Below are 264,335 nucleotides of genomic sequence, written 5' to 3'. Positions count from 1 at the left end.
TCCGAGGATTTTGGTAAAATTTGGGGGATTTGAATATAGAGGGTACAGTATGTTTTCTGCTTTTAATTTCTCTGTCTTTGCATTCATCTATAATTTGTGGAATCACAATTAAGTCACATTATGCCACTGACATTTTTGTATGCTATAATCATTCCTGATTGCTGTCTCTGCCCTTTGCTAGCTGGTTTCTGTCTGCCAAACAGCTCTCTGAAGGGGTCACAAATGAAAAAGAAAGAAAAAAAACAAAAAAGAAAAGAAAGAAAGAAAAAAGACAAGTACCAGCAAGGCATTTTGTTTTCATCTCTGAAGGTTTGAGTAAAACAGGTCTCCTGTGAAAAACACAGCGAAATTAAATGTTGAAATAAGTTAATATGCCACCTAGTCATCTTTCTTACTAATTTCCAAAGCAACAGAAACTTGCTCTCATCAGCAAGTCTAAGAAGCATTGGTTTCTGGAAGGGAAGCAGTCCACATTCTAGTAAGGCATATGCCTCACCATGAAGGGGAAAAAGAGATGTGATTTACATTAAATCTGTCCTCTTTCTGCACTGTACCACATGAACCTCTCTTGACCTCCTGTCAGGCCCTGGCTTGTGTCCCTTTCTGTTTCTGGTTGCTCTCTCTGTGCCTCCCCCACAACCTGTTCACCCATACAGACACTGCACTGTACCAATTCTGTCCTGTGCTGGACTCAGTGCAACAAGGAAACTGTTCTCTGAACAAACTATTGCTCATAATGTGAACAAAAGTCAGTGTTGTGGCCTGGCACTGGAATGTCAATTGAGGGTGGGAAGCTTCCTCCATTCTGGCCATATGCCTCCAGTCTTCACTGCGATGTACTACTCAGATACCTGCATCTTCAGGGTCAAGAAATCATAGGCAGTACCATCCTGGAGGCAAAGGAGTTTCTCATTTTGGGGGCATTGCTTACAACACATGAGCAGTGTGGCAGAAGGTTTTTTACAAAGGCATCCAATTTTGCATCCTTGACATATTGTCCCAGGTAGCACTTAACCCCAGATGGGTTTTAATCATTACCTCTTTCACATCCAGATTCTACAAAATGGCAAGCTGTATATCAGGTCTTTTCAAGTATGCTTTCAAACAAACAATCTGGCAGTGAACCTGGTGGTACTAACTTCAGCTGAAGAGATGCTAGATTCTTCCTAAGGGTAACCTTCTCTTCAGTCTCAGCTAACTTAATCTGATAAACCATTAGCTAGTGCATTTGTGAGACAGGGCTATGAGCAATGATGAGAGAGGATTCACTGACAGCTTACAGGCACTTGTTATACTTACCATCTTATGTAAGTCATTAATACAGAAAGAGGTAGCAAAAGGTGATGGAGTTCACTGTCACCAAGCATTTCTCACTCGATTTCTGCACAGGATTTAGGTCATTTTAGTTCTTCCTGTACTCCTTCCAGTGCTATGATTGTGGTCTTTAAAACAAATCACAGTAATGTATTTTAGATGCATTTGTTTCCAAGGAAACATATTGATACCCGCAAGGAAAAAACCAGGCAAAATAGAAGAAACTGAAATAATAAATGAACATACAATGTTTAGACAAATTTTCATGTGTTTTAAAAGCAGGGACCATCACCATAGCTCTTCCTTTTATGTCTTTTGGATCACTAATTTAGTGAAAAAAGCTCTGATGAACTTATTTACGGATAATTTTTATTTTAATATATTTTAATTTTAATTTTTATTTTAATTATTTATTTTAACACATTCATTAATTTTAACCTTTCTGACATATTTTCTGACAAGTTCCTCTTATAAATTATAATATCTTTCTCCACTCTATATATACACATGATGGCAATATCAGTAACAAGTCCTTCAAAGAATTTGTTATCTAAATTAACACAATAAAATTTGAATATGCCGTCAATCTTTTGTGTGTGCTAGTGCCTTTACCACACACAAATTTTAGGGCTATGCAATAATTTTCCTGGCAATGTAGGCCCTTATATATGCAAATATGATCTTTAATATCTCTGTGCATTAGTTCCCATTTATAGAAACTATGAGTTCTAATTAGCCTCTGAAATTTTTTTGATTAATAGAATTCAAGTCTGGATGAGACCATAGTAATTATTTCTTCTGATCTTTTACAGAACACTGACTAGTATATGGAGATCTCCAAGACCAGATGGAATTTATTTTGATTCACACAGATAAAGAGGAGGAGTCTTCCTTGCAGTTGAAATATACTCTATGTTCAGAAAACAAATCGCTGTAAAGACTTCAAGAGTGAAATTTGTTTTATATCATTTTGGCTTCAGCTTTGGTGTTTGTCTAAGTTCCCTCTCCATTCAACACAGAAATAAGCATTGCAGGCTGACACGTCTAAGAGCAGTGGGCTCTGCCACCTCCAAGGGCCATCTGTCTCTCCCCGCTGACCATAGAGGAAACAGACAATTGATTGAGGACAGATTTTCATAAGCAATTATGATAACATAAATCCCACCCCAAGTGCCAGTGTTGAGACATGCCATCAGCTGTCTAATAACTAATGCTCACATATCATAATTTATTTTTAACTTTTTTTAAAGTGTTGCTTCCTACCACAAACACTTCTCTGGACCATTCGTAGATTAAATTGCCAGTTACCTAAATGAGCACTCTCCTCCTTGTGGTATATACTAAAGGACAGTGACCACGTGGAGTTGCTAATCTTTCCACAAACTTAATATATCAACTTCTTTTCAATCTCCACTAATAAGCCAGATTTGCAAGACCATAAATCATTTCTGCTGCAATACAAACAACCAGAAAATAAACCTTGAAAAAAATCCTGAGGGATTGTTTTTTCTCCTTCCTTTTCTTATGGTAGAATTATCTTTTTTCTCAAGATGGAACCTCTGTCATTCCTAACAGGTATTTGCATAGCCTGTTCTTTAAAGCCTCCAAAAGTAGAGATTCCACTTTTGGAGGCTCTAACCAAGACTTGTTAGAGTTTCACTACTTACACTACTTTTCTTAGAAGAAAGTTTTCCATAAAATTTAAGCACCACCATTATGGCTGAAATTAAACTACAGTATTGCTGCCTTTTTTAATCTTGCACTCTCTGCATATGGAACAGTAGAGTTTTCATAATGGTAGATACAGTAAAAAAACCTTCACTTTTCCCTCTACATTATTTTATAAAAATGCAAAGAAGCAGAATTTTTTTATTTTTTTTTTAATTGGGGTTTTTTGTTTGTTTGTTTGTTTTTAACCTCTATATGGAGTATATGTGTTACTTGACAATGTCACTCTCTATGCAACACTAACATAATTCCTAGTTAATTTATACTGTTGAGACACTGAGGCATATATATGAGTGAAACTGTTGTCCTAACTTTGGGTGACTAAGTATAGACAATGTATGACTAGTGGTTTTTAGTAGGAAAGGGCATGATCATAATCCCCAGACTGAAAATGAAAGGCATGGCTGTGGGAAAAGCATTCTAGTGAGTTAAAGTATAATTTCTCCAGATATGAAAAAAGCATAAGAAAAAATACTGTAGCAGCTGACAGGCTATTGTTCTTTCCAGATATGGAATATGCTGAGACAGGAATGTGAGGAGATAGGTAGCTAAGTTTTAACTCATTTGCAAAGCACTGACTGGACAAACAAGCTTTCAGGATCATTTCCTGGTAAGGAATCGGGGATATCATTTAGCTTCAGGGATGTGATAACAATTGAAAGCTGGCAATGGACTTTTTTAGGCTGTCAGGTAGTGATAGGACTAGGGGGAAATGGATTCAAACTAGAGGAGGGTAGATTTAGACTGGAAGTTAGGAAGAAGTTCTTCACCATGAGGGTGGTGAGGCACTGGAACAGGTTGCCCAGAGAGGTGGTGGAAGCCCCATCCCTGAAGTTTTTAAGGCCAGGCTGGACAGGGCAGGGGAGTTGGCAGGCGGGTTGGAACTATATGGTCTTAAGGGTCCCTTCCAATACTGAAAATTCTATGATACTATGATTGAGTGTTGGTACTAGTTCTGTATAATAGCCTTGTCAATGATCTGGACAAGGGGATCAGCTGCACGCTGAGGAAGTTTGCAGATGACACCAAGTATGAGGGAAGTGTTTTTCTGATTGAGTGTAGGAAGGCTCTGCAGATGGATCTGCAGAAGGATCAATGGATCTAGGCCAGTCATATGAGGTTTTACAAAGTCAGGTTCTGGGTCCTGAACTTGGATCATAAAACCTTAGGCATGGCTTACAGGCTTAGGGAAGAGTGGCTGGAAATAAGCCCACAGGAAAAGGACCTGGAGGTGCTGATCAACACCTGGCTGAAAATGAGCCGGTAGTGTGCCCAGGTGGCCAAGATAGCCAACAGCATCCTGGCTTGTACCAGAAACAGTGTGGCCAGCAAGCTAGGGCAGTGACTCTTCCCCTAAACATGGCACTGATGAAGCCACAACTTGAAACCTGTGTTCAGTTGCAGGCCCCTCACTCACTGCAAGAAGGACATTGGGGGCTGGAGTGATGCTAGAGAAGGGCAACCAAGCTGGTGAAGGGCCTGGAGAACAAATCCTGTGAAGGGCTTCTGGGGGAACTGGGGTTCTTTTGACTGGAAAAAAGAAGGCTGAGGGGAGACCTTTACCATTCTCTACAACTACCTGAAAGGAGATTGTAGCCAGGTGGGTGTCAGAGTCTTCTCCCTAGTAATAAGTGATAGAACAAGTGGAAATGGCCTTAAGTGGCACCAAGGAAGTTTTAGACTGTGTATTTGGAAAAATTTATTCACTGAAAAGGTTGTCAGGTGTTGAGTCATCAGCCCTGGAGGTATTTAAAAAATGTGCAGATTTGGTTTTTAGAGCCACGGTTTAGTGGTGGACTAGAGGGCATAAGGCTAATGGTTGGACTTCATTATTGTAAAGGTCTTTTTCAAGCAAAATAATTCTATGATTCTGTGATTCAAGGGCTGAAGAGATTTCTTGAGTGATGCATGGCTGATTGACCATGAGCAGTAATAAATCAGATAAACTCAATGCACTCTAAACAGAGATATGGTGTAAGAACAGTGTTACAAAGGCATGTAGAAAAAATATTTTCTTCTGTTACTGAACACAAATTATTTTCCAATAATGTCAATAACAGAGCAAGTGAAGGCTGAGAAGACAGAGAGAGCAGCAGCTGCAGTACAACATCAGTTAAGAAAAAGCTATTTCAGACCCTTAGTGTATTAAAACTACATTATAGTTCCATTAAATAGATACATTTAATACACAGATTTTAAATATTGTACATGTTACATATAAAATGCCATAGTAGCACATAATGGATTTAGGAGGAACTGTCTCTTCATAACTGCAGGCTCAAAAGTAAAAGGCTGAACTGCTCAGTCAACCTTCAAGGCTGTGGCTACTGAGACTGGATCTTGTCAGTCCCAAGTATACACACAGGCCTTAATTGTCTTGACCCAGAACATCCACCCACACCCTGAACTTGGACCCAGGTGCCTCTCTTAGGCTCCATTCTGGAGGTGCATTTCAGGAATACTGATCTCTAATTCAGCAACAGCCCAGCCTAGCAGTGGATCCCATGGATCTGCTCTGCCTGTACGCAGAGTTATCTTGTCATTGTCGACCTGCCCCATGGTCACTGAGCTGTGTCTCACCTTGGGCTGCCCTCTTCGAACCTTACCCTGGTCCTGACATGTGAAATTACTTCCTGGTGTGAGCTCAAAATCACCATATCACCATGAATTCACCTGATAATCTGGACCCTTTGTTGAACTTGGCTGCCATTTCTGAGTTTGTCCTGCTCAGCTTGTTTGGGAAGAGCGGGGTCAGAGCTCTGGCTGATGAGCCTTCCTTGCCATCCCCTCATTGTCTTCAGCTCCTGGCTCCCTTCCTCTGGGAAGCAACCAGCCCCCATTGTACCCTGAAAAAGATCTGTCCAAAGTACTGTTACCACTGTTGCTTTTCCAAATTACTCTGTTGAGATTACAGGAAAGCTCAAAATATTTATGTCACACTTCAAAGACTCTCTAGAACTTTGTAATTTCAATCTTTTTTCTGCATAGAGTACTGTACAGGCTTTATTGTGGAATATTTTAATTCTTGATAACATATTAAAATACTTCAATACAGAATACTTCTGTATTACTCTGTATTATTCTGTATTACTACTTTGTATATGCTAAAATGAGCGCATCTGAACTCTTGAGCTGAGTACCCTACTAGGAAATATGAAATTGGTGAATCTGTTTCTCAAGATGGTTTTATGTAGACTCAATGTGTCACCTCACTGGAACTAGCTTAGATGTCTAGCATTATGTGTCTAGCATTATGTTGTGTTGTTCAAACTGGATTCCAGGTATTCTGTGTTAATAATGTATGTAGGTGTCAGATCAGTATTTTAGTGTGAAGATCTCTCTACACAGTTATATTAAAGTATGTGTCTACCAAAGGGAGAACTTGCTTGCTGACACAGATGTTCTCAGATAACAGATCTCATGTGGAGAGTTGTAAGAGCAACCTGCATAGGCCCTCATGGAGAGCTTACCATGGGTGTATGATCCTCATTCCCTTCTTATAATTGAATGAAATTTTCATTTATTTCACCCACAGAAAATAACATTAGGGACAATTTTGCCTCTGTTTAGGTGAAAAGTTAGGTTTATTAATGGTAAAAGACTTCCAAACCTCCTGCAAGAAAGGAAAACTAAATAGTTGAATGAGACATCTGAACAAAACAAAATCCAGTTCAGCATTCTTTTAAGGATGAATGAAAGCATAAAGACCTTCTTAAGTTTTATTAGATCTCAAACAAACTCTAGGACTTCAGACACTAGATAGTATTTTGTTTTTCAGAATCAAAATTGGTTCCATTATGGTCTCTGCCATTCTTATACAGCCTACTCTTCAAGTTTCATTGAACTACAATTAAACTAAGAAAGAGCCCAATGAAATGTGTCCGGTTTTAATAAATATGCATCTTTCCCCCACATTTGGCATTACTATGGTAGTAAATACCTAAATCCCTAAATATATCAAGGAGTCACAGGTTGGTTGTATATTTTACACAGATTACCTTATCACACTTTTTCCCCCAAATATATAACTTTATGTATGCCTGTATGTACAGTGATGCAGGCCCACTCACACAGTCAGGCTCCTACAGCTGTTGTCTTTTCTACAACTGTGATATCAAGAACTGGGTTAGCAGGTTGGCACAAGTTGCTCAAATGCGAATAGATTAAACTGATAGCTGTCTACTGGTAAGTGGTTGAAAAACTACTGTCTATTCTTGGAAAAGTAATTATGATACAGAAACATGAGAACATAATTAGTGATTTTGAACAAGGAGAGCAAAAACTTGTCCCCAGATAGTATCTTTCTGTTCTGAGAATACTCAGATTTGACTGGGAAAGCTGTGGCTTCAGGGAGCACAAAGGGAGCACAAAATAAGTAAATGAAAATACACACATACTCACACACACAAGCAGAGCAAGGGAAGATAGAAAAGGAGTTCAATTTCTTTACTTGGTTCTGAGTGAAAGTCAGTGTAACAGTGAAGGTCAATATGGGCCTTAGATTGCTTTTGAAATAGGTAAGGTCATCTTTTGGTTAGAACTTGAGGAGAAGTTGTGGTTTGAGACACTGTCCCTCAAGCAACAAGCCAACGACTTAAGTCTGAGGTCCTTATTTTAAGGGTATTACTAGACACTTCTAAATTTAGATTTTTGGTTCTAGTAATTATCCAAAGTCATTTAGGTCTGTAGGAGTTTTGTGGAGTTAGCAAACTCAAAATCACGTCCTTAATGAGAAGATTTAATTGGTATGTACACAAGCACAATAAATACAAAATATATACACGATGCATGTAATTCTACAGAATAAAGCTATTAATTACAAATAGCTTTTTCACTGCATACTAAACATTTAAAAAAGAGGGTTAAGTATGTCTTTTTTTTATGTTAAGTATGTCTCTTTTTTTTTTTTTTCTTTCCCTTAAGGTAACCTGTTTCAGATATGAACAATCATGTTTTGGCAAGTTAATCATTAAACAGTAAGTTATTAACCTTAAACTTCCTTCATTCCTGAAAGCTCTGTTGTAGAAGCATTTTAGGTTGGGGCAACTCCTCTTACATAAGAGAGTCTCTGCCAAGTTATTACCTCAGTTGGTCTTTATGTTGTAGGTGAATGTTTATACAGAGGTTTCTCCTATTCACACAACAGAGGGCTACAGAAGAGCACAAATGTGCTGGATATGGCAAAACTGGGAAGAAGGCAGTCTTGTGCTTGATAAAACCAAAGAAAAAGCTCTCCAAAAAGAATGGAGAAAATGAAAACAAATGTTTGAAATGTAATTCTGTCTTCCATGGAGTCCTCTTCACTTCTGCTGCTCTCAGCAAAAGCAGACATCTCTTGACACCTTGCAGAAGCTCAAGAATACCTGGCTGGCTCTCAAGGGTAAGTCTAAACTTGCCTGTAAGTTCACCAGAATGGCACTAGCATGTTTTTCTTTTCCACCTGATTTTTCTTTCCATTTTGCTTAGAAAAGCTCTGCTCAGTGAAGTTTCTACTTCTCAGAAATTCCACCAAACAAATGCTGATATGCTTGGTTTGCAACTTAAAGTGCCAAGTTAAGCAGCTATCCTGAAGGTCTTGGGCTCCCTTGGGTACTTGTGGTTTCTAGGTCCTTACAAAAAGGATAGGGAACATGACATAGATGCACATTCTTTTTCTCTTTTTGTTTGGTTTGCTGGTCTGGGGACAGCGTGTACTAGCAATCAAGTTCTGCCCTGAGCTATTTTTATCCCAAATTGGTGCTCTTTGGTCAGACAATTAGATCAGGCAACTAGAGGGCTCTGTTGTTAGGATCCTTTTTAACATGCATTTAGATTATGGGTAGCCTAAAAAGATGGTTGTGGGTGTCTGGCTAGATCCATACAATAATGTTCAGAGATACTCAGTAAGGATCCCTTTTTTTTCCCACAGTCAGGAGAAATATCAGGGTGTCTATGAGAGAGGAAAGTGTGAGGCTTCTCACTAACCTGTATCCGGACTATTAAGGAGTGGTGTCTATGAATGGACTCAAGGAGGCTGAGAATTCTTGTAGAAGAAAACTGCTTTGGCCCTAAAAAAGAGGTGTGAGCAAAAAGCCTTTCAGACATTGGCTTGCTGCCCACTCCCCCTGGAGTAAGAGAGAATGCCTGTAATTGATTTCAAAGGGGGGAAACCATGCCAGCATTTGTACAGAAATGCTATTTTTCTTATTTTGTGTAAAGTTCTGGCCCTTCTACAGCTTGTGTAATGGAGTAATATCCATGAAAAGAAAAAAATTGGCTGGTATATAGATGTGGAAATATTCATTAATCACTGTATGAGCACTCTAAACATTTCCTGTTTATATACACAGTGACAATTCTTCAAATGATATTGCCTGCTCCAATTTGGCATCAATGTCTTACTTTGTAAAAACAAGCTGTTATCAAATTTAACAGAAATAGAACAGTTTACATGAAGAAAAGTATTATGAATGGCCTTTGTTTCAGATCTTCTTTCAGAAAACAAAGGTCCTTCAAAAGTTGTGATCCAGTCACCTCAGACTGAAAACACGAAGGAAATCTGGTTTAAAAAAGTAAGTTTGTATTGCCCACTTCATGAGAAAAACAAAAATGAATTATTATAAATGCTTTCCAATTGACTGGCTCAAATCATGGTAAATGAGCCTCTGATGGATGTGTTTCTAAAGAGAAACTGCAGTTGTTCTGCTCCCACCCAGAAACATACTTTATATTTTTGTTTGTTGCTCATGCTCTTTCCTAGCTGCCACCGTTCCTTCTCTCTTTTTTTTTTTTCCCCATCCTCAGTCCTAGATCTACCTCCTTTTTCTCATCAGGACCCAAATAACACATAGATTTAAGCATATTTGGGACAACTGGACAAGCATATAGAAAGGTTTTGCAGGAAGAGAGAGGGACAGAAAGGACTTGGAGAAAGAGAAAAGCAGCTGAAAGCCAAACCTTCTTATATGGCCTTCCTAACAGTTTTCTTCAGCATGGCAAGGCCAGGCTTCTCAGGCCAAATGTATACTATGGAATTTCTATACTAGGAAACAAAAAGCATTCTTTGGCACTGCATTTGAGTAGTGCAGAATAATTGTGTCCATAGTGCTAAGCTTATATGCCCTCCAAAATGAGTAGGCTCTATCCAGACTACCAGTTGGGACTGATACCTGGAAACATGCCTGGGAATTGTTTGGGAGATCCCTGCCTGGCCTTGGCTAAAGCCGTAACCCACCACTCAGCTGCTTTAACAGTAGAACAGTGAAGTCATTCGATTGTCGCTGTGCACACGACTCTCCTGGCACTATTTAGTTTAACCAGGATAAACATAACCTAATTATCCCATGGGCTGTAACCACTATGGACACTATATCTAAAGAAAAAGTGCAACAGAATTTTAACTGTTATAGTTCATATATTCCTTGGTACTCTGATGTGTTGCCTTTTCCCCCTGCATATACCTACTTAGGGAAAGAACTATACAGTAGGATGGTGTCACAGTAGCAGCTGTATATTCCCCACTACACAAAGGAATAGGAAAAGGCATTTTCAAGAGAAAATAAGCAAGAAATGCATCCAGATTCCAAATTTTTCCATTGCCTGCTTGTGTGAGCCATCTCATCAGTGCACGAAAACACTATCTCCAAATGTCAAGCTCCCATATCTCTCTCCCTTGGGAAAACAGGTAGGTGAGTAATTCACATAAGACATGGTTGGTTAAAATATAGTAAATACCAGAACACCCTATCTGTTCCTTTTTCTTATCTGTTCTGCTGCTTCAACACATGAAAGAAACAGACTTTAATGGCATATAAACTGCTGATGGCAGTATGAATCTGTTCTCATTTTGTGTGAAGCAATTGTGAGTTTGGTTTGCAAAGTAAAATCTCTACAGCAGCCTCAGCACAAAATAATTCTTGTCACATCAGTACCTTTGCATTTTTAAATCAGGTCAGAAACACTTCAAAAAGGCAGGCTGCAGTTTAATCCAAGCACATTCACTTCAGAGTAAGAAAAACTGTTTAAAATTCAGTGGGTTGTACAAAAGAGACAACAGAATAACAATCTAGGAGTCATCCATTATATGTTTCTAAGTTCAGGTCCCATGGTATGGCCAGCAGAATAACTAAAATTTTGGCTTTCTCTTCAAGCTGTCCTGACATACATTGCCCACAACAAAGTATTTGGCCTTTGTCTCCATAGCACTGCCTTGTTCCCTGGCAGGGCCAGGAATGTAGGAATGTGGCTCCCAGCCAAGCTGGTAGGGAGAGAATTCCCTCAACCTGGGGGACTCCAGCCCTGCATCATTTGTAGGGTGCTCTAAGCCATTTGTAGTGTCTGCTTCTCCATGCTGCCCACAGCTGCATCTGCCTTTCTCACACCCCCAGCCTGGGTGGCCATGCTGGGTCTGTGCATTGCAGGCTAGCCCAGGATGTGGCTACAGAAAGGGCAAACATGGGGAAGGCCAGAGCTTGGCTAAATGTGCATAATATCAAGTCAGTCGATGTTCACAAGCTGAGAATGCCACAGTGTTTGAACTAAGGGAAGCTCTTTGTTTGCTTTCCCTTGCACTAGTGACTGGGTTAGTTCAGCCTAGTAGAAGGCTCTTTATTTTATGCCTTGTGAATGGACCCATCACAAATCAATTACAGAAAGCCTATAGATTCTTCCCTCCTGCTCCTCCCAGGAAGGGCAGCTGAGAAAAATTCCTGAAAAATGAACTTGGGAGTTCACAGAGGATGGAAATCAGTGAGCTTAGAGTTCTTCTTCTGCTTCGAACTCTCACTAAGAGAGATGAGCTTCAGGTGAGATAATGGTAGCAGGACAACAGATGTCCTACACTTCATCTTCACCAGCAAGCAATTCCTGGTATGCTGTGTAGCTCTGGGAAGCATTATCACCCAGGGTCTGCTCAGGAGGTAAAGTCTTCAGATGAGCTTCATATGACTGCAATGCTCTTGCTTTACACTGACATGGTGTTTTGCTTCACAGTTCTTCAGGGAGTCTGAATGTACCAATTTCTAGGAAGCTTAGGGTTAAATAAATTAATAGTTTATTATGTCGTTGACAGGAACAATTGTGAATTTATCCTGTGGCTCTGCACCCAGATGTAAAGTTTAATGAGGCCCACTTCTCATTCTAAACTCAGTGGTCTACAGAGGAATTAATCAGCAAGGATTCAAATTACACCTTTTTCCAAAGCCTGTTTGTACTCTTTGCTTTTGTTATACTTTCACTGGGCCAGCATAACATATAATAATAACATTGTAATAACACTGTGCCAGGTAAGCCACTTCAAAAACAGGAAGAAATAGAAATTAGAAACACCAAACTAGCAGAGAAGATGACCACTAGAGATTACCCAAATGGTGCCATAGTGTCTGCAGACATTGCATGGAGACAATGGGAGACAGTGTAAGAAGATAGAAACTGGTTCTGGAGGCAGGGTGCTTGTTCAGGAGATGGAGGATCACACCCTCTGAGACTTCTATTTGGTATGCCTTATTTAAGGCCATGTTTTAAACAGTATTTAAGTATCTAAAGAATCAGTTTGCCATCTGTGTGATGTCAGATGGGAGCTGGGTATGCAGGTGCTTTTGAGATGGTATTAGTCATCATTCAGTTGCTTTAAATACTGTAAGAGTCTGGCTTTTTGAGACTAGTTTTTTAAAAGCATTTCGCTTCACTGAGGGATGAAACAATCAAAATTGAGGGATGCCCAAGACTGTGTAAGCACTGAGTAGCCTCCATTCCCATTCACCCTGGTGGGGGTATGGAAATTCTGTTCTCTGCCTCTGCCTCTGTTCCCAGGGCCCCTTAAAATCTCTATGCTCAAAGCTTTGACCTATGTGAAGTTGCTCCAAAACAGGATGGTTTGCTGCCAGATTTTTAATTTACTTTCCACCTTGCAAGAATGTGTGATGCATAATTTGAGTTTGCAAATTGCTCTGTCAGGAAAGCACTCTGACAAGCAATATGTTGTGTGCTGCAGAGTTTGGGTTTAGTCCAAATAAACAGAAAAGCAGCAGGAAGGAGGCTGGAATTTTATTTAATGCCCTGTATTTCTGAATCTGTCTAGACTGTAGCTAGATGGCCTCAGAAATCTCCATATTGGACAGCCTGTGAGCATGCTTAGCTATTGTATTTGAAATACTGAGATTTTTCTCATGCCATTGATTCTTGTAGGTCCATCATATTTAATTTCTGCAAGCTGAGGGGGGAGCAACAGTGAATAAAGCAGACTGAAGAGATCCCTCAGGGTATCAAGGCTGGCTAAACCCTAGCACCTTTAGATATATGTGGATTAATTCACAAGGCACAGGAAAGGATACTTATTTCACTGTAGTGGGTGCAGCAGAGGTGATACAAATGTTTGTGAAAGAATACACAGCAAACAGTGTCCACAGCAAACAACCTCTGACTCACTATATAGTTATTAGCTAACTTCTTTAACTTAAAATTCCTTCTTAGTTAAAGAGAGAACACTGGAAGACTGGAATTTGTTCGTTCTTACATCTTTTAATGAGGCTTACAAGGAGATGTGCTTAAACTACCCATGGAGCATGCACAGCCAAGGACAGGCTTGTTTTAATGCTATTTCAAACACATGGTGTTGCTTTGATTTTGTGCTTAGCTAGTCCCAGCTGTTAAGTACAAAGAGAAAGCTGATGCTAGCAGTTGAATCTTCTGCTGTTTGCTAGCCAGCAGGATGATGGATAGCTTGGGCAAGAGAAGGAGGCCTGTTTTGTCACTTCTCTTTGCAGCTTTGAAGAGCCCACATGATTTGTAGCACATACCATGATCACTTGATAAAGAGAAATCTTCTTTGGCAGGAATATTAGAAGGGAATGGGCTTATACATACGGACTGATACATACAGACATGTTTGTTATGTTGGAATTAAATTGTGTGTTTATTTATACTATTCATACACATGTGCATATGTCTGCATATACACATGGATAAAAGCAACAGTGCAACACTGTCTCTGCAAGGAAAAGCAGGGAGAAATGCATAACTACCTACAATAGAGATGTCCACAGCTGAGCTAGTCACTCCTTGCTTCCTTATAGTCAGTGGTGAGAAAGGGGAACTTAGCAGAGCATAATTCAAATCGTCTTCTGAAATTAACCACATTTTTAAAAGGCTGCTTCTCTCCATTATCTGTAAAGGAGCACAGGGCAACATCTTTAGCTGCAGAGATCCATACTGCAGAGGTGCAACATGAAGTGAGACAAATCCCACCTTTCATGTGTCTGAGCTCTTCAGAGTATTCCACATACAGTTTACTGTATTATATGTTGCTTACAATGCATTTTGTGTGACCTGAGTGCTCACTTGTCAATGAGTAAATCTTATCTGAATTCAGCTGAGAATTATAACAGATTTCTCCACACACCCATGCCAGTACTTATTAAAAGTAGGTAGTGCTTTCTAAAATGCAGTCTTCAGTCCAAGAGGTCTTCAGCTTTTGTTGGCTTCTTTTTTGGATTGAGTTTGTCTATTGATCTAGATTGTAAAATGATTGCACAGACCATTGTGTTGGCACAATAAAGAAGAGCTCTGTGCTGTGCTGTGGGGCAAGGGACAGGAGCTTCCTGAGCCATTATTTCAGCTAAAATTCATGCAAGGAGAAAATTGTGAAGGATTGGTTTGGCACACAAGCTGCATGTGTTTACTTAATCAGAAATATAATCAGAGTAGATGCCTGTCTCCTGAATACACACTTGGCTAGAATGTTAGAGGGCAATGCCCTGGAGGAGTTACATAAACTGTGTAGTGTAAATGTTCACATTTCAGTAACATCTATGTTGATCTCAGTTTTGAATGACATAAGATGTATCTCTGAGATTCTTAGGACAGAAGGTTCAAGCTAAACTTAGGCGGAGAAAATGTCAGATGGCACAAGGTTGGTTATACATTGTTTGCTAACAACAAACATAGGTGAAACACAGGAATACCCAGAGGTATTCCCAGAGGTATACCCAGAATCATCCTGCTTAGCTTCAGATGCTGAGATGCCCAGCTCAGAAGACAGGCTGTCAGCTGCTTAGCAGTCACTGTATGGCATTCATAGGGTCCACAGCAAGTCCAGATTCAGGTCTGTATCTGGCATGTCCCTAGTTACTCAAGCACTGATTTATCAGTCAGCAGCATATTTCTGTGTTTGCTGATAATCTCAAGATCTCTTTCCTGAGACTGCTGACAGCAGGGTACATGGTGTAGATCTTCAGCCTGTACTAGCTAGAGAGAACAGTACTTACAAACAGTTCATTAACTGCACTTGCATTAGGTACTTACACAGCGGATGTTTACTGTCTGCCTTGGCTGGAGCTGTAATGGCAAGTGGTTGCTAGGAGGCAGAAATGGATTAATCCTTAACTGAAAGGAGGGAGAGAGAATCAGCTTTTGGAAAAGAAAGGGTTCTGTTTCTTTAAAAAGATACATGTGACATGCAAGTAGTCTGCCCTGTGGAAAGAAGTCCATGACATACAAACAACCCAGGCCAAACCTGGTGAAGGTGCTAGGGAAAATTTGAAGGCATAGCTTTGGGATTGCGTAGACCAAACCTGTGGGCTTCTGCTTCCATGCCTTTAGTTTTGATGGTGCAGAGCAAAAAATAAAGATATTGCTGCCCTGGTTAATATTGCAAAGAACAGATTTTGTCACATCTACTAGACAGACTTGTGAAAGATGATACATTGGCAAGACTTCATTCATTGGACCTAGGAACATCTTTTTTTCTTTTGATTTATCCTATAACCAGTTTCAATAAAAAGGGTAAGCTATGCTACTTGGAAACATACACTGTCTTTTCCTCACTTTTCTTGAGATTCATAAGGAACATTTAGAATGAAGAAGTAGCTGTACTTTCTGCAAAACAGTTTTTCAAAGCAAAAATATTTTCAGAAATAATTTTTGAGGGTTTTTTTGGTGGGGTATATGAACATGTTGTTGGTTGTTTTTTTTAAGTTCCACAGTCCTGAAGAGCAGAGCATTCCAATTAGGGACTGGAAGGCTCTTTAACCCTCCCTTCCACTGCTGAGAGGAATTGAAAGGAAAACTTAAAAGCCATGCTTTTTTCAGAATGTTTGTGATAGAAAATGGGATTTCAATGACCCCATAGGGTGGTCTTTGCTATTGCTAAAAATAAAAACCCTTGTGTAACAGTTAGTAGAACCTACTTTGAGCTACTGGACAGAGTCAGAGAAGTATCATTAAGGTGATTAAAAGATTAGAGCATCTATCCTGAGGAACGGCTGAGAGACCTGGGGCTGTCCAGCCAGAACAGAAGTCTCCAGGGTGATCTCATCAATGTGTATAAATATCTGAAGGGAGGCTGTAAAGAAGATGGAGCCAGGTTATTTCCAGAGTTTTCCAGTGAAAGGACCAGAGGCTACGAAGACAAACTGCGCAGAAGGTTCCAAGTGAATGTCAGGAAACACTTCCCTGTTTTACAGTGAAGGTGGCTGAGCACAGAAACAGGTCACTCAGAGCACTGGTGGAGTCTTCAGCTTTGGAGACTCTATCAGCCACATGGACGTGGTCCTGGGGAACTGGTAGCTGTGTAAGCAGGAGGGTTGGACCAGATAACCCCCAGAGACACTTTCCAACCTCAGCCATTCTGAGGTTCTCTGTACAGCCTGGAGAACATCTATGGATTTTTAACTGTCAGAGCTCAAAAGAAGCTGACATAGCACATGTAAGAGGACATTAGTGGGGAAGGCATCAGTTACAGCTAACTTCTGGATGTCACTGTCACGGCAAACTCTTGAGAAATCACACACAGGGCAGCACAAACATTCGCAGGACGTGGGGTCTGTGGAGCAAGCTGAGACACATGTCTCCCAGGCAACAGGAATAGCTGAGAAAAAGTGTTTCATTGTTACTGACACTACTTTGCACACCACCGAGACAGCTTTATTTGGCTTTCTTCCAGCTCAGGGACACAGCAGACAGCAACCTGGTTTGGGTTCATCTGATCATCTGTTTACTTATGCCATACACCCAGAAGTTTAAAAAAGCAAAGGAGAATACAAATGTAAGAACAATGATTAGTAAGAGTTAAGTAGATTTCCTTTCCTATGTGGGATATTCATAACCAAGTGTGTTTGGAAAACACCTGCCTCATATCCTCCTCCACCATGATGCTTGAAAGAAATCCTGTCAGTGTAGGTTGCTCTTTTTTTCTCAAAATAGGCTGATCCAGGACATATAGCACTAAGGAGTCTCTCTGGCTTTTGTGAGTGGCCTTAGGGCCTTTCCAAAGCCTTTGCTTTGCAAATTCATCTGATAAATAATAAGCCATAATTCTGCCTATTTGAGAGCAACAAATAGTTTTCATCAAGCTTTCAAAGAAATTGACATAGTGCCCTTAGACTCAGAAGGACAAAAGAGCTCATGTGAAAATCGTCAAGGGCTAAATCATTGTTGGGACCTTGGTATGATGGTGTAACAGCCTTCTTACTGAGGAAACAGAGAATAAATGGGGTGAAAGATCTAAGGTGTATATGAGTGACATGACTCTTCAAGTGTTGGATGCAAACGGCCAGGGCACAACACAACTCTTCTTTAGCAGTCAACTGCTCTCAGAAGATGCAGTCTCATGCTCTTCCATCATATTCATGTCCTTCACTACACCAGGATTTTTTCAGCATGATACACAGGACACATCCCAAGGTCACAGAATCACCAGAAAGTCAGGGGTTGGAAAGGACCTCTGAAGATCATCAAGTGCAAACCCTCTGCCAAAGCACTACCGAAATTAGAGCAGGTCACTCAGACCTTCCCAAGCAGTCGTGGTACAGTTCCATAGCATGGAAAGTGTGTTTGAAGAGTGGGCAGAAAATGGAAATTAAATGTATTCTAATCCAGAGTTCTCTGTTTTAAAACCTAAACTTGTTTATATGTATCCAGCATGCCAAATCTGTTCTCCCCATATGAACTGAGACCTGTTAACTTACTACGATTCGTGGAAGGTAAAGTCTTCCTGTAAGCATTTCAAAGAATACAGAGGCAGGCTTAAAATAATGTACCAACTCAAGTTGTTCTTTAAATAGCACAGGAAATATGATGAACTCTGAGTCCACCGCTGACAACACAGGAAAAGGAAAGCCAGAGATCAGATAAGACTTTGGTAGCAAGAATAACAGTGGGATAATTTACTTCTCCAGAGATTATTGCATGCTTGACTCTGGTATCATTAGGCTCTCACTAATAAAGAGGAGATTCTACTATAATGGATTATAGTCTCCTAATTACGGAGCTGTTTCTGTGGTAACAGATAGAAATCACAATTACCTTGTTTTGGTGGCTTATGTAGCTTTCTATCTTTCTGTCTGCTTCCAAAGAAATAAGCAGAAAGTAAACAGTAATTTGTAGAAAAAGGACAACACAAGGAACGTTGTTTTTCCTGCTGTCTTGATTGAACACACTAAAAAATAAAAGTTGTTAAAAAAAATTATGGCTACTTTCAAAAGACATTTCCCTTATAAAAGACAATATGTTTTTTGCTAGTTGGGCACTAAGGTGGTTAATAAGGTAGAATCACTTAATCCAGGATATTTCTAAAGCATAATTAATCAGTAATCTATTTTTGGTGACTAGCAGCTCTTAATGAGGTTGCTAAAAGCATGTAAAGGTTACTGAACTTAATACAAACATTAGCACTGTGTACCCTGTAGCACTTGTAAAGCAAGGTGAGAACTATAACTACATCTACTTATCTACTTTGTTAAGCACAAATTGTATTCAACAACAGCCAATGCCTGACTTAATGAGGATTTGCACAGGTATGCTTCATATTTTTTGTTGTGCTTATTTAGTTCTTGTGAAAAATTGCCAAGGAAAATGAAGATATAAAGATATTTATACTAAATAGGCAGTGAATAAACCTATTTCCTGAGTTTGTTTTAATCAGATAATCCCATTATTTTCAAAAGTACTTCAGTACGGCCTATTTAACACATGGGGTTTTGGAGGGCAAACAATCTCACAAATTTCATAACGATTCCTTTTATACAGTTCCAAAAGCTATAATATAGTTAGTTACACAGTAATATTTCATCATTAATAGTCACAGAGTTTCTATACTAATTGGGCCAAGAATTGTAAGGCAAAGTAAGTCTCATTTTGATTCAGCCTGGAAAGAACAGATAAGCTTTTAGGCCATGTACCAAAAACAGTTCCATGCAAAAAACTTACTTTCAAACTTTTATATCAAGAAGTATGTAACAAGATTATACAATGCCTTAACACTATACATGTACCTGAGAAAACAATTTCAGCATAGCTACGCGAGCTGCAGTTCCATTACCTTCCAGTATCCAGTTATCTCAAAGCTGCAGGCCCAGAGCTGACATATAAGGCAGCAAGCATTGCTCATTCCTATGATTATTTTGCATTTAGCAACACTCTGAAGCTTTGGTCAGTAACCACTAAACAGACAATCCCACTAAATAGACACCAAGAAATTTTTTGGTCTAAATAGGAAAGGCTGTCCAGTGGTGACAGCGCAGTCTCACTGGTGAAGAAGTAAAGAGGTCTCAGCACATCCTCTGAAGTCACAGCCACTACATTTATGAGGACAATTAAATGCCTATATACTAGGACCCATATTTCAGTACCATGTTAACAATAAGAACCTTTACAGCCAAATCAGTTTCCATGGAGTTGTCTACCTGCTTAAAATCTCTGGTTTTGACTTCTGCCATTAACATTTCTGAAGTTTCTACCATTAGGCCTCTGCATATAGGGCTATATCATAATTTACAATAAGAATTCATTAGAAATGCACCTATTAAAATGGCATAGGAAGTGCCCCGAGTTTCCCATTTAAGAATTTTCCTCAGTTTCATTGGTTTTTCTCCTTCAAAATCTTACAGATTTTGTAGTGTAGAATGCTAGCAGAACATATTTCCTGAGTGGGACGCTGATATGTGAGGTCAAGGCTTTTTCAGGTAAAGGCTGGTGCCCACCTTGCTAAATCCCAGTCTGTTTACCTCATCAAAGTTTACTTTTACCCCTGAGAGTCTTAGAAAACTCTGCAGAGTTGGGCAGATCATGGAAACATCCTCTCCAGTTCACGTGTGGGAGATGAACACATAGGGATGCGCTCCATGTGCAGCTTGGTTAAGGCTACCGAGGACTTTGCAAAATCTACTGTATGACACAGAACCATTATTAATTTTGAGATAATGACTCAAAAGAACATTTCAGAATACAGTTACGTTTTATTCTATTCCTAAAGCCATCTGTGTTCAACAAAGAAATTCAGAATCCACTGGAATGAAAACTTGCTCATATAATTTGCTGAATAAATCCTTTACAGGCAGCCTGCTTTTTCTCCACATTGCTTCACTTCATACTGCCTTGTAGGTGTGATACTGGCATCTCAACAGCAGGGAAAAACGGATGTGCCCTGGTATTAGAAGTGATGGAATTTGAGATAAAAACATCCTAAGGAGAAATACTAAGTCACAGTTTTCTTCTAATAATTAAATTAGACTTGCAGTGGCAAGAGCACCCTGCAGATAGGAATAGTCAGACATAGATATGTAGACAAAGATGCAGAGAAAGAGCATTCATGTTTGTTTTTTTTTTTTAATTTAAAAGGACACATAGGGGTTTTTTCTTTACAGGAACTCCTGCAGACTTCTAGGTGCTATGTTGAAGAGATCATGCTGTCTCTTGCCTAAACAGTTTCAATTGATTTTATTAAGAAAAAGGAATCTTGGAATAACATCTGCTTTAAAAGGCAATATCTGGTTTTCTTATTGTGATATAATAAGTGCTGACAGAAAAGAGCATAGAGGTATATCTTCTTTGAGGTATTTCAAAGTCTCCAACAGCTGCATTCAGTGCTGTGTTTGGATTGGAATTTTCAAAGGATTGCAAGGACATAGGTACTCAGATTCTGTGTGAGATGGAGCCGTTGTTCTTCGGGGGCCTTTGAAGCTTAGATTTACTGTTTGGTGCAAGAAATACTCTGCTGCTTGGTAATCCTTACCACATGTACAACGAATATTTTTAAGCAGGTCAAAAGTGCTCCAGACCATAGTGCAACAAATACAGAATGACATGCATGATATAGCCTTGCTGATAAAGTCTATGAAATCTATGCTGATATACTCAGATAAAACATTCAACTGTTTATTGGAAATAAACTTTAAGGTTAGTGGTGCCACACCCATGGAAAGAGAGTTTCATTCCCAAGTGCTGTTTAAGAGCTATACTAAATGGAGGGGGAAATGTCTGAGGCTACTTCTGCTTCTTAGAAAGGACAAGCACTGATAACTCTAGCAGCAAGGGTGCTGGAAGAAGGTCAAGGAGGACATTCTGCCTCTTTATATTCACCAATACATTAGTAACCCACTGAAATTCTATTCTCAATTTTTGTGAGTTTTGAAGAGAAAACCAAGCAAAGTGCTATATCTCAAGCTAGTGGGACATCCAGTGCATTAGGAGTGCATTGATTTAGGAGTGCAACTCATTAGGAATTGCATTCCCAGCAAAGAAATACCTAATGACATGAAAGACTGATATTGTGCTGATAGTAATATTCTTCAAGAATCTAGCCAAGGGTGTCACCAAAATAGTGGTGTATGGCAACGATGCCAAAGTAGGAAAGTGAGAGGTAGAAGATAATGAAATGGATCAAATATTTTTCATGTAACAATTAACAACGACATGAGATTAATTGGTTTTGTCACAGTTAAGATTACAGATGAATAGCAAAGTTTCTTAACACAAATGTTTTCAAGCATATCCATTTATCTACAGAGGTGGTTCTTAGTAATCAGTTTGCATGTTTTGTATCAAGATGCAAGCCAAAGATAGAAAGTGTAAGAGCTGATCATAGAGTGACAGCACAAAAGTGATAAGAAAATTCAGTAGGCAAATTACAGATATAACACAAAATCCTGGAGTTATCTGAAAGATAGGCTGGAATAAGTAGACTTCAGAAGATTTTATGGCCAGGGAAGATAATTCGGGAGAATTCCAAGTGTAAGGAACAAGGGCTCATTGAACCGTTCGTGGTAACACAGATGGAGACAGAGATGGAACAGTGAGAATGTAACTTCCAAGCTTGTGTCATGCTAAGTCAGACACGGCAAAAAAAGGCCTAAAGAACTATAGAATCATGCTGGGCTTGTAGGATTTGGTGGACTAAATGGGCAAGAGGAAAATATACATGGTGTGGGATGTTATGTTATGGGGTCAAACACATATGGAGGCAAGATCAACTGTGAGTGTGATAAAGGACAGAATGCAAGAATGGGGTGGGAGAGAGGGAAGGAGGGAGGGAGGCAGATCTTTAATATTCTAACATTACAGATAGCTGAGCTTTCTGTAGCAGATGCATTTATAAGGGTCTTGAGAAGCATTTTGAACTCTCAGCCACAGCAAAGAACAAAATATTGGGATTTTGAAACTAGAGAGATGATGGAAAGCACTTTGTGGGATGGTAGGATAAGGCAGCTTAAAGACTATGCAAACTGTCTTTGTTGAACTGAAAATAGTGGCTCTGCAACATTTTTAAAAAGTGTTGAAATAGGCAGTAGTAAGTATCATACTTCCTTCTCATTACAGTTTCTAAATTCTCATTTCTGACATTTTGTATACCCATTCCTTACCCAGTAGAGGTAAGAGCTGAATAGCAATGTGATATATGGAAAGTAAGAGTGGGAGTAGACAGAAAGATTGACTCCATGTGTTCTTAAGGTGTCCTGCAAGTTGTGGCACACTTACTAAATTTGCTGGAGGGACTGAAATGAGATGATTTTCACCAGTCCTACTGATGTAACTAATAATTTTTGTTCATACAAAAGAGAGAAAATACAATGCACAGCATAATTCGAGACTTCAAGGAAGTAGAAAGAAAAATGGGACTTGAGATAACTAAAGATTAAATAAACTATTGACTTTAATCTGACAAGAGGATTTTAGGTAAGCTTCTCTAGCAGCTGAAAACTATAGAAATCAAAACTTTGGTAGCTGAAATACCTGAGAGCACAGATAACCAGAATCCCAATATGAACATTGATCATAATGTCAATATGAGGAGATAAAGGGAGAAGGAATGTGTGTTCCTTTATTTCAAAACCAAAAGAACATATTTTAGGATATACCAGACAATTGTAATTTATTTTGTTTTACACAGAAGTGACAGTCATGTACTAGAAAGGCAAAAGAAGAATGAAATAATTTTAGAAATAAAAGATTGCTCAAGGATGTATGGGTAAAATTTAATTAGGAATGATGGGGAGGGTGTCAATAAAGAACACAAATAGTGTTTTAATCCCTTCTAGCCTCAATGGGTGAAGTGTGTGTGGTTAGAATGATGCAAGACAAACCAAGAAACAGCTGGGGAAAGCCCTTCCACTGCTGCTTGAGCCTGGTCAACCAAAATTAAGTGAAGCAGAAACAGTAAATTGAAAATATGTTCTTAATATGCTTGATGAGCTAAAAAAAAAAAAAAAAAAAAAAAAAAAAAAAAAAAAAAGTGGCCTCACTTGTCTGGAAGGAGCTTGGGGCAAATTGAGGAGCCATGAGTCGTTACTATCCCTAAAACCATGAAGGGCAGAAGAAAGCAAGTAGGTGGCAATGAAACAGACCACCAGCAGACCCTTCTGCTTTGCTGGCATAGCCACTTGCAATAAGAGACTGATGTACATGTAGCAGAAAAACATTGTGGTGAGCAAACCAAATTGCAAGCAGTATCACCATTTATATCATTACCAGGTTTACTCATCTAGGTCTCAAAATGAACAAAAGATGAAGCTGATATTTTAGGAGGTTCTACTTCAGCTGGAATAGAAATTTGAACATATACCCAGTGTGGGGAATGTCACCTGCTACTGATGCCTCTGCTTCTGTGGTGAAAGTGAGTGGGGCTGTAGGTGTTTACAATGCACAGTTTTCTTCTGGGCTGGCACCAAACAATATTGCAAGTGAAAACAACTGAGATGTGGCTTACTACACATTTTTAATATGCTGCAGAAGCTGCTCAAGGAGCTAATCTGCCCAGAATTATCAAGCAAGCAGTGGATTTACAGACATATTTAATTGCCATTATGAAAGAAAGATGTTTCCCACTTATTTTCTGGAAACTCTATCTTTTTGCCTAAGTATTTGAAAATGCACCTACTACTGCCATGAAATATAATGTAGTGAATAATGCTGTTCCTGGTTCTTGCATTTCGCACACCATCCCTGGACCCAAACGATATCTTTGTAGCAATATAAACTATTATAGAAGCAATTACTTTGCAGTTTTCCTAATAAAACAAGGCTACATTCCTGAAATAAGGACACAAAGGTTTGGAGGTTTTGCCCTTGAATACCATGTCTGAATTTGGATGCTCGTGCTTGAGGATTTTTCCCAGTGTATCTAAAAACAGATGTGTGTCAGCTGTCATTGCCCAATCCAATGCAGCAACCTATTGGCAATTCCCAAACTCCGCTCTGTGCAATTTCATGGACTCATGAAGGAAGCATCACCTCTGGACTTGGAAATCAAGAGAAGTTCCCTCCTGCAAGTGATATTATAACAGAATTATTTTTAATTAGCAGTTTTCTTCTAAGTTCTGCCTACAGCTGAAAACAGAAATGCCTTCTGGGAAGAGTCAGTGGTATGGAGAGAATATACTTCACAATTCCCAGATACAAAGACAGTGTACAGCAAATGTGACTGTGCAAGCTGAGCTGAATTTGAAGCTAAATCTGTATTTTAAGGATACAAAAACAACCTGGGGTGAGTCACTGGAGAGGCAAAAGTAACCACAAAGTTTGCGCACAGTCTATATAGTGAGTTTGACATGGTTTCCAAACCTTTAGTTTCTGTTGGCTTAGGAGAATTAAACACATCCTTTAAACAAAACGCTGTGTTTTTGCAAGGTTTATGTTTTACAAAACAAAAAAGTCACTGAAGACATTAACTCTTCAGTGGTGTAATCATAGAAACTTGGGAAGAATATGTAGTACTAAAAATCTTGCACAGAGATGATGCTGGGAATGGGTGTATGAGCTATGGACCTGGCCTGCAAAGTACTCGTTAAAGAGAAGGAATCTTTTTCAGCAGGGTTGCTCTTAGAGTTCAGAGTTTCCCTTCTGGATTTCAAAATACAGTATTGTAGATGATATATGATTTTATTAATTTCATAAAAATTAGGTGCCTAGTTTTTGCCAGGCAACACTGAACTCCAATGTAGGCACATACTTGTTTAAATAGATTACTACTGTCAGTCAAGCACTGAAATTTCTCTTTTTACAACATTTTTTACTCAATGAGAACACATCATGCCTACTTTGCTGGTACTTAACCAAGTGAATGAATCCATGTTAGTGAAGAACAATTTCTGGCCTAAGAGTCCAGGCAACTTATACAAAGCTAAGTGAACTAATCCTTCTGTGACATAAAATCCTGGAGAGAACTGTTACTATTCTGAAAGGAATAGTCTTTCAGTATCAACTTGATGTGAACACAAAGATTTTTTTATTGCATTCTGTGGAATCAGACTGGAAATAAAGCCATCGTAAACAGATAGTATTTTCTAAGTTACTCTGCCTGAAATAAAAAAAAAACCCTATCAGAATAGTCTCCTAAAAAAGGCTTTTTTAAGCAGGCTTTTCTGGACATGTTATATGAGAAAAAATTTGTGCATAACAGCAATGAAAATTTATAAAATTGTGCCAAAAAAAAAAAAAAAAAAAAGTCCCCTAAAACAACACTGGAAATTCTCATCACAGTCTCACCATTTGCCTAAGCTGTGAATGCACTACCCTTTCTCCTCACAAGGAGAATGAAAATCTTTCACAGATATTACTCCATAAATGGAAACTCTAAATAATTTTCACAACTCATCAAGACAGTATAAACAGGAACTTATGTTTCAATTTTTTTTATTGGTATTATTCAGATTATATGGTATATTTTCAGTGTCATAGGTACTTAAATGTATAAGTGCATCTCTCTCTTATGTAAACTAGAAGAGAGAATGTTACCTAAAGTTTCCTACATTTGGCTGAAGTAACCTGCATACAAAGGCAGATAATTCTTCAAGCAGATAATTCTTACTGCCCCTTCTGACAGGGGCAATAGATGGCTTTTTCACTGCTTCTGCAAAAGCCAAGTCACTCTGAAGAAAGACATCAAGTCTCATCAAGCAGGAAAAATACATCAGGAGCCTGGATCCTTAATGCAGTAACTGAGGCACTTTTGGACTAATGGAAACCTGGATTCTGGTGCAGCTGAAAAGATTATTTATGTAAATCAGTAACTGGATTCAGTGCATACACAGTCCTTGGAGGAGGGGTTAGAATACAGGTCTCCCTTTCTCTTGATAAACACCCAACTTAACACATTTAAAATGTCATTCTCATAATCTTGCCGCTTTTTACTAGGAATGTAGAAAAATCTGTGTCATCAGTGTTTTGTATTGGCTATCTTTAGGCACCTTTTGCAATAAAAACACTGACTGAAGGCAGTTCCTTGCACTTGGAGCTTGGAAAATCAGTTAGGAGAGCCAAATGCTCAAGGGCAAGGCTATGTGTGACTTTGAAGTGTCTCAGAAGTAGATCTTGGAATCCAGGCTTTCCAAAAACACAGTCAAAGCCTCATTTAGCCTCAGGTTTGTTTATCTCAGTAGACATGGGAAAACAGCTCACAGTATCTGCAAGGAAGTAATTTCCTGCAAACTAATATTCAAAATATTAAATGTACACTCATGTAATGTTACTACATGTATGACTCTCTTGCTTATGAAGTTAAGGATAAGACTGAAAGAAAATTATACAGATGCTGTTTAGAGTGCAGGAGGAAATATGCCGAAATAGGTCATTACTTGGCTATTATCTCTATAATACAGGGGCCAAAAATGTTGAAAACAGATTATTTCTCTCTGTGTATACTGAGGAAGAAAAGGTTACCCAAGGTTTTCTATGCATTTGGCTCAAGGATGCTGCAATATGAGAACATGTGATTTGTTAGGGAAATCCTATGTGACTCTTCTACACCAGCTAACCGAGTAAACAAGAAGTGAGCTGGAACTTTCTGTACAAGGACTTTTACTGGAATCGTTCTGAAGCTTTTGAATATACACAGGCTTCCTCGGGAGGTTCCCTCTCTGTTAGAGCTGCTGCTGAAGGCATCATCTCTCAAACAAATGAATTTGGAACAACACTAAGACTTTGGACTTCGGAAAAGGTTTTTCACCCCTTTAGAAGTTCAGGGTCATGCCATCACAGTGATTTCTATGTGAGCTGATATCAGCTAAATGTATTACTACATTTAAATTTAATAAATAAAATTTAAATTTATTACCAAATATGCCTTATGCTTCTGTTTATTTCTAAGGGAAAGGAATACCATAGTTTAATAAACCTTAATAAAAAAATTAAATTAAAAATCATTTAATAAACCTTTGACCATAAAAACCTTACTAATAATCTTCATTTATAATGTGAGTATCTTTATAAGACCACAGTTCATCCTTTTCTGTATCTCCACATGTGGCTTTTCAGACATGCAAGCTGGCATCTGCCTGGGTCATTAAATCTAAAATCATTCAAAACTTCCTGTCTTATTCTAAGCCTTCATCTATGAAAACCACACATGTAATTCTTTTCTTGACTTCAATGAAAAGCATATGGACATCACTGAATGCTGAAAGCTCATGCCTATCATGATCAAATTATGTCTCTCAGGAGAGACATAATATTTTTTACCATTACAAAATGACAGAGTGTTTTTAAAAATTCACAAACAGAAGACGTACAGTGTATGGTTATTTCTGAAGAAGTTTTAATTAGCTATTTAATTTAACCTCAGCTAATGAATTTTTTTTCTGCCCTCATTCTGCACTGACATTTCCAGAAGAACATCAAGATCTGCATAGTTTCTGTAACAAAACATGAACATTATTTTTTTACTTCTATCTATTCAAAAACACATTTCTCTCATTCTAATATGACAGGATTTGTATTTGGAAGTCGGGGACAGGAACATTTCAGTATGCTTTTTCCTCTTTTGTTCCCTGTTTCTATTCACTTGGTTTTCTTGTGCAATGATTTCCCCAATATTTGAGAGAGAGAATCTCAACTCAGATCTGCATGTTGGTGCTTGCAGAATCACAGATGAATGTTGGGTGTCCATCACCTTTAAAATTCATCTCCTTGTCTTTACAGTGCCTATGCCTGTTTAGCTATGCTCAGCAACAGAAACTCAGCAATATTTCATGCCTAAACTTGGGAACCACCAGGTTTGCAAAGCACCATCCATTGCTCTCAGAGTCATCCTCCACTCTTCCCCTTTAGACACTAAAGCTTCATGCTTTACATTGGTTTCCAATACAGAAATCACCTGTAAAAATTATTTCACATGGCATATATGATAAATTGTTTGAATTAAGAATTTAAACAAAAAAATAACCCAGACCTCTTCAAATCTGCATATTTATACAGGCCATTTCTAGATGAAGACTGGACACTATGAATCTAACTTTTCAGGTTGGTTGCCTGCTCTTTAGGCTGTAGGAGCTATCATTAAGGATTAAAGTGAAACATTCCTGTATCCAGTAGCTGGGCTTGGTGTCTAGGATATTTCTAAAATGCATGTATTCTGTCATTTTGTATGATCCATCTAAGCAATAATCCCTCTCCTGCTCCTCATTTCATTTGGGCAACTAGAAAAATGCAGGTTGTTGCAGCTGATTCCCATTCAGGGAAGGCAGCAGTGAGAGATTCAGCCCTTCTGTGATACACTCTAGTTTACTTGCAAAGAACATAATACCAGACTTGTAAGAACTGAAAACGCTTCTGCTGCTTATAATCCCCTTTTTTCTTTCCGCCAGGACTCACAGTAGTTCTTGTCTAATTTTCTCAGGTGCTTGTGGCCAGTGCTTCTGCAGTGACCTCTGTTACTTCCATACTAGTTTCTCTTCCTGATAATTTCTTTGGTAGCTAAGAAAGATCTTCACAAATACATACCAGAAGAGTAACAGACCTTTGTGGTAGAGAAAAAAAAGACCTAGTTGAAATTAATTTCTGCTGTTTTTTAACAAAATAACAGTGGACTCACACTTTTCTTGGTTAATTTTTGGTTTCAGTTCTGCTATTCTAAAATGGAGGAAAACCAAGCAAATGTCTTAAGGATGCTGGAACACCTCAAGACAGTCCTATGATTTCACCTGGAAATGAAGAACAGTCTTTTACATGGCTTTTGCAAACCTGTGAGATCAGTGCTGAAAGATGTGCTTTGTAGAGATGCCAAGCTCTTGTCATCATGATCATGTCAATAGGAGCACACTCCAAAGAGCACAGGGAGGCAGAAATTGATGATGCCCAAGACAGCTCTACATGCTTTCATTTCTCTAGATATGGATCTGCACACCTCTTACTTTTTGCAAGCCATCAGCTCCTCAGGTTGTCCTGGATAAATGAGTCATACAAAAATAGTGAAATGGAGGCTCAAGGAACATCACAGTTTCTTTGTTATCTAATTAATTTTGGATTATTTTATATTATTTTATATTATTTATTCATTCTTCTGAACTGATTAGGCTCAAATAAGAGATTTTGAAAAAAATTTTGGAAAGGTGTTTTTTTTGGAACATACTCCCGTGGTAAAGTTAATGTTTGCCTCCCAGGAATCTGATTTTTGTAAATCTAAATACTCCTATACTTGTATAATAAAAAGCAAAAGCATACAGGAAACTTACCAGGCTGGCACTAAAGGAAAGCTAACTTGTAATTAAAGCAACATGCGCAGTTCAGATACTGATTGTAACAGATGGGTCACGAGCTGCCCAATGTTGTTTATCTTTTGACTAAAAAAAGAGGATTTCATCCATAAAATCATTCCTCAAGAAAAAGCAAAATATGTTAATCTTGAAACTGTTACAGATTATTCCGTGTTTCCTAATTTCAAAAATAAAATTGCAAAATCACAAATTACGTGTTAATTACATTTGTTTGCAAGAGCAAGCATTAATACACATCTTATAAACATCATTAATTGGCTTTTAAGAGTAAAATTATGAGAGAAGAAAGAGTCATAGCAGTAAAGTACTGATCTTCCTAATGCTTATATCACTAAAGTCTTCCTCTCTGCTCCATTCAGCTTTTTCAGGAAAATCTTTGTGAAGGTGTTAGACCTATGGTAGAGAGTTAAATCCTTTTCTCAATAAAACTGACAGTAAAGTTTTGCATTTATTCAATCTACTCCTTTATAGATTAAAGACAAGAGATTCATACTCACTTTGCCTAGCCTGGTTTGATACTAAACATTCATGCTAATAAATATGGAGCTGGTTTATTTCCCTTAATAATATTTAACAGTTATGTGGTTTTATCTTTCCAAATTGCTGGAAGCAGCAAATGACTAGCTAAACACAAAGATAACCTTTCCTTTCTAATCTTTAGAGTCCCATGCTTCCCATTTGTTCCTAGTACAGAGATTTCCTGTGAAAGTTACTCCTCTGTACAGTGCTGCAATTAGAGAAGAAAATTTAAGGCATCTCTAGGAGGATATTTAGTGGGCTGGTTCTACAGTTTGTGGTTTATCTCAAAAGTGAGGAGTAGCATCACATTTGGTCAGTGACTGCTGCTCTGTGAAATGAGCATTAGCTCTCTGGAAATTTCTGTCACTTGGGGCACATAAGGCAGTCTTCTGTAAGAAATTGCAGAGGTAGCCTTTTAACCACTTTCAGAATAATAAAAGGAAAGATCAATAAGAAGGGGGAGAAGAAAAAGGGGGAAAATTAACCATAAGAGAGAAAAACGAGCATTTGCAGAGCTGTAGCAAGACTTCTTTTGTGTGTGCTTGAGGTGACACTGTCCCCCAGACTTTATCTTTTTAATTGAATTGTTTTTTTTCTGGCTTGGTCTGAGACTATGCTGAGTAGTTACCACTGGAAGCAGACCTTATTCTTGTTCTTCCTCTTACCAGCAATAGGAATACATCCCACAGGTAAACTGGTACAAATTCTCCCTGAAGCCTCAAGTACACTCCCTTTTTTTCTGGAGCCAGAGCCAGCTGGACTAGCAGAACTGACTTCACATTGATGTGCAGTAATAACAGCCAGCCTGCAGTCTCTCTGGCAACCATGTCTTGCAAAAAAGCCCACAAAAACCAGCACAAAAACCCTTCAGTGATTTGTGAAAACACTGTCACTCGTGGAGCATATCAGCTTGTCTACTCATTCCAGAGGGTCACTCTGGAGCTGTGGATGTGGAAGCAGTGAGGTACCTGGGCTGGTGTCACTGCAGAACAGTGCTGTTCTGTAATCCCAGCTACAAACAGTATAATCAACCCTTAATTCCTGAAAGTCACCTTTGACCTTTGGTCAGCACATACGAATGCCTGCTGTTGCTCCTGCCTTCTTCAGAAGTGAAAGATTTGGGGGAAGTTATTACTACTTGGACCCCAATGAAAAAACCTGTTAGTGGCACAGCTTATGTAAAACTGCAGAAGGAGTGGATACTTCAGGAAGTCTTTCTGTCGGGGCTCCCCTGTGGAGGTTTCTCTGTGGGAGGCATCAGGCCATTCTGGAATAGTTTAACACAAAGAGTCGTGTTCCTCTGCAGTCAGGGAGAGTGGCAGGATTGCACAAGATGGGTCAAGGTTGCTGACTGTAATAAGGGAAAAGGTGAATCATAATGTGACTGTCATGGGTAAATACAAGTTTCTTCCCAAGTTCCTTAGTAAGTCCAACTGTTCTGCGTGGAAAACACGTCTTCTGCACCTGAATACATAAAAAATACCTGCCCTGGAGCAGGGTTCAGAAGCTTGCACTTCCTACTCCCTACTCAGGCACTACAATTTGCACAATCATCTCTTGAGCCCCAGCCCTTTCTGCTTCTCCTACTTCCCCTCTTTTTTTTTTTTTTTTTTTTTTTTTAGGGATGGTCAAGATACAAAAGCAGAGTGGACAGTGCCCTCTAGCCTAATGAGGTGGTCAGAGCACCCTATGGACATGGGAAACAACCTCTGGAGCACCCTGGCCCATTTCGACCAAGCTCTTCCACTTCCCAGATAAACCTTTAACCACCTCTGTAGCTGAAGGTGATGTTTTCAGCAGCATCTGATGACATCAGTTGTTTCTCTGGTGTTTAAATCCAAGAGAAGGTTTCAGGCCACAAATGCCAGTTGTGGAGGCCTGAGTATTGTAAGTAGCACAAGATAAAACAAGATATTGATGTTAGTGGCATCATCTTCAAAGATCCATCCAAATGTGACTTTACAGTGTGTATGTTCTACATCTGAAAGATAAGGACTTTCAGCCAGTCTTCCTTGGGTTCAGCCTTGCTTATTACAGGTAGGAGAAGGAAAACTTTAAAGACAGGGGTCTGAAACAAGGCATGGTGGGATTTATGCCTTTTACAACATATGTAAAAGGTGAATCTTCAGCTCATAGGGCTATGTAGGAAAGCAAAACTGAAAAAAAAAAAAAGAGACAACAGAAATTTCCTCTTGGCTAGAACAATTGCCCTGTGCTAAAAGGTTGCTTCCCATGAGTCTTTTCACCTGCTAGATGCCTGTAGGGATTTGTAATTATATATTTTAGGTTCAGTAAAAAGTATGTGTGGGCTTAGATTTTTTGAGTTCTCAATTTATTTTTAAGTGACAGAAAACTAGAAGTTTAACCAAAACGACTAGCAGCTTAACCAAAACATGATGAACATTAAAATGCTCAGTGCTGCTGTGACCATAAGGTAGGAATGTTCATTTCCAGTCTGCACTGCACAGCAGCACCAAGAAAAAAACAGAGAAGAGGTGCTGGTTGAAGAGGCATTCAGCACTTAAAGCTCGCAACAGCCAGCATACCAAAAGTCAAACATCTTTACTGGGGCTTCACTGAAGTACCTCCAAGCTTGCAACCAGGAGCCTAATAAAGGCTTCCTGGATGCATGTTCTGCAGAAAACCAGGTAGTCCTTCTACCAGGCAAGGCACTTTCCATGTCTCAGTGGGTATCCAAACAACTTGGTTAGAGTGGTTTGTGGAGGATGAGCACAGGCTGAGACATAGGCTCTCAAAGAACAGACTCCAGGTAATCTCTGCAATTAGTGACACAGTTCTGCTCCCTCAACTGTCAGAGCTTCTTCAGACAATGGAAAAAATGCAGGTTCCCTGCTTTCCCCAGATTCCTGTTGTCAGTCCATCCTGGCTGCTGCAAGCATGCTTGGGTCCCTGGCTATTCCTGAAATACTCCAATCTAGTGGCCAAGGCACATAGCTGAGGGCTGAACTCACCACCCCTCCCTGACTAAGGACAGCCTAGAACCTAGGACTGTGGTTTGACAGCAAGAGCACTCCATCAACTTTTGCCCTTTGCTGTTTATTCCTATTTATTCCTACCTCCTACCAGCCTTCCAGTGGCTTGATGTTTGTGTTCAACGTAATTCACAGCAAGGGAATTACTCAGCAAAAAAAAAAATAATTTGAGGGGAGGTTACTTTAAAAAATGAAAAAATAATTGTTTCCTTGATTTGTGTTACTGTGTGGCTGTGTCCTGATTTATTCTAACACAATGCTGTAGAAGATCACAGAAGTAGTGACACAGTGGAAGCTCAAGTTTATTCTACTAGCAGAAAAAGTACCTGACAAACCCTAAGCTAGACCAGTTCATTTATTATCTGAGTCTGTGCCTCAGGCACTCATGGAATCTGTGTCAAGAACACCCTGAGCAGCCTCCTCAAAGAGTCCGGAGGGATGAGCAAAACCACATCTGAATGTAAATCAGTTTTAGCTCAGTGCTGAGAAATGGGGATCTGTGATACAGGGAAGGTTGTTCTCTGCATCTCAGGTGACCCAAGTGGGTAAGGAAGTTGCCTAGGCATCCAGCTTGGCAAAGTTAGGTAACAAGGCAGAGCACGCTCAGTCATGAAATTTTCAGGGTGTATGTACATTTCTGGTGTCTCCAGTGCTGTCCTTACACATTCTAAGAAATGTTTTACAGAAAACTTTTTTCTGCCTGAGGCTTACTCTTGCAGCTCTGATGCTGTAACAAACATTCTCTGGATGGGTAGCGCCTTTGGCTTTACTTGGGATGTGCAGAGGCAGACTGAGATTGCTGTCAATCTGCAAACTAGTGAAAGTCAAAGTGCTTGTTACACCAGCAGCGAGGATGTGAAGATGTGTGCAGATAGGTAATTAAGTCAGTACTAGGTTAGGATTATATCATTGGTAGACATATAAAAATCAAAACACCACAGAGGGCAAAAATAGGTCCACCTGGATGGAAATTCCTGGAATGGATACAGAATTTACTGCCTGCTTTTATGAGAGTATCTTTCAACCTGACCTTCAGATATTCTGGGATTGTCTTCTTTACTAGAGTTAGAAAATCTGTTTAAAGCTTTCATTAGCCAACAAGACAGCTGTGGCTAGCCAGGCTGGCTGAGACACACCAAACAATAATATTTCTAAAGTCAGGTGCAGGAAGAATGAAGTTGCATCTAGTAAGTGGATTTTTGCCATTGTTTGCTTCAAGGCCAAACCTTAAGGTATCTTATTTGCACATTATTTAATAGTATAATAAGCTAAGCTCTGATACACTGTGTTAAGCAGAATTGAAACCCACACATCAAAATCAACATGAAAAGGCTAACAGAAAGAATGCCATGAACCTTGTAAATATTGAACTTCATATGCCCCTGAAAAGCAGTGGTTAACATCTCACCACCTCCTCTCTGGATGAGCTCTTTTTGTTTTACTAAATTTATGCTGATGCATTTTGGTTAAAAGCAGTTGAGTAGGCTTAAGGCTCAGTCCAAGGATGATATGGGAGAAAGCATATTTCTTTGCCTGGATATAGTTCAGCAAGGGGAGAGATTGTTGTTGTCTGGAAGCTTTGTGCATGAAGAGGTTTTTAAATTCTAGCCATTTTTTCAGGATTCACCGAAGCTGGCAGGTCAGATGAGTTACATGGTCGAATGTCTCCTGTTGATATAGAGATCAGCTCTTAAGTGCATGTAAAGTTCACAATAGCTTAAGGTGCTTCAAATTCATCTAACATTCATCAGGCATGTTCAGGCCATGGACTGAAGCATGGATAATCTGAAGAATAAACTTACTAAACTTCATAGTACAGGGGACATTTTTTGTGGGATCTCACTGAAATAAGAGAAAACATGACAATATCCAGCTGACAAGCTGGATGAGCTGACAAGCTGGTGAGCAGGAAGGTGTGCCTGATGGGAATGGCATTACGGTGGAAATAGACCAAACATCACAGTGACAAGAATTGCTAAATAAGGAGCTGAACGTAAAACTGCACAGAGCAGGGGTGTACGTTTGATGTTATACACTGACGCTGGAGAGGCAGCTGAGGGCTTTGCAATATTAAGAGCATATGAATGTCTGAGATGTTTTCAGTATCTTTTCTTTGCAGATTTCCATGCTTCTCTCACTATTACAAATCTAAATTAACTTTTGACTCTCATAAATCTTATTATGCAATTAGGCCTTTCCACTACTGTGCAAAGCAAGCCTCTTCAATTTCTTATCCATAAATCAGACTTAAGTCTAGGACTGCTTCCACCAACCCTTCCACAGTCAGTAAGATTGTTACCATTTGCTGGTGTTTCTTCAGGATTTTATATTAAGCTTCATTTCTTTCCAAGAACTATCTTATTTCACTGACCTGAAGACTGAACTCTTTTGCTACTGTATGGGACTCAGCAATGGGATACATCCAACACAATGATTAAGCATGGGCTGAACTGCCAGTATAATCAACTGCAGGATGGAATAAATGCTTAGATTAGGAAGCAGGCCTGAAACTGTTAATGAGTTTACAGCATGTATGTTGTTTTAGCAGATGAGATTCCCATCTCAGGTCCCATCTCAGGCATTAGGTCACAATAGTGACTGTAGGCATTTGTAAGTGAAGTATTGAGATTCATCTGGCTGAAGTACAAGTGGAAATGCATGGATGTGGAAGCATCAGAAGATGCACTAATGAACGGGTGGAAAGATCTAGAACTAATGTGCATGATGGGCATGAACAATAGCAGTCAAATCAAGGAACTGTGAGGAGTGTGTGGTTTACACTGAGACCACATGGTTAAGACTAGAAGTACACTCTACTCGGTCTGCTAAATACATAGTATTGGCAACTCACCATCCCCAAAACTAAACTTTGATAACAGGGGTTCAGATATCTGCTTGAAAGGAAGAGTAACCAAGCAGATGGCAAAATGAGGAAATAAGGCAATGGGCAGAAATTATTCCAAAGGTTCCTTGAGGACAAGGCAAGCAAGGGTCTGAGACAAAATCAATGCATAACAAATGCTTGACTCAGGAAGATATAAAAGATCCATTAAAAGAAAAATTGTTGTTGCCAGTCAAAACAGACTCAACATACTTAGTAAGGACCCAAAAGCTGGTGCCCCTTGTCCTCTGTCCTAGGAACTAATGACTTTGGTCAGAACACTTGCACATAAAGATCTTGATACATGGCAGTGGGTGGCACTGTCTTCGTATTCCATGGTAGAAGCCTTACCTTCACGACATACCAGAAAAGTCTTATTACTGGTCATAAATCCAGTATTTCCACAGCATATTTTTCAGGCACTCGAGGCAGAATTTTTTCTAATGAAAGGAGCATAAGTGTGCCTTCAATTTAATTGGTTTTGGCAAGTAGTAGGTTTTTTTCCATTCCTTTTTAAATTCATGGTACTATCTCAGTTAGTGCAGGTCAGTAGATCAAAGCCCTTCACTGCAAACACAAAAACCACAATAGACCACATGGTTTTCCTGTAGACAGGGGACACCAGGGAATTTTTTTAAGCTGTTTAGCAATATGTTGCCAACATGTCACTGGGTTTACAGGCATAGGCCCCTCACGATGAGGAAAATTCTCTGTACTTGAAAAATATTAATTACAAAGAGTTTATTTCTCTAGAGTCAGTGTATACTCATTTCCAAGAATAGTTCTGTGCCAGATTGACAACACAGGGATGCTTCCACTGAGACCTCATAGGAAAGAGCTGTTTCATTGTGAGTGCACCAAAACACACGCACCATGCTCAGTACTTGAGGTTATTCTTGGCATGAACAGAGACTACTCTTGCTCTTATCACAGACAGCATGAGTTTTGTTATTGGCTTTCTGAATACATTGTGAGATCCCAATTTGCTTTGTTGGTTGTATTATATAATTAGTTTTTAAAGAAAAACAGGAATAGATAGTCCATAAAAAGAGTCATCAGCAGACCTTTGCTGTCATCATTATGCAATTACAGTCTCTGGTGGCTGTAAAGGCTGGTAGGAGTACTACCTCTCACACTTCTGCCTATACTGTACAGCTTGTAAAATGTGTGTATAACTTCTCAGCAAATAAGTATTTTAATATCCTGTATTGGCTGGAGGAAAGTGGGTGCCAAATACAACTGTGAAATGGGAAACAATGCACAAAGGAAAAGTTCCAGAAGATCAACACATCCGTTCCTTTTCTCTGCCATAAATAACCAACACACCCTTAAATACAAGACTAAATGGCTCCAGGAAACTCTCATTAATGACAACGTCTTAGCTGGACTACTCACTTTCATTTGAAATTTACATGCCCCAAGAAGTTTTGTCTAACCCACACACAGCTGTTTTTCTCTAAGTAATACCAATCATGGAGATAACCTAAGATAACATAAAACTAGCCTAATATACATAGAGACCTAAACTTTCCTCTCTCACTCTCCAAAATATTAATGTTGAAAGGCACAGCCCTGCTGTTATTAAAATCAATGACAAAATCCTACACAGATTATATAAAGCTGCAGTGTGCATTCCAGTATTTTTCCTTCAGTTTTCTGGAAACTAGAGATAAGGCAGGAAACAAAATAAATGGCCTGCATTTACATACTACAATGAGATAAGTGTCATTATAAAATGCAGCAGCTATGATATTTTACAGGAAAGCCTCATAATGAGACAGAATGCACAGACAGCATATTTTCTACAGATCAGAAGTAGGAGGGTAACTAAACCATTCATTTTTCGAGGGGAAATTAACATATTTCACTTTACAAAAAAGAGATGACTCATACCAACCATCTGTAGTGTTATTACCTTCGAATTTGAAGTATACAGGCTTTTCTTAAATAGGATCAGACCTAGAAAGGTTCTTAACTTCCAAGTGAGTCATTAAAAATTGAGTCATTAATACCGTATCAAAACCTTAAAACAATTTCAGGAGCTATCCCTGCCTCTGATTTCTCCTGGAAGCTTCCTCGCATTTCAGAAGCACATTTTTCTGCTTAAAAAAAAATTCCATACCTCTTAGCCCAGTTTCTGTATGGAAGAGAAGCTGCCTTGCTGATTAATAAGAGAAAATAGTAGAAATTACTATTCCTTGATTTTATCATACAGAAAATGAGCCAGATCTGTCACAATTACTCACGGTACACAGGGTCCAACCTATATGGTACAGAGCTTCCTGATAAGTGACAATCTTGGAGAGCTTTTATAAAAGGTGAAATAACATGAGCTGCAGAAAAAAAAAAGGTGGTAAAGTTTCATTCAACATTTTTAATGCTTTTGAAAAAGAGTTCTTGTGCTGCTTTCATGATTAGAAACCTGCATCTGTCACTCTGTCATTCATGGCACAGGTACCAGATGCAACCTTCTAAGCCTAAGATGCAGACTCTAGCATAGGCACCATGGTACAGTCAATGAAGTTTGGAATGAGAGAGGGAGCAGTCGTCCTGGACAGGTCACATAGAAGGGAATGGCCACTTTCTCCCCAAGCCTTCTGGTGCTATTGGCATTCCCAGTTACACTGTGGTTTGGCTGATGTTGCATAGAAAAAGGGCAGGAGGGCTTCTGGGCTAGAACAGGGAACTAAATGCCAAAATGGTCTTAGGCCATTGACATACCAACCCTCAACACCTAGAGTGAAGTCTAGAAGACAGTATTGGCCACTCAGCCACTACCCCAGTGGGTAGTGATTTGAAGCTGTTAAGATCTTAATGATATGTTGGAAAGGTAACTGCTTAAACCTGCTACATATAAGAACCCCAAGAGAACTTTCTTAAAGTCTGTACAACTTTGGACACTGAATACTTTAATGTGCATAAGAAGACATTATCTTCTGATTGGGATTCACAGACCAGGGCTTGTCTCTAAATCCTGTTTTAAAAAAAAACACACACAACTCCCTTTCTATGAATGGTATATGTATAAGGAGTCTGAATCCCTTGAGTGTGACACAGGTCAGTAAAGAGACAACTGCCTCAGGATACAAGGCCTGAAGACAAGTGTGCTCTTGAGCCAGAAGATCTGAACACGTTTAGAAGCATGATCTAACCACAAGGTTTGAGACTCTTGCTGGCCTACTGAAGCTTCAATTTTCTTTGCACAAGCAAACACACTGGAAATGAAACAGTGAAAGATTTCTTCTCTACAAAGCAGCCTGTAGCACGGTACATGCAGGGTGGCCAAAGACTGTTGGGACCTGAAATCATCTGCTTAGCAAAGATGCAACACTGGGCTGGCCCAGGACCTTCATACAAGTATTTGCAGCTCTTTATCAAGTAGATTATGAGAAAAACAATGTACAGCAACTTGGAAACCCTCTGCTGGAAAACTGAGGCAGAAAAATGCAAGGAAAACTGATGAGTTACTTTTTCTTCCCATTCTGCTGTGGTTTACTGGGGAACACAAGAGGAGCCACAGGCTTGCCAATTCTTCTGATTTTATGGGCCCCATGGTATATATTTTTTTTAATTACTTCACTCTTGAGACTGTGGGATTGTGGGGATTTCAAGTTCAACTTAAAAGAAAGGCTGGCATGTAGCTGCTGTGGCCTCAAAGAAATGTAGAGGTCATGTCCCAGACCTCAAAAACCTAGAGGCAAACACAAATGGCAAAATGCACCAACAAAAGCCAGGGTTAGGAAGGCCAGGCCCACCGCTTTGAACCCTGGAGGGGCAGCAGCATTGGAGATATTCAAGATACTTTCCTGAGAATATTTGACCGTGTCACGGAAAGAACTTGAAGTTATGATGAGATCAGCCCCGTGCCTAAACCCACCGATTATTATTAAGAATATCTGCAACAGGCTCTCAGCACTCCACCGGGGACCTCACCGGCCGCGGCGGTACCTCTAACAACTCGGTCCACACTAGACGCCGGCTTCACCGCTAATGGCGATGCCAGCGTCAAATTCTGTTCGGACCGATAAAAACAGTCCCGCCAGCGGTACACCTCGGTCGAGCAGCGGGCCCGGGCAGGGCCGCCCGGCGGGAGGTGTCGGTGCCCCTGGGGCAGTGCCGGGGGCGGTGGAGGCGCCGGGCGGTGCGCGACGAAGGCTCCTCCCGCAGGCATCCCGCCAGCCCTTCTCCTCCATCCCTCCCTCCCTCCTTCCTTCCCTCCCTCCCTCCTTCTCTCCCGCCCCGGCTCCATCCCTCCTTCCTGTCGGCGCTGCGCACTGCCGCCCGCCGGAGCTGGGCCGCCCGGGACAGCGCCGCGGGCTGCCCCGCACACCCCCCGCGGCATGAGGCTGCCGCAGGGCACGGCCAGGCGGCGGCGGGTGAGTGCCAGGCCCCAGGGCCAAGGCCGACGGCGGCCCCGCCGCGGGGCTCCGCTCGCACCTGGGAGGGGGCGGCCCGGGGGAGGACGCGATGAGAGATGCCCCCTCCATCCCTCCCTCTGCCCGCCCCGGGGAGGTGCCCGCGAGGAGGGGCGAAGGGGGATTGGCAGCCGAGCCAGGACCAGTCGGGGCCGCGGGGGGTTTCCAAGCCCCCCTCCTGCTTCCCTGCTGGCGCGGGCGCTGCGGCTCGGGGCTCGGCCGGGGTTGGGGGACAGGTGGTGGCGGCGGCGGCAGCGGCGCCGGGGGGTCCCAGACGTGGCGGGCACAGACCGCGGCAGCGGCCCCCGGGGACACGGCGAGGAGACCGGCGGCTCCCCTCGGCCGCTGCCCGGAGCCTGCGGCTTAAATAGAGGCTGTGTTTTGTCAACAGCTCATTCTGCTGGCCGGCAGGTTGGTTGGTTCAAGGGCTGATTAGCGGGTAAATAGTATTTATGCGTCGTTATATGCTTTTTATTTTTTTTATTATTTTATTTTTTAATAAGTTAGCACCCTTCCAATAAAAGGGGAGCTTGGGAGGCGAATCCAAAGCCCCTTGTGCGGTGGAGGAGCATCCGGACACGCTGCGCACCTCGCCGCACGCTGGCTGCGCAGGGACAGCGGCGCAGTGGCGGCTCGCTGGCTCTGTCTTGAGAGGCTGAATTTCTAATGTGTTTAGAGATAGTATTTAAAAAAGATCTCTCTGAGCCTTTAAGGTAGTTCTGGAAAGAGCGTCAGTCCCTCGTGAAAATTAAGCATGTGTAAGTAAATTCATACGGGGCATATTGTGGTGGCATTCTGTTTGTTGGCTTTGGTAGGAACTGGTGATTTATTATTTGTTAGGTTGTTTTTTTAAATTGTAATGGATGGTAATGGATGCCTGGGAAGTTTGCTATAAATGGGAGTAAATCTCTACATGGATACTATAATCATTTAGTGCTGGCTACAGTTAGGCTGGGAACTATTGTGTAGGAATTGTTGCTTTGATTCTTTTTTGCGACAGACTGTCACACTTAAAAATCTCCTTTGCAAAGGCAGTCAAATATGCATGTTCCGTAACCAAGCTGGTAGTGTCCTGTCAAATTTGCTTCAAGGGAGCATGGCATTGGGTAGCTTTCTGCTGTATTTGAAACGCAGTTTGTTACACTTACCTAATAAAGGCAGTGTGACTTGCCTTTGACATCTCACCACCTGGAAGTCTCTTCTGCCTTTTTCTCTTCACTGTAGAAGAATTCCTTAAATTCTTCTTAAAACCGTAGTTCAGCTCCACAGAATGAATCCAAACTGTTAATCAGACTTTGCAGTTTTAGTAGCTGTGAGGAAGATTAAGGTCTCTGTTCCCTCTGAAATCAGCCTGTGGCAATGCCAACTGAGCCAGTGTGTTGTTTAATGTAGATCCATCAATGCACATGTGCTTTACATACAAAGTTTTGCACATCCTGTGGGGAAGAATGTGTGAATGCTGTGTTCTTCAAACAGTCTGTACTTGACTTACCTTCTCAACTATTGTATGGTGTATCATTTCAGTGATAAAGATAAGGTTTTATTTATGTACATTTTTGGTGATAAAGGTAAGCATGCACATAGAAGAATCTTGGACTGGGCCCCAATGTGAAACAAGATTAAAACAAAAATTGTGTTTGATGAGGGGTAGGGTTAGGATATGGAAGAGACAGAAGAAACGCAGGAAGTAGATCCATGAAACAAGTAGTGCATATCTGCAGCTGGTTAATATTGCTTAGCATGGGTTGGCTGTCATGAGCTGGGTGTGGGTCTGCAGGTTGCTTCTGGGAGGTGCACTGAGGATGCAGAGAAGAGACAGTAGGCTGTAGGGCTATGATACCTAAACTGCAAAAATGTTGCAGAACTCCACAACTGGAAAGCTTAAAAACACTGACTTGGAGCTGGTTTGAGTAGAGCTTCTGGACAGTGTATATGACCTGATTCTTTTTTATTTTACTTTCTGTTAACTTAGCCTTTACATCGTTTCATCTTATCACTGTTCCACCTTATTCAAACTTTCTATCAGTGTTACTGATAAGAATTTCCATTTTGCACTCTCCAAACATACTGCTTTAGTCACTTAGAGCAGCCAGTGGCAAGCACTATCTGAGTCAGATTATGCAAAATCCCTTTACAGGTGTGCTGAGGTAAAGGGAGAGACTTAACCTTTAGGTGAGGGCATTTTTGCAGACTTGACAAAGGGAAGTCAGGAATACATGGGAACAGAAGTATGGGTAGATAGGCTCTCCAAGAAATCGAGGGAAACTTAGTTTCACAGGTATGAAAGCTGCTGCCATTACTTTAGCAGGGAATTCCTGGGGTTTTAATCTTCCATTGCTGCGTGAGTTACACTCTGTGGCTCAGATCTGTTTGAACATCTTCAGGTCAGGGCTTTAGTAAATGTAAAAAAAAAATCTGAATTTATTAATATCCACAGGTAATACTAGAATTCAGTCTGTAAATCTATTAGAAGCACCTGTCTTAGAGCGTGAGTATTATGTTTAATCCAGTGGATGTCTCTGACAACAGGTTTTGTGTTTTATGTGAAGATGTATTTAAAATTACTTATGTAAGTAAGAATTCCACCTGAACAATTAAAAGATAGCTCAAGAAGAAAGTGTCTGTCAATCTTAAACAATTTGGATGTTTATAAACACTGACTGCATCTTGCCGACTGCAGTGCATCACAAGGCTGATGCAGTTGGATTATGTTTTTCTGCAAATGACTGAGTAGATGATGTGACCAGGTAAATGATGTTATTTTCCAATTGTGCTGTGTGATACTGCTCAGTGGAATGCAGAGGATGCTGAATTCAGTGGTTCCTGTTCTGTTGATTTATTGGTTGGATGAAAGCAAAAATTAACTGATACAATTCTAAGAGATCATTTGTATTATCCTGTAATGGTCTTACTTAAGCTGCTAAAAGGCAGCTTTTGGATAATGGAAGGAAAAACAGAAATTAGAAATCAGGAAACTTCTTTGAGGTAGTTTTGTTCCATTTTCAGTAATACATATTGATCTAGGACAGTTACAATAGGAACACTGGGATCTTAGATTCAGGCTGATATTAAAATGCCGTTGATTCAAGTGAGGGGATGTAAAATAACAGGAGAAGGAAAGGTCTGATGAAAGAGGATGTAAGATACTCGCACAGGTGGAAGCATTGAGACCTCAAAGGAGATGGTGATGTTTTTTTGAGAGAGGACACTGTTGCTTGTGAGTTACACGTAAATTTGTGTACCTGAGGGCATGGAGAACAAGTGTGAAAGTAACACTTACTCCTGTTTCTATCATTAGCTACAATTAATTGAACTGATCTCATCTTTTAGTGCATCTTTTTCCCTAAGATTTAGTTATGAATCATTTTTACTGTTTGGCATCAAATTTCTGTCTAAGAAAAATAAATTATTTCTAGATAAGTCTTGACAGGTGATTGTATGCCCCAAGTCTCATTGGTGTGTCAGTTTAATATGTAAAAGATAAATAGTCCTTGGGAGCAGGTCCTGGAGCCCATATGTGTGCTGTCTCACAAGGACATGGTGCCCTTCTCTGAGTCAGTGGTTACTTCAGCCACTGAGCCAAAAGTCACCTACTGAAGTCATCTGCATTATTTTTCTGACTATATCTGTAAGCAAAAGCAATGGCTACTGCCTTTTCAGGGAAACCTGATTCTGTGTTTCTGCACACATTTCAGACAGAGGCAGGGAAATAATTGCTTTGGGAATCTTGAATGTCTATGCATCAGGCAGGTGTTGGTGCCCTGGTCAAAAATGAGACTCTACATCTCTGCATGCTGTTAAATACAAAATTTATCATCACTGCTCTCTCTCACAAATACTTAGCTGCACCTAAATGGGATTTTGGAACATGTTTGGTTTAGGTTTAAGCATCAAGGTTTCCACTTTCATAGGTTCTAGGATGTCCCCAGGGATCTTTGCCAGAACCTTGTGGATCTCTTGCAGAGTCATTAACACTGCAGTGGCAGGGCTATATGAATTCCTAGATGGCCAGAGCTGTTTTTCTTACCTGCCTTTGTGAGGATAGGGGGGCAGCTAGGATACTGATCACTGGCAAATGCAGAGGTTCCCATGATCTTCACCTTCCTTTCTTAACTTACAAACTAGTGGATATTAATTGTAATGACTGATAACTGGAGGTTCTGATCTGACACTGAGTAGAATTCCCAGGGACTGTTTTTCATACCCACCATCAGTTTTTTGCTGATTGCAGCTGTCCTCCCTCTCTGGAAAATTTGCGATCTGTAAAATTATAGACTGTGGGAGCCGTCCTGCTGAGCATCTACAGGGTCCTTGCACTCCCTGCAAGAACCAGAAACTCTCAGCAGGGGCTTCTGCCACTTTGCTGCTGTCTGCCTTTCCCTGCTGCTGTCTCTTGGAATCACTCCTAGTAGTGAGTGAATTTCACTGCAAGGAGAAAGTGATTAAACTAAAAATAGCTTATAACCCATTGGTATGAATGTTGGTCAGGGTGTAAAGTTTTGAAGGGCATATGTCTCCCCTCCTTTCCAGGCACGAGCTGGAGCTGGCACTGGAGCGAGGTCAAAGACTGTTGCTACAACAGAAGCAGCTTTCCCTTATCCCACAGGCCAAGAACTGCTGAGTTGTCAGCTGCTGAGTCCAAATTGTGCCTTTTACCTCAGGGAGCCCAAGTTATAAAAGCACGTGTCATGGAAACAAGGACAGCACTGTAGCAATTCCCTGCTCCTTCTGCCTGCCTTCCCACCATGCCAAAACCCAAACCCACAGCACAGCCCACAGCAGAGGGTGGGCAGGTTGTGCTGCCAGATTGGTGTTGGGAGAGCCCTTGGGAGCAGGACAGCTCCCTCCTCCCATGGGCTGTGTGTTGTCAGGGAGTGGAGCTTCTCTTCTGACCTCTAAACCCAGCAATTTCGGGGCAGCTTCCAGCACAACTGAGGAGCACAGCCTTTCAGCTGCCCTTGGCCTCCTGAAATTTCCTGTAGTCTTCAGTAGTTAAAATAGTGCTTTCTTTGTGTTGCTTTTATGCTGCAGCATTTTCCTCACCAGACAAATAGTTTCACTGGTACAGTGACATTGATCAGATAATTATTGAAGGGTTTTGATAGTTCTGGTGTTTTGTTTTGGGATTGGTTTTTTTATGCTTCTAGATTGATGAGCAGCATTATGCCAATGTTCTCTGTCAGTGTAGCTTATTGCATTGTGATCAGGAGTCAGAACCACTTTCTTTTGGAATACACTTATATTCCTAAAATAGCGGTGGATATGTATGCTAGCTGTGTACCTGTATTTTCACAGGTACCTGTATTTTTACCTGTATTTTCCCTGGTTATATCTGTGTAATCTCAACTGAACTTTGATAGGTTTGTGTGATAGTTGCCTGGTAGTTTGTGGTGCATAATCATGAAATTTAATTAAAGAAATATATTTGTACAATGTTTTAGGGTGACAAATAATGTCAGAAAAGTGTGCTGGAACGGTGCTTTTGCTTGCATAGTGTTGTTGTTATTGCGTAAGTTACTTAAAGTTGTAATAAAAGTGCAAATAACAAGGATGGTTGAAGACTGTTGATACTGTCCGACTGTTTCAGAAATGGTCCATGTTTTGCTTCTGGACCTCAGCCATTCATCTGAACAGTTTTTGCTCACTGAATAAGTCAACTACCTCCCTCCAAGAGGAAATGCAGGCTCAGTTGACTAGGTAGCATGGTTAAACATTTATTCTGGATGGTGTGGATATGGCCTATGGCAAGCTTGGCTATCTTGGAGATAGCCTGGATAGGCAGTTGCCTTTTGGTCGGTGGGTGGTATCTGCCTTAGCCTGACAGCCTTTCTTTCTTACAATACCTATGTGGTCACCGAGAAGCTCTTATGCCAAGACATCAATACTGTTCAGCACGTGATATAAGCCTGTATGTATGGCTGACAACAGATTTTCCCCTCTTGAACTGGGTGATCTAATGGCCTGTCTTAACTATAAAATCAGTGAGGACAGAGCTTCAAAATATCTTTTTCAAATAATTGGTCTTAATATTACTGCAGGGCAAAAATGCTGCTTAAATCAAATGAACTTCAGAAGAAAATTATAGTGGTCAGTATTATAGGTGGGGTTTCTGCAGACTCTGAATCCCGAAGGTGAATATAAGTTACAATTATTCCAGCTACAACTGATTTTCACAGTATTTCATGTTTTGGCTCAAGTTCAGCACTTGCGGCAAAAGAGGTGTTTGACCTCTGAGGTTTTACAGGCACTTTGGAGCTAAATCCAAGGAGATAAGCTTTTAGTGTTTAATCCTAGGCAAAAAGAGAGAGGAGGAGAGAGAGAAACAACAAAACAAAAATGTGATTTTTTTTATATTGTAGACTTCAGTGTTGTCTTGAGTTATGTGCAGCAAGCACTGAAATACTGTGTGTGTGTGAGGTTGGCATAAGAGTCAAACTCTTCTGCTTCTGCTGGGGTTTCTGCAGGTTCTGAGTATAATAATATCTGTTCCCTAGAGTCTACCTGTTCCTCTTCCTTTTCCCCTCCGTCCCCCTGCTCCATACTCTTCCAAAGGTCATGGCTATGAGAAGTTTAGTGTACAGGCCTCCAGGCACGTAACTCATAATTCATCTGCTAGAACAGCATTGTCACAGTTCCCAATATAGAACAGCCTTCTCCTCCAAATTAAATGCTATTGGCCACTTTTTTTAAAAAAATGCTGAGAAATTTTTGAAATATATTTTTGATCAACTGTTGCCCTATGCTTCTAATGCAGCATCACTCTGGATGTAAATCCAGGAAGCTGTCATGTGACTCTTATTTTGAATCTGATCTCAAAGATCAGATTGTCTGTTGTCTTCCTTCACAATTAAAATGCTTCTTAATGTGCAAGATTTATGCTAACGTAGTCTGGTATTGGTGTAATGTGAACCTGAGACTTGACTTTTGGAACACTTGTACTGAGCCCATATTTAGATTTATTTAGGAAAGCATCCAATCTTATTTTTTATTTTATTCAGTTCAGCCTATCCTTGAAGAGCTTTGCCAGTACTTAGTTAATTAGCTTCAGTTTTGTGTGGAGTTCTGTTGCATGGCATGGACTCACATCTGATGTATTGCGGGTTATGTTTAAATCCTTTTGCTGTGTAGGTAGTTGAAAACTGTGATGAACAAGTAACCTATTTGAACCAAATAGTTGCACTGTCTTAGGCTTTGCAACAAAAGACAATCTCTCAGACTCAGACTGCTGTAAGTAATAATTTGTTTTTGTGTATAAATTGACTTTGTACTGGATAAAACCATTTCCACTGCTAAGGAGCAGCTAGTTTTTCTCATGTGCTGTTGGATCTGGTGCTTTTGTAAGGCAGCCTCACCCCTACAGAGTAGATTGTGAGGACTTCTATTTTCAGTGACTCTTCAAGTATTTATTTGCTTGATCTGTGATAACTAGTACTTTGAAAAAGGATTAGTTTTCTGGTTGTTTCCCCTTATTTCATCTAATGAGTAGTGCAGCTGGTGTTAATATGCAAACAATGTGTCCCTGAAAGTGTTAGATTCTTGTCTGTTATCCTTTTGCCCTACTGTATGCATGCTTGCTAATCAGTAGGTAACTGGGCTGGATGGAGTTTGGACGGTGATTACTGCAGAGAAATGGGAGCAAGCACTGAGTGTTACAATAGCCGACTGTAGAATTAGGTCACTAACACGCTTTCAGCAAAATATTGTTAATTCTCCTCTCAGTACTCTTAAATGTAGAAGCTGTATTTATAATTCCACATCTTTTCTGAGTGCTCCTATAGCATGGCATTCTTCCTGATGGACTATACATGAATCTTTTCATTTCAGGTACCTAATGTGACTGCTCTGTTCAGCACTTGGCTCTCCCATACTGAAGACTAAGGACCAAGCCTGTCACAGGCTCCTGTAGCTGGGCTTCTGCCAAAATGTAAGTGTATGCATACCTTTATTCATAAGGCAGAATTAGTCATATGCTTATGTGTTTGCAAACTCAGGAGTATTATGTGTATATATGTGGTTAATGAGGCTTATTATCTTGCATAAATCAGCTGTTGGTTAGTTGTGAGCAGGACTCTGTGGCTTTCAAATACCTTTTTGTCAGAGGGCACAGGTGATCTCTGATGACATTTAGCTGCTTGTTTCATGAGACTTGGGAAGTAGAATTAATAAGATACTGCTAAACCCAGATACTCAATATACTGATTAATAAAAATTTAAAAGGTATTGGTAATAATTGCTTCCAGATGATCTTTTGAAGTTCTGTCCATTATTTTTTACCATGTTTAATGACAGTCAATTATGGCTGTGTTTTTTGTAAGTCTTATTTGGCAAAAAAAGGTACTTTTAACTAGGATTTCTAATATGTATTCCTACCTCTGATCTCCTCCGCTGCAGCTGACAAAAACTTGCTGTATATATTATTCTAAGTCAAATATTTATGGCTTCTAAATATGGTTTACAAAAACAATTCTTGAACAGATCCAATGTATAGCTCTTTATTATGGAAAATTGCAGAAATGGGAAAAAATAGAGCACTTTCCAAAGATGTTTGAGGCAGTGTTATTATTAAATGCTGTTTGGGTTCTAATGACTTAATTCACAGTGGGACTGTGAAGAGGATATCACAAATGCAAGAAAAACAGAGGTCAGTGTTTCATACAGTGAAATCGACATTAGTGGTTTCATAGGTCTCTGGAATTAGATGGGTAAGCTAAGTACATGCTTGGCCTTGTGAGTCATGCACTGTGTATCTGGAAGGACCTGATTAGCTGCATAAAAAGCAGAAATTTTCCTAAATAATACAATAATGGAAAAGAAGATAATTTGAAGCAGAACATGTCGTTCATGTAACTTCACTGAAAGGTAAGTCGTCCAGTTAACTCCCTGTTCTCTGCAGTCAGGTTTTCCCTTGTTCATGCCTTCTCTCCCTGTGCACCTCAGTCTTTAGTCACCAGAGGGATCATTTAGAATTGTCGCACGTCTCTTGTTCCCACAGTTGGACTTGCTCAGCACTTTGGAAACAATAGCTGCTTCATTGCTGAGTCGTGAAACAAAAAAGTTAAACATATCAGCAACAATGCATGAAAAATGAGATGAGCCTTCCGTGGGAAGAGATTTTTCCATTCCAGTGTGTAGGTATATAGGATTTATTGGTGACAGAAGCTAGTAAGTAAGAAATCCTTCTTTTGTACATCATCTGACCAGCTCAGTGCAGAGAAGTAGACCATGAGATTTGCTAATAATAGCAGGAAGGAAGAGCCCTGTTAAACAAAGATAGCAAAGCTGGAATGACTTGTGTGTATAAAATCCAAGGTCATTTTTCCCTTTCCACAGCCCTTTTTTATAGTCACCCTTGAGATGAGAAAGAAAAGAGATCTTCAGGAGAATATTTTTTTTTTTAAGGGAGCATTGAGGGATGGGGCAGATGAAAGTTACAAATGTATCAATGGTCATGGGAAAATTATGTGAAAATGTCAGGTAAAGTGCAGTTGTGGCTTTGAAGGTTTCTGGTTTGTATTCTTACTCTAAGTGTGAGATAGGTCAGGAGAGACTTATGGAACAGACTCACTGTATGCCCTATCAGTAGTAGTCTCAATTTTCTAAAAGCTGCTTTCAGTTTTAAATGAGGTGTGGCATCATTAGCCTTAGAGACACTGCTGCCTCAGCACTTGCTGATGGATTATTTACAGCGAGTCAATTCACTGCTCTTGCTAAGTTCTGTAAGGAATGACAGATAAGCATTGATTTATTTAACAGAAATAAAAATTATACATATGGTTCCTACCCATCTTGTATATTATTTTAAGATGTTCATCTCTGCTTTCTTTTTCTCCTTTTGTTGAGATTTATTTTCATGATAGTTTACTCAGGTGTTTCATCCCCCTGCAGAGTAACTGATAGCAGTGTTTTCCATTCTGAGACCCTCCAGAAACAGCTTTAGAGCTACTAGTTTGTTGACATTGTGCAAAATGAAGAAACTTTCTAAGAAAAATAAATCCAACCAACAGAGAAGTAGTGAACTTCTCATTTAGATTATCCAGAATAAATATAGGATTTTTTAGCGTCTTTTTTGCTTTTTTTTTTTGTTTGTTTGTTTGAATCAGAGTCATTTAGGAGAAACTGAAAACAAAATTTAAACATTTAATAATTTTTTTTAAAAACAATGTCCTGCCTAAACTGAATATTTGTCCTAAATTACTTGAGATTGAAAACCAGGTGTTATTTTAATTGTGATACAACTGCATCTTGTGCCTTTGGCATTGCGGTCAGTGATTGCAATTAGAGCAGTACAGCTGAGGAAGTGATTGCAGACCTGTGCATAACATGGGATAACACTAAAATTAGGTTGGTGAAGCTGTCTCTAGTTCAGTAGTGTCAAAGTCTATTAGAGGGGTAGAAAGGGTAACACAAATGAATCGGTTCATGTTGAGGCACTGGACTTCCAGCTGTGCTCCTGTGAGATCTAATTGGCAAGTGGACTGTTAAGTCCCTTGCAAGGGACCTGAAGACCTTTGCAGGAGGAGCAGAGTGGACCAGGGGCAGTAGTGTTAGCATCAGGCAGCTGGGTTAGGTGTGCCAGCATGGCCTTTGGGTCCATGGCTCTGATGGAGGCTGTGATCGGCAAGAGAAAGAGAGGGTACCAGTACCATTAGCAGGCGTGTGGGTGGGAGGGTTTTGGTTTCCAGTAGCTGTGCCTGTGTACATGCATTCACAAGTGAAGGAGTTAATATTTATTATTTATAGCCCGGCAATGGTCTCTCTTGGGTCTGTGAAAGTTAATTAGGGAAGACACCAGATCTGATGTGTAGCAATTGTAGAAGTCGATATTTGTATTTCTGTATACTTAAGATTAATTCATTAATTCCCACACTTTTCTGCCTTAAAAGGAGGCTGTGCATTTATTTGCATAAATGAAAATCTGGAGGGGAATAACATATAACTAGAACAGTCTGGGGAAGAAATAAATGCCAACTGCTATATAAATAAGCATGAACAGGCTTGTTCTGATAATTTCATGCTGTATTTAAGATATTCTTTCTGAGGGTAGTTTGGAAGGTGAATGGCAGCACCTGAGTGCTGGGGAGTGCAGCAGAGAGGAAAGCATTTGTTTATCTTAGTGTAAGGATAGCCTACACATAATAACATGCTGCAATACGTTTTCTTGTGACATGTCTGGTACTTAGTAAGAGTGGAAAAACTTGAGAGCTTTTAAAGTCTTAAGAAAGATGAATACTATGGGAATGTATCAGAAAATATAGATCTATAGTGTCAGGAATTGCCCATTCCCTCGATTACTAAAAAATCAATTTATTTCTCGTAAGTGACTCTCATTCCTTACATTCACTCTAAAAGGATATTGCATAACTGTTGCTTGCTATTCTCAATATATTATTTAATGTGAAAGCCACATTTCAGCATTTGATCTATTTATGTGCTGTTTGTACACATGAAGACAGACTTTCTTTGGGCTTGGTTCATTGTGCCTTAAAATAATTCAAATACCACAGGTTTCATTGTAAACAGAAGAATTCCAACCCTCAGGTCATTGCCAGTTGTTTAAAAAAAACACACTTGGAGTTGCTTCAGTAATTATCAGTGTTCTCTTATAAAACTAAATAGGCTTTTCCTGTGATGGAAAGAAGATTAAAGGTCATATAGTTCAAAATAAGGTTTTGCATGTTGCCAGATTAAGGAAAATAACCTCTTTCATTTATAAGGTCAACATCTCTGTTTATTAGTTCATAAGGACATACTAGCTCCAGGGGACAGGAATTTGTAGATATCGTGACTCTCCCGAGCAACAGCAATTTTTTTTTTCAGACTTCTTTGTATAGTCTGAGTGATACGGTCTGGCTCTTGAACCTTACATCAAGTAAAGCACAACTGGCTGTGGGCTGGGACTAGGTGATCTTTGAGGTCCTTTTCAGCCTGAACCATTCTGTGATACTATGATGATGAGGGTAAATGACATTTTCATCTGAGATGTGCTCTCTTGACCACTACACAGAGACTGACTATACTCCCCAGAAATGAAATGTGCTTTGGAATTCTTAGTTTGTGGTTCATTTCAGTTATGTAGTCGTAAAGTGCAAGAAGCACTGGAGAAGTGGGAAACCTCCTCTGTATAATTTAGTTTGATTTTAGTTTTATGCAATGTGGATGTATTTGTTTCTCTGCTTTTTACATTCATTAAGTATTTAAAAGGCTCACTGGGTAGTCATAGTGTCTATTGTAAGAGTTGGTTTTCATATATGCAAAGTAATTGGATTTGTGTGCTTTTGCTCAGTCTACTTGTTCCATGCTGCATTGCAAAGCACAAGAATTCAAGGAAGTGTGTTGACCATGAGGTCACCAAATTCAATCATATCAGGAAATGTGCGTAACAGTATCAGATTTAGGCAAAAACATAAGTTGAATCCTTACAGCAGTATTAATTTGCTGTTGATAGGAAGTATCGAGAAAATTTTTGAATGGGTTAAAATACTACTGTGTAAATGAGCCCACGCTGCTTCCTTCTCCTGTGCAGCACAATAGCCTGGAAGATCAGAATTTCTCTTTCGGCTAGTAGTATCCCTTAACCTTCACCCCACTGCTTTGTTCTTTGTTCAGATGATTAGGTGTTTTCCATCTGCACCTCTAGGGGGGAAGAATCTGTGCTTGTTAATTTGTGCTGACTTCCTAAGGAAGTCAGCCTTATCTGATAATGCTTTGTCTGTCCTCTTAGCCCTGCAACAACCTTTGAACATGATGCTCAGCTTCAGTTCACTAAGAATGAGGAGGTGAGGTCTCAGCAGACTATGCCCTTAAAAGCTTGAGGAGACTCTGTGGCTGGATACAAAGAACCCACTGAGGAAATAGTTGCAAAGTGAAATCAACCTTTACTCGACTGCAGTCCAGGCCTCTCTAGCGTGCCTTCTCTGATGTCTAATAAGGCATAGGGGGCAATCTGTAATAACATTTGCCTAATATGTAAGAACAATAAATTGTGAACAGGCTTGCAGCTATCCAAAAACATATTTAGACTATTTTTGGTAGTATTAGGATTCACTTGTACTTCTCAGAAGAGATTGGTTTCTATTGTTAACATCTGGAGAGCAGTGCTGTGCTCCTTGTAGTGATGGATGTGCTTGGTGGCTAATTAATACAGGCAGGGACTTCCATATTCAGGGGTTAGACATCCAGTTTTCTTTTGAAAGTCTTTGTGTTCTTCTGAAAATGTCACTCTGAGATCATCAAATGTGGCATCTGGCTTGGGGACCTCTCTTGCATGGTGTATACAGGGCAATACATTGAGAAATTACTCCAGTAGGACAAGCAGTTTCCAAATTAGCCTTCAGATCGTTGAAAACAGGAACAATTCAGTGAGAACAAAAGACAGAGTATGCAAAAAGGATGTATGTAGCTTGGAAAACAAAAAATGTAATCTGATAAGTTTTGGTTTCATTGTGGGAAATTAAACCATTGATTCCTATAGAGTCTTACTGCTGTTTTGTGCTTTCAGTCCACTGTTCTGCCTGACTGCTCTGCCACTTTAGCATCATGGTAATGCTTTTTTCTCTCCAGCCCAGCTGCTGTTCTTCGCAATTCTTTCTGTAAGATACCTGTTTTATTTCTTGTTTGGTGTGGGGTTTTTTGGTTGACATGACTAACCTGAAGGAGTCTTCCATAATACTTCTGAAGTCCTTCTTAAGGTTACATCCATAGCTATGATTGAACTATATGAAATCTGCTTCTATTTCACTTTCTTCCTAAAGGTAAGCCCTAAGAGTGTCAGTTTCTTTGTGTTTATTTCTGTGTGCTGTGCTGGCCAACAGTTTCTAGATGCTTTTGTAAAATCATCCTTGCATTGTTGTGCTTTTTCATGCATTTCTTAAGCAAATGACTTCATACTTTCCTGACCTCTGTCCCGTATGTAGACACAGAATCACAAAATCATTCGGGCTGGAAAAGATCTTTAAGACTATCAAGTCCAACCATAACCTAACTTTAATAACCATTAACCTAACTCTAGCAAATGCAGTTCTAAGCACCACAACTGTTCCTAAGCAGCACATCTATGTATCTTTTAAAACACCTGCAGGAATAGTGGTTCAGCCATCTCCCTGGACCGCTTGTTGTACTGCTTAATTGCCTCCCCTGATGCAACTTGTGGCCAGTTCCTCTTGTCCTGTCACTGGTTACCTAGGAGAAGAGACAAATCTCCTCCTCGCTTCAATCTCCTTTCTAGGTAGCTGTAGAGAGTGATAAAGTCTCTCCTCAGCCTCCTTTTCTCCTAACTGGGCAACCCCAGTTCCCTCAGACACTCTTCACAAAACTTGTTCTCCAGACCTGTTCCTACCTTTGTTAGGCTTCAGAGGCTCCTAGTGTTAGGGAAATCCCTTGCAAATAGTTTTCTCTTGTCTCTTTGCCAGGTGAGGATGCTTCTCATGCTAACTACTACTTGGAAGTACCCACCTGCTGCACCTGTTTTCCAGTATTTCCAGTTCTTCCTTTCTTCCAATCCCAGGATCCATTTGAAGCTTGCTTATAATATTTATTCCAGGTGGGGTGCACCTTTAATCTTCTTGGTAACATTTCTAGCCTTTGTAGATGTTGCTAGTGGGCAGGAGCTTTGAAGTGAATTGTTGAAGTATCTCAGTTCTGGTGTAGAGCTTGTGTGTTCTGACATCTTCAACTTGCAAGAGCAGAAGCAGCCTGAGGTGGCTACAACATAACTATGGAGGCTACCCAGCATCTCAGAGGTGATGCTGCTGTTAAGCAGCTAGAGGCAAAAATGAAGAGGAAATTTTTCTCCTTATGCTTGACAGGAAAAAAAAAAAAGCCAACCCAACAAAACAAAGTTTGTCTCAAAGGACTGAAAATCTGGCCTTGTGCACTCCTGCACCTTTACTGTATAATATCTTGACACCCTGTCTTTGTTTCCTTTTCCTTATTTTTTTTTCTTCAGATGAGAATGTATTTGGTGTAGATAGGCACCTTGAATTATTTTATCAGCTTTCAGAGAGAGAAATAACATATTCTTAAATTAATTCCCCAGAACTGGGGAAAGCCAGATTCCCCAATGGGATTCATCCTTCAATTATAAACGAGTTTTAGTGATTCATGTCCTGCAAATCTTTTATAACATGGAATGCTGCCATGTTATAAAACAGAGGGGAAGCCTGCATTTGGATTACTAGAGAGATTTTTGTCACAACTTTGGGAATTTTTTAAGGAGATGAAGGAATGTATTCTATTGAAAAACAGCCAAACCTTCTTGAATAAATCTTATTAATTCTCCTTCCATTTTTTTTATTACTCAGCTAGCTTTTAAGTCAGACTGAAGGCTGTGGCATCAGCAAAGCTGTTCTAAAGAAAGCCAGTTCATCTTCTGTTTCTGTGTTCATTGTCTTTGCTGTCAGCTGTATTGGCAATTTTCTTCATTTCCCAGAAATGCGTATTTCTGGCGCAGTCTTTCAGATAGGGGATTTTTTTTTCAATCTTTCTGTTGGCAACAGTAGCATGTGTAATTTGATATCGGCATTTTTATCTGAATATAGGAATGCTTTCTTTCAATTTGAAGGTTAAATTAGTATCTTTGGTCAGAGACAAGTAAATTGAGAGTTCTTTACCTGCTAAACAGAATAATTTTTTTCTTCCAGAAATACAGTTTTCATCTAGGCACATACTTAGCACCTGCATTTCTGCCTGGCTGTATTTGGCATGATGGCTGTTCATTATTGCAAAAATACAGACTGCCATCATCTCTACATTTTTTTGGTTATGTGCTAAGTAAATATTTTTCCTTGACAGCTTCTAGTGTTCAGTTAGAGGGTACAATATTATAATCATACCTTTAACAGTGGAGATTTTAAAAAAAAGTAACTAGAGAAAATTTTTTGACAGATTTCTTCTATTATGTTTAACACATGAGTTTTTACTGGCTTTGTGGTTTCATTTAGTATTTGCCACTCAGAGTTTCCCTAAACCTTTTGTGTAAGTTGACTTTAACTGGTTTTTTTTTTTTAGGTATCTGCTTGTGAAGCACAAAAATAGCCATTAAAAATGTGTCCAATTACCCTCAGTTCATAGATTGTTATTTCTTTTAAAACCAAATGTGGACGGTTGTGACTGGCAGATCAGAATGTAGGCAAAAAGCAAGCCAGAAAGATTTTCTTTTTAATCTGTTATTTGTTTGTTTTCAAAGTGGTTTCCAAGCACTTAACAATGAAATACATTTGGAGACCAAAAAAGTGAAAAGGATAACAGAACTTTGGAGAATTTATGTGCTTAGAGAACCAGTCTGTTACAACTGACTGAGAAAACACTTCTGTCCTTTAAAGTGAGTTGAACATTTGGTCAGCTAACTAGAAAAAAAAAACAAAACACAGAACCAATTAAGCAAAACACACTCAATAGGAGAGATATCAGTTATCTTCCTTTTTTCCTTTTGAGAAGTTAAGTCTGAAGAGGCTGGTAATGTCACTGTCAAAGAGCTGGTGCTGCTCTCGTTGTCTCAACTTGTTACAGAACCTTAAACTGTCTTTACAACTGACAAGGTTTTGAAGGAAAGCTGTCCACAGGTCCTTTCCCAGGTGCACATTATTGACTTGGGGTACATTCCCTGTCTTATCTATCTGATCACCAATGGGTGCACTGAATGCATCAAGACTTTTCAAGAAATAATTTAAAAGACCACAGTTATTGAGCTGCTACTGGTCACCATCCACTGGCTTCAGTGATTAAAAATCTGAATTGTTTCTTTGCTAGTTTATAAAAAGCAACTTGAAATTGCTTCTTTCTGATGACAGTCACAAAGGCATTTCCTCTACGCTCCTAGCAAAAGTCAGATGCTGTGGCTTCTAACAATTACTGTGGAATCCTACTTTTAGTACTCTTAAATACTGGGAGTGATATACTGAACGGTTTGTCAAACATTTTCTGCTGGTATGGCATGAATTTGTATGTGAATACTTTTTGGGTACACACACAATGTTCCTTAGAATAGGTTTATGGAAGGCTTTTTCCTTCTTTGAAAATTTCAGAAATAAGAGATATTTTCAGGCGAGGCCTTTAAGATGAATTTGCTGTGCAAATATATACAGGCTAAGTCAGGAGGTTTGCAGTCCATTTGAGGATGAGATTGGAGTTTGAAGTATTAGATAAACAGCTACGTGGCAGTGTTATACAGTAGTATTAGGCTGGATCACACGCTGAGATTGAGTCAACAAGGTCTGAATGTTGAGAGAAAAGCAAATAATGGCATGGGCTGTGTAAACATGTGCTGTGCATAGGCTGTCCTTAGAAAACCTATCATCTTGCTTGATAATGCTCAAGCCTCAAGGAGCAGAAATATTTCAAAGCTGAGGATGCAGCAGATTTGTTCCACAGAGAAATATTTGTTCCAGGAATGATCAGAAATCTAGAAACTGAGACTGGGAAATACTGAAAAAAAAAATTAAGTTTTTAAAGGAGGAGCTAGTAGTGACCTGGTATAACTTATCTTCTATGTAAGAGGTTGCTGTGATGTAGAGGATAAACTGTTCTTTGTCTGCTACAGATAGGACAGAGCAATTTGCTTAAAATGGAGTAAAAGGTAGTTGCATAGTACATTGGGAGCACTACTGGTAGTGCCAGTGAAGTGATATGAACACTTAGCCCAAGGATGTGAGCTGGTTATTGGTTGTGGACATTTGTGAAAAATTGCTTAGTTGCAGTTGCTCTTTATGATAGAGAGAATGGGGTGGTCCCCCTTCATACAACTTTTTGAACATAAAGACATACAATGTAAAGACATTTACACTTGGAGCAACTGCTTCTGTTGCATTGCAGCCAGCCCTGGTCAAAGTTGTGCCTTCCTTTGACAATGTTGAGCTCTCTTGCCCTAAATAAATATCTCTGGCTCTTGTATTGTCCTATCCATCTTAAGAGTAAATCTGCCTAAAGGATCAGATGTTTTCCATATCTCTGCAGGGAAAGAAAATAATCTCCATGCCTTGTTTGAATTAGTCTTGAACCGATGAAAGGCAGCTTTGATCCACAGAAAGTGAACTTCCTATTTTTAATTTACTTCAATTATATTTTTAAATCACTTCAATTATTTTGTGACTTTATAATTGAAACAAGCCTGTAAGTGGGTATCTTTTCTCCTCACTAGTGTCATTTGATTATGTGACATGAGGCTTCAAATTGCCAACTTTCAGCAAGCCATAAAATGTGTATGGGAAGACAAGAGGCAGAGTCTGTGCTTCTTACGAAAGACTGTGGTTTTACAAGACACTCATCATGCTCTGCGTGAAAGTGCATGGGTTCTCTTCAGTGCCAGACTGAAACAGAAATTAAAACTCTGCTTGAGTTAGGAGAAATTGGTATTACTCAAGTTTCTTGTAATCCAATGCTGTGATGTTACTCATAAAACTTCTACAGCAGGGGGACTACTCAGTAAGCTATGTATTGAAAGAGTGTGCAGAAAATCAAAAGCTTTTATTGATCCATACACACATGTACTGCTGATTCTCCTCATAAACCTGGCATGACCAAACAGGTCATGCACAATCCTGTAGAAAGTAAGAGATTAATTAATTTTGAAAACCGTTTTTCTCCTCTTCAAGTGGTACCAATGCTCTCACTTTTTGTGAGAGCTCCTATTCTTTCCTTGGCTTTTACTTAGCTGATAGAGGACTGCCAATTGATTTGACGTAAAATTTGAAATTTTATTATTTTTTACTTTTCTGCAAAACAGAAATAGCTTTTGAAGAAATACCTGAAATATTCACAAGCAGGTATAATGTACAAATACTCAGCAAATAGAAATCAGTTATTTCATTAATGTAACTCCCAGGTCTGTCTGAGTCTTCTTCATGTTTTTGATGAAGGGAGAGGTTAGTGAGCAAAGTTTAAAACTAGAGCTAACATTCCAGGCTTTTATTAGTAACATGGGCAAACATGATATGAGGATGCTGAGAGACACCAAAATGCAGTAGGAGACTTCTAGCACAGAGATTATTTTATGTCCTGGTGGATTCTCTGTTCATCTTTATCTGAACCTGGATTTGACAAACTGCACTGTTGATTTGGCCTTTAACAAAGTTTGTCCTCTTGTGATCAGCTCTGGGTTATTTGACATAGTGCTGATATTCTTCTTGCACAGTGCAGATTGGTGAGGGTCATAAGAGCATTGTAGGCATTCCCAGCTATCTCCTAAGGGAGAACAGCTTTTTTAAAGTAAAAAAAAAAAAAAAGTAATATTGCAGGGATGAAGGAACATATTCCTGGTGGTGCAGAAAGAAAGAAGACATCAGTGAAAGGGGTTTAAAAGGATTTTGGTTGTTTTTTTTTAATTACAGAGGCTTTTAGACAAAGTCTTTTACTCTGACAGTGATGTACAACAAACTTTGGTGGAGACTTCTAAGACAAAGTCTGAGACTTCTAAAAGAAGTAACCTGTACAAAACATGAGTTTTAGAAAACTGGTCTTTAGGAGAGGCTTACTCTGCTGTGTTCTTCCATGAAAATGTTCCAGCTTGGTTACTCCCAGAAGGTTCCTTGCTACCTGGGAGTTTCAGTCTCAAGGGGTGCTCAAGTCACAGGTTTTCATGTGGCAAGGAAACAGTGCACTGGGGATTGGCTTGGCTTCAGGATAAGCTTCCCTGCAGTTTTCTGTTTAAGAATAAAAACTGATGGTGGCCGATGTGCAGGTGGCATTGAATGTATTCCCCAGATCCCTCTGAACAGTTGAACTTATCTTTGGAAAACACACAAGCTGTTGCTTTTCAAAGAACACAGTAATTGTAGTATTCTGTATAACGTTTACATTAAAATCAAAATTTATAGCTGTAAGTATCTTCCAGTAGATAAGTAACTCTTTTTTTTTTCCCTTCTTTTTATTCAGATACTTATAACTAAACTGGTTTGAGCCAGTGATCCTAAGTTTGATTCTGCCATGTCTCAGGCATCCCAAAGCTTTGAATAGCAACAACATGAAAAGTGACAAGAGGGGAGAGGAAAAGAGATGGACTTTCCTGACCCTTAAGCCCATACACAAAAGCAAGGGACATTTCCATTCGTGATGCAGGAGACCCTTTGCAATTTTGATGTGTTAGCTAGGTTGAAGAGACCTATTCTAGGGCAATACCATGTCTAGCTTGTTCTGGCCTCACATAGTCCCAAAGGAGGCCTGTGGGTGCACACTTGAGTTTTGCATATCTATGTTTCTTGAGATTACCTTTGAAATCATATGTACCAAAGGGTGGCTGGGACAATGAAGAGATTTGCTTGCTGGACAAAGAACAGCAAGGAGTTGCTGTGGCTGGGAGCAGCAATGAAGAAGAAAAGTAAATGGAACAAAAACTGGCATTCGTGAAGTACCAGCTCTGGAATTTCAAACTTGTTTTTGTTTTTAATTTTAGAACTGACCAGCTTGTTGGAAGATGACTTTTATTCCTGGTTGAAGCTGCTGTTCGTAAAATAAGAAGAAAAAGAATGTGGAAGAATTCAGGCCTCTGCTACCTTTTAGCACTAGCTGTTTTATGTTTAAGAAGCTTAACACATAGCCAAGAGATAGGTGAGTTTATTGCACTGTAATACTTTTTCTTTGTATCCTCTGTACTGCCACCATTTAATTTTTATACATGTAGGAAAAGTCACTTCTGGGGTCCCACACCATCCTGAGGATGGAGGTGCTACCAGGCCTTGTCTCTGCTTTCCAGCAGCCAGTGGCATCTTGTAATCCAATGCAAAATTGGGTGTTAAATTCTCCATAATGCAACTGTGATAGTCGTGGTGCAAAGGTCCATATAGAGCTACCTTCTTGCTGTTCATGTCATCTGTCTGCAGCAGTTTCACACAATATCATTAATTGCCCTTCTGTCATTAATTGCCCTCCATATGCATCAACAGAGGAGAGCAAAAAACTCATTAAGTTTATCATCAAAGCTTGTGGTTTTTCCATTGGCCCAAAGCCTGCTTATTAGGCTAGGCTAGGAATGGAAAGAAACGGCTGCCTATGTCATTACACAGTAGTGTAAATTCAGATTTTTGGTACTTCTAGAAATCTGGCATTCTGTGGCTGTCCATAACCAGGCACACAAATCATTCAGCAGTTTTAAAATACTGGCCAGACATGCACACAATAAAAATGTAAAAAGAATGGCTGTAGATGTGAACAATAGCAGTCATTTAATAGTTGGTAATTTTTGACCTGCAGCTTGTGAATGTGTTTCTTATATGGTTTCAGGTTCCCTAGGGCACCCCAAGAATTTGCGATGTGTAACACACAATTTACAGAAAATGATCTGTGCTTGGGATGTCTCTTTTAAAGGACGACATGGACAAACTGACTTTTGCTACACTACAGAGTAAGTCCCCTTGCATACCTGGTTGGAAATTGCCAAACTGTGATGAAAGTACAGTTGTTGCTCTGTTGATACTTATGGAATTTGTGATACTATTGTTTGCCAGCATCTTCCCATCAGTTTTCTTGGGGTGGTGCTCTCTCCAGGCACTGTTAGCTCAGGCAATGGCAGGGTTTCTGGCAAAAGTCTTCTTTCATTCTAACAAATCTTCTGCCAAAATCTCCTGCTTGCTGTCTTCAAAGGACTGGAAGATGCTCTCGTTTACTCAGACTTCCCCATGTGTTGCCTAGCCCTAGCTCAGAGTTTTCATGAGGGACCTCTTCATACCAGGTTCAGTCCAAAAGGAAATGATAGTTGGAAGATGTGAATCCTGATGCTATGGGCCAAAGCAGTAGAATATGTGACATAAGTGCTGAGATCTATATGTGGAAAAACACGAAAAAAGCTCTTGGTCACTGTATTATAACCTTTATAAACTTTAAGTTGTCTGGAGAGCATTGCATTAAAGGAAATGTTAAAATTATTCCACAATTAAAATAGCTTTCAAAAGTGATTGCAACTTCAACTTTTGAGAAACATTAAAAAAACTTAAATCTTCAGTGTGTTTTTCACTAATGAGAACTACATGTGCAATTCCCCATGCTATGGGTTTGCCAAATATTTATCATGTGCTAAGGATGAGTTCAAATCCTTTCTGCATCCTGATCCTGCCCCCAATCCAGATATTTGTACTGTCTTCTTTCCTGTAAATTCTGCAGGCAGCCCAGACTTGTCCTTGGGGTCCCAGGGCTTGGCTGCACTATTTCCACCTACATGTTTGATTTTCTGTGTCTGGTTGTTCCTCCTGCACTGCCAGCTGTCATTTCTGTACAAAACAATACATATATGTGACATTGTGGCCAGAGTTCAGGAGTGCAGAGTTCATGAGGTACTGCTCTCTAAACAAGAACAGCCGTGTAGCTGCTGCTGTTTCTCCATAGCCAAGCAGAACAGATTTGGGTCCCTGAAGCAAAGAGGCTGAGGGGCTGAGCTTAGTGCAGACCTCTCTAAGGAAAAGAGGTTATGTTCTTCTGTTGCCCAAACATCCTCTAATAATATCTCAGCACAGAAGAGGAATAGCCTTTCTGAGCACTGGAGTCTCAGCTGACCTTCGCTAGCCCAGAGTCTTGCATGATTCTTAAAAGTTCAACCCAAGCTCTTGACTCCAGTTGATCAGAGTTCCAGAGTCCTGTTCCAGCTCAAAAGTGAGTAACAGTCCCTCAGCAGGAAGTCTGGCATTGTTCTCTTTGCTTTCCTTTCCTTCCTCCCATCCTTGCCCCAGGAGGAAGGTCTGGATTTTTCCAAACTTTTTGCCTTTCTTGTTGCTTATCAGTGATAATGAGCAAAGGGATTTGAACCATCCATTATTGTTTCCTGTATCTATCTGCAACCTCCAGACAGAGGCCAGGTCACGTTGTGCTGAGCACTGCACAAATACTATGCATGGGCTGTATTTCCATCTGGGATCTTAGTATTTCCCCCCTGCCCTCTGCTCCTTCCCTATGAACTGCACAGCTGAACAATATTAGCAGGAGCTAAGGGATTTGTTCTAACATCGGAACACACATGGTGGTGAACCTGCACTCTGCACCTACCTGCCATCACTTTGAGAAGAAATGGAGGGTGAGGGAGGTAACACAAAGGGAGGTAGAAGGTATTGTTGGGTCTTGAGAGTTCAGGGTTTTTTTGTTTTGTTTTTGGTTTTGTTTTCTTATTTTTAAATATTGATTTATGGTGACTGTAGATTTGGAAATGTGTCTTTAAAAAGTAATTTTTAGTTTTTGCACTTTCAGATGTTCCTTTATCAACGAGGTAGCTGCCTTACACACATAGTGCACAGGGAAATCCTGTTAATCTGATTCTACTACCAAGTCCATGCAAGTCTTACTCTTTCACAGACTGGATATGGAGCTCTCTTTTATAGTGCAGAGATTTTGTGTATTACTAGTGTCCTAGGAATGGGACTTAACTTACTTTAGTTTCCTATGATCTGAAATACCTGTTTAATCCTCTGTCTTTTCAGTGACTTTCCCCTTCCAGTATGTTTTAAAACTAAGGAGAAAAGGATTGAGATTGCAGTTCCAGAAAGCTCCACCACAGTGACAATAACCACAAACAGCATTTCTGGAACTACTCTTGCTACCAAAGGGTTTGATATTCACAAGAAAGACATCTGTAAGTATCAGGGTTTATTTATGTACATAAGGTCTTTGTTCTATAATTAACAATGCTTCAGAAGTGTATATACTTGCAGTTTTCTTTGACAGTGTTCTTGAATATAAAATGCTGATATACTGAGTCCATACGAATCTACTATACATAATAGGTTGTTTTATTTTCTAGTTCAGGGGAAAGAAAACCCATCTTATCCATATATCATAGCAGAGAAATCAAGGGCAGAATGTGAGGAGAAAATTTAAGTACCACACTGTTACATCCTCCTAATCTTTGCCTTTTTTTTTTTCCCTAAGTGCAAATTAGAAAGGATTTGTAAATAAGTTCTTGATCTACATACCGAAATGCCAGCATGGGGCATAAAAATGTATCTGCTCACTCTTGACTTAGGAAAGGGAGAATACATTACTGGTACCTTTTCTTCCTTTTTAAATGCTGAGCCACTACAAAATTAAGTAGTTCATTACTGTGATTCCACAACATTTTAAGGGCAGTTATATTGTATATCACTCCTGAAAGAATCATGTTTTCCTAATATATTTCCAGATTACACATTCTGCTCAAAGGTATATGAAACTGAGCAGGTGCATTTATGCTTGGGAGGTAGGCTGCATCATATCAAAGTATTTATAGACAAATTAGACTTTTTCCCACTTACTTTCTCCCAAAGGAGGAAGTTATAAGCTGAAGAAGTGTGAAGTGTGGCATTGTCACCATCTGCCACACTTGCTTGTCATTTAGTCTTTGGTTTCAGTTTGTGTGGTTATTCCATTAGTGCGGTCAAAATCTAAAGTCAGTAGCACTTTTTACCCATGGCGCCGTTTTCTTTTCAGTTGAAAGCAACTTGAGAACTTTTAAAAAAAAAACTTGTTGACTGTGCCTAAGACTTCACAGGCTCTCAGAGCTTTGGCCAGGACCAAAGCTGGATTAATCACACATTTTAAAAACAGGATTAATCTTGCACCAGGCCCAGTAAACTGCCCAAAATCTTGAGGTGCCATAAACCTTGCCTGCTTCTTGCCTCATCATCATCCATTCATTGAACAGATGCTTCTGCTTAATCTCTCTGTCCTGTCCCCATCATCATGTCATGGCTTTAACATTTCTTGTACCTTGAACTCCCATTCTCCATGATCCTCTTCAGAGCCCCCTGTGAACTTTTTCCACCTGGACTTCTTGTCTCCTTTCCTCCTACTCTAGTTTTATATGCAAGTCCTCTCTTTCCTGCTGGTCTGAAAAGCCATTTCTGCCTTTGGGAGAGTTTCCATTATTCTCCCTAGGTGCCTACTCATGTACATTTCAAAGACTGTCACCCTGTTTTCTTTATCTCTGCAACACTGAATAAAGGCTGTGAAAGATGTGATGTCTTTCTTGGTATGAGTAAAGACTCATATTATCATAAAATGGTTTAGGTTGGAAAGGCCCTTAAAGATCATCTAGTTTCTCCCTCCTTGCCCTGGGCAGGGACATCATCCACTAGATGAGGTTGCTTAAAGCCCCATCCTGGCCTTGAACACTTCCAGGGAAGGGGCATCCACAACATTCCTGGTCAATGTGTTCCGCTCATCACCCTCATACTAAAGGATTTCTTCTCTATATCTAGCCTAAATCTGCCCTCTCTTAATTTTAAGCCATTACCCCTTGTCCTGTCACTACATGACCTTATGGAAGGTCCCTCTCCAACTTTGCTGTAGCTCCTTCAAGTACAGGAAGGTTGTAATAAGGTCTTCTTGGAGCCTCCTCTTCTCCAGGCTGAACACCCCAACTCTCTCAGCCTGTCTTCATAGGAGAGGTGCTCTATCCCTCTGATCATTTTCATGGACTCACTTCAACAGCTCTGTGTCCTTGTTATGTTGGGGGCTCCAGAACTGGACACAGTGCTCTAGGTGGGGTGTCACAAGAGCAACGTAGAGGGGGAAGATCTCCCTTGACCTTCTGGCCATGCTGCTTTTGATGCAGCCCAGGATACTGTCAGCTTTCTGGGCTACAAGCACACATTGCCAGCTCATGTTGAGCTTCTCATCAATTAACACCCTCCAATCCTTCTCCTCAGGGCTGTTCTCAATCTATTATCTGCCCAACCTGTATATGTGCTTGAGGTTGCCCTGACCCTTGACCTTGCACTTCACAGAATCACAGAATCACAGAATCCTAGGGGTTGGAAGGGACCTCGAAAGATCATCTAGTCCAACCCCCCCTGCCAGAGCAGGGCCACCTAGAGTACATCACATAGGAACGTGTCCAGACGGGTTTTGAATGTCTCCAGTGAAGGAGACTCCACGACCCCCCTGGGCAGCCTGTTCCAGGGCTCTGTCACCCTTACAGTAAAAAAATTTTTTCGAATATTCAACTTGAACCTCCTATGCTCCAATTTACACCCATTACCCCTTGTCCTATCACTGTTCACTACTGAGAAAAGCCTAACTCCATCTCCTTGACACTCACCCCTTACATATTTGAAAACATTGATGAGGTCACCCCTCAGTCTCCTTTTCTCCAAACTAAAGAGACCCAGCTCCCTCAGCCTTTCCTCATAAGGGAGATGTTCCACTCCCTTAATCGTCTTAGTAGCTCTGCGCTGGACTCTTTCAAGCACTTCCCTGTCCTTCTTGAACTGAGGGGCCCAGAACTGGACACAATACTCCAGGTGCGGCCTCACCAATGCAGAATAGAGGGGGAGGAGAACCTCTCTTGACCTACTAACCACACCCTTTCTAATGCACCCCAGGATGCCATTGGCCTTCTTGGCCACAAGGGCACATTGCTGGCTCATGGTCATCTTCTTGTCAACCAGGACCCCCAGGTCTCTTTCACCTACACTGCTCCCCAGCAGGTCAGCCCCCAACCTATACTGGAACATCTTGTTGTTCTTCCCCAGATGCAAGACTCTACACTTCCCCTTGTTGAATTTCATCATGTTTCTCTCTGCCCAACTCTCCAGCCTGTCTAAGTCTCTCTGAATGGCAGTACAGCCCTCTGGTGTGTCAGCCACTCCTCCCATCTTAGTGTCATCAGCAAACTTGCTGAGGGTACATTCTATACCCTCATCCAAGTTGTTGATGAAGATATTGAACAACACCGGTCCCAGCACCAACCCCTGAGGGACTCCACTAGTCACACACCTCCAATCAGATTCTGCCCCATTGACTACAACTCTCTGACTCCTTCCTTTCAACCAGTTCCTGATCCACCTCACTACCTGATCACCAAACCCATAATTGATCAACTTATCTACAAGGATGCTGTGAGAGACGGTGTCAAATGCTTTACTGAAATCAAGATAAACCACATCTACCGCTCTTCCATCATCTATCCACCTAGTAATTTCCTCATAGAAGGCTATGAGGTTAGTCAAACATGATTTACCCTTGATAAAACCATGCTGACTGCTCTCGATGACTCCCATGTCCTTGATATGCCTGGAGATAGTGACAAGAACAAGTTGTTCCATCACCTTTCCAGGGATTGAGGTGAGGCTGACCGGTCTATAGTTACCCGGGTCCTCCTTCTTGCCCTTTTTGTAGACTGGAGTGACATTTGCTATCCTCCAGTCCTCAGGCACCTCTCCTGTTACCCATGACTTACTGAAGATGATGGAGAGTGGCCTAGCAATGACCTCCGCCAGCTCCCTCAGCACCCTTGGATGCATTCCATCAGGACCCATCGACTTATGGATGTCCAGATTACTCAGCTGATCCCTAACCCAATCCTCATCTACTATGTCTAACTCCTCATCTATCTCGACTACTTCTGGGGCTGAATGAATCTGGGGCTCATGCGGAAACCCCGCAGGAGTAAAGACAGAGGCAAAGAAGGCATTCAGCACCTCTGCCTTCTTTATATCCTCTGTCACCAGGGCTCCCAGCTCATTCCTTAGTGGGCCAATATTGCCTCTAGTGTTAGTTTTGTTAGCTATGTATTTGAAAAAGCCCTTTCTATTATCCTTAACCTGACTTGCACTTGGCCTTGTTGAACTTTATGAGGTTTGCAAGGGCCCATGTCTCAAGCTGTCAAGGTCCCTCTAGATAGCATCCCTTTCCTCCGTCATGTTGAGCACACCACACAGTTTGGTGTCGTCAGAAAAACAGCTGAGGGTGCACTCAGTTCCACTGTCCGTGTCAATAACAAAGATGTTAAGCAGCACCAGTCCGAGAACTGACCTCTGGGAAACACCACTCATCAGCAGTCTGCATTTGGACACTGAACCATTGATCACATCTCTTTGAGTGTGACCATCCAGCAAATTCCTTATCTACTGAGCAGTCTATCTAGCTCCATGTCTCTATGATTTAGAGGCAAGGATGTCCTGCAGGGCAGTGTAAAATCTTTTGTGCAAGTCCAGGTAGATGGTATCAGCTGTATTCCCATGTAGCGGGAGGAGCCATTCTTGCTCCTGAAGCTCGACGAGCTGCTGGTCTCTTCCAGGACTCCAGCCACCACACAGCGCTTCCAGGGTAGAAGTGTAGTGGGAAGAGCCTTTCTTGCTCCAGAGGCTCAACGAGCTGCTGGCCTCTCCATGCCTCACACCAGAATGAGCTGAGGTCAGCTCTGTGGGTGTGTGTCCCACCTTTATTGGCCTCCTGGCCTTGCTCATGCCCAATAGGGGCCTGTCCTAATCAGGCACAGGTGGACTCACACCCACTCTTTGGCAACTCAAGGCACCTGGTTGACAATGTCTCTCTACATTCCCATATCCACCAAAGCTGTAACCCCATCATGGAAGACAGGCAGGATTTGTCCTGCTGAAGCCATGTTGGCTGCTACCAGCCACCTCTTTATTTTCCATGTACCTTAGCATAGTTTCCAGGAGGATCTCTAATAATCTTGCTAGGCACATCAGTTATACTGACTGTCCTGTAGTTCCCTGTGTTTTCTTTTTTTCCTGTTATAAAAATGGGAGTTAAGTTTTCCCTTTTCCAGTCAGTGAGTGTTTCACCAGACTACCATGATTTCTCAGATATAGTGAGTAGTGGCTTAGCAACTTCATCTACCAGTTCTCTCAGGGATGCATCTTCTGATGGATCTCACCAGGTCCCCTGTGCACATTCGGGTGCCTTCAATGATCTGGAACCTGATCTGCTCCTACCATGGATGGTTCTCCCAGTCCCTGCCTTTGCCTTCCATGACATGAGTGATGTAGCTTGAGCCTCTTCTGGTGAAGACTGAGGCAAAAAAGTCATAGAGTACCTCAGCTTTCTCCATATCCTGGATAATCAGATTTCCCATTTCCTTCCAGTAGGCTTGCATTTCCCTAGTCCTGTTTTTATCACTGTTATACCTATGAACGTTTTTATTGTATAATCTGACCAGGAATGTCAAAGGCAATTCTATCAGGGCTTTAGCTTTCCTGACCTCATCCCTGGCTGCTTGGACAATTTCTCTGTATTCCTCCCAGGATGTCTGTCTTTACTGCCACTCTCTGTAGGCTTCTTGTTTGTGTATGTGTTTGTCCAGGAGCTCCTTGTTCATCATGCAGGCCTCCTGACATTTTTGCCTGATTTTGTCTTTGTTGGGATGAATTGCTTCTAGGCTTGGAGGAGGTGATCTTTGAATACTGATGAGCTTTCTTAGGCTCTTCTTCCCTCCAGGGCTTTTATCCCATGGCACTCTATCAAGCAGGTCCCTGAAGATGCCAAGTTTGCTCTACTAAATCCAGGGTAGCAAGTTGGCTGTGTGCTCTCCTCACTGCCTTGAGGAGCATAAAGTCTATCAGGGCCACTTCATTTTAACGATCAGTTACTCACACATCTGCATGTTGAGATAGTAGAAGAAAATCCTACCTGGTGACTCATCAGCACCTGTGTTTTCCTGGGAACATTCATGCTCAAGTAATGACAGAGCCCATCTTCTTCTAATTACAGAGGTTGACTTACATGTTTGTATGGCTATTAGCCAGTTGAGAGCAGAGAGATGTGTCTGTTAAACACCTGTAGGGCTAGCATTGCTGACTAATCACTTGAATATGTTTTCTTTCCCTCCTCTCTTTTTTTCAAGCATTTGTTCCTCTTACTCCACGCATTCTTAGTTTAACACCTGACTTTTCAACTTCCACATTAAATCTGAAGTGGAGTGATAGTGGATCAGTCTTCCCATCTGGACTGGATGCCTTTTGGCAGATTCAGATACTTCGTAAAGAAGCAATGGAAAAAGTCACACAAGTAAGCCCTTTACTTCCTTTATAAAAAAACACTTACAATTTTTGCCCTCTGTAATACTCTTGGAGGTCATTTGAAGCAAGTAGAGAATAATGAAGATGGTAGAGCTTTGCAGAACCTCAGTGTAGTCATGCTTCTGGTAGGTAACTTCTTGTTAAGTTTCATAGTTATGAGGACACTGACTACTATACTGTCAGTACTTAGTCACCGCTCTTTTTTTTTTCCTTTTTTTTTTTTTTTCATTAATCTAGTACAGGTTAGGGTTTTTTTTTTAGTTTGAACTTGTTTTTGAATTTGGCAGATATTTTACATCATTATCACTGCTTTAATTCTCTGACACCTATCTCAAGTCCTGGTGGTCTTGCAAGGTTCAGTTTGCTTTTTTTTCTTGTTTGGGGTTTTTTTTCAGCCACAGTTATTCCAGGGAAATTTATAGCCGTAATTTTTAGGAATGGAGAAAAGACAGAATGTGCAGCTTGGGACTAATCCTATAGAAGAGTTTTCTTACATGCAACATTTCCCTCCTGGAAGAGTCCCAGGATACTGGGATGCAATATATACCTTTTGAAATTCTTGGCAAGCTTCCTGTTTTCCCTCAAATGTCTGCCCTCTGGTATTTTTGACTGGCAGTCCACCTGGCTGGTGGGCTGTCTAGTATCTTGGGCTTTTGTCCCAGTAAATTCACAACACAACTCAAAGTTAGGTGGGACACTCCCAACCGTCTGTCAGGATTTTGTCTTTTGCTTCACTTAATGGGCAGTTCTGTTGACACCTGGGAGATAACATTTCATTGCTAACAGGTCTTCATAAAATCTCTCTTGGTTGCTTTTTACTCGGGGGAAATCCTTGTAGGTAACTTACTATTCAAAACTGACTCATGAAGACACCATCCTTTCTTGGAACTGGACATCAGATATGCCTTTGGAGTGCACATCACACTATGTGAAGATTCGATGTTACATTAATGTCACACAGTTTGCTGGCCCCAAGGATTGGAGTGACTGGAGCCCAGTAGAGGAGGTCCCTGGTATGTTTGCTCCCTTGCCATCACTTGGACTTTGATTGCCTTATGAAATGTAAGCTGGTAGCAGAAGAAAAGCATTAAGTAGCAGTGGTGGGCTGTTGGTTTTCAGGGTGTTTTGATGAGAGAAATAATGCAATAATTAGTTATGCATCGGAGTGCTCCTAAGTCAGATTTTAGGTGATTAGCACCATGTTTGTAGAAAACTGTTCATGTGAGATTTTTTTTTCTCTCCTGTTCTTCCTTCTCTTCAAGGAAAAGATACTGAGCCAGATGGAAGTGGAGTGTTTCCTCAGGACACTGTGGTGGCAGTAGGTTCAGATGTGACCATTTGTTGTGTCCATGAAGAAGGACAGCAGATACAACGGATGACTTATGGACCAGAAATTTACCCATTGCTACATCTGAGCAGTCGGAGCAGTGCAATCAGAGTGCTAAATGCCAGTGCTTCAGATGCCAGTGGGACAAATGTAGTGTGCACACTGTCTGAAACTGAAATGGATGGAACTGTCTTGTTTGTAGGATGTATGTAGTATTATGTTTACTAACTTTAGGAAAATGAAAAGAATGTTGACACTTTTAGTGTTCTGATAGGAAATAGCAATGTGTCTTTTTGTGAGTTTGTTGTGTGGATGGTTGGACTCAATTATTTTAGAGGTCTTTTCCAACCTTGATGATTCTGTGATTCTTTCTTTCCCCTAGCCTTTGGTTTCTTAGGATAAATTGGGCTTGGACTTGTTTGATTTAACTGTGGAAGAGGATGAGGAGGTACCCATGTAAGCTCTCTTTTAGAACCTGGCCCAGTGCTTCTCTCCTTCATCTCTTTTTCCTAAGACACTATTTCATGATCTGGAATACTTAGTAGTTTGCTACCACATGAAAATTCATCTTCAGCCTCTTATTACTTTAGTTGTATATCTGTTATAGCAAAAGCAAGAAGAGCATTGTAAATGAAAACATTCATTTACCAACCAGAAAAATAAAAGACAATAAAAGAGTTAGACTTGCAACAACAACAGATGATCATGCACGGCAGTAGCTCCCTGGGAGCTAGCTGCAGCAATGGAACACAGATGACAGTTGCTCTTTCCTGGAAAATCTTCTAAACATTCTTTTAGTATTTTCTTTAGAGTTACTGAATCACTGTGTATCTTCTCTGTGTAACCATGCCAGCCTCAGAAATCTCTTCCAGATACAGATACTTCTAAAAACAAACTCCTGAAAGTACCTGTTTTTTCCTTCCCAAAACTGACCATTTTAGAGATTTGTGGTTTTCCCCACAGGGGCTCTGAGAGTTATCATCTTCCAAAAGCTGCCCATTAGAATCCTATTCCCTATTACAAATATATGGCTTAAAACATGGTGTCCTTCCAGTTGAGTGAAAGAAGAGAAGAGACTGGACTATTTTAAGTGTGTTCACAACTCCAGCCAGTGCCTCCTGTCATTAACATTAGGTATTATATGTGAGAGCAAAACAGAACACAACCTTTTATAACTTCTCAGCAAGGTGTCATTTTCACATTATTTGTGCAGTACTTGCTTTTGTGGAATATTTAGGTCAGTGGTTTAGGAACAAAGGCTATGATAAACCCATAGGTTGTTCCCATACAGTGGTTTCTGAAAAGTTGGGATGTGAACTCTCTTTCCTGCCAGTGTTCCTTCTTGTGGTACCTCCTTAGCAGGAAGGCAGAGGACTTGTCAGGATGCTCTTGATGGTAAGACACATTTAGGAAAGGTAGAAGACCTAAATGTGTATGCATGCCACCTTGGTGAAGTCTAGGCCTGGCAAAATAAGTGGGTTTTTTGGCCTGCTTCTTTTAATCTGTATTAAGGCAGCCACTCTGGCCTCTTGTGTTAGTTCTCCTTCTCTAGGGCAGCTATGTGGATATTATTGGAGGAACCTTTTGGAGGAATGTGTGCAAGGCTTGAAATAAGTCTTCTGCTTACTCTCACATCAGTATGGCAACTCTCTCTGTTGAGAGCACTTCCCATCTTCTCCAGGAAGGCACTTGTCACTGCTTCAGTATGAGAGGCAACAGTGAAGAGAGCAAACCATTTGGGGTTTGCTTTAACTTTCAAATTCAGTATGGAATTCATGTTAAAGGGAACATCTTGACATGACTTTCTTGGAGAATTCAAAGCAGCAGTGTTGCTTTGTTCCTGTGTTGCTCAGAATTTTGGAAGAGTCTTAGCAAAGTTTCAGTGTAACACTTCCAGGTCAGAGCCTGGAGCTTGTGAACATATTTGCGTGTGATTTACCAGATTACCCACCCGTTTAGAAGCCTAGAGTCAAATGTTAGTCAGATGGGGCTGATAGTAATTATCCATTTGTTCTACTGAGATTTTTTTAAAGAATATTATTTATGTGGTTGGGACATAGCAATTACCATGTATTTTTGAGGCATGCAATCAAGACCCAGCAAAAACAAATGCTAATGCTTTCAGGAAGCTACTGTCTCAATTGTCCCACTAAGATGGCAAAACATCAGCTAACTGTTTTGGTTTCCTTCCATGCTACAGATGCCCCTGATATTCCCCAAAATCTCAGCTGTGAAACATCCAACTTCCTGATAATAGTATGTACCTGGAAACCAGGCAGACCCAGTGGATTGTATGGAAAACGAAGAACAAAGTATAGTTTATTTGAAAGGTAAAACAATTAAGTACTGAAAGGAATAAAAACATAGAACTGGAATATATCTGTTGGTGCCTGTGACTTTCATCAGCCTGCCTGTTTAGATGAGATAGTCTCCACTGTTAGATCCTAAAATACTTTTCAAGAGTTTGTGGAAGTTGGAACTAAACTAAATGTGGAAAACCCTTGTCTAGCTCTGCAAAATTGCAATGTCATTAAGGATGTTCTTTCCTGAAGACTAATGGCATAATGAACTTACGAGAAAATAAAGTGGTTAGTGTGTCAGGCTGGTGTTACTAAGTACATTATGAAAATACATTGAAATAGTAGGAGTTACTAGCAAAATTTTTAAGATTTTTTTTATTCAGAACTTGTGTTTGATCATCCGTTGAACTTTTACTGAGCTTGTGCTCTGCAGGATGACAGAAACTTAGGAAAAATTGTAAGACAGGCCATAGGGCATTTTCCAAATGGTAATAGGGAAGATAGAAATAAGCCTACACCTATTCTCCTCCCAGCATCAACACCTGGATAGTGTAGAGGGGGGAAAGTTCATGTTACCTGGAAAACATTGAAAGGGATGAATAACACTGGCATCGTATACAGAAAGAAGTGAAGACTGGTGTCCCACTAGATTGTCTTACATCACAAGCCATGTAAAGCCTTACAAGTGAAGAATCAGTGTTTTGGAGTAGCACTTGAAAATGAGATTTCTTGGCAGTTATGGTTAGAAGTTAGGGAGGAGTTAACAAAATTCCTGTGGCGAAGAAGGTCCACAGTAATGCCAAAGAAGCAGTGAGGGAAACGAGCCAGGAGAGGCCTGAGTCACACCAAGTGATGGGAAATGAAGTCTCCTGGTGTCTTTGAGGCAAGTCAGAGGCAATGAGGATTGAGTTACAGTCACAGATGTCATCTAGGATGCTAGTGCTATAGAAGTCATTGGGTAGGGTGCAGAGAGGTGGATGAAACAGAGTACTGAAAGTAGCTCTAGTCACTGTCTGCCCATATTCAGCTCTTAAATGAGGATGTAGTTCTAAATGAGAAAGTAGTTCAGACATGTTTGCTCAGCCCAAAGGTGTGAGAAGATGGATGTAATGCATTTCAGGGTAAATGTTCTCATTGTTTTTGTCAGCCCACACTGAGCTATTGAAGTAGAGGGTATGGTGTGAAGACAGATCAGAGCTCAGCTAGAACACAAAAGAAATGGTTAAAGGAATAAATTAAGCTTATACCACTAAATGAGAAATGTACACAGATTATAACTAAAACAACTTCTATATGAATACACACAAGATACTCACTTTTAGCGGTAAAATCTAAACCAAAAGTTTTAGATGTAACTCAGGTCTTTGCTGTTGCCATCCTGCTTTTGATTTAAAAACAGCTGGGACTAGTGGATGTATTTATTTGAGGTAACAAACTTTAGTTAAGATGTAGCAGGACCGATAGCAAAAACTGAGTTGTGTATCTCCCTAGTTCAGAAAGTAATTAGGAACATTCTTTAAATGCAAATGTATGCTGATCTGGAGAAAGATACTTTAAATCAGAATCTTAGTTGTGACTTGTGAGGTGGTTTTACAGGACCTACCTGTTTTCCAGTCTCTTAAGAAGTGAGAGGATTGAAATGTTATGTTAGTGAAGAGGAGAGTTTCACGTGAGAACAGGGCAAGTCATGACTGATGCCACTTTAACCTGCATTGTGCTATTAGATATGCCTCTGCAATCAAATCATTCTGTAAGCGATGTGTTCGTGAGCCCATTGGTCTTTACTGTGTTTTCAGTCACAATGAATTCTTATTAAAAAATTGTTTTTTCTCCCCGCCTTTTTATTTTTTAGAATATCTGGTAAAAATGTTTCATGTGAAGTCAATGAAATGAACAGAGAGCGTGTCTGTGGCTTTCCAGTACTGCCTGATCAAAAAACATATAATTTCACACTGGGCGTCTCCAATCCTATCGGGCAAACAGAATCATCAATTTTGGTTGATTTAACTCAAAGAGGTAAGACTTAAGAATTACAAAAGCAAAAAGACACGTTTACTGCTTGATAACCATGTGTTTGTTTTGGGTTGGAAGAACTCTGGCACAGTATGCTTGTCATTATTTTACTTTACTTTCACCAATGCTTTGCCATGTTCAGTAGTTTGAACTTGAAAATAGCTTAGGACATGTCCTGAGGCAGTGATTAGGCTTACAGGCAGGTGCCAGTTCTCAACAGCAGTGCTACCATATTGGATACACTACTGTGTGGATAAATGCTACTTGAGGTGTAATACTTAGCTAGCTACTGGGTTTTTTTGATAATGCTTTATATTCTATTACACATCAGTAGTTAAAAGTTTGGGTGTAATGTTTTAAACTATGAGTGACCCTGTATTTCAGTGTCAAGTTTATAGTGCAAAAGATTATGCAGGAATATTATGACAGCAGGATTAGGAGAGTAAAAAAATTGCACTAAAAGGTAATGATAGCAGGATTGCCTGTTGTTGGTCAGAGCCATGATCATTTGCTGTCATGGTTTATAGAAAGAAATAACTTCTTTCACTAGACCTTCAGTTTAAACTGAAAAGGGAGAAGATGATAACCTTTCCAGTGCTGTCTTCCCCATCCTTCTCCATCTGCTTCCATAACCACTGCTGAGGATTCAGTGGTTCCTAATGGTTACAGCATTCTGCCATTCTTTCTGAAACACTGAATTTGCATTAAGATGGTGATGAATTCTTTTGTCCATGTCCCAGTTCAACTGTCCTGAGATCAAAATTCTCAGAGTAAATTGGCAGGTCCTAGAACAGCATATTTGTGTCTGTTGACTATATACTGGGATGTTTTGCACACAGTTGAAACAACTGCTCTTTCCTATTTGTTTTCTTTCTTTCCCTCACTGTCCATTTAATTCCCAACAGAAAGTATGTTATTTTAAGGGTAACTGGACCAGTTCCAACAGAAAAGATTTTTTTTCTCTGATAGCTATAAATATAGAATATCCTTGAAAAGTTGCAGAAAATAGTTTTGGGAGGGAGAGATCATTCAGGATTCCTGCCCTGTCCTAGTCTACATGTTTGAAGTTCTAACTTACAGAGTTCTGGTGGGTGCATACAGTTAAGTGAATTTCATCTGTCACAGTGGTCCTCTGAAATAGCCCAGGTTTCATTTTTTTGATACAGTCAGTAGGAAGGGAGTTTTTTTCTGTGTCTTCACACATGGCAGTGTGCTCAGCCTTAAATAAATCTGTTTCCATGTTTGATAGCTGAGAAGAGCATCAGGAAGGAGTGAGACTGCTAGCCAGTTATGGTTGCTGATCCGATCCCTAATATATCCTTCTGCTGCTCTTTGATCTTTTAAATTTTTTTTCTGAGCTAAAGCAAATATTTCTTTCTTAGAACTGATGATTTTTCTTCATTTTTTTTTAAGTTCGTCCAAAAACTCCAGAAAAGGTAACTGTTTCTGGGAACAGCTCTACAAGTGTCCATCTGCGCTGGTTTATAAATGGCAGCTTTGCTGAGCTCAGGCTTCTGTGTCAAATTGAAATTAGCAGTGGTCACTCTGAGCAAAAACTGGTAAGTGTTGCTTTTAATAGATTTTTTTTTTTGACACAAGTGCTGCTTGATCTTTCTCAATGAACTAATCATGTTTCGAATTGTTTTCCAAGAGCTTAATCCTGATCATCTTATTAACTGATTAATGTAGTAATGACTAGAAGTTCATCTACTAAATTCTGCTGTTCTCCATTGTTTTCTGCTTTCTGGGTTTTTTTGGTTGGTTTTAAACAACTGATAGGAAGGTATTACCCACTAAGTTACTTGGTACTTGGTGCTTAGTGCTTACTGACACTCTAGGTAACAGTCCTTGTGCCTTGTCCTTCCTTATGCAAACTATGTTAACAGATGCTTTTTTCAGGATGTGCTTCTGCACTGCAGACTTCTATGGTTGTTGTTTCAGATAGTCTTTTGCAGGATGCAGTTGAATATTCTGCCCCCACACCCCTAAAGAACAATCCATTTGTTTGCTGTCAGCAGTTGATCTGCATGTGGCTGTAACTGGGAGCTGCTAAACCTGCTCATATGTTAGTGGTGTAGAGACAGGATAGGGAAGGATTCTACCACTGGGTGTGTCAGTAGGTAATCCCCAGTGAAGTCCTCTGCAGCTGGAGGGAAGGTGGTATTCCTGGGTAGGGTTCAGATTTTCCAGCATTTCCAGCTGCTGCCCTGCTGTGTGCTCTGTATCGCTGAGCTGCGTATTTGCTCTGCTGACTGTCAGAAGAGCCCAGGATCCTAAGTTAGACACCAGCATCAGGTACAAACTGTAGGTGGTAGGAATAAATTCCCCTTCTTCTGTATTGTCCAACTTAGTGTAGGGGTGATCTGTGCCACTGGGGAAGCCTGGTGGTAGAACTGCATGTTCAGTTGGCCTGAGGCAAATCCTGTGCTTGCACGTTGGAATATCTCTGACCAGCTTGGACAGGCACATGCTGCATTACCAGTTCTTGGTGCACAAAGCCTGAATTTGTAAATTGAGCACAATGACTTCAGAGGCTGGTTTTTGTAATGTTTGGCTGATTTTTAGCAGGAGTATTCTATTACACACTGAATTTAGTTGCATGTTGGGCACAGCGGCTGGGTACATGATGGTGGTAAGTGATGCAACTGAGACGGAAAATTATCATTATATACATTATTGCCTCTAAAATAACAGGTGATAGTTCATGCATTATCTAGAAGAGTTTTTTAAAAATACTTTAAGAGCACTTAAAGACTGTGGCAGCCTTTATCTTTTATATTTTTTCTATAATGAGTAGTGCCTGAAGATTAGATATTGCAAGGAAAAGCATAGGTGTCTTTGGAATTTACAGCAGAAGGAAGTGGCATTTAAATGTACATAATAGCTCTGACAGATGCGCTGTGCTGGATTTTGTTGTATAGTCTGATATGCCATACCCCACATTTGTCTGCATTTCTCTGCTCCCAGCAGTTACTGCCTCTGGAGCAGACAGCAGGGGAAAAAAACACCCACCCGAGCCCAGTAAGCTTAAGCCAAAAAGGTCTATTTTCAGAGTTCTGTCTATCCAGAGTTATGCTGCTGGAGGCTTGGGGGGCTTACTTGTTTGTGAACTCTGCTACCAAGTGAGTCATCTGGGGCAGTGGGAGATGGTAAGGTCTTACACTGCCACACCACTTTGATTCACAGCACCTGTATCAGAGCCCACAGCTACAGATATTTTGAAACAGAGCAAACAGCTCTGTAGATGCTTTTACAGCCTCGTTATGTTTTCTCTAGTTGCTTAATAAAAAAAGAGTACCCTGTCATAAACAAAAGTAGCTGTGAAATTGTTATGGGGTTTTACATGGCATTTCGAGGATGTTTTCAGAAGCTTTTCCATCCAACTGAGAAGCTGTTGGCTTTTTTGATATTTTTCAAGCTGTCATTTGGCTTTAGAAATGCACAATTAGTTGCAGATTCAAGTCACTTGGAGTCCAGTTTTGGTCAGCTGTGATGCACATGCATTATAATTAGATTAAGTAAAAAATATTTCCAGGCTTTAAACTGAAGAATGAAATGCTGCCTAGACTCATACCATTTTAAGAATAGCAGGACAGACTGGTACCTGTTGTATGAGCTGGAAACAGAGATTGCCTGGGTAAGACTTGGATTTTTTGAGGAAAAAAAGACTGCAGGATGAGCATTTGATCAGACAGATGGTCTTTATCATGCTTCTGTGTGCTCATCCTAAGTGATAGGCCTTCCACTCAGTGGAAGTGCAGGTTCTGAATTCCAGGGGTGAAATCCTGGGCTGGCTTGTGTCAGCAGAAGTTTTGCTGCATATGGGAAAGGGACTGGACAGGATAGACAGGAAGGAGCAGCCTGCTGCTGTGTATAGAGCTCATCCCACTGGAGGTTCATCAGTGTTATCCCTCTTTTTCATGCTTTACATCTCAAAGGGGCTACCTACTGTAGTATTTCAGCTTTTGTGCTACATATGACTATTTTGACGGATCTCTGAAAAAATTTCCTTTGTTTAGGGAGTCTACATAGGAATAGTTTTCTTTTTCATTGATTTCTTAATCTGCAGCAGTTTTGTTTTTTTTTTTTTTTAAACTTGGTATTCTAGGGGAGAATACCACCTTTTTAGGTGTGCTAACTTTCAATATAATCTAGGAGCAATAAGATAAATTTAACATGTCGATTTCTGTAAATTTTTAACAGCACAATGTCTCCATTCCTGGTGGAAAATATTCAATTTACACAGCTCACCTGAACATGTTGCACCCATATACAAAATACCAGTTCAGGGTGCGCTGTTCGACCGCTGACCACTTCTGGAAGTGGAGTGACTGGAGCAGGGTGGAGGAGCACACAACATGGGAAGCCCGTAAGTTTCTTTAGCATTTGATGATAAAACACTGAGCTTGTGAAACCATGTATTTTAAAATTAGCCATCTAAAAAGCTAACTTTTCAATATTTGATAACTGATAAATTCTGTACTACGCAACTTGGAGAAACAAATCAAAACAAAACATTTCTCCTTTTCCTTAGCTCCTGCAAGAGGACCAGATATCTGGAGAGAGAGAAGTCCTTCTGGAAAAACTCTAAAAGTCTTCTGGAAGGTAGATAGGATGCTTCAAGTTTTAAAATATTATGTGATGTAACTATGAAAAACTATTTCCTTACCTATTTATAAAAAGAATGCAGTTTATAGTCAACAAATCGGACTGCTTTTCTTAACTTTTCACAGGGCCATCCATTGGGACAAGCATTTTTTTCCCAGTTGAGACTTTTGTTCAACCTTTATAATTTAAAAAATGCATAGAGAAGCATTATACATGAAGAATTAAATTTTTAATACATTCTGTTTCCATCCATTGAGTTTGTCCCCCAGTGCCAGGATTGTGTTACTGTATCAAGGTGGCAGAATTTCAGGCTCTAGAGGTATTACTAACACTGAAATTAACTTTAACATGAGTATTTTGAGATAAAAATAATTGCTGAAATACTTGCAAAATTATTGTGGACCTACAAGAAAGCTGGGGAGGGGCTTTTTATAAAGGCATGTAGCAGTAGCACAAGGTGTAATATCTTTGAAGTGAAAGTGTTTTGATTTATATTGTATGTTGGGAAGAAATTCTTCACTGTGAGAGTGGTGAGACACTGTCACAGGTTGCAACACATGTTGTGTCCATCCTTGGAAGTGTTTAAGGCCAGGTTGGATGGGGCTTTGAGCAACTTGTCTAGGGGAAGGCCCCCATGCAGGGTATTGGAACTAGGTGATTTTTAAGGTCTCTTCCAGCACAAACCATTCCATGATTCTGTATCTTGTTTACTGCATTTTGGTTTTGATGCACTCTCTATCTGTTCATAGCCCTTAGCCCTTTCTGAAGCCAATGGAAAAATAGTGTCTCATGAAGTGTCCTGCTACATGCTAGAGACACCACTGGAGTATAAGGAAGTCACTGAACCTTCAAACAGTACAGAGATAAAACTTGGAAAAAATGACTGTGTAATTACTGTTGTAGCCAAAAACCATGCAGGTTTGTCTCCTCCTTCAAGGATAACAAGCGTGGAACTTCCAAATGGTGAGTGCTCCCAGCAGAGAGTTAAACACCTTCAAAACTTGAGGAATGCCAAAATGAGTTTGTTTATTGAAAAATAAGATGATACATACCTTCTTTGTTTGTGTTTGGTTTCTGTTGTTTCAAATGTACTGGGCTGGGAAATTTAAAAAATATTGGTGCTTTGCTTTTAGGGTAGCATCTCACCCATTAATGAGCTCTGCATAAAGGAGGGTAATAGTATGCAGTCCCTTCATCTATGTTGCACTTTTCTGGACACCTTTCAGGAACAAGAAGGATGAGTCTTCAAAGCATTAGTTCCAGATGTTTAGGGACCTCAATTTATTTCTGGATGTTCTTGTTGAGATACTGAAAAGTTTTACATGGTAAGGAGAATGAAAATAGGTTTGGAGGGATGTTGTGTGGCTTTTTAAGGGGAGAATTGTCTGTTCAACGCATGTGAGCCCTGCAGGAGGGTATTAATTGGACTGGTTGGTAAAGTGTTGGCACTGTTGTGTTAGGAGCTGGGGTTTATACAGGAGGTAGGACTTCAGCTTCCTAATTAAAACACTGCCACTCGTGCTGTGGGGTTTTGTAAAGTAAAGCAGCTGAGCCAGATAATGTTTTTTTGCTCTTATCACTGGGCTTGGAAAGAAGATAATATTGTATGTGGTTATTGAGAGTCCATGCTCCCCTGCACTGCAGGAAGACTGTAATCTTTACCCAAATCTTTACCTCTGTTCGGATCTGCTTGATGCAAGAAGGATGAATTTACACAGGAAGGCCCCTCTCTGCTTGTATGCTAGGAGTATGTATTGTGGTACTTCTCCTTCCCTGCCCACAGAACAAGGATCACATTTGCCCATATTCTAGCTCTGATGAAGCAGTGTCATCTCTCACAGGAAGAAATGTGTTTTGAGATTCACAGTTTCATAAAAAATGAGTTTGTTTCAATGCAAACATTTCTTTTGTTCTTCTCTAAAACACCATTAGCTGAAATACATTCTTTAATCTGTAAAATTAATTCTATAGGATAGTTGAATGAATGAAAATGCTTTTATGATTTTCCTTCTGCAGTGAAAGAAGGAGACTCTGGAATTCAGGGAGGTCTGTAATAACTTTGTGGTGTGGGACAGCTGATGGCAGCTGGAGCTTTGTGTTAGTTTATAGCTTTTTCTGGGATATCTGTGGTTCCCTTTGGTGTTACCCAACTTGTACTCCTTGAAGATTTGCTCCCAAGTTGGTATAGGAATTATCTGAGTCACTGACTGCAGTCATGAAAGATGACTCATTCACTGAACTGGATGACATTTCTGCCCAAACATCTTTTCTGGCTGCTTCCTGTGTACAGTCTGTAAGTGCTTTTAGTGTCCATAAGAGAGTAGTGGCTCTGAAGATTGAGATCTGCTGAGGTTTTGTGAAAACTGAAAACACAAACAAAGAGTACTCTGCCCTAATTAATTTGTCATAGCCTCTGAAAAGAGCTCTGTAGAGAGTCAGTGCATGTAATGTGGCTGCTACAGCCTTCCCTACTACAGTAGTACTGTAGTGCTAGTCATGCTTTCTGCTAGTCTAGGCTGCAGCTATAAATACACCAAAATGAGCAGTACTACCCTTGGTGAGTTTCTAGTCATCTGGCTCAGGAAATACTGGAGTGTGGTGTATTTCAGCATTTTTTAAAGTGTGTGCTCACTTTCAGTAAAAAGTCTTTTCCTGTAAATAGGAAAATTACAGGATTCTGATTAGAAATATGCTCTCTCCCAGCGTCACAGAATTGTAGTTTTGCTGGATGCATAGTGTTTTTAGAGAAGAGTGTTGAAAGGCTTCTGGAGATGAGTTGCTTTTTTGTATTGTGTGTCTTTCGTGCCATGAACAAACTAGAAAAGGATGGTACACTTAGCTGTATGTTAGGGTTATTTAAAAAGACACAGTCCTCCAACATTCACAGTGTGCCTGTGAGAGTAAGGCTTCCACAGCACTGGTTCTTAAAAACTGCCCTTGCCCTTCAGCCTTCCATAGTTTATAGCTTTAATAACATGAAATAATAGACTCAATAGGGAGCATAAATGAGAACACTGAAAAATTTAAAACTGAAACCCTGAGACTGCTTTTGCAGATCTGTCATGAGGTAACTGGTGTTGTGATGGCCTTTTGAAAACATCCCTTAGCTCGGCAGGGTCCCATCTGATGGGCAGCTGCAGAAGGAATCTGCAGGAATCAGGAGTCATTCCCAGAGCTGATCACTTCATGGGCAGCTAAACCTTTGATATTTGATAATCAGAAACAAGAAAAGCAGACTAAAGACGGAGCTGGTTTTTTGTGGGTTTTGACTTATTATTTTACCCATGGTAGACTGCAGCCTCCAGAAAGTTTACCAGAGATTTGACATTAGCATGAAAAATGGTTGTCTGTGGTCCAGCAAGTGACAGCAAGACACTCTGAAAGAAACACAAAGCAAACTGATGAAAGCGCAGCAGGAATTCATAGCTGGAGGCTCCTGCCAAATTGGTGTCAAGTCAGATTTTAACCTGACATCTGCTGTAAATCCTTACCTTGAAACAGTGCTTTTTAAGCCAGTCCTGAGCTGCAGCACTTCTCGTCATCACACTTAAGGCTGGCTGAGAGGTTTGCTGCAGGCTAGGTCTGATTTCAGTGTGCTTTAGAAAGCATAGCCGAGTGCACCGCTTCCAATTTCACAGTACCAGGAGCACGTCTCTCCTTCTTAGAAATTACTGCAGTTTATAAAACCTTTGTGCTGTGGCTGGAAGGCTTTCTTCTAGCTTGGACTAGAGATAAGTGTCTGCTCTCTGATGGATTTTTGTATCATCTTTGTTGCAGACAATGTCAAAACAGATCGGGCCGTGGCAATGGGGAATGGAATTTATATTTCTTGGAATTCCTACCCCAATATGACCTGTGGCTACATAGTAAAATGGTGTCATTCATCTGGATCTGAACCCTGTAGAGTGGACTGGCAGAAATTTCCTTCTAATACAACAGATGCAGTGATAAAGTCTGGTAAGTCAGAAATACTTTTTTGTAGGTCTTTTTCGTTGAGAGCCTGAGCAAGGGGTGGAGTTAGAGCAACACCAATGCTATATAGACTGAAGAGTGTTACATTGCTGTGTGTTTGTGTATATAAATGAGGCACATCTTGGTACTCTGTTTAATTTCCTGCACAGGCTTGCCAAATCCAAGTATCAGTCTTGGCTTAGCTGTTATCATCATATGTTTATTAACTTTTTTGAAATTATCTCTTTGAGTTACACCAAACAACTTCCTAACTCAGCCTAATGTACAATGGTTAATCTAGGGTTTGGGGTTTTGTTTGAGTTCTAAACATAAACAGTGCTGCTCAGGATAGGGGGAAAGACTAATCCGTTATTTTTACATGCAGCAGATTTCTTTAAGTGTGATCTCCATGTGTTGGCTTGCTGTCAGCAATTGAAACTTCCTGGAACAGGGCACATTCCAGGTCTCTAGATGCTGGTGGGCAGATCAGCAAAATGACACTCAGCTGTGGTAGGACCAGGAGGAGCAGAAAAAGAAAGAGAGGACCCAAAAATATGTAGGGTTTGTCTCTGCTGTCTCAAAGGGTGTATATTTGGTTTTTAGAAGAGTTTAGTACATGAATGTTTTCCTGCCTGTAGTTCTACCACTGTGTCCATGCTATTTTCATTTCTGGTGGCTAGAGCTTGCCTCTGCTTAGGAGACAATCCTGTGTCTGTCCACCAATGCACTGCCCTACTCTACTCCCATCCTCCTCCCTGGGGTACTTCTTGCAGCACCTTCTGGGAGTTCCCAGCTGCGAGGGCTGGCTCAAGCAGGCATATTCACCTCTGTGCTTAGTCCTTCTTGGAGAATCTCTCAAGCTGGACTTGAGCTCTTGCAAAACTAACCAGACTTCTGTAAAATTTTACAATGGCATCTTGTTTAGAAAAAATTCTTTACAGTAGTGTACCTCTCCTTGAGGAAATCCCATAAAGTAAATTATTTATACATCATAGTATCAAACAACAGACATGTGAAGTGCAAAATTTTATTACTGTCTGTGTTTTCTACAGATAGTTCAGCATTTGTATTTCTGAGGAGAAGGCAAGATCTACATGACTGCTGGGGGAGGAAGGGGAGGGAACTGTTTCTGGTAACTTCAGTTTCTATTTCCCCATGGAAGGAGAAACTTATGCAATTTGAGTAGCTTGCTTTGAATGCTGTTTGTTTAGAATTAAAATTTCTTTTGGAGCTGGGTTTGCTTACTTCTTCTAAACCCTATCTGATGGCATAGTTATAAAGGAATTACAAGTAAGGATAGTATTTATTCCTCACATTGTGGCCTAAGACTGTAATTTTTTACTACATGTTTATGTAAGTATTCATCATGGGAAAGCTAGAACCATCATTTTTATAAGTGAAATATTTTAAACTGATTTTTTTTTCCAGCTCTATTCAGACCTGGTGTGAGATACAACTTTTCACTATATGGCTGCAAATCCAGTGGATATCAGTTACTGAAAAACATAGCTGGGTATATGAAAGAGCTGCGTAAGTGAACTTTATCATTCAGGATCTTTACAAAGTGAATTTTAACTCTTACCTATTTTTAACTCAGTGCTGGCAGAATAACACTGAGATCAGAATCCCTGTGCAATACTACTGATTTGTTCTGACTTCTGCTTGTTGTCTGGATAGAACTATAAAACAGTTCTCCAGCACGATCCAATTCGCACCATGTAATAATTCTGTGTTCTCCAGCTGTGTGTGGAAAACAGTGTCACAGGAGTTTTCTCTGGAGACAGTAGTCTTCAGAATGGGAGATACAGGCATCATTTGAACCACAGGGGTGTGGGGCACTTCTGTAGGAAAGAAAGCAACTTTTTGATTCATCAAGTCAGAGTAAACTTCTGAGCACATTTGGTACAGATCAGCACCTGGTCAAAGGACTTCTTTGACCAGAACTAGATCCTAGAGTACAAGCCACTTTGAGAATTGCACTTAGTTCCCTTCCATACCAACCCTGCCTGGGTAACTGCAGTTTGTTCTGGGGCTGAACTCTGCTTACCTGGAGATAGATTAGTTTTTAAGTGCTTCCTGTTCCCAGGAATCTGCACATGCCTTTAACCTCTTAACATCCCAACTGTATTGTATTCTAACTACAGGACCTCTTCACTTTGAAGTTTAATACATGTTCTGCAAAATAGTTTGCTTGGGGAACTGAGCTTCTGACATAATCTGAGCCCTTGGATATCCTGTTGTTTATTGCATTGCTAAGGTTGAAGGTGTGGTGAAGGCAATTTTACCAGAAACTCAACTTTCAGTCATTTGTATCTGTAAAAATCCTGAACGGTTTTCCAGAAGTTTTTTCCATCTGTGTTCTTAATGTATTCAGGAAAAAAATGAGAATGCTAGCCCTGAAATAAAGCTGATAAAACACTTTTCTTTCCTTTGTAATTCTCCCAACAGCTCCAAAACGTGCACCAAATTTTACTGTAGAAGAAACTTCTTCAGATTCCATATTGGTGAAGTGGGAAGACATACCTATTGAGGATTGTCAGGGGTTTTTAGAGGGATATCGGCTTTCCTTTGCAAAAGGTGAAAAAGATGCTTTAAAGCCTAGGCTTTCAGAATCAGGTAAATAGAATCAATAGATTTCAATTTCCTTGCATAAGCTTGGTGTTTTTATTATTTTTATCTTCCTTAATAATTTAATTCCACTGGAAAAAAAAAAAAATTTAAAAAAAAAAAAAAAAAAAGAGAGATGCTTTTATCATTACTCGTTTGCATTACTCATTGGTGTAGTTGGCCCCTAATGTTTCACAAAGGCACTTGAAATAATCAGCTCCTTCTGTGGTTAGCACAGTTTTTTTTAGTATAAGGCATAATTCAGAGAAAACCCTGCCTCACTGAGGCTGCTACGATATTCAGTGACTTAAGTTGCAATGTGACACACTGCCTGTGTCCATATACACTTGGTAGATGAGACATGGGGGAAGTTACATAGCTGCAGTTAAATAAGTGTTCCAGTTCTTCCGATATCCATCTTGTAATGCATTCTCTGTACAGAACTGAAGCTCTGACTCGCCTTAACGAAAGAGGACAAACAGGAGTGTCAGAAATTAATTTGCTGTTTGTGTTGTGTAGACAAGCAGCACTGCTAGGATTCCATGTTTCAGATTTCCTTTGCATACAGTTCTTGAGGTTTCGAATGCTGACTTCAAGAAGGAGTTGCTAAAGCTGATGCTATCTTTGTGGATGAATCCTTTCTTACAAGGTTATGCTTTTCTTACTGCTTCCAAATAAACAGGGAATCCAGAACTCAAGGTTAAGAATATCACTGATTTGTCCAAGAAGTCTTTGAAAATACTTGATCTTCAAGGAAAAACAAGCTACCAGCTGGACCTACAAGCCTATACTGCTGGTGGGTTGAGCCCTCCAAACAGCCTCTATGTGGTGACAAAGGAAGACTGTAAGTTGAATATCCCTTCAGTTGTCTTCAGCATAGGGACTGTACAATTTACATAAAGCTGAGTTTATTTTGTTGTGGGGTTTTTTTTGTTTGTTTTTTATGGTCCCCTTAGATGTTTGGGTCTACAATCCCAAATATATGTTTTATGAAGTTCATTATTTTTAAATAAAAAAATTAGTACAGTTGAGAGCAAGGAGAAGATGCTTTCCTATTAGAGTTACCTTGTAGTCCATAGTGAAATGTGCAGAAAAAATTACTTCTAAACTGGTACTAAATATGATGGAGTCTGGCCTCACTCTTCTCAAGCAGCTAGCTGTTTTTGTCACGTTTCCCATGATGAATATCTGCTAATACATGGTGGGAAGAAAGACATTGTGGAAATACTTACCAGTTTCAGAATTATAAACAGATGCCTCTCTGCTTTGAGTTCAGTTTTATCCATCCCCTGACAGAAGCAAACCCAGAAAAACAGTTAAAAAAAAACCAAAAAAATTGACTTTGAGGAATGAGGGGGGAAAAAAAAGAAAGAAAGAAAAAACCCTCCAATATTTCCAGTATTTCCTATGAAAGACTAAGCACTGGGGTGCAAGAAAAATACACAGAAACATCAAGCTTGAGGCAGTTAAAATCAGTGGGGGGAGGCAGTCGGAGTATGTCAGAGCTAAACCCTGGGGATTAGGAGCATTGTAAACCCTGTAAAAGTCTGTTCAGTTTGTACAATGAGTTGTTGGCCCATATGAGCCCTTACCAAAGGCTGGCTCAAGTAACATGCAAGTGTAGTTCCAGTGCTTACTGAGAAAAGAACTACAGTGAGGAGGTCTTGTGTTGCACATGTAGCCTTTCACAGCCATGCAGTCAGAGAGAAGTATCTGCTGATTTCCATAGTTACCTCTGAATGAGCAGGTTTTTGGGTGCACTTGTGTCCTTCTGGCAAAGGGGAAGTGTATGGTGCAGGTCACGGTTTAAGATGACTGTGACATGCATCTGGTGAAATGGTCTCTAACTTGTGGGACTGTTAGAAAAGGCATAAAACAAACTAGTAACTTTGGATATGTATTTACTGTCTTTTCTGTTTTCTTTTGTCCCCCAGCTGTAGGATTAATCATTGCAATTCTCATCCCTGTGGCAGTGGTTGTACTGCTTGGAGTGATGGCCAGCATCTTCTGCTACCGAAAGAGGGAATGGTAAATGCCTGCATTCAGTTCTGATCTCTTCCTGGATATATTTGCTTCTATGCTAGAATTTTCCATGAGTTTAGTTACTCGTTTTCTTCAATTACATAGAAGTACCAGTAGGCTTTGTTTAAAGGTAGGTGGCAAAAACATGTTGTAGAAGGTGAGGGAAAAATTGAGCTGCAGAGAGTTCAGAGTGAGGAGTGCAAAACAGTTTTGCAGGAGCCTGAGTCTCAGTGAGCACAAATTATAAATAGTTACCAAATAGAAATAAACTGGCAATGTACTATGATTTGAGAGTCATTCACAAACACTCAGGTAGACGTCTCATCTTCAACTTTTTGTAAACGTGGCATATCATATTCCCCAGTTTCAAATAAATTTTTAAAAAGCCTTGCTGTTTGTTCCATTAAATACTCAGGGAAATTGTAACACACTAAATCTTTATGCCAGATGTCTTCAGCATTCTGAATTAAAGGGAAATGTCCTGACTCCTTTTGTGTATTCAAAATCTGCTTTCAGGGCTTCCTAACTTTTAAAAATTTGCTTTTTTTCCTTCTTAAAGGATTAAAGAAACATTTTATCCAGAGATTCCAAATCCTGAGAACAGTAAAGCACTGCAGTTTCAGAAGAACATTTGTGAGGTAACTCATTTTAAATCTAGTACTTTGAATTTTTAAATAGTATTGCAAGCAAGGAGTTCTTTTGCAAACTTTGAATCTTCTGCTTCAACTGTAGAAGGAAATCCGAGGCTGGAGGCAACAGGACAAGTTACTGAATAACTGTTGTCAGGTGCTAAGCTTTCTTGTTCAAGTAAAAATTTGTAAAATTTGACCTAGGAGATGACTGCTGCATTTCTTTCCTCCAGAACTAATGGGAAGTGTCATTAGATGATAACCATGAAGGAGTAACGTATCCACCCTCATCAAAGTGTTAGAAGAAGTAGAAGGTGTGGATCTGTATAAATTCCCCCAGCCTTCTGCTTGCCATGATGGCTGAACCTGGGCATAGCGTTTAAGTAACTTTCTGGAATAGGTTATACAAAGCCAGGACTTGGGGAAAGAGTTCTCTGCAGTATCTGGAGTCTCTTTAAGATGTCTAAAATACTTTTAACATTAACAGAAATATGTGATGAGCCAGCAAATTAGAACTAATTTTTTACTAATAGTAGTGTGATGAGTGCAAGCCACCAGCCAACACACTCATTTAATTTGTACAAGTTGTTGCTTTCAGGGTTTCCAGGTCTTGCACTTACTTACTCTTTTCTCCCTTTTCTCGCTTCAGGGGAATAAGGCACTTAAAACACTGGAAATGAATCCCTGCACACCCAATAGTGTTGAAGTGGTGGAAACACAGTCTGCAGCTCCCAAGATTGAAGACACAGAGATGATGTCCCCAGCAGCAGACACCACTGTGCTTACAGATGGCTCTGACTCAGAAACGGAGAACCACGTAGTTGTGTCCTACTGCCCCCCTATCATTGAAGAGGAGATCTCAAATACCCCTATGGATGAATCTGTGGGGTCATCTCAGGTGGTTTACATTGACATCCAGTCAATGTATCAGCCTCAAATTAAACCAGAGGAGGAACGAGAAATAGACTTAGTGACTACAGCAGGCTATAAGCCACAAATGCAGCTGCCTATCAGTGCTCTGAAAATGGAGAGTCGCTCACCTGCAGAGGAAGAATTGGATAAAAGTGCAGGTTACAGACCTCAAGCAAACACTAACACCTGGAACATGGACACTCCAGACTCTCCTGGCTCTGTTGAAAGCAACAATGAAAATGCATCTTTTGGGAGCCCATGTTCTATTAATTCCCGACAGTTTCTGCTTCCCCCAAAAGATGAAGACTCTCCTAAACCCAGTAACATAGGGTGGTCCTTCACACACTTTTTCCAGAACAAACCAAATGATTAACAGTGAGTCCTTGTTGCACCTGAACCTGCCTTCCTATTAAGAATAAATAAGAATAAGCTCTTATTCCAGGTGTTTTAAACAAAGGAAGAAGAAAAGTACAGAAGGCATGAATTATTCTTGGAGACAGTCAGCAGAGGTTCTAATGAGCTGAATGTTAACCTTTAAATTAGTGGAAGTGTTGATGTTCCATTTTAATAGAGGCCAAGAGGCCAACATCATAGCAATTTAGTTATTACTCTAGTAAAATATATTTGATATAAAGGACATTGAGTTTAGAGCTCCTTATAATCATAGTAAAAGAACTCTGCCTTCCTTCACATAGTACTCCAAGATTAATGTGGTCTCATGCAACTTAACTTGGAAAGACAGCTTCGCTTTGCTGTAGTTGTTCTCAAATGTGCAAACTCAAATGATATAGTCCAAACAGGTTTCCTTACTGAAGGTTTTGTTTATCACTAAACCTCAGCCTAACACATGGAAACGATGTGGCTGGAAACTTGAGATCTTTTATCTAGTTATAAATAAGAAGTTAGAGGGCTTTTTTTTTTTTTTTTCTCCCTTACAGAAGGGTATTGTCACTGTTTAACATTTCTGAAGCAATGACCATTCAAATCTTTTGCTTTTTAACTAGACACTAGTTTCTGTACCTACTGTATAATGTTTATTCAATGTTTGACTCAGGGGTACAAACTTGGGGAAAAAAGTGTGACACTGATTTAAACCTCAACAAGAACTGCAAAAAGCTTAATTTTTTTTAATTATTGTTATTTTAAAAAACTTAAAATGCTCTAATGGTCTATTTTTTCTATCCTTTGATTATGGAGGTAATCTTTCCTAATGTATTGCACTAATGCATTTTTGTATATTTCATAGCTTTAGCTTCAGCTCTTCTTCTTCAAAGTGGTACAGTACTCCATTCACCCCCAGTGTTTGGCAGTCTTTGCACTATACAGTAATGTAAGCCTAGGGGAAATCTCTGTCTACTAGCATTAGCTATCCAGGCATATCCTGGCATGTGAAATTAGAGTAGTAGTACTATCTCCTTGTGAACAAATAGCTCTTTGAATGGTATTAGCTTTGCCCTCTGGCTGTTCTCCAGTGTCTACCCAACAAGACCTTCTGTACAACTCCTACCGTGGAGTAGAAGGGGGGATTTCTCTAGTGGCACAGGGAAACCCAAGGAGGTTTTAGTGCCTCTAATTCTACCTCTCCTTTACCAGATATGTAATGGAAAGGAAGCATAAATGATGTACATTTGTGTGCTTAAATGGAGTATTCAGAACAATTGTCTTTGAAAATGCTTGTTTTTAAATATGCATCTCTAGGCAGCTTTAATTGTAACATTTCACTGTGTAAACTTCAGACTGCGGCACAGGAATTTCACTAGTTTACAGGAGCAAGTGCTTTCTAATTTACCTGTTCCTTAATGTAAAACAGTGGCCAGAGGCCAGGTGTTTAAGGGTATTGATCAAAAATGGTCTCCATGAAGTCCTAATTGCATCTTTTTTTCTTTTTTTTTCTTTTTTTTTTTAAGAGCTCAGTTTCCTTAGCTAGTATGTGGGTTTTTTTGGATAAATAAGATAGGTAGACCAGTTTTCAAAGCAAGATCGCAAAACCCATAAGGAGTTGTGGACAACCCACAGCTCCATAAGGTCTAAGCTAGTAGTGTTACAACTAGAAGAAGAGGAGGGTATCTAGCTTAACAGACATCTCTTCTCCAACCATGTGATCTGGGCATCCAAATAAAGCCAATCATTAGGTTAACCCTGATTGCAGCAGGGAATGGTGCAGTTTCAGATACTGGTATATTTCTGCCATCTCCACTGAACAAAAATGCAGAGGGATTTCAAAATTGACAAAACGGCAAAACACTAAATAACATCTAAATTATCACTGGTGACAACTGCCTGTATGTGCCTTCTAGAAGAGTGAAATGTGAAGACAGTAAAAATAGATCTGTCTGCAGATCTGACAGTGCAAGCTGTATCTGAAAGAAGAGAAGGTACAGACTGGATTCTGCTTTTGAGGTTGAATCTGGGAATTAGTAGAACTGTGAGTGAGTGAAAAGACAGACAGTGGAAAGAGATTGTGTCCATATGTCATTAGACATCACTGTAAGATAAAGTTTCATGCCTAATTTGTTACTGCTTATTATTCAGAACATTAATACATGAAAGGAGGCAGTTCTGCCTTTGTGCTTAGTATTTGGGAGGCGGCTGTATCCTAATAGTAACAATCTTTTCTCATAATATCTCTTTTAGAGCAGCTTTCTTTTCACTAATGCAGATTTGGCTTAATGTGTTTATCTCCTAAGATGAATTTTTAGGTTGTGCTGCAATATGCTTTTAATTGAAAGCAGAAGAGGTCAAGGACAGAGTGTATGGTTAGCGCTTTGGATTTTTTATGGAGCAGTTTCTCAGTGCAGAGGACCAATCATTATATTAGGGTGATCCAAACAAAAGCAAAACAAAACAAAAAAACAACAACAAACACCTCTGTAGTGGAACAGGGCATTGTGAAGAGTAACAGTGCTTTCATGTGGCTGTGTATTATAAGAAAGCAAACCTAAGTTTGAGAGTACTAGCAATTTTTAATTTGCATGCTGGAAGCCAGGGCAGCTGTAGACAATATACAGGGCTCGTAGGCAGCATCCTAACACCCTTTGCAGTGCTCCTGCAGTAAATCACATAAACACAACCAGCACATACTCAGGTTTTCCTTTGTGCTGCTCTTCCTGTACAGTAAAGGCAACAGCATTACAAATTGTTTAATTTCTTAGTGAATAGGTAGGGGAAAGTACCATAAATACAGGGACTGTTGATACTATCAAAGCACTCTCATCTAGTCATCCACCTCTCTTGTTTTTTTAAACTTTGACTATAGATTTTATTTGACTGGTGTTCTGACTTCCAAGGTGCAAGACAGAAGAGTTCTATCAATAGCAATGGCTTACTATTCACCTTATTTTCTATGAGCAGCATGATAGTGGGGCCAGTGAGGGAGAGACGTGGGCTTTTGCCACATATGGAGCATTGCTTACTGTCGGTAATGGTTACAATGGGGTAAGCAATTTCCATTCCAGCCCTATAAAGCTCAGCTGCTCCACCCCTGAGGTTTCCCTTGAGCCTAGTCAGCCCTGGCAGTGAGGACTTCTTCCAAATGCCTATCTAAAACCTCCGGCAGCAAATCCAGATACCAGGTATGTAGTGAGATGTGCTAGTTAAGTGATCTTGTGAGGAAACTCCTAGGTGCATGGAGCAGCAGCAAGGAGGAGCTGACAAGGACTGCCAGGGAATGGACTTGCTTTCTGAGCCCAAGTGCCATGTTACCAGTGGACCATCTTGATAACAATTGTAAGATTAAAACTTAGGGCTTCACAGGGGATCAGACTTCTTATTGTCGTGCCTTCAGGCTTCCTAGTGAGCCTCTTCAGTCAGGAAGAAACTCTTCAGTTTAGGAAACTTAGAGTACATAATTTTCTGAAAGATTTTATCCCTTAATGGAATACCTATTTTATTTTACTCCTTTTGTCTTTTTGCTTTTTTTTTTTTTTCCTATTTTTCTAGAAGAACAGAAAGTTCAGCTTTGAAAAAAAAACCAACCAAACAACAAACAAAAACAAGCGACTTCCAGAAGGGATATGGCCAGAAGGGATTGTGTCCAAAACACTGCTACTCTTAACTCAGTGCTTCAGTCCACCTGTTGTATCAGTGTTCAGTGGTGTAGGGTATTAATGCCGAGCAATTTCTTTCTGACACAGATCACCAGTGTTGCTGCTTTTATATTTTTGAGCCATGCCTGTCATATGTGACAATTTGGGGCTTGTAATGGGTTTTTGTGTTGTTCACTGTATGCATGGAACATCTGTCACTTTTGATGTAACATTGTGTGCTCTCCCATTTGACACATTTGTTTTTTTATTGTTCTGTCATGCAGGGGTATATGGTGTCTTGATTTTGTATGTTAAATTTTGGGGTGGTAGATATACCTCATAGAACTGCTAGTTAAAATACTGACAAAATAGTAAGCTAATATTACAGGCAGGCAGACAGACAGTGAATTACCTCCCCTGCTATGCAGTGGCTGCATATGCAGACTTAGGACCTAATGACTGACATTTGCTTAGGTAGCTGTCTTTTTTTTATATGTAGTGGTTGCTTTCATGAGTAAAAAATTTCCAAGGGGAACCAGTAACCATCTTGGCTTTCATGGCACAATAGCCAAATGCACCCTCTTTCTTCGTCTTCCACTTATGTGGGTGACCAGAACTTTCCACTGGTGGGAACATGGCAGCAGCAAGCTGCTGCTTACCTTCAGTATTAGGCTGCTCTGAAGAGGCATGTCCAAGCCCCTTTTTTTTTGTTTTGTTTTGTTTTGTTTTGTTTGTTTCTTGTCATCCTCCAGGACATTCACTTGAATGTGAATAATCGCAAAAGTGAGGGCAGTTGGCTGCATTGGAGAGGGAAAGTGTTTAGACTTCATTCTGATGAGACAAAGAGAAATTATGTTCTAATTTTAGATAAATATTGCTTTGTAAGTAGAATATTTGTGTACCTGCAAGTAGATAGAAATATAATAAAAGAATTTAAAATACATAGGAAAAAATGTAACACTTAAAGAATCAGATTGCTAACAAGGCTCCATCTACTATAAATCTATCAAGAGTTTTCCATGTAAATAGTATCTTCTGTTCCACCACAGACTTTGATGAATACTTCAGTGCAAATGGCATTAATACGTTTGACACTTAAGAAAGGACCTAGTCACGTCACTTACGTGGGTATGTGTTTACATCATTATGTAGCTAGGTGCATATTGCTGAGGAAGAAGGCTTGAAGTTCCCACAGAAATTTCATCAGAGCCCTGTACTTGAATATCAGCCTTCTGAGATGCAGTTTTGTCTGGAGGAAACAGCTGCCATCTGTTCTCTTCTCAACACACTACGTAGAGTTTGTGCTGCTGTGCATTAAGGGGTGCCCCATGTGGCTGATGCTCAGAGTTGCTGACAGCAGTTGGGAAGATTTGGTGTTGGCTTTTTCTTTGTCTTTTTCTTAGCAAGCCTGGAAATGCAGTCCCAGGCCCCAAATGCCAGACATAAACTCAGAAATTTTGGAGTGCCTCATCCTTAGGCCTGTCCTTAATTTTTAAATATCTCCTTAGAAGCTGGAAAACAGTTTCTTCTAAACAATTTTTTTTCCTCTCCTCCACCATTTATATAACTCTGGATTTTCCCCAGTGTTTCTAAGATAGCCAGTGTTTATTTCCTTCTTGCATGTTATGCAAACAAATCTCAGATGATATTGGCAGGGCTTCCTTAACTTTGCAAGTTGTCCCAGGGTGCATAACAATACTTTATCCCCACAAAAACCTCTGTTAAATCCTTCTGTTTTCACATCAAAGAAGTCTCCAGAGAACTTGTGTTTTGGAGGGCAGGGCCTCAGCAAATCAATGCAGGTGAGCTCCATGTGAGGATGGGGTTAATTCCTCTCCAGTCTCACTCTCTCCTTGTGCCAGCGCTGCCCAGGTGACTGATGCAGCAGAGCTGATGTTATCCTTATTTCTTTGTTGTGATACTAAATGGAATCACCAGATAGGCTTTTGGACAGTTCTAAATCTGTACTTTGATTGTTTTTACATCAAAGCAAGCTCCAGTGGAAGTGTACGCACAATTTCCACAAGAAGGTTCAGTGCCTTTGCAGCATATTTGGCCTCCTGTTGTGCAAAATGTCCTGAGTGAAACTTACCCAGGGAGAAAGAAAAAAGATGAAATGTGCTCATTTTCATTATTTGGGCTAAGAAAAATTTGAAAAAGAAATAGCTCAAGCAAGGCAAAGTAAAATAGAAACTTAAGGTCTCACACTGTTCAGTAGTAACACAATAAAAAGAGCATCCCTAAACAACAATTTGTCAGTGTTTCCTTATTTTGATTCAATAATGGCTTAGTATGAACATTTTATATTTCATGGCATGTCCAAAACATTTGTAAAGCAGGGGATAGAAAAATGAGAAGAATACCAAACAAACTCGAAGTCTGAAATACTGCTCAAAGTTAATAGTAATTTGAACTTGGATCCTGGTGTGGCACATTAAACATCAGAGCTGGTGGAGTCATACAGGTCACCTGAACAAAAAAGTTGTACTCCAATGCTGTAACTTTTAAAATACATACTGTGAACAGGTTCAATGTTTTTTTAGCTCTTTTTATACCATATTTTTTACAGCGTAAGGAATATGTTTAGCTATGTTTTTATGTTTTGTTTTTACAAAGATTTTAATGGACTTTTGTTTAATACTAGTGAAAACATTATTTGCCAATTTGAAATACTCAATAGAATTAATTCTGAGAATAAATAGAAAAATCAAGCTTACAGTCTTCCTAACACACTAAATCTAATCAGTCATTTAACATGTTTCTTTTGCTGAATGATTCTGTAGCTTTCCAGCTTCCAAATCTGCTATTGACAAAATACTTTGTTCACAATTTAAGCAAAATCATCACAAAGCACTTTAATGAAGTTGTAGCATACCAAATAAAATACTGATTCAACAGAGTGTATCACCATGAAAATTTATTAGGTAAGCAGTTAAATAAATGCATGCTTTTGGAAGCATGGGATCATTTTGGGGATATAATATTCCAGTATGGCAGATGACATTTAATACTAACCTAAGACTAAGATACAAACTTCGCATATGTTTTAAACCTAGTTTGCTTCGCTGTTGTAACTCCTGTTATATTGCTTGGGTGTCTAAAAATACGCATGTATTTAACAATTTTACCTTAGTATTGCCATGGAATTTAATAAATATATTTTCTTACACTCTTAAATGTTTTGATAGTCCTTGCTTGCATGTTTATTTTTAAGAGTTGAATTCTGCTCATGCTCCAATACAGAGTTATTCTAGTTTTGTGCCAGAGTAAATAACCTCAAGATCTGGCAAGCACAGCTCAGACTTCATGATCAGCAGCACGGGTAGCAGTGCAGATGCTCTCTGAGCAGTGTCTCCTGAGTTCAGCATGCTGGAGTGCAGATGTCCATGTTTCACTGAAGCCCTCCTGTTCCTACTATGCAGTGTGATGGCAGGAAGGCCAGGTGACTTACCCATGTCCTTCTCAGCTTATGACTCTAACGCATCTTGGGGTTTGGTGCCCCTCTAGGCTTTTGGTGAGAGTTGCAAGTGTGCAGAGACAGAGTCTCTCCACGTGGAGAGGTATGCATGGGGGACATACCTGTTCCAGGATGAAAGACAGAGCCACAGGAAGAGGGACCTTATGCTGAACACCATGGGATTGGTTTGAGCAAGATAGGACACTATCTTAGAGTGTTTTAGTGGAATAGAGATGATCAGCTTCTGTTGTGGCTATAACGTGGGCTTTCTGTTTGAGGCTATTTTCGTCACAGTATTCACCTAGCCACAGCCCAGGAATTTGGTGGCTCATCTAACCAGTGTCTGAACTTGTGAGTGATACACAGGCTTAGAAGTGTGCAGACAGAGAGGTGCCACATCACAGCACTGTCACATGAAGCCAGCATGACATGGTGACACTATGCTCTCTGCATCACTTGGGAAGCAGTCTCAAAAGTCAGGGAGTCAATTCCTTGTGTTGCAAGAGCAAATTGGTGCAACTTAGTTACTGGTGCAACTGTAATTATCAAAAGTAATCAGGATGTGTGAGCTCCACTGAACACTGAGGAGATGTGGGATCAAGGGTACTCAGTCCTTTAAGCAGGACCGAAAAGTACTGCTCTGAAAACACTGAAGACTGTAGAACTAAGGAAATATGGCTTCAGCTGTTCCAAAGGTGAAATGCTACAGCTGCACTCTCAAGCCCTTCAATTTCTTTGACCAGTGCAGAAATACCAGGAATGAGTTCAAGACAGGTCTCAATTGCATCATCTGGGCCTCAGGTCTAGAAGACATAAAAGGATTATAATTTTGCAATATCATATGAAGATACTGCATATTGTTCAGGTATGACTTATTGAAATCTTGGCAAGCCCTGTTGGGTTTGGCATTTAAAACAGCTCAGGGGTATCTGGGGTTCACTATCCATTAGACCAGAGGTACCCACACAACAGCAGCACCAAGAGGAACACAGAAGCAGCATGTTTCTCCACAGGGACAGAGCTGTGCCACACTGCACCATAGCGGGTGCAGAGGTGGGTCTGGCCTCTCAGCATCCCCTCTGCCCCTGCCTGGGTGCAGGATGCTGGGCTGCAGCCTAGGCACAGGGTGTGCAACCCTGTGCCTATCCACCCTGAGGCAATTTGAGGCATTCTAGTCATGAAACCAATGCAGGGATCAGTTACTGATGGTATTCAGCCATGTCACATTTGCAAAATACAGCCAGTACAGATCATAGAACTGTTTTTGTTAGAAAGGACCGTGAAGATCATGGAGTCCAGCCATTAACCTAGCACCGACAAGTCCACACTAAATCATGTACCTAAGGACCACTTCTGGAAGTCTTAAATACCTCCAAGGATGGTGATTCAACCACTTCCCTGGGTAGCCTGTTGCAGTGCTCGACAATCCTTTCAGTGAAGAAAATCTGAATAGCCAATCTAAATTTCCTTTAGTGCAACTTGAGGCCACTTCTCTTGTTCTATCACTTGCTAGGTGGGAAAAGAGACTGACACCTATCTCACTACAACCTCTTTTTGGGTAGTTGTAGAAAGCGACAAGTCTTCCCCTCAGCCTTCTTTCCTCCAGGCTAAATAACCCCAGTTCTCTCAGTCAGTCTTTGTAAGGCTTGTGCTCTAGACCCTTCTTCAGCTCTTGAGGTACACTACAGCACCTCAATGTCTCTCTTGGGGTGAGAGGCTGAAAATTGTATATAGTATTCACAGTGTAGCATCACTTTCTGCAAGGAGGGAGATTCCACAACCTCTCTGGAAAACCTGTCCTCAGTCATCCTCACAGTAAAAAGGTGTTTCCTGGTGTTCAGAGAGAGTCTCCTGTGCTTCTATTTTTGCCCATACATTGCAAAAATCCCCACAAGCTTCTTGACTTAAGACTTGTGCTCTACACCAGCCTACATCAGGTTATTTGCCCTTTTGAGTTCATTGCCTAAACTCTTCATCAGCTTTGCTGTGCTTCTTTGGATGAAATACTCCAACCCAGTTGTGAGTTGGAGCTTCTCATTTTGGGTGCATTTAGGAGATACCTGGAAATTACAATTACAGACACTTCCACAAAGTAATTAAAATCACACTCTTGGGTTCACATCGTGTCATGGCCATTGAAAGGCAGTAATTGTGCCACAAAAATCACAGCAACTGACTTCAATTTTTTTGCAGTGTTGGAGTGCATGGACTGCTCCATTTTTTACCATCAGAATAAGGATGTGGAGAGGGTCTTGAACCCTCAGTGTTTCCTGGCTTTGTTACAGCATACATCCTTATCTTTTGCTTGGCTCCTCCTGTGCTGTCAACAAAGGCTTCTCCTAATGCAAAACTGATTGTAGCATTAACACTCAGCATTTCTCCATATTTTCAACTGCAAAAAATTATTGTCGTTTCATTAACATATGTTCAGCATCCCTATGTAGGAGGCATTTTTTAGAGCTCAAAAAAAAACCAAACTGTGTTTTGACAAGAGCACTTGGAAGTTCAAATAAAATCTGCCTAAACATGATGATGATGAATTGCTGACACAGACCTGTTAGAGTGAGTCCAGAGGAGGGCCATAAATATGATCACAGAACTGGAGCCCCCTTCTTCTATGAAGACAGGCTGAGAGAGCTGGGGTTGTTCAGCCTGGAGAAGGGAAGGCTCCAGGGAGACCTTACAGCAGCCTTCCAGTATTTGAAGGGGCTACAGGAAGTCTAGGGGGGGACTTTTTACAGGGGCATGGAGTGATAGGGCAAAGGGTAATGGCTTTGAATTGGAGAGGGCAGATTTAAGTTAGACTTTAGGAAGAAATCCTTTAGTGTGAGATTGGTGAGACATTGGCACAGGGTGCCCAGAGGAGTTGTCCCATCCCTGGAAGTGTTAAGAGCCAGGCAGGATGGAGCTTTGACCAGCCTTGTCTAGTGAGAGGTGTCCTTGCCCATGCAAGGTGGACACAACTAGATGATCTTTAAGGTCTTTTCCATCCCAAACCATTCTGTGATTCTCTGATTCTCTGATTTCATTTCTGAATTCTGCTTTCTTTATATCAACATTGAAAGCTGTGACAAGGAAAAAAAAATAAAAGCAAGAGATATTGTAAAGACAGTAGTAAATACTTCTCTTTAGTAGTCTTCAAAAGACAGGAAAATTAAGGAAAATTCTACTGGGGTGACAAAATTCACCATGTATGCTACTGCTACTAGAAACTATATGAGTCTACAAACCAACCAACCAAACAAAAATTGTAGAAAAGTTTGTAATCCTGAAAGTGGGGTGTTCATGCTCAGTAGCCTCATTTCTTCCACACTGTCCCCATACATTGCAGTTACATGCAGTGCTGGAAAACACAGCATGTGGAGATGAATGTTGAAAGAGCCAGCACTGTTTTTTTCCTAGAAAGGGAGACTGAGGGAAGCTTAAAAAAGAAATAACTGAGGGAGAGAAACAATGTTGCCTTTGTATGATGGACAATAAACAAAGAAAAATGCTCTGTCATTGAGTGGACCTTCTAAAGAAATGAGGTCAGTTGGTCACACCACTGCCATCACAGGGGTTGGGAAAAGGGCACTGGCAGAGGGGTCAGGTTCTGCCCCTGAGGGCAGAGTCAGAGCCTTGCAGAGCTGCCTGACCCCCCACTGGGTTGTGGGATGTGCAGGGACAGGGACACATCATCACCTAATGAGGGACCAGGGCTGCCTGCAGTGACTCAAGCTGCTGGAAAAATGGAATAAGAATGAGGGGTGGTGTGCTTGCTGGAGCTGGCAATGCCTCAGCTTGAATGTGAAGATGTTGCTCTTGAGAAGGAATAACCGCACTGTATGCACCCTCACCAAAAAATAAAATAAAATAAAATAAAATAAAATAAAATAAAATAAAATAAAATAAAATAAAATAAAATACTGATAAAAAGATGCACCTGGCTGCTGCCAGATGTGGCTGCTGCTCCCCATGAGTAAACCACAGCTGTCTTCTATATACTTTTTTAAAGTGAAGGGGTTTGCCCCTTGAGGGTTGGTACCACCATGATGGGAACTGCACGTGCAGTGCTGGAACGATGCATTTCCGATATGACTTATGTTGCTTTATCAACAAAATAAAAATAGCGTCTCAAAATCAAAGCCTTTCTGATAAAAAAGTAACTTTTAACAATTTAACTTTTAACGTCTGTGTGCTAATAGTTGAATGGGCAGCTTCCCAGCCCTGGGAGCCTCTCGTCCTCTTCACCTCTTTGCACACCAGGGGCAGGCTAGGAGAACTGGGATGGAAAAGGTCTCCTCTTCCCTCACCTTGTACCACCCAGGACATACTAGTTCAGTAAGAATTTGCCTACCTCAGGGACCATTGCTAAGTCTAATCTGTCCTTAGTTGCCCTTGATGTCTCTTTTTGCTTTTTGTTTGTTTGGTTTTTTGGGTTGTTGGTTTTTTTGCCATTTTCCCCCCTCCTTATTTTGCTTTCAGATGACCTGAGTAAACCTAACTGCTGACTACCAAGTAGCTGGTCCCCAGGAGGATAGGGAAGTGGTGGAGAGCACTGAGATTCCCCGTGCCCTGGGCAGGATGAGGGGCAGGCAGGAGAAGCTCTGCCCACAAGCACTGCCCATCACAAAGCCTGGTCCCTTGACCCATGCCAGGCTGGCACCAAGGGGAGTGTTTAGCCCTAGAAAGTGAAGGGGAATGTCTTTGAGGATTAGTGTGAAATATTAGAAGGAAGGATAAGGACTGCACTTTTAGGAAGCTGATTAAATTGCAAAGAGAGTCACAAGCACTTTGAACTGCTGGCATATGGCTATGCTAATGGCAAGACCTCATCCTGCAGCAGCACTGGGGTAATTTTGAGTAGTTGATATGGCCCAAGAATAAATAACATGATTAGTAAATAGCCTGGGAGGCAGTAAGCAACACATCCAGGCCAGTTCCTGGGAAAATTACTAAGTACTCCTCCATGCACTGTTGGCCTTTCCCCTTTTCTTCCCTAGCCCAGCATCAGAAGGGTTGGGGGAGTGGCCAAGCATCCACATCTGGTCAGATGTTCCTGAGTTTCTGGCACCTATATCCTGCTCATCCCCTTGAGTGGAAACCCATGCCTCTCACCCAGACCCAAGCTTCACCAGGGAGATTGGAGATGTGGATGCAGGATGCTTCACAATTCAGAATTTTCCTTTTGGGATTGTTTGTTTTTTGGTTTTCTGTTTGTTTGTTTGATTGATTGGATGGTTGGTTTGGGGTTTGTTTTGTTTTTATTTTGTTTTTTTTTTTTTTCATGTGGGGTTTTTTGGGGGGGCAGGGTGTTGTTTGGTTTTTTTGGTTTTTTAACTGATTTAAAAGATGCAAACTCTGCATCATCTTTGCTATTCTTCCCCGACAGACTGGCACCACGCAACTGTGCCACTCGTGCTCAGTCTGTGCTATGGTGGGGCGATGCTGCCAGCTCTTAATTCCCACACACAGCTGGAAACAGGCATTTGGGGAGCTGCTCTCCCTTTTCCACAACAACAACGGAGCTATTTCCTACCCACTCTCTTCCTGCCCTACATTTCATTTCAAAGAGCTGCTTTTGTTATGGAGAAGCATTGCCTTGTACCAAACCCCCTGCGACTCTACAGTAAACTATCTTAAAATAGAGACCCCTCCCTTCAGATGCTTGTCTTGGAGCCGCTCCCCAAACCCTGCGACAGAAATGAAAGGCTGGGAAAGGTGAGGTGTGTGTGCCAGAACGAAGGCTGATGCAGTTTCTGGATCAGCATTGTCCCCTGTCCATCGCCGGCACAGCAGGTCCCCAGAACTCGGGGTACTGCCAGCTGGATCAGGTCAGGACAGGTCTCTGCCATTTGGGATGCATTCCCCGAGCAGATAAAGCGAGGCTGTTCCCTCTCCAGCAGCAGCGGCTGAGGCGCAGCCTGAGCACGGGCTCTGCCTGGCAGGGGGGTTGCAGTGAGCACCCTGCAAAAGTTTCTGCCTCCAGAGATTTTAGTTTTCACCCTTTTTCAGACTCTGCACGTTTCCCCTTTGCACCCCATGGCATCACATTCCATTTACTTCAGTTTTAAAGCTGCATCCTGAATCCTTTTTCCCAACAGTGCACAGGTTTCTCCCTCCCCACAGGGATCCCCACGCCACACAAAGCAATACCTCCTCTGGAAGGACACCCAGAAGTGTCTCTAGCTTCTCTGCAAGCTGCCCGTGTCTTCTAGTGACATTTTTTTTCTGAACTGTGATTTGAACGGGGGGCAGAGCACAGGTGCACATGTTGCCTGCTGGCATCATCATGCATTTTCCTGTGCTTTTCTATTTTCAGCAAGTTTAAGTATTTGTTTTTGATTGCTGTTGCCACATCTACAAGAAACTGTATCTTCCATCTAAGTTATCAAGGTATTCCTGTCAGCATGCAGAAGAGGGGCAGGGGGTCCCCTTAGTAGTCAATTTGTGTTATCTAGTGCCAGCTGTTATTTTTTCTATTGTACCTGCAGCTACTCGTGGTCAGGTGTGGGTGGGACAAGCCTCAGGAATATGTTTTGGCTCCCAGAGGATTGGGGGAACCCTGGGCACAGTGAAAACAAGGCAAAAAATTCCTTATTTCCATTACTTTTTGCCATACCAGGTCCTGGTAAGCCACAGGCATTCAGATGAACCTGCACCACTGAGGAGGTGCTTCTCCCACTGCTGGCACATGGCAAGCTGTGGGGATCCCTACTGCATGGTCAGTCTCTTCTCCACTCCCCACCCACCCTCTCGATGGGTCACTGATCTGTTTTGAACAAAGAATTAAGGAAGAAAAATCTCCAAACTATGACATTCTGGACTATTTCCTTAGTGTCTCGACAGCACTCTGTTTGCCTGCTTGAATTACAGTTTGGCAATCAAGGTTGCGTAAGTGTTGGTCCAGTGCCTAGAAAACATTTCATTGTAGGAGGACTGTGACCCACTAAGGTCTCTTGCATGTCTATTTTCAGAAAAAGAAAAAGGAAAAGAAAAAGAAAAAAACCTATTATTAACACCACAGTAGCAATTTCTCTCTCTCTTTTTTTTTTTTTTTTTTTTTTATAACTTTTAATCTGTTTAAGCCAGGAAAGCTTCATAATGTACAACCTTAAACTGTCAAAATTTACAAAACAAAGAGAGTAAGATTTAAAACTGGTCATAAGTCACAAATATCCCCATCAAAACTGTATAATACAGACATTAAGCTTTCTGAATAAGAAATTTAAACCACAGGTCACTTTGCTATTTTTAGGAAAGTGTGCAAAGAGCTAATTGTGTAGTACACCTAAGTGTTAAAAGTTATACCATGTAAGCAGGTTTGCTGCTGCTATAAAAAATATACAAATATAAAATTACTTCTACAAAACTGAATCACTGAATTTGTTCCTTGTAATAAAAAAGTAGACTTTAAGAACTTTCCTCCTCAGCAAACATTATTTTTAAGCCAGTCACTGTAGCTGTTATTTGCACAGGATGAAGCATAATTTAGCCAAATCAGAGACTGGTCAGGAGAAGAGCTTCTTCCAGGACATACATTTGAATGCATAGGTACACCGCCTAATGGTGTATTTGTTGAACAACACAGTCATACCACTGCAGGGTGGGATGAATGCAGCTGTTTGAGGACTGCTCTGTCTGATATTACAAAAGATAACCTATGGATCACAACACAGTCACTGAGCTACTCATAACATCACACATTTCTTTGCCGGTTGCACTGAAGAACAACCTTTAAGGTTTACTAAACACTTAATGGGCAGAGGGGATGGTTCCTACAGAAAGACTCAGTTTGGTTTGGTCAGCAGAGGAAAGTAGAGGGAAAAATGTTATTTTATTTTTTTTTCTTTTCAGGGTTTCCCTTTGGCTCTGTCATCTCCCCAGATGGCAAAGGTGCTAGAGGGCTGTGGCAGCAAGTTCACATTCAGCCACACACGCAAGCACATGACAGGTCCTCGGCACCAGGATTCCTCTCTTGTCACTTGGCCCCACACATGTTGATGTTCTTCCCATCAGCTGCATCCTCCACCAGTGAGATGTGGTAGTCAGTTGAAAGTGTGAGGTGGGAGATGCAGCCCACCAGGCCCCGCATGTACTGCCTGTTGGTGTGCAGGGCTATTTCCTTCATGCCACCTGGGGGAAAGACAGTGATTAGAAACTCTTTACTGACAGGGGTGTCCACTTCTGCTTGGCAGACTGCATGCCCAGCAATGCCATTAGCCTTCCTAGCATACCTCAGAAGTGAATTTTAATTTACAGATTTACTCTGTGTTTTTCTAAGCATAGCTTTTGAGCGATTGAAAGCAAAAAAGGGAAGAGCAGGAAATAAATTAACAACTATATATTGCAGAATTTGTATTATCAATAAGAATTGAATAAGGGTAGGTGCCCAGATTCCCAAGAAGGTGAGGGGTTCACACTTGATGTTCCTCTATATACGCTGGGGGGGGGGGTACCAGAGTGCCCCCCATGGTACCGGTCTCTTCTCTTACAAGTCCCCCCCATCCCACTCAGAGAGGTTTCCCTGCAAAAAACAGGTTGTGTAGGACCTGAGGCTGATAAATTAATGCCTCACATCAACATAGACAGAGTTGGAATGCTCTCCCTGCCTTGCAGCCAACCTCACAAACACAAAAATGCACCTGGGTCCTGCAAGGGAATGGGAAGCACTCACCCACATAGAGATCTCCATTGATGTTCAGCTGCCTCATCTTCCCGGGGGATTTACCGGTCCTGGCACCATAATCATCCACAGTTACTTTGCCAGACTGCCCATCCCTGAATGGAAAAATGAAACTCTGTCAGGCATCCAGCCTACCGGAGGGAGGAGGAGCAGCAGCAGCATCTCCCCCTCACCAGGATGTGTGATTCAGTGCTCGCCAGTATTCATGACACAGGCTTGGGACCCTAGAGACAGCAGAGTGCTCTGGCATTCAAGGCCAGTGTGGGTTTTTTCACAGGGACTAAGATGGCAGAGACCTGCAGAGGGTGGGGGACACATTTGGAGAGGAGAAAAAACTGGGAAATAATTAAATTGTGTGGCTTGGAGAGAGGGGAGGACAAGCAGATTCTGCTGTGTTGATAAAGATCAGATGAAATATAAGAAACACATACTGCTGAAGCTTCAACAGAAGGGAAAAAATGTGCAAGCTAAGGTGGAACATACCTATAAGCAGTTTTGTTTCCTCCTAGAGCTTTTAGGCTACTTCCATTTTATATATGGCCAATGGCCATAATGACAGAAGATCCATGTGACAGGCTCTCATTCCGACTGAATTTAGTGACATGTTAATGTTAGCCAGTGATTTCCAGGGAAATAACATCCCACAAAGAGAGGCATGTATGCTTTCCTTCCTGGGCACACTTGTCTCCCATGAAGTAATGAATTACAAATAGGAGTTATATATATATACTGTAAGATGTCTGCACCTCCTCCAAATTGAAAAAGTAGACATAGAACTGTCTGTGCTCCAGTGCTTGTGCCAGCCCGCAAAATGCTCACTAGGGAATTTCAAAATGCAGACATTAAAGAAAAACACTCTTAACCCAAATGGTATGGGTTTAAGAGAATGTCTGTCACAGTCCCAGAATAGCCCTTCGTGACTTTGGCAGCCTGCCTTGAGCTGTGCTGAGTTTCAGAGTTGGCACTGTCACCTCTAATACAATAATCTTTGTGTGCATTGTCCTGAAACAGCCAAGTTGCTAACAGTTCAACTACTAAGCCATGTGAGAGAGTGGAGCCACAGTGATTCACACCCGACAAGTGTCCAGACATGCCAGCCAGCACCTTTAATGGCAGGGCAGCTTAAAAACACCTCCCAAATGAAGCACGGTCACTTACCGAACAGCCTTGACCCTGTGCCACCGGCCATCGCTGAACGAGCCATTCACCACAATGGAAACAATGCCACTGCCCAAATTGTAGCTACAATTAGAAAAAGTTTAAAAATGTTATTGCATCCCTTGTAAAGACTGTCTGCCCCCCAGCTTGGTCAGGGGTCCTTGCTCCATGCTCCATCCACCTGCTCAGCCTCAAGAATAACCCTGATGGTTCACACTCTGGAGGGACTGGGGGAGTTGTTTGGAAGCTCAGGAAGGATGCAGATACTTTGCAAAGGCAGGCCCATGGTGGAATATGCCAAACTCCCTCCTGCCCTGGTTAGAGTGGCTACCATCACCAGCATCCCATAGGAGCAAGGAGGGGCTTTCTGCATGGCAGTTACTCCCCAAAACAGAAGATTATGAAGGTCAGTGGACCTACAGACCTTTGGCCTAATGGTCAAAAGCAGTCGGAGGTTGCAAACTGTTAATGAAACTATTACAAGAGTAAGTAAGCACATGAGCTATAAGAGATCAGAAAATCCTCTGAATTATAAGGAAGACTCAGACCTGTGATGTTAAAAAGGGTGAAGCCTAATATATAAATGCAGGGATAATCATGAAATTGCATGCCTCGGTTGCAGCTCTGATTATTTCTTTGTGTTTGCTGCTACTAAAAGTATGCAGCAAATACAACATTCCCATCATGTTTACACTTCATATTTCTTAATTTTTGGGTTGCAGAAACTTGGGACAACCTTCACAAAGGGGAAGTAAATGCTGCAACACAGTGAAATGTTGGGTGCTTAGATATAAGCAGGATGAATTAGCTTGAGCCACCACTGCTGGATTTGTGCCTGTTCTGAGCTTCAGAGTATAAAGCCAGCACCATCATCTCTTAAGAAAAGACTGAGCATGGAATTAAGTTCTTTGTCAAGGTTAGGTACTTGAGAATAGCACATTAAGTTGCCAGCTGCCCAGAGCAAAATGCTTGCTCTATATCTGACTCCTTGCCAGAAGTTTAAATGTCTCCAACAAGCATCTCCTTTTACCCAGGAATCAGATACTAGTCTAAGTTGACAGCTACTGAAGGAGATTGGTGTTCAGGTCTGTATTTAAGTGTTAGAGCTTTGCTTACAAATACCGGATTCGTATCCTGAATGAATGGGGATTCCCTACAATAATGATTTTATCTTCTAAGAAGCAGGGAGCAACAGAAAGGATTTACAGCAGCATGTGCTCTGCTAGGTCACAGAAAATGGGAAAGAAAAGGTGTGTTTAGAATTTCAAAATGGATCAGAACACAGATAACAAATTTCAGGCTGCAGGAAAACGTATCTCATCAATTCACAGCCCTGGATATTCTGATCTCACCTTCCAAAAGCTGAAGTTAGCATAAGGATCAATCCCTGTGAAAGGAGATGGTAGATTTTTTTCCTGCATTTGTTCTTTCACGGTCTCTATCTGTGTTCCATTTCAGTATGCAGTGTTTATGAGAGTTTTAATCTGGGATTTAAATTTTACACGCGTGTAAATGCATGTGGAAGGTATGCATACCTCAAATGCACCATTTCTGCAGAGTCAATAAGGAAGCTAAGAGCTTTTGCAAAGTTAACTACAGAAAACCACATCAAAAACGCTTCACAGAAATTAATTTAAATAGACGTGTAACATTGCTTATGCATACATGGTAGCAAACCTCAACCAGTTAAAAATAGTTGCCTATTAGATTAAATGATTAATAAATCTTTGTCATTTGATCAAGTGTCTCACTAAAATCTGTAATATTGATGGCATTTGTAGTTTGATGTTTCAGTATTTGTCTTACATGAGCTAAAAAGGTATCAAGAGGAAGGGTATCTCTCTAAGGGCAGGAATCCCAAAAAGAACCATGCAAAAAGCTGCCTAAGTGCCTGCAAGGGAGGAAGCAATTCTGGAGAGACAGAACATGGGTTCAGCTATTTCCCAATATTTCCCACTTTCAACTTTTGACAGTAATATTACAGGTTTCTTAGACAAGTAATTCTGTGGTTGTTGGCAGTAGCAATGCCTGGTGTCAGCTGGGTTTGTGTCACAGGGTTGGACATTTGGGGGTTTGAGAAGGTGGGAGCCCTGGTCCCATGTGCAGTCTCTGGTGAAGAGTGATCCTCATCATGGGCATCAGCAGGGTCTCCTTCCTTGACTCCTGCTCTCTCCTCACACCCTACACCTGCTCTGCTTAACTGAGATAGCAAGGGCTTCAAGGGTCATGAGGAGAGCTACTGGGAGCATTCATACCCTCATGGGAAGATTTTTGGAAAGCGACACTAGAAATCTGATGTTAAAGAAATGGGAGAGAGGGACTGAGAATGATGTGGAGCTGGGAGCATATTACCTCTTCAGCTCACAGAGAAAAACAGGAACCATCACTGAACAAAACTTTGACAATGTAATTGTCTCCCACTATAGCAAAGGACAAGTGCACTGGATGTGAATGTGGAGATCCCTTGGAGCAGTGATTGTTCTGCATGCAGCAAAAATAAAGAAGTGAAAGTTTACCTGAATATTAGTGCTCCTTCTTGAAGGCCTAGAGAAATGAAATCACTGTTTGGTCTCATGGGACTGTCCCCCCTCCACATCAAAAGACCTTCCTTCATTGTGGTTTTAAACCTCATGAACACATTCGTTCTTGATCCTGAAACCCTTGTTTAAGGAAGAAAGATGAAATAGTAAAATATTGAAATGGGAAAGTCTTCTTTCAAACAAATCTAAAAGATGATGGCTCCACTGGTCTTGCTGGCTATGGTTTTGCCACTTGTCTAGGTGCTGATGTGTGAGGGACTACGGTTCACATCCCCATTTACAGCATTTCAGAGTGGAGGGATTTAACTTGGTTCTCCAGAATCCCAAATGCAATAGCTACTGGGTTACTTCAGACAAGTAAGATAAAAGACTTTTTTTTCCCCCAAACCTAGTGTGAAATCCAGTCCAGTAGGTTTGTTCCTCTTAGAAACCAATGGAAGAAGTATAAGAAAGAACAAATCAGAAAGTCCTGGTAGGTCAGTGGTACCAAGCTACACTGAACCCTAACCAGTGCCTGAAGTGAATGAGATGGATGAATTTGTTATGACAAGCCAAACTTATGCATCTTCTAGGGTACAGAATTGCCCAAAATAAGTTTGAAGAACTTTGCTCTAAGAAAGCAGACAGCAGGTCAGATGTAGACTGTGCATACTACTTCCTTACAGCTTGAAAGATGCTGAGATAACAAACAGCCATGAGCATCCACACAGAAAATGGGATTTTTCCTGAAATATAGAAATACGCAAATACATCTAAAGATCCTTAAACATACAGCATCTTCCCACATGAGGCTTCTAGCATTATAACATTTAACAAAGAACATGTTTAGGTTCACAGGAGATACGTTACCTTTTCAGGATATCTGGATTGTCATATGTGAGGTAACTGCGACCAATAAATTGTGGGATTTCGATTGCTTCTGTAATGGCTGAAAACAAATTGGAAAAAGATGACTGTGAGTTAGCTAAGATGGAAATGGAAGGAAAACCAGACAAGACTCTTACTGATTTACTCCTGCATTGGCAGCTACCTGCCAATGTCACAGAACTGAGCTGAACTCACAGGCAGTTTGTAACTAAATGCATGGGCAGTAGTTGAGGCATTTAAACTGCCAGCAGTTCCTCTAGTTATGGCTTTCGTGTCATAGTCCTAATGTATTGTTTCACCATAAACATTAGCACAGGAAAATATGAAGTACTGGGAAAACATTGCAAATTATACTTCTATCCCTCCCTTCACGCTCCTTGAATCTCTATGCAGTTGAAGCCAAGTTCATGCCAAAGCTTATGGATTAATCAGCTTCTGTTCTTAGTCTAAGAAACTCCTCCCCAAATCCCAGTGGAGCACCATGTGCAGAGCATGTTCTGAGACCTCTCAACCTTGCCAAGCAAGGCTGGAGGGCAGCACAGGAGACCTGTGAGCGCCTCATTTTCTCCTTTTGTGTATGTGACTTTGCACAGAGCAGATTCTGCCACACAGGACTTACCCCCTGGAGAGCAGTGCAGGGGAAGGCTAAAGCCTGGTGAGCACATACAGGTTGCCCCTAATGACTTTGGGTCTACTGAAAGCAACAGATGTTATGCTACAAGCTGTATAACAGAGGCTGCAAAGCCCCTTCATGTGTGTATTTGACATGCTGCAGTGCTCCTTTCATGGGTCATGACTTCCCCAGTGTCTCCCACACAGCATCTCCCACTCCTCCAGGGAATAACTCTGTGGCACACAGCTGCTGGGACAGCACTACACATTGCAGCTGGACCTGGTATACTGCTGCCATGGAGAAAACTGGCAAAATAACTCAACTCATCGGTCATATAAATCACTGAACATCCCTCATACACAGCCTTCAATAGGATTAGCATCGGCCTGAACAGATTTTCTTTTGAGTGAACATCGTATAGTTTGTTGTTCATCTCTCATAACTGACTGTTGGATTCATAAAGGCCATTTTCATGAACTCCTTAAAATAGCTGCCTTCATTCTTCTTGAGAATTAATCCCTTCAATCCAAAACTAATCCCATCTATATAAATTTCAAGCTTTCCAGGGCAGAGATGCTTGCTTTCTTTGTGCAATGCAGAAGCTGGCTAGGCTTAAGAACTCAGTGTAACATAGATGTGCAACAATTGGTGTAGTCTGGCAGCCAATGACAGAAATACAAAATTTAGCTCTAAGTGCCTAGACTGAGCATTTTAGATAGTGACAAATGCCTGCTTTCATCCATACTGAAATCAGGAAAGCTGCCTAATGTGTCTAGAGAAACCACCACAGGCCATCCACAGCTGTCAGATACCTGCCAGCATCACTGGGAGGTTACAAAAGACCTGTTTCACTCAGCCAGACATTCCTCATCAGATCTGATGCTTTCTGCATGGGACAGTGTCTGACCACAGCAGATGGCAGTAGAGCATGAAAAGAGTCCTTTTTCCTCCATCACATCTCACCCCAGCACTGGAGCCCAACTGCTCTTCCCTTTGGCAGGGGAAGGTGCCCAGGCCACGCAGAAGCCTTTGAGCCTGCTCTAGCACTCTGATTTCTCCTATGGAACTTGATGGGCATTTATCTCTGCTTGCTCTTCACTTGCTGCATGGAATTCAGGCACAGAAAGCTTTTTTAGCATACCCTTGATGAATGCAGAATCTTCACAACTGGTAAGGAATAGCCCCAGTAAGGACAGCTAGGACTAAATGCATTCACTCTCTCCCTGCTCATCACTATTTGACTGAGGGGCATCAAAGTTCTCATAACAAGGCAGGACTGAACTCTGAACTGCAGGGCAGCCTGAAGCAGCAGGCTTCAGACAACCTCCTGGCCTCACTCAGACAGCCTTCTGGCCTCACTGCTTTGCCACTGCAGGGACAAGCTCTACACTTACCAGGTGCTCTGGATGTAGTTTGAAATATCAAGAGAACAAGGTTTATGGCAGTATTATATAATCCCATAAATAAATTTGTTTATTGATAGAAGCTTGCCAGGCTTAATGGAAATCCAGCATCCAGCTTGCTAGAGCAGACACGGATAGACAATGACAGAGCAGTTTTCAAATCATTTGCAGTACTTACTGTTTAGGCAGTAACTTCCACACTCTGCAGTGAGTCAGCACAAAACAAAACAAGAACATTCTGGTTTTATTTTTCTATAGCATGAAAATGTCTGTTACAATGATTTTCCAGTTTCATGCCCACCTTTCTGCAAACCCACTATCCCACTTCCCTTTAGTACTCTTTAAAGCAGAACTCTTCAATTCTTAGTGGCTTGCCCAAGTATTTATTTTTGTCTGCTCAACACACATAAAGATGTATGGTATGACCTTCAGTTCTGGTTTTCAAGCCCCATTAGACTCATCATGGTTTATGTGAGGATCAGCTCTAACCAGGGGAAAGCACCAGTTCATAGCAGAAATTGTGCTGAATCCTAGGCCAATGATATGAATCAATAGCCTCATGCCAGCATGATTTACGTTGAGTTTTATAAGTGGCATGTCTAATTTTGGAGTATGAAGTGTAGTTCATCACAAGCATTTTCTTTCTTCAGGATGTGGGGTTACAGCAGCCCACCAGCAAAGAGGATGGAGACTGCACCTTCAGACTCCCATATGCCCTGTTCCTCCCATATGCCTAACTGTTCTGAAGGAGGAGTGGAAACACACATGAATCCTGCCTTAGACCTGTCTAGACCCTACCAAAGAGACACTGATAAGGATTCTTTTGAGAAATCTTCTCCAAGTTCATCAGAGCTGTGGCTCTCAGGAGGACCTCCATGGTTACTGTCCATCCCTCAGCAAAACCATGAACTTTTGGCAGGGGCTGAGGCTGCACAAGTGCAGGAAGACAGGAAAGGCTGCTGTGATCAGCAGCCACAAGCATCAGAGGAGAAGACAGATAACTTGTGAGCACTTTTAAATATGAATTAAGTTCGAGGAAGCAAAAGCCAAGATCCAGACAAAGGCACAAGGCGCTTCAGACTGTGCAGGCCTGTGCACCCTTCTGGGTGATGCAGGGGAACAGAGCAATTTTCTCTCCTCCCCTCAGAAAATCAAGGATAAATGATGTTGTTTCAGCTATTAGTTTACTAGTTAGACCACAAAAACATTTGCAGATTTCTTGCATTTTATTTAATAAAATGGTCTTTTTCTAAGACACTGTCTCTTCTTTTTTTGCCTTTTTTTTTTTTTTTTTTTTAAGACAAGGTTAATCTGTTCATCATGATTTAACCAAAACACTAATTTTAACTTTGAAGTGTGCCCTGTGAGAAATGAAAGAGTGAGTGAAGACAATAGGGTCAGTCAGCTCTTTTGAACTGAGTTTGCTGCCACAAAATTTTCCCTCAGGACTTTTTGAGATCAGGCCTGACAGAAGAGAAATATCTCCATCTAGTGGAATAACCCAAAGCACAATTTCCTTTTTTTTTTTTTTTTTTATTTAACCCCTTCATGAAACTCAAATCTAAGGTCTGAACTACTACAGCGGTTGTGAGAAAATAAGAATAATGTTCGTCTGGGTAGGTTTTCCTCCTTGATGGTTTCCATTACCATACAAAAGCAGGGCTTGTGCAGATCATGACATTACCAACAAAGCAGTCCGTGGCTAAAAAAGGACCAGAGCTTTCTGTATATGAGCTAGTTGTGAGCCCTAGGGAGAATAAAATTGCAAGGGTTACCAATGCTCATGGTTCAGGACATAACATAATCAGAGAATGTTGGAGAACATTGGCAGGAATTCCCTCATTGTATAGCACTCCATAATTAGGGAGGGTGTAAGAAACACATGCTCAGGCCGGCTACCATGAGCAACCAGATACCATGCTATCTATGGATCATAGCTCTGTGCTGGGATAACAATTACAATGTTCTTAAATAACAAAAGGAATTCTTCCCTGGGTATGTGGGATGTGCACAGATGCAAAGGGAGCTCTGGTTTCTAGTTCAAGGGATGCATACAACAGTGGTTTTAGGTGCTAAATCTCTCTTACTTTCGCAACTAGCTCCAGATCACTGGATCAAAACTCAGCCATGGTTACCTTTTTGGCAATGTTGCCCATCGAAGCCCAGGGGACAGTCACATTCATAGCTGTCCTTCTTGGGAACACAGGTGCCTCCATTTGCACATGGTGAGCTCACGCAGGGGTGGGCAGCATTTGCCAGGTTGACTCCAAAAGTGAAATCTTGTTTCACATCAATTGTCCGGTCATTCAAGATAATCTATGTGTTTAAAAACAAAACAAAACAAAACACAAACAAAAAACCCACAAAAAAAACCAAACAACAAAAAAAAAAACCCCGAAACAAAACAAATACAAACAACAAAAAAACAGAAAGAGAGGAGGCTTCAAAGGTCATGCTAAAACATATACCTTCCAAATTTTCTGTGTTGCAGTGCTAGTCAGAAGAATTCTCTGAAAGCCTTCAGACAAAGGTAAAGCTCAAAATGTAGCCAAAACCACTATGCCTTGTGATGAATGTTTTCCAGTTGCAGCAGTCCAACTCATTTTGCTCCTTGCCCTGACCAGTTGAAGGTGAATTTATTTTGTATTTTGTGACACAGACTTGGGCAACCTCCATATGAGGTGAAGATGCATAGGATTTACCAATACTGTTTGAACACTAGCAGAGTCGTGCACTAGGACTATAAAATTAGAAGTGCATTGCTGAGGAAAAGTGCTTCTGAGCTCAGGAATCTGCCCAGGAGATGACTTGACAACAGAAATGCTAAGCAGAATAAATGTTTTTTCACATTTTCTTTTACTTTCTATTATGGCATCTTGCCTGAAAGATGCTAGAGTTAAAAATGGATGAAAGATATTACTGATGATTTCACAAAACTGTTTGATATAAGCCCTAGAGAACTGTTAAATGTTGGGATTTTTCCAGTGTGCCAGCAACCTATGTTCTCCAGTATAAACTGACATTTTTTATAATCTCATCTGATATCTTGGCAAAGAGTTTATGTGTGGATACAACTTCTGATCTCAGCTATATAACAAGAAGAAGATCCTTTTCACAAAGAAAGAGATTTTAAAGGCACAAGTGAAACTAGCCACAATTCCACTGGCTCCTTGAATAACTCAGAAGACGGACCTCAGGGGGCCCTACTGGGAGAAGCTGTTGCATCAAGTGCATGTATCCTGTTTGAAACAGCATCAAAGAGATTCAATAACAAAAAACATCCAGTCCTTACATAAAGGTGGGCCAGTGAAGACTTCCCTGACTTCTCAGTTTCTAACTTCCAGCAATGATTTTCCAGTGATTAATAGGACTCTTAAAAAAAGTGTATCCTATCTCCACTCCTGTAAAACTAACCAAGGATTCAGGGCAAATCTTTCAGCTTTATCTAAATTATTTTAAGTATGCCTAACCTAGGGTGAGCAAATGGTGGCTCAATCTGAATTTTCTTTTGATTACTTATTAGGACTTATTAAGAATTTATAGATTTATTCTCCAGAAAAGAATTGCACGCATGCAGAGCTGACTTCACTGGAACATCACCCCTATAGTCTGCCATCAATGAAAAAAATCTTTTCCATTCACATGCCCTATGTAAAATTGTAGGAGGGGAGACAATATTTGGCATCCAAGTACAGTGTGGTATAACAATACACAGCTTTGACTGGGATCTACTGTGATGTGCAGCTTTTTTCTCACTCATTTTTGTTTTGGTTTCATCAGACATTTAGCTGACTCTGTTTGCATACCTTGAAGTATTCAAGCATTCCTTCTGTTAGTTTATTAATAAAAAATGCTGAAAGACACTCTGAGGGCTCTCATTTTGATACAGATTTATGTGTTGTTCCGAACTTGATCCTGTTTGGCTTCTACTCAAGTGAAAACTATAGCAGTGAAAATATCTACTGGCTATTAAAGTTATTCTAACTTTTCATTTTGAAATATGTGTTTAAGCACTTTTTGGAAGGCTCCAGAGGTGAAATGTTGGACTACTTTGTTGAATTATTTGCCAGTGACATAAGAGTTTTCACCTAAAGCGAGTACTGAGTAAAATGGAAATAAATGCCTTCATGGGCCCAGTTACTCTGTGCACATACCTTCTGGATGCTTCCACTGAAGGGCCTGAGGATCCCAGAGTTCTTCTTCACAGCATCATAACTAGGGACTCCACCAATAAATATTTCAGAGCTACACTTAATCTGTGTGAAAGCCCCCTGCAAGGAACACAGAAATAACAGGTCATTAGAGTAGCTGGAACGATGCTTGTATCTTCAGAGTAGCTTACATTAGATGTTATAGCTTATTATAATGCCTTTTAAATTCTGTTAATTGCACTTCTTTGTACAATTCTCTCAGGAAAGCCATTGTAGGACACTCTACTGACAGTGTTTTACCCTAATCAGAACTAACTGAAAAATCTCAAGTATTTCCTATGAGGAGAGGCTCAGAGAACTGCAAATGGTCAGTCTGGAGAAGAGGAGGCTGAGAGGAGACTTTAATGCTCTCTATAACTACCTGAAAGGAGGTTGCAGGGAGGTGGGATGTTGACTTGTTCTCTCAAGTGAACAGTGACAAAGGAAATGGCCTGAAGTTGCACTGGGGGAGGTTTAGACTTGATATTAGGAAGAATTTTGTTACTAAGAGAGTATTCAGGTACTGGAATGGGCTGTACAGGGAGGTGGTAGAGTCACCATTCCTTGAATCATAGAATCATAGAATTGGCTGGGTTGGAAGGGACCTCAGAGATCATCAAGTCCAACCCTTGAACCACCGTTGTGGTTGCTAGACAATGGCACTGAGAGCCACATCCAGTCTCTTTTTAAATATCTCCAGGGACGGAGAATCCACTACTTCACTAAACCCATGTAGACAAGTCACTTCAGGAGATACTCTAGTGGGCACAGTGATATAGACATAAATAAATGTATTTTATTTATTCTGGTGTGGATATTGAAAATTGGACACAGTGATCTTTTTCAACCATGACAATTCTCTGATTCTGTGATTCTATTTCAAAATCAGAATACTGAAGGAAGAATGGCGGGAGACTGACTTATTTTGACTTCTGACTGCACTTCTAGCTATATTTCCAACTACTTGAGGGACAATGGTGTGAATCTAGAACCAGAACAAAGTTCATAAATTTAAAATCAGAGCAAAGTCCATGTAATAGGGATTCACTTAACATTTCCAACATCAGAAAAGCTAGTCCATAGCAAGATACAGGACTAAATGGAAGAAACATTGAGTTTGTATTAGCTACCAGAAGCAGTTGCTCAGGATACTTTATGGGACTGGTCAGGATCCTGGAGTGAAGTGTAAGACCTTTAACAGCTAAGGACAGAATAGCTGCTTAACACCAGCCCTGCAGAAGCTCCTGTGATTTCTTTGTTGGGACCTCACAGCCAGCCTTCTTCTGCAGCTGCACTGAGGCACTTCAAGGAAAAAAATGACCCATCTATTTTGGCCTATCTATCTGTCTATCTATCAGCTGCTCTTGCCCAGTTAGGAAAAAAAAATTAAAAAAAAAATCTGGGGTTTGATTTTCTGGTCCAACTTTCTACTAGGAAAAAAAAAATTCTAAACAGTTCTAGCCTCAGATTCTTGGAATAAAAAATTATGTCTGTGCATGCATATAATCTTATTAAAAACTCGACTCACTATGACCTCTTAGTGAATGATAAATAAAATACAAGTCATCTACTTACCTAGGTATTCCACGTCTGTCCTGAAAAAGAGTAAGCTCTGTCCTGAAAATTTATTTTGGGAGGAAAAGGCAAAGAAAGAATATACTTTTGGGCACCTTTCCAGAACAATATCCAGACAGAGAGAGGTAAAAATGTGTTTTTTTCTGCACATAATTTCCAGTTTCTTCCTTCACCAGATAATGCATTTCACAGTGAATGCATTGTGCAATGGATTCCCATAACCAGTAAATACCAAGAAAAGAACCTCAAGAACATGTATGAACCAAACTCAAAACCATGAGCAGGTAAAGTTGTGATTTCAGCTGCCTTTAAAAGAACACCTGTCCTCAAAGGGAAGACTTTACGTGCAAATTTCTGATTTTGGGCTTGAAAAAGTTGTTCTAAGATTTATACATTTTCGAGCTTGTAAGATTTTTAAGAGAAGCCTGTGTTGCTTACTATGCAATCACTTTTATTGTCTAACTGCCATATTCAGGACCTCACCTCAGCCATCCCTTCCACTGGCTTCTGTTTATCCACCTGTAGGATTCCATTCTTCGCTGTGCGTGACACTCGCAGCTCATGCCATTGACCCAGACTGACAGGTTCTTCACTCCTGTTTTAAGAGGAAGAAAACTTTCAAGTTTTTTTAAGCCTTTACCTTTCTTATATTTTCAAATATTGTTGCTAAGCTAAAAAGTCAAGTCCTCTGGGTTTTTTTTCTAAATAAATATTACAAATAGAATAGTGTGCAAATAGAATAATGTTCTTTCCATATAGGGAAGTAACATAATTTCTCAGTCCCATCAGCAAAGGAAAATAAGACCATGTTTCTATAGCAAAACCCGAGAATTCTACTTTTATTTGTAACTTAAACATTTCTATAAACAGCATGCACCTCACCTACCTCCAAGCTACTTTTGGTTTTGTTCAGTCATTTACAATGCATAAAGACATTTTTTTGTCTCAGATATGCATCCTGATTTCACCATGACATATAGCTGGAGACAAAGCTCCCCTCTTAATGGTCAGTCTAGTCCCCATATTCTTCATCCTCTTTTGAAACAGAACTACTTTGTGCTGGCTTATCAGCTCTCTGTGCATCTCATTACAGTCACATCCATACATACACAGACGTGCAGCCCAGCTGCTCTACATTCAGGAGAAGTAACTAAAATATGATCCTAATGATGTGATGAGATTCTGGCTAGATATCCAATCTCCAGTTCAATCTCCAGTTCAACAATCTCCAGCTGTGCAAAGCATTCACCCGTTTCAAAGGAAGCATTTTTATTTTTAAAAAAACTGTTCATAATAGTATTTATAAATTCAACACTAATGTGAATAGCAGCCTTTATAAAGAGCAAAACCACATTCTCCTTTATAAGTTCTACACAACTTTGTTTCTTGTTTTCAGATATCATTTTACCACACTGGTTAAAACATTTTACCTCTAAATGTTATCTTGTAGCCTTTCATCCAGGAAAAATATAAACTCAAATTTGATTCACTGGTCAAGATGGAAGAATCAGAAGCTGTTATCTGGGATACCTGAAGACTCTAGCTTTCAATGAAAAAATACCAGATTTTGGGGGGTTAAATAATGCCTCTTATTTTAAGGCTATTTATATTTTTAAATTAAGTTAAAATTAAAGAACTGAGAAAAATTGTGATTTGGAATAGTGAATGAATTGTGATTCAAATGATGATTTAAAAAGGTTTATTTTAAAAATGTGAGAATACCAATTTATTTTTTTCTCAAGAAAAAACATCAGCTTTGAAATCTTTTTGTTGTATCTATTTTGCTCACCAATTTTGTGAAAGCCCATTTTAAGCTATTTAGACAAAGCTGGCAATATTACTTTGACACTTGGTCCAGAAAATCCTATTAAAAATATCACTGAGCAATTAATTCACTTGTCCTTTTTCATATGTACTGGCATTTGGGATCTAGCAACCTTGGGTAAATCAATAGGTAACAAAATTTAATCACCTTCAAGAAGTCAATATGTATACACAAAGGAACCAGATATAATGGGCTACCTAATAAGTGGCAATATGTACATTTTATCTCCTCTGCTGACTTGATCATCCCCATATTGACCCTCCTGCTCTGAGAGATTTAATTACAATTTGAGATCATTAAGCGTTACAGAGTTACCACTTCAGAGTTGCATGCTATTTCTGAATTGCAAAGGCTTTCTGAAGCCAGCATGAGTCTGGTAATGCTTTTTGCAAGCATTTGAACGTTTCTGGCTCCTCATGTGATGTGAGGTTAAGGTTTGTTTCTTCCAAAGTAAACCAAAACTTAAAAACTACACCAAATAATGAAGATCTTGATCATCTGAATGCCTGGCAAAGGAGGTCTCAGAGGGTAACAAATTCTCCCCTGAGACATCTTGATAAAGAGCTCAGGTTCTGTATCTGTCTGTCCTCTTGGCATCCCTGCTTCTCCAGGAACCCGCAGAGCATGGTGCTGCTTCCATCCTGGGACACTTAAGGCCAAACCCAAGTTTCATCAACATTATTAGCTTTCCTGCTGCTGATGTACATAAATGAGCTTGCCTCATCCTCAATTAGAAAGACATTATAATTGTATTCTAATGATGACATAATATTTAATAGCCTAGTCCTGTGGAAAAGATAAGTCAGGATGACCAGAGTGATATCACCATTCAGGACAAAGGTAGGTGTGGAGTGGTATGATGAAGACCAAGGCAGACTTTTAAGTGGATATTGTCTAAGCAGATACAAAAAAACAGCAATCTACTTATCTTATTTAATCACTGACAGAGCTGATAAAAGAGTGGGAGCTCCTTTTCCTATCTAGAAAAGGAGCTGAACAGGACATCCTGAGACAATATCATGGGTCTCCCGCATTACCCAGTTATCTCCTCACTCTCCTTTTTTCCTGGTGCTAGCTGCCATCCTACTGCCTCTTCTGCTTTCCAGTAGAAAGAGGAAGTTTCTATCCCCAGGCAAGTGCTTGTGGCTCTTGTCACATCTTACAATCCTACATCTTGGTTAAACCTTAGCCCAAAGTGTTTTGAAGCAACAGAATATACTTAGGAGAAAAAAAAAAAAAAAAAAAAAAGTTTATTTTAATGTCCTAGGTTTGCCAGTAACTGGAATTAGAGGGCTGTAATCCGAAAAATATTGAAGGCTATTTTAAGAAGGGCCATTTTAGGATGGAGCAAAGGTCTCTGACATTAGATATTTCTGCCACTTTTCATAAAGAGAAAAGAAGAGGGTTAAGTATGGAGTGATTCTTCCCCCTGATATATCACCCTGGCTTCTGGCAATGTCTCATTTAGCTATTTCCTGAGTCAGAGGCTGCATCCGTACAACTGTGTTAGATCTTCCTCAATAGAGCTTTCTTCAAATTTGCCTGATTTTTTTTTTCCCATGTATTTATAGATCTGGCATCTGAATGCCTAGACAATTAGTTTCCACAACTTATGTGATGGCTGGGGAAAAAAAAAAAAAAAAAAAAAGAAGACATATTTTTCTTATTTTCTATGTCTGCAGTGCCACTCCTAATTCTTGCATTTTGAAAAAATACAGAATTATTCTTTCTTATTTAGTTTCATGTCTTTCACAATTTAGAAACCTTCCACCAAACTCTTTTCACCGTGGAAGGGTCCTGCTTTATTTGTTTCTCCCCCTCCCCTGGACATCAACACAACTACCCTTTTTCAATTTTTGCTTATTTATTTTGAAATGAAGTGACCAGAATGGCAGCAAGTTTTCAAGACTGGGTGCATTGTGGGGTTTTTAGGAGGATTTCCCCCTATTCCACTCCTAACCACTCTCTGTTTTTCCTGCATTTCTGTACTCTGCTGCTTTCACAGAACTATCCATAGTGACTCCAGGATCCTTCTCTATCTGACAATGCTAACTGTGTTGCCACAGATGTGGTTTATTAGGGTTGTGCATTCTTCTGATTTTTGCTTCCTTGAAATTTCATCTCTGTCATCCAAATGGGTACATTTGCTGGGGTCCTTGTTCAGGTGGAAATCAGTATATTTCTCCTAATCACAGTATAGCTGAAGTTCCTGATGTGCCTATACATGGGAAATATGAGGCTTGCAGGCACTGTTCACATTTTGCATAACATTTATGTAGAGTATTTCTACATATTAGGTCAGCCTGCTGAAACTGGCAGCCTCTTGGACTATATCCAAGGTAGTGAGTAGCTCTACTCAGCTCATTGACTTTTCAGAAAAGCCCAGGGAACAGCTGCTCAGAGACTAGGCACTTGGTTCCACAGAGTGATAGCAGCCTTTCCTGAGGCATTTTGTTGCTTCTACCCTAGACCCTAATTTTAGGATATGATGAATCATTGTCAGAAGATCTGTCTCTGTTTCAGAGCCTGGGGTGACTTGTTTAAACCATGTATTTATCTCTTGATCTGCTTAAGTTATGAAAATTGGAAACTAGCCTCAGACCCCTCAAAAAAAAAAAACAACAAAAAACCCAGCAGTGCTATGAGGAAAAAGGTAACCTGGTGTACCTTCTTCTGACACCTCCAGTCCAATACTTACTGTCTGAAACTGGAGAACATGGATGAAGATGCTCACAGAAGTGCCAGTGTTGTGTAATCCTGTGACTCTAAAGTATGTGCTCAAATAGTTATAGATATCCTATTGGCTATAGTACAATGTCATGGAGGAAAGCAGGAAATTTCTGCAATTCTATACAGAAACAAAACTAACATCAGCAGTAAGATGGCAGCATCTTATGGTAACTCTGATAATAAAGTCTGAAATATAAACTTATGTAGGAAGAAAATCCTATCCCCTCGAATACAGTTCCAGTGTTTTTGCACTTCCTTAGAAAAAGTAGGCTCCAGAGACTGATGATGCACCATAGTTCATTAAAGGCTATTACTCTTTTGAGCCCACTCCACTCCTGGATCAGCACCATGGGACTGCTGGGAAGGAAACACAAGCAGTGCTGTTTACCTGATAACAGCTGTTCCTGAGCCACAGTCAAACCTGAACTCCACATAACCAGACACCATGTTGATGGAGAGGAAATCCTTGCTGTCTGTGTCGTAGCTGTACAAAAGGACACCAGTCTCTAAATCTGGACGAAATGTCATCTCAAACTCCATGAAGGAAAGGTAATTCTGTGGTTCCAAGGGCCACGGTGTGCTAGCAAATGACCTTAAGGACTCGTTGAACTGAGGTATGGCCAAGGTGAGTGCTGGAAATCCAGAATACACAAGCAGGTCACTTGAGGCTTCAATGTAAGGGGCTGGCTCCTACCAACCACTGTCAGTGTCTTTGATAGGTACTTAAAGATAATGTTAAGAAAAACAACCTAAAAATTTTATCTTCCAAGTCAAAAACATACTTTTTATCTTAGCCAACACTGTTTACAACCTTAATCCCTTCCTTTTCCAGGAATTTATTTCTATTGCAAAGCTTTGTGCTCCTTTTATTTAGTGTTTCATCACAGTGTTTTTTGAAGTAGTAAGCACGCACACTAAAAGTGTTGGCATGAGAAGTTCTGCAGCACAGAAGATAGTGCTGTATATACTTGACTATATGTACCTCTGAGATTTCAGCAGGAAGATTATATTGTGTCTTTTACATTTCAGAATATGCAGCTGACATTGGCTTTAGGAGAAAAGCAGGAATTTTTGTAGAGTTAATGTGCAGCTGCGTAGTTGTACACTATTTTACCTTCTGAAAATTAACTCTGAGATACTTAATTACACTTATTTTAAACAAGTAAAAAGGTTTGAGAGTCACTGGCTATGTAGGAGCCGAATATATCCCCAAAGTGAATGCTGGGGAAGGGTTTCACAATGTGATTTTTAAAAGATAAAGTACCCTCCTCTGTCAGTGTGACAGCATAAAAGTTCCTTGGATGTCACTATGTGGAAAACATATTGAACAATAAATAACACATGCAAAGAGGTATAAATAGCCCAACATTCTCTCACCTTCTTCGCAGTGGTGACCTTTAAATCCAAGAGGGCAAAGACAAATGTATGAATCTGCTTTGCTTGCAGTACAGGTACCACTGTTGATGCAGGCAGCCTCATCACAGATGCCACTGCTGCACTCACCTAAACACAGAGTCAGAACACTGATATATCAGACAAGTTTGTCAAAGAAGATTAATTTGGTGGTTCATCATTGCTACTCACAAATAAAATCTGCACTTCTGCCTAGCTTCTATGTCAATTTGTCAAATAATGTGGAATTTAGACAACGTAACTTCAATTTCACAATTTTTTTTTAGTACCAGACTAGGAAGAGACTTTAAAGATGGAAAAAATTAGCCCTTATTGAAAATTTTTGACAGCTGTAGCTTTCAGTCAATTCTCTGAATCACTTCTCTTCTGCTTTTGTTCCTATCTTTATTTTCTCATAAAACACAAATCTCTACAGATTGCTTAGAAGCGCTGTGACTTTTTTAATTACAATCATCTTAAGTGCTTCTTTGTTTACTATAAATTAATGCCACAGTAAGCACAGAAGGTGTTAATCATCAGCAGCTAATCTTATTAACTAAAATGAGGTTGTCAGCCCTCTTCTCTGCACTAAAAATGATCCATATTATCACCATATGGGCTTTTTCAGAAACCTTTCTACTATGCTGGCACATCAACTAAGCAAAAAGGAGACTATTTCTATTTACTGGTGTTAAACTGAAACTGTTGTAGAACAAATAGTTTATTCATTTACTTATTAAAACTGGTATCTCTGAAGATGGATTATGCAATGGTTAAATGTACATCTTATGAAGTTCTTGTTGACTTTGTTGACTTTCTCCTTTATTTTTGTTTCTGATTAAATAATTCCCCCATCAGTGACAGTAAAAAACTAATCTTATATATTAAAAGAAGTCCAGAAAGACACTTGCGCTGTACAAGTCCAAGCATGTCATTTGGAGGGGCAAGGTGTTTATGACAAACTAAGAATTTCACATTTATTTTTGAGGCACAATGAAATAACATCTCTGAAATTACACAAGTGTCATAAGGGACCTCTGACAATAAATACTGGAGGACAGATTTGTTAACTGAGATGGCTGAGAAGAGTCTTGTAAAACTACTGTACTCTACTGTTCTGCAAATCCATGTAGCACAGCACCATTGAGTTACACACCATGCCAGTGGGAAACAAACAAAAGTATGGCTATAAAAAAATACCCCTAAGCCCTAGTAGAGTTCACTTGAAATTTGTTTATCCTAAGCTTAATTTATCTGGCATACTGTTTTCAAGTCTCTGTCGCTAGTGTCAACTCACACACGGCAGAATGCAGCATTAATTTTCATTAATGTTGAGTGTTAATCATACAGTAGTTCGTGGAACTTCATGGGTGGGAATGAAGCTAGCTGCAGCCCAAAATGCAACAGAGATCAGGGCTCAGAGAATTTCAGCATGGCTTTAATCTCTCTAAATGCCACAGATTCACACTATACTGTGAATTTCCAAAGTCTCACTCTTTACAACATCTGTTTCTTGGGCCACTCAGTTCTCTCAGTGTATTGCAAAGAAGTTTGATCATGTTATATAGAGAATGCAGAGTGATTGTTAGGAAGTTTATCATTAATTACTTCCTTCTGGTGATGCCAAATGCACTTCTACAGAAGAGAAGAAAGATAACTTTGTGGGTGAGGCATGCCACAGAGATTTCAGTGATACGGGACCTATTTGCTGCCTTTACCACTTGCTGTATGACTTGGCTCTACTATTAACTCTTAATCTGTTTAGATCAGGAGGTCATTCCAGCAAGAATTCTGTTGTCTTGCCTTTTTTCCAAGGGTCCATTACATGCATGAAACAGAGATGAATACATAAAACAGGAATACTTAATTAAATACCCAATTTCTCCATCCTTCAATCTGCAAAGGGGAGATAATGTTATAATGACACTTCATTAAGCTGCTGAAATAATGTGTTCCATGGTATTTTAAAAACATACTGGACATTAAAACAATGGATGGGTACCAGGAAGGCATGACTGCTTCAGCAGTAATGGGGGTTTTATGGGACATAGACTTTTTTAAAGCCCAAAGCACTGCTGTGAGTCTGAAAGATCCTTGTATTGCTTTGGAGAAATGCAATGGTGCCTTCAGGCAACCACATTTTCTTATGTTTATAGTGCTTTAAATACAAACACTGTGTGCATACTATTGATTTCTGATGATATGATTGTCTAAGTCAGGAGCATGAAGACGAATCCTGAGAGGTGCTGGCAGAAATACTGGTGCAGACATAATTATATTGGCAACTTTTTAGTTTCCTGTTTGCTCAAGAGAACTGCTTTTACTATAGTGCTGCACAATGGCATCCCCAAGGCTTTTTGGTATACTGCAGTGATGTTAAACGTGAAATACCCTCCAACTACACCCAGCAAAAGAATTGTGCAAAGGGGTAGAGCATCCCTCAAACAGTGACCATTGCTCAATTTTTTCTGACAGGCAAAAAAAGCGTCCCCTGGTTTATCACTGATTGAAAACCCCAAAGCATTAGACTTACCAACATCAGCACCACTGAGAGCTTTCCCTAATGGCCAGGGTCTCATGTCAATTATCTTTCCATTGATGCTGAGTGACTGAACACAGCCCTGAAACCCACGATTGGTGCCTGCAGCTCTGACCAGCCAGTACACACTGGGGGCACCGCCAATGTAGAAAGGCGTCCGGAATGTAATTTTACTATATTGGCCCTGAAGGGAAAACAGAGGATGACATGATGTAGAAAAGATATAACATAGGATAACTAACTAAGCCACACTGTGTACAATCTTTTTTTTCCCTACACGGTGAATTATGTCAGGGGATATGCATGCTGCTCATTGATAATTCCTTTCCATTAGTCATTCCATTACTCAGTCTGTCACTTTAAATGTCATTTTTTGCACCTGCATCCTTCATGATAACATGGGCTACTTAATACATAATGAAAAGTTTAAAAATCACTGTGTTCTGGGAGGGGATTGCGGTCTGTGCTGCCATATCTTCCTTTACTTTTGCCAAAATTGTTTGTCTTCTGAACTCTAAGCCCTGTGAGACACAGACCAATGCAATACTGCCTTTTGGACAGAACCAAGCAAGTACTTAGTGTTGAATAATAAATGAAAAAATAAAATTATGAAAAACAACAGTGCAACCCAAGACAAGGCATAAACCAACGAAACTACAACTTCAGTGGAGTTCAGCTCAGTTTGCTAGCACTAACTTTACTCCTTTATTTTTTGTTTGTTTGGGGGCTTTTTGTTGTTATTTTGTTTGGTTGGGTTGGGGTTTTTTTGCTGGTTTGTTTTGGGTTTGGTTTTTTTTGTTTTGTTTTGTTTTTTGGGTTTTTGCATTTTTTTTCTTTTTACCTTAGCCTGCCTGTAGACATACACATACAAGCTTACTATCACTGCTACAGGGTACACAAAGAAACAAAAGATTGATGCTCACCAGTGTGTCAATCTGCTAGCAGCAAAGTGTAGCCTAAAAACTTTTTTGAATTTTCACCTCTGCCCTGCCTCGCTGGTATTTATAACAATAACTTGTATCCCCTTAGCCTATGTTTTGCCAGACTAAATAAACCAAGGCTACTGAGTCTTCAGGTGTTCACTGCAGAAATACATCAAATAGATCTCATTTTCAGCAGGGAAAAATAATTCAGGTGAAGCCTTTGTCTAGAGAGAGTGCAGATGTTTCACAGTGGGTATATTCCAGGGCTGTGGATATACAGCAAACCAGTCTGCTTCTAACTACTTGCCATCTTCCATCACTTTTGATGCTCCACCTGTGCTTATTCTGCCAATCGCCACTTCTCTTGTGTTCACTCTCTAAGATTGTTCAAGTAAAAATAAATCAGGTCAGAAGAGGCTACCATGCTCCTGGCTCTGGGCCATTCTAACTAGGAAGGACTGGGGAGCATTCCCTGGCACAACAGTACTACAGGAGCAGCAAGTTCTGGTGGAGAGCAGCACCTGGAACAATTGGTGTTTTTTTTCTGGTATGGCTGCAGCTACAAAAATATGTGTCCACTGTCAAACTCTTCATGTAAAAGACTCTGTGGCCCATAGTCTTCCTATCAGCCCTTTATTACACCTCTATTTCCTTGACTTCATTTTTCTTGGCTAGATAGCCATGTGTAGTAGCCAGATACAGTCTTACCAAAGTGCTGGACATTAGCATTAGTCCTTACTGGACATGTGTCTCCTGATTCACATTTGTCCTTTGTGTGGCCTCACAGCACTGGTAACAAATAGTGACATGTGACAACCATCGAAATCCTTTAATCTGTCATTTCCAGCTGATGAGAACTCTATGTGCAGCACTTTTTCCCTCCAGTGCCTGCACACGGATGTGTGAAGTGATAGGATGTATGAGTCCACTTTTTCAGTGCTAGGGATGACATGCTAATCATGGCTACCAAAGGGAAGAAGAAAAAAATCTGAAATAATTTGCAATCTCTTTTTCTTTTTCTTTTTTTTTTTTTTTTTTTTGTGCCTGGATTTCACTTCTGTTTTCTGGCCTGGCATCAGATTAGTAAGTCAAAATATCTTCCTTATTATATTTAATCCTGGGGGCCTCGTATGAAAATGCTGACATAAATCAGGGCAGAATGTCCATCTATTTCCATTATTGTGCTTAAATCTATGTTCATGGTATACATGTAATTACAGTTCTGTATAAAAACCTTGTGTGGCTGTACACACATTATACATAACGATATACATATACATGCACACATGCATCTAATTTTTCTGTCTGAGGAAGCAGAGCAGCTCTCTGAGCCCTGAAAAAGAAAGCAACCAGAGACACATACTCTAAAAGCTGGTGAACATTTAAGTGTCCTATATGTGAGATTAGCAAAGTGTAGCAGAAGGATGGCAGAGCAAGCACGGAGGACAAGAAGAAAACTGATGGGATTCAGCACCAGGATATTCACCTCCATGATTTCTAAACTATGTATGTGGGAGAGTAATCTGTACTCTGATACTAGTTCACTAAATTCTGCGACACTGATAAATAAAAATGTACCTTTTAAATCTGGTCAGACTTCTGCTGGCCAGAAGAGAATATCTGCATATTCTTGAGAGAGCCCAAAGTTGAGCTGCAGGTACAGGATGACATACCTGGGATTTTCCTGTCACTGGAGCATCACTGTCCATCCTGAGCCAGCCGTTTACCCCATCTCTGAACAATGTGACACTGTGCCAGTTCCCCAGCTTGATTTTGTTTTCACTCGTTATGACTGCAGTTCCAGTGCCACAGTTGAACCTGGGAGTGTGAGACAAAGAGGGCAAGGGGACCATCTTATATTAACCAAATAACTCAAAGTTGGTTTTAGACTCCAGATATTCCCTTCACTCCTGGGAACCTCTCTGTTTCATATTTCATGCCAGCAGACCACAGGAAAAATTAAACAGTGGGTTTATATATGATCTGATCTAAGTTTCAAACTTCATCTGTCTCTCCTGCATGGAGAAGATTTTGCATCCTCTGGCTGTATCAACTGCTTTGAGAAACTTGCCAACAGCTGAAACTGCTGCGGGATGGAGGGTGTTACATTCTGAGCTCCTGCTAATCACAGTAATTTCTCTTTGGAGTTTTCCAACTCCCTGGTGACAAGCAGTGCTAACACCAAGGATGGCCTCCACTGCACATGGCTTGATGGTGTCAGATGGGATTTGACTTTCTCAAAGGGGGAATAGGGTCTTTGCCAGGAGCTTGTAGTTCTCTTTAATCTTGTAGTTCTCTTTAGTCTAGATTTGAAGGGAGAGGAGGATCATATCAGGCTTCCCTATGACAATCTGTGGGATGGCATGCCCAAGTTAGGACACTAACTACAGTGCTACAGCCTGTTGGTTAAGATGTGCTGGAAACACTGAAGCACACATGAAGTTCTGCCAAAATAAGCCAGTGGCTTCTGAAGTATTAGGAGACAGCAGGGAAGGGATGGAGAAATTTCCTGAAGGAAACGTAGCCACTACAGTCAGCAAGTCAGCTTCACCAGGGTCCCAGCTTTAACACCTCTACACAAACACAGTGTGGGGAATAAACAAGAGGGCTTAGAAACATATGTGTGTGTGGAGCGCCATGATCTTATAACCATCACAGAGACATGGTGGGATAACTCCTATGACTGGAGCATGGGAATGGAAGGTTACAAGCTCTTTAGGTAGGGCAGGCAAGGGAGACAAAAAGTGGGTGTCTCCTTCTACATCAACGACCTTCTGGAGTGCATGGAGTTCTGCCTGCACATGGTTGAGGAGCTAAACAAGAGTTTATGGGTCAGGATAAAAGTGAGAGCAGGGAGAGAGGAAATTCAAATGAGGGTCTGCTACAGTCCATGTGACCAGGAAGGCTGAGCAGATGAGACCCTCTACTAACAGGTACATGAGTAACCTCATGTTCACAAGCCCTCGTTCTCATAGGGGACTTCAACCACCCTGGTATAGAATCACAGAATCATTTTGGCTGACCTTTAAAATCAAGTCCAACCATTAACCTAGCACATTGACAAGTCTACCACTAAACAGTGTCCCTAAGTACCACATGTACATGTCTTTTAAATACTTTCAGGGATGGTGATTTGACCATTTACCTGAGCAGCTTATTTCAATGCCTGACAACCCTTTCTGTGAAGAAATTTTTGCCACTATCAAGTCTGGACTTCCCCTGGTGCAACTTGAGCAACCCTGTTTGCTCCTCTCCTATCATTCATGACCTGGGAGAAGACACCAACACCCATCTCACTACAATCTCTTTTCAGGCAGTTGTAGAGAACAATAAGGTCTCCCTCTGGGCTAGAGGCTACCTCTGTTCCCAGAAGAGCCAACAAGGAGAGGTGTTATGCTGGATCTTGCTCTAACTAACAAGGAGGGGGTGGGGGGAATCTGAAGTTGAAAAGCAGCCTGGGCTGCAGAGACCATGAGATGATGGAGCCTAAGATCCCCAGGGCAATGTAAAGGGTGTTGAGCAAGTTCACTATCCTGGACTTCAGAAAAGCAGACCTCTTCAAGGACCTGATTGGTAGAATACCATGGGATAAAGCCCTGGAGGGAAGAGGAACCCAAGAAAGCTCATCAGTTTTCAAGGATCACCTCCTCTAAACCCAGAAATAATGTGTCACAACAAAGAGGATGTCAGGCAAAAATGCCAGGAGGCCTGCATGAGTGAATACAGAACACGAACGGCCCTTTCTCTTTACATCAGATTTAGGGTGGAGGTTTTACCTGAACTGGATGCTACGACGAATGATTGATAGTGACATAAAATCACCACGGCCATGTTCATTTTCTCCACAATATAGCAGCAAACCATCTTCTGATTCAGCCTGCAACAACAGCATCAACGTAAAAAATAGAAGCCTGAGCCTCAGAGTGACAGGAAAATTCAGCAATGGAGGAGTTTTCTCCACAAAAAAAAAAAAAAAAAAAACTGCCCTAGTGACAGCCTCCTACCCAGGCTGGAGAATCTGCCAAGAGCTCAGCCACCCTCCCTGCAGGCAGCCCTACCAGCTCTGCCGAAACACACAGACAGCATTAACACAGGTCACTGGGGGGTATACACTTCTGAACTATTGTTTAAGTACTTCTGTATCATGCATGTATTAGTAGCTAGCATCCCAAACTTCAGATTTGGAATATTATTCCCACTTCAGACCTGCAGAGCTCCATATCCAGAGCTCTGGATATGGAACAATATTTTGCACAATAAAAGAACACTGAAGTTTATTCTACACAAAAATACTGCATACCACTTCCAAACTGTAATTCACAAAAACTCGAGGTGTTATTTAGCCTTTAGCTCATTCACATGGCTAAAGTCTTGCCAATGTACATTGCTGCTTGTCTGTAAGGACAGTATTAGTAGTCGCAGGAATTCTTTCATGCACTGCCTACAAATAATGGATAAAAACACTTTATCTCAGTGTTTCAACTTCATTTGTATCCATTGAAGGTGAAGCCAGATATTTAGAGATTAAGATTATGCATAGGCTCATCACAATTATATTGTAAACTATACTGAAATTAAGTTATTGCTCCATTGTTCGAATGATCAGAAAAAGGGAATAAAAATTAAATGTCTTACATGCACTTGAAATGGCTTAAACTTACCCTGAATTCAAGGGTAATTTGAAATGTCTGGTAGGAGTTTTTCAGTGGTTCAAAGGTGATGTATGAGTGGCCATAGAACTGAGGATACTGGATAATAATATCTGAAAAGCAAAGACAGAAGCATGTTATTTAGCAGTTTTCTCCCTTGTAAAAATCAATAGAAAAATTTTGCGCTAGATAATACGTGATAATATGAGGCAGAGCTGCTCCAACAATAACTAGACAGCAGCAGTCAACAATCAGTTAACCTATTGCCTTGTCCTCCCACCACCTTCTACAACTAATTCTTTTATTCCTGAGGACTTGGTGCACTTGGAAAGAAGCAGGATACCGAGGGCCAAATACTGCTCAACAGTTTAATTGCTGGCTTCAGTGGAACTTTCTCCAGATTTTGATACTTGTCAAAGCAGACTGAACCCACCTACTTTACATTAATCTCCTTTTAAGAATACATTTAACACAGACAATAAAGCAATGTTCTGTGTTGTAGGATTATAAAAACATATGTGGAAAACGCGGCAAGACTACACACAGCGTTAGTCACTGCTGCTCCACAGCTGCTGTGTCCAGCATCCACAAAATCCTTGCAAGGTTCATAAGAGCCCAGAAGCTTTCAACACTTCCCTCAGGTCATCTCAGGGCAGAAGGTAAATTAAGTGATGGGGACAAGAGAGTCCCTGCAGGCACCCTCCATCCCTGGATGCAAAAGTGGTCAGCTGGTGTTATCAATCCTCACTCTTTGTTGTCTGTCTTATGTTACAGGACCATCCTGGCTTCAGCACAGGAAAAGAAAATCAGAGACATGTTTTACTGCTACCTTTGTGATTCATTTCCTAGGAAGCACTGAGGACAGACACAGTTCAGGCCAGAATTATTGTTTTTCCAGTTGATCTAAGCCTAATGAGGAAGGAGGAACAAGGAGTGTTATTCCTCCTTGCTATTTGGATACAGAGCGGGTTTTTCTTGCATATTTGGACCTTAATGGAGCTCTCTCAGATTTTTTGTTTGCAAGGCCTACATTTTGGGCTGAGGTGAAGAGAAAGTGTTATAAACCTTAGTGCAACAACAGCAGACAACAAATAACTCATGACCTAATCACAAGCAGAAATGACTCAACAATGCAGCTGCTGATTGTAAATAAAGGTCTGGTCTCATTCAGATTAACACAGTATTTATTAATATTAATTTCTGTGGAGAAGCTAAGTACAAGAGAATATTGCTACATAATGCTATCACTTATCAAAGAATAACACACTCACTTTAAAAGATGGTGGGTTTGGACAGAAGTTATCAAACCCACTCTTCAAGTTATATCAAGTTTTATCAAGTTATGTCAATTCAAATAAATCCTCAAGCCTTCATGCTTGGTTAAAGCCAAAATTCACATCTGCAGCTGTTTCATGTGACTGAGTCACAACAGATTGTTTTTAAAATGAACTCTTTTTACTCCAGGACTGTGCAGGAGAAGATCAAACACCCTCAGTGTCTGCATCCCTGATGCATGACATTGTGCACCACAGATGTCTAACATGATCCCACAGAAGAAGTGTTTGTGTCTGATGCACTGCCACACACCAGGGCCTTGGCAGACCAGATCAGCATGCAGAGGGATGGATGAGCTCTTTCTTAACTGGTGGGACAGCACCACTACAAGCCATGGGACATTTGCTTTGCACAATGTCTGGTACTCATCTGACCCTTTTATCTCCAAACCAGAAGAAAACTAACACCAGGGGAAAAAACAAAAAACAAACAAACAAAAACAAAAGGAAAAAAACCAAACCAAACAAACAAAAAACCCAAACACACACACACACAGTGACCTTCTTATGGCCTGGCATGTGAGCTGGACCAGATCTCCAGGTGGTCAGCTCAACATCAGACCCAGCAAGAGGAAAAAGTTAGGTTTGCAGAGGGAGCAGACAGGAAGGTGACAAGGGAAGGGAAAATTCACATCTACACATCATCACATTGACCGAGGCTTCAGACCATACTTCTAACTGAGGATGAGATTTTGTTCCTTCCTTGCCCCAGGCTGCCTGACATGAATGCTGGGATAACCACTCCAGCATGCTGGCTGGGGCAAGCCTCTTATGTAGATGGTTTTACAAAGGGGGGGTTGTCTCACATCCCTGCTGCGTGCTCAGCATCCTCTGATGGACCATACTGGAAAGTAGGCAAAAGGCAAGGGTCCAAGAGGGGGTTGAATGTCACTGCTGGAATTTGTGGATGTCATGGCTGGACCCTGGCAGGCCTGAGCGCCTACCAACACAAATGGCTTCATCACCCTCCCACTCCAAGGTGTGGTAAGGAAGACAGCCTCCCTGTGCATCTTCACGTGGGTTCTATATTCACCTTTATTAAAAAGTAACTTATTCAAACCTAGTTGAAGAAAAGGAAGAAAAGAGACTGATGTCTGGACTGGGACATGGAAGCTGCTGCTGTCCATAGGGATCCATTAAGCCTAGCTGGCTATTCCCAAAGAGCGCTTTGCTTGGCTCATTGTGAAGCTGCTCCTTGCCTCAGACAAAAAAAAGCCAGCAGCAGTGGGCAGGCAGAAACCTACCTTCTGCACATGTCTCTCCTCCTTTTCCCAAGTTGCAGTGGCAACGTGAGCCTCCCCGGTCATAGTCATTGACACAAAAGCTGTCTGCAGAGCAGACAGCCTCATCACAGGAGAGATCAAAGAGGCGTGTGGCAGGAGACAGGCTGCCCCTCCTTGATGCCCGATATGCAGTAGCCCCCACTGTGGTTGAAGGCTGTGTGGTGGTAGGTGTGGAAGTAGTAGGTTCTGAAGTAGTTATAAGGACCCGTGACAGGAGCCTGGAACTGGACCCTGGTGTGACCTTGGTTTCAACCAGAAATTTTCTGTTGCCTCCTTTGATAGCAGGAAGTGGTCTGAGCTGAAAGGAAATAAAGAAACACAAATTCAGTAAAACTTAAAATGCTACATGGAAGTGAAAAGAGCATCTTCCAAGATACAGAGATCAGGTAACAAATTCATTCTCGCTGAAAAAAAAAGAAACAACTATATCAGTATTATACCTTAGCACATACTATCAAATATTAAACTTCCTAATAAGATCAAACACAAGACTATAAAGAAAACAGAAATGCCAAAGTAGAAATTGAAATTTACCTCTTCTATGTAAATGTCATAGTCTGAGTCATCAATATCAAATCCATCATCATCACCAGTCACGGTGTCTGTAATGTAACGATGCCCATAGCTTCCACTTCCTAACTCCTCGGACCCTAAAACAACACAACTAGCATGTTCAGTTCATATTTTTTTTTCTGTTTACACACAGCAACTCAAATCTCATCAGCCCCTGATTCACACATGCAACTTAAAGCCAAGTGAGGGCTTTATTTGGTACTCTGATCCCCAACCAAAGCAGGCAAAATTCCATTCTTCCACTGCAAACTGACTTTTGCCCATCATTCTTCCAGGAGAACAGCTCTGATTTTTTTTCAGTGTGGATAGCATTTTAAGAACTGTATTGGTTTTAGATAAAGTTTTTTGCTTTTATAAATACACAGTCGTATATCTGTCTTACCAGTGATTAAATAAATGGAACAGCAAAAGAGAAGAATTTAGGTAGAACTTTTCTGGCACACTCTGCTTAGGACTTCGTCTGCCTCCAGTTGCTGCAATGCTCCTGAAATCAGCATCCTAAGCCTATTTTTAGGTTATTTTTTAAAACACAATTTTCCAAAAAAGAAAAAAAGTATGCACAAACATCATGTGTTATTCATGTGCAAAAAATCTGTTTGTGCTTCTCCCTGGAGTGCTGAACTGTGCTGTGAAGGACTTGGGGCTGGGAACAGTGAGTTAAAGCAGTAGACCTTGTAGAAAAAAAATCTCTGCTTTTCTGCACTCTACATAGCAAACATTGTCATTATTGCTACATTTCATTTCAGTGAAGTTAAGGATAGATGAAAAATTGATGACTATTAAAATGACAGGCTTCATACATTTGCCTTTTTCATAAAATACTTTGTGTTCACTTAAAGATAGCACAGGTAACCCTCGCTGTACAAAGCCTCTGTACAGACTGACTGTGCTTGTTCATTTTAGCAGCTGTGTGCTGCCCGTACTGTCTCATAAATTATCAGGTCCTTCACATAGCAACACACAGAGCTGCAAAGCCTTGCTGCAGAGTAGTGGTCTGCAGAAAGGAGACCTGACAAGTCAGAAAATTCCCTCTGATGGTAGTGAGCGCTCCCCTAGCACCCACCTGTGTGCAAAATAAAGAATGAAATACCTTACTGACCCAATTCAGGCAGGAGAGCATTTTTCTAAAACCTACTGTACTGTCTTTTGCCATGACTGCAGCACAGAGATCCTGGCAGTCAGATATGAAACCAAGGATGCATGCACCAGATAGGAACACATGCCCTGCCACCCTCCCACCATACATTCTGTGAGAATTCCATATTAACAGGCTTTACATGTTGTATCAGCTTACAGAAAAATCAGAAGCAAATGAGTAAAGGTAATGAGGCATTCACATTTGCAACCAAAACAACATGTTAAGCTGAGAGAGAATGTGTATAAACTTTCCACTCTAACACATCTACTTAATAATCTGTAAATAGTACAATTTAACAATTTTTTTTAAACAGAATTATTCAGCACAGAGTTCTACCAATGGAATTAATCAGAGAACTCACAGATATATGACTGGTAGTGATATGAAGGCAACTGGACAAGCTGAATCCAGATTATTTCTGCTGATGACTGTGAATGCACTGACAAGGGAGTACTACTGAAGAAACAGTCTGAAGGTGTATGAACTGCTTGCAGTCCTGAATTAATGAGGGAGAGGAGAGGAGAGGAGAGGAGAGGAGAGGAGAGGAGAGGAGAGGAGAGGAGAGGAGAGGAGAGGAGAGGAGAGGAGAGGAGAGGAGAGGAGAGGAGAGGAGAGGAGAGGAGAGGAGAGGAGAGGAGAGGAGAGGAGAGGAGAGGAGAGGAGAGGAGGGAGGAGAGGAGAGGAGAGGAGAGGAGAGGAGAGGAGAGGAGAGGAGAGGAGAGGAGAGGAGAGGAGAGGAAGGAGAGAGGAGAGGAGAGGAAGGAGAGGAGAGGAGAGGAGAGGAGAGGAGAGGAGAGGAGAGGAGAGGAGAGGAAGAGGAGAGGAGAGGAGAGGAGAGGAGAGGAGGAGGGAGAGGAGAGGAGAGGAGAGGAGAGGAGAGGAGAGGAGAGGAGAGGAGAGGAGGAGAGGAGAGGAGAGGAGAGGAGAGGAGAGGGAGAGGAGAGGAGAGGAGAGGAGAGGAGAGGAGAGGAGAGGAGAGGAGAGGAGAGGAGAGGAGAGGAGGAGGAGAGGAGAGTTGGCAGGAACCTACAACAATCACCTAGTCCAGCTGTGAGGCTGACCTCTTTCATCCACAACTGCATTAGAATTGCCCCCTTTGTCAACAGTGCTTTTAAAATACATGCTTTTCTACAAAAGAATTTCAGTATGCCAAACCTCAAAGCACTGTAAACATGACTTGCAGTTTACTGGAAATTATATGAACAATGCAAAGCCCTTCACTAACTCAGGTTCCAGCAGATGCAGCAATTTTCTGCTCACTGCAATCCTGTTTGTTCCATTTAAGTCAGCTTTGTAATATTATTTATTGCTGTTATACGGTGTGTCTGAAACCATTTCAGAACACATTCAGTCCTTCTAACAGATGAAACTGATTTTGCCTAGGAGTAACAGAATCCATAAAGCCAAGGTGGGGAAAGGAAAAATTAAAACTATGGTTTCAGGGAAAACATTCTAACCTGTATTCAAGCAAGCTGTGATGCAAAACCTCCATTTTCTATTTGGAGGTCACAAGCTATAACATAAACATCTGCTGTAGTCCAAATTCTGCCAAATTTTTTCTCCTTTCAAGCAAACTCTCTATTGGATTTATCAGATTTAGGTTCAATAAGGATGGCAGGAATGAAGTAATACAGAGAAGTATCTTCATACACGTAGGAATACCTCCATACATCTTCAACACATATGAATGTTAGGTTTCAGATTTACACACAGATATGTACACTTGCCTACACTTGACTTGATTTTAACACCATGCCAGTTTAAAGAAGTGTAACTCATCTGAATGGGGATCACTAAACTACATCATTAACAACCAGCATGCAATGTGGCCTGGTAACTTAGGGAAGACAGAGAGCTTCCTAAGCATAAGGTGTACCATTTTCATCTGGCAGACCAAAATGTTCCATGCTTTTTCAACAGAAGACCAAATGTAACCACTGCTTTAAACCAGGCAGTGATTCCTTTCACCTTATTGAACTGTTACAACATTTAAAGCCTGAAGAGAAGTTACGGCTTATTATGAATGGTGGAAAAGACTCTTTTGAGGACCTTCTTCAGGGTCAGGAGAAGTATAACTTCAGAACATGTCATAATATCCACAGGTCTCTAATATGGTCCCAAAATCTGTTTCCACTCCCCCTGGCTCCATGTGAGTTTCAGCACATGCTACATTTTTCCACTTGCTAATCTTTGACCAGTATTTGGTAATGCATAATGCACCTGGGATCAATGAGAGAGAAATGCACTCTTTTCTAGCTATACTTGAATTTATACAGGTCAGTACACACACAAATCATGAGACCACCTAGCAGCCCACTGGCTTCTCAGTCACCATGCTCTGTCTTGTACTTGGTGCTTCTTCCCTGGATGTGACACAACACCCACATCTGATGTGATACAACAAAACTGCAAAACAACAGAAAGCAGACAAACTATCATGACTTTTGAAGAGAAATCCCCATGTCAGCCCTTCTCTTGAGAGCACTGTGTAGCTTTGGTAGAGACCTCATCTCATAGCAGGTAGCAAATCAAGGACAATAAACCAAAGAGGTACACTGCAAATACCAAAACAAAGACTAGAGAAATAATAAGCATCCTATAATTTCTTTAAATCTTTGTTTCAGTGTACAAGGAGATGAAGCCCATTTAAGACCCTTTACTAGGTCCTATAATCCTGTTTTATAACTAATTGGGAAACCTGTGGGGGGTCATGAACTTTTGACAGATTCTTTCCAAAGAATCAGGGATTAAGTTGTACCAAAGAAATCTTTCTCAAAACAAACAGAAAGCCACATAAATTTCTGTTTTGCTGATTAGGTGGCCATCAGTAGGCTGATCAGGAGACACGGGAGAGCGTAAGAGGTAGCCAACTGACACTGATTAAATGAAGTGCTGACAGACTAATCACCTTCATGCAGGTCTAAGTCCAAAAGACATCAGGGGCATTTTAATCTGGGTTTTATTCTTGTCAGTGACTCACAGTGAGACACTGCATACCTCTTGGCCTGTCTCTTGCTTTTTGTCCTTGTCTCTATAAACATGAGGGCTGCCTTTGTAAAGCCATTGCAGGTCTGTGGGAAAGAGTTCTGTGGAAAAGCTCCATCTGTTATGTCCCAGACACATTACCATCATTTACATCAAAGTCTGGGGCCAAGGTACAGTCCTTTTCCTGTGACTGGGCCTCAGAGGGTACTTCCAAGCACTGTGCAGAATATTTAAGCACCTGTGCCAGTGCCTTGCTCAGTATGAGCCTGGCAGTGACAGCCAGGACTAGAGGAAGGGATGTACCCAGATGGAGCAGCCACTTGTGTCACATTTTCTGTGGAGAGAAGCAGGAGGGTATTTTTAACAGAAGAAGCTTCCTCTGTTGGTCTGGAAAAGCCCAAGGCTTGTGACCTTCCAGGCACAGTGCAAACCCCATCTGTTTCCCCAGGCAATGAAGGGTATTTAAGCAATGCAGGTGATGACAGTTTGTTTGATTCTTCAGGACAGTTTATTTTGTTGTTACTAAACTTAATATGTGAAATATTTTTTTAAGTAAATTATCCATGAACCATTGAAAGGTTTGATACAGCTCAAACCCAACAAACATTTAAGTGAAATACCTGAAACATACCTCTGTAATTAAGAAAGGCAACAAAAATTGATTTATTACATAATTTCCATCTATTAAAAAAAAAAAAGAAAAGAAAGAAGAAACCAAATCACAAATAAATTAGAGCCCTTGGGGAAACCTGCCCTCTCTTTCCTCACAGAAAATGGAGCTATGTAACATAAACCAAGCATGCAGTTTTTACCAGGAAAGAGGATAACTGCTTATAATCAAGGCCAAATGTTCTCTTTGCCAGAGTATGGGAGGTCTGTCACTTTAGGTGGTATGGTCAGCAACCCTTCAGAAGAACATTTTAGCAAAGACAGCAGTTTCCTATGCTGAACTGAGACAATGTAGTCAAGAGAACTTCAGAGCCAGCCACCATTTAAAACCAAAATGAAAGAATTAGATGTAAGAATGAGAAAAGCTCCAGTACAAAACATCCTCAAGTGGCATGGACTCAGTGTCTGCAGGACTCATCTCTATCTCACCCTCTCTACAAGAGCTGTGAGAGACTCTACTCAATGCAACACAGACATTAAAGGTCCAGTGCATTCGAGGCAATACTTGGATGGGTTTTTTTCAGTCAAAATAAGCAGCAGAAAAGCACCAATTGCTTCAAATCAGATATGAAGATCTATGATATTAAACAATTAAGCTATAATTTATTTTTTTTTTAGATCCAAACACATGAAGGACACAAACACAGCATTATGTGGACTAAGACATATTTCTCCTTATGCAAAGGAGACAGACACAGTCCACAGGCTGGACTTCTGCCAGCTTCCTAATATATTTCAGGTATTTCTGAGTAATATACAGGCACTCAGAAAACAACATCAAGTATCTGCAGCATGTTTCACTGTTCACATGGGAGGAGGCACCATTTTAATGATGAAGTTAGTCATGCCTCCAACACACACCCCAAAGACCAAAAGTGCCCCATTGTTAGACATGCCAACTGTCCGACATCCTTCTCTGCTGGCACTTGGAGAGATTCAGGCACCTGGTGCTATCTGAGATGCCTCAGGTTACCTGAAGCATCCCTAGAGGACTCTCAAGTGTCTGGGAGACAAATGGGATACATGTGTCCTCCTGCAGTGACAGCTGAAAACCACAGGACCTAGGGGACTGCAAATCCACTGAATGTCTACACCTGAGCAGATGAAGTCAATGATTAACTGGGCCAGACCAGGTAACCATTGGCTTTCTGGCTACCAGAAGGGGGAGGGTACCTGCAGATACATAATGTGAATAAGGAGTAAGTTTTAGTTGGTTGTCCTTAAGCTTAGTGTGCATTTTTTTGTTACATTAAACTTGTCAACAGTTTACATCACTCTTTAGGGATTTTTACTGTTTTGTGTGAAAATAAATAGTCAGGCTATGCATGGCCTTAACTGAGAGATTTTTTTCACAACAGAAGTTTAGCTTTTTTACCAATGCAAAATGTACTTGGGTATCTGGTTAACATCAAACTGGTTTCTTACACAGACATTACCACAAAAGCCAAGTGAGAGCTGCTATACTCAGTTATATTTTTGATATCTTCCAGAAAGATACTGAACTTATTTTTAAAGGCACATATCCTTTGCTCCCTTTGAAAAACACTCCTTGCTCTGCAAAAAGCTGTTTGTTATGTGGACACAAAATAACACAAATTTTCACAAGTAGTGTCTATATGTAGTTTTAAAGCCCATTGGCAAAAATCATCTTGGAAAGTAAGAGCAGCCTGGCAAAGGAACCACATTTGCTAAAGGATGCAGAGTTTGCTAACAAAGCCCTAAGTACATCATGGACATGACATGGCCCCAGGCTGCTGGAATTCTGTGTGCTCATGGGGGTCTCCCCCAAGCATTGCCACACCCTTGGTTCAGGGAGAGCAACCTCTCAGCCACTGAGAAACCCAAGTGCCTAACAGGGACCAGCACAGCATTTTTGAGCCTATTCTGGGAGCAGTGCAACACACATAGTACATTCACTTTTCAGGTGTGATCCAGGTGCAGAGAGTTAAACCGCCACCCCTATGAACCTCTCCAGAAATCTGCTTATATACACTGGGTGTGAATTTCCCTCCAAGTTCTACTGACAAAACCCCATGTTTTAGAACCACCTTCACAGGTCTGCAGAACAGGTGGCTTCCAAAGGCAAAGTACATTTCTTGTAGCACCACAACAATCAGCACAGCATGAAGGCTACTCCAGTCTTCAGAGTCTAAACAATTTACTTTTTCTGACCAAGAATACAGCCACTTGCATCCAAAGATAAACCGGATACTGAGGAGCACAAAAGGATGTTTGAGGCAGCAGGAACTGACCCTTGAGGATCCAGGGGCCAAGAAAGCCCAGAGCATGCTGGTTTTTACAACCAAAAAAATGCTGCAGAAATTAAACTTATGAGTTCAGCAGCCCTGAAAACCTTCATGCAAACTGCTCAAGGGATTGAATTTAGGACACGTGGAAAAAAAAGAATGGAAACTGCTGTGTGAGAGTCAATGGAAGCATGGCATTCCATATTAAGGAGGGTATTTAGAAAGAAATCCTTAGACAGCAAAATTGGGGGATTACTAGGGATGTGCTCCACATTTCTGTAGCATGAAAATTCTACCTGGAGAGCTCGCAGTCCTACCCAAATATCAGCAGCTTGTTTTCTACCAGTTAATTAAAGATGATTTGCAACTGACCATGGAGGTAAGAAAAGAAAAAAAAAAAAGTCAGATTTTACTTTATTTTAATAGTTCATTAATCTGCTAAAATTATACCCTGGCATTTTCTTGCATAGTATTCTGTCCCCTAAAAATGATTTCCAAACTGGAACTTAAAAGTACTGAAACCTTTTAAACACAATAAATACTTTGGCACATTTAGGATATATCTCAGTTAGTCCTCATAGTCTGCCAGCTGGGGCTCTGCTTCCTCCACTCACTCTCAGATGATACTTAGCTGGACAGGAGTGCTGATCTGCATGAGGGTAGAAAGGCTCTACAGGCAGACCTGGACAGCCTGGATTGATGGGCCAAGGTCAGATGTATGAGATTCAACCAGGTCAAGTGCTGAGTCCTGATTTTCAGTCACAACAACCCCAAGCAACACCACAGGCTTGGGGAAGAGTGGCTGGAAAGCTGCCCAGAGGAAAAGACCTGAGAATGATGGTTGACAGCTGGCTAAATACGAGCCAGCAGTGTGCTCAGGTGGCCAAGAAGGCCAACAGCATCTTGGCTTGTATCAGAAATAGTGTGGCCAGCAGGTCTAGGGCAGTGATAGTGCCCCTGCACTCAGCATTGGTGAGGCCACACTTTGAATCCTGTGCTTAGTTTTGGGCCCCTTGCTAGAAGAAGGACATTGAGATGCTGGATCATGGCCAGAGAAAAGCAGCCATGCTGGTGAAGGGTCCAGAGCACAAGTCTTATAAGGAGCAGCTGAGGTTTGATTAGTCTACAAAAGAGAAAGCCGAGGGGAGACCTCATTGCTGAAAGGAAGTTTTAGTGAGATGGGAGTTTGCCTCTACCCTCCCACACCAGGTAACAGGATGAGAGGAAATGGCCTCTAGATTATGCCAGAGAAGGTTCAGATTGGATATTAGGAAGAATTTCTTCACTGAAAGAGTGGTCAGCCTTTGGAACAGGCTGCCCAGGGAAGTCGTGTCACCATCCCTGGAGATGTTCAAATGTATGGATATGCCATTTCAGGGCATGGTCTAGTGGCTATGGTCTAGTGGCCATGGTGGTGTTCGTTTGATGGTTGGAATTGATGATCTTAGAGGTTTTTTCCAACCTTACTGATTCTTTGATTCTCTAAGTGTGGATTTTTTGCTGTGTGAGAGACATGATTTATACAATTGGCAACATGGTTTGGCATTGGCTGATCTGGGATTCTCACATACAACTATGACTTTGGGGGTGATAAGGAGCAATAGCACCAGACCACAGAGACACTACCACTGGAAAAGGATTATATCCCAAGGAGGACCATCAAATGTGCACAGGACCTACTCCTCATTGCACTGTGCATAGCCTACCTTGCTACAAAAACGCGAATGTATCTGTTACCAGGTTGTGATTATTCAGGTATATTTGAATGTATTTTCATCTAACACTTGCTTTGCAGCTTCTAATCAAACAGGGATATTCACTTGTTTATTTCACTATTTTTATGACTGTGAATAGTTTCACAGCCTTAGTACTCAGAATACAGTCTAGAATTTCTTTGGTCTATCCGAGTTGTTTAATAATAAACATAATATGTAAAGTTCTCTTTCAAAGAACAGGAAGGAAAAAAAAAAAAAGAATGAGAAACCTGTCTCTTTCATTTCTCCTCGTGATATTCACTTATCAGTTCTGCATGAAGACAGCATAGAAGGCAGCAAATAGCAATCCAGGAATACTTGACAATGGTCCCCAGAGCAGAGAAAGAACATGAGAGCACTTCTGCCTGGAGCTTTTCACATCTTTGCTTCTGTCTTGACTTGCACAAGATGCTGAAAGCTTCATGGACAGGAGTGAGAGGCATCAGACTGGGAGTGCCCTACATGCAGTTTGTTTACAGGCACGCTTTATTTTTATCTAGCCTTAATCACAAAAATTTGGTTCTACTCACTGAACGTCCGGATCACGTCGCTCGGAGCACTGGCAGGGCTGGATCCAAAGGAGTTTGCAGCTCGTATGGCAAACTGATACTTGGTATTTGGGAGAAGTCCCTTGAGAACCATGGACTCCATCTGGATCTGCTCTCTTATTACTGTCCAATTGCTGTCAAGGTCTGGCCTTCAGGATCAAAAGAAGTCAAGATAATAAATAATTAAAGCTGTCTGTATAAATTAATTACCTTTAAACTTTCCTGGGAAATACACAAGATAAATGAGATATGAGTCTGCTAAATCATCACTGAAATCCTTCACTCTTAAAGGGACAGACTGTGAAACCATTACCAAGCTGCAAAGCCTGTGAGATCAAAACTGTAGTGATACAAAACCACTATTCAGATTTTGCATATAAACATTGAGAGGTTTAGAGGACAGTTTGACAGATCAAGTTCTGTTTATCTGTTTTCATGGATTTGGGGTTCACAGTTTTCAAGTAGGTCAATTGGCTGTATAAAGCAGAAGTTCGTAACAGAGGGAAAGACCTTTATTTGTAAGAGTTTGTGCTCCAGTGCCACCAAGTTCCTTCAAACATACATAAGCATTAGCAAGAGGAGAATCCAGTATCTGGTTTCCAGGACAATCAAGTTAAGCTTGTGGAGAACAGTGGAGAACCTGGATCCAAAGTCTTCTCTACAGATTAAAAACAACAACAACATCAAAACAAAAAACAACCAAACAACAACAAAAAAACAACAAACAAACACCCACACCAAACAAAACACACAAACAATAACCTGGACTATGCATGTGGATTTTGCAACAACATTTCCATGCCTGCCTCTGGAAAATGCCTAGTTAACTTTTGATTGATTGATTGATTGATTGATACTGGAAGTCAACTATCAGTAGACTCTTTATTGTTATTATAATCCATCTAAAACCAGTACAACTACTAGCATGGCAGTTTGGTCTCAAATGTTTAAGTACATCTGCAGAATAACATCAGAAAGGGAAGGGCTGCTTCAAATACTTCGAGAAGGTATTCTAATGCTTTCACAAAATTTCTACTTTCTCTGAAAGTGGTCTCTTATCAAAGAGAGAATGGAATGAGACAGCAAACAACTAAAAAGCAAAACAAAAATGTAAACTTTAACTCTAGGTCACTGAAAATTTTTTAAATTGAAGCCTATGAAAGTAAAAGAGGGACAGAAATTACTTTCAGAGAAAATTATTCCCATTTTCTTTTCTAAGACATTCCTGCAATATTTATTACAGGAAATAACCTCCAAGTGCTCCCTGAATCTAGCAATGTTTACATAGGACTAGCTGCAAATGTTTCCAGCAGTCTTACAGTGAAAATTATAGCACAAGGCAGGCATTTTGTATTTGTTTATTTGCAGCTGGAAGGAAATGCCAGAGTTAATGTACATTTTCTTTTAACAGTCAATACAACACTTACTGATCAGTGGGGTTTCATTGCTTTGTGCAGGGCCAGCACAGCAACAAAGCAGCAGCTCCCAGCTGCCTGGATCCTGTGCACTGTAGCACACAGGGTGTGAATATTTCATTGTCTTGTTAATAGTAAAAATAAAATCAGAAAAATGCACAAGATGCAATGACAGCTTAACAGACCATCTTAAATCACCCTCTATCAACATTTCCTGGTAGAAAGAAGCACAGGTATTTTGACTGCTCCTTCACTGTTTCCCTCCCCTGAGGCTGGGCCAAAGTGAAAATTCATAGCGTTTTCCAGCCCAAAGCTGTTACTTTTGCTTCCTTTCACATCCTTGCTTAGTGGTGTTTTCAGTTTTCCTGTACACACATTTTTTTTTCCCCCTCTTTTTTCTCTAATTCCAGTCCAGGAAATTCCTATTAGCTCAAAAGCTGCCTCACAGTCTCTTTGCAACAGATCCTGCTGATGCCTGTGGTTGAATGGGAACACACATACAAGGAGGAGACCTATTGCACCCTATGAAGATTCAGAAGATAACACAAACCCTAGCCTAGGCCTTCAACTTCACAAGATTTTCTTCTGCAGAAGTGAATAATAAAGGAAATGCCTGCAAACATGTAAGCATCTGCAGCTGAAGGAGGGGAAAAAGGAGATTTATCATCCAACCTTTGTTATTTCTCCAGAACGTTCCATGTGTGAACAAATTGGTACAGGGTGAAAAAATGGCAAACAGATGTGGAGAGGAACACAATAAACTCAGATGGTGATGGTGTCCAGGGCCAGCCTGCTTCTGTGTTTTCTAAGCTGGTAACCTTTTGTTGAAAACTATCTATGGTCTTTTTTGCAGCAAAATTCAGTTTGTGTCAAATTTTACACTGGAAGGGCTCATTCTGATGCTATTTTTCCTGCCTTTCTGTGGAGTTACATTCCCTGGACCAGCCAAGATCTCTCTGGCTTCAGCCAGGACTTCACAGGGCTGGTTCAAATGATGTATCTTTGCATGGAGAAATCAGACCACTTCCACAGGCATTTTCCATTCTTGAAGTCACAGCTGTGAATCTCCAACACAGAATCGCCATACAGTAAGAATCTGGCAAGTGACAGGGTCAGAGTGGTTTTAAGACCACAAACATGAGGATAAAGTTAATAGGACTGGACAGATAGAAATCAAGAGCAGAATTCTGTCCCAAAACATTTGTATCACCACTTTACATTGTAATCTGGGGACTGACTCAGTTTAGAAGTGGAAATTTTTCTGATGCAGAGAACAGAAATTTTACACTCACTTGTACTTCCTCATAAAATCACCTGGAAAATATTTAACAGGGTGAAGAACCTGATAACAATCCACTTTTTATACAGGTTTTGATTGTTCTTTTGTGCTATGTTTGTACTCATTTCAAGTGGAAAATTCAGCTCTACTTTTTATTTATTTTTACAAATAACAAGTATGGTGACAAGTGCAACAGATTCTTATTCACTACAGAAAATACCCAATACAGAAAATACTTCACTACAGGATATTAGTATTGGCAAATATAATAATATAGCTTTATTGGGTTACTTTCTACAAAATATATCAACCAATATGCCAGTCCAACTCTCAGGAAAGAAAAAGTAGAAAACTTTCCAAATTAATTTTGTTTGTTTAATATTACTCTGATGCTGTCTAGTATTGTTAAGAATTTCCTCTCTAATTTCTACACCTTCCACTCATCTTTCTTTGATAATTACCTTTCCAAGGATTTAGCTCTCACAAAGAGTAAATGTTGCAGCAGATGTATCTGTTTCATGCATTAATCAGGAAAGCAGCACTTAAGATATTTTTTTCTGGCTATTAGGAGGAGTCTCCCTGATCAGATTTATTGTTTCATGTTTTTTTTCAAACGATAACAAATATGACTGCCTGGTACATTGCAGGGCCAGGCACAGCTACTTCACCATGGAACGGATTCAGGGATACAACTTATTTTTTTCAAGTGGAAGCCTTCCAACTAATCAAGAATTGTGTCCTCAATACCATGCTGAATCTGCTCTATCCTATCATCCCTATTCTGATACATCTTCCAATTTTTATTGGGAGAACCTACCTAGGTCATTGCAGCAGAAGTTTCATGTCACTACTGAGATACTGACACATTTCCCCTATATGTCAAGATTATTACTGAAAGCTGTTGAGTCCACCTGTGTACCAGATTATCCTTTTAAGGGATACTCTGCTAAACATGTGTGATTCTGTAGAAGCTTGCTGAAAATAAAAATCTGGATAAGTTAGTCCCCAAGTTTAGAAGATTGCGTAGGCATTCAACATACTAAACAACCCAGTATTTGGAGCATTTCAGTGAAGATACCCAAGACAGACTTGAGAAATAATCTTGAGAATAATTTTTTTCATAGTGTCTTTAGAAAAAACACCCAGACTACTATGTTTGTCTATTGTCTGCTTTCATTAGAATATTGTTCATCATAAAATACTTCCCAGCATAAAGCAACAGACTATTAACACTGACTCTGCAATTTTCCACAGATTCCTTTAACTGTTCTGGGTTTAACACATTCCTCCAAACAATCCCTATGAACTGTGCACTGAGCAACAAGACCTACATTATCCCTTTTCATTTTCAGCATTTAACCAAGTTGGAACTGCAGGCTCCTCAGTGTCCTCTTGGGAGTCAAGACCCAAGCAAGAGTCTGTGTTACCCCAGCCTGTCCAACATATGAAACCACCTGCAACTCTCTACTGCCTACAGCAAACCAACAGATCCCAAGGCAATTCCATGCAAATGCCTAAATTCAAGCCCAGATTCAGACCATAACCAGAGACAGGCTGCAGTTTAGCTCTGGTTCTGATTAAATTCTAATGTGTGTGCACAATTACTGTATTGCAATACTGTATTACTGTATTGCATACTGTATTGTATGGACAAGACTCCATTATCACAGCTGAGCAAATGGAAAGAGTGTTATTCCCTCATCTCAGTGTCCCAACATGTTTTTTTAGATTTGAAGTCATATAGTCCTAAGGGAACTGAAATATTTTTAAAAGTCATAGTTTTTAGAGATTTGTGCTGTACCCAAGGGGCATTGCAGATTTGCATAAGAAAGCCATTATTTTTCCAAAAGCACAGGATAATATTGTATTTCTTTGACATAAAAGGATTTAATTCTAAATTTATTTGCAGTCTTTCATTTTGCTTTTACATTGTTTTAAGTCGACAATTCTAACTCATTTTAATACACTTTATAGTAATTAAAACTACAAACAGCAAAAGACAATGAAGCTTAAAGTTAAATCTTTGCCTCTAAGTGCCACTAGGGCTTATGGCTCATTGAAGTTTCTCCAAATATATAACCAAGCCTCCAAGTCTAAGAGAGCATAATCCCAAAATTAACAAACACACTTCAAGCTTAGCTTAAAATCTCAAACTAAACAGCATAATCAAAACACAGTGCTGTTAGCAAATTCTTTCCCTAAGTCTAAAAACAATGAAACTTCAAAATTTCAATTACTTGTATCCTCAAACCTAAACAGTGAAGGCAGGTTTCCATTCTGCAGCTGAACAGAAGCATTTGAGGGTACACTTTCAGTGTGTTAGATGAGGACAATTTTGCCCCCTTCTTCCATTAGCAAGCTCCTGGTGCTGTGATGAAGTGCACATAAACCTGCAGGCTCCACTTTCCAGCAAAAGCTCAGAGATGACAGAAGTCAGTCAGAACTCAACAAAATCCCTTCCCCCTTCACCAAGCACGTGAGAGACAAGAGATGGGGAGAAGAAAAAAGGGATCAGGTTATGACTACATTTGAAAAACAGGTATTGGAGAAATTTCATGGCAATGCTATAGCAGATTTTTCATATAATGTATCTTCAGCCTGTCCTCTTCTTCACGTCCTGCCTCCCAGTGCAATCAGCATTTGATGGCTTCTCACTAAATATGGGGCATTCTGATTCAAACACAAAGTGCAACAGCAGTTCACAAGCAGGCTTTCAGCCTGGGAATTCTTTTCATTATATCAGTACATTTTAGGTTGCAGACAAACACTGAGCATTGAAAACCAATAGTCCTTTCTCTCTGTTTTAACAATAACAATTCTTTCTTAAAAATGAACATGTTTTTCTGAAGAATGATTTTTTGACCTTCACATCTCAAAGTAGTTAAAAAAGCAATTCTCTCTCCTTATCCAGGAACTTCAGCTAAAACCTGTAACCAGCTATTCCCCCAAAGGATTAAACTTTCAAATGTTGAATTTTGCATTTAATGTAAGGCCAAACACAGGGTCAAGCACACAAAAATAAACAGATATGAGCTAACACAACTGCATGAACAGTCTGGTACTGACTGACAATGAATACTTGTTCATGCATTCGAATACAATAACCTTCTTCTGAACTTTCATATGCACCTTATAAATCAACTTTATCAGCAACTTTTCACAGTTCAGTTCTATCTCTGCAAATTTTAGAGAGTTCAATATGAAAAACAAACAAACAAACAAAAAAACCAAAATATCAAGGAAACCACACCAACACTCACCCCAAAAAATCTAAATAGAAAAGCCAACATTACATGTAAACTTGATTAGAACTTAGGATAACAAGGAAAGTCAAAGTCCTGCAAGCTCAAGATCCAAAAGGCTTTCGTCAGGTAAAACTGCCCAACATAATGAGTTTGCAATCACCAAATTACTTATTTAGCAGGCCAGGGTACTCCAGCCCAGGGAAACTGCTCTGCCATAGACTCTTTTCTCAGTATGGTTTGACAGGCTTTGATGACAGGAGGAACTTAAAATTTCACTCAGCCAGGCCTTTATCAGAGGAAACAGAGCAAGCTAGATGGTATTTTCTTCAATCAGAAGGTATGACTTACTGGTGATTTTATAGAAAATTAGATTACTTCTGGCAATTCAACACACTTCAAGAGGAAAACTGTTGAAGTACTACTACTACTCTTACTCTGTACTATACAGAGTAAGTAAATAAACCATGAGAAGAATCTATATGTAAATTAAATAGTGCATTGTAGGTGAAAAGCCTGCTATATTGCACAGACACTGAAATTCAGACTCCGTGGGCAAACTTGCCTGATAAACTCCACCATGTAGTACTGGATGGGAGAACTTCCTTCACTCTCTCCAGGCTTCCAGGATAATGCAACTTCTGAATCAGAAACTACCACGATCTGGGGCTGATCAGGCGGTGCAGGGACCATACACTTGTCTAAGCCAGAAGAAGTGAAAAAGAACAGTATCAGAGAGGAGGACAGGCTAACAAACCTGACAGCTACAGACTTAGGAAGCAAATTTAGAGGCTTCTCCCTTTCCCTGTTGCCCCCTTCAGCCCCTGTACTTTTGGAAAAGCAACAGCAGCAGCATATTGCAGATGACAGAGATTCAGATGTGAGCGACCTGCAGTGTCACCTCCCCTGTGTGACCAGCCACTTTTTGCAGCAGAAGGACATGTATGTAGTGTTACCTTGGGATAAGGTTGTCACATCTCTGGGCATGCTGGGTCGTCCTTTCCCTGCCCAGCCATATGCTCCAACACTAACACGATGGGGAGTGCCTGGCTTTAGATCCCCGATGACAACCTCCTACCAGAGCCAAGAGAAGAGAAGACAAGAACACTGCTAAAACTCACCCATGTAACTGTAGGCAGTGCTGTGAGCAGGGATGCAGGGATGTTACAGGGCATTTTCCACGTGACCTCCTAGGAGGATTGTCCCCAGCCCAGCTCAGAAGCAACAAACACAAACAGCATCACATGTTTCCTCTCAAGCTGCAGCTTCATCCCTGGGGGAATCCACAGGGTGACCTGGACCCATTTCTCAGCATAACTCATAATGTTTCAGATCGTTTGCATTCACTGTCCAGCTTTTTTGCTGGTGAAGTCAAAGTCACATAGTATTCCCTTCCCTGAGCCAAATGCTGGCATTTGTTATCAGTCGGGTGCATTTTCTTTATTATTTTGTTTTTGTTTTAAATCCAGAGATCGTAGAAGTTCCTGAGAATCAAGCAAGCTGCTGCAGTGTGAACTGATGATTTTTAATTTCTCACAGAGCAGAGATCAGTCCCATTGCCTCTCACAATTTTCCTAGCCTAACTATCAGCCTTGACCTGAAGTGAACACTTCTCTTGTTTGTCCTTCTGCCATAAATAATGAAAGATTAACCCACGAACCTCAGCTGTAAGGGAGGCAATGTTAATCCCTACATGAGGAACCTGTGCTGCTAAACAGCGGTCAAAAGAAACTGGTCAAGTCTCCCAGAAATTAGCAAATGTTACCCCAAAAAATTACATTTTATCACCAGTTGGCATACATAGCATAGATCAGCTTCAGACATTAAGTTCTGGTTTTAAATGGAGCATGGGTATGTGTGTATAAAAACCCAGAATTCTATACCTGCAGCCTACCCAAGGAGAAATGTAAATCACAGATTTACAAATTTTGACAGCATATACAATAAACAGAAGTACCAGGTTCCACATCGCAGGCTGTTTTGTGTGAAAAAGGCACCTATAAAAACCTCCTTTACAGAGATTTTTCTTCTGCTTTTCATTCTCTGCTATTAAAAACATTATTCGCAGTGCATGCAAAAATGTAGATACCTCCTTTCTTTTCACGTTGGAATAGACCTTAAATCCGCTTTTCCAGTTGCAGTAAAATAGTAAACAATGCCAACATTTTATTAACTGCTAAATTTCCTTATGACCATCTTTTGTACAAACTCTCCCTTTTTATTCTTTGGGGAACTTACGTTATTACTACAACACTATTAGGCAACACCCTGCCATCTGTCATTTTGCTAGCTGCAGTTTTGGAGCTCCATCACCGATTTCCAATTACCATGGACCATTATCCTGTTTTTCCATCATTCTCCCTTGATCTGCTTGAATGATTTGAATTCATCTGGGAGAGAATATACCAATGTTGGAAATGTAACTGCCAAGAGAGAGGCAGCAAGAACACTCACACAGAAAGATTTATCTGAGTCTTACATTCCCATAGTTGAAGTGACCCAGATCTTTTCAAAACATGGTGTGAAAACCCAGCAAGTCCTCCTGGTGACAGTTCTGATGTTTCTGCTCCTGTATTTCCATCCTTCCTGCCATACATATTGCCTGTCTGTATTTAAACTGTGTGCATTTGATCCTGCTGGCATCCTTTTATATTACATTCAATCTTCTGAAAAAAGTCCTTCATTATGTGTGTTATTGCTTTCAGACTATTCAGGAACTTGGCCTCTGCAGAGGGTGGGATATTGTTGTACTTGCCTCATATCTTTACCTTCAGATTCAAGTCTAGAACAAACTAAACAGAATGAATCTCATTAACTGCAAGGCCAATCAAGACTGAAGTCCTAATAGCTACTTTTTAAGGTTTTTTTAAGTTTAACAAGTGTATCCTCAAAATCTTAGCCAGGTTCTGTCTTGCCTTACACACACGGATACCTGCCTATTTCTTCTGGCAATGTCTTCATACAGTCTGTATCTTTGAGATCAAATTCCTTCTAATATTTAAAATCAAGACATTACTGAACACGTAAAGATTCAGGACATCATCAAACTACCTTGATACATGGCATTCTCAGGGAATACCTACCTCACATCAGAGTACTTTCAAATTAGATTCTGGAGAAGAAAAATATTTCCTTACACTTCGCTGTCCAGGAACCTGGGTGTACATATTTCATATTTAGTTGGGTTTTTTTCTTCCCTCTTATATTTAGGAGAACAGTCTTAAACCCAGATTTTCTCCACCCCAGAAAAGACAAGAGCAGCCTCACAGATATGTAATTGAGATGGTATGTGGAAGAGTGAGCTGTCCATCATTTCTGTAGTCTTTATTTCCACTCAGATTGCTTCTGCCATTCAAAGCATTATATTGGACATTACATTATTGATGAGTCTTTACCAGGCACCAAACTCACTTTCTTGTCTTACACAACCCTCTCACTAAAACCCTGCAAAATGACATTTGGTATTTTCATTACAATCTCACATGCTTGAATGGGGCAAAACAACATCTCTTTTCTGTGGTAGGGGGGTCAAATGTGTGCAGAAGCCTTATACCGTGACCCTGCCCTGCCACCGAGCTTGCCCTTCCTCCAGTGTGCTGAAACTGAAATCTGGATTACAAATTATCTTCCAAAGAAAACCTGTTTTGTGTTTTTGTGTTTTATTTTAGCTTCAATTAAAAAAAAAAAAAAAAAAAAAAAAAAAAAAAAAAAAGCGCATCATCAAACGCTATCTTACAGCACAGCTGCAGCAACTGAGCAACTGAGCTCTATTTAATGACACTTGATCCACTGTCAACTCATGCCCTGCACTACTGGTCACTCCCCTTGTTATATGGGTGTGTTTGGTGATTGGAAAAGGGATCACTATTGCTTTCCAGGGCTCTGTGACTGGCATAAAACCTCACACCTTTAAAGCCTGTAGCTTTTTCTTCCTTTTTTTTTTCCTATTTCTTTTTGTGTTCAACTTTATTAATATTGTGCCCAGTAGAACAACTGCCTTATTAAACTGCACTGCATCTGTATTTCTCCTGGCTGCTCTCACATCTTCTCTATTACAAGGTGGCATAATACAGCTTTAATGCATTATCCACCCTGCTAATGCACAGACACAAGCACATACACACAGAATCAGGTTGCCCAGTTCAGCTCTTGCTAGGACAGCCTCACACAGTCCAGAGAAGCCTCTGTGAAAGCAGAGGGGTCATAGCCAGCACCAGCAGAGGAGACAGTAACAGAAACATGAACTATGCAGACTTTACCACAAAACTATTGCAGATTTCTGTAGAGTTTGGTATGAATATAACAGAAAGCATTTCAGTGAAAACACCACTTCCTGAGGATTAATGACAGCTGGGAGTTTATTAATCCCAGTCAGTCATACTTTTCCAAAAGTACCCCTCAGAAGTGTTATTTTTCTCAAGAAGAAAAAAAGGCACCCAGCATGGAACTCTGAAATGCCATCATCCAGGGTTGGCTCTGCTGGGATGGAACCAGATAGTCCCAGTTCAAGCACATCCTGAGGTCTCATCCAGACATCAGCCTCCTACAGCACAACCAAACATCCCTTAATTCAGACCATGAGAGCTGCATGAGATCCACAAACTTTTTTGGGATTTCTCCATTCCTAGAAGAGATCTCAGAGAAAAAATAATTTGCAAGACATTGTTGATGTCTCAGTTAAACACTGAAGTCATTGCCCTCATCCTACCTAAACCCAAGCACCTCCTACTTGCATCCCCTCTCACTCTCTGCCCAATCTGTTTACTGCTCATAGGAAGCAGACGGGACTAAGTGCACAACTGGAAATAATTAATCTGAGTATTTCACCAGCTGCAAAGCCATTAAGAGGGCTGGTATGTCTTTCAAACCTGTTTTCTACTAGTTGTTAAGTCTCCCACTCCTTCCTCCTGGGCGTTCCGTGGCTGGCTTCTTCCCGTGCTCCTCTCCCTCAGCTCTGGCTCCTCTCCATGTCCTCTCCAATTGCCAGACTGCTTTGTTCTTTCTTGTCACTCTGTGTTTGACTATTCATCTGTCCCCATCCCCTGTAGTTCCTGCTGCCTGGATATAGCTCACAGATATATTACACAATTTCCTCCAGAAAAACAGGACAACCATAAGTACTTTTTGACTGATGGGACATTTTATTGCTAAAATTTGCTAAAAAGGAAGCCACTATAGCTAAAATTTCTTCCTTTTTTACCTTTGAATTTTGAACTTTAGCTACTATTTACCATATTTTGACTACAAAGATCCTGTGTAAGTGCTAAAGTAGAATCAAGATCTTAAATCAATTTTTCTGTGCAAATCTGTGGGAAAGTCAGGGAAGTTCAATTTCATTTTGAATCACAGATGCAATGAAATTTGTGTGAGGCAATACTTACAAAAATTGCTTGTCCTTCAAGCTGACCCTGGGAAAAAAAAAATAGGGATTGTTAATGAAGTAACATGCTAAAAAGTGATGGCAAACCCACATAAATAAGAGGTCAGGGAATTAAAATAAGGTCAGTGCTGCAGCATATAGAAGTCTATGTGGCTGTTATTAATGTGTGTAAGTACTGGGATACAGACTGTTCTCCCAGTAAATATGAATTACTGCTGTCAGGATTAAGATTAAAAAAACAATGAAACAATGTGTTGTTTGATCTTTGTTGACACTACTAGGAAGAATGTTTTTTTATTGGGGAAAAAAAAAAACAAACCAAAAATCAGGAGAGGAATACAGAGATAAAGATCAGAAAGGAGAAAATAATGCATTAATAAAGAAACGAAGTATCACAGGAACAAGATTCTTTCACTTGCTGTGATGCCAGGAACCTGCAAGTCAGAACCGACAACCAGAGTGACGGAAAACTGCAGGAAGTCTGCACATCCCTCTCACTCACATTTCTCAGGGGGAGGGTTTCTGAGCAGTGCCCAGCAGGATCAGGAAATAATCAGTGAATGCACTTGACTGAACATCAGGTGGGGAGGCTAAAGTAAGAGGGGTGAGGAAATAAAGGAGAATGAAGACCAACAGAAAAGAGGTGAAGAAATGAATTTTGAAGAAGGATCACCAAATTAAAACTGGAAATCCTTCAGTGCTCCTCTGTGCACATACATAAGTGAGCCTTTGAATTCTGTGCTGGTAGTGTTGCTGGCTTATGGACAGACTGCCCTTTGCAGAGCGTGGTATGAAAGCTGCCCCCTCACAGTGCCCAACCTGAAACCTTCCTCTGCTCTCTGCCTGAACAGAGACTGGAAAACCTCTGATTCTACCTTGCTGAACTCAAAAGGCAGCTTCTTCCCACTGTGGAGGCACTGGCATGTTTCAAGAACCCCCTTTTAATAGTATTAAAACCATCCAGATGCACAAGGGAACTGTTTTAATCTCAGCACTAATTGATCAGTGGTGCAGCAGAACAGGATCGGTGGCGATAATTCACAAGGGAAATTTAAGGAGAAATCAGACAGAAAAAGGGAAGGTGGAAAGACAAAGGCAGGGTGAAATAAAGCAAAGTAAAAAATCAAAGAAGTACTAAAGGAAAAAAACAGAACTAGAGGAAAGAGAGCAAATGGGAAACAAGGAGGAAAAGTAGTGCTTTCAAGAAAAAAAAAAAGACCCAGAAGCAGAGGGAGTCTTCTAGGAGACAGATTTGCACAACCGCAACTAAAGCAACACTACTGAGCTTTGAATTCTGTATTTCCTGGGGCAACAGAGATAAAAACACACTAAAAACTGTGTGTCCTTTGACTTACACACCTGTCTCAGAGACCATAATACTCACGCACTGATATTCCAGCTTTAACTGTGCATAGAGTTATGTGATTCCCCTTCCATGCATGGAAATGTACAGAAAATGCATATTAAAAATGAAAAGCCCTGTTTTAGTAGATGTCAAAGGTCAGTACAATGAGGAAGCAAGTAAGTCCCTACAGTTTTACATGACAAACTAGTCTGACAACAAGGAACAGAAGTGTATTAGACTGACTAGATTACAGAAGAACATTGTGATTTCCCTTTGCTCAATGCCCAGAGATGATCTGAGGCTTGGATCCTCCACAAGCCAGCAGCAAACCCACAGATGCATGTTCCTATATGCAAACTCCACTCCAGTGCTCAGCCTGTTGATGAAAAGAAATACTCACCATGCTAAGCATATCCAGACTCAGAGGAACATCGTGTGAGAGCTGTTTAACTGCTTTGTCACCTTCAACCTCTGAGTAAAAGACCTTGGGAAGAAGACAAAGTCAAGCCAGTTAATGCAATAACACAATATTGCAGAGTGACTTTAAAAAAAATTGCATTGCTACCACATCCTGGACAGCATTTGAACCTATGTTGCCCTAGTTTTTCAAAAGCAAGAAAAGCTTCCTATTTGCTAGTGTTGTCAGGATAACCAAAGGACACCATCTTACAGTGTACACACTCAACTGAAGTGAAAAACAGCCAGGCTTTCAAGGCAGACTTGAACTGACACCTTGAATTGTGCATCACTTAGCCATGGCCACCTTGGACAGCTGAATACCTGTGGGAATGGTCTGCACAAGTTGGGTATTTTGCTTCATATAAGGAAGCTATTTACATTACATGATTATGTCATTTAAAAATTGTTGCATCATAAATGTCTCTTCATGCCTGTTTCTATGTACTGCAGAGTAATGAGCCAAGGAGAGCCTGTGCACAGAGATCCTGAAATGCCAGGGGGTCAAAAGTTAAGATGAAGTGAAGACAGTTTGGGTACAGTGCTATCAGTGCTCTTTGTCATTGGTTTTATCATCATGCCACACATGGAATCACAGAATGGTTTGGGTTGGAAGAGACCTTAAAGATCATCTAGTTCCAACCCCCCTGCACGGGCAGAGACACCTCCCACCAGACCATGCTGCTCCAGGCCCCATCCAACCTGGCCTTGAACACTTCCAGGGAGAGGAAGCTCAAGGTTGGAAAATGAACAAGCTGGGATGCCTGATGTACTGCACGAACAGTGAAAATAATCTGTGACTTGAGACAATGAAGAACATACAGCAACTCTTTGAAAAACATCATGTTTTATAGAAAAGGCATGTACACACTGCCCCTCTGTTTTCATGCAGAAGAATGGACTCAACTACACACAGAGCCCACCTGAAGTGGGGTCTGGCCATAGCAAGTGCTTGCTGGTGTCCTAGATGACAAGCACTTTCCTAACAATAAAAACAACTGTGCAGCTGGGAGAATTGGTATCATTTATATACCATGGGAAGAAGAAGCAAGAGTACCAGAAATATCTATTTCAGGAACTTTCCTCAGTCTTTTAGGGTACATCAATAATAAAGGTAGTCAGAAGTTTTCTGTTTCTCACCTTTCTATATAAATCTAAATTTTGGATTACTTTTCCCTGAAAACTTTAAGTCCTTCCATGGGAAATGTTAACAAAACCATTGGTGATTTAACCATCCGTGATTTTTTTTTTGTTAGAGGAAACCATCTAACCCTACTTGATATTACACATTTTGGTGTGAAATCCCCACTGACTAACTTTGATTTTGGGATGAGCTTCATCACCATGGAATACCTCTTGAAGCAATAATGAAGAATGTTGGGGTTTTTTTCAATTAATTTATTTTTATTTTAAAAAATTTATGGAACTTAAAGAAAACATCTCTTTTAATATATTTAAGGCTGTGTCTAGGCTCCCAGGGGGGCTATGCAGTACAATATGTATCCGGGGAAGAGGCATCATGAAGCTCTACTTCCCACATATGTGCTTCCAGTCTGGGAGGGCTTAGAGGTGTAGTTTGGAAAAGAAACTTCTGCTAAAGGAAGCCTCAGTCTGGAAGGATGAGTCAAAGGACCCGAACAGCCCTGAAATCAACATGAGTGTTCCTTCATATGCACAGTGTAATATCAACTTCTCTCTTCTACTTTACTGTTTTATCAGCTGCAGAGAGCACCAAGATCCTCGCATGGAAAACAGAACAGAAAAGCAATCTAACTCCATTAGCATCCAACCCCACTTCCCATCATGGAACTGATTCTGAAACATGGACTGCTTGTTCATCTCAAAGGTCCATCCACCCAAGCCCCCTCTCCCCTAGCCACCCTGTGGGCAATGGCAGGATTTGCTACTGGAGAGGGCTCTCCTGCTTGCTCCCTAGTGCCACAGGTGTACCCAGAGGGGTCCTGCATCCCCACCCCAGCAGCACAGAGGGTCACTCACCGTGTAACCTGTGATGGTGCTCGCATGCTGCTTCGGCATCCGCCACTGCACGCTGAATGCTGTGCAGTTCAGGGAATCCAGCAGGATGTCAAGAGGAGGCCCCAGCCTATCTGCTCAAAGAAAAATAACATTGTGTAAGAAGCCACAAGATATAAAGCCTCTCCTTTAGTGACCCCGCAGGTATGGCTTGGAAGAACAGGTGTGTGCTGCCCACCTCTCATGCTGCCAAACACAGCTCATTACTCACACTTGACTTGGGTGCACCTATTCCTTCTCCTGGTAGGATAGTGGGAAAGAGGAGGGAGACATCCCCTCTCAGTGGCAAGGAGCACATAGGACAGTGGCAAGGATCAGCTCAGGACACATCACTGACTCCTTCAGCCCTCTCTTCACTGCCCTCCACCCAGCGTTCACATCCAACAGAAACACCCTGGTGTGAGGAGAACCAAACCAAACCCAAAATATGTGACTTCTTTAGTCCCTTGTTATCTTGACATGGGCCAAGAGACCCTCTTAGTGGTCTGCCAATAAGCCTCAGGATCACCAAAAGCCTCTACAACATCTGTTCCTTCACAACAAATGGGACAGGAAATTATTTAAGTAAGAAGCAAGTTTAACTCGATGAGAAGGACACATCAATTCCTGCCTGTCCCTCTGCAGACAAAGATGACAGTGATGAGATCTCTTGCCATCAGCACTGCCACTATCAGCCCCATCTCTCACCAGCTGCACTGGGACTAGGGAATTTTCATACAGCTATACTCGTCTCACAATACCTCATCTCATTACAACATTAATACACATCTGAAAATATAGCAGGATGGAAGAGAAAGGAGTCCTGAGACCTATATCTCTAGTAATGCCTTAGCAACTGCATTTGCTAACTGAGAAAGGGGCCAGAGGAGGAACGTCTTGCTCTGTAAACCAAGCAAGCTTTTTAGCACAACTCCAAACCACCACCATCTGTGCTTTTGAAACCAAACCCACCTAAAAAACAGCTGTGACAGAGAACCATTCAGACACTTAACAACAACTTCATTTTTTCCAAGGCAACACTTCTACTATATTTAGGTTTTTGCGTGCTCTTACCTATGAAAACCTGAAGTAAGGGATAAGATCTTAAGGAAACCTTTTTCTTTTTCTTATTTATTTCCCCATTTTTTTTTCCCCTAGCTCTGACAAAATGTAAAGTGAAAAGCTAGTCGAGGTCATTTTTAGAGGTGAAGCAAGCCTGCATCAGACTTACGCTTGTCATTTCCACCAATATATTTGATTTGACACTAAATACAAAACTTAACAGCTTACAAACTCCACAGAGTTTCAATGGCCATCAGCACTTGAGTTGTTAAAACAAGAGCAGAACAGATACTCTGTCCTTATCAAACCAAGCCTGCATTTTTTCTACTGCTATGAAACTTACGGTTTATGCTTCTTGATTTGAGTGAGCAAGTATGGCCAGGTGGGGTCCACATATCTCATTTAACACTGATGATTCTTTATTTTCCTGCACTTTAGCCTATTTCTTTACCTACAATGCTAAAAGAGATCCTGGACAGTGCTAGGTGCAATCATGAAAGAAGAAATATATAAAAGAGGTTTTAACAGACTGTAGCTTCTCTCTCAACTCAGTCCCTGTCAGTCCCTGTGTCTGAAGATTTGTCCCTTCTTACCTAAAAAATTCACAGCAGACTCTCTCCTGGGCAGGGCTGCCCAAGGACTGGAGGTGATGGGCTCCTCACCAAGAACTTTTTTGTTCATTTTTATTATTGAAAAAAAACAGTGGGGTATAAAAAAACCCCAAATAATACACCTTCGAAAAAAGAGACTCCCTGTTGTATGTGTGGGGGTTGTATTTTCTACACACCCCAAGGATCTTTCTTATAACTTCAACTTGAAAAAAATTATTATAACATCAAAAAAAAAAAAAAAAAGTTTGCATAGCCATAATAGGACATTGCAACATTTACACATTAATGAGAAAAAAAATGTACCTATGGATCTACCTACATGAATTGTCATCATTCTCTGCAGTGATCTAACCTGAGTTAATGGGAACATGCACAAGAAACCCAAGCCATCATCCAGATTCCCATTTTCACCTCCCAGATTGCCATGTTTCCCAATGGGTAAATCAGGCAGATGAAGTCCCCTCCCAGCCCATATCTGGGGACACCACCCTTCCCATAGATTCCAGGGAATGGGCACCAAGCACATGCTAAATGGATCTTCAAGTGAACAAATAACCCACCCAGTGCTTCAGGCAACACAACTGAGAAATCTGTATGCAATTAAACATGTTCCTGTGATGCTGGAAAGGACACAAAGACAGGGACATCCACACATTTGTATGTCTACACAGCATATGGCAAAGGTTCAGACTCCCAGGAAAGCCTACCTGGAAAGGTTTTGAGGGTAGCACAAGCCCCAGACCATGTCTGTAAGTCACTAATGACATATTTGAGGAAGGAAAGCAGTTCAGCCATATGCATGAGAGCCAAAACATGACATGTTACTTGCTTCCTGGGCCCTCACTCATTTTATTTGTTAACACAGCTTTGGTCTCATGGTTCACTGCTTGGTTCAGCAGTAGCTGGACCATAGACAACCACATACCACCCACGCATACCACCCAGGACTGGGGTATGGCTAACTGCATAGGCAGAATTTCAAATTCATAAAACACTTTTCCAATCTTCACAATACCCAATTAGGTAGATGAGTATTACAGCTGCAGCAGTAGTAAAGAAAAAAAAAAAAAAAACCACCAAAACATTCACTCTTAATGTTTCTGTGTTGTCTTTGTATTACTTTCTAGAGAGGCTCTATGAGACCAGTTTGCTGGGAGGCAGAGTTGCTGAAACAACATGTTTTAATCAGCAATGACAAACACTCACATAAGGCAGGCCTCAAATTCATATTCTGAATGCACTATAGGCCAATAAAATTACTTACAGAAAGTATTTGGTGAATAATTTGGAACAAAAAATAAATTTGAAAGAATGCAATCCATTTGCAGGCTATCTGCAAACAGAGAGGCAACATCTGTTTAATACGGAGCCATGCCATGAATTATTGACCCATCCCTACTGAACACCACAATCTCTGGTTCGCAGCTGGTGGCAGAGACACAGAGAGCCAAACACCAACCTCAGTTACACTGGTCTATAAATTGTCACTGGACAAGTAAATACTACCTTAAGTCAGGGAAAATGAGAGCAAAAAGACAACGAGGTCTGTATATCCACCCTCCCTGCCTGATTCTCCCCACAAGTCAGGGAATACCCCAAACACAATATAGGCTGTGGCAGGAGGTGTTCTTGGGAACCAGCTGTAAGTGCCACTGGAACACAGAAATGTCTATGCCAGCACCCTCAGACTGCTCAGCAGTCCAGCAATGGTTTGGGGAGTGTGCAGGACCTTCTCACCACTTTGCTATGTCCTGCCCTTCCCCTGAAAAAACCCTGTGACACGTGGGCACATTGTGCTTGCCCTACTGGGAACCATGTTGCCTCCCACCTAAACTTAGAAAAACAAAAATCCAGTCCAGCCCTGCCCCATGCACAGAGGTATTTCTTGGGGAGGAGGAAGGGCAAGACAGACAGGAGCATCTCATGCAGTGTGGTGGTCCCCACAGTTTGCTGTCACAACTCCTGACCCTGAAGCGTACTGATGTGAGACTGGGGACTCAGATTCACTCCTAGTCGCCAGAGTCTAAATTTCACACAGAAATTTGGCAGAAAGCAAAAAAAAAAAGGCAATTTTTGGACTGAACTCTTCCCTTATAACCACGACAAAGTTACTGTGGGACCTGACACAGGCAACATTTATGCCACTGAGATGCTGGATATTTCAGGGCTTTGAAACGATGGTGGTGCAGCACTCAATCAAAGCAGTTTGTCAGCTGATCACAGCTGTTGTAGTACATATCACTGCTTTACTAACAAATCATTTTGAGATAAATACATGCTTCAGGTATTTTACAAAATATCATGCATTAGGCACACTAAAAATGTATCTTAAAACTGGTCTAAACGTTTATGTTTTTTGATACAAAGGTCATATTTAGACTATAAAATATAAAAATAGTTTTCAATGGTAAAATTCTTCAGGTATTTGTAGTCTCCCCCTGCAATTCCCCTCTTCCTGTCATTCAGCAGCACATCTCTGCTAATCTGGTAGCACCATGCACAGCACAAAACACAACAGAGCTCCTTCTCTTCTGCACACAGATCAGCCCAAGGAGATAAAATATATCTACAGCTGGTACACACTATCAAGATCTGCTTCAGTGATCTTGATTCCTACCTGCAGATGTCCCCTGCATGGATCCTGTGAACACCTAAGAAGGCACGGAAATTAGCTCTGATTGTAATAAACAAGGAACCAATTTATATAACAATAAAATGAAACCCACTCTGTACAAACAGAGGCATCCCCCTTTCTGGCCAGCCAGGCACAGAAAGGTCAATATTGTCCAAAATGCTTTGGTGAAACTGGTGAAGGCAGCAGCTGCTGTGGTCCCATACAAAGAAGCCTGCAATCAGGGAAGGTGTACTCTTGCACACATTATCACTACACTTTGTAAAAGTACCAGCTACAAGAAAATAATGAGGACTTGGCTGCAGATAAACAAGGTTGAGCTGACAGTGATATTTATTTTTTTTTTTTATTAGAGCTGTTTTCTTTCCTGTCTATACAACTATTTGGTTCTGTGCATCTATAGATGCAAGAACTGCTAAACCAGTAAAGAAGTCACCAAAATCACCAAACAAGCCCTGTGGGCCAGCTGAAAGGTACACGAGCCCTCTCCCTAAGCTGTATTTCATTTTACCATTTTAAAATAATTGCCATGATTTAATTTTTTGCTTCACAAAAGAAACTCAAACTAACTCAGCTTATCCCATCAGTACAATTGCCTGTCATGCACATTGCAGCTCCCACTGCCACACGCCTCTGCCTGTACATTAAACACCCACAGGTACCATCAGGGTGGCCACAGGGAAAGTACCTCCTGGGAAAGGTCCCCCGACTGTGACAGAGTCACACCAGTGTCCCAGGGTGCTCCTTGCCATCACTGCATCCACTGGCAGAGATCTCACTTCCATGTCTGCCCATGTGATTCTAAGCAGAGTTAACCCGGGTGTGTAATGGGAACCCCTCAAATTAACCCACCCACTGCTCCCAGCCTAGAGAGGCTGAGTTAGGCAGTGTTCAGGAGAGAACACTGCTCAGAGTTCAGGAGTAATCACTTCAGCTGTGAGGGTGTTCTCCACCCTCAGCTACTGCAAGAAAACTGCTAGTGCAGATAAAAGCAAGTTCCTTTCTCCTTCCAGTCATGACACAACCTCGAAATCTTACTACAGTTATGGAAAAAAACTCAGCTTCCAAAAAAGTACATTTCTTATGTTCATCAGGGTCACATCTGAAGTGCTTTGGGTGAGTTGGTACTTCTATATTAGAGGAAAGTTCAAAATCAGTTTAAAATTTCAATTACATTATATTAGGTAACACTGGCTGAAAACTATATTTTAAAATTATTTTCATATATAAATATTTTAAAATATAAAAACAAAATATTTAAATAAATTAAAATATTAAATACATACTTTTAAAATGTTTAAATATTTAAAATTATTCATATATTATCTAAATATCTAAAAGGGGGCTGAACTATTTTTTTAATTACATTTTGCATTTAATTTTGGATTTCCTTTTTAGATGTTTTTGCTGTCTCAAAGGATGCAAGTAGTCACAGGTACTTGCAGGTCCTGAAATAATATATAAGCAATACAACAGAAAAAATACACATGCAACAATATGGTAACTCACTTAAGGGAAAACAAGTGATTCATTTCAGCCTTATTAGTTTGTGGTTTGGAAAATTAAAATTTTTACATTTTCTGCACTACAATTAGAGCTAGGGCATAGGTTAACAAAATGAGATAACCCTTTCATTATGACTTGTGTCCCATTAAAACAGATAAATTTGTTGATGAAATGCTGGCTGTCACTACTAATGTGTCACAATATAAGGAAACACGAAAGACTATTCAGACTAATTCTAAATAGAAGTTTTCACAACATTTTACACAGGGAGAAATTCCTCTGGATTTCTTTTATTTCAAGCATTATTTAATTCAGTTCACCAATTCATGTAGGGAAGAAAAAAACCAAACCAAAACAAAAACCTGTCCACTTGTAGAGGAGAAATCAGAGCATTATGACCTATTCACTCTCTCACTGAAATATAAGTGAAACTCTCATTTGCAAAAAGTAATAGGTTCTTTCTTGTGTCCTTTCTTTTTACACACTGAACAAGGTTATGCAAACAGCATGGTGGAAACAAGACAGCATGACAAACTGAAAACAAAGGTCAGGAAATACTAAATGAAAAAAATGTGCCATCTTTTCATCTCTTTGAAGCATTTTCCAGCTCCCACTGCCCAGCAGCAGTATATAAGAGCTCAAGAATCTCTCAGTCACAGCAACTACAAAGGACAATGACTTGAAACTGGAAAATCTGAGCCAGTCTCTCCTGGCCCTGCTTGTGGCACTCTGAGTAGCAACATTAACATGGAAAATATTAAAAAAAATAGAGAAATATTGATCATCATTGCTTTGAACAAGTCATCTACTTGCATCTAACAAGTCATTGCTAGTGCACTGCACCCCAGCAAGAGGAAATCCAGTGGATCATCAGCACACAGTGAGTGCTGATGCAGAGACTGCGGGGGATATGGCCCTGCAGGGTCATCGTGGTTTTCCACCCACACTGTGGTGGGCAAATCTTTGGAGAGACTAAACCAATCTCAGTTACTCCTTTAAAGACACTGGAATGAACAAAATGAAAAAAACCCTCAGTAGTATAATAATAGCAAGCATGTGATGTTTTTCTGATGCAGTATATAGCATCTATTATCTGCCCCAGGTACATCTGAGGTGACGGTCACTGCAGTATTTACAGACCAAGGAAGAGGAATGAAGGACGCAATCAGTGCAACAGCTTAAGCTACAGTGCAACACAGCAAATCCCATTAAAAACAAGCAGTCATGATATCAGTAGTGAACTTTGTTGTGTGTTTTCCTTCTTTGCCTTGGCAGATCACAGAAGAGCAGGGACAGAGATGGGAGTCCCATTCCCCTCTGCAAACTCCTGACCGGGTCAAGGCTACAAGTCTGCAGAGAAGCAAAGCAGAGAGGAGAGAAGCTCGAAGTGATGCACAGTGACTTCCAGAAGTGAGAAGGAGAAACTGAATTTTTAAATAATTTTTTAAGAGCTAGACATAAGAAAAAACTTCTGGCTGGCCTTGAACCTGCCTTGTCCCTGTGGATGTGTCCAGCAGCCATTGGGCTGTGGTTGGCCCTGACTGCCCTCCTACTGCCTGCAATCTCATCAGCTACCTCATTAGGTTTCAAATAATTAAAAAAAAAAATGAAACAAACAAAACCCAAAACAAACAAGCAAACAAACAACCTCTCTGGATAATTTATTCTGATTATTAGAATGTAGTTGAAAATGAGAAACAGCACTTTAACGTGTCTGTGCAGTGGACTTCAATAATCCATAGGACAGTGCATGCCCAGTGCATCCCTTGGAACACTCTCTGACCCCATGTCTACACTGGGACTGCTCTAGGAAGAGCAAAGACTTAAAAATTCACCCAGATGAAGGGCAGAAGCAGCTTTCCAGACAGAAGTCCCAATGGCATTGCACATGCTGCCTGGGTGAGACAGAGCCTGGGAGACACAGAGGAAACTGCACCAGAGGGAAACTGACATCCATAGGTGCAGTTTCATCCCACCACCAAGACAAAATCCATCAGCTCACTGCCAACAGCAAGGCTGAAGTCTCACACCTTCTCCTGCCCCATCACTTCCTCACTCCTCCATCCTTCTCCTTCCAGGCATTTACCTCCATCTTCCCACCCCAGTCCTTGTCCCTCCTCCTTTACACAATTTTGGGTTCTCTCCTCTTATGGAAGGTAACTCACTTCTGTCAGAAAAAAAATACAAAAAAACAACTGTTCTCTTTCTTCTGATGGGTTATCTGTCTGAGGTGCATGAACACTGGGGGAGCTCCAGAAAACATGACACTCCAAACACTACTGGAAGCAAGAACAGGAAAACATTGATAAAGTTTTCATACAGTGATTAAAGTTCCTAACTGAATCCTGGGCACTGCTGGTGACAATAAATTGTACTAAGCAGGATATTACTGTTCTGAAATAAAATTATAAAACAGAGATAAAAGTCAGCCTGCTACATTTTCTGAGCATTTATAACATGGGTAAAAGGCAAAAGAGAACCATATATCAAACCCTTTGTATATATTACCAAAAATACTGATTCATTATATATGTATATAAATAAAAAAGACAGCTAAGCTATAAAACCACCAAATAAATAACCTGAAAATTTGTTTTTCCATCAATCAATACCACTGAGGGGTGTATTTTTCAGATGTTTACTATACAAAGCTTATTATATTCAATTGGAACCATGGCAAAATCATTCACAATACTTAAAAAATGTTTTCCTTGATGTCTCTTAATCTCTCTGCTTTACCTACTACAAAGCTGTCTCTTGCTGAGACAAAATACAAAACTAAGCTCTTGAAGAAACAGGTTACCTGGTATAGCAAACAAAGTTCAAGGGGAGCTTCTGGCAAAAAATGGTCAGAAAAAGCAGCCATACATGTTATGGACAGGCATACAAAAAAATATTGAAGTAGAAAAAGGACAAAGCTGACCATGTGACAAGCAGCAAATCTAGGATGAGAACAGGACATACGGTGTCTTGAGTTCCCACAATCTCTACAAGTTCTGAGTAATTGTTTCAAATCATTAATTTGCTGGACAAACAATCTGGTCATGTCCCAGAGTACCGCATAAATAAACATGTGGGTTGGTTATCCCAAGGTTTCAGCATGGGCCTCACAGGGCTACACCACCTCACAGGGTAATGACCTCCCATCAAACATTTTGAAGACAAATGAAGAAAACACACTCTTTCCCTGTAGAAAGTAGAGCAGTTGGTGAAAACAGTGTTTTCACACCATGACAGGATAGAGGACAGCTCAAAGGAAGCTACACACCAGAGCTGAAATGCAGTGTTTCAAAAGATGCTTATGACAGTTTGGAAAACCAGAGAGAAGATGAGGTTGGAAGGCACCTATGGAGATCACCTACTCCAAACTTCTGCTCTGAGCAGGCTCAACTACAGCAGGTTGCTCAAGACTTTGCCCACTGTTCTTTTAAAATCTTTAAGGATGGAGATCCCACAAACTTTCCAGGAAAGTACTCAAGCACCCTCACTTTAAAAAAGTTTGTTGGTTTTGTTGTTTTTTTTTTTAATGTTTAAATGGCATGTTTCAGTTTATGTCCATTGCCTGCAGTCCTGCAACACTAAGGGCAACACTTAGAAAATCTGGCTCCATGTTCATTACTCCCACCATACAGATACATTGATAAGATCACTCCAGCCATTTACTCTCCAGGCTGAGCTGCTTTTATCTGTTCCTGATAAGATCTTCAAATTGTCTTTTGCTGTATTTGTTCCAGTATGCCCATGTCTCTCTTGTATTGGGCAGTCCAAAACTGGAACAGTCCTACAGATGGGTCTCACCAGTGCTCAGTAGAGAGGAACCATCACTTCCCTTGCCAAGCTGACAACAATGCTCCTAATACAGGCCAGGATGCTGCTGGCCCTTTTGCTGTAAGGGCATATCCACCAGGGCACTGCCAATGCTCGGTGATCCTAACCTGGCTGGAGAAAACAGCTCAGCTGCAACTGTGACTTTATCAAAGGCTGCTGAAGGCCAGGTCAGGGAGGAAATCTAGCATTTTCTCAAGGACCAGGAAATTCTTCTCTGGCTCAGTTCCTCCATAAGAAACAGGGTAATTTCACTACCTTCTGCAGTCAGGAAGTTTCTCCATTCACCAGCAATATCAGTAAAAAACACAGAGGAAATTCTTTGTCTCTATTAAGTGACAGAAATAGAAGTGCTCTTTTTTAAACATGAATCCCCACAGTAATGTAATGTGGGAGGTGGCTGTGAATCCAAAGAGCCAGTAACAGGCAGTGGGATGTGAAAGCTGGGAGACTCACTGGGATGAATGAAACCTTCTTTGCTGCAGGACACAATGAGACATGGAAATACATTTCAGCACATATAAATGTGTAAGAGAACAAACAACAAATCAACCAGGCTCAGGGGGGTTGGATCTTTATTACCTTTAAGGTCTCTTTCAACCCTAACCATGCTACGATTCTGTGATACAATGTACACAAAGCTATCAGCTCTCTAATTCTCTGAAAGTGTTCCCTATTCCACCACGTCCTGCAGAGCCCAACCTGTTGCCCAAATCCTTACCAAGGCTGCCTCACCATGCAAGGGATGCCCTTCCTTGGCATCAGCTTGTTAAACAGCTCCTTCTTTTCCCATTTCTTTCATCCTCCACATCTTTGGACTACACAGAGCTAAATGTCTTGAAAGCTCTCATCTCAACCAACTAAGTCCTTTAATTAGCATGTATATGGAAGGAGCTGCAGTTCTTGACTGGTACCAGAGCTCTGCAATTGTCACTGTTCATCTGAGATGGAGGCAGCAGCCCCCATGCAAGGGGTTCAGGCAGGCACCCAAACATCATGAAACAGGAACAGAAAACACCAGCAGTTGCTCTCTGTATTCATGGCTGGAGTACCAGCTGCAGTGCCACCATCTCTGTAAGCAGCCGTTTTCATAAAAAGCCTGTTTTAAAAACTTGTTGTCTTCTCCTTGATTATCTAGAAAGCAGAATATGAAATGGATGAAATATTTCTGTTCCAAGTAACAAATTCTGGCTTCTCTTATCTCTAAACCACAAAAATTCTAGTCCTAGACACTTACTTTCCATCATCTGTAGTTTGACAGTTTTCTTTCATGATTTTATTCCTAAAATTATGTTCTCACGCATGTGAGAATTTGTCATTTGTGAAATTGTCTATAACCCCTTTGACCTTATGATTTTTTTGAGAAGAATTTAGAGCTCAGCAACACAAAGGCAGTCTTGATTTAAAACCATACACAGGCAATAATGCCTCTGGCACAACAGAAAGATCAGAATTATTTCTGTATTTGAAAGCAGCTTGCTGGACATTCACAAGATGCTTCTTTCCCTTCATTTCAGGACAGAAATTCCAATTGCAAATTCCAGATGTTCATAGGTGTTGATATTTGACTGCACCATCATTTCCAGGGATAACAGCAACTTTAAATTACTTTAAAAATCCAGAGAAATGTGAAGAAAAATTTAGCTTGGTATTCTTCCAACCTCAGAGACCTTTCTGTGTCAATCACACCAGTCTGACCATCCTCTGAGGACACAGGAACACTAAGGACACCTCAGAACAACTATTTTCAATATGACTGTTATCTGCATTTACATAAAAAGTTATTATATACAAAGGTTAATATATAAACATATATATATAAATACATATATAAAAGGTTAATATATACTTAACTGGAAAGACTCCATCATCACTTGGTGATACACTGAGAAAGCCAAGCACAGAATGTGTGTTAGCACTTGCACATGGTTTTCTCCCCTCTAGGTCTAAAATATTATCCAGGACAACTGCTGGCAATGCTTGAATGGATATTTTTAAGAAAACAAAGCTGGTGTGTTTTGACTATACAGTTATCTGGCCAGCAAGTCACTAATAGAAGAACAGGTTTCCCCCACTATGCCACAGCTATCCTCTTCTTTTTGAATAAAAGTCTCACTGGGTTGATGTTATGTGGATTTATGTTTCATCAGAAGACACTATCCTGAGGAGCAATCCTCATGAGTGGTCCTTACTCCTGGGTGTAGTTACAGCATGCTCAGAACTAAAACTAGTGTGAACTTGGTGGTTTTTGCTCTGTACACCTCTCTCCTGGAGGTTTTTAGGGATCATCACACACCATATCATTCTCTAGGTTTGAGCTGGTTACCTGGCTGTGATGGGGCTTTCACCCTAAGCTTGCAGTTTTCAGTGGCTTATGCCTGCTCAAAGCAGTTACTTTCAAAGATTAATTTGGCTGTGCTTGCTCTCAGTTCAGTGACTCTGAAAAGTCTGAAAAAACAACATTCCTCTTTTGCTGTGGTTTGGATGTTCATGCTATATGAAATAAATAACACGGTTTTGATATATAATCTAAATAAACACTAACAAAAGCAAAGAAAATCTTGCCTATGCTTACCCAGAAGTATTCCCTTCAGATAGAATCAATTACAAATAACAGGTTTTGGGTTTTGCTTCATTTAAAGGGAGTTTTTTAGACAGATCATTTTTTGCACAGAAAACCATTAGGAAATTTTATTCAAGATCGCATATCTAACATAATCTCCTGTGTCCCTGTTGTCTAGAAAGTCTTTGATTACATGATGACAAACCACTGTAGCACATCCACTGATAAATATGGCACAAAAATGTACATTCCTTAATACATGAAATAATAGTCTGCAAAGACCTCTTTATGGTAATTTACTCAGACAACAGGCATTTTTATAGAGTTTAATAACTTTTTAATGTGAGAAAAAGCTTTCTGTAACCATTTATTTTAGGCTTCCACCTCTTTGTGGTGGAAAAGCTGTGAAAAGGTCCTGTCAGTCTTGTTTTGAGTCACTATCATGAGATTACATGAGGCTACATTAGCCCTGATTTTTTTTTTTTTAAATTTATTTTCAGTTAAAACACATTAAGGGGATACAAGCAGAACCAGGCATAAGGTTGAGATTCAGCAGAGACATGATCTGAGGAATAGGAAACTCCCAAGTGTACGCTCAGAGTCTGTGAGACACTTAACTCTCCCACTGAAGTTCTCTATTTTGGGACAGCAGGGTACTTTGCTGCTCCTATGGATGTTTTTTCAAAGAACCACAGTGTGTCAGGGCTCGGGAGGGACCTAGAAAGATCACTGGGTCCAGACCAAGATGACCCAGTGGAGGCCACACAGGAATGCATCTGGGAGGGTTCTGAATGTCTCCAGAGAAGGAGCAGTGCCATTCAGCTCAAGAACATGGATCTCACTAATGGATGTGCTCAGTCTCAATGAGCTGTACACAGTACACAGCTGTGCCCTGTCTAGTCCAGTGTCCCTGTGTATTTGGCAGACAAAAAGAGGGTGTTTCTTCTGAAATGTACACTGGAAGATATGGAGGCATCCATATCCATGTATTATTACGAAGGCACTGCTTAGTAGCCTCAGCTAAAATTGGGGTATACTTGTGCTAAGCACCCTACAGAAGTCCTATTACTAATATGGCATAGGTAGAAAAGTATAAAAGCACAAAACCACTCCAGCCCCATTTTAAAAATGGAAAATATAGCCTGGGAAGGACTGGCAAACCATCACAACAAAGGTGACAGCACCAGGACACAGAGATTTCCCTAGTGCCTTAACTACAAAACAACCCCTCTTCACCAAAGCACCACTGGGAAACCAAATATCTGGTCTGGGGATAGTTCCTCCATTTTTTTTTTTAAAGTTTCTTTGTTAATTTTACCTTTCTGAGCAATGGTGTAAGTCTGTACAGTAGTTTTAGGGGTAGCATCAGCAAAACAGTGCCCAAGAAAAGCATTCACCCAAGGTTTCTTTTATGGTGTAAAGCAGCAGTTTCAGAATGGAAAGGACAGAATGCATTTTGTTGAGAATAAAACTAACAGAAATGCGAAAGCAGACTTCAGAATTAGTGACTAGCAGAGACACACCAAGTAACAATCTCAAGTGAAATAATTTATTGCATTCCCATTGCTGCCCTGGAGGGTATTAGGAGAATGTTCATATCTGTGCGAGGTGGTGCTAGCAAGATTTACCAAGAAATGGGCATGAGAGGCACAAAAGCAAGTACAATCAAAATGAAAATGTCATGCAGCATTGTGACACCAGTAACATCCAAAATGTGATAAACAAGGAACATAAATAATTAGTGCCTGGTTGGTTTTATTGGTGTTGGAGAGAGTGAACAATGTGATCTGGTTGCAGACCTTTTGGCCCATGACAGGAACAATAAAGGATATATATTAATCTCCCTCCAGATAAATTATTCACATCTTTTTTATTAGTTTTAGCTCACAGATACACAGTGGCTCTACCAGTTCTCTATCCTTCACACCAGGAATCATTCAACTTCTGACTCATTCCTTTCCTAGACACTTCGCATTTCAGCCCCTCACCCTTGCACACTTTACATGCAGCACTTAATATGCCAGCGAATGACAACTTGCTCCATGGCTGTTACAAAATCTGTGATATAAAAAAACTCAAAGAAGCAACTTTCTTCTGAAAGTCTGCTCCATGTTCCCTATCTGTAGACCTGAGTTTCAAGGTAGTTTGACCTATTTTGGTACCTAACTAAGGATAGATTCTCAAGTGTTCCACATCCAGCAGCTCATACTATAGCCAGATTTTCAAAAGAATTCAAGTATCACAGTGCCAAGCTCTGGGAAAAAATAATTTACTGTACTGATGACCAGGGAGCAGGGCTCTTTCAAAAATCTGGTCCTGATATTGAATGCTATACCCTTGTAAACTCTCCATACTTAAACCAGTTTGAATCCTCACATCAGTTTGTTTTCCTTTACATACAAAGCCAGAGATGCCGATTTTATGGACATCTGGGAAATAGATTCAACACAAGCCAAATTCTTTGTTTATATTAGTTGGCAAGCATAAGATAAAAATAAAAATAGTTTTTTAAAAGTATTCTTTAAGTATCAGATGTAAATATCTTATTTTTGCCATGCAGATCAACTCAACAGTTTTAGTATTATATAGGGCACTGGAACTTTACACTCTGATACTTAAAAAAGTAATAATGTAATAAATAAAATAAATAGTGCAACAGTTCATACCATGAACATCCATGTGAAATCAGCTAAGTGCTTGGCTCTTTCTGCTATAATTCTCTATAAAAGTTATAGAACCACTAAAATTCAATATTACTGTGTTTATATTAGTAGTAGTAAGATACACTGGGGGCTATGTTTAGGCTTTCCAGCCTTTAACCTGAAACTTGAAACAGAGGCAGAGAAAATCTGTGTCTTTGTAGAAGGCAAAAGCAAGAAAACAATGTGAGAGCAGCAGCATGACTGCCAGATTCTGGGAGTACAAGATTTAGAGAATCCCAGCCTAATCTGTTCTCAACTACGCTATTCACCACACGGTGTCTAAGGATTTGTTTTAAGCCCTTCCCGAAGTGTCTATCATCCTGTTTCCTTCTTTTCAGCAAATGTATCAAGTAACTGTAAATTAATGTTCAAATAAGTTCAGCAGTCATCCCTATGTTTCAAATTTGTGCGTGACAAAGTTTCCTCTGAAGTTTAATTTAGAAAGTTGCATCTGTAGCCATTTTACTATATACCTTATTTTTAACTTCACAGGCAGATTTCTCACTCTACTGCGTTTTTGGGATGACAAAATTGATCTTTGTAAGGTGATCCCTGAACAAAAAACTTGGAAAAAAGGGAGATGTATTTGTCTTTTTATTTTGACCCACAGGGCCTCCCAGTCAGCTCCCATTATTGAAGATGAACTGGTTTTATCACTTCTCTCTCAATACAACCTTTCACTTTCACCTCAGTTACAATTCCTGTACAGGTCTCATTTCTATTGCTATTTAAAGGGTAAAATGAAAGAAAGAAAGAAAAAAATACTTTAAGTTTTTACTTACTTACTTCTTCTCTACCCAGTGCTTTTAGATGTGCAAATTGATGACAGTTCCCTTTCACTCTGAACCACCCAGTGACACACCACAGAACAAGGCAGAGATGTGAGCTGCCTGGAGTTATACCTGTTCTCAGTGTTCCGACAGAAATATTTCACAGCAAGGATCCAGCCATGAGATCTTTGATGCCTACAATTGCAATAGCTCTTGGCAGAATGCAGAATGGATTTAAACAATTTACTGGTGCACAAAAACTGAGGGATTTTCCTCTTCAAATCTTGCTCCAAGTGGCTTTTCAAGTGTTTGCACAGATTCTGGAAAAATTGTTCCCACACAACACTTTCAGTGTTCTTCTTATACTGGGAATAAATAAAAAATTTTTTTTTAAAAAAGCCCCAAAAAAACAATCAAACAAAAAACCCCACCAGAATTGGGACAACAGAATCAGTCAGTGAACCTGAAATAATGCAAGATATATAAAAAATTAAAACTAATTGTACAGCTAACAAAAATAATGTATACACAATGTTACCAAATTAATCTCTTACACAGCACTACAAATTTGTTTCCAAGTTCTAAGCTCTTTTAATTCAATGCATAGGAAATAATTTCCACTAGGGCTGTCATTCCGCCCTGATTAAGGGAAACAAATATGTCAGTACATTAGAGGAGTCTTTAAAAATATTTACACATTTGCATCTCCGACTTTACATATCAAGAATTTTAATGCAAACTGCTAATCACCTCATTCACAACTACTGCCTATCTAATTTCCTCAAGTACTTATGGAAGCTATTATGACAACCATAAGGATCATGGTACTAGATCCCTGAAGAGACAAGGTCAGTCCAGTAAAATTAGCCATCTGTCCAATAAGGGCTTTAAGCTCAGGCTGTATTTAAGTATTAAGTTTCCAACTGTATAGACAATTTTTTTTTTCCTCACAAGAACAAGAGAACTCACAACATTGATCCTAAAAAAATCAGCAACATATATCTTTTAACACTTTAGAATATATACAAAAAGAGTCTGATCCTCCAAACACTTTATGAGCTGAGGCAGAATTTACTATACTTCCTATACTTTCACCTATGATAAACTTCCTATAATTTCACCTACCTGACACCAGTGAAGCCAGTGATCAAAACCAATGTTGATGTCAAAGACTCTGAGATGGTCTCAATGTGTGAAACCATTCTGGATGTCTTAGCACCACAATTTTTGAAGTATGCAGAATGTCAGACTCCACCATGCACTGCGTCCCATCTTACTGTTTACATTTTTCCTTACTGATTCACATGCTGCTGACTGCAGGGGTTGTAAAAGCTACTCAGAGTCCAGATTTTTAACTTTCAAGCACTGAGGACCATGTACCTCCTTGATCAATGTGAAAAACCCATGAGAGCCGTGGGAACAGGGTAATGCTCAGCCAGAAGCAGGACTTTGAAGCAAGTCACACCATGTTTGGTACTGAATAACTTTATTTTTAATGAAATTATTGATTTCCTAGCCAACCTTCTTTCACATTCAGTACTTCATATCTTACGTTATTTGCTACCACACACATAAATACCACGGTTGAAGCACAGCCTTTCCGACGGGAAACCTCTGATTGGCATAGAGGTTCACCTGGCTCCTAACTCTGCTCGAACAGTATCACAGGCTTTTTCTGGGGAAAAAACCAGGTAAAATTCGTGTGACTTCCTCCCACAGTAGCAGCCGTCAGGTCCTGGTCCGTAAGTCCAGCGAACCCACAGACACGGGGTGTAAAACGCCAGAGAAAATGGATGATACACGAATTCTGAAACTTCACATTCCCTGCCACCGCTTGGGCACCTGCGGGTGGGAGGGCAGCACAGGGGCTTTCAGGGAAGCTCCCGGACAAGCTGGTGCCACACGGCAGCTCCGCGACCACCCCCCAGGCTCCATCGGCGGCCGGAGGGGCGGTGGGCACTGCCTCGAGGGCATCTCCCTCCGACACACACAGGCACAGACACACACACACACTCACACACACAGGCACACACTCACACACGCGGCGCACACCCCGCAGCAACTCCAGTTTTAAAGGGACGCGAAACTTGTCTGGGTGCCATCGAGGCGCTGGACGGGCACCTCCCCGCGCCGGTACCTCTGCCCGTCAGCCTTACCTTGCCGGCGGGGGATGCTCCTCCGCGGGGCCGCCGCACACCCGATACATGAAACCAGGAGCAGGAGGGAGGCGAGAGAGGAGCAGCGGCCGTGGCAGCCTCCCGGCACCTCCATCTGCGCCTCCTTCCCCCGCCGCCGCCGGGCTCTGGTCGGCAGCCGGGCGGGGAGCGGAGCGGCGGGGCTCGCACCGCACCGGGCAGGGACGGGGAGGGAGGGAGGGAGGGAAGGAAGGGATGGGACGGGAAGGGAAGAAGGAGGCGGGGGAGGAGGCTGGGTCCGGCTCTGTGATGGGATTAGAGCGGCGGCACTGGGCACGGCTCGGCACCTCCCCCGCGGGGCGCAGCCGCCCCCCCCGCCGCTCCTCGGCCCCCGGCCCCGCCGTGAGGGTAACCCCCCCCTTTTGCCGTGCCCCCTTCGGCAGGCAGGATCTACCCCCCGGGATGGCCACTCGACCCCCCTATCCCCGTGCCCCATGGGAAGGTGTTATCACCCCTGTCTCAGCGGGGACTCCCTGCCCTCTCCCTGCGCAGAGGGATGTCCCCAGCTCCTTCCCCTCCTGCAGGACTGCATCGGCTGCTCATCTTCCCAGGGGGCACCGGTATTGACACTTGGGTTCATGTTTTCTTCCTTTTTTGTCCTTGGTTTTCCTGGGAGGGACAGGGCTGAAGTAGAAGCCAAGTACTGGGTTGAAGTCGAAGCTTGGGAGAGGATTCAGTGAGGAAGTTGTTGCTGAGTTAAGAGGATAAATTAAGTGTAATCCCCCCAGACGGAGGCTGAGACCTATCCAGCCACTCAGACTAATATGGAAACCTCTGTGAAGATTAGAGGTGATGGGGAGAGATGGGGGAGGAAAGAACGGGGAAGACGGGAAATTTGAGGATCCCACGAAAAAACAGGAAGGAGCCCAAAGCATTCCTTCAGAGCAATATAGCACCGGTGGAGTTAAGACCAAATCTTGCTTCATCCAGTATTCCATCTTTGAGAGCTAACAGACAGGAAGGTGCAAGAAACATTGTATGAGGCAGATGTGGGATTATCTGCCCTCTTCTTTAGGTCTCACCCTAATCTCGGTTAGTTAGAGATCAATTTAAATCCTGAAGCATGAGTTGTTATGTCTTGAGGGTTTGTGTGGCCTTTGTTTTGAAAATGAACTTCATTTGTTTGTTTTGCTGTTCACTTAGAGTGGGTCTTTGAGTGGGTCTGATGTCCATATAAATTATGTATGCTCTACAGTCCCTTTTTGAATTTTAATGAATTTGTAACACTGCAATATGTTCCAGGCTTTAGTTTTATGACATGTGAAGGAAAAAAAGCAGGAAAAGATCATAAAAAACCAATTCTGAGACAGGAAAATAAGGAAACTGTACCCTTTCAGGTATGAAAGAAGACAAGGAAATGGTGACGAGGTCCTTTTGGGGTGAAGATTAGAGGAAGGGAGCTGGAGTCCATATCCTGTAAAAGCACTGAAAGTACCTCAGAAAGAAGGTGGAGAGGAAAATTAAAGTCCTTACAGGAGGTAATGGAGAAGACACTGAGATCCTCAAGGACAGGGCAAGGAAACAGTAACCTTAGAAAGGACAGCATGTCAGTTCCAGGGTGATCCCTACTGGAAGAGCATGCCCAAGGCTGCAAGAATTAGAAATAAGGAATAGTTCTGTTAGTGCATTTGAGATGCCAGTTGTGTCTCCCTCACACCCTTATCAGCCTTCCTTTGCAGAGCTGGAGGAATTGCAGTATATGTGGAAGGGAGAAGTGCAGGGTCCATGGCTGGAGTAGCCAGCTGGGTCAGGGACTGCAGTGCAATGTGAAATTACAGTTCACAAGATAGATGATGAACTCTGGATGCCACATTTGCCCAGAATTCACACTGTAGAGCTCACTTGTTAGTAAAAGATGGCAGAAAAAACATGAGCAGAGGTGGAGAAAAGCTGAGTCTGTTCTTTGTATATGGTCCAAGAAATCTCCCTCCCTCTGTCCCTTCCTCCCTTCCTCCTTTCTTTCTTTCTTTTCTTCCTTCCTAGCTTCCTTCCTTCCTCTATTTTTTCTATCCTTTCACTCGTCTGGAAGCACTCATATTGCCCACTCTCTCCCATGCACACCTATCTACCAGAAGTAATCTGTAGTTAAGTAGTGGTTCAACTTACTGAGACCAAATTCATCGGATTGCAAAAGTTCATACTGCTGAGTTTCAGGCAGCTGTAACATTCAGGCAGATGTTGTAATTTTAATTACAATTTTGGAAGATTATATCTGCAGTATGCAGGCTGGAAATTTGTCTTCTGCTATGAGTGGCATATTCAGTTCTGGGTGTATGGACAGGTGTTCTTCTAGAAAGTCCTACCAACAATGGTAATACACCACAAAACCACTGAATTCCCTCTAAATAATAAAACAAATCCCAGTGGCTTTATCACTAAAGTTTTTGTACTCTCCTCACTGGCAAAGTCCCTTGTTGTCTTCTAGAACCATACTGATTAGCATGAATAATGCTTGGCACACATTTCATATTGCATCCTCCCTCTAGAAGGAGAAGTGTTCGTGGAGTGTCTAGAATTAAAACTCAGAATTAGGTTTCAAAGATAAACATACTCCTTGCTGTTCACTGATTTGGGAGAAGGCAAGAGGAGTGAGTGTACCACATACTCCTGAGTGCACTTAGTTTTGGGAGGCCAGTCCCAACCGAGCTTCTGAGACATCATCTTATATGTGAAAAAGCTACCTTTATCGTGGAGGACTCTGCTGTGCCAGTGGAGTACATTTACTACTCATCCAGTTGCTTCTCCTTGTCCTTGCCTGAAACTTGTTTTGTCTGCATTCAGCTTTAATCAGTGATCTGTGGTTGGATCAAGCCTGGGAGCCATCTCTATGCTGTTGATTAGATTTTTTGCCATCAAGAGTACATAGATCTGTAAAGTATCCACCAAGTATCTGGTTCACCAGTGTTGGTACATGGATGTTGATGAGGACTGAGATACAATCTTTCAGAAATCCATAAACCCAGGAGTCTGGTGGTGGCAGTTTTCCATCATTATCTAGTGAATTACGATCCACTGGTGAAGATGCTAACTAAGGCAAAACAGGAATTTGGACATACTAGACCTATGTTCAGGTCAAATATTCAATCTTTTATCCCACACTATGGCTCTGGGAGGGAATTGGTCTCCAGCCCACATAGTTTCTTACATTGAAAAGTGAGGGGATACAACACAGAGCACAGAGATTTTCTCTCCTATCTCCTCTCTAAGAGGTAACACATGGCCCCTCTGTGCATACAGGGACAGGAATGCAAGGAATGATGTTCTGGGCAGGCAGGAGAAGCATTCTCTCATACTTCTGTGTGCTCAGACCCCTCTAACAGCTCTACATCCAGAAGGGTTGACTTGATTCAGCTTGCAACTGCATTACACTGGTATGTCACATGTGATTTGCAAGTGCTGAAACCAGGAGTCACCCCTTTTCTTTGAAACAATAAAAATAGATATGAATGTAAAGCACCAAATGTTCAAACATGGTCACAGCCTTCCTTTCAGGTTTTGGAGGTCCAATATAACATGGCTTCATTTTGGGGTTAAATTTCGTACTTGACACTTCAAGTCTCACAATGAAAAAAAGTGGTTTTACCAAATATCTAGACAGTTACTCATTCATAGTAAAAAACAGAACCCTGCAATTATTTGCAACACCTGATTTTATAATAAATCACCAAGGAAGCAGTTTGCTATGGAAGGAGCTAAAGCAGGATGTTTACATTAACACTATTTTGTAAAAGTGAGGAGCCCTTTCTTCTGTGGCCAGCTAAAGGAGCAGATGGAGAGATTGTACAGAATATGAGTCTGGGCAGTGGGGTTAGCAGAAGATTCATGGTGGGAGTGACGGGGGAGGCCACATCGATGCCTTAGGCATTCTTTTCACTTGAAAGATATTTGGGATAAAAGGAGCATGTGTATTTTTAGCATTTTCAAGAGTATCTCCATTTGTGGATATGTTTAGTCCAGATTAAAATTAAAAGTCTTTTGAGGTAGAAGTATGAAAATGAAAGCATATGTGATGAAATGGAGTATTTTGCCCCTTTATAGTTCTGTTTATTATGACAGTGTACGGATCAGTGTAGGACACCAGGAATCTGTACATTTTCATAATTTTTGAAGAGTGGATTTTTCTCTCTTTAACTAAATCATCAGATTTTTGTTCTTCTCCCTCTTTTTTTGTAAATAACCTGCAACTTTTTAAAAGACACCTTGTGAATGTGTGGCATTGTGTCAATTTGTCCATGATTCACTGTAGATTTTGTCAGGAATTTTTCACATGTTCCTCCCGAAAGAAGTGGACAAACTTTTGACCTTGTAAGGTCCACTTAGTATGTCAAGGTCACGTCACCTATTTTACTGTCTTGATACTAATTCTAAGATGAGATACTGAGTGTTACCAATCTATACATGTGATATATGGAATTACATTGAAGTGAGGATCATTACATTGACTTCAGTAACTTCATCCAGAGGGGGGCCACAAAGCTGATCAGAGGGCTGGAGCACTTCTGTCAAGACAGGCTGAGAGAGGTGGGGTTGTTCAGCCCCAAGAAGAGAAGGGTCCAGGGAGACCTTCTAACAGCCTCCCAGAGGCTGAAGGGGCTACAGGAAAGCTGGGAGGGGGGGCTTTTTGCAAAGGCATGGAGTGATAGGATGAGGGGGAATGGTTTTAAGCTGAAGGAGGGTAGTTTTATATTAGATGTCAGGAAGAAATTATTTCCTGTGAGAGTGCTGAGACACTGGAACATGTTGCACAGGGAAGCTGTGGATGCTCCACCCATGGAAATGTGCAAGGCCAGGTTGGATGGGGCTTTGGCCAGCCTGGACTAGTGAGATGTTTCCCTGTTTATGCAGGGGGGCATGGAACTACAGGATTTTTAAGTTACATTCCAACCTAAAACAGTCTATGATTCTATGATTCATAAATTTGTGGAAAGCAGAAGAATCAAACTTACCAGTTTTCAAATACAAACCACATGAATGTAAATGTCACTTAAACCCAGCAAACTTTATTTTAGCAAGTCACGTTTCCTTTTATAGCTCTAACAAACAAATCACAGTAATTTTTATCTTATTATAATTTAATTAGAAAACAGTAATGTTTCATCAATTTATGTATTTGTTGCCCCTACTCATCATTATAATAAATACTCATCTAACTGGTAAAAAAACCCCAGATAATTCATTACTTTGCAGTATAATGGCTATTTAATTTTAGTATTTAATTTATTACTTACAAAGTGTCATAGATGTACATGGAATACATATAACAACATGCCACCTAAGGTCATAACTCTTCTCCATATGCTGTTTCCCTCTTGCTTAACGAAGCACTGTGTCTCAGATAAACCTATTTCTGATTGCATAGAAGATGATAATTGAGAGAGTTTCATAGCATTTTGAGCCCAGTGCACCAGAGAAGTCTACAACACATGCTTAGGGCAGCTTTATCCACATGAAAAATGTCCCTACACATCTAAACACCTCTAAACAGATCAGGAGGGAAGTACTGGCTGCCCAAAAAACTCAATGAGTCAGGGTCATGGAGGTTCTGGCTTTCCCTGCAGAGTTGGTAGAGTTTTGATATTACTTGGAAATACACAGATTATGTAAATTTCAACCTCTTTTCAATGGTGAAGGGATGAATTTATCCTATTAGGTTCTTAACTTCTGTCTATCTACTTAGCTTAGATCTAGGTCTGAACTGAGGCTTCAAGGCTCTCATCCTCTCCCTGTTTTCCATCAGACAGTCTAAGGAGTCTAGACTTAATTCATCTGGGGGAAACACCAAAACAAATTCTGCCTGCCATTAAGGCATATTTTAATGCATAAACAACTATATGTCAGAGACATAATACATGTTCACACATATTAAATGCCGAAAATACAAAACTAAGCAAGTAGCATCAGTTTTCTGCCTTGTCAAATCAATAAGCATTTGCCACAAGTTTATCCACCAAAATGACAGATTAACCCCATTACATTTTTCAAGGACTGTGAGTCTTTCTCTCCTCCACTGTATGGACTGCCTGTGGCACAGCCATGAAGTCAGTACAAGTGAGCAGCCCATACAGCTGCAAGCAATAACTGTGCTACAAAGAAGGGCCCCCAGTGACCACATCTGCACCAGGACAAGTCTTTACAGTCTTCTTTTCTTAGACTGCCAGCTCTGTCACCCAATATGCCTGCTTCTTTCTGTATTCTAGCCTATTTCCCTATCTCCACCACTACCCCTGTCCTACTGCATTTTGGGCTATTTTTATTAATTACTTTTCACCGGTATCAATTCAAATTACAAACCCCAGCCAAGGCTACTAGTTCTGCATACAGAGACCAAGACATAACATGGAAGTCCTTGTTGTGCCCAAAACTTTCAAGCATGCAACAAGTGAATGCTGAGAACAAAAGGAAGGCATGAGAGGGATGATAAGCAATCAGAAAAATAATAGTCATAGCCCGGTAGTCACATGGCCAGTGTAAACCATCACATTCCTCACTGTCACCCTGTTTTACCCCCACTCACTTTCACTTTTTTAATGGGGTTTTCATATTTATTATGTTATAAAGTGCTCTTTCCTAACACTCTACACATTTTCATTATTCACAGGGTGCCACTTTGGCAAGTATCAGCAGTATATTTATAATTAAGAATTAATATTCACTACATTGTTAAAACAATAGGATTATACTAGGTAAATATTTAATGTTCCTTTCTTCCACTTTTGGGCCAACTTTATTACTTTGTTTCAAATTAATGTTATTAACAGTGAGTAAAATCATTAATTTATACCCGCACTCCAAAATGGATGTTTTCGTCTATGTGTTCAAATCCTGAAGTTCTAACCTGCAAGCTTCTTTTTTGTAAATAGTACTGTTCCTTCATTTTACAACAAATAATTTTACAGCACTTTGGTCATGGATTATGACACCAACATGCCCCAAATGCCCAAGTGTTTACTTCAAAGATCACTCATCCTGACTATATTTAATCTCAAGATGGTCAGATTCATACACACAAGGAGCCACTTGGAAACAGTGCTACATGTTTGTGGTAGTTTGTAAATGCCAAACCTTACACTTGTGGTTTATGAGAAAGTGGTTGTGTTATTTTTCCTGTCAGAGTTGTTAGTGGGTTTTTAGGTTCCAGTTCTAATTACCTTGTTTTCTTTCTCTGTATATCTTCTTTGTCTAGGCCAGGTAGCAAAAGTATTGTTTTGAGCTCAGAGAGTTCTTTGTATTTTCCCTTTTCAGCTCACAAGAAAACAACAGAGAACAAAGACCTAAATTTCAAAACATCCTCACTGAAAAACCAAAGTATATTCTTATACATTTCTTTTACCTCTCACCATCTCACCTCAGTTGGGTCAATACTTGCCATATTTATTCCTGTTGATTTAATGGAGCACATTCTTCTCTTCTTGTTAACAAGGCAGTTCTTGCAAGACTTAGGACCTATGGTAACTGTAATGAAAAGCAGCATAAGGCAGAAATGAGCTCTTTTACAAACCTAAGTGTTGCTGAGACACTCATAAAACTTGCTTGCACCAAAAATTATGTATTCAGGATTTGCAAGTGTAGGAGGAGTTGGGGAAATTATGTATTATCAATTGTAGGCTTCTTTTCTTTGTTCTTCTCAGTTTATGACGATGACATAAAGAAAAATGATCCACAGTGCTTTGAGTTCAGTGCACCATCTTCATATTTGTTTTCCTATTTCAGTCTTTCTGCTGCTCTCAAAAAAATGTAACTTCTAAGATTGACTTTCATTGGTTTTTTATTTAGCATAATATGTATGCTTTTCACATCCGCTCACCTGTTAACCTCACAGACCAGTATATATATAATCTTCTAGGGCATTTCTTCCATTTTCCTGATCAGGATTTAAGAATGAAGAGATGGAAAACACAGGACCGTTTGGATTTTACAGTGAACTTCATGCATCTTTGGACCTGTAGTTTATTTACAGTGAGTAAGGGGGAGATGGGATGAATTCTGCAGAAGTAACACATGAAAAGTACATCAATGCATGGCTTATAAAAGTTTACTGTTAATTCTCATTCTGTGATGTTGTACCCATACATTAGAGACAAGTGCACTGCTGTCTGCTCTAAATGTGTGCACAAGGAATGTGATTCTCATTAGTCTCTGAAAGGGAAAAGTGAGGTCTGAAGGGCAGAATTCTGCTCCAATTTTATCACTTCCCCCTTATGCTGATGACACTCCTGTGAGGTAAGTGACAGGGAGAAGGACGAGCATATGCAGTTTCATTTCCTTTATTACCATTGCCTCTCCATGGTGCCGCAGTGAATTACCTGATACTCCAGGAATTCACCACCCTCCATACTTGCAGGAAGAGCCAGATTTGCAGAAAGAATGACACTTCTGGGAAGGCCACTGAAGGTGAAGTTAAAGACTACAAGATCTGCTAGTTCACTCAGTGTCATCTTCTCCTTCCAAAAAGGAATGTAAGCACTGGGGGAAATAGCAGAAGTTTTAAGAAGCTGAATTTTTCTTTATAACTCAGAGGATCAAGGAGAAAAATGCAACATGAGCACTACATACTTTGTGGGAGCCCAGTCATGTTCTTCAGGTCTCAGTTTTTGAACAGATTACCCTGGCTGCAACACATTGCATCACATACTGGTTCAGCTCTGGGAGCCAACTCTTAAAAACCTACTTGTAAGCAACCACATGGTCTCCCAGTTTGGATGAATGAAAAAATTAATCCAACTCTCCAACTAATTTTGTGCATTGATTCATCTAAGACATTCCTCCTCTGTCTTTTTCCAAAAACAATTGAAAATTTCACTTGTCTCATACTAATTAACTTTCTCAGAAACACGGAGAGAATACTGTAGAGTTAATTCCAGATGTCTTGGAGACTGATTAGCCTCTACGAAGCTTTTGAAAAATCATAAAACTTCTGAAATATCTTTAAAAGCAGTTTTTCAGGTTTGCCCTTACAGAGCAAAGCTCTTATTAAAAGGGTACTTCTTTTAAAATAGTAGGTAGTAAGATCCAATCATTAGACCATTAAGATACTGACAGCAGGAAGACAGGATTACATGGTGAATGAATTGAGAAACCTTAAACTTTTTCAAATTTGGCCAAGAGAACACAAGAAAGCCGCATTATTTATTTCATAAACCTAACTTGAAATAATCTTACTTCTTTCCTCTCATCAGAAAATCCCCACACTTCCATAAATATGAAACTAGTGAGGTATTCATTTTATCATAAGATTATGATCATATCCTTTGGGTTGAAAGATGTTTTACACAGTAAAATTTACTGTGCACAGCAAATTCCCTTTGCTTCACCTGCATAGGTTAACAGTGAGGTTCTACTGAATTCTTGAGGGACAAATCTGTGATGTTAAGCAGGATTGTTTGGAGGCAACTGCAGGCATATGAACTGGTCAGACAATTAATATATGGAAGCTAGAAGACTTTCTTTCCCAGAAAGCACAAAATTAAATGCTTTTTATAGTAGTCATAGAACAACGGATTCTATGGATTAGGAAAAGTAATTATCCAGCTTTGTTTACATTCATAATGACTGTGTAGTTGATTCATACTTCAGGTCTCAGCTGCTCTGGCAGGTTGCAAAACACTACCAGGAAAATGGTACTGTTTGGTCTGTACTGGTTGGTCTGTAATACAGTTTTAAAAGATGAGGGTACCATCCTGATGATTTAATCATAACTCTGAAGGTGGCCGATGGTTTCTGTGCAGCTGTACGCACACATCACATGAGATATCCATGCCAGTGTATTTAAAGCTATGTCAAGCATTGGTCAGCTGTGCTGCCCTCCGACATGTCTGTGCATCTCAGTTTCCTTTGACTTTGAAATTCCAGGCCAAATGTTTTCCATCACATCTGTTTAGTGCTGGAATCACTAGGATCAGATTTGATGTATGCTGTAGACTGGGAGAGTTGTAGGGCAGTGTGTTCCTGCCCCCATATCCATCTTAAACTCATTTTCCAAAAATTAATACCCCAGCTTAAACACTGGCCATCTTGCCCTTCCCTGCTTTGCTACCCACATCTGAGAAACATGGCATTTTAACTGAGAGGATGAAATCAATGTGAGGGGGTAGTTTTGGACTCCAAACTGTATATGCAGCTTCTGGAGAAGACCATGTATTCTCCTCCTAGTCTCAACCAGCTGCCCATCCCTGTCCCACAGAGCAGAGCATGGCAACACCAAGCACAGGTGAAGACTTCCTCATCTAGTTATGGTATGAAGAGGGGCAGATGAGCTATCTGTCCCCATGCCATGGCCCTGATGATTTATTTTCTGTCAGAGAAAGTGAAAAGAAAGGTATATTCAACTTGTAATTTGAATGTGAATTCTTTCCTTATCTGACTTTACATTTGTTATGGGTCTAACAGGAATAAGACACACTGCTTATAACTTCGAGCATATGGTTCTGCAAACTTTATTGAGGCTTCATGGAAGTGCGACAACTCTATTCTTATTGCAGTTGAAATCCAAGTAGAAAGCACAGCTGCTATAAATGGGAAATTTCCTTTTTCATATTCTAATCTATGCACACGTGTAGAACTTCCTGTTCAGCTACTGAACAGTGTGAAAGCCTCTGAGCTTCACTGCTCTCAACACAGCAAGTAACAAAACTCTGTGTAGTATAAGGAGCCTAGAAATCTCATATGGACCCTGGAAGAAGACCACATCAAATTTACTTTCTAATAAAAAGTTAAGAAGTAATAAATTGTGCTTTGGCTTACCAAGACAAAAGAGAGAGGAAGCTGCTGAGCCAGCCTTGGAGAGACGGTTCTCTTCAGTTCCTCATGTGCACATGTTACAGATTATTAGGATTTTCTGTATCGCTTTAATAGCTATCTGCACAGATATGATGCAACAGGAATAGTGAAGTTAACACTGAACTCAATCAACTGCAATAATGAACAAAAAAAAAACCCAAACAAACAAACAAACAAACCCCTCCCTCCCCCAAAACCTAGAGGGGAAAATAAAATAATTTTCCCTTTATCTTTGAAGAATTGAGAACTTCACATTCTTGAGGGACTTCTCTAAATTATGCCATAACTTTTAAAAACTGTTTTGGATATTACAGATATCCAAATTAGTTACTAAATTAAATATTACAGGTCTCTGTAATATTACAATTTCATTAGTACAGTTTTTTTTTTCCAGAGTTTTCTTTGCAGAAATAAATCTGAGCCTGCATTATTTAGTGTCTGCTCTTCCTGCATAAAGAGCACGTTTACTAGATGGGATGTGGACACTTAATCAGCATCATCAGACCTGCTGCTCCATTAGGGATGATACATAGAAATCCTAGATAATCTGCTAAAAAGATCTTAAATTCTGTTCAGACAGCATTTCCAGGCAGAACATCCAGATAAATGGTTGCTGTAACTGTATTGAACAGCAGCCTAATTCACATTTATGTTGCACTAAGTGATGAGTTCCATCAAAAAATAGATAAATAACATTATTTGAGGTAAATATTGACCTTTACATAGCTTAAAAAATGAAAATATAACAGGTTATACTTAAGAGTAATCTATCCATCTCTACCTCTAGCAGTGGGTTTATACTACTATTTTTCAGTTCAGAATTTGGCTCAAGACAGAGCAGTAATAAAAGGTATCAAAATAACCATAGACCAAGTGGAATGAACCAGGCTGTTTTTCAGTATTGTAGTTACCAGGTGACACTACTGAATATTTTTTTAATTTTTGTTTTTTCACAAAAGGATCCACCACATAAAAGTGTCAAATCTCACAGAAATTTGTAGAAAATTCAAGGAAGTTATTAAGAGGGGATACTGACTCATTTTGCACTATGTAAGGCTTTATCTGGACCTGTCATAGAAGCAAATGCCTCCAATGTCTTTGTTTGTAGACAGCTTTTCTTATGTCAATATTGCTGCTGCTACTGAAGCAACAGGTGGCCAATAAGGATATAAATGTATGCCCTCTTTACATCAAGCATATTATCTTTTTTAATATATTAATTAGGTCAGACCCTCTCTGGGTTTAAGCCAGGACAGCTCCCTGAAGACCTTCTACAGTGCCTGAAGTTCTGGCCAGAGGATGCTACCTTACAGCAGCAAGGGGAGCAGACACCAACAGCCTACTTGTGAAATAAGACTGCAGTGTTGATATTGCTTGTGTTTTCCAAACTCCTCCTCAAAATATTCAAGGCTTGTTTTTTTCTCACCTTATCCATGTGAATAACAATGATGATCAAGTCTTTCTATAAATTACCATAGAACCATAGAATGGTTTTAGTTGGAGAAAAGCTTTAAAATGCTTAAGTCCAACTGTTAACCCAGCACCACCAAGTCCACCAGTAAGTCCAAGCACCCCCTAGCCCCACATTTATATGACTTTTAAATACCTTCCGGGATGGTGACTCAACCACTTTCCTGGGCAGCCTGTTCCCATTAAAAATATTCTAACATGACATTTAACATTACAAACTATTCTGACTTTTATTTTACACGGAAAAGATGTGTGTGTTTACTCTCCCTTTAGCTGCTTTCAGAAAAATAAAACATTTTCAAAGGAAAGAAGTACAGAACAAACTTAAGCTCATAAAAACTTTTTGGATCTTTACAGGCTTACAGATGCACTTTGTTAAAGATACAATAGATGATTGCATCTGTTGTATTGTACCTGTGAGACATCATGCTGCTTCTTGGACTAAGCCAATTTAAAATGTATTGAACCCTATTTTTCTGGTCTCATTCCTCAAGAATACTGTTCCATAGCTTTCTGGGAACAATTTTTCTTTGATTTATTTCCATTCCCATACCAGTTCCAGAAGTAAGCTGCACTATTTTCTGTTAAAAGAGTGTCTTGGATCTGTCTAATTATGTCTTTATATGCCATAAAATTTCAGTTATTCCAGGCTCACTCTCTTTAACCACCCTGCCAAATAAACTGTGTTTCCCTCTTCCATAGACTGTCAGTTCCCCAGGATGTCGATTAACAAAATCTGTTGCATGATGCCCATGTGGCACGTAATTAAGAGCCCAAAATGGTTTCATCTTCATTTTGAGAGAGATACCACATCAATATTTACTGATGCTGAAATCCAATATGGTAACCATTCCCCTCGCTGTGAAACTGATACTGACTTGATGAATACTAATTCTTAACTAAATACTGTTTTCTCTGTCCAGCACAGCCAAAAAACCAGAGCAGGAAGAGGCAGTGCCCTGCCTCCTCTGCTCTCCCCAGGATGCTCTGGCTTTCAGGCTGTGGATTACAGCTGCAGCATCAGAACCCACACCAGAAAATCCACAGCTTGCACACAAACACATCCACATGACAGTAAACTGTTCTGCAGCCAGGCTTCTAACTTTGAAGCCCCTGTGACAGTATGGATATCTGAACCCCACTGGCAGATCTGTCACCTTTGAGTATAAAAGACTTGGTGTCAATGTGGCTGCAACAATCCTTCCAGACATGCTCAGCTGCTGGTTATAATTACATGTTGTAACCACTTATTTTGCTATTTGCAATCCCATTGTTCATGAACTCCAGAAAAAACAAAAAAGAAAAATTGTTTTAGGGAGTAAAAAAAATTGTCTTCTTATGAACAAGAAGGATTTAAAACAAACAAACAAACAAAAAAGGGGACTTAGAAGTGCAACCATGCACTGGAGGGTTGGTCTTAGGAACTCCATTTCTCTTTAAAGACTTATGAATTCTTTGTAAAGCCACATTGTAAGCATTTGAATTCCCTGCCCATGGTGTACATACACAGGATAGCTAGTATGTCTTAGAAACAAAATGTAAACAGACCTTTTCAATTAGCTACAGAGAGAGCCTCAGAAATCAAATGCTAAAGTGCAGGCCTGTGAAAGCTGAAGGAGAGTATTGGGATTTATTTATTTATTTGCTGGAGTGACACACTGTCTGAGAACTAAATTGACACTGCTCCAACTCAGTGGGTGAAGGAAATAAAAAGGCTTTCATTCTCCCCATACCATGAGAAGGAAAGTGGTGCCTCACTTACATAAGGAAACGGGCAGCAACAGAGTGGAGAAAACCAAGTTCCTCCCATTTCTGCAGAAGTCAGGCACTGTCAGGAGCTGATGACAAACACTGGTGGGAAACCACATAGGCTAGATATACTAGATTTTCCAGAACAAAGGAGTGACCAGGAGTTAAGGCTGCTCTTTGATCTCCACCCAGTAATGCTGCTCCTCCTGTCCAGCTCATCTTAGAGATGCACAATCCAGCACTAAGGGACACCTCTCTTTTCTTAGGTTTGATAGGTCAGTTAGGCTCTATATTGGAAGGTGCTGGAGAGGAACAAAAGGCTGGAAAACTCTGAGGAAACAAGCCCTGGGAAATTACTGGCACAGAAAAGGAAAATGCACAAGGATAATTAACAAAATTGAATGACACCTGCAGGCAACTGGGACATTTCCCTTTTCAAGACCAAGTCTGACAAATAAAGGAAATGAAATCTTTCGCTCACTCCTGTCTGTGTGTAAACAAACTAAATGGAAGGTTGTATTTCTTTCCCTACCTCACAGCCTGGCCCTACCTGACAGGTATAGCTCATTTCCCTCCTCACCCTGGAGCACTGCAGATGAGTCTGAGGTATAAAATCACTCCCTGTGATGGTTGTTGTTCCTCCTATGCAACTGGGCAAAGAAAGGACAGGCAGATATGGGAAATCATAGCTGAAGTTTTTCCCTTTGAACTAAAGGAAGTGCTGAGGAGAAAGGCTTCTATGCCAGCAGTGGCTGTATTGTTCCTCCCTTTCTGTTCAAAACAAGGGAGAACCATTAATTAGACTAGACACAGACTGGTGCAAATTTTGCAATGCCTGCAGGGTATTAGGTCTGTGAGATGTCCTTGACATCACCCATTATGACCCAGCTTTCCATTTCTTTCCTTGAAAACTTATGTAGCTCAGTGACTACTGTTCAATAAAAATGGACACATATCCAGCTGGTAGAGACATGAAATGGATGACTTCTAATGAATTTATTATATGATCTTCAGTGTAACGAGTTAATCTATTAGCCAGTGAAAGCCATCATTTCAAAACAAGATTAATACTGTGCAGCTACCAAAATGGTGCATGCAAATATGCTTAATTAACCATGAACATGGTCAATATATAACGAAGATAATTGCATACCCAACATAAATCACTAGGAGGAAAGAAAAAAAATCCAAAATATTAGCGAGGGTTGAGTACAAGAAAGTCATACTAGTATTCACAACATAATAATATGGCTTTATCACACACTGAGACAGAAAATGCCTGGTCAGAGACAAATGCAAGAGAGTTTAGCACAGCCTTGCTCTTAGACAAAAAAACTTCAAAAATACAGAGGATAACAGAAAAAAAAAAAGAAACTAACAGAGAAGAAAAAATCAACTTTGTTTGCAAGGCAAAAATAAAATTACATGGATAAAATTCTGAAATGGGTTCAGCATAACTGCAAACAGAAACATTCGAGAGGCACATTCAAAAAGAGGATGCATCTTGACTTGCAGAGGAAGTGAGTGCCAGATGGAACAGAACCAGCAAACTCCAGGGGGAATAACTAGAGACAAGTCTGTGAGCATGTAAGGTATTTAAAGTCAGAGGACTTGGAACAAAGCTAGGTTGAGTTCTAGAGACCGGAAGTCAAAGATGCAGGCAAAGGAACCAGGTCAGAATGACATTTCTCTTAAAAAGTTATAGGAGCTCTGGATCCCTCAATTTTTAAAAGAGATGTTTGGGTGAAAACAAATCATGAATATGACAGTGATTTAAGGTATACACTTCATACACATTTCATCAAAGAAAAGGAGCGCACGCAGTGCAGTCAATTAATACTTCCCTCAATTTCCAAGTGACTTTTGTTTGCTTGCTGAGGCGAGCAGCATCCAGAGGTTGATCTGGATGGGGAAAAGGGAATGTCATGTTCAGGACAGGAGGGTGACTATAAGCCACTTAGGTAGAGTAAAAGGTTCAGTGCCAGTCTAGATTGTAATACTAAAGTAAAGAGGCAGCAGACTTTGTGGGAGCCATTTCTAATGGGACAGGGACAATTGGCCAACACCATCAGGTTGCCACCAACTGGCTGCCACTAACAGTGTGCTGGACACACCAGCACCACTGAGTCCCCATAGGGTGAAATGGCTGCTGAATGGCAGACAAAGGCAGACTATTGTCTTACACCCTTTCTAACATAACTTATGCCTACACCTAGTAACAGCATTCTTAATACACCATTTTCTGCACTACTCTTTTAATATCCTATTTCCATGAGACAGCATAAAACAGCTATGCTGCTCTAAGAACAAACTGGAGACAAACTCATTACCCAAAGCTGAGTTCCAACTCTGCTGCTGCTGGACCTGAAGACATGGGAAAGAAGCTTCATTTTTTTAATGAACTACATTTTATGTGTTTGTCAGCTTACACGTATGTGCATGTGCATTGTAAAGCTTCAGCTCTTAGAATTACATGACCATGTGAAGATTTAAGTATTTAATCTTACAACACATTTGCTGTAGTTCAAAGTGGAGGAAAAAAATTGTTCTGCACAAAACTTGACTGAAATAACAAAATGCTATCAGTGGGAAGCAAATTGATTCTTCTGGGTATTTTTAAATTATATCTAAGCCAAAAACATTATTTCTAAACATTCACAGTCCTCCTACGTCCCCAGCCCCACTTTAAGGGCAGCCACTTAGTCAGAAGAAACCTCTCTGGACCTGCTTATATTCTGTTACAGCCCAGCAATGGCTGCAGCAGTCTTACCTGACATTATAAAGACAAGTGTTACAGTGTTTTATATTGGAACCAGAAAATATACATTTTAAATGAATTAGCCTGGTAAAAATAATAGAATTACAGAATGGCTTGGACTTGAAGAGACCTCTAAATATCATCTAGTCCAACCCTCCAGGACCGAGCAGAGACATCTCAATTGGATCAAGTTTCTCAGAGCCTCATCCAACCTGACCCTAAATGTTTACAGGGCTGGGGCATCTGACACTTTTCTGGGCAACCTGTTCCAGTGTTTGACCGTGCTCATCATAAAAAAATTCTTTCTTATGTCTCATCTGAATCTACCCTCTTTGAGTTTGAAACCATTACCCCTTGTCCTATAGCTACAGGCCCTGTTAAAAAAAAAAAACAAAACCAAAAACCCTCTTCAAACTTGAAATCCACATATGAACATAATCTTTGAGGTTACCCCACTTTTTGAAATGTGAGGAAAGGGGGTACCCTTTCCCTGTTTACATAAACACATAAATGTCTGAAACCTGTGGGAAGAGTGAGTGATCGTGCAAGTGTTGGGTTCTCATTTACCCAGTACAACTTACTGCTTGCCAGCAAGTCAGGAGCCTTGCAGATGTTTGCACTATCACATAATCACTGAAAGAGAATAAGCAATGAAGAAAGGGGATGTCTATGTGCTATACAGAGCTTGTGCTATATTGGGCCCTGTGAGATGGAGTGCTCTGTCTAACATCTGTACAGATGGATGTGGCTTCACTCACACTGCATTTGCTCACAGGGCAAGATGAAAGCAAAGTCCTGAAAAATGAACCTTCTCCCATTCCCCAAGAAAATGAGAAGCCAACTCAGGGTATTTGGAGCAGTTGTCAATTCCATTTGTGTTTCACTGTATTCAAGGAAAACTGTTTCATTTTCTACTTGGCTATCAGTATTAATCAGCTACTAATAAAAAAATAAAAGGAAGGCCCAGACTTGTGCTTTTGCACTGGGACAGTGCAAAGCCTGCAAGCCAGCACCTCAATGGAAGAGGCACATGAACCTTGGGGAAACCAAGGCTCCTGTGCACCAGAGAGTCAGTACTGGCTTCGTGGCTGTAGCAGACAGTGAAGCACAGCAGTGTAATACACAGAGACAGACTGTGCTTTCTTATCAACATGTTCAGGGGCAGGGAGGTAAAGAGCAGTGGGGCAAAAGCAAAAGCATATGTTGTTTGTGCTGTGTGTTCAGCCGGGTGCAGCAAGGTTGAAAGAACACTGGAGCAGGCTGGAAAGCCAAGCCAAAGATAACTGCCTCTGCTAGGGGAAGACTAGGAAGAGGTGAGAAAAAGTATTGTAAAGCTGGGGAAGGGCTGAGTTAGCCTGCTATTTGTTTATTTAAATTTTAAATAGTCAGCTCTTATGCACTCCTTACTACATGGTCAATCCCAGTGTCTACGTGTCAGCACTAAGGCTGGATCAGTGATTACCAACCCTATATTACTACTTTCGCTCATCTCAGGTTTGCCCTTAGAACATTCAGGTGAAACCAGCTCCTCCAAATGAAAACCATCATGTAAGGTTAAATTCTAAACCTCTAGCAATGAAACTGGAGCAGGATTAGACCAGCCTACCACATCAGTTGCTAGAGCTGGGCTTCTGAGGTTAGCAAAATTAGCGTCAGCTCTGGATCCAGCACAAGGAACCTGAGTTTGTCTGAAGGCTTTTCACCTCAAGAAAACTTGCAGAAAATCAGACTCACTGGAGAGAAGTAATGGTCTGGAAGAAAAGAGTTTGAACTTGCTAGACCTCAGTGCTCCAAGACAGATTAATGAAACAGCTACAACTGCATCAGCCTGGAACATGCCATACTTTCTGGAGAAGTATTCAGAGGAAAAAATAAAAAAAAAAAAAAAAAAAAAAAAAAAAAAAAAAAAAAAAAAAAAAGGGTAAGCTAGAGTGCACATTTTAAGCTACCTCCCCTGGGCATGGATAGAAGCTGGACAAAACAGTTCTGATACCTCTTTGGTCTGTGTCAAAAATCAGGATATGTTGTTGCTTAAGACTGCAGATTTGTATAGTTTGCTTCTATTCCTACTCTGAAAAGCTTTGCAAAATGCATAAAATGTGTCATATGAAATAACACTGATGGAGAGATACACTGGAGTTTATTATTCTTTGTAGCCACTCAGTTTTCTTCCAGAGACCTACCTCTGCTTCATTCTCAAATTCCAAAGCAGATCAGCTAGTACAGGAGAAAAGTTTCCTGCATTCTCTAATATAAAGCATCCCATCCACCCCTGGGAAAACAAAATTTTGAGAAAATATTTCCATTTTCCAAAACAACATTTTGAAACTAATGGAAGTGCTTCATTTCAAAATGTCAGTGCTTAGTTTCCAATTGCTGTTTTAACTCAAGATTGTCACTTAAATACCACTGTGCAAGAAAATGTCAATTTAAAGTAGAATGTTTCAATCCAATGTATCATTTCTAGAGAAGGTTTGGTAGAAAGTAGAGGGAAATGTATACCCTTCAAAGGACAGATAGCCTAACATTTAATGATATTGTTGCAAACCTTGGAAAACGTTTCAAACTCATGTTACTCACTTGTCTTAATTTTCTTTAATGCAACAGGGAAATTCCCAGAGAGACAAGGTAAATCTTTTCTTGACCTGCAGCCTTAAAGAAATCTGCTAAAGAGTGAACTGTAAGAACAATTATTTAACATTTCTGTGACATACAATGATTAGATTTCACATAAACAATTTTGTATGTGCTATTTCTTTTTCCTTTCTAACATTTCTATTACACAGTATGAAGTAAATAGTAATTGCCCAACCTAACAGACAAAGACATGTTGCTATAAGCATTAATCAGGAGAAGGTGCAGCCTCAGGTTCTTTACCTTTATATTTTTATCTTACCAGTATGGTCCAGGTAAATGAATAGTGCCTGGGTCATAAGATGATGAAGCAGGCTATGCAGATTTCACCATTCTCTTAAATTCAGGCCATCAAACTGGGAATTCATAATTGGAAAACAACTAATGTTACTGCATTTAAATCACAAGAAAAAAAAATGTGTGCTTTCTTATTAGGAATTAAGCAGAAAAGCAAGTCTAGGACGATGATCTATTTACACTTTTTATTAGAGCATTTATATCATTCTACTCTGTTTTTCTGTTTTACTTCTCCCTCCCCAAAAATAAACTCTTTTCTTTTTGCTCTGAGGTATTCATGCCATATAAATCTCATGTTTCTCATACGACTGACTGTCATTTCTTTTATTGCACTCTATTTTATATAGATCCTCCAGTTTCCACACACAGTAGGTGAGACAGAGACAAAAGAGTAAATCCCATCCAACTTTTGCATTGAGTGCAAAGAGCCAAAAAGCTGTTGGTGGTGTAATTGTATAAATAATTTAAAAAGCAAAGAAAATAGATTTGGAATGCAATTGCTGAACATACACTTTCTGTCACAGTTGGTTATTTTTCTTCAAGGAAATGAAGTTAGTTTTATTCTGCTCCCAAGCTGTTAAAAATACACACACACACAAACACACCTCAAAAGCATATTATAGCAATAAAGGATGAAAGTATTTTCCTGCATTACTTAACTCCAGCCAAGTCACCCTATCTTTTGTCAGTGTCTTTGCCAGTGCATCTTTTCTATATTCTCTGATTTTCTGGTCATTTATATATACTAAGCTAACATGAAACGTTACTACTGCAAAATGTATGTGAGAAGCAGCTTAAGTATTTGGGGAAACATCTGCTCTTTCTCCTCTCCCTGATGGTCTCCTAAAGATACAGGGCACACAAAGCAGTTCTCATTTCCGGGGACAGCAGACGGCTGGTTTAAAGCAAAGCATACATTTCACTGCCCTGGCTTAAGATCACATGGAGATGGCTTGTCTGCTCAGGAGGGTCACTGCATGGAGAGGGAGTTGCAGTATCTTGGTTAATTCCCCAGAGGGTGTTCATCTCATTTATATCCTATGGAGAAAACACATTGATGGGTTATCACCTCATCACTGCAATGCAACCTCAAAGGACAGAGACACCCCTGTGGCACTCAGCTGGATGTGCTGCCATTATCAACAAAGACACATCACAACCACTGTGCTTGTTACCTCCCACCTTGGGGCCTTTGGATAACTGGGAGAAACAGGAGGACAATTGGATCTACTAGACTGATTCTCATGTGGAAAGTGAATTATCAAATACTAGAAGGATTTTGGGACCATTTCTTATCAAGCATGGTGTCTCTGAGGTCTAAGCCTCAGATTTCTGTCAAGACTTGGAGAAAAAAACATGGAGGGTCCCAAAAGCATCTTTCTCTCACTGTGTATGTAACACTGGTATAGGGGCAGAAGAGATTTCTGTGGGGTTAAGTGTGGAAGCCTGATGTTAAATACAAGCATTGTATTATAGACCTGCACATCCCATGGATCAGTCACCTCTACTGAGAAGGACACTTCAAAGCAGATCTATAGCCTTCCATTACACCAGAGCCGATTCCTCAGAAATCTCTGTGGAGGCATTACCAGATATCTTTTCTCCTATAGCAGAGAGACTCCCTGCTGCTGAGGGACTGTGCTGTATCCATTTCCCCATATGGTAAATATACTTTATGTGACAGAACACTTCTGTAATGCCTTTTTTGGGGAGGCTGCTCTTACTGAACAGGTCTTTGCATGATGTGCATAGCTGTTGTGAGATTTGGACTGTAGCTATGAACTAAACTTTGTTCTCAGCCTGACTTTCCATGCCCTGCTACCCTTTCCACTGTCGCCTATAGCTGGTAAAGTGCATAGTGCACAGCTCCTGCACACAGTCTGACTTTGTATTCTGCACATCCATAGGCATTGCCTGATGAGAGGGGACATTGTACTGTCAAGAGCTGCTGGTTGGAAAAAATACTTCTGATCATGTATAGTGCTATTGTTGTTCAGCATCACTGCTTGACTGGCAAAGCTGTATCCTAACTTCTGCTATAACATTCAAAGGAAACGTATGTCTGTGGGGAAACCTGGCAACAACCCCCCAAGGTCTTAAGACTGGTGAGTGGCAGAGGCCTGTGTGAGATGCAAAGTCCACCCTTTCTTCCAAGGAGAAGACACTCAGGAAGACTGTATATAATTCAGAATTTTTTAATTTCCTTTTCTGTGAACATCATGTCAAGTGCTTAGATGGCACTTGCCTAGTGCAGCTCAATACTGATTAAGCCAGGGGAAGTCAATCTTCTGTTAGAGATGATGAAAAGGCAGCAGCTGACTACAGCAATGGGCTGGGGAAGGCATTGGGAGGTCAAAAGATCAGCAGAGCACAGAGATGGAGAAACCATGAGCCAAGATCTGAGCTTTGAATTTATTTCAAAGAGAGGATGAAATGTTTAAAATTACTGGTTGTGAACAAGAAGAAACCTTTGGAAGAGCTGTTTATGTGCAGCACCAACCTGCAATATCACTAGAATGAGATGGACACCCCCTGATGCTGCATAACATCACTAACAATCCCCAGCCCTTAGGCTGCCATCAGTGGAGAGAGCTGGAAGTCTTTCATCAGGAAAGGGTTCCACCTGCACAGCTGATGGGAAAACTCACCAGAGAAGTGAAGGACACTCAGCCATGCTAAGTCATAATTATTCATAATTCAGATATGTGGGGTATTCTAGGTCTGGGTGGTGCCTCTGCTTCATCTGTGCCACAGGAGAGGCTATAGGCATCACAGAAGCCAGCTCTGAATCTTCGTTATGTTGCAGTGAGTTAACCACCCTTAACAGAGAAAAACTTGAGGAAGAAGAGGCACTGGAAAATGTGCATATAAGCACTTGGGTTAGCTGCAAGCATTTGGCTCTAGCTTAGTGAAGGGTTTGATTGCCTGGAAAGCTGCCACAACAGTGCTTCAATTTGTTATCCTGATCTATGTCTACTCCCTTTTCTGTCTTGTAACTCCTTTAATGCTGTGTAACTGTTTTGATAATAATCCCTCAAATCCATGTTTCAGCAAAGGCAGCAGAAGCCACACATAACCAAAACAAACACAAAACAGAACAAAAACAAAAACAAACAAAAATACCAAACAAAACTTGCTTTATCCCTGGGTCAAGTTGCTAGCAAGAACAGAGGAAATGAGTCATGGAAAAGAAGGATGGATGGAAAAGGGAGTGTGCTAGAGAAGGATACTTCATTTTATTTACATCCAGATAGCTATCTAAGTACTGCCAAGACAGTCAAATGGAATTCTTAAGGCTTGCGTGGTACATATGTTCAACGACTGTGGTAGAAGTAAGCAAGAGGATGTTCCAACATTTGTGTGTTATCTGGGAAGAAGTCACATCAACACTCATTTTCGAAGCTAGTTAAGTTGGACACCTGAATTAATTTTCTAGCTATCCATCATTGCCTTAGATGCCTAAATAAAATTTAAATTCAACTACCTCCACTAGAATATAGAACTCCTCATACCAATCCATGGTGAGATCACTAGGTAAAAACCAAACTCAAAAAACAAGACAAAGGGCCTTCTTCAGTCCAAGAGCAGTCTCTTAATTTCCTTTCTTAAAATGCAGCAATGCAAGTATTTGTCTTACTTTGTTGTAGATTATGGATGTGTGACTGCTAGCTACACAGTGCAATGAAAATTAAATCTTCACCCGATGGGCCTAGATGGAACTTGCAGGAAGCAACATAAATAAAATGTATTATTCATTTCTTCCTCGTTTATTTGCTGTTACGGATATGAGAGTTTGCTGTTGAAGTGGCTTATGATTTTAGAGTGCAATAAAAATGAAATCAATGGCCAATATGTCCAACATTTAAAAACAATTCTTTAGGCTATAAAACTTTATTTTGTATGGTGCCTTTCATACCCAGTACATCCCAACAGGTTATGCATACTGAAAGAATATAATTACAGAGATAAATAATAAATAGGAAAGGGAAAGTGCAATTAAAGAGAACTAGCAAGGGGAAAAACATAACTGATATCCTGTAGAGCAAATCTTTCTCTTACTTAGCTTTGTAAAAGGATATTGGTGTATAAAGATTAACTTGGTGGGTTACCAGTGGAAGTGGTAAATACCCTGGCATGCTCCATTATCAACCACTACACTGGAGGATATGCTAATGTTTAAAAGGCATCAAATCAAGGCCATAAAAGCTAATGGAACGTGTTTGCTTTCACTGTATATTGGATCAAGCTTGAGAGTACTTATTGAATCAGTAACATACGATATTTTTTTTCATTTAGATCTCCACGTGAAAAGAATAAAGTCCTCAGAGACCTTCTACAACAATGACAAGTCAGCAAAGGAAACGGGAAAATTATTTGAACTCTGCAAACTTAATGCCCTTCTAGCACTTTTTACACAGGTGTCATATGACAAGATACTTGAAGAAAATGTGTTTTCGAAGTGTAAAAATAAATGGAAACTATTAGGTTATTCTGTAATGCAAAATGCAATGACTGTGGTAGTTAACTAATGACAAATTACTTCCATTAGGCAATTTATTTTTTCTGATATAGAAGTTCAACTCCTCAACATACAATTGGAAAAGAACTATATTCTACGGTGGAAACAAAAACCCAAAATACTTGTGCACAAGCAGACTAGAATGCAAAATAAAAAAATGTAGAAAAATGCTATCATTAAACTATTATATATTTCACCTTCAAAATCCACATTAAAAAAACTTGGGATACATTCTGTTTTCTATATGACAGGAAACTATGTTTGAAGATACTCGAAAGAAATCTGCAGTAACACAGGGTCCTTTCTTCTTAAGCATATTGTGCTGGTTTTAGAGGTAACAAATTTTTTTCAAACATTTATGAATGAACAAGATGGGAATAGAAAATTTTTAAGGAAGAGTTATTTTTAAGAAAAAAAGAGAGAGTGGACTGAACACCTTAAGAAAATGAGAGTTGAGAATTATTCTGTTTATGACTATACCCTGATGGTAAAATGAAGGAAATAAAAAATATTTCAAATAAAGAACAGTGATTACATTAAAAAGAGCAAATTCAATCTGAAAATCAAAACTTTAGGAAACAGCAAAACAGTAAATGTCTGAGCTAGTTCTCCAACAGAACTTATCACAGGGAATAATAAAGTAGTAGTTTCCAAATGCAGCTGGACTGGATCTAGGTAAGATGGTGTCCCACAGGAGGCCAGACCTACTGCCCAGGAAAGCCCCTCCCCATCACTATTACACCTTCCTATAAGATACTGCTTGGGTCTATTCAAAACCTACCCAAATCTTCCCAGCTTCAAGTATCTTCTTTTCATTCCTGTCTTTACCATCTTTTACAAGCTCTTTCCTTCCTCCAGTTTCCCAAATTCCTTATGCTGTCCCAGATTTTGATCCTTTCTAACTTGAAGGGTCAGTATCTAAAACAAATCTTCCTACCGCTCTTACCACTGCTTTGCAAATCTCCCACCCAGTACACATTGTGCATCTGAAGGCTCTCGTTCCTCTTCTAACTCAGGCCTGAAGAAAGTCTCCCCTGAGAAATGGCATAAGTATGAAGTCAAAGAAAGCCAGATTCTGGCAGTGACCAATGAGAATGTGCTGAAAATATGCAAGTATTTTCATTCTCTAGGGGGAATGCATCTTCCTGATAGGCTTGGATGAAAAAGGGAGCACTAAAAATCATGTTACCAACAAGGAAGACAAGCTTTGTTAGTCTATTTTTTTTTAACATGCAATAGCAGTTGGTCAGTTATTTGTATTATCTGGATCTACCTGGTTATCTGGGTTAACACATGCACTCATTCCCCCACACCCCAAAAAAAAAAAAAAAAAAAAAAAAAAAGAGATTGTGATTTCAGAGAAACATTTACTGGAGAAAACAATCTATCATTTGAGCTTTACCAAAGACACTGCCAAGCAGGCCTGTGAAAACACAGAGCTTTGCCCTCCCACTAAAACACACGACCCAGCAAGCAAACACTTTCAGGCAATACCATTCTAAATGATATGATAGTCAAGATTTATGAAGTTAAGCTTCTTCCTGGTAATCTGAATCTGGTTCCTGCAGATTTTTTTCTATATGTCTTTATAAACATATATCATGTAGATAGCATGAAGTGTCTTAAACTGTATCATCATGTAAATCGAATAAACTATCCATGTTCCTGGGAACAAATATTGGTTCTGGTAGCTAGTTTAGTCTAACATGGAAAAGCATAATCAGATCCAGTGTCTACTTAAACCTTGACTAATTCAGTGTAGAGAAACCCACACATTTTTAACAATGAGAGTAATGAGTTGTCGGAACAACACACCTAGGATCACAGTGGATTTTGCAATTTATCACTGAATGTTGAATATCTTTCTAGAAACTGCTACTCTGGGCAAACAAACACACCACTCAACTGCTCTTAGACACCTTACGTGAATTAGCAATGTATCTCTGGTCTGTATTGCAAAGGCTCTCAGGTAGAATGTTCTTATGGCTCTTTGCACATACAAAAAAACAAAAAAACCAAAATAACAAACTTGCTTGGACATTTCTGGAGCAGTATTCATACTGCAAGACTAACAAAATTTATCTTTCCACTGTAAATAGAGTTTTTTAACATAGAGGTCCCCAATTTAGATGCCTGTATGCCACAGAAAGGGAATTTCAGGGCACCATGCTAGCTGTAGAGCCAGTAATTCTAACAGCTTTTAAGTCATGCACCCACCATTGCCATCTGTCATGAAGCAGGAGCAGCAGCTCTTGGCTGTGGATACAATAACAAAAAGATATTGATACTCAGGCAATTACACCTCCATATCCTCAGTGGAAGAGTTAATAAGCAGATCTTTCTCCACTAAGCAGAGTAACTTGTATGCATGTTGGGATCTCTGTATTAAATCTTATTTATGTTTAGAGAGAGAAGAGCTGGAAGACGGAAAGCAAAACCCTTCCATAAAAAAGCAGCTCCCCAAAAGTAATAATAAAAACAAACAAAACACCATTAAGTGTGAGTGGCTTTTTAAAGAACCCTCGTGTTGTGAGCTGAGCACAGCTGCATCACAAGAAGCACCCAGCTTCTAAGCTGGTTGGTTTACTTACGTCCCATGTGGTTCAGTTAGACATTTACACCTTGCTGGACCCGGACCCTTGAAGGTGGTTCAGCTTGTAAAAGCAAATTCCCACTGAAACCTAGATTAATATAAGTGTTTGGGAATATTAAGTTTACTACACAGTACTATCTCAAGTACCAGTATACAGATGATAAAGCATTAATATTTACTTAAAAGCCTTTATTTTAAAGACGATAGATTTTTGCAGTTCAAAGTGCCAGCTGAGCAGAATGACTGACTTTTGTGAGACATCTAGTGGGAGAAAAAGGCTATTCTTATGGATATGCAGTTACTCAGACACACACTAATACAAGGAGACAGGTAACCTTGCAAACACAACAATACTGAGCAGAATTGCTGTGAGAAACACAAGGGTACTTGCACCTGAGTGCCTGGGAGAAGTCATCTGCTAGTTTAAGTGTCCTTCTCAAAGCACAAACTCCTTCTGCTCCCCCATTTTAGTCTGGCAACACAGCTGCAGTGGAAGAGGCATTCCCTCTGCTAGCTGTGATCTTGCATGCCTTTACATAGTGAAGTCACTGATGAAGGCAGAGCAACCCAGGTATCAGCATGGACTGATAACCTTAGCATGTTATACGGGTCTTATAGAGCCCATACTCAGTGCTCACCTTTCCCTCCTTGTACCCATTGCCACTTCTCCTGGCTATAAAGATCTGAGTAAGCTTAAGTTGGTCACACCACAGATTTATCCAGGTCAGCATTCCTCTCTAGGAATGACACCTGAAGAGGTACAGAACTTCCCAGAGTACCTTCTCAGCTTCCAGCAGTGGTTCAGAAACTCCTCTGTCAGAAATTTTAGTTTTGTGTCAAACAGCATTTTCTTCCATTCAAGTTGTACTTTCTAATCCCTGATAACTTTAGGCATTCACAAACCTATGCCAATGTTTTCCATACCTTGGTGCCTGTGCTGAGACACCTCAGACTTCAATTCTGGCACTACCTTGTTTCATTTAATGTCTCCCAGTTCTGGCATTACTGCAAAAATTGTGAGCACTTTCTATACACCTTATCTGAATGACTCACAGTTTTACAGCCATCTCTGCTTCTCTGCTGTTCCCCTCTAATGTATCTTTTTTTTTTTTTTTTTTTTTTTTTTTTTTTTTTTAGGAAACGAATTGTCTGTTTAGTTGATCCTTGAATAGATGGTGTTGCAAACCTGCAAACCCCTGCTCAACTTTGGCATCCCTTGAATTTTTTTTTTTTTTTTGTAGTAGCGTAATGGCATTTCCTTTTTTTTGCTTACTTTCTCCTTCCTAGTAACTTTCTATTCCGTGCTAAACTGCCGCTGCAGAGTGAGCTGATATTTTCACAGAAATATCTTTCTGGGAGACAATAACTTTATGTTGAACTGGACACAGTGTCTTGTTTGTTTCCCCAAATGCATTTTTTCATGTTTGGCAGCACTGGACTTCATCAGGTAATGAATCCACCAGCCCACAACAGTATGAGTTTTTCCTGCAGGGCTAAGTAATCCTTCACAGCTGTTCCTTGGTACTACTGCCCTGAGCAATTACAACGTGCAAAATTTGTCATCCTCTTCCTACTCCCCTGTTAGAATCATAGAATGGCAGGGGGTTGGAAGGAACCTCTGGAGACCATTGAGTCCAACCTCCCTGCCAAAGCAGGATCACCTAGGGCAGGTCACACAGAAACACATCCAGACAGCTCTTGAAAGTCTCTAGAGAAGACTCCACAATCTCTTTGGAGCCTGTTCTGGTGCTCCTTTTTTTTAGAGTAAAAAAGTTTTTCCTCATGTTCAGATGGAACTTTCTGTGTTCCAGTGTGTGTCCATTACCCCTTGTCCTATCACAGGACACCACTGACTGGCCCCTTCTTCCTGACACACACCCTTCAGATATTTATAAATATCATGATGATCCTCTCTCAATCTTCTGTTCACCAGACTAAATGGTCCCATCCTTTCCCTGTAAGACAAATGTTCCAGTCCCCTGATCATCCTTGTAGCCCTGTTGTACATAATTTATGAATAAATCAAGTAGTACAGGTCCTAGAACAGATTCCCAGAGGACTGAAATAAGGACTTCTATTCCTACCTAAAACCAATTATTAATCCATAAAGTGCCTTTATTCTCATTTTGTCACAGATTAGGAGTTTTCTCAACATTGTCAAAAGTCTTCTGGGGATTAATACATGTTCACATAACCAGGAGCTTCTTCAAAGAGGTCCAACATATTTCTGAGATGCTATTTTCTTCCTGTAAAGTCACAACCATGTTTCTCCACTATGGCTTGTAAATCCATATCTAATTACTAGATAAAAATTTTTAACTCAGTTTTTACCAAATTTTCCAGTAGGAGTTATTAAGCCTTATTTGTCTGCTGTTGCTTGGTTCCCATGCTGTGCTGCTAACACAATTCCTAAATCTCAGATGTACGTAGCCCATATAAGTATTTTTAATTACCCACCTCCCAAGCACATGAAAGTGGAAGTTTCATCTTCATTATGCTAAAATGAGTTTAACATGCACACGAGAGACATAATGAAGATTAAGAAGTTCCACCTTTATAGCATCATCCTTGAAGAAGAAATAAGATGAAGGCCATTTTGCAGTGGTTCCACAGAGCCTGAAATGAGCTCCCCTGCACCCTCTGTTCTGTCAGGCTCATTGTTATTACCCCTCATCCCCAGTGGCTGCCTCAGGCAAAATCAAACCCACCCTTGGGGGACATAACAATCAAAGAATAGAGGGTGTGCTACAACCATCTCTTATAATCCTGAGAAGAGGCTGTCTCAAAGGTGGATGTTCCTGTCTGAATGTGTATTTGGTGTCTCTGGTCTTTTTAAGGCTCTCAACCCTTGCCTCTTAGAAATAACTTACAATTCAGTCAATACCCACTGAGAACAATTCCAGACAGGAAGCCTTTCCCCTGATTACATCGAGCTTGTAAGGCATACATCTGGTTAAACACAGATAAATGAGAGCCAGGTAAAATTAGAAAGACCTGTTCCTCTTGACATTGCACAATTCTCCTTTCAGTCAGTCTTTAGTATCCCAGTTCTCTTGCCTCTAAATTGTCATTCCAACACAATTGTTTTAGAATCATCTCAAACTTCACTTCTACAAAATTTCTCAAGTTTCTCAGGGTAATGCACATGTTGGATGCTCACTTGTCTTCATGAAACAGATAATAGCCGGGGACAGAAACATTAATTCTGTGTATGCTGTTAAGCCAAGTGATCTATTTTTTTCTTATTTGAACAATGTCAGGCAAAGACTTTCCCCACTCCCTTAAGAATCCAGTTCATGAAACAGGAGTATACTTCATTTTTAATTATCACTGCACTGCCAAGGTTCACTAATATACACTGATGTGTTAAGATTAAGCAAGAGCATGAGCTTTGTATCATGCAGCTTTGTATCATGCTTTGAAGGTTCGCAACATCTGGCTTTGACTGACTGCCAGAGAAATTCTGGGATAGTTAACAGAGTCTGCCTTGACTTCAGTTGTGAAAAAAATATTCATTTAAAGACAGTTAGCAGAAGCATAGGAGCATAAAACAGGTTTCATCTGCCTTGCTGCTAATCACACACACACACATACACAAAAATTGGCTGAAAGATGTATTCAAGTAGTGAATGGAGCACTGCTTGTAATTAGAAGAGACATAAGGGGGTTTTTAAATGCTACTGCTAGTGAAGGGGAATTCAGAACATGCCCTCATACATCAAATCTCTGCTATGCTGTTTATGAGCAGCAATTTGAGATCAGGACTGGATTTGCAGAGGTATGTGAATTGTAAACAGTTTGCAGAAATGGCAACCAAGATTCCAGCATGCTTAGTGTAGGCCCAGAGAGGTTTGTGAGGCATTATTGTTCTTTAAACCTAATTACCAGGTACAGTTAAATCCTAGGCCAGATTTTTATCTTACATGATGCAAAGAAGGCTGAATTTGATCTTTTGAAGGCATGGCAGTCAGTTGCTGGAAATGTCATATGCATGGTCAGCATCAGATACGCTCACTTATGCTATTTCAACACTGCTAAGGGAATCTCTCCAATATTTTACATTCAACCCTGAAATGAATTCAAATAACAAAAGTCTTTATCTAGGGCCTGTACAGAGGACTATTCTCACTAATAAAGCTTCAGCAAGGAAGAAAAATAAGAGCAGTCTTAGAATGCACTGGAAGAAACTCAGATGGTTTTATGCACTATTATGGTACCAAAACTTGTAAAGTATATGGATGTCAGGTATATGAACTATATCAAAATTCACTAAGTATGTGATTTGGTGAAATAACAAGACCAAATTACAGCAACTGCAGGAGTTCAGGCTTGCAGTTTATCAAAACACCACTAAGGGAAATAGGCCTGCTGCAAGTGGGCTTAAGTTGCAAGTGAGAGGTTTCACTGATCAGAAAAGTCTGAAAACCCTATATTAACATATATTATCAGACCAAATGGCCCAGGAGCAAAAAATTCAGAGAGAGGTCAACATTTTCAGTTTTCAGTATCCAAGTTTTGGCTCAGCACAAACCTGCAGCAATTTCTAAAGATATGAGCTGCCTAAGAAATCCAAATCAGCATGCAGAATTTGGGTTGCACTGAGTTGCACAGCTTTGACCTGTGGTGTTCTCACCACTTCTCCTCTTAACAAATAGCTACACAAGTAGCTAGAATATTGAGCCAGTATATGGGGATTTGTGAGTTTAAAAGGGTGGCAGCTGAAAGGGCAGGCCAGCATCATCTAAAGGCAAATGTTTTTCTGATGTCGATATTAGGCTGTTAATGTGGCCAATACTCTGTCAAGCCACTGATATAATGATGCTGAGAAAGTACCGGGGTTAAGGAAGAAACAGAAAATGAGTTTGGCAACTGAAAGCTGTTAGGCCGAAGGAGCAAAAGGAGGTGGGTAAACAGCTTTGAGCCCACGCAGCTCCATAAGACCCTGTGCCCAGAAGGTCCCGCAGCCTCAGCCGGGACGGCAGAGGCGGTTCCGGGCCGCGCTGGCCGCAGTGGTGAGGAGGTGGCCACCAGAGGGTGCCGCTGGCCCGCGGTCCGCTCCTGGCCTTGCTCGGTCCTTCCCTGGCACCGTTTCAATGCAGCGTGACGATTTTTATTTTTTTTTCCCCCTCCCGCAAACTCCTTTTCCTGAGCAGGGAGGATCTGTTGGTGCTGTTTTCAAAAGCTGGAGAGGTTCCCTCGAAAGACGGGAGTCGGGAGAAGCCATACACAAAAAGCAGTGTGAGAAAAGTAGCAGGGCAGACCCTGAAATAAACAGAGAAAGGCACATCCATGTGTCCGAGGACACATCCAGAGCGGGGGGTGGAAGGAGGAACAAGCACAACATCAGTTTATCCCAGAGTGGTGTTTTGTCCCCTTCAATTAGAGACAAAACTAGGAGGAAACCTGAGCAGGAGTACTATTACAGAATTATTGCAGATATTAAGGTTTTGGGCTGTTTTCAGCCACTTGTAAAATTTTCCCCCTTTGTTGTCATTTTTCTTAATTCATTAGAAGATATTTTTCCTGAGAATCCAATTAATTGCTGACAACTGTTAGATGGGAGCACATCCCAAATATTTTACTTGAGGTTGAATAATTTCAGGATGGTTTGGAGTTTGACTTCTCCTGGTCAAGTTTCTCATATTACTGACATGGGCTTCATTTTCACTATAACTTGTTAAAATGAGTTAGTTTATTCAGAAAAAATACCAGGTCTTTACACCAGAAAAAGAAAGAGGGGGGTTGGGAGGAGACAAAAGGGGAAGAGTGGGGGGGAGGGGACAAAAAAAGCCCAGTGAAATATTATTAGCAGGATTTTGTGTATTCTTTTCTGTTATTTTGCTTGTAGAGCAGCCTCTCTGGGTTATATAATGGCCCTCTAAAGTCCAATGTTTTAAAATCTTTTGTTAATATACAACCTTTGCAATTCTCAGGAAAAGATACTGAAGATCAGAGCTGAGTAAAGCAATGGTTTCTTCAGAAGTTTTTAAGTTTTTCCCAAGTCAAATTCAAAATTAGTTTTCAAATATGTGAACTGCCCTATTTACTGAAGGCTGAAGGCTTTCTTTCTACAGGCTTGCTACTACAATCAGACTGATCTGATGAAATAGTGTGCAGAACCTACCTTAGATACAGTGTTACCATCAGGGTTAGAGCTGAGCAAAGTATGAAGGACTGTGGATGACAGAATGATTTGGGATAGAAGTTCCAACTCGCTTGCCACAGACAGGAACAACTCGCAGTAGACCAGTCTGGTCAAAGCCCTATCCAACCTGGCCTCGAACACTTCCAGTGACAGGGCATCCATAACCTCCCTGGGAAATTTGCTCCTGTGTCTCAACACCCACACAGAAAAGAATTTCTTCCTAATAGCCTAATTCAAATCTACCCTCTTTCAGCTTGAAGCAGTTCTCCTCATTCTATCATGCCATGACCTAGTAAAAAGTTTCAGATTTTGGAAAGCAACTATAAGGTCTTCCCAGTGCCTTCTCTTCTCAAGGCTGAACAACTTCAGCTCCCTCAGCTTGTCTTCATTATCCTTAATTTGAAAGCCTGCATGTAATCTCACAGTAGTTCATCATACATCTAGGTGCTTCCTAAACCAGTTTCTAATTTAAGAGCTCTGGTCTTCTTACCTTTTTGCAGAGACTGAGATTGTAATAAAGACCAAAAGGACTGTAAAAGTGCAGTCCTAAATATATCAGGAATGTCAGTAATGCAGTATGTAATTCCTTTAGTTAATACTGGCTTTCACAAATATTTGTGGTGCCCATGCAACTGAAGTCTCCTTGAACAGAGAACAGCAGGAACACCGGATACAGATTTTGCATGCATTGTTTTTCTTAGTCCCTGCCCACTCCAGTCAGTCTCATTTTTTCAAATGCTTATTAACAGGTGTGAGAAATGCTACTTCTCATCCAGAGACCAATGTCTGCATAACAGTGATACTATGTTGGCAATCCAGTCTGCAGCATAAATACCATGGTGTTTGAGCCCCTGGGGCCTGTGGAGTTTACAACTATGCTTGTCAGGATCTCTTCATTGGGATAGTCCTTGAAGTCCTGCCAAGACGTAGGGGACTCCAGTGCTTTTATGTGCTCCCAAACACAGCTCAGGCTCCAGGAGTCAACACTCTCATCAGGCTGAGTGATGGTGTGAATCTCAATCCGCGAGCTGAGATTCCAGTGGGGAGTGTGACAGTGCATGCTTGCATGATGATGCCAGAGGAGCAGGTGACACTGGCAGATAGCTGCAAGGAATAGTAACTGGGTGGCTTCTTGTTACATATCCTCAGAACTTCACAGGATGGAATTAAGAGAGAGAGGAACAGTTTCAAAATGAGGTTACAAAATCCGGATGTCCTGATCAATTTGAGACATTTGTAGGGTACCTAACACTGCATGCACAGGCAAGAAGAGCATTCAGCACTGGTTCAGGATCTGTTTGCATCACATTTTGATTAATCTAAGGATTAATCACATTGCAAGTCAGTGAGATGTTACACTCTTCCAGGCTCTCCAGAGGCTGCCTGGAGAGAAAAGAAGGGGTTTGTATGTCAAAATGGCGACATGAAGAGATGGAGAGCAAGTATGTTTTCCTTGTAATAAAAACCTACACAGACCAAAGTGTTTCAACACAACTTGGAAAGAGAAACCAGAGTTAAAAGGGCACAGACACAACCCAAAAAATTAGGAGTTGTGTCAGTTCCAACTTTGATAAATCGGCTGCATGTATGATAAATGGAGAGAAAGAGCAGCGTTTTGGAGTCTGAAACACTTTTGGTAATCTTTAGGAATCCCCAAAGCCATAAAAATTTATACAACTCTTTCAATACACGGCATCACTGACAGGTTTCTGTCCATTGCCCACATTTCTGTTGCTGTCAAGCCATGAATACTGAGATAGCATGGCTGCTTTTCACCTGGGCCACAATTTAAAGGCAGGTCCAAAGAGAGCATTTAAATGTCAGTTAATTCTACTGACAGCTGCAGCTGATTTTGTAATTATCATCCAGCTCTACTACCTACCACAAATAAATGAGCAAAAATATTTTAGCTTAACCATGGAAGCTCTGCTGAATGCCAAGTGGTTCTATCATGTCCTGGGTTTTTAGACTGCTTACCTAGGGGTAGCATTTAACCCTGTGGTAGTCCTTGCAGATGCCTTTCTCAACACCAGCAACCAGCTGCACAGTCCTAGAACAGTGAGGGAAGGTGTTAGACCACTCACTGCTTATGAAAGGCTGAGGGAGCTGGGTCTTTTCAGCTTGGAGGAGAATGAGGAATGACCTCATCAATGTTTATAAATACATAAAGGGAGAGAGCTAGAAGGATGGTGCCAGGCTCTTCTCAATTGTTCCTAATGATAGGACAAGAGGCAATGGCATAAACTTGAGCAAAGGAGGTTCCATACAAACATGAGGAAAAAAAAATTCACTGTGAGAGTGACAGAGCACTGGCACAGGCTGCCCAGGGAAGTTGTGGAGTCTCCTTCTCTGGAGACATCTAAAGCCCATCTGGAAATGTTTCTATGTGACCTCCTGTAGGTGACCCTGCTCTGGCAGGGGGGTTGTACTTGATCTTTTGAGGCCGCTCCCAACCCCTAACTATCTGTGACTCTGTGTTTTGTGGAAAGCTTTTGTCTTCTGCTTCACCAATAATACAAGACATAGAATCCAGATGAGGCAAAAATCAACAGCAGAAATCATATCTGAGAGATATCATTAATGGACATACTGTTCCTTTCCCTGCACTGACCTTCAGGAGCAAATGCATTTAGATAAGTGTTCTCTTGAAACCGTTTTGCAGCAAACAAGGCTGTTAGTGTCACCAATCTCTTGTAAGGGTCTATGAAATAAATCCATGTTCAGGGTCACTTCTGCAAATTGCTCAGTATCCTTAACCTCTGATAGAGAGGACTGTTACAGTGAAACACTTTTGACAAGCTTGTCCAGACTCTCATTTAATGTTCAATACTAGAAGGTATTGAACATCCCTCAGGTCACTGAAAGTAGTAAAAATTCAGATAATTTACAGGTTCAGAACCAACATGCTGTGCACCCTGATAAGATCCATTTTGAGCTCAGTTCTGCAAAGTATTGCCTATTTACTGGAAACCTATAGTTAGACAGCTGATGGTATTCAGTAGCCTGCCAGAGATTCTTGGCCTTTTGTAAAATGGAGCTCCTATGAAAAGCACTTTGAGTACTGATCACTTCATAAAAATGGAGTAAAGCAAAGCTGAATTTAGCCATCAAATGGTTCCTCCATAAAGCATCATGGTAAATTATTTAGATAAATTAAATCTGTGAATTGAAACCAATGCTTTTCCGCTCAAGAATGATGAAAGGTATGAGGGTTTTGTACACACGCCTTTAAATTCCATGTAAACTTTAAAAAGGACAGTTTGTATCTCATGACATGTCTCCTAATGAAACAGCCACACACTGGCAGACCCAAGATGGAGGGAAACAGTTACAGGTTCCATGTTACAGATGAAAAGGAGGTTAGTACTTCAATGTAACATTTGAGTTGATGTTCATAGTAAACTCATGTAGGCTGTCTGCTAAACATCAGCATTTCCAGTGACCATCACTCAATGGGTTACATTTATAGGATTCAAATTGGCAGACTGCCCCCAGAACTCTTGAAAATGAAAGAATGAGTTTGCAAGTTGACAGATTTCGCTAAACCAAGATGATCTCTCAAATTGTGTGAACAGATTTGGCCTCAAAAAAAACCCAACAAACCTTGGTCATGTGGTCCGTGAATTATATCTGTGATGTGCACACCAAACAGCTGCATCACTGTCAGGCAGCACTGCTTCTCCTTGCTGCCACTTGGTCTTGGGCTACGTCTGCCCAGCACAGCTCTGCAGCTTGGGTACATCCCAGCCATCAGCTTTGCTTTTGCATCTGCAGTCAATAGAAGATTGCACTGTGCTGAAATACATGGAACAGAGCTCCTTCCTGTGGGAAAAATGTATCTAATTTATTCCCTTCCATCTTTAAAGAATTTAGTATGGAAAATATTTTGGGGTTTGGTTTTCTTAAAGATATTTGCAGAGCAATCTGTGCTGGCCTTAAAATTCCTTTTATTTCCTCTTCAGGGTGCATTTATTTATTAGCATGTTAAAAGCATTTCCTTAGGTTTCTTCATCACTACCAGCTTGTATTTTGCTGTGTTGCACTAAGTGAAGCATACTGAATACAAATATTTTTGGATAGAAGGCAAAGCCAGCTGCCCATTTCCTAGCAGAGTATCACTCAGTGTGCAAGCAGTTTAGAGACTGAGGTGGCTGGGATAAGCAATCTGCTCTCATCCCATGCCTGTGTGTATCATAATCTTGGGCAGACAACTGCTGCTCACACTGCTCACTGTATGGTGTGGTGACTCCATCCTGATGGCAGTGGGTAAACGATACTGCCACCCACAACCACCTGTTCTGCCCACATGGCAGCCTGCTACCAAAGATGTCTGTAGAGACATGGCAGCCACCTCCAAACACAGGACAATGTGTCCTCTAGAACTGTCTGATGTTATGCAGTCAGACATGCCAGTCTGGGTCTCACTTCAGATGTCAATCTATAATGCAACCCATACCACTGAAAATGTGTGAACTACAAACTTGGAAATGCAGATTAAATGATATGCCTGAATTAATGCCTGCAAGAATGAAGGAGACACAGCTGATCTCCATTCAGAGTCCCACTTAGGTCTTCTAAATCCTTATATTCTTCCCAAGCTGTCTCAGGATTTCAAAGGCTGCTTTAGAAAACATTATTTAGAATTGCTATGGTTTTGCCTGCCAGGGCAGACTGAAGCTGTAGTGGGGAGACACAACTGAGCAAGGTGAAGATGAACCACCTTCACACAGCTCCCTGCCTTAAGATCTTTCAGATATGCCTTCTGCAAAGAGAACTGGGCACACTATTCCTTTAGAGACAAGGGAGTACTGTGGCAGTCTCACCACGTCATTCCAGATGTTCCCAAATGTAGCACAAACTTGTTCTCAACATTAGGCCATGACCCAGAAATGTGTTACTACTTGTCTTTGTACCTGTCACTACTGAATGTACTGCTGAACTGAAGTGCAAGAGTCACATTATTAAGAATATATTCCTATAGAACTTTGCATCATTCTCTTTAGTTAGGACTTATATTTCATAAAAGTGAATACTGTAAGACAGTGATTTTTTTTTTTTATCCATCTTCATTCACACTATATCATACTTCACACTACTCTATTAGAAGAGAAAGAACTATGAAATTATACGAGCTCCCTAAATGAACAGGTTTTACTTTCAGATACTTCAGGCTGCAGTTCCATCATTTTCAGAGACAAGCAGGCAGATTTTCTAGTGCTGGCCATAAGTCAGATGTGAATAAAGAGAAAATAGTTAAAAGCTGAAGGCAGACAAGAAAGCAAAGCAGAGAAGTTGAGGACTTCTCAAGTTATCTCTGGTGATTACTGAAACTGCCTTGTAATAGCTGGGGGTAAGCATCTCAGGATGTCTTTTGTTCAGCAACTGTTCCTGAAGTTTCAAATACTCTGTCTAGTCCAAATCTCTTTTAATCCAGATGTGGCTGAACCTCTGTAAGATGGCATTATGCAGGGAGGATCACATTATTGCAGTTACAGTGGATGACATTAGTTTGTGCAGGTTTGCAAGGTGCTGGTCCTGTCCAACCCAGGACAATCTGGTTTGAGTCTCAAATCTCTAGGGCACCGCTTATCATTAAGTGCTGGAGCAATCACAAAATTTAACCTTTCCTAAGAGTGAGTTAGGACTAGGAGATTTTCTGGACTAGGAATTTGATTCTGAAAACACCCAAGCAGGCCACAGAGTCTGGGATCTTTGGGCCATCCTAGCTATTGTTGAACACTGCAGAGGAATGGTCAGCTGATGTTGACCCTGGTGGTGCAACCCTGCAGCTGCTAACACAAGGAAATTCCTTTACTTGGAAAGCCAGATGACATTTGGCACTTTCAGATGGAGTTGTTCTCCATACTACCTGCTCGCTGAGTGCATTTCCATGGACAGTTAATGTAGAGCAGGAATGCACCATAAATCACACACTATCTCAGTATCTAGTATCTTCTTTGCCTAGACCAGCCCTCTGCTGACATCACTGCATTGCTACAGTAAGCCTCAGCAGTCAGCATATGTTAGAAAATGTGATCAAGTAAAAAAAAAAAATCTGGCTGGCTACAGGGCTGTCAAGAAACACTGAGTCCTGAGCTAGAGTTAGATCTAGGCAGGGATGTATGTTTAGAATGCAAGTTTAATCCTTATTAAAGAAACGTATATATAGATATAGATATAGATATATAGATGATATAGATGATATAGATGATATAGATATAGATGATACAGATAGAGAGATAGAACACTGGTTTCTTTGAGAAAAACAGGTAGCATAACCACAGGATAAAATAAAACCAAACAAAACTTCACTCATTTCATCCAGAGGACGAGGCTCTGACTCATCCAGTGCACCCAAAAATAAATATAAATCAAGCTTTTTGTTTATGTAGGTCTGAATTATTACTGTGTGTGGTCTACTGTCTGTAGTCTTACTGTGGTAGGGCACTTAACTCTCATTTCTTAGAACATGAAAAAAACTTCCTAATCTACTTTTCCTACTAATTCAATTCAGAAGTTTGCATTCAGTTCCCAGAAGTGTTCCAGCTTTGAGCTTTAGGGAATGAAGAAAGTGTTTGAACTTGGGAAATGCCTTGCATCATTAGTTTTAGTAGATCCACAATACAGTAATCATCACAAGTGCTGAAACACTCATGTAGCTGACATTTTATTAAAAAATGGAAAGATACAGATGGGCTAATCCCTGCAAAGTGCACATGCATCACCACAGATGACTTTTCAGTCTTAGGCCATAGCACACAGCAAAACAAATGTGTGGGCACTAATGATTTCCTCTGCAGTGTGCTGCACTAGGTCATCATCCCAGCACAGCGTTTACTCTGGTTGAATAAAATGCTTTGGGCAACTAACATCAAAGAATCTACAAGGTTAGTAGTTAGGGCTTTATTTCATTCAAAAATGCACCCAAAGGACCATTGCTATTTGTACACATGGTTGGGTGGGACAGTCCCTGACTGGTAATGCACAGTCATTGACTGAACACTTAGATCTCTGAAGAAACTGCTGCTGTGATTTTCAGGCTGGCCTCCTCACTTTTCATAAGATATACAGCAGGTATCAGCTGTACTTAAGGATATGAGGTATGTGGAAAGTGGAAACATGAGTTAAACAGAGTTGTTGACTTTTTTCTGACATCGTAGATGACACAGGCAGTCAGATCACTAAGCAAATAAACAGAGCTTTTCATTTTCCCTGCAGCTATGCGAGCTCTGGTTATTTCTGACACACCTGCAAAGCCTCTGTGGAGCTTAAAATAAGTGTCTCACGGAGAAAGTTTGATTTAAATACACTTTTGCATGTGAGATCTGATTTTTGGAAGAGACAGGCCAACAGTGCTGTGAGAGAAACATGCCAAAGAACTGCAAGCTTCAATATGTAGCAGTTATCATTAAAACCCTTGTTCATGAAGGAAAGTGCATGTACTCCTCATAAAAAACTCAGAACTGCATGTTAAAGCAGATAAAACCCACATATAGTTTCCTTTGTTCTTTATTTCTGAGAACATTTGGATTAAAAGAGAGAATCTTTCTTACCCTATTGCCTATTCCTCAAATCAAATCTCCTCTCAGCCTTCTGGCTGATCAAGTGTACTGTCTGTCAAATCATCACCACTTCCATTAAAGCAAGTTATAAAGCAGCAGTTTCACTGCTCATTAAAAGGCTCTGGAAAATACCAGTATCATAATGTATGGACAAGCTGCTTCTGCCCAGAGTCATCAGCCTGCACAGTGCACTACTCTTTCCAACACAGTTCCTGGTCCAAGAACAGGCAGTGCCTTCATCCCAAGCAAGGAACAGTTGTTTCTTCTCCTTCACCAGAAATTAGTTTGAAGGAGTGTGCAAAGCCAAAAACAGCTGAGCAACTCAGGTTGGACTGCCTGCTCCTGAGTATGCCAGATAACATACCAGAGGGGCCTCCTTTCAAAGGAAAGATTCTGACCCAAATCTTTCCAAAAATACTTGGTGCCCAACAAATTTTCCACTTCCCCAGTTATAAAGGGACTGCTTATTACAAAGAAAACAAATATTTCTGCTTGCTGTAAAAGGCAGAAGCACCTTCATGCATGTATTATTTAGTTCCAGCTCCTTCACCATCCAGAGAGAAGCTGGAACAGTTAATGAAACATTTTTGGCCTAGTAAAGCCTGTGGGAATCAGTCTGAGAGGCAGGAATATGTGGGCTCATACAGGCTCAAGTGCAAATGCTCCTGATGCTAACTCTCCTCTCATCAGGTAAGATATGTCAGCCAGGAATTTCAAATGTACAACTTCTCCTTTTTTTTAATTCATACCCTGGAGAATAATAGGCTCTGGGTATTGACAGTGGGGAGGGGTCCAAGCCTAGAAGTGGTCTTAGCTGCACAATCACAATGCTGCAAATTGTTGTGCAGCCTACGATTGTGCCCTGCTCACCCCTAAAACTGTTACCAGTGACTCCAATTAATGTCAGCTCCCCAAAAGTTCCACCTAGTGCCAGTGAACTCAGTGGGACCTCTGCTGCCATCACAGACCAAGTGTCCTGAAAAGGGTATTTAGTGAGGCTTTTTTTGAAAAAATAGAATATTTTAAAAACCAAGATAAAACTGTCTCTTTTGTTCCCCTGTACAGCCTGGCAATGACCTATCTCCCTGGGAGGCAAGCAGTGCTGCCTGCAAAACCAAACTGGTTGTGACTGAAGTTGAACAAGGAAATGGAGGTTTGAGCCAACTGCAATATTAATTCCCCAGCCCTTTTACCTCTCTTCCAATGTGTCTGTTACTAAGAACTTGGTATTTTCATAACAGCTGGATAATGAGCAGCAGGTGTTTCTGTGGCAACATATTGAGAGCACAAAGATTAATGTGTCATTTTACTATTTCCATTCTGATATCTCTATGCTGATAAATGTTTGGCAATCTTACCATCCCATTAGTAATATTAAATACTGTAAACCTGGGGTTGCAGCAGATAGAAACCATTTTAAAATTGAATGTGACCAATAAAATGTGCTCTGGGCAACTTTCCAATGCAAGCACTCTACAAGTCAACCATCAAAATACAGCATAGAAAAGAGCTACTAGATATTTCTTTCATAATCTAGGGTAAGAGATATGATTCCTTTATGAACAAGAAGAGAGGTGAACACATATATTCTATTATATGTTCTATTCTATTATATATTTCTATATTTCCGGTTTCAAATAATATTACAACATGAATCAGTAACATTTGGGCAAGCTTTTTTTAGGTTTTCTCATCAGTGTTGGACTGAATCTTTGGCAGATGGAAGGCTCTCTGTTCTGTCATTCTTTTCTGACAGACTCTCCTCCTCTCATCCGTAAAAGATAGCATTGTTCTCTTCAAAGAAAACTCAGAGTAAAGACAAACATGCACTGAAAAAAGCTGAATAGGCCCTGGGTGGGGGTATCTCTGACACAGAGGCCCTTCTTTTACCAGCACAAGGCTGGGATAAGTTAGTCACCAGGCTGTTGAAGTCAATCCCTGTTCCAGTACACTTTCTCCAAGGTCACAAGGTCATCCAATGAGTCAATGAGCAAACTGGATTGATAACACAGAAGTCTCATCCTCCCGTCCTACAAGAGCAATAGGAACACAGGAGTCTCATCCTACAAGAACAATAGTTCTAGTTTATTTACCCAGGCTCTTGTGATTCTTAAAGTTGTTTGTTTGTTTGTTTGTTTTCTTAATGTGGAACATCAGTCATTATTTGTGACCTCAAATGAAATAAGTTATGTAGCAGGTCAGCATAAGCAGATAGGGAGCAGAAAGGTAGGATTGTTGAAGAGAAGTTTGGGAAAGGTAGAAAAATTTGTTGAAGACTCATGATGCACTTTAACATTTAAAAATTTGATGAAGGGAGAAAGTAAAAAAAAAAAAAAAAAAAAAAAAGGATTCGATCCCCAAATGAATCAGACTAGAACATGACCCTAGGAAAGGTCTTCAAAGCACAGAGGCACTTTTGCAGTTTGTTTGGTTTAGACACTAGTATGCCATCAGGATGCCTGGCAGCTCTGAGCTTCTACAAGCACCTTAAAAGCATTAAATTTAAATGTATGTATCCTGCTACCTTATGTCTCAGACATATTCCTCTGCCCTGAATAAACAAAGCCTGATCTTTTCCCACATCATTTCTATTTCAGCAGAAATACAGAGGTTTGGTTATTGGTCTTGACTTCAATGAGATGCTTTCCTCTATATATGGGCTGAATGATGAGCTGCTTCTGCACACAATCTGAATCTCTACTCAAGATGACAGAAGCAGAACCATGTTTGCTCCAATCAGCTTTGTAAGGGAACTTCCAAGGAAACTTCAAAGATAAGAACAAGTGTTTTGAAGCAGCCCAGAAAGAACCCTGCAATCCCTGACCACCACCAATACCTGTAAGGTATCATGATGAAAGTGAATGTGTTGGGCATGAAGGTAAACTGCAGAGAGCTTAGCAGCTCAGTTGTGTTTAAGTTTATATAGCCAATACTTACTTTGTCCTCCTGTTTGCCTTTCCTTATGCAGTCTTTAGTGGAATGTAGAGTTTGCTGCACTAAGCCCTCAGCTAAAATGGTGTAATAAGCACCACTGATGAGAATCAGAAAATAAAACAGAGCAAGAAATCTTTTACAGAGACTCTAAGGCCACATAGAGAAAACTTAAAGTTTTTAGATTGCTACAGAGTATTAAAAGAACAAAAATTATCATAGAAATGTGAGTAGCAAAGTTAAACAAAGGCTTAATCCAAAAATTTCTACAGAAATTTTCCAGTCTGGAAAACTATTATAATAAAAGAGGAGGTCATGTGGACATGAACACACGGATCCTGACTCACTTGTGTGATGACTGTCCAAATGTGGAGCTTCTGAACATTTAAATATAATTAAGTATCAGTAAGTTTGAGTGACTCCTCAAAGCCATAAGATTCTGGGTGGCCAGACATCCTCATTTCTAAAACATCCTCACTTTTTAGGAAGATATCTTTACAGAGGCTTGCAGGAAACGGTGTGGGGTGAGAAGCAGATCTGCCTACCCTCCTACACGTATCTGTTCCACTTCATCCTCTGAAGGTAACCACTGGGTTTCACCTATTGAGACAGCAAAGTAACCTGACTTGGCATCTGCTGTTGCCATTCAATAACTGTTTCCTCTCCTATGTCCATAAGTCATTGTTAAATGAGGATGTGGGCAAGGTGGCTTCCTATTTCTCTCCTCCTTCATGACCGACAAACATGAATTGCCTTGGTGCTGATTCCTCTCTTTTCCAGAAATAGGTGTCCCCAGAGCTGGCCTTTCCCAGTCTCTTCCTGCCTTCTTTGAGAGCAGGACTGTGGAAACCATGCTAGTGCTGGGACCACACATGGAAGAGATTGTGGAAGGTGGGTTATTTCACTGCACACAGGAAAAGGACACACAAGGAGGCTTCTTACCTCACTTGTCCCTTCTGAGGAACAAGAGTGCCCTGGAGCCAGTTGAGCTCAGTCACAAGCGAGGCTCAGCCTGCTCTGCAAAACCATCTCATGGCAGAATATATTGAATTGAAAACCGTGCAACACATGTTCAGATGCCCAAAAGCTGCCAGGAAGCACTGAAGCTAGGTTTAAAAACCTGTTCACACAGACTGAAAGTAATGCTCTTAAACCAAGGGACAGTGTCAAATAGGGACTGATTAGCAAAAGTTGGCTGCTGATTTTGGAATGTAATTGCCTCGTATCATTAGAGGTTAATTTCAGTTAAATAGATCATAGTGATACCCTTTCAGTCTGGGTAAGCTGATCTAAGATAAAGCTGCCAGCTCAGTTCAGTAGTTTAAATTTAGAGCAATGTTCTCCCTCCTTCAGGCCCCCCCAGCATCATTCTTGCTACCACATGCTAACCCCGCTGCAATCTGATGCTGTGCCTGAGCAAGAATTGCTATGGTCAAGTGGGAGGCAGTGAGAACATAAGCACCACTGCTACAAAAGTAAGAAAGAATTTGCGTTATTACAAAAAGGATGAACAAACATGAGGCTCTGTTTCTGTGGCATGGTGATGGCCCTGTATATTTCTTGTCACATACCACCATTTCTTTGATGGACAGGGATGTGCCTTCTCTTGAGAAAAAGGAGACTTCTTCAAAGAGAATGAAATATAACAGTTTTGAGGGGCTCTTTACAGTCTGGAAGATGTTATGAATAAATGAGCAGGCAGGCACCTAAAGAAAATAAGCATCCCTTCATTAAAAGAAGGTAGCTAAAGAGAAAGATGAGAAATCCAAACAGCACACTCAGTCATTAATAACCCAGATGGTTTAGATGCTGCTTTTCCTCAGAGTTATGCAGGTCTGATTCTCAATGAAAGCCAGCTCTGGTGCCCTTGTCCAACACATCAAAACCCACATTCTCTGATCCTCAGAGTTGGATGACCCTTGCCTGGCAATGCCAACTCTGCCCATCCACAGGAAGTGTCTTGAATGGTGATCTGGCCCTGTGGGGTCATCTGCTTAAACCCCAAAACTGGCTTTCAGCATGGAAGAACAAGAGATTCTGGCTCTTGGGCAGAATTTGGGTGATTTCTCATTGGGACAAGAAAGCTTTTACTTTTAAACACTTCAGTTCAACATTCCCTATCTCTGTATGGAGACACAGATACCATGTCTGAATGCCGTATCAAACTGCTTCCCAGGTATATTGGATCAGTATAACACAAAGCCCACTGGCTTTTATGGCCTCTTTCCATTTGCCACTGTCTTGTTATATGACAGGTCTTAAACTCTGTAAACTCTAAGCTACATTTTAATCCAGAGCAAACACCTCCAATGCATCAAAGGTAAAAAGGCACTGAGAGAGTGTCACACACAAAGCTAGGATTGGAATCAGCACACTGTTATTCACACATCACTCATATAGAGTCTATCTCTGGGCTATCCATATCCAAAAAGTCCCTCCAGCTTTCAAAATTATCAATAGTGACCCATTTTCTATTAGCACTGCTAGTAGCCCACTAGTAATCTCAGATATCTTTCCTTCTCCCCTTTCCCTGCTTAGAATCTGTAAGCCACAAACACTTGCTTTTATGGTCTAAATCATTTTTCAGAATGTAATTTTACCTTTTTCTATCCTGAATTAATTCTGTATCCTTGAAACAACTATTATGCTTTATCGTCTCTGTTAATGTTTTTGCCCGAACTTCTTTGCTAACTCTCTTTAAAATGCTCATTTTCAAATGCTATCCTATCATGTCACCTGGTCTCACTACTAAGTTCATTTTGAAATCCCTTGACTCTTATTCTACACTCATGGAGATCTAAGAAGGGGAATATATGCATTGTAGAACAATATAAAACTGTTCTGAGAGAAGAGCCAGATGGAGAGAGACATGTGAATCCTGGGCACATGAGGACACACTTACAGAATTGACCCTGAGGGGTTTAATAGAGTAAATGATGTCACCAGATTGAAAACTCTGTTTTATGCAAGTAGCACATAAAGCTTTTTGCTCTTTTCTGTGGTCATTTGTTACTTATCAATAAGTATTTCCCATGCATTTTTCACATGAATGACCTTCATACTCTCAGTTCACCAAGCACAGTAATGCCTTCTGCTTCATGATGTATCTGTTGTTTAATAAAACTGTTGTTAGCAGCAACCTGAGAAATGTGTGATGATGTCCTTTCCTTGTGGAATATGTTCTTTTTCTTGCTTTGTGCTACAGACACTGAAGGGGATACAGACAGGATGATTGGCAAACTTTCCCCACAACTTAGAGCAAAGAACTTTAATCTGTGAAGTTAATTTTCCTGTATTATACTTTGGTTTTACTACTACCACCTTCACATACAAATCAAAGTTCTTGCTCTCACCAAGAAGGTATTTGGCACTCTTAGGCCTACATCATTCTAATGTCAAATGGAAGAGTTGCACAAGAGGAAGCAGCCAGAAATCTGTGTACCACATCTAAAATGATGTAACTCATAGCAGAGCTGGCCACTTTTCTTGTCCCTACCCTTAAAGCATTCAGGAGAAAAAAAGGTTTTTGCTTTCACCAAAGTCTGTCAACTGAAAAGCAGGTGCTGCTGAAGATGTCTTTGATGGGAAAATATTTTCATACTGAGAATGAAAAACAGGCTGGCCACAGGTATGGGCCATCAGCCGTGCCAGAAACATGAGCTTAGCTTTGGGCTGTAGATTAGGTTCACTTTGTTTGGACTGCTTCCCCTAGGACTAGCCCTCAGAGAAGTCATTTACCATTTCAAGAGCAGCCTAGGAAAGCACTGCAGGGCAGAACCAAATGCCTGCTGATCATCCTGAGAAAAGCCTGCAATGTGACACTCCTGCCCTGCACAGCTTGAAGCAGCTTTTTGCCCTGACACCCAGGTCACATTTGCCTAAGGTGAACCTTAGTCAAAATGTGGAGCTGTGCCAGCTTCAACAGGATGTTTGTTGTATACTGTCACCTCTTAGCAGGACCTTTGTGGTGTGCAGCTGTACTGCTGTTCCTCTGTTCTAGCTATGGGAGTGCAAACATTCTGAGAGCAGGAAAGACTGTCCAAAGGCCCAGCCTTTGCTAAGCAGTTCTCTGGGAGAGAGAGAGAGACACACCTCTCCACTCTCATCTCCTTGTCCTGTTTCTGGACACTGGAGAACTTTGACCACAGCTTACTGTGATGAGGATGCTTGAACTCAAAGCATAAATATTTCAGAGCCTGCCTTCCCCCAACAATGTCTGTGATGGCTCTTGTACTTCTATGCATGACCAAACATGCTAAAATCCATGAGGCAAGAGACCACACATTCCTGAGATGTTCAAATGGAAAATGGGATGTCCATTGACACAGGCAGTCTGAGCACATGCACATGAAATGAGGATATTAAAGAGTTAATACAGATCACTTAGGATACTATTGTTGGACTTCCCTCTGTGAAGAGACAGCAGATTTTCCCAGCATGTCAGTGACCTTCACTTGCCTACACATATCTAAGGCTGCACGTAAGTCTTTGCTCCATGACGGCTATCACTGGAGCCCTTTAAAAGCCCATATACCCAAACTTTATACAGAAGATGGGATTCTAAGAGGACAGGGTGAAGGATTTTGTTAACTGATTCATCACTAACACTCTTTTGGCATTTACTAGTGACACAAGATAATAAAATCTGCCCAGCAGTTTTAAATCAGAGGAATTTCCTGTTTGTAAAAACTGCCATGAGAACAGCTCTGAAGGGACCCGACAATGAGAGCAGTGCCCACAGAAGCAGTGCAGCAGCCTTGCAGGGTGACAGCTGCCTCCTGCCTCTGCTGGGTGCAGGCAGCAACAAACCCCAGCAACAAACAGGGTGCTGCTTTTGAAGAACAGTCCAGGACTGACTGCTGGGATAAAAAGTAATAACCAGTGTATCTGTTCAAGTTCTGCTGGGCATGAATCATCTTAAGTCATTACCCGACTGTGATAGTTTGAATGGGAAAACCCAGGGTCCCATCATGCAAAGAGTAGTGCTCTCCATGGATCAGAGACAACTGTGAGAGTTTAATCAGGATGGCGCTTTCAAAGGTGCCTACACTATTTCAGAGACTTATGTAAGAAAAAGGAGGCCCTAGTTACTCTATTCCCAGAGACCATCATTCATTGGCAGGTCTCAAATTCTGTTTCTACAGGATTTAAGCAGTATTATCTAGCAACCACTCTGAATGCAAATAGCCCTCAAAAAGATTTGAAGATTTATTTGTTTATAGGAAAACAATTCTTCCATTGCAAAATTCTACATATTGAGTAAATCACATCGTTTGGTGATTCATTTTGCAAACTGCCTAGATAATGGATACAAAAGATTTCCAGCTGACCACTTGCCTGGAGCTTCTCCTCTGTAGCACACAGTGGGTGGCAGCAGAGTCCAGACAGACAGGGCAGAAGCAGCCTGAGTCACATAGATATTTATCTAGTCAAGCAGATGTTGAAAAAGTTGAAAAGGGTGACTTCTCATGTTGTTCTGTCCATTACAAAAAAAAAAAAAAAAAAAAAAATCTTTCTTGTAACTAAAACAAAAGACAGAACTCATTGATAAATATACTCCTAAGCATCTGGTCAAAAAATGTTCATGTACTTGTACAGATGTGCAGCGAGAGTCTGATTTTCTTGATGCTGAGTAAGAATAGAGCCTGTAAAGGCTTGAAAAACACTGTACCTGCTATGCTATATAATGGCAAGTGCGTGCCTCTAAACCACTGACTTTAAACTACTTAAAGCTAAGTGCTGGGTCCTGCACTCTGCTTACAACAAGCCCATGTAACGATATAGGTTTGGGGAGAAGTGGCTGGCAACCTGCCAAGCAGAAAAGGACCTAGGGAAGTTGGTCAACAGCCAGCTGAATATGACCCAGCAGTGTGCCCAGGTGGCCAAGAAGGCCAACAGCATCTTGGCTTGTATCAGGATTAGTGTGGCCAGCAGGAGAAGGGAAGTGACCGTGTCCCTCTACTTAGCAGCAGTGAGGCTGCACCTCAAGTACTGTGTACTTGAAACCCCTCACTAAAAGAAAGACACTGAAGTGCTGGAGCAAGTTCAGAGAAGGGCAACCAAGCTCATGAAGGGTCTGGAGAACAAGTCGTGTGACGAGAGTCTGAGGGAATTGGGAAAGTTCTATTTGGAGAAGAGAAGGCTGAGAGGAGACGTAATCACTCTCTACAGCTACCTGAAAGGTGCTGGCTTCTTCTCTCAAGTCAACAATGTAGGACTAGAGATATTGGACTGAAGTTGCACTAAGGGAGGTTTATGAAGTATGAGGAAGAACTTTACTGAGAGAGCAGTTAGGAATTGGAATGGGATGCTCAGGGAAGTGGTGGAGTCACCATCCCTGGATGTATTTAAAAACTATGCAGATGAGGCACTTCAGGACACACTCTAGAGGGTGACAGAGATACTGACAGATACATTTTACTGGGGGGAGGGGGATGTTGACAGTGGTGATCTTAGAGGTCTTTTCCAACTGTGATAATTCTGTGATTCTGTGCTGTTTGATGCAGTCTTCAAAGCCTTGAGAAGACATGTTAGAGATACCAGTGATAAAAGGTGTCTCAGTGGGAACAAATGATCAGTAGCTAGAGATCAGGTGGCTGCTATCAGTAATAGCAATTTCCTATTATGTTAGAAAATTATACTCAGGTCTGTAAAGCATGGTATCAAGATCTACAGACAATGCTTCCTAAGACATCTCTAACACAGAACACCTGTTAGAGGGAAAGCTTCATTAAAGCCAGTATCCATCAAACTTTAAATCTTTAACATTCCACTTAGCAGAGCTAAAAGCACAGAGGTAACTGTTATCTCACATGTCTTCAGTGTCTCACATGTGCCTAAACATTTTGACCACTGAAATACTTTTTCTCTACTCCAAGGAATAACTGGCCTCATCCACCTTGTGGGAAGCACAGTGGCAATCTTGTGCATTTTCACAAAGGACAAGGTAAAGACACTGTAATTTCCTTTTAAATCACTTTTCAAACCAGGAACCCAACAGGCTGCTTTGATGTAAACATTAACACTATTCAGATCCCTGTACTAAAAACTGTCTTTGACAAGAAGGATGGAAGAGCCTTCCAAACCTCTCTGGTTTCCAAAGCCTAGTGGTGGCACACCTGGGACTAGGAAAGGACAAGTAAAGATGGTGGCTCAGTGAGCCACAGAGACATCAGCCACATCCTAAACCAGGTTTTAGATAGAGCTGGCTCAAGTTCATCAGTATTCTAACACATATTTTAATGATGATTTCCATGTGGTTTGTATGCTTATTTTTTTCTGAATTGTCAGTGTAATTTTCTTTTCTTTTGGGGGGGTCAAAATTTTCCAAAACTATATGAAAATCTTTCCTACCCCAAGCAAGAGAAATTCCTTGTTGTAAGTCCTCCTTACTAGGGTCCACAACCAACACCAGCATTAGAAAACACATCTTACAAAAGCACTAGAAAGATTAATAGAAACAGAAAACATTAACTCATTAACTATCAAGCATTAGCTGTAACCCAAAGAAAAATACCTTATACCTTCTTCAAAAACTATTTTTTTCATTAAAAATCCATGAGAATACACTTCAGCTTGCACAGATTTGTGTTGATTAAAATTCACTGGAGTCAGAAAAGACAAAAGATCTGATCTCACTAAACTTCTGCTTTTTCATGTAGATGCCTAGACTGCACTAGTAGATTCATTCTAATCCCAGGATCAAACTCATTATATTTTTTATTATAAAAAATAGTAAACAAAAAAAAAATTAAAGGGACCATCATTTACTTGAAATTCTGTAGGGCATTTCCCAGTACACAAGTATTTGGTGGACAAAGTAACATACTTACATCAAATGGTGCATTTAGAGGTGACTTTGTGGAACTCAGTGGAAATTATGCTGTCACTGTTACTGGAGGGAAAAGGAGGTTTAAAATTAATTATGTTCTGATTGTTTATCTGGCTTTTGGGACCACAGGCCACAACAGAGGTTTAACTCATTTAGAACGGTAACAATTTGAACATAGTTTTTTCTCTCTCTCTTTTTTTTTTTTTTTTTTTTTTTTTTTAAGACTCAAGCAATAAAGGTTTTGTAATGAAAGGAATAAAAAGCAACTCTCAGTCTGCTGCTTGACTATTTAGGACAGATGTGCTGCCAAAGTCCAGCATGCTTTTTTAATTGCTTACACATGTACCCCAGATGAGTTGATTGGTGAAATCAAGGTTTTATTCTTGGGGATGTGGCTATAAATTAAAAATACAAAATAAAATGGCAGCTTCCTCCTACTCTTGCATGTTAACTTAATCTACTAACTAAACTACATTCCTTTTGAGCCTCTCTGTTTAAATTTGGCTTCACAGGCTATAAGTCCAATGCTGATAGAGATAAGGGAACATTAGGAAGGAGTTTCAGTTGAGACTCAGTCAAACTGAAGTAGAGATCAACCGATGATAAACAAGCTAACAAATGGATTTTTAGAAAACATGTATGTTACTAACCTGTCTCCCAATTACAGGATTCCTGGCACTTTATAATGTAAAGGATCTCAGACTCTACTCTTTCTGGAGTTGCAGCAACCCTGCAAACTTTGTGCTCAGTCAAAAGAGGAGTAAAGATTTTAAGAGCTAAACAATTACTAGAATTTATTCATAGTGCAGTTCCATTTACTAGTCTGAAGTTAGCCTAGTAATGAATTGTAATCATACATCTCACCTAGAGGATGAGGATGTACTGAGTGAAACTGAAAAGATGGTTTCAAAAGTCTATCAGGTCAGGCATCACAGGAAAGACCACACAGTATTAGAAACTCAGTCATAGTCTCCCCAGCCAGCTGTTCACACATATCTAACACAAAAATATCTCCTCAGAATTAACGATGGGAGTTTATCCAAACCAGCAGTTGTAATTAACCACTCAAACAGCTTCTATAGGAACAGCAAATTCTATGCTACTTGACGTTTTTCACCAGGGTCCTTTAGATACATACACTTGAGTTGAAAAAGAAGTTGCCTGTTTAACACAAAAGTGATTGCTGAGGTTTGGGGAAGAAGACCCAGAAGTTACATCACAGTGTTGCACAGTGGCAGAATAAATTACTGGAGCTTTATTCTTCCAGAACTGTTACATGTGAGCACTAAAATATCAGCTACTTTTCTAACTTTAAACCATCTATGACATTTAAGTTAAAATAAAGTGTATTGACATCTACATCACAAAATCACAATTAAACTTTAATGAGAGACTTAAAATTTACCAGAATGTATTTTTTTTAATGGGTCACCACATCAAAGATGCCATCTTCAGTCACAGAGATAATATATAAAAATAGCTTCTTAGATTCACAGCCTTCCAACTGATGATTCAGGAAGGGAAAAAAATTATACAGAGTTCAGTCTTAACAAGGGCAAAAAGCTCTTCATTCTTGCACTAATGCTGCTGTTTCAAGAACAGATTAAATTACAGGAGACAACTGAGAAGAAGAGGCCAGTCAGAAGACAGAGAGCTTACTCTAAGTGAGGACAACTTCTAGATGTGCCAAAATTAATTGAGTGACTAATTAGGACGGTAATTCAAATTAGAACCAGCTGGTGGTTTAACATTCCTCAGACCCTTATTCAGCAAAATTTTTTAGTGTTTGCCTAGTTTTAGTCCTATCAAAATAAATTAACAATCAAAGAGCAGCTCAGAAAGTTTTAAACCTGAAAATATTTTCCCCACCTTTCTTGGGTTTCTTTTTGTTTTGATTTTTGTGTTGTTGGGTTTTCTTGAGACTGCTAAATTAGAGAGCTTTGGCCTGGTGTTAGCTCGTTGGGTCCTGTGCAAAGGTTTTGTACAACAAAACCAAATCACCACTACATTTTGTATAGACTATGTATAAACACAGCAGTGCAACACATGGGGAAAGGTTTTGCCTCCATGAATCATCCTGCTCACATCTTGTTTCCAACGGTGACCAAAGCCACTGTTTGAGTGCAAGAAATACATGCTACAGAGACCAAATCACAGGAAAAGCTTTTTCCTTAATCACTTAAGGATCAGCACTTCTAAAATTTCCACATAATCTCAGCCAATACAATTGTTTCAGATTATGAAGTTAGTTTTGCTTCTATGACAACCTGAGGAATTTAGTTTTAGTTATTATTTACACGTTCTGGGCAAGGATCTTAAACTCATAGTTTCGCCCAACTGGCCGCATCAGTATCAGTTCAGGACTCTTTTTTCACATCAGTACAACGTACTTCTTCCTCTAGAGATGCACTCAGGCCATGAAGTGCAGAAGGCTATCAGGTCTGCAAAACATCCCTCCAAAAATTCCAGCATGAGTACAGAGTAGAAAGTCCCTTTTTTTCTAACAGAACCCTTCACAAGAGCTTCCAAGTGAGTCTTGCACCTTTTCCCGTAATGGTTGCTGGTGATGAAGTGCATCACAGTCACAGAAAGACCAAAGAGGTTGTTTGCAACACAGATAAACTTCTGAAGTTTTAGCAGAAAGCTAAAACCTATTGTACTACTGGAGATGAATAATTTCCATTCCCAAATTTCAGACTAGGTGGTTACCCCTTTCTTTGATGGCATCTTCAGGTTTTATTTTGTGCTTCAGACCTCATAGGAAAGGATTTGTGGTGACTTTCTGACACTGCTAACTTGCTAGAAATTTAGACGCATCCTTGTGTTCTCTCAAGAAGTTCAGGTATGTCCTAAGGAATGCATCCATTTGTGTACTGGAAAGATTTTATTGATGCTGTTTTGGGGAGACATCTTGTGTATGCCAAAAAGCTGGTTTTCCTGATACGTTTACAAAACTGCCATGTGCTGCTCCTCTGCTGCACTGCAAATAAAGGTTCATTGATGAATCTTTCTGATGTAAACAAGTTGCCATCATCTCAGAGCATAAGATAATGGATGTAGCTTGTGGAATATTGTGTTATATATTCCAGAAATATATGACATCCCCTGTTCCTCAATATCACATTGAGATGTGTCATGCCTTATGCCCTCTTGTACAAATATAGGCAAAATCTGCGAATATTCTTAGCAAAAGGGGAAAAATGTCTGGGGGAAGTAAAATTCTTTTTTGGCTTCCTGAAAAGGTTTGTATGAATTGTCTGAGGAAAAATCTGTAACCAAGCAAATGCCTTGCTTTTCCATAAGATTAAGGTCTTCAGGAGCATATTCTATTCTGAGAGCAGCAAGCAAGAAAGAAAATAATGTGGCAGTATCCTTTAAGCCTTATCCAAACAAGACTCAGGATTTTTTTAAAGTGACTGATGATTGTAGGTGCCTTGAGACTCCATAAAGAGACATGATTTCCAGGTCTTAAGGTGTTGCCTGAAAATAGCAGCCTTTCTCATGTCTCATGCTAGCCAGTCTAATACAGAGATACTCAAACTTTCTATATTTTTCCCTTATATCAACTTCTAGTGCAACCTACTGGTGATACTGTATGGCAAACAACTTACAACCTTGGTGCTTCAGAAACTCCTCCACAGGTTATTGCTTGCACAAGACCAAAATATCTTTCTGGGTTGTTTGAATCAAAATTCCAGTCTATAATACAGTTTGCCAGGCACAGAAATTTTAAAGACTCTCAAGGCTGAAAGCTTCTCTACTTCCAGACTCCAACTGGGGAGAGGAACAAATGATGTGCTTTGCCACTAGATGTCAAAGATAACCTCCAAGCTGTAAAACAATCAACCTGCATGCTATAGAGACCTCAAGCAGACAGACTAAAGCAAAAACAACCAAGGCCTTGCTATTTTCAGCAATCAATCTCCAGGACAGTGTTCGCTTCAAAGGATACTTGTTGATCATCTGAGTGTCAACATTTCCAAACAACTAGTATAAAAAGAAGTATCCTATAAATGATAAAATGACTTTGTAAAGAAAGGAGAGTAATTCATTCTGACTAATATACCAGGGAACATATGTTAAAAATAAAGCTATGTGCAGCATATGAACGGTTACAATTAAAATAATGAAAGCCCATCCTCTGGGGCAAAAATTAATCTGCCTTTACCAGTGATAGGAAACAGCAGAGTAGAACTGGGAACCATAAAACTGATGATCTTCCACCACCTTTTGAAAGGGTCTCTCCAGACCACTGTCAGGAAAATACCGCTTGCCCATGAAGATTTCTGTCACCTTGTGCCTTGGAGTTTGGTTCACAGCAGTTAAGGCTGTAGGTGGCTCAGGACAGCAGTGGGTATGAACAATTTTACTGATAATGTTTCCGTATTGCTTGCAAGACTTAGGAATACAGGGGATAGGAGATATTTAGTGCTGAAACTGGAAACCTTTACAACATAAAACTCCAAATACACTGGCCAACATAGTACGATCTCTTGCCTCCTCCCTAACTACAGAATTAGGTTACCATGTGCTGTAACTGAAACAAAGGGAAGCACAAACATGACTCCAGTCAGCCAGATTTGGCATGTTCTGATCAGTATTGTAGCCTTAAACAAAGAATTATACAATCGCAGCATCATTTACATTGGAAAAGACCCTTGAGATTATTGAGTTCAACCACCAAGTCCAACATAGCAGTCAGCTATGAATTAGCCACTCATATTCTGACTATATAATTTCATTTGTTTGTCACGGACACGTATGTGGCAGGACAGAGAAAGGAGCTTGAAAACACAGTAAGAACATCATACACTGGTAGGTCAGCACTTACCCACCATTAGTACCTAGTCTGCTTTTCTACAGCTGAGCTTTTCATCCTAGAGAGTCTGTGGGTCAGACCAGAGAGCAGAGACTGGGCTGAATTCCTGTCAGACCCCACTAATAAGGGCATGTTCACACTGGCCTCTAAGGAGGCCACACACCTTACCCACTGATTATTCACCACTCAAACTCCTCACCTTAAGCCAGGTCATGTTTCCAGGCACCTCCCAGGGAACCAAAAGTCTGCCAGGCCTGCGATGAGTATCTAAGCTCTCTGTTCAATTGCTACATTAATTCTAAGGTGTTCACATGCAGTGGTAAACCACAGGCTCTCTTGCAAGACAGCTTAGCTGTCTAAGTTATGTCCCAGCTGTCCACTGCTGATTTCCAGCTAAAACAAAATAACTGCCATGTGAACACTCAGCCATCTTCAGGAGAAAATGGAACACTTTCAAACCAACTGGGAAACTGAAGTGGTCATGCTCTGCTCAGTCATGAACAACTACGTCTCAGCTGAGAAAAGCTAATGTTCCCTGTCTTGGGATGGGGAGTTAGGAATGAAACCTCTCCTGCTTCTAGGCATTTTACATTGACTGATGTTACGGAAAAGGGCCTGTGCTCAGGCTACTCCTCAAACTGAGTGGACTCAATCACAGCTCATTTAAATACCAGCCCCAGAGCAGCAACACCCGATAATGAGGCACATGGTCTCAAGTCATCAGTCAGGCAAAGGTAACGACACAGAGAAGCCTTAGGCAAACACATGAGCAAGTGTGCTGTAGTCAAGAGATCACTAAGGTGATAGGAAATGCTGTGGACATATGTCACTAACTGACTCCCTCTGGCATGGCATGCACAACTCCCATGGTGTCTCTGGTTCATTCTTCCTCTGCCCTGGGCAACATGCACAGAGCAAAAAGGCTTCCTTTCCTTTACAGTGCAAATTCTGCACCAAATAAAATTATTGCTGTCTTTATTTTTTTACAATTGGTCAAGCGGAACTTTCATCCTGGTAGACCCAGACAAACATTTTGTAACTTGCCTGTGTTCAGTCTCACCTTTCCTTCCTGTGTTAGCATGCACTTGCTCTGCCAAATCCTCTATACCACGATTTCTGAATATCCTTTTTTAATGATGCTCAGCCAGACAGGTCAACCTTGGCCTTCCTGAGAAGAAATTCTTTATTTCTCAGAAACATGTTAAATTGTATCCAGGGTGTGTTATATATAATACAGAACATTGCTGACTGACATCTGCTGACTGACAGCTTTAAGCTGACTGGTCGGTTTCAAGCTGTAATTGGCTCTGGTCCCAGAGACAGTAGAAGAGACTGTGAAACTAATGATCTGTTGGTTCCATCACAAACATCCACAGCTGAAAGCCCTTCACAGACCACTCATAAAAGGTTTCGCAGGCCTCCAGTACCCAAACAAACTGCACATTGGGAAGTCCTGTTCAGGAAGCAAATACTGCCTGATTCCCAGAAGATGCTTTCTGTGTTAACCAGGCCCCTGTAGCACCTTTGCTGCAACACTGTATCTGCTTGGATCTTCTTCCCTTGCTGCTTCTTCTGAATGTAATGGCAATACAAGGTGCCATGTTTCCTCCTCCTAACACAACTCAAAGACCTCAGTTCTCTAATGTAAATTATTACCTCGCTAAGTATTTCAGGTAATGGTGGCAGCTGGATCTCTCTTTATTGAACAAAGATGACTCTACCTCATATTTTAATTCTATTATGGTCTATGCACCACGAAAGGCTAATGGAGGAGAGGAGAATTTCTGTTGCCCATCTTTGAGTTGCACTGCTCACTTAGACACAAGAACTCATACTGTTATTAGTGTATCTTTCAGGCTATCTTCAGCCCTGCCCCTCACACACCAAAGGAGCAGAGCCCTTGCTGGCAGAATGCTGATGTTACTCATCCAGGCAAGAGCTCAAAACCTTCTGACACAATCCTCATTCAACAGCAGTCAGTAAAAGCAAATACCTTTGCTTCCTTTTTTAGGAATCCCACAAGTTTGGGGTCACAGAGAAGCTGCACAAAGAAGCAGAATTAGGGCCATGCCAATTATTAAATGTAAAATACTGGCATAAGGCTTGGAGCAGACAATGCATGTACCCTCTTCTCCATGATGAATGTCCTGCTCATTAACCTTGCCTCTATTTGGCCATGCCCTTACTGTTTTAACAGCACAAAATTCAACCTGACTATACTAAAAAATATTAAAATGAAAGCTGCAGATGAACATAGTTCAACTCAAGTTCAACCCTTCCCTTCTCACTTCTCTCTTCTCCCATCCTCCCCCCCTTCCCACTTCCTCTCCCAGTTCAGTATTCTTGCAGTTTATATCATACTCAATTCTGGCATTTGAGCAATGTACTTGGAAGTTGCTCCTAGAAGCTAAACTTTATTCTCTCATATAAGTTTTTTGGTTCCACTCTTGACCATGTATTTCTTGGAAGGGTAAGTACTCACAGAACCATAGCACACAGAAATCACACTACATGTCCAGATGGTATGTAAATATTAATAGTCACACAGAACTGAAGATTACAAGATAATTAGAGGCTAGATAACCATGTAACTCAGTTTATAATGAGTATGACAGTTATAGGACCAAAATTTGTCATTCTTCCAGATCTAACTCCTTGGAATATTTTTTTTCCTTTGTTTATGAGGAATTAATAACTTGGAACCGCATCCAAAAAGCTTTAGAGTCAATGGTCAATGCAAGTCTTCCATTGACTGAGGCAGATTTTGGTGGAGATCTCCAGTTAAGCAAACTCCCTTGAATCCCTGGCAGCTCAGATCTCAAGCACATTACAGGCCTCCTGACACCCTATTCCTCAGCAGCAGCATCAAAGTGAGTTGTCAGAAACCTGCCACATGAGATTCACCCTTTGGAACAGATGAAAGAGGCAAGAAAAGTCTTTCATTTGGCAGAGGACAGTGACATCCTTGAGGTCACATAGTGACAGAGATCCTTTAAGTTACTATGTGTAAGCATTCAGTGCCTGGCTCTGCTGCCACTCAGGAGCATCAGGCCAGCTTGTGCCAGACTGTGACTCTCACATGGACCACAGGGGCCATGGGGCTGTGCCATAGCCAACGCCCTACAAAAAGAGCATATAACGGCAGCTGCAATAGTGAAACATGAGCACATTTTTGCCTTGGCAGTCACAGCATCAGGAAAGAGTGTTTCAGCTTCCTTCTCTTCTCCCCAGCTACCATATTTGATTAGACTTTGCTTTTCAGGTAGTAACATATTTATCTTTCTACTTTGCATACAGTTATGGAGCTATTTAAGTCATTTAGCCATATAGCCCTCCCTGGATTTGAACCCTATTGCTCTAAGGGGGCTGTCTACAGCCACTGTCTGCTATTTACAGATTTATTCCTTGATTGTTTTTCTACTAGCCGTGGATGGGTAGCAAACATTACAAGAAAGATGCCAGTGGCCATGTTTCCTCTCAAGTGTTGTTAAGAGTCCCTCACAGACCCAAACTGCCAATAGACTACCTCATTGAAAAACTGACGTGTTTTAAACCAGAATAAAACTGACTGCAGAACAGCAAACAACAGATAATTAATGCTGGCCTTTTTTGTTCTTAGAAAACTGTGGAACATCAGTCCTTAGTTAATTATGTTCACAGAGGGGCATTTCAGAGAAGCTCACAGATAGGTAATGAGCAACAGCATCACTGCTTAAAAAAAATGTGACCTAAAATAATATTTTATGGAACTCTCCCTAGACACAAATAACACATTTAGAGTATCACTTCATTATATTTTCTGCGCACATGTTCAGTAAAACCCAGAAATGTTACAGTAAAACATTTCTGAATCTTTTGAAGTGAAAGTGTTTTCTCAGGTAAATATATTTCGTATAGGTGTTTATTATTATAGGGTGCACTGAAGCTGTTTTCATCCTATGCTACTGGACAAAATGATTAGATCTTATTTAAAGCTTATTTCACTATCAGGTTATTCCATGGTAGGCACAAGAAAGCAATTTATAAAGTAATATCTAAATAGTCTACATTTCTCAAAAATTCAATAATCTATTGTTTCTTTCTCTGCTCATATCAATCCACAAAAAGGTACAAAAGGAAGACCCAGGAAACTCCAGGCCCGTCAGCCTGACCTCAGTGCCTGGCAGGGTTATGGAGCAGATCATCCTGGGGGCAATCACACAGCTCCTACAAGATGGACAGGGGATCAGACCCAGCCAGCACCGGGTTAGGAAGGGCAGGTCCTGTCTGACCAACCTGATTTCCTTTTATCCTCAGGTGACTGCCTGGTGGATGAGGGGAAGGCTGTGGATGGAGACTCCCTGGACTTCAGCAAAGCCTTTGACACCATCTCCCATAGCATTCTCCTGGAAAAGCTGTCAGCCCAGCGCTCAGACAAGAGCACTCTGTGCTGGGTTAGGAACTGCTGGAGGACCCCAGAGAGTGGTGCTGAATGGTGCTGATCCAATTGGTGGCCACTCACCAGTGGTGTCGCCCAGGGATCAGTGCTGGGCCCTGTTCTGTTTAATTGATGATCTGGATGAGGAGATCACCATTAGCAAATTTGCAGATGACACAAAGTTGGAGGGGGGAATGTGGATTAGCTGGAAGGCAGGAGGACTCTGCAGAGGGACCTGGACAGACTGGAGAGTTAGGCTAATTCCAATGGGATGAGGTTTAACACGGCCAAGTGCCAGGTCCTGCACTTTGGCCACAACAACCCCATGGGGAGCTCCAGGCTGGGCACAGAGTGGCTGAGAGCAGCCAGGCAGAAAGGGACCTGGGAGTCTGGATTGACAGGAAGCTGAACATGAGCCAGCAGTGTGCCCAGGTGGCCAAGAAGGCCAATGGCATCCTGGCCTGTATCAGGAACAGTGTGGCCAACAGGTCCAGGGAAGGGATTCTTCCCCTGTACTCAGCCCTGGTGAGGCCACACCTTGAGTACTGTGTCCAGTTCTGGGCCCCTCTGTTCAGGAAGGAGATTGAGGTGCTGGAGCAGGTCCAGAGAAGAGCAACGAGGCTGTGAAGAGATCCAGCACAAGTCCTGTGAGGAAGGGCTGAGGGAGCTGGGGGTGTTCAGGCTGGAGAAGAGGAGGCTCAGGGGAGACCTCATCACTCTCTACAACTACCTGAAAGGAGGTTGGAACCAGGGAGGGGTTCATCTCTTCTCCCACGTAGCTACCAGTAAGACAAGAGAGCATGGACTTGAGCTCTGCCAGGCAAGGTTTAGATCTGATATTAGGAAAAGATTCTTTACAGAGAGGGTGATCAGACATTGGAATGGGCTGCCCAGGGAGGTGGTGGATTCTGTGTCCCTGGAGGTTTTTAAGAAGAGACTGAATGTGGCACTCAGTGCCATGGTCTGGGAACCACAGTGGTAGTGGATTAAGGGTTGGACTTGATGATCTCAGAGTCCTTTCCAACCTGGCTGATTCTGTGAAATACACTCTGTGCCCCCAGGCCCATGGCTTCACAATAACAGCAACCTACCATGCCCCAGCAATTTACCCCCCACACCCTCTGCTGCTCCTCCCTGGTCTACTTGCATACCCATCAGAACAAGCTGGTTCATGTTTTGGGCAAAATTTCTTCAGCAAATAATGTTAGAGCTGCAAATAGATTGTAAAGTAGTTGACATTTTATTCATAAATGCATAATTTAAAGCTTACACTGTAGTGCTACAATACTGATTGTGAAGGCTTTCTGCCATCTACTTAAGACACCTTTGTCTGTATTCATTGTAAAATGATTTCCAAAACATTACCACTGACTGCAATTTAATATGTGCTTTTTGCAGCGATTTTAAAAAGACAAGCCAAAGTATAAGTGATTCACATAAATTGCACAAATAGCAGTCTCCCATTGATCCCTGAAACTAACTATACAAAGCAGGCTGAACTGAATTTTGGCTTTGATGTTGAATGAACTTAAACAAAATGGTTTGCTGTTACTAATTTCTACTACTACATTTTTTTTTGCATGCAAATGGTTGTGATTCAACTACATAATTACTGACTGTTCAAACCTATGGCAACAAGTGACTGGAATACTTCCATGCTCCCAACAATGCCTTTTGCCTGTGTCACATGGTGAGAAATGGTGGCCATGGACTGCAAGTTCTTTGCTGCATTCTCAGCAGTCCATGGTGTTGCAGAAATGCTGGTAAACAAACCTTTGGAGAAGCACTAATTTGACTTAACGTTTGTAAATTCAGCACTGTAGTGAATTCCCTCTGAAGTCCCTGTAGTCTTATGTTCCTTTGAAGAGCAGTATATCTACATTTAGAAAAAAAACCATTTCTATTTGTAGTGTAACAAGGCAACCAGGTGCCACTAATTGCCAGGGAGTGAGCATGAGCTTGTGTCAAGCCCACCTGTGCCTAATTAGGGCGGGTCCCCACTGAGCATGAGTAGGACCAGGGGGCCAATAAAAGGTGAGGCCTGAGACACAGGTGGGGCTCACTCCTGAGCTAGCCAGCAGAGAGATCAGTTACTCTCAGAGCAACAGCACCGATCCAGGCTAGTCAACCCTGTGGGTTATAGGCTTGGAGCACTGTTTGTGAGTCTCTGCTGGAACACCTGGTTGGACCTTGAAGCGCCATACCCTAAAAGAGGTTCGTCTTGCTACACTATTCTCAGTCTAAAAATTAGGCTCCACCCACGGAAATGGATGCTCTGCATTCCCTCACAACATGTGCTGCATCAATGGATCACAGCACATTACATGGTCATTTCTACAAACCTCTGTAAATGAGTAACTGAAATCAGTCAACAGCAACAGCTGTAGAAAAAACTCTAAGATTTTACTTTCAAAGCTCACTGTAGAGGCCTGCATTTGGAAAAGGAGTTGTATCTTTCCACCATGTCCCAGCTCCTGAGTGAGGCATCAAGATATATGGTGAACATTATGAGAATGTGGTCCAGGCAAACAGGGGTCAGCAGACATTTTGACCAACTATTCAAAAACCGAAAAAAATAAATAGCTTTGTGAATATACATTAAAGCAATGAGCCAACTAGACTGCTTAAGTATCTTGATTTCTAACATTAATTCATATTTGTTAGGTATATTCAGCTAACATGAAAACTACTGCATTCGCCTGTGGTTTGGACAGTTTGTGTCAATACTTTCATGACTTTCATAATACTCAGCTTTCTGATGGCACAGAAGAGGATGATCCAATGCCCTACCCCAAGGAGGTTGTAGCAAGTACTGCCATCACGCCTGCATGAATGCTCTGCCCCTCCATGTGCAAGACTGTTACAGAATCATTTGGTGACACTCAATAAAAAAAGATTCCTAATTTTATCAGTGCTCAACCGCATACAACACAACCCTTTGTATAGCACTGTCTCTAATCTTACTCGGTCTTGTACTTTCAGATGTCCATACATAAATTAGTTGGAAATTAATTATCCTCTAATGGAGTCTATAATATTTTAAAGACCCATCCATAAACCTTGTCTGACATTAAAAAAAAAATCTATTTCTAATCTCAGTAAAAATGAATGTTAGAGCATCTTTCGAGGGCTTGATTTAGCATGGCTAAGCATCTCATGACATCTTTCTCATGTGGTTGATTATTCCTCTACCTAGCTTCAGTCATGAGCCATCATCACAGTTGAGGGTATTTGCAGGCTTAGAGCAAGTCCGTTTACTACTACACAAGTTGGCAGGAAATGCAAAGGCATGGTAGGTGGAAACTGAGCCACAGAAACACACACACTGCCAGTTCTGCCAGCAAAGGAAAGCAGTAAGGTCCCAGCTTCCATCTGAGCAGTATCATCGTATGAAGGACACAGCACAAAGCTGGCTGCAGCTAAGGTGAGGGTAAGATTGAAAAGAAGTCTAGAGAGAGCTGCTACAGAGCTGATCACTTCACTCAGGACAGAGCTGGGCCTGAAGAGCACTCCCTGAACTGCAGATACAAAAGGCTGCAAAAACCCTAACACGGGTTTTGTGGCATTGACAAGTCAGCCAAAACCCAAGAGATTCTGCTAGATACGAGCTTGCTGTAATTAGATTAAGTGTTCTCTCTGTAATTTCTTCGCCTACTTCTTTTATAAACATTTGTAACTCTGTTGCCTATATTGGCTGTTGTAAATACTTCTCCTGGCACTCCTCCCAAAACTCTCCTTTAATTTAAACCAGGCTAAGGTAGCTGGGTAAGATCAAAGTGTTTTTCATCAAGATTATGGAGAATTAAAAAAAAAAAAAAAAAAAAAAAAAAAAAAAAAAGTACCCTTATATGATAGGTCCAGGGTAAAGGACCTGACCTTACAGAAAATACATGAACTAGCTGAAGACTTGGCACAATAGGGAAAGACATGACCATAGGCTATGACTGTAGCCTTCTCTGGCATACAATAAGGTGGTGGGAAACAGTCCTGAGCACAGGAAAAATACAGGATATTTTTCTAAGGGAAAAGCATTTTTATTTTCCATGCTCTCACACACAGCAGCCAGCATTAGACAGCTTGTCAGCCCTGCAAAACTTTCTAACATTTTCAGAAGTCACACACTCCTCTTTACTTGCAAAACCAGTCTTGGAAAATCAAAGTGAAGCTGAAGAAAACCTGGAAAGTTTTGACTGTGCAAAACCTGTGGTTTCGCAGCTCAGCCACAAAACCAAGCTACTATCATGTTAGAGAGGCATGATACCCATATCAGTCCCATGTTTTTTCTGTTAAGGTTTTCAAACAGGGATTTCAAGTTTCTAAAAAAAAGTAGCTGTTTGGATAGTTGTGTTTAATCTGTATGTTGGGTTCATGTAGTCAATTACTATCCTAAGGGACTTCAAATATCATAGGCAGGAAAATCTTTCGACCACAGAGCTAGGTTTTGGTGTGCGTTTAAACAGGCAAGCTACAGCTACACTTGGATTCCCAAAACACTAACACAATGCAAACAAAGTTTGTTGTTACTTATAACCTACATTTTGCCTAAAGAGGCTTTGCTCTAGGCATCACATCAAGAGAATGGCACAGAGACCTAGTGGTGGGAAGCCCTCGGACAACACAACATGCAAAAACCAGTGGTTCCTTGGGAATGGAGAGGGAGAATGGGCTGAATGCTGAGCCAATGAATGGAAGAAAACTGCCATAAAAAGAGGCAGGCAAAGGGATGAGACTGGACTGACAATGAGTTGCAGAAGCTAAACAAAAGGGCTTTTGGTGGATGCAAAGAGATCAGCACGGGTAGCTGGAGTCCAGGCAGCACTCTGGAGAGTCCTCTGAGTGCCAGAAGTCCCAGGCTGGGGCTGGCTGCAGTCTCTGGCCAGCTCCTCTGCAGGTTTCCCCACAGGCTGCACAGGGGAGCAGGGAGGATAAGGCATCTGGGCAGGTCCTCCTGTGCACACTTCTGGGTTCAGAAGGTTGCTGGCAAGCTCAGTCTCCCTCCTTCCCCTCCGTGCAACAGGCCCGGTCTTGGCTGCCTTCACCGCTGCAGCTGTTCTTACCAGCTGGAATCAACCGTCCTGGACCTGTTCCAGCTCAAAAGCAATTACATTCTTGCAAGTGGATATTGCAACTTCCTGTCCTAAACAATCATGTACTGTTTCTCCACACTATAAACCAGCTGCTGCCTTCTACCCAGAGATGGTTGCAGGCACGGGGTGGGGCCTTTGTAAGAAAGTGGTGGTGTATCAAGTTAAGATCATCTCTGTGTAGGTTTGCCTGCAATTTAGGAAGGTCAGGAAGTGCTGCCAGCCCTGCATGCCTGCAGATAGCATTGAGCACTCCAGCACAATAAGGGAGGCAAAGAATAGCATTATCTGATCGAGACACTGGAGCAGGAGAGCGGCTTTTCTTGGCCCAAATCTTCCAAGGGGTGTCTTCCTCTGTGCCTACACTTCATAGAGTAAAACATCTCCAAGAGCTGATGCAAGAACTCCCTTGCCTTTGCTAGGTATTTAAAACCAGAGCCTGGCCCATAACACCTGGGGAAGACTTTTGTACAACATTTTTAGTGCTTTAGTGCTGAAGGCATCCAAACAATTACATGGGATTATTGGTCCCAAAGTAACATACATAGTTTCCTGCAGTTAGTCTAAATGCTCCCATTAATCTCTAGCTTCTATATTGTGTGTATGTAAGAAAAAGACCACAGTCACACACGCATGCCAAAGAACCAACACCTGACCAGGTGCATCTGGAGGCATATTGTTTCTTTCTAACTTTCCTGTGCAGCAGGAATCTGAAGCATTTGTACTTCTGTAACACTTTTCCACATGCCAGTTCCTCATTAGGCTATGCGCCCTGTGAAGATGGTGAGCACAGCACCGACTTAAGCAAAAAGAGGCAAAGTACCTTGAAATACAGAGTAAACACAGCGAGAAGCTGGGAACCAGGCTCCCTGGCAAGAGATGATGAGCATGCTGTAAAAGGCCAGGAGGATTTCAGGGGATGCAATCCCTGCTCAGAGAGGCACCTTCCCTTCTAACTAACAGCAGATACACACCAACTAGTCAGGACAGTTAAATGATTCATTTCATCTAAGAATAACTGATCACACATTTCAGGAGGAAGGGTTTTTAAATATTGCTGATACCTAACTCCTTAAATCCTAAGTTCCGAGGCATGTCTGTCTATGGTACTGTACATGTGAATTACTCCTACAGCCATGCCATTGAGACAAAGCAGCAAAGCAAGTCACCCATAGTTGCACTGAAAAGCTACACCCCCACCATACAATCCTACCCCACCACAGCCTGGGGAAATATCTCATCATCTTGTCTTCATTCTTATATCAGGTTCTGCTTGCAAAACTGCTGCGCACTAGAACATTTTACAGTAACAACTGTAAAGTGGTGGGAATACCAAATATACCATTACCAGAACTGCCCTTTACCTGACTAAAAAAGCCTGCTACATGTTTTCTGAAGAAACTGATTAACACAATTTCCCATACACCCTAATAGCACAGTATCAAGTGATGTACTGACAAAAGAAGCATTTTGCAAAAAAACCTGCCAGTCACATGATCTTTCCCCCTAGTGTTTTAGATTTGTGATAGGCTCTGCCTTGGCTGAAAGCCAGTCAGTTCTAAATATAGTGTAAAACCAAATATTTAAGCATAAGCCTGAACAGACAGATTTTTTTTTTTTTAACACATTCCCTTCAAGTGCTACAAATTCTGCTGCAGATGCTACTATAGATGGATAGATGTTTCTCCTCCAAGGGAAGTATTATATCCCCTGGTTTCCCAAGGTGATGGTACAGGAAAGCAAATAGTAAAGTTTTATTACATATGCATTTGAGTGCCATAATTTATAAAAATGTCTCAAAATGTCATAGAGTACCAAAAAGCAGGCAGATAAATCATAGAAACATATACATTAGGTGGGGTATATTTTCAGCATGTGCTGTCTGCCAGCTTATAACATATACACCTTCACAATGGAGTGCCAGAAAGCAGTACATTAAATATTATTTATTAGCTATGGTATCACAAGCTGCCTGTATCTGCATGTATCACTTGAATACTCTGCTGTGAATACTGTACTCCACTATCCTATTATCTCACCTGTATTACACTACTTGGGAAGAGCCATTAGAGTGATAATGTAGCAGGGCCACTGAAAAGAAACTATAAACCAGCATGCTATAAACCAGCATTTCTACAAATTCACAACATCCAGATCTGACCTGGCGTTCTGGTTTTCTTCTCTTTTTTCTCTCATAACTGCTTTCTCCAGTTTCACCAGCTGCTAGTTTTGTACTGGATGATCTCCAGCCTGTTTTGCATATGTGAAATACCTCATTTGCCCAGCAATTGGCTTTGTTAAACCTCACACAAAGGGGGCTGAGGATTCAACCTGTTCAGGTCCACCTGTAGAGCCTTCCTTCGCTCAAGCAGATCAGTACTCCTAACCAACTTGGTGTCATCTGCAAACTTGATGAGGAAGCACTCAACCCCTTCCTCTGATAAAGATATTGAACAGGACTGGCCCCAAAACTGAGCCTTAGGGGACACCACTGGTAACCAGCTGCCAACTGGATTTAACTCCATTGACTACAACTCTCTAGATCAGGCCACACAACCAGTTTTTAGTCTAGTGAAGAGTACACCTGTCCATGCCATGAGTCATCAGCTTCTCTAGGAGAATGTTGTGGCAGACAGTGTCAAGGGCATTACTAAGGTCCAGGCAGATAATGTTCAGTCTTTCGTTCATCTAACATGAATAAATCATATTAATAAATACCTCAGTAGCAAAAAAAAAATTAATATTTAGTGTGGTCACATATTGTAGAAGAGGGAATTCCGGAGATCTAACCCTCTCACTTTTACAAGTCCTATTAATCAAAGAAAAATATTTATCATATTACCAAAATAATTAAGATCTAATTGTGAAAGGAATTCCTCATTTTTTACTGTTGACTGTGCTTTTCCTGTCCTTTATGTTTCATAGCAATGGACACAGACTGAAAAGCTTTTGATTTGTATTTGCACTTGTACAGCTAATGCACTAGCTTTATTGGATGCCACATGTATAATTCTCTTGCAAATCTAGATTGTCTTGATTAATTGCCCATTAGGAACAACAGACAATGTTGATTAACAATTCAAAGAAAACAAACTGGACAATTCCCACTAGGTTTTAAAGCCTCTCTTTGAGGCTCTCTTTTTAAGTAGTTCCTCCAGGAGTGCTCTTCAAAGTCTGGCTCATTTTGTTGATAAGAGTCTGCTACAAAATACCAAGCATTTAACTGAGCAGAAAGGGATTTAATGGGACTGAGAACTTGCCTAATTTAGGCAGATGCTCCCTTCCTGTGTACTGTTGCAGGACATTTTATTTTTTCCTCACAAGATCTGATGAGCAAAAAAGAAAGTTCAGGACACGACATTTTCCAAGGTTATGCAGCTGTGTTATATCTAATAAATAGCAGCTAAGATCCCTATGCCTCATTATACACCAGTAAATGCCATACAATGGTAAAGAGACTTTCATAGCCATTGCTTTTACTCCAAGCTGTACGTTTACTGTTTTTCAGATTTGGGGAGGAGAGGTTTTGCTCCAAAGCCACTGTTTTTCTGTCACTTTATGTGCCAAAGGTAAACAGTAGATGCTCCATTTCATTCCAAGCCATCATCATGTATAATTTCTCTATTGCTGCAGCTAAAAAACAGAAATTATTTTAATCCACTACCACTTACAAATTCATTTGTTCACCCAGTATCCTTGGTCAGGTGCAGGATAATGAAGCTCCACTGTACAGCACTTTCTCTAATAAAGCTAGCTCATTGCAGTTCTTCAGGGCTTTGTCCTCAGAGCCATGTGGGTCCTTTTTACCATTTCTATCTCTTGTAGATTTACCTTTGAGATGTGGTACATTCACATGGTTTGCACACATACTGTAGCTTTTCTCTCTTCACCTGCCAGATTTGGCATGTTCTCTGTGTGGCCCATGCAATTGAAGATTAACACATGGCCAGATGGAGGCTTTACAGGATAGAATAGACTGATCCTCTGAATAGACTAGGGAACCAACCTTCCACAGAATCATAGAATAATTCAGTCTGTAAGGGACCTCTGGAGGTCACCTAGTCCATCCCTCTGATCCAAGCAGGGCCAGCTTCAAATCTAGATCAGATTTCTGGGGACATTCCGATCTTAAAATGAGTAGGACACTGACAGTATGCAAGAATGACAGTTCCCAGAACAATAACTGTATATAGCAATGTTCCAGTAAATCAGCAACAGAATACACAAATTTAATTCCAGCAGCTACACCTTCACTGTTGGGTACTTCCATGACAGAGAATGCCTTTACTACACATGCATCTTCCCTTCATACCTGTAGAGGAGGGGCAACCATGGAATAGTTATAGACAATCAAAGTCTAAAACATTTGATGTCTTAAGGTTATATATATATATATTATTACTCCACTTGAACATGACCAAGTCACTCTCAGTCAGTCCCAGTCCTAGGACACCCAACTAGCTTTTCCTCTCTGCAGACAAATAATCATTTGTTTCAAGGTGTAATACAGGATTAACTAAATCAACCCATGACACAGTCTGTTGGGGCTTTCTTGCATATACAAACCCAAAGAAAAAGCCTGTTAGAAAGCAAATATATTTTACAATGTCTGCAGCCTTTGAGGCCACAGATTCAGATAAATGCCTTGTTGATACAGCTGTGATTCCCTTGGGATGAGTCATTCTGGAAGCTGTCAGTAGCACGTCTTCAATAAAAACCTAGAAGGCTTCCATAATCACGCAGCATTTCCAGTCACTTTCTTATAAAAGATAATTCTAACAGCTCCTGGTTTAAGCAGCTTTTATATTTGCCAAGAAACAAACAGGGAAAATGCAGAAAAAAAAAATTACTAAAATCATCTTGGTGCGAGGACAGAGTGATATATTTAGAAAAGAGATCCAAAGGAAACGTTTTTTTCTCACAAAATCATGCTCTCTTCTGGTGATGGGCTGGGTGGGTTGTTTTTTTTCTGTTATTGCTGTTGGACATGGGAGGACGCGATTTCGCATTGTCCAAAGAGGAGGAAAAATGCAATATCAAAGTTGATTTCATTTTCAGGTTTCTGATGCTGTGGATTATAACGATTGGTCATTTAGTTCCAAACAGCAAATTTCACTGGAAAATAAAACAAAAAACCAACACCAAAACCAACCAACCAAACAAACAAAACACAAGGTGTACAGAAATGTATATATTTCTATCTCTTGTTTTCATGAAAAGCTTGGAAGATAATTTTAGAATCACAGAATCATAGAATGGTTTTGGTTAGAAGGGACCTTAAAGATCATCTAGTTCCAACCCCCCTGCATGGGCAGGAGGACCTCCCATTAGACATTTTCTGTATGTGAAAATAAACCTGGAAGAGCTTTAAGTCAGGGTGATGACATGAAAGAAGAGAAACATCAGATCAGCTACCAACTATATTGTAAACAGAGAAATTAGGATTTGTTCCCTTTAAATTCTCCTACTAGCATTACTCTTGTTAGTATCTCAATATAAGGGGTTTTACAGATAGTAGCACATAGTGCTTACTAAATCCATGCATAACACCGAGACCAGAGGCACTTGCATCCTAATTCCACTTTTATTATTCTCAATAAAATGGAGTCTTTGAAAACCATAAAGGATCAGTGATGGTAACAAATACATCTTCCAGCTGGTTTAGGCATAATGACTGTATGACTAATGAACAAGTAAAGAAGTTAGAAAACTGAAAGCGCTCTAATTATATGCAGACTAGTGATGGGCAATACCATGCCAATCTCTTACTTATGCCAATCTCTTACTTATACCAAAAAAGGCATCAGAACACCACTGAATGCCTGCAAGGCACAAAACAGTCTGCACCGTCTCCTGCAAGTGCAGCAGGAGTCTGTCCATGCTCCCTTTCCCCCATAAGACCAAGACTATTTAGGGACACTACACAGCGTCAGAGACCGCAGCGTAAGGTCTGATATTCCCCTTGATACCAAGGACATGCGATCACCTTCAGGAAACTTCTGCATCCCCAGGACACTCTGACCCTGTAGATCTGCCCTTGAATGGCAGGTTATGCACTGGGGCTTTGCTTGGAAAGGGAGAATATATTCTTCCAGAGCGGAAACTGGCAGGCAAGTGAGGAGGGCAACTCAGGTGAGGCAGGGGACGGGAAGGGCAGAGGACAGCACAAAGCCAGCCACACCAGGCTACATAGGGCAGCCCAAAGTAGGAGTCAAACAGCATCCAGGATAATATCAGCAGCTCGTCAGTTTGATACCGTTGATCACACATGTTATTTGGATAGCAGTACTGCAGTGGCATTGGTAGATCAGCCACTACAAAGAAACTCTCCAAGCAGCATGGAGAATTTAGACACACAGCTCCCATGAACTTCAATGAGAATGATGCATCTGTCTCCTGCGGTAGCTTTGAAGCTCTAGGCCAAAAGTATTCTTAGCTCTACTGTCATGCATGTCTCCAAAGAGACAAAAAAAGAAGGTGCGAGCATCTGAGACCGAGAGCGGACGTGGTTGAGGAAGTGAGAGACCAAGCAGAGCCTGATCTGGGAACCCTGCAGAGAGGGATCATGTCCATCAGGCTTTATGTTATCAGCAGTTATTTGGAGGTAAAGGACAGACCTTTTTCTCTCAGCAGAATGAGGATGCCAGACTGGTGCACTGAGCTGCTGACACTGAGCTGCTTTTAGAGTCATTCCCAGACCATTAAAGTCAGCTCAGGTATGTCTACCTGGCCCTCCAGACACAGAAAACAGAAGCAGGGCATTAAAAATGGTACAACAAAGTTGCAAAGGGAAAAATGCTCTGCAAGAGTTGAATTTGCAAATATTCCAAATCAGGTTTCTTTCCATTTATGAATGTATTTCCCCAGCAAGTGCTCAGATGTGAAAAGGGAGAAAATCAGCTCCTAGACTGAAAAAAAAATTTTTTTTGCTTCAGTATAGCTCAGTATCAATGTATTTCCTTCCTTCCCATGGTACACACAGGTTTTTACTCTGACCTGCTGCACAAGGTTGAATTTCCTTTCCCAATTGCACCTGAATTTTTTATTTGTGTGGGGTCTGTTGCCTCACTGCAACACGGATACAGTCTCATGCTTCTAGTTCAGAAGGTCTAGAAAGTGGTGGCGAGAGCACATTAATAATAAGCACTGAACCTCGGACTCCCCTGGAGCCTTGAATTACTTGTTCAGTGGGTTAGAATAGATCTGCTTGGGAAAATGTGCCCTGCAAAGTCTTGTTGGAACAATTGCATGCCACTGACTTCCCATTCTTGTGGAGCTAAACCAAGCAGTTAGATCTCCTTATGCTGAATATTTGATACTGAGGCAACACCTTCAGCACTTCAGAACAACCCTGTGTGCTTCATAAAGGTATTTTATGGAGAGGAGACAAGATATACAGTATTTTAGGTACAGTTTACATAGACCCTAGAAATAAAAGAAGTCAGAATGTAGTAAGAAGTCAAGGTCAATTATCTTATATGCCAAGGACTTAATTAACATTTTTTGTTCTTATCTTCATTGTGCCTCAAAGAGAAGAATCCCAATCCATAGCCTCAAGTCAGCTGAGCAGAGATGCTGCTATTGTATACCCTTTATTGCTGCAATACACCTTAGAGCATGAAAGTTTGAAATTATATTTTCATGTTGGAGCCGTACTTTCACGAATCCTGGAAGTTAAACAACTCTTGGAAAAACAGAGGAGATATTAGGTTGCCAACAAGAGTTGATATTCTTTTTCATTATTTGTTCCTATAAATAGGTATGATCTTTTTTCTGGAACAGTCTCTTACAGAGCAATACCTTTTCTTCAGATGGCATCAAAAGCAAGCTTAAAATTCTCCCTCCACCTCCTTTCGAAGCTGCACTCACAATAAACAGAGCAGATGCAAGGACATGTAATCACGCTGCAAGATATGTGAAATCTGCAGGTGTAAAATTGGAACCCCAAAGTATCCCTTCCACTTGAGAAGCCATGCCTATATGCTTGGTGTCCCTACTGTTTTTTCATCTTTCTGCTTTTTTCCAAAATAAAGTGTAGAATTACTAGATCCGCAAATACTGCATGCACAGAATGGGGGTATTTCCACATCTCCTGTAATGTCCAAGAGACTGTCAGCTTTAACAACAACAGTGGTGGCATGTATTGCTAACACATTAAATTAAATTACTACTCAGGATTTCTTTTTGAGGGCATTTCACTCTTTAGATTTCTAGTATAGCTCATTTTCAAGATAACAGTATAAACTTTCATTGCATATTTTCTTCATTGCCACAAACCTCAAACATTCAAAAATCACAAGGCAGGTCCTAACATCACAGCTGATAGCAATGAACTCTGGGTTCTCATCTTGTATCCTGAGAATGTCACTTCCAAGACAGTCTCCCCAATGACGTGCAATAGAAACTTGCTTCAGCACAGGCACATTTCAATTCTTCTGCAAGCCTGACCAAGGAAACTGGCTTTACAAAAAACATACAATGCCCAAATCTGGATTTGAGCTGAATGAGCTGATAGCAACCCTCTACAAACAAAAACGGATTTTAATAGCACAACAGATTCTGAACCAAAGGGAATGAAAAGTGGCAAGTAAATCCAGTTTGACAAGATTCTTTAGAGTATACATTCTTTAGGGCAGAGATGGCCTCTTGATTTATGCAATATTTGGCCGATGTGTCAGAATAAGGATGTATAACCAAAATTTACACACATTCAAATGGAGACCAGAGACAGCTGAATACAAGGTTTGTGCCACTGCAAAAATCCAAATGCCCACTTATGCACCAAGATTAAGAAAAGGAGACATGGACATGAAATTCTTTCCAGTAAGGGGATTCAAGCTGAAATGTGGTTAAATCATTAATTTCATTAAAATATACTTAGCATGAAAAAACACACAGGAAATACCCAGCATGGCAGCCAGCAATGCAAAGTAGAACAAAAAAATTCCAGTTCTTTTGTAAAGGAATTGCGTGGGTGTCAGTATTTTCTTTTCAGAAAGAAAGAAAGAAAAAAAAAGTTAAATCAAAAAAATAACTGGGTGTATAAAAGCCAGAGCTTACTTCAACAATCCTGTACTTACTCACATCAGATCTCCACCTTTCTTCTGAAGTTGCTATTAATACAGCAAGTTCTAGATGGATCAGCTGCTGTCACTTTGCACTTCTGAAGTATTTAAATAACATCTTGCAATTTCAGTCTCTAAAATTTAATGATGTTTTCTCTGAATAATGTAGTATATTGTAAAATTTACTGCTTGTATCATTGCCAGGAAATACAGTGTCAGCTGGATATAGTCACTTTTTGTTCTGTTTCCTCCAGAAGCAGCAAAACCCACCAGCTCATGAGAAGTCTACAAAAGCAGGATTTCCTACCACATACTTGAGGAAGACAGCACCAAAGCAACTCTCTGCTGTGGCTGTAACACTCTTGAGAGTATGCCACCTAAAAAAAAAAAACCAACCAAGCAAACAAAACAAAACAAAAAAACCCCAAACACAAAACCAAAAAAAACGCAAACAAAAAAAAAACAAACAAAAAAAAACAAACCCAAAAGCCCCTAATTCAAATTCCTCTGTGGCTTACAGCACCAGTACTAATGGTGGGAAGGCAGTGGTAGGTAGGTTTACCAAACCACAGAAGCCACAGTTAACAGCACTGCAGTAAAGCTGGGCACTGGGAAGGCAGTGCATAAAGATGCATAAAATGACCTTGTGCATAAAGGTCAGGCAACAACAGGTCTTCCTCAAATGTCAGCTGGTACTTCCTGCGCATAGACCTGTCCAACAGCCTTAGTACAGTCCAAACTACCCTGTCCCCTCATGTTTTGGCCTCACAGGTGTTGTATTTCAGTTTTCAAAATACCAAGCAAGGGTAGCTTTGTCTGATTTTTAGACTAATTTTCTTAGCCTAGGTTTTTTTTCACAGCCTAGGTCTCTCACAGGTGTGACCAGATATGTACCCATTTATGAAATTATGAAGATTACTTATTATCCTTTAGGCATACATTGCCATTTTCAAAATAACCTCTGGACTGCATAACACAGACAGCCATGTTTATTGCCTCTGCAAGCTCCTTTAGCCAGTGCAGGTACTCAGACATCTTTGGAAATGAAGCTAACACTATCGTTTTGACATCAGTAGATAGCTATGGATTAGCTAAGCTTGACAGCCTGGGGTAGCTTCTTCACATGCTTGAGTGTTTATTCACCAAAATAACTCCTAAAACTCAGACAGTGTAAGTTATTAAAAAAATATGAAAACAGCCTGCACCTCTGAAGCATCCTGGCCTAGAAATGCAAAAGAACTGGTTGATAGGATGCATCTCTTGAAAAGAAACATGTATCTTCCTTTAAAAGATTTCCATTGCTCTATCAGTTGTGTTTTATTCTTGAAGTATCTCTCAACGGAAAATAAAATTTGACTACAGGGATTCCAAGGTTGCCTGCCTGCCAGACCTGTTTAAATCACCTTCACTGGCTAAGAAAACAAGCTCCAAATGTCTTAAGCAGTGAGCAGTCATGTAAAAGATAGAGTGGAGGATGGTTATGCTACTCTGTGTTTGTAGTATTTAAGCACTAGCAGATCTCTGTTGTAGTCTGGAGCAGTTACCTCAGCTTGGATGCATGGGACAGATATATCCAGGCTAGTACAGACACATACAGTAGTTAACCTGTAGAGACTACACAGGTCTCACCGAGCAATGCCCAAAACTTATAGTGTATCTACACATGACTTTCACTCATGACTCTGAACAGCCATGCAAGTGAATAGACTTCTGAAGGGACCATGAGCAAGCCTTAAAAATTCTGCTAAAAGACCCAGTGAATACAAGCAAAAGATATGGACAGTAATGCCAAGTCTGAGTTTTATACTTAGGAGAGGCTTTTTAGTGGTGCTCCAGCTCTCCCAGCTAAGACATACAAGACATACAAACTAGCTGCAGAAGCATGTTTTGGACAGCCAGGGAGACACTGATGGCAAGTGCACAAGGGGGATTTTAACTGGCAGAAGTAGGGAAGAGACTACCTTTTAGTCATGGTATCTGCACTGACAGGTTAAGGCTTCCTCAAAAACCTGCCAGTATTTACTGTATGCACTCATGCTGAAGGACAACTATTTAAACAAATGCCTGAGAGTGCTTTTAAGAAATCAGCCAGAACTAATGTCAGTGAAAGGCGAACAATCATTAAAACATTCTCAAAGCTTTCTAATATGTCTTGAAATAGCATTCTTGCTTATAGGAATGCTAGGAGATTAAGATTCAATATCTCATGATCTACTGTGTCTAGGAACAAGTACTTTAATACCATTGGAAATGTGCCCTCCTGGATTTTTGACTACATATTGTTTCCATCTCTAGTGGTAATAACTGTCAAAGTCCCTTCTCCTAACCCAGTGTGGTTTGCCATACATGGGTATGATTTTGGCTTAGCAGTCCACATTTTGAGGAAAAACAGATTATTGGTTTGGGTTTGTGGGTTTTTTTTATTTAAGATGACACCTTATAAATGCAATTTAGACAACTGGCTTATTAGCATTTAGCAAGCCACTTCAAAAGTGCACTTTATCACAGGGCTCTCCAGCTTATGGGTCTGACCTACTCAGCTTTCCTAAAGTGTGACAGCATGTGGCAAAAACGTTTCTGTCACCCATATGGCCACCAACACAATTCACATGCAAGTCTACTGTTTATGATTAATGGCATCACCCCGATGCATACCAGTGAGAATTTGTGGCATAACAGCCCATCACAGATCCTGTTTATAAAACCGTTTATCTTCTTCCCTAAGTTCTCTCACTAAAGCATGTGAGTTAGTATGAAAATATCACTATGTCTGCCACAATTTATTCCTCAATACTGGTTATTTTTCGACACAAACCAGCAAACACCTAACTGCTAGATTATGCAAGTCTATTTGTCTTTGTGAAAAGAAGTAATTGAGACAGCTTTTTAAACCGAGTTTACTCCACCCAAACTTTCTTTCCGATTTTCCAATTAGGGTTAAAGTGGATACACTTTAACACATGCGGGCACACAGCCCCTGCAACTACTTCCAACTTTTAGTGACCAAAATAACACAACTCTATTAGTAACATGAAGAGAAATGGTTTTCAACATCACTGTGTCCCTTAAGGACCACAGGGCTACAGAGAGCTCAAAGACCTCTAATAATGACTAAGACCATATTTTTCACTGTTTTGGCCACATCACCTCTTCAAACTCAATAATGATTTTCACCTGAACAGATGCACAAACCCAAATAAAAGCTCTGAAAATCTTCCACGATATTAATTCAGTTCCAAACTTCTCTCCTGCTTGTTATCATCAAGAGAAACTGACTTAAACTCAAGATCCAAATGACCACCTTCTCTGATTGCACCCAGGTTTCACTAAAACCACATTTTAATTTTATCTAACTCAATGGCAAAGTGCCATTAGTTACCCATCACAGATACCTCCTCCAATTACATTTACTGACTCCTCCAGTGTACTGACAGCTGATCCTATAGCTTTATCCAACTGGGAGGTGTATACATGTGTAAGGAAAAATGGTGCTAAACAAAAGAAGGGCTGGAATACCACCCTTTGTGGTTGCAATGGACAGGAAATACTTTGATGCCTGTCATCTTCAGTCACTGCAGCCAGACTGGAGACACTGATGAAATCAATCACCTAGATGTAGGTTTCAGAGCAGTCTGCTGGTAGTTTCCATATGATCTTCTCTGCTGGCTTTGAGAGACGGATAAGGACACAAGAAAGCCTGGATTTGATTCTTACTGCTTTTTCTTAAGCTGCAGTACAATGACCCTTATCAATGCTATTCAGGTCTTCTCTTACAATCTTCAGTGCTTAAAGAGAGACAGACAGCAAAAACATCTCCCAGATGAACCAGAAGTTCAGAGCCACTTTTGTTTGCCTCTAATACAGCCATCTGGAAAACAACCTGAAAGTCAGCTGCAAATCAGCAGAATATTTAACATTGGCCACAGTCCATTCCCTACTCCCCCCTTTACTGAGGACCTATGGTAGTTGCCCTGCAGCAAATGCTCAGCTTATAGGAACCACTTCAAGGTGTCCCAATCTGAATCATAGAATCATAGAATCATAGAATCCTTGGGGTTGGAAGGGACCTCGAAAGATCATCTAATCCAACCCCCCCTGCCAGAGCAGGGCCACCTAGAGCACTTCACATAGGAACGTGTCCAGGCGGGTTTTGAATGTCTCCAGTGAAGGAGACTCCACGACCCCCCTGGGCAGCCTGTTCCAGGGCTCTGTCACCCTTACAGTAAAAAAATCTGTCTCTGCTGATTTTGCTAGCCTTACTCCAGTGGGAGAGTAACTCCAACAGGATAATGGAAGGACATGGCAAATGGGGGAAGTAACTTTGCCATTTGCTACACCTGAATTTGACAGAGGTCTTAAATATCTACACATGCACATAGTTTTCAGCACAACTCCCAACGAGAGGGGTTAGGGAGCATTACCACTTATTGTGTTGGATCAGGCAACTCAGAGGAGTTTGAAATGGGTAGCACATAATTTGCTAAGATTCATCAAATTATCTAATATCCATATTTGTAAGCTGCCAAGTCCAATAAAGACAATTTAGAACTCCTGTCACATGGACAGAGTCACACAGAGTATGTCAGCCATGGCTGTGACAAGTGGAGACTGCTTGCCACAGGGGAGCTGTAGCTGACTGCCCAAATTCTAAAGACAGTAGCACACCAAAGCACTGAGAAAAGTGGGCTAACAGGAAAAGCTTATATAACTAGGCCAGTGAACAGGTTGTGGCATCTGACAGGAAGGAAGAGCCAGAAAGAAAGGGCATACTGACTGATTAATGGGACATGTCAGATTTTTTATGAGCTATCCATGCTTTTAACCTGATTGTTTTCAGGGAGCCCCAAGGCAATTTTTAAGAACTGCTCTAAAGTATGTTTATATGAATCAGGTGGAGAGGTGCCCACAGAATCAAATGCACTTCCTTTCTGTTGCTGCTAACATGGCCAAGCAGTCTGTGCCTTTCAAGATGAGATGGGAAAAGAGAGGAAAAATAACAGTAACTTCCAAACAACATATTGCACAAATCCACAGCTTTACTAAGAGTGCATTTCAAAGATGGAAGAATATGACACTGTATCTGCAAGTATGTCACCTAATTACATACCATGCCAAAACTTGTTTTCTCCATTAAAGCAATGTGCTCGTTGGTTACTGAAAACACTGGACTTCCACCTGTGTTGAAGCAGTTTTGTGCTGCCCAGTCAGTGAATGTCAGGAGGATGGAAAATCGATTTTTATTGTATCCCTACAATGAAAGCAAAATTGTGCTATTAACTTATATGCCTATTGACTATATAATGAAAAGTGCAATTAGATATATTGCTTGCAAATCCTACCATAGTCAATGGGAGCATGTGGAGTCACTGGAAGCATAGAAAAGAAAACAGCATAGAAAAGAAAATCAAGTTAGTATTAAATATAGTTACCCCAGTTCTGTTAGACCACACAAATCATTTTTAGAACACAAGTAAGAACTTCCCAAGTGAATGAGATCATTAAAGCCAATATACTTTAAAATGTATTTGCTGAAAGCATGGGGCAGAAAGCTTTACTTAGAAATGAAAAGTCTAACAAATTGGCAACAAAATGTAACATAGGAAGGAAATAAAAATTAATACAGAACAGCAGGCATGATTGCCACAGGTAGGAAACAATAAAATGTAGAAACAAAACCCAGACAAATAAAAATTTACAGCACTGTAAAAGTCAAGCAACCACCCTCAGACTATTTTCACTTAGTAGACTACTCAAAAGACTATTCTGAAAACAATTATCAATTTCATAATTAATCTCATCCATTTGAGTGGATGGTGACACACTCCCTGATATCTATGCTTTTTTTCTTATGTTACTACAATAGGGTTTGGAAGCTGCATGTAAGGAGTGGGTCCTCTTCCTGTTCCTCTTTTGCTGGATACAGTGGTTACGTGGGTAGTCCAAGATGTTTGTATTCCCATACTCAGGAGCACTTTTGTTACAAAAGTAAATGACCAAATTTGACACAAAGGAATAAAAATGCAAAGATGAAGATTCAAAAGAAAACCAGCTAAAGCTAAGTTTCTCAAACCCACTTTCGTTTAACACAGCATTCTTTATATCAATTTTTCTTTTTAACTGTGTTCATTAAAGTATTTCTGTTTATATTGCATATATTCCATAATACATACAGGAAGTGCAAAGGTATACAGCTTTTTACTATCCAGAGTTTTGTGTATTTCAATGCATGCAGTTAAAATTTCCCTAAATGTAGTCAAAAGTAATGGCAGGATAGTAAAACAGGGTAAGGTAATTAGTATGGAAAACATCACATCTCTGCAGAACCAACCAACTGTCTTACAGCTATACTAACAGCTCGAAGAGCATCATCAAACTAAAAAGAATCAAGGCCATTTTAGATCTTAAATTTCAGAACAATTAAAGCTGAATAAAAATCTTGCAAGCACCCTATCTCCTGTTAACACTCCTCATTACTTACGCACCATGAAATGAATGAGGAAAAGATCTATCACTATGATTTATGCAGGTACAATACCACTACAGTGTAACCTCCCTAGAAAACATTAGGTCATGAGCTTTACTCAGCAGAAGCTGTCACAAGAGTGAAATGCAGACTAAAACTGATGTGTCTGCTTCATCTGGTCCTGTTTTTATTGTATCTAAAAATTACATTTATAGGGAGACTAGTAGGTGGTGGTAAGTTTTAACAGAGGAAAAAAATACCTTTTCCATGGGGAATAATATTTACAATAAGAAACTTACATAAGCAAACATAATTCAAATAGAAGAATAGTGGATTGCCCTTGCCTGGAAAATAAGCTGAGCCCACTGGCTGAGCCCAGTACTTTCCTAACAGGGCACTTCTCAAAGGCAGAACACAGCCTGTCTCAAAGAAGCACGGAAGGGAACCCAGACACAGCAGAGAATTAATCCCAGGCTGCTTCCTAAGAAGTTTAGTCAGGGCTAAACACCGGTGCCAGTGGTCTAGCAGAAGGGTGTAACCTTTCTGCCCCACCTCTCAACACTCTCATCATACAGCGTAGGAAACACATCCATCTGGAGCTGCTCCCTCCCCACTTCCTCAGGAAAGCAGCACTGCACCTTGTACAGACTCCTAAGGCAGCAAAAATCCCCTGATTCTGCTGGTCATGCCAGAAGGAAGTAGGAAAGCTAGCAGGGAGAAACATGCTAAGCAAAGTCTTGTGAAGCATAAGCAAAGGAACAAAAGAAAACCTGGAGGTCTTCAAGGCCTCAGTTTACAGTTCAGTCTCTATCCAGAGGGAATGAGGAAGAAAGCCAGGAGATACTCCTGCACTCCAACAGCACCTGTGAGGTGACACAGCTGGCAAGTCAGAAACTATCCCCCAGCTCCCCTCAAGTCTTCCCTGCATCTGAGAGATACTTTTCACCAGTCCTTTCCTCTTGCAAGCACAGAAGAAAAAACTGCACTCTTCTTTGCACATGAATGTACTAACCCCTGTTAGACAATCAAAGCTGGGGTTTAATTTCTGCAGAATTCTGTCCCCCCCATAGAGAAACAAGGGGCACACAGCACAAACTGCCTCCTCTCACCCAGACACCCAGCAGGGCACCAATACACTGCAGTTCCATTCAGACGGACGTGCCTCACTGCAGACAATCAAGTCAGTATGTAACTCACAATCTAAAATACGAGTCCTTTCTCAAAAAAAGGGAACTCCACAGAGGGTGTTTTTGCCACATTCCATACTAGTTGTATTCTAGTATTCCATACTAGTCCATTCCATTGTTGTAGTTTTGATCATTTGGTCCCAGATTTTGTGGTTTGTTTCTTTTACATAAATTAGCATTTGAATAAATACAGGTTGCAAGAATGGATGCTATGGTCACATTTCAGTCCAGGATATATAAATACAAAAAGCTAAAATTAAAATGTATGTCCTCTGCAGAGAAGCATTACTTCAAGAACTACAAAGTAACAGGAAAGATATTTTGATGTAATTTATCCATAAGTAGATGCAGAATAAACCCTGAAAAATTGCAAAGTGTTCTCCAAAACAAAGACAAGGGATCTTGACTCAAGAGGGAGCTAGGTAGCTGATTTTATAAGTGGAGCATTTCAATATTCTTACTCAATTTCATTTGAAAATTAAGGAATTAATTAAACCTTATTATGCTTGCAATTGATCTTGCTGACAAGACGACAGCTAGGAGTTTTATTCCCTAGGGTAGAGCTGATGACTGCATACTAAGTGACTCTCATTGAGAGATTTCAGCTGAATACTTAAATTCAGCTGAACTGCCTTTTCCTGAGAACTGTAAAATTTAAAGTGCTCAATAAATCCTTCATTTTCCCCTCCTGTTTTCATGATAATTCAAAAGAAACCCAACTCTTTTCCCGACTAGAAATGGCAAAAGTGTAATGTTATGTGAGAAATGTTTTTATTGGAAACATTTTAATGGAAAAGGTACCTACTCTGATTTGAGAGTTTGCTGCATAGCTGAATCCACTGTGTTTTTTTAGGTAGTTTGCTAAGCAGGTGTTTTTACTAGATAAAAAATTCCAACATGTGCAATAAAAAAAAAGCCCTGAAGGAACCTAAAGAAGCCTCAGCAGGAGACAGGAGTTATCACAAAGGCTTACAGAGCCAGCAAGCTGCAGAAATGACAAAATTATGAGAAGCCACATCAAGTAAGGAATGAGTTCACAGAATCATAGAATCATATAATAATTTGGGTTAGAAGGGACCTCTAAAGGTCATCTAGTTCAACCTCCCTGCAGCAAGCCGGGACACCCTCAACTAGATCAGGCTGGGTTTTCAGAGAAATGTAAAGATTATGGAATCTCCAACAGAGTTTCTCTATAACTCTTCTTTCTCTGTAACTCTTCTCTTATCTATCCCTTATGACTGTCTTGGAGTTTCCTATAGACACTGCCAAGGAATAGAAAAAGACCTACTGTAATAAAAAATATCCTGAATCATATAAAGAAAGTAAAATACAAAAAATATTTGCCACGGAAAATATTTCGAGAAAAAAAATAAATGCATTTGTTTTACTATGCTGGCTGGCAGGGATGCACCTGCCAGATCAATTTCCTACTGTACACATCAAATTAACTGAGACTAGCTCTCCAAGTGGGCAGATGGGAAGCTGTGTATTTATTATTTTCTCCAGTACAGACTTCAACTTCTTTAAAAACAATTTTCAACTTTAAGTTAGGACTTCTTGCAAAATTTTTATGACATTTCTCATGAGTGACGCTGTTCTAGTCAAACTTGAGTTTTTGCCTCCTACTAACTCCTTAAAAGTGCTGTGGAGCGGGTCAAAAATCAGACAAGGTGAGGGATTAACTTTTGACTGGGACTGCTGCATGAAAGCCTCTGTGACAGTGCTAACACAGACTCACAGCTGGCACTGGGACCACCCCAGAGCTTTTGACAGAATAGTTACCCCACCATAAGACCCCAGAGTTTCTGCCTGGCTGTATTCTCCAGTCCTAAATCTCTCCCCACAGCCAACAAGGCAATGTAGCGTATCCTTCCTTCCACCCTGACCAGTGTTTTTCTCTGTGCCATGATTATTTCTCTCTCCTATTTATTCCATAACAAGTAGAAGGAAAAACTATTCATGAAATATGACTTGTCTTTACCTGTGTTATTTAAAGCAAGGAACATCTGCAGCAGGTTGCCTGGAGGAAAGTGCCTCCTCTTTCTCCCCGGCTAATCATCACCAGGGTTGGGATGGGGAATGAGGGAGGGAGACGCCTCATAGCCATCTAGCCCTACCCTTTTGGCAGTTGCCTTCCCCTTTTTGTCTCTGAACCGTAAAATGGAAAACAGTCACATAAGATTTGTTTCTTTCACAAGTAAAGAGGGAGCTGGAACTGATTTATTTACGTAAGTTTTACAGTAAGGGTTTTGCTCTCTGAAGTGACAAGGAATGCTAGTATGAACCAGGTAATCTGGTGAAACCTCATGTCTGGATTGAGTCTACAAAACCAAACACATGAGCCCAAGTTTTATCACCCCCACCCCTAAATTCAAAGCATGTGACACACAACCACTACACCAAAGTCTACAGAAGTTATGTTCGGTTAATTGCATTAGAGTTTATTTACACATACTTCATGAAAGCAGCAGGGAAGATTCTTAAATGGGCAAAAATTAGCATAGTGCCATTTCTAAATAATGTTCATACCAAAGCATGGGAAGCAAAAATCGTTCAACTAAGCTGAGGGTTAAACTTTACTACCATGCAAGAAAGACACAAGCTCATTCAGCTGTAAATGAATCCTACTGCAGCTTAGACTGCCTGTTAACAAGTGGTATTACTATAACTCTGAGAAAATTTTTTAAATAACTATCTTTGTCATGAATGCAAAGAATTATACATCATAAGATCAGTGTCTTCCTGCATCTTGGCAAATGTTGATCAGGCATTTGCCAACTTAAGAGTAGTATGTAAAAAATTCAGCTAGTTAGCATCAAAACTGTAAACCCTTTGGCAGCAATGAAAGTAGCACCTAAAAAGCTCAAATAAACCCATGTGCACTTTAAAGCACCATATAAAAAGCAGCAAGGAAAGAATTACAGAGATTCCCACACTGTATCTCCGTGTTTGATGTCTGATGTCATGCCACATACACTGCTGAATTATAAATTACAAAAAGCACTACATATATGATTTGAGCAGGAGAGCACAAGACAAGCCTGCCCTAAGAGGCTCCAGGTGAGGAACCACAGGCATGAGAACAAAAACTTGGGCACTACAGCTTGGGAGCCAGCCTGACTGGGAGGGTGGGGGGAGGATGCAAAATGAAGTCCAGAAGCGATAACACAAGCCACTCACCAGGGCTTTCTGTATCACAATTCCCTTGTGGCTTCTAGTGGGAGGAAGAAGGTAAGAAGTGAGAGAATATGTCCTTCTTCCACATCAATGGGGAAACAGGCTGCACAGGG

The 264,335-nt window shown here is 40.6% G+C and overlaps 2 protein-coding genes across 4 annotated transcripts; one reads left to right on the top strand and one right to left on the bottom strand.

Moving 5' to 3' along the window:
- The first annotated feature begins 40,413 nt into the window (after positions 1-40,413).
- Positions 40,414-94,591, top strand: LIFR (LIF receptor subunit alpha). 3 transcript variants are annotated; one of them, XM_030466816.1, is made up of 21 exons: positions 40,414-40,549; positions 48,413-48,512; positions 60,972-61,126; positions 61,799-61,919; positions 63,979-64,130; positions 70,125-70,288; positions 71,138-71,312; positions 71,562-71,831; positions 73,827-73,956; positions 75,779-75,942; positions 77,353-77,498; positions 80,143-80,308; positions 80,474-80,544; positions 81,297-81,510; positions 84,325-84,504; positions 85,927-86,028; positions 86,947-87,114; positions 87,788-87,949; positions 89,040-89,133; positions 89,687-89,765; positions 90,406-94,591. In XM_030466816.1, exons 3-21 carry the CDS (start codon positions 61,045-61,047, stop codon positions 91,039-91,041), a joined length of 3,276 nt encoding a protein of 1,091 aa, XP_030322676.1. In that variant the 5' UTR covers positions 40,414-40,549; positions 48,413-48,512; positions 60,972-61,044; the 3' UTR covers positions 91,042-94,591. The 3 variants fall into 3 exon arrangements, with proteins under 3 accessions (XP_030322676.1, XP_030322677.1, XP_030322678.1); XM_030466817.1 differs by lacking the exon at positions 40,414-40,549 and adding an exon at positions 40,823-40,999; XM_030466818.1 differs by lacking the exon at positions 40,414-40,549 and adding an exon at positions 40,823-41,027.
- An 11,388-nt stretch (positions 94,592-105,979) lies between these two features.
- Positions 105,980-178,885, bottom strand: EGFLAM (EGF like, fibronectin type III and laminin G domains). Its single transcript, XM_030467949.1, has 23 exons — positions 178,707-178,885; positions 160,865-160,974; positions 158,811-158,894; positions 157,067-157,093; positions 152,642-152,759; positions 152,251-152,386; positions 145,732-145,898; positions 136,371-136,486; positions 135,798-136,134; positions 133,232-133,332; positions 132,347-132,447; positions 130,244-130,388; positions 127,642-127,831; positions 125,094-125,219; positions 124,105-124,348; positions 119,645-119,756; positions 117,551-117,667; positions 115,532-115,712; positions 111,363-111,441; positions 110,490-110,633; positions 107,974-108,057; positions 106,807-106,910; positions 105,980-106,265 (listed from the first exon to the last, which is right to left on the bottom strand). The coding sequence occupies exons 1-23, from the start codon at positions 178,819-178,821 to the stop codon at positions 106,111-106,113; spliced, it is 3,093 nt and encodes a 1,030-aa protein (XP_030323809.1). The 5' UTR covers positions 178,822-178,885; the 3' UTR covers positions 105,980-106,110.
- Positions 178,886-264,335: the final 85,450 nt, after the last annotated feature.

Source organism: Calypte anna, chromosome Z (genome assembly GCF_003957555.1).
Source record: "Calypte anna isolate BGI_N300 chromosome Z, bCalAnn1_v1.p, whole genome shotgun sequence".
Lineage (NCBI taxonomy): Eukaryota > Metazoa > Chordata > Aves > Apodiformes > Trochilidae > Calypte > Calypte anna.
This window is presented reverse-complemented; position numbering and strand designations above follow the sequence as displayed.

Coding starts and splice junctions, on each gene's coding strand:
- LIFR (XM_030466816.1), top strand. CDS start 61,045: ATGTGGAAGAATTCAGGCCTCTGCTACCTTTTAGCACTAGCTGTTTTA. Junction 61,920..63,978: donor GACTTTTGCTACACTACAGA/GTAAGTCCCCTT, acceptor CTGTCTTTTCAG/TGACTTTCCCCTTCCAGTAT. Junction 71,313..71,561: donor CCCAGTAGAGGAGGTCCCTG/GTATGTTTGCTC, acceptor CTTCTCTTCAAG/GAAAAGATACTGAGCCAGAT.
- EGFLAM (XM_030467949.1), bottom strand. CDS start 178,821: ATGGAGGTGCCGGGAGGCTGCCACGGCCGCTGCTCCTCTCTCGCCTCC. Junction 157,094..158,810: donor GTCTGGATATGCTTAGCATG/GTGAGTATTTCT, acceptor TTTTTTTCCCAG/GGTCAGCTTGAAGGACAAGC. Junction 108,058..110,489: donor GAAGGAGCACTAATATTCAG/GTAAACTTTCAC, acceptor TTCTAATTGTAG/CTACAATTTGGGCAGTGGCA.